This window comes from Pleurodeles waltl, chromosome 1_1 (genome assembly GCF_031143425.1).
Source record: "Pleurodeles waltl isolate 20211129_DDA chromosome 1_1, aPleWal1.hap1.20221129, whole genome shotgun sequence".
NCBI classification, from domain to species: domain Eukaryota; kingdom Metazoa; phylum Chordata; class Amphibia; order Caudata; family Salamandridae; genus Pleurodeles; species Pleurodeles waltl.
In genome coordinates this window covers 1,010,638,561-1,010,926,918 of record NC_090436.1, presented here as the reverse complement: position 1 = coordinate 1,010,926,918, position 288,358 = coordinate 1,010,638,561, and the positions used below count along the sequence as shown (strand labels likewise).

The 288,358-nt window shown below is 46.8% G+C and overlaps 1 protein-coding gene across 1 annotated transcript; it reads right to left on the bottom strand.

Annotated features, from left to right (window-relative positions):
- Positions 1 to 109,046: 109,046 nt before the first annotated feature.
- LOC138245986 (general transcription factor II-I repeat domain-containing protein 2-like) lies at positions 109,047 to 216,583 on the bottom strand. The gene is given in 5 exon segments (XM_069200151.1): positions 109,047 to 110,789; positions 166,389 to 166,522; positions 167,940 to 168,048; positions 204,463 to 204,973; positions 216,375 to 216,583. Coding segments are annotated over 5 exon segments (2,706 nt in total).
- Positions 216,584 to 288,358: the final 71,775 nt, after the last annotated feature.

The window sequence follows — 288,358 nt, the reverse complement described above, 5'->3', positions numbered from 1 at the left end:
GTGTTTTATTTTGCCACATTTTGAGGTTTTCAGAGGATTCTGGGTAACAGAACCTGCTGAGAGCCCGAAAAGTCACCCCGTCTTGCATTCCCCTAGGTCTCTAGTTTTAAAAAATACACAGGTTTGGTAGGCTTCCCTAGGTGGCGCTGAGCTAGAGGCCAAAATCCACAGATAGGCACTTTGCAAAACACACCTCTGTTTTCTTTGAGAAAATGTGATGTGTCCACTTTGTGTTTTGGGGCATTTTCTATCGTGATCACTAGACCTACCCACACAAGTGAGGTACCATTTTTATCAGGAGACTTGGGGAAACGCTGGGTGGAAGGAAATTTGTGGCTCCTCTCAGATTCCAGAACTTTCTCTCACCGAAATGTGAGGAAAAAGTGTTTTTTTAGCCACATTTTGAGGTTTGCAAAGGATTCTGGGTAACAGAACCTGGTGAGAGCCCCACAAGTCACCCCATCTTGGATTCCCCTACGTCTCTAGTTTTAAAAAATGCACAGGTTTGGTAGGTTTCTCTAGGTGGCGGCTGAGCTAGAGGCCAAAATCCACAGGTAGGCACTTTGCAAAAAGCACCTCTGTTTTCTTTGAGAAAATGTGATATGTCCACTTTGTGTTTTGGGGCATTTCCTGTCTCAGGCACTAGACACTTTTTAGTAAAAAGTCATTTTTTGGATGTGGAAACCTACTTTGCGTCAATGAGATGTAAAGTAGGCGTTCCCGGGAAAAAAATGCCCCTTGCCTTTCTTTACATTTTTTCCTTCCAAATATAAGACAGTGTGTAAAAAAGATGTCTTTTTGAAAAATGCCCTGTAATTCACATGCTGGTATGGGCACCCCAGGATTCAGAGATGTGCAAATAACCACTGCTCCTCAACACTTTATCTTCTGCCTATTTTGGAAATACAAAGGTTTTCTTGATACCTATTTTTGACTCTTTATATTTCAGCAAATGAATTGCTGTATACCCGGTATAGAATGAAAACCCACTGCAAGGTGCAGCTCATTTATTGGCTCTGGGTACCTAGGATTCTTGATGAACCTACAAGCCCTATATATCTCCACAACCAGAAGAGTCCAGCAGACGTAACGGTATATTGCTTTAAAAAATCTGACATCACAGGAAAAAGTCACAGAGTAAGACGTAGAGAAAAATGGCAGTTTTTTTCACATCAATTTCAATATTTGTTTATTTCAGTTGTTATTTTCTGTAGGAAACCCATGTAGTATCTACGGAAATTACCCATTGCTCAATTCAGAATTTTGTCTACTTTTCAGAAATGTTTAGGTTTCTGGGATCCAGCATTGGTTTCACACCCATTTCTGTCACTGACTGGAAGGAGGCTGAAAGCACAAAAAATCATAAAAATGGGGTATGCCCTAGTAAAATGCCAAAAGTGTGTTGAACAATTGGGTTTTCTGATTCAAGTCTGCCTGTGCCTGAAAGCTGGGAAGCTGGTGTTTTTAGCACTGCAAACACTTTGTTGATGCCAATTTCAGGGAAAAAACCACAAGCCTTCTTCTGCCGCCCTTTTTTCCAATTTGTTTAAAAAAAACAAAATGTTCACTGTATTTTGGCTAATTTCTTAGTCTCCTTCAGGGGAACCCACAAAGTCTGGGTACCTCTAGAGTCCCTAGGATGTTGGAAAAAAAGGACGTAAATTTGGCATGGGTAGCTTATGTGGACAAAAAGTTATGAGGGCCTAAGCGCGCCCTGCCCCAAATAGCCAAAAAAAGGCCTGGCACCTGAGGGGTAAAAGGCCTGGCCGCGAAGGGGTTAATGGCTCTTTGGACAACCCCCACCACAAATGGCCAAAAGCTATGAGTAGCACAGTGTTGGCTTTTTAATGGGGTTTTATATATTTATTTATACATTATAGGTATTGTAGTGTGTTCTAGGGTGATTTTACCTTGTGAAAAAGCCTTCTGCTGGAATTTCATGAATCCTGTTTGAGAAAAAACTGTTTTCTCATGATGTTCGCATAGAGGTTATGGAATCTGCTTCAGAAGCTAACATGAGAACATATTTTATGTAAATTCACACTATATCTCAGTCATATGAAAATGAAGTCTGGCATTCTCAGTAAAACATGAACTTTGAACAAGAGGAGCCTGTCAGTTGATTCCCTTGTGTACTACTAAAGTCTCCTAGAGTGTTCTGAGAACAATTAAAGCACTAACAGTCCTACTAATGACAAAAGTGTGGCATACCTGGAGCCATCTTGAATGAATGAAACTGGTAAAAGTTAAAACAGTTAATTAAGAAAAGGAACAAAATGACAGGGTTCATTTTGTAATAGAAATTATGGTTAGTGCTATTTAAAGAAAAATTAGGACACGTTTTAAGTTGTTCTCAAATATCTTTCTCTTCTATTTCACTAAAACATTCTGACATGCAGACTGAAACATTCAGCAGCAAACTTTCAGTTAACTCCCTTGCGATCAGCACCTTTACTACAGTGTTCTAATGAGCAACTATAGTGCTAACATTCTGAATTCTTGCCAGAAGCGTGGCACATCCGAACACCATCTTGATGGAATCGAATGGGAAAACTGAAAGCGTTTTCTAGTGAGGATTCTGCTCAAATGAGGAAATTGAGGAGCTTCATATCAAATAAGTTTCCCAAGATGGCCATCAGAGAAAAAAAGACCAAATGAAGCACAAATATCATGCAACTGTAGCTCACGTATAGCCTAATTACAAAAGTGTGCAAAACACTTAGGGGCAGGTTAAAGAAAAGTGGTGCTTCACCTAGTGCAGAGCCACTTTCCTTGCGCCCCTTAGTGCCCCCTACCGCCACCATGTGTCTGTCATATTCAAAATATGATGCACCAATGTGAAGGGTAGGGTGCAATAGCAAAATCTTTTGACGCTAGTGATGTACTCCGCAAGAGTAGCGCCAAAATTATGGTACTACTCCTGCACAGTAAATAGGGGGCCCATTATAATGGAAGCCCCCTTTTAACGTCTGCCCTGAGCAGGTGTTAAAAGTGCCAAAAAAAATGGCACAAGGAAATCTGTTAGAATTCCTTGTGCCATTTTTTTTAGCCCCCTAACCGGGGAACACCCCCCCATTGCATACATTATGCCTGGCATAATGTGGCACAAGGGTTTACAAAGTGGTGCGATGCATGCATTGCTCCACTTTGTAAATATGGCGTGGGGAAAATGCCACTTTAGCGCTGTCTACGTGTCAAATATATGATGATATGGCGGTGCTAAGGTGATGCTGAGGCCTCTTATATCTGCTCCTTAGGGCCTGATTTAAGGAAAGTGGTGCTGCAACCAGTGCAGCGCCACTTTCCTTGCAGCCCTTAGCACCACCCTAATGCCACCATGCGTGCACCATATTTAATATACAGTGCACCATGGCGGTAGTTAAAATAACTAGCATCAAAAAGTGTCAAAATGTGGATGCTAATTCTGCAAAGCCCATTGAGGCCAATTAACAACAATGGTGTGCCTGCTCTGAGTGATGTTAAAAATGCCGAAAAAAATGACACAAAGAAATCTTTTACATTTCTTTTCTCCATTTTTTGGCCTTTCTAACGGGGGAACACCCCCTTTCTATACATTATGCCTGTGGAGGCATAATGTAACGTAAAGGGTGACAAAGTGGCGCATTGCATGCATTGCGCCACTTTGTAAATATGGCATGATGATTTTAGCCTTGTTGGGCCACATTAGCGTAAAAAAATAGATGCTAATGTGGCGCAAGGATGCGCCATGGGCTCTTAAATCATCCCCTTATGGGCATATTTACAAGCCCTTAGGGGGTTATTACAACTTTGGAGGAGGTGTTAATCTGTCCCAAAAGTGACAGTAAAGTGACGGATATACCACCAGCCGTATTACAAGTCCATTATATCCTATGGAACTCGTAATACGGCTAGTGGTATATCCGTCACTTTACCGTCACTTTTGGGAAGGATTAACACCTCCTCCAAAGTTGTAATAACCCCCTTAGTGTCTTTCTGCATCACATTAGCATCATTTTTTAAGCTATTGTGGCTTTTTTGCCGTGCCGTATTTACGAAGTAGCGCAATGCTTGCATTGCGCTACTTTTCACCCCCTTGTGCCATATTATGACTGTGCCAGGCATAATGTATGCAAGGGGGGCAGTCCGGCACTAGGAGGCCCTCGAAAATGGCATAGTGAAATCTATAAGATTTCACAGCGCCATTTTTGGCATCATTTTTAATGCCTGCTTAAAGTAGGTGTTAAAATGACACATCCATAGAAACCTATGGGCCTGCTTGCACTTTGCTGCACTAGCGTTAAAGTTTTTGATGCTAGTGCAGTAAAGCACCACAATGGCATCAACAATTCTGATGCTATTGTCCAAACGACATCCATAGATTCCAACAGACTCAATTCAGGAAGGAGACTTCTGATATTTTTTAGCCCAAAGGGGCTTTATTTTATCAGTTTTCTGCCAAAAATAGCCTCGTTTTCAGTGTAAGTCAATTTTGAAAATCAATTTTTTTTCAAAATCTCCCTCTTACCAAGTTCAAAATGTTGGCATGTATATGGTATATTGGATCACAGAGCGGAGGAGGAATGGGGGTAGGGACACTGGCTCAGATAACAGAAGGCAGGAAAGAGGTGGGCAGGGGCACCAAACTGACCTTACAGGGAAGGCGCCAGGGGTTGCAGCAGCACAGTACACAGTACAATACACAACACATGGCAAGTGGGATGGCAGTGCAGGACAACGGACCATGGAAAGCAATAGGGAGGAGACAGGGCCATGCACATGGACAACAGGGAGCAGAGAGGAATTAGGCAACAACACCAAGCTGACCATACTGGACAGACAAAAGAGACAGTTGCAACATAATGCAGCATGTACGGCAGGAGGGATGGGCCAGTGGTACAGCACCGTACCAGACAAGGGGAGGGGGACCGGCACATGGAGGGCAGAGGGCTAGAGGGCTAGAGGGCAGGGCAGGAGCAGCAGGCTGACCATGGAGGGCAGGCTAGATGAGCACAGGAAGCACACCGCACCATGGAGGGAAACAGTGAGACTATAATGTCATACACACAAACAACACAGGGAAGGTGGGAGGGGCAGCAAGCTGACCACAAAGGGCAGGTGGGACGGGCTATGGTAGCACACGAGACCATGCATGGCAAGCAGGAGGGTTAGTGGCAGCACAATAGCCATGGTGGGCATGAGGAAGGGGCAGAGGCATGCACAAATGACCATGGAGGACAAAGGGAGGGGTAGGGGCTGGGCACTGACAAGAGAGAGTGGGAGAAGGGACTTCACAGCAGACCAAGCAGGGCAGGAAGGAGAAGCAGTTGAAGCAGAGCATGGAGGGCAGAAGGGAGTGGCAGCAAAATGTGCCATGGAGGTCAGGAGGGAGGGGATAGATGCATGAAACTCAGGAAGGGTGGAGGTGGCAGGGACCAGTGGCAGCCATATGACCAAATTAGGCAGATGGGAGGGGCAGTGTCAGCTCAACAGAACATTCAGAGTAGATAGGAGAGGCAGTGGCATGTCCATGGAACATGGTGGGCAAAAAGGAGGAAGCAGATGCATGCCCTCGGATATTAGAGTGCAAGGGGAAGAAGGGTAGGGGCAGCAAGCTAAGCACAGAAGTTAAGCAGGAGGGCAATGATGGGGCATTGAATTAGGCAACTGATAACAGGAGGGGTGGACAGGGACATTGAGCTAAATGGAGGGCAGTGGCAGCACATTGGGCCATTTAGGGCAGGAAGAAGTGGGGCTGGTGCATGGACTTGGACAACAGAGGGTAGGGATGAGGTGGGTGGGGCAGGGAGCTAATTGTTCATGACAGGCAGGAAGGTCAGTGGTAGAACAATGGCCACACAGGACTGTAATGAGGGAGCAGGGGCATGGACACTGCATGGCAAGGAGGAGGGGCGCAGGAGAAGCAAGCTTGGGTGGGGCAGCACAATGTCAGGCCAGGCCCTACAACCAACCCCCCATGTGCACTGCGATGGCACCTTACTTAATGTTGAAAAAGCCTAGAAAGTCACTGAAAAAAAACAAAGGTTACAGGGATGTTATAGTTAGGAAATATAATTTAAAAAACCTTAGACATTCACTAAAAAATCTTAGGTGACAGGGACTTATAGTTAGGTTCTTATTTTATAGGTTCAGCTGTTATAGTTAGAGTTATTTCAAGTAACTATAACTCATGCCCTAAGGTAACTCTAAGTCGAGCTCTCGCCATGCACTTCTAATTACCCCAGATATTCTGTCACTCATGCATCTTCTATGACATAATTGATAATATCACAGTAACATCTGCAGAAAAATTATTGATGAGAAAACTGTGCATAGTGAGGGTGCAAATTATATGTACCATAGGGCATGAGTTATAGTTTCTTGAAATAAAAAACGATAACAACTGAATTTCTCTGGTGTTTTGCGGTAAAATATGAACCTAACTATAACATCCCTGTAACCTTAGTTTTTCTTAGTGAATGTCTAAGGTTTTTTTAAACTGTATTTCCTAGCTATAATGTCCCTGTAACCCTTATTTTTTTTGGTTGCCATTAGGTAGTTATAGTTAACACCTAGAGGCATTTTTAGACTTGTTTTGAACCGAATTAGTGTCATTTTATTTTACTTTAATTCGGTGCAAAACTAACTCCATATTTATAATTTGCCGCTAGACCCATCTAGCACCAAATTTATGGAGTTAAAGTCATTTTTTGGACGTGGAAACCTACTTTGCGTCAATGAGATGTAAAGGAGGCGTTCCCGTGAAAAAAAATGCCCCTATGGCCTTAACGCCATATTTATACTCCTGTGCAAAAATGGTGCACGGGAGGGAGGTGGGCCTAAAGAAAGTTTAGGTGGGAGGTGGGCAAGCTTAGCGCCATTATTCAACGCCTGGGTCAGGGCAGGCGTTACGGGACCTGTGGGCTCCTTACCATGGTGGAACACCATTGAATGAGTCCACGGTTCCCCTCCCCAGGCCCCAAAGACACCCCCACCCACACCAGAGGGACTGCAGAGGATGGGGGACCCCATCCCAGGTAAGTACAGGTAAGTATTGAATTTTATTTTTTAAAGTGCATTACATGGCACAGGGTGCAATGGCCATGCCCAGGGGCGCCATGCCCCGGGGACCCTTGTCCCATGTGCTGGGCATTGGGGTGGTGGGCATAACACCTGCCTTTTCTGAGGCAGGAGTCATGTGGCACGGTATGTTTAGGGCCATAAAATGATGCTAATCTGGTTAGAGTCATTTTTTTTTACTCCAACCAGCTTAGCGTCATTTTTTGGTGCTAAACCCCCATCTCCCATACCGCAGCCCCCATCCGGCTAGTGTCAATTTTTTTGACGTTAGCCCACCCTTTGCGCCAGCTAGCATCATTCCTTAAATATGACAACCGGCCGACATCTAGGAATGGCAGTAGCCGGCGCTATACTTTTTGCCACAAACCTGCGCTAACGCAGGTTTGCGGCAAAAAGTTTAAATCAGGGCCCTAGTTTCCATAGGAAAAGCATTTTTTGACTTGGCTTTATATTTGATGCCACTTGATGAATCTTCATAAAATTCTCCAAAAGAAAGTGTAAAGTTGGGTCTTTGTTGTGCATGGACAGTTTTGGGGGAATTTGTCAAGCAAAAAAAAGGGGGGGGGGTCAAAAAAGTGCATTTACCATTTTTTTTTCGCAGAGATTTTACACAAGACTACAGTCCGAACCGCTGGACGGAATTATACAAAATTTGGCAGAAAGTAGCATTTGGTCCCCAAAGCACACTTTATTTGGTGTAAATCAGTTCAGTAGTTTTCATGATATTAAAGGAAATCCAAATGTGCATATCTAGAAGTGCAAATAATTGGCAAATAGTCCTGCTCTAGTGCAGAGATCTGATTGGCTGCCAACCCTTCAACCAGGAAGTTTTATCAGCCATTCTGGAACTCGGATTCAGCTGAGTCCCCCAAAAAAAGCAAAACAAAAGAAAGGGAGCAGACTATGAATACCCTAGTCCCATAGCCCTGATCCTGGGGTCCACCTGGGACCCTGCCAGGGCAACAAAAGTTTTTTTTTAATTCACAGCAAAATTTGCAAATATTTGTGAACATCGCAATGAATTAGAATTGAAAAAAAGTGTGGTCTCCTGTGCTTGTTATTATTGTATCCCCTGGGTGGGCCAGGTTCAGTGGGGCATGTGGGTTTATTTAATAAAAAAATGGATGGGGGAAGCATGAGGCAGTCCTCAAAGGGCTTCATAATATCCCTATATATAGGGTAACTATAACCCGTGCCCTCGAGATGCACTGCTAATTAAACCACATGTTACAGCACACATGCCATATTTGATAAAATCATTGATAATTTCAATGTAATATTTGCAGTAAAATTATTTAAGATAAAACTGTGCATGACTGTGGTGAGTTATAGTTACCTTAGGGCATGAGTTATAGTCACTTGAAATAATACTAATTATAACAGCTGAATTTTTATGGTTTTCTACATTTGAAATGTGAGCCAGAGTTTAAAGACCCTGTAAACTTTGATTTTTTAAAATATATATCTATATCTATATCTATATATAGATATAGATATAGATAGATATATATATGGTGCAGTTCCATGCAAGGATGGACGCATGGTTTCTATCAATCTTCAAAGCAAGAAGGAAGGGGTCTTCACTCACGGGAAAGGGTTAAATATTCTTTATTTGAATGTGATCTCCAGCACAAAAATAAACGTGTTTCAGCAAGCGCCATCTTCAGTGTCGGAATCCTGCGGGAATCATATTTTTAAGAAAACAAGACAAGTTACTCACTCATCCACAGCAAAAAGGGAGGAAACAAAATCAATATAGAATCTCATGGCAACAACAATATATCAATATTGTTTTCATTGCTGATGACATTTCTGTACTCCACATCCATCAATTCAAATTCAATATATAGTTAAATCAAAGATTTCATCAATGCAATCGTATGTAAATGTCTTGCATTACTATCACCAAATCCCTTGAATATCATCTTTGAATTTATCACCTTCAGTGTAATCCATAGACTTAATTAAGCCATTTATGGGCTAACACCAGAAGTTTAATCCCTTTAATATATCTAACTACTGTCTACCCTAGATGGATGGCCAACTCCTCTTCACTATTGAGTCCAAATGGAATTTTGGTCTGAAGCTCGAAGATATTCCTGGACTCTATCTTTCTAGATGTCTTACATCTTGAAATCTCATATGTTAGGGCTTTGTTGCTACTCTTACAGGCCTTGCATTTTTTGCATGGAAAACATTTTTACTTCTTGAAATGTTCCCATCTTTGCTTCCTGGGGGAGATGACTATGTATGACAAAATCTTTAGTTGATTTACTTTTTCTATAGGTTATTTGTGAATGATAAAGTCATTCTAATCCAATAGTTGGATCTGAGTTAAGAAGATGTCAGTTTTTCCATATAATGTTGTTAATGACATTAGAATCACTAGAAAAGGACGTAATTATCCTATATTTCTTCTCTGCTGCATTGCTATTAATCTTTTCTTTGAAGGAAGTCTTGTCTTGATTTTAAATTTACTCTATCTAGAGCTTTAGGCAAAACTTTCTTAGGCTATCATCTGACCAGGAAATGCTGAATCGCTAATATGGCTAATCGTTTAAAGTCATGCTCTTTAGTGCAGTTCTTTTTAATGCAGATTAATTCCCTAAAGGGGATACTGCATTTCAAATTTGTAGGGTGACAGCTTTTTGCATGAAGGATGGAATTCCCTGCTTAGTGTTTTCTATAGAGTGCCGTGCATAGTTTATTCTGGTCAACAAATACATTGAGATCTAAAAACATAACAATATCTGTACTCATTTCTCCTATAAAGTGTAAATTCATGTTATTATCATTTAATTGCTATATATTCACTTGCAGATTCCCTTGATCCCTTCCGGATTAGGAAGAGATCATCTATACCAGATGACGATCTTCCCCATCCAAATTTCATTTACCTCATACCAGGCTACCTGCTTCTCCCACCAGCCCATGAAACGATTTGCATACCTGGGGATGAAGTAGTTATTCATAGCCATTCCAGGCACTTGGCAATATTGTGCCCTTGAAAGACAAATATATTGTAATCTGATAAATTCAATCCACATTTTGCTATGTTCTACATACTTCATTGATCACTCTTTGAGAAAGTACTCAATTGCCTGTAAACCATCAACATGTGAAATACTTGTATAAAGACTGGTTATATCTAGAGGCAATCATTAAGAAATCAGGCTCCCATACAGTACCCTTTATTTTTCCTTAGGAAGACTTTGGTGTCCCTAATGTATGAAGACAAAATTCTTACAAATCCAAAAAGAAAATAGTCAATAAATAAAGATAATTGTTTCAAAAGACTTCCTTGCAAAGAGATAATGGATCATCCAGGTGTACTTACCCTGTTCTTGTGTATTTTTGTTAAATGATGGAATGTGGGAGTCCGGGAAAGAGGGCATTTTAAATATTGATAATCTTCTGTATCTAGCATTCTGTATCTATTGTACCAGTAAAAGATCAAGTCATGGAATTGTTAAATACTTGTCACATACTCTTCCTTCTCAATAGGTAAGTAAGAGTTGGAATCAGACAACTGCCTCAGTGCCTCTGCACAGTCATATTCCTCTGTTAGAAGAACCACCGTGCCTCCCTTAACAGATGGTTAACATATTATCTGCTTATCCTCTTGTAAATTTTTAAAAGCCAGTCTTTGTTCCTTAGTAATATTTTCTGATCTCTTTTTGAAACTTTTCAATCACAAATGCATAAGGTCTTTAGTTATGGTGTCATGAAATACATCAGTGGCATCCAAGGGCATTTGTGGTATAAATTCTGAGGCGGATTTAAATGTACTTTATGCACTCCTTTGAGTAATGCCACAAGTCTTTTCCAAAATGCTTAACGTCTCCCCTTTTAGGGACAAATGTTCAGCTATTAAACTCTCCAAAACAAAGAAGGTTTTCAGATCACCGCATGTCAATACATCCATTGGTGCCTTTTCAATTTTCATTTCAGATTTATCATAACCCCCTTTCAATTTGAAAATTTTAAACAGTCTCAATTTCCTCAAAAAGTTGAAAATATCTATTTGTGTCTGAGAATAATTAAAATCAATTAATAGGCAAAATGTTAATTCCAATTTCAGCACTGATTCTTTTGCTTTTGTCAATGTCTTTGGTGTCAAATGTTTTGATTCTATTTACGTCTACCTCCCCATTTGCTGTGTTTTAGGCTTTGGGAGGTTTTGCTGTCGTCCCTTTGAGCCCCCACATCTCATTGTTATCTTCCTTTGAGGTCCAGGGGTTTGTTCTTGCCGTCCTGTTGCCAAGCCTGCCTGATAAGGCTTCATTCTCTTGAAAACAGGTCTGTCCCTGTCTTGGTGGAATAGCTCCTTCCATTCCTTATTGTTCGGTATCTGTGCCCACATGGGATTCTGAGTTCACTTAAGGTTCCAAAGTAGTTAAGTTTATTCTATTACGAGGTTTCCTTCTTAGTGCACCAAATTTCTTAGAAAATGTCACTACTCTTCCCTGTTCATAATCATGGGCATTTCTATTGAGCTCACTCTGCTTCTTTTGTTTGGTGGTTTTGTCTTCATATTGTAGTAAACATTTCTTCATTTGTTCTCTCATTCTATTTATATTGCTGTGGATGAGTGAGTAGTGAACTTGTCTTGTTTTATTAAACATATGATTTGCCTTGGGATGCTGACACTAAAGAAAACGCTTGCTGAAACACGTTTGTTTTTGTGCTAGAGACCGCATTTGAATAAATAATGTTTATTTTTTCTCCGTGGGTGTGGGCCACTTCCTTGTGTTGAAGATTGATAGAAACTGCACCCACCAGTTAGTGCAGTAGCTGTGTGGTGGCTTCAGGAATTCTATATGTATATTTTTTTTATCTATCTATCTATCTATCTATCTATCTATCTATCTATCTATCTATCTATCTATCTATCTATATATATATGTATTTATCTATCTATCTCTCTCTCTCTATATATATATATATATGCATGTAGAATTCCTGAAGCCACCAAACAGCTACTGCACTAACTGGTAGGTGCAGTTTCTATCAGTTTTCAATATATATATGTGTATATATATATATATATATATATATATATATATATATATATATATATATATATATTTTTGTTATTTGGTGAAAATCTGTTCAGTAGTTTTTGAGATATTGAAAGAAAAAGAAATATAGATATTTAGAGGCACAAAGGATTTACGAATAACCAGATTGTGCAGGGAAATGCAGATTTCTGATTGGCTGCTAAAACTTCAGCCCTGAAGTGTTGACAGCCATCTTGGGACTTGTCTTCAGGCGAGTCCCACAAAAAAATGATAAAAATAAAGGGGCAATGGTACAGATTTTCTGATCCCTTAGCTCTGGTGCTGGGGTCCAAGAAGGGGACCCCCCCCCCCCTTCCCCCCAGAGCAAAAGATGTTTTTTTAACATTTTAGCCATGACTCGTGGCAAATCCGCGCTTTTTAAAATGAAGCCCCCAGGTTAGCTAGGTCCCGGGAAAATATGAAAATGCAGGAGGGGGGAGCCTGTGGTCCTCCTTCTAGGTCATTTTGTGCCCCAGGGACCACCACCATCTCCCTGTTTTTTTTTAATGTTTTCATGCAGGCAACCGCGGAGACCGCCACCTTCCCAGAGCAAACATCACAATGAGTGCGGGGGACCGTGCACCCCCCTCAGTCCCAGGGACCACCACCCCCCCAGGGCTGGAATCAAATATAATGCAGGGGGGCCGCATGTCCCCCCAAACAGCACTGGGGACCTCCACCTCCCCAGGTTTGCATTGGAGGGAGGCCAGGCAGACCCCCTGAAGGAGCCAATGATGGCCTGGTGGACCACCACCACCAAGGGCTGGTATTTGGTATGACCCTGGGTCCCCACCCTCAGGACATAGCTGTTTATTTTATCTTGGTGGGAGCTGACAGCTCCCAGCAAGCAAAAGCAAACACACTCTTCTTTCTGCAATCTGTAGCTGTCAAATAGCTCCTGCTGGCAGAAAGCGTAGTTTTCATCTGTTTCCCTGCATGCAAATATGCGTGCAGGAAAACAGATGAAAACATTGCTCCCACAAGCAGGGAGCTTCCATTTAAAGCAAGGAGCTGGTATGTAAAGAAGCTCTCTGCTTGTGGGAGTAAGGCCGGCTCCGGCAGGATGCTGGGAGCCGGCTAGGACCAGGGTGGCCTTGAGGCTCCCCCAACGGTCTTGTCACTCTCCCACAATGGGATGGAAGAGAGAGAGATTCTTATTGCACTCTTCACTCCATACAATGGATTCACAGGTGCAAACTAGCAAGATGTTTGGCTGAATTCTAATGCTTGCATTTTGATGGACAGCAGACCATGGTCATGTCTGGCCTAATGGTAAAGCTCTTGGACTATCATTAGGGTAAAGGTTCACATCCTAGTATCGCATGACAGTGTGTCTGTTTATTTTCTAGTGTTTTGACTGTTATACATTCCTAGAGATGGAACATTGAAGTATTTTCCCTTCAAAATCTGTGGGTTGAGTGTCATAGCTATGTCTGAACACTACACAGAAAGGACTTACCTCTGGACTAGTGGTTCAAATCTCAGACATGCACACTGAAGGTTAAGGGTTCCAGTCTAGCTGAGTCTGTGGTCATTTCCTGCTTTAGTTTCTTTTCAACTATAAACACTTCAGTTAAATACTGAAAAGTGATTTCATTCTTTTTAATTAACTAAAACAGTTTTCTTTTTAATTTGCCCAGGCATATCTAATTCCAAGTATATTATTCATCAAAGACAAAAAAAATCTACCTCTCTGTCTCTCTCTCTCTCTCAATTTCGCTTGGTCAAATCTTTCTCTAAATCGCTCTCTCTCCATTTCTCACTGTGTCTCTCTTTCGCTGGGTGGGGTGGTTATATGGGATTGGCTGCAGGCCCTGCAGTCAACCCCTGCTGTGAACCACCAAAGGCTATACGTGCAGGTGGCTGGGTTAACGTATAGCAATGAAAATTACTTTACGTTGAAAGAAAACATAGCAATTCACTGAAAAAACAAATGTTACAGGGATGTTACAGTTAGGAAATGGAATTTTAAAAAAACATAGAAAATCCCTTTAAAAAAGCAAAGGTTAAAGGGATATTATAGTTAGGTTCTGAATTTACTCATACAAAACCTTAGAAATTCACCAGTTGTAGTTATTTCAAGTAACTCTAACTTGTGCCCTAAGGTAACTAAAACTTGCACCTTCTCCATGCAGTGGTAATTACCCCATATATTACAGCAATCATGACATCTTTTATAACATTAATAATATCACTGTAAAATTTGTTGTAAATGTATTCTTAAAAAAACAAGCATGTGTCAGGAAAGCCTTGGTTTCTCCGTCTCTCCCTCTCAAGGTTTTGTTTTTTTTCGAAGCTGGCGACACCCGCGCAATCTGCAGACTTCGTTATGGATAGTTTGATGGAAGTGGAGGGCTCTCAAAATGACAGAGGCTGAGAGTCAAGGTTGCCTCTCTAGTGTTGCAGCTGGAGGAGCTCTTGTGGGCATCTGAATGATGTGAAGTGAACGCGCAGCCTCTGAAGCGGCACACTTCACTCAGGAAATTTTGAGAGTCAGAAGCCTTTCTGGAGAAGTCGTGCATTTGTTTTCCTGACTCAATTGTTTCAGTCACACAAGTATTCTGCGAGAGAGAGAATTAATTCGTAAGAATTCCGTTTTCAAGCCATAGAAACCTTTACTTCCTAGAACATTCGTTTTAGTTATGAGAAAATAGTAAAGAGCAGGAAGAACTGCATTTTCAAGAACATTCCTTTTCTGTCATATGCAAAAGGTGAAGAGCAGTAATTCCTAAAACATTCGTTTCAGTCAGAGAAAACTGTAAAGGACAGAAAGAGCAGTATGTTCAAGAACATTCCTTTTAGTCATAAGAAAAAACAGTGAGGAGCAGGAAGAGCAGTATTTTCAAGATCATTCATTTTCTGTCATGTGAAAATTGTGAAGGACAGGTTTTCTCCTACAATACTCATTTTCAATCAAATCCAGTGTGCTGCAGAAGAGGAAAAGAATATGAAAACAGAAGTCGTATATCTCATACCAAAAAACTCCACAAGTAAAATAGCATTATAATTTTTACCATTAATTGCAAACACAGAAGTGAAGCTAAAATCTCTCTACACTGGGGTAGGTCACACTAAAAGTTACCTTTTATAAAGAAAAGATTAATCCTAGTTAAAAGGAATAGAGAAGGTAGGACCTAGTGAGAGAGAGCATTAATGTTTTGGTTTATCTTACAGCTCGAGTAACATAACCACTGAGTTCTCGAAAACAACGGGGAAAGCGATAGACGAGTGCAGAGTAGAGGATGAGTCTCTTCTTTCATCCCCAACCCCTTTCCGTTCTAAGAGTTTTATATATATATCTTCATCCAAGCAAATGCAGTAAAAAGCAGAGCAAATACCTAGTGGTCAATGCCATTAGGTATTTATAGTTAGGGCCTAGTTTCTATAGAAAAAGCATTTTTGACTTCTCGATATCTTTGGCGCCACTTGCCAAATCTTCATAAAATTTTCACCAAAAAATCTAAAATTACAGTCATGTCAGCTCCTGTCTGGAAAGTTTTGGGGTGATCTGCCAAGTGGGGGGCCGAGAAAAAGGTAAGGTCTAAAAATGCTTTTTCCCCATTCATTTTTCCATAGGGGATTTTGAACAGTGATAGCGCCCAAACCACTGAACGGAATTACACCAAATTTGGCAGAAACCTAGGTCCTGGTCCAAAAAGTGGACTTTTGTGTTTTGTTGTGAATCCGTTCAGTGGTTTTCTTGTAATTAAGTGGAAAACAAATTGGTATATATAAGATTGTGGATCTGTTGCAACTCCTATGTGGATTGTCGCAGCTCCACAAGCCTGAAGCAGCAGTTTGATAGGTTAGGCACAACCTGTGAAGAAGGTTGCAGCTGCCATTTTATCAACTAGGCAACAGTCCCTGGGAATGGAATTAGAGGCTGGAAACAGTAGAAGGGGTCTGGGTAGAAGTACTCTGACCCCATGAGGCTGATCATTGAATGGCTCAGGGATTCCTCATTAGTTTAAAACACTCAAAACCCCTTTTTTTTGCAATTGTGGAGTTGTGAATCCATTGCGGCGCTCAGCGCGGGCCCCATGTAACACCACAATATAGTCGCAAACACTGGCGAAAAAAAGAAAATAGATTCACACACTCACTTAAACACTAATACATGCACTGTCTGACCCATTCAGAGACTCAGACACCCAGTCACAACTCCACTCAGACACTTATACATCCACTCATAGACACAGTGACACACTCATGCACCTACTCACAGACTCCCACACTGACTCAAAGACCTATTCAGACACCCACTAACAGCCCTAGTCAGACACTCATACATCCCCATAGAGATGCACTAACCATCATACAGCCACTCAAAGACCCATTCAGGCACTCAGAAATCCAGTCACAGACCTACTCAGACACTTATACACCCACTGAGAGATCCACTCAGTCAGTCATACACCCACTCTCAGAGCCACTGAGACACTCATGAACCTACTCACAGGCATTGTGACACTCATACACCCACTCAAATGCCCACTTAGACACTCATACACCCACTCAGACTTATTCAGACACTCTAACACCCACTTGCACACCCACTCACATTCTCACACGTCCACTCATAGACCAACTCAGACATGTATACACCCACTCAGAAACCCACTCAGTCACTCTTATACCCACTCACAGACTCACTGACACACTCATGCACCCACTGATGGACACACTGACATTCATACATCCACTGAAGGAAAGACAAATGAATAATATGTTGGGTGTTGTGCACTGAGTCACAACTACAAAATTTAAAAAAAGAAAACTATTTTCATTAAAATGCTCATAGTGTTTGGGATATAAGGTGGCTCTAAGAAGAGGCTTTGTGTTTATTATGTGTATATGATTAGAACACATAAGAGAGGATGCAGAGCTTCAAGCTGCTGAGAAACACTCTGCCTTCATCTGTGAAGCAAACACCATCTTTTTTATATATCCCATCCATGTCAAAGTGCAGGTTATTTTTGTAGGTTGAGCCCATGTTATGGTCTCTGAGGAATTCCGAAACAGTTTTATTAACATGTTTCCTGGCTTTATCTATCTGTGACCAGAATTCAGCTGACCACTTCCATTTCTGCTTCTGGCATATTTTAGAGAATGCAAAGGCAGTGTGAGGGAAAAGGTGTCTTATTAGAACAAAGGTATCCTAAACTTTGATTTCCGGTCCTGCCGCAGTCAGTGTGCCTAGGTCATTACCATCACAGTGCATAATCATGAGGTGAGGTGGTTGGCAATCTCTAACACTTTCAACCAAGGGCAACAATGTCATGAGCGATGTAATATGTGAGGACAAAAGCAGTGCATTACAGGGGCGCATGTTATAGTTAGCTCAGGTAACTATAACTGAAAAATTCTATTGTTCTATATGTGTAAAATGTGAGCCTAACTGTAACATCCTTCTAACCTTTGTTTTTTTCAGTGAATATATATATATATACATATATATATATGTATATATATATATATATATATATATATATATATATGAAAAACCAAAGGTTAATGTAACGTTATATAAGGTAAATATGTCAGTGACAACATTATGGTTCTGACCTAAACTAAAAAAACACAGTAATTCACCACTCATAGTTAGCTGAGCTAACTATAACTTGCGCCCCCACCATGCACTGCTTATGACATCATTGATGACATCACCAATGACATCATCCAATGAGTGTGTTAGTTTGATTTATAGTTTACATAGTGGCACGTAACTACCGTAGTACTTTTGTACAGCTTGCATCCTGCTAATCATTGTGAGCAGCTTTCACTAAGTATTGTAAGCAGCCTTGAGGTTATTAACAAAGAAGTCTGTGTGCACCAGGTGTATAGCTATACATGTGCTTGTTCTGCTTCAGAAGATGAGCTATTTGCAAAGTAGGTTTCACCACAATATGAAGGCTGCAGGTAATAAAATCTTTAGAACATTCAGACATTGCTTTTTTTAAGTCAATAGTGTCTTTTTTGCCAAGTATTGCATAGAGTGTATGCCTTAGGTACTCACATTTTCCTAAGGGCCCAAAATATGGTTTGTGGTGTGCCTGAAGGCTGAATTGATGCTAGCGGGTTGGGGTTGGGGCTTTGCGGGCTGGGGTGGGAGGTGAGGTGGGCATTGGGGAAGGAAAGCATATACATGGTGTGGTCAGTGAGTCATGGAGTTATTTTGAGGCTGTCATTCTGCACTTTAATTTAATACCTTAGTCTCTAGAAAAGCCATAGATTTGACATTTCTCTGTTATGCAGTATCTGAATCCCTATCCATCTACCATCCTTTTTTACTTGCTTTCAATACTTCGACGGAGTCAAGTGTTAAAAAAGTAACTTCATTATTGAATTAGAGTAAAAATGAATGGCACAATGTATAAAAAAAATCTACGATCAATCCCGGCTTCCCCATTTGATCAAATTGTTTGATCCTAGGAAACTGTTTTATTTCACTTTGTCTCCCTTTTCTTCATTTCACTTGTAAGAGCACCCTGACATATATGTGTTAAGGATATGAACAGTACAAACCTTTCTATTGTGTTTGATTTAATAAACTATGATATTGTCCACATAATAAGAACCCATACCACCCAGAAGGTTCAATGTGACAATTCACCTGGCATTCAATTCACTTTTGCCATTTTTGTCAGGACGGGGGAGGCACAAATGTTTCTACATTCATTTTTGAAAACGTACTTTTAACAGTTACTTCTCAATGGACTGATATAATCCGATGTACTAAGGTAAAATACTTCTGCATTTTAATGAATACACATTTTAAATGCTAAAGAGACTTGGTCATTTTTCACGTTTGTTGCAAAATGTCTTAAACATGAATGTGTTCCTAAAGTTAAGGACACCTTTTTTGATTTTTTCTTATATTTCAGTTGTTTTGTTAATAAACATTTGCCCGTTTATTTAACATCTTTCTGGAAGTTAGTGCTATCGTAAGTAAACAACAGCCCAGTTCAGTTGTTCAGCAGGGGGCCACATGTGAAGTTTAGGAGGGCCGCAAGTATCCAGTGAGCCGTACTTTGAATATCACTGGTGTGCAATGTTCTTGGTAGATAGTTTTTAATACTTTGCAGTGTATTTCTCGTGATGAGAGTTTCACCATCAGCAAACAGTGTGGTTCAGAGTAAGCTCTCACCAAAGAGTGAATGCTGTTTACAGTACCCACTTCTCTACTCATTTCAACTTCATTTCTCAGTGTAGGTTTGGTGACTGCCAGGGGTTTGATACAGACAAAAACGATTTGTTTTGGAACTCACGTTCAGTATCTTCAGGAACTTGGCTTTTTCTGATCAGTTGTATACAGATTGAAACTGTATGCTATAAGGGTTTCCCATTTTATGTGGTTCATTGTTAAGTGTATGGTATTTGGTCAATGTTTTACATAACCCCTGCATTCTACACCTATGGGAAATGCATCGGTGATGGTATTAATGATGTCTCATATTCCCAGGGAGGCATAATTGGCCCCCCTCCCTGATCCTTATTTTTAAAAGGGAGGAGGACCAACTGGCTCCAGCCACAGGCCTTAATACATGCCTCCCCTCCCCAAGCCTTTATAAGGTCCTTGGAACCCCAACACCCTGAGCAGTATCCCCTTTAAAGGGAAGATGAGCTGTGTGGGCTCCCTCCCCGAACCCAGTTAAAACTGGGGACCCCATCCTCCAGGGCCCTATGTATTTTCAAGGAGAGCGGGGATAAGTGACCCCCTTCCCAGAGCCTTATTAGGCCCCATCCACCGTGGTCTGTTTTTTTAAAAGTGAGGGGGGCATGGGGCCCCCTCGCCAAGCCATTTTAGACACAGGGGAGTTAACCTTTGAATCTGAAACTTATGAAAAAGTTGGAGGGATGCTGTAGTCCTTCTCAAAGAAGTCTGTGGAAAAAACTTGTGAGTTTTGTGTTTTGGGACCCCCTTTGTTCTCCATTCCCACATGACAGACAACTGCAAAACTTTCCATGCAGTAACTAGACAAAAAGTAGCACTTGTTTGGAAGGTTTCATGGAGAGTTATACGGGTCCAATATTAGCACAAAAAACACCTTTGCTATGGAACAGCTGACCTAACCATAACATATGTTTGCATTTTTAGATCTCCCACTAGGCACGAAACCCCTTCCCCACAGGGCTGGGTATCTTAATTAACGGGAGTAGAGCTCGCAGCCCTCCTCCCCTAGTCAATGGCTGTCCTAGGGCCCCTAGTTTTGGGGGCGGAATATAATAATTAATGGGAGAGGGTAATGGCTACCCTTATCTATCCTTTTAAGGCCTGGGGACCTCAGCCCATGAGCCCAACATCTTATAAAAGGGAAGGGGGGATATGTGGCCCTTCTTCTACTGCCCCTCCTCTTCTGAAGCCCAGTTTGGTACCTGGGGCTGAGATTCTTACTTAACGGGAGGGCAGCATGTGGCTCCCTCCCCAAGCCAATGTCAACTCCAGGACCCCCATCCACCAGAGTCCATTAAAATAATTAAAAGGCAAGGTCACATGGCCTCTCTCCCTGAGCCTTGTTAGGCCAGAGGGACCCTATCCCCCAGGACTACAATCACAAAAAAGGGGATAGAGGACATGCGGCCCCCTTCTTGAACCTTAAAATGTGCCAGGAACCCAATCTCCAAGGGCTGAACCTTAATTTTAAAGGGAGGGGGCACACAGTCCCCCGTCTTGAGCCTAAAAAAAGCACCAGGGACCCCCATCCCCTGATGCAGGCTCAATTACTCTGTCTAAGGGAGCTCATCTCTGGGGAACATATGTTTTCTCCCACCCATCTGGAGCATCTTTAAATCTCCCATCAGGAGTTAGTAAACATACCTTCCCTGCTTGTAGCAGCATGTGCAGTAAAGGCATGTCTTCTTCCAGCCAGCAGGAGATTTAAACATGGTCCAGTAGGATGGGAGAAGACTTCCATTTTTTTGCCTGTATTTCTGTGGGCAGGCAAAAAGATATGGCTCCCGTCCTCAGGGAGAAAGCATAAACATCTGCTTCCTGTGGGTAGCAGCAATGCTGGCTCCTACACTATGCGAGAAGCCATATACAGTTGTGAGGGACCTGTGCCTCCCCCAACAGCCCCAAAATAATGGCTTTTTGGGTGCACTGGGTGTGCACTAGGGCACTCACATCCGCCTGACTCTGCGATATTAGGTTCCAGGGGCCCAAGAAGGCTCCGGGAGAGGGCCATATGCCTTTTTCCCTTAATTATTCATTTCGGCTACAGGGGAATGAGGTCCCTGGGGCTTAATAAGGGTCAGGGAGGGGGCTGTGCTGCCCCTCACCTTTTTTATTGAGTTTGGCCCTGGTGGATGGTGTCCCTGGTGCCTAATACGGCTCGAAGAGTGGGGCTGCAGGGCATCCTCCCCCTTTTTTGTTACATTTGACCCCTGGGGATGTGGTCCCCAGGGCCTAATAAGGCTTAGGTTGAGGGTTCTAACATCAAAGACCATGTGGGGCTTGGGCTTGCTTTCCTGCAAGAGGTTGGTTGTAGTCAACCCCCGGCCAAGCACGACATTTGACAGTGGTTAGCTTTGCACATTGTGATGTAGTATTGCTTTACATTGAAAAAAATCCTGAAAATCCACTGAAAAATCAATGTGTAACGTGATGTTACAGCTAGGAATTGTATTTCTATCTTAATTTACATTTAAAAAAACATAAGAATTCACTGTAAAAATCAAAGGTTTAAGTGGCATTATAGTTAGGTGTGATAATAGAATTTTGAACTAAAAAAAACACAGAAATTCATCTGCTATAGTTAGAGCTAACTATAACTTGTACCCCCACAATGCTCTGCTCATGACCTCACATATTACATCACTCGACATGTTTATGATATAATTTATGACATCACTGATAAACTCTCAAATTAAAAATATATATTGACATTTCCTCCATTATGTCTGAAAATAGTGTAATTTTATAAAAGAATTACAATTTGGAAATGTTTATATGTGTGTTATTAACATCAAAAATTATACAACCAGTTTTCCTATGTATACTTACATGGGTCTCCTTCTGAGATGTGTCACACTTTCTTTGCAGCTCTTCTGTTGGTGTTGTTGTGTGGAGCAAGAGCTTTCATTTCTGCTGGTAGACAAAAAGAGCATTAGTTTCAATTTAAATGTTTATTTGTTGGTAGTTTGTGGTGGTTGAGGTTATTAGGTTTTATTTTTTCTGTATCAGGGTGAGCTTCTGTTTTCTAATATTTTACATTTAGTTACTTTTTTATGCCTTTTTTGGGTTTTTGAAAGGTGTTGTTTTCGGTAGCTTTCAGCTTTCTCGATGTTGTAGAATTTTCTATCAGTAAGTAGATGTTAACAGGTAGATGTAGTAGAGTGTTTTGTTAATTGAGAGTAATAGCCAATATATATATATATATACTTCTGCTTTCAGGTTCTGGTCAGAGAATCCAGAAGAGTTTCCTCTTCTTTCAGCTTTTGTCATTTTTGGAGTATTAATTTGATAAAATCGATGTGCATTTTATATTGTTGGTTTAATTGTTTGTGTGATTTTATTGGTTAAGTTTGTTTATAGTATAATTTTATTGGTCTTCTTGGGTGTGAATTAATTTTTCAGTAATGTCTATCTATGGTAAAGGCTGATATATGTTTTATTTATAAACATTATGATATATATATTTATATATATATATATATATATATATATATATACATATATATTCTAGATTATTGAAAAAATGTTTATAGCTCATGTAAATATACTCATGCTGTTATGTTCTGAGGTATATTTTTATTTGGACTGAGTTACAATTATGTGGGTAATCATATATGTTTTTATTGTTAAGCATGTATATATGGTGTTCAATGTTTACTTTAAAGTTGTGTTTAAAGTTAAAATAATTAAATTATTGTGGGAATATTGTGGTAGTTGTCATTTTGTGAGGTGATATTTTTGACTATTCAAATGGTTATTTGAATGTATTGTTATTTTTAGGTTCCAATATTTTTGTTTTTGATTTTAGCAGAAACATATGTGCTGCCATTATTTGTGGTTTGCTAGTTTAGCATAGGAATAGAGCTAATTATGTTAGCAATATTTAATTTCCAATATTTTTGATATGTCAATATTGTGTGCATTCATGTTGGGCCAGATGTATTAAAGCTTTTTGCATTTGCAAACGGTGCGAATGCACGTTTGCAGATGCAAAAAACCCTTTCACAATGTATCAAAGGCATTCTGAATGCAATTTTAAGGAATCGCTAAAATAGCGATTCCTTAAAATTGCGACCCTGTTTAGAGTGTCGCAAATTGTGACTCTCTAAATAAGAAATCGCAAATAAGGAATCCTTATTTGTGATTTCTAAAGCACATGTATGAAGCAATTCCTTAATGGGCATTAAGGAATCGCTATTACCACCAAGTTGAACTTGGTGGTAACCATGTGCAAATTTTAAAAATGCATTTAAAATGCATTTTTAAAATGTACGTGTAAAGCACACATGCCCTTTTGGCATGTGTGCACCTTACATGTTGTTAAAAAATGTTTTGGGGTGCAGCAGAGGGGGCCTTAGGCCCCCAGCACCGTGGACTTTGCATTTCCCAAAATTGAGAATTCCAGTTAGGAATCCACAATTTGGGACATGCAAATTATTCGCAAATATGGGTCGACAGGCCATAGATGCGAATGGGGGCTGTATTGCAATTTGTGATTCGGTAATAGCATTTGCGATTTTTAAGAAATCGCTATTACCGAATCGCAAACATGATACATTGCATTTTGCGAATCAGAAATAGCGATTTCTTCAAAATCACTATTTCCGAATCGCAAAAGGCTTTTTTCATACATCTGGCCCATTGTGTCATTGAACCATAAAAAAAAGAGGAAAAAGTGTGCATTTGCATAGTATGCTTAATCCACCCCTGTGTGTTGTTCTACACTATGTAGAATTACCAGAGCAGGAATCAGAACCCACAGTAGATGACACACAACATTTCTGTGCCAAGTAGAGCTTTCCAGGCTTCCGACGGGGAATATTTACCAATTCCTTAAAATAAACTATGCATATGTGTACTTTTATCAATGCATATTCATTAATTTGTTTCTCAAAATATTTGATTCCATCATACTTGAACATTAAGTGGTACAAAGATATATATTTAAATAGGATTACTGGAAATGTTTTGCATTCATAAGTGGATTCTAGGAAATGATTGTCAAATGCTTTCTGCTTTCAACTGGTCAAGGATCCTGGCAAGTGTCAAATGTTCAAACTATGGAACATTTTATTTAATCTTAAATGCACATGAAAAAGATATGAGACACAGGGGCATATTTATACTTCATTTGCGCCAAATATGCGTCATTTTTTTTATGCAAATTCGGCGCTAAACTAATTCCCTATTTATATTTTGACGTTAGACCGGTCTAACGTAAAAATATTGGATTTTGCACCATTTTTTAGATGCGTGAACCTACCTTGCATCAATGAGATGCACGGTAGGCGTTCCCATCTAAAAAATTGTGCTAACCCCATAGCACCATGTTTATCCCCCATGCTAAAATGATGTAGGGGTGGGAGGAGGGGCTAAATAATGGTGCAAAGCTTGCTTTGCACCATTATTTAACGCCTCGGTCAGACCAGGCATTAGGGGACCTGTGGACGCATTTCCATGGTTAAGCCCCAGAAAACCCACACCCGCACCAGAGTGACACTGGAAGATGGGGGACCCAATTCCATGTAAGTAGGGCAAGTATAGGTAAGTTTTTTTTTAAATTAAAGTGCCATTCGGGGGCCACCTTGGGGGCCCCCTGCATGGCACAGGGTGCAATGGCCATGGCCAGAGGACACTGGTCCCCTGTACGGGCCACTGGGTTGGTGGGCACGACTCCTGTCTTTTTCAAGACAAGACATGGCAGTGGGACACTGCCTTCAGGTTGCAATGGCAGGCCTGGGACAAGTTTTAAGGTAGCACTTAAATGGGTGGCACAAGAGAAAGTAACCACTCACTCTCCAAAATCCCCACCAATATCAAAGTGCATTGACACTAAAAGTCTCTAGTGGAGAACCGCTGCTGGATGAACCACAACCACAGGATAATGTCTACAGAAAGAGCTAACAGACAACATAATTGGCACTATCTGTAGAATACGCAAACCATGAAAGTTTACATAAAAAAATACAACCAAATAAAATAGAAACTGGATGATACACAACACCTTGCCCAACCTCGTACTCCTGTTCTGCAGCTCTGGGGCCAATATCCTTTAAGTATACCATAGTAGCCACATTTCTAACCACATTATCATACGTGCAAACTAGCAAAATACTTATGTTTCTCTAGCTTAACTGTCTTTAAAGCTAGAGACTGATCGCTAAAAGTCGAGCTAGCAGTCAAAACCCTATTGATCTCTGTCTGCCAAACTAGTTTGACAGGCATGGCCCTCATTACCGTCGGAACCACATGGTTGGTGTCAGTCAGTGGTTAAAGTGTTTGCTGTTTCCACCAGGAAGAGATGTGGCTAGCAGCTGGAGTTGTGGACCTTAGAATTGGAGACCTAACCTCGATCCGTAACTATGGCACAACATCCTGCTAGTCTAGGCGAATCACCTGATTTTACCCTGTCTAAATGATGTGTAACTACTCTAGTAAAGTGCTTTAATACCCTCAGCCAATTTCGTGCTAAGCAAAATTACAAAACTATGGACATCATTTACATCAAACTGGCACATCGATCATGATGCGCCAGTTTGGTTGCATCTCCCTGTGCCCCCCTAACAACACCATGGTAGCGTTGTATTTACAATATAGTACACCATGGCGCTCGTTAGCACAGCTGAATTAGAATTTCTGACACAGTTGTGGCGCTTTGGTGGACTAGCATCAAAAATGTTGATGCTAGTCCAGTAAAACTCGGGGAGGCATAGCATCACTTTAACGCCTACACTTGAGCAGACCTCAAAAATGATGCTAGAATGATGTAGTGAAATCTTGTAGATTTTACTGCACCATTCCTGTGTCCTTCCTAGTGTGGGAATGCCTCCCTCGCATATGTTATACTTGGAGCAGGTCAATGTGGTGCAAAGGTTTACAAACTGGTGCAATAGTGCCATTGCACCAGTTTGTAAATATACCTCTGTGTGGGGGACTGTTCTGCACCACCGTAGTGTCAAACAAATTACGCAATGCAGCGCAGGGGGCTTGTAAATGATCCTGTATGTGTCTTTGTATTTAGGGCAAACTGTCTTTTTGGCAGCTTCCTAAAATAGAATACTTCTACTCTGCCAATTTGATATAAAATACGGATCATGCACGCATTTTGCACACTTAAGCTGCACAATTTATGTCAACTACTTGCAATGAACAGATCGATCCTTTTTGCCTTTGATATGCTTGTCGTTGTTCCCTGTAGTTTTGATACCAGCTACAGAAAGTTGCCAAGTAGCCTTATTTCCATTATTTGTGTTACTCCACACCACACATGTTTTTCTTGTAACTCCAGGAAGTGTTTTTCACCACTGCACCCTATTTGTCTCTAGGCAGTTTCCTTTCACTAAAAATACATTTCTCTATGTTTGATGCGTCTCAACCTTCTCTAATGCCAAGGGGCTGGGACTACTGCTACATGGAACATCTACAGCAGAAAAGATCTCAAAAGCTGGCACAGACCAGTCATTGGCATTTTCAGCCTCCCTGGTGTGGGTCCTGAGAAAACACGTATATAGTGGTGTATTTATGGTGCAATTGTATCTGTAGGGCAACTGTGAATGAAAGGCATCATTATCCAGGTTGGTGTTTGGACAAAATACTGGGCAAAAAATATCACATGGACAAAATATTGTGTCAATAATATCGAGGGCAAAAATTTCATGAAGGTAAGTTTCCATGGGAACGCAAAGTTTTATAAGATTTAATTTCATATCTACCTACCTTGAAAAAAAAACAAATATATATAAATATATATATATATTCAATGAAAAAACAAAGGTTACAGAGACATTATAGTAAAAAAACATCAAAATTCAACAGAGTTCTTTCAAGTAACTGAAACTCGGGCCCTTAGGAAATTATAACTCGCGCCCCCTCAATGCACAGCTTTTTCTTCAAAACTTTGACTGCTATTGTTTCATTTATAATTTTAAAGATGTTATAGAAGTTCTCATGACTGCTGTAATATCTGTAGTAATTAGCAGTGCATGGCGAGGCGCGAGTTACACTTACCTTAGGGCGCGAGTTACAGTTCCTTAATAGAACTATAACTGCTGAAATGCTATGTTTTTGTAGAGTAAATTCAGAACCTAACTATAACGTCCCTGTAACCTTTGTTGTTTTCATTGAATTTTTAAGTTTTTTTTTTATTCTAACAATAATGTCTCTGTAATCTTTGATTTTTTCAGTGAATTTCTACGTTTTTTTAACAAAAAGTAATTTTCATTACAATGCATTAATTTAACCACCACCACAGACAGCCTGCAGCCAGGCCCTGTGGCCAACCCCTATAACCACCCAACTCTGTGCTACGCTGTGCACGGCCTTCAGCCGCGAAGTGGGTGGCGTGTCGTTTTTCAGCCGCGTTGCAGGTGGTGTGTTGAAAACTTCCCCGAATGGCTTCCTGTGCATGGATTTCCATCTTTTTTCTACCTGGTTCCCCTTTCAAGGGCCCAGGGACTGGATGGGGCCTCACCTGGCAGGGCAGGAGTCTCAGCAGAGAGTCTAGGTGCTGGCAGAGGAAGTCTTTGATGGCCATGAGACTTCTAAACAGGAGGCAAGCTCAATCTAAGCCCTTGGACATTCCTCCCAAACAGGAATATACCACAAAGTCCAATATTTGTCCCCTTTCACAGGCAGAAGCAGCAACTGCAGGATAGTCCAACAAAGCACAATCACAGGCATGGGCAGTACTCCTCCTCCGCTCTTCCACTCTTCTTCTTGGCAGAGGTTCCTCTTAAATCCAGAAGTGATCTAAAAATCTGGGGTTCTGGGTCTACCACTTATACCCCTTACTGCCTTTAAAGTAGGCAAACTTAAAATGAAAGTCTCTGTTGTTAACAGGATCCTGCCTTGCCCAGGCCTGGCCCCAGACACAAACAGGGGGTTGAAGACTGCATTGTGAGAGGGCAGGCACAGCTCATACTGGTGTAAGTGACAACTCCTCCCTCCATTCTAGCTCAGATGGCTCATCAGGATATGCAGGCTACACTCCTGCTCCCTTTGTGTCACTGTCTAGAGGGGATTCACAAACAGCCCAACTGTTAGTCTGATCCAGGAAGGGAATACACATGCAGGAAGAGTCACAGAATGGTTTCAGCAAGAAATTGCCCACTTTCTAAAAGTGGCATTATCCATCTGACAACTCAAAACCAACTTTACTAGAAGATGTATTTGTAAAGTGTGAGTTCAGAGACACCAAACTTCATATTTCATCTGCTTTCAAAGGGAAACTTCACTTAAAATATATTTAAAGGCAGCTCCCATGTTAACCTATGAAAGAGATAGGCCTTACAACAGTGAAAAACGAATTTGGCAGTATTTCACTTTTAGGACATGGAAAACACATCAGTACATGTCCCATCTTTAACATACACTGCACTCTGCTCATGGGGCTACCTAGGGCCTACCTTAGGGGTGCCCTACTGTATAAAAAAGGAAGGTTTAGGTCTGGAAAGTGGGTACACTTGCCAGGTCGAATTGGCAGTTTACAACTGCCCACACAGACACTGCAGTGGCAGGTCTGAGCCATGTGTACAGGGCTGCTCATGTGGGTGACACAGCCAGTCCTGCGGGCCCACTAGTAGCATTCAATTTACAGGCCCTGGGCACCTTTAGTACACTTTACTAGGGACTTCCTAGTAAATCAAATATGCCAATAATTGAAAAGCCAATTGCACATACAATTTACACAGGGAGCACTTGCACTTCAGCACTGGTCAGCAGTGATAAAGTGACCAGAGTACCAAAAACAACAAAAACAGAGTCCAGCACACAGTCAAAACATAGGAAGCAGAGGCAAAAAAATACATAGGAGACCACGCAAGGATGCCAGGTCTAACACGGATCAGATGTGAATTGCAGCAAAAATGTACAAAAATATATTTTTAGCTTTGGGGGGGTCCTTCTGGGATCTCAACTCCAGAGCTAAGGGGTCAGGGTGTCTCTACCCTAGTTGCCTTTCTTTTTTTTACTCTTTTTTTTTTTAGGGACTCGGCTGAAGATGAGTCCCAAGAAGACTGTTAACACTTTCTGGTTCAAGTGTTGGCAGCCAATCAGAGCTGTGCATTTCCCTGCATGAGCTTGTCATTATTCGCGATGTTGTTGCGTACCCTTTAATTTCTTAAAAACTGCAGAAAGGATTTACACCAAATAGGCAAAAGCACAATCTGCATATCAAAAGCTAGCTTTCTGCCAAATTTGGTGTAATTCCTTTCTGTGGCTTGGGGTGTAGCCTTGTTCAAATTGTCCAATGGGAATTAACATGGGAAACACAACTTTTTTGAGGCTCCCTTTTTCCTGGCGCCTGCTTGATGGATCACCCCGAAACTTCCCATGTGCAACAAGAATCACCAGCACACTTTTTTGAAAATGTTCGTGAAGATTTGTCAAAGGGTGCCAAAGATAGGCAAGTCCAAAATCGTGTTTTCAATGGAAACGTGGTCCTAACTCCTAACTATATCTACCTAGAATATCGTCAAAGCATATAGATGTGGAGTTAAAAATAGTAAATCAGTAAATCTATAATTACCAATTTGGACTTACTTACCTTCTCGATATTTTGGTAGTCGATATTTTTAACACTATGGCCCTCAACGTATAACGCAGACTGCGGAAGTCCCGCCAGCCACAAGACCGCCTGGGATGGCGGTCATCCGACCGCCATATTATGATTCATGGCTGCTCTCCGCTAGAATTTGGACAGAGAGCCGCCAGCAGCCATACTAGTGGTCGACGGTACAGTTGAGGCTTGCACCACCACGTCATAACAACACCGCCATGCCTATTACAAGTTGGTAATAGGCGTGGTGGTGTTGTGGTGATGGGGCGCTGGCGGCGGAGCCGGCCCCAAGGATCCCGTTCCCTCCCAGATGACCACTGAGAAAAAGGTAAGTGCCTTTTAGATAGGGGAGGGGGATGATGAGTCGTGCGTGCATGCCCAGGGGTGTGCAGTTGTGTGATTGGAGGGGGGTGGTGTTTGTGTGCGTGTATGTGTGTGATTGTGAGTGCCTGTGTGAGTGCATGAATGGATGCAGGGGTGGTGGGAGTGTGTGCAAGTGTATGTGTGTGTCTGTATGAGTGTGTGAATGCGTGATTGCATGTGTGTGTGTGTGTGTGTGGTGTGTGCATGCTTGGAGGGGGTGGGGGTGGGGGGTCTCTACAGTCTTAGGGGGTACCGTGGCTGTGTGGGGGGGCTGGGGGAGTCACATACTGGCGACAGGTATGTAAATTCCTGTTGCCAGTATCCTTTCTGCAGAAGGTAGGCTCCAAATACCATCGGCGGTCTATGGTGGACCACCGGGATGAAGGTGGTCCACCTTTGCCCCGGCAGTCCGACCATCCTGGCGGTACAGGCGGTGAACTGGCTGCTTTGCAGCCTGTTCACCACCGTGGTCATAATCTGGCAGTCCAGCATTGCCACGCCGTTGGCAGTGTTACCACCAGTGTGGCGGAGCTGGACCGCCAATGTCATAATGAGGGCCTATATGCTGTCCACATGATATTTATGTCATTGATACTCTATCGGCCTTCCAAAACAATTTCCTCCACGAGGTAGTAAAAAAAAATGCTTATTTAAGTCAGCGTTCAATGAACTTCAGAATTTTAAAGCAACTTCAACAGGAAGAGTTCACAGTCACAGAGCAGCCTCTGTCTGTAACAGTGCACAACAGCCCACAAATACAGAGCACACTAATGACTCATTCACAGTATTACGACATTGTACAGCATCACAGCTCACTACTACATGCATCATATAGGCGTCTATTAGGGGAAAAAAGGGGCAGCTGGAAAAGAAAGTAAACGGGGCACTAATCTCAAAGTTTATAGTCTACAGTTTTCACCCCTTGCAATAATGGTGTAATATCAATGCCTTAACCTTCTGATGTCATCTGGAGTCTAAGGCTATGTGATGGCATTTTGGTTATTCTACATCCAAGATCACTCATTCAGACAAATGAGAACCCCACAGGAAATCGTGTATTTGAAACACAAGTAACTGGACTAGAAATCATATTTCTGCAGCACATAGCGTGTGAGATGATCCTCAAATGTAAATAGGTATGGGAAAGCACTATAGATTTGCCAAGGGGCAATCGAGAAAATCCTGTCTGTTTGTTCATAACTGTTTCGCATCAAACACCAGAATGAAGTGGCACACGGGGAAACTTGTTTAATTTTCTCTCTCTAGTCACTTTTGATTCCAAATCACCTTATACTATCCATGATGCAACTGTATCATTTTGATTAAGGAACGTGAAAAAGGACAAAGAAGTTTCAGCATTTAAGCGGAGGAGGTTTAACATGTTCTCAGTAAAGCTAGTCTAAATGGGCGTTAAGAAAAATGCCACTTTATAGCAGAGGACAATGCACATGTGCCTTGCTGCCCCTATATTTTGATTAATATATTTCAGGTTACTGTTTTTGATTTGGGTTTTTTGGTTTCCATTTTTTTAAATGTGTGGTCCATTCCCTTCTAATTCCTTCCTTCGCCATACCTCTACACCTCTCCTGCCGCCAGTTTCATTGCGATGTATCACTGGTTTCATGCTTTGAGTCTGAAATTGCTTTTTCACCTGGGTGTCAGTGTGTCACAAAACCTGAATAAATCAAATAAACTCCGTGAAAGTGGTTTTCCAACTTTCATCAAAAAGCAGCATTAAACTCACAACCCGAACAAGTAACAGGGAAAAGAAACATTCTTAAAACAGTCGGTGTCCTACAAGTACATTTTGGCAAGGAAAAAAACGGCAGAAAATATTGTTGATTTATAACTCCTAAAAATGTTTCATAGCTTTACAAACGGTACTGGAAATGAAAGCATTTAACCTGCAAAGTGTAAACACTCCAGCTTGTGACTGGGACAGGTGGGATGAAGTGGTAGGAGGTCAGTGGCAGCTAATGGACAAGTGTTTCCTCGGGAAACTATATCATTACTCTATTTGAATAATATAGGTCAAAACATCAGCTATAACTTTTTTCTTACACCATTTACGCATCTTATAATGGGCACTAAATTACCAATTGCCCCTATAACACACCAGTGCTTTCCTGTGGAGCTGTTATACTTGTAATATACAATTAGACTACTTTTCTGCACAAGTGGAATACTGTTACTGAGACAGTACCATCACTTCTCAGCAGAGCTGCCATACTAGTAACAGACAGTACCTACAAGGGCAGCTGCTTTCATATGGGACAGTGCTTGTCGTGTCGAGCTGCACGATGTTAGATATTGTGCCACGCCGTTAATAAAAAGCCACACAGTGCGCTTATGATTATGGACGCAGGCTCAATGGTCGTGGTTATCGCTTCCCAAGATTTCCGTCGCACCAACCACTCCCGTTGTCCACACCCCATTTATTACTTTATTACACGTGCCCCACGGGCCATCCACAGTAGTAGTTAAGAAGGAGGGGTTGCGTCCGAAACACCCTTTCAGCCGTAACAACATGTTAGTGCACGCATCCCCTTTTAGTCTCGGGCACGACACTACATCCCTCCCAAAACTGCAAAACAAAACAAACAGTTCTGAACCAACAGCCAAAACCAAGGTCATCAATGTTACTAAATCACTAGTTTATACTAAATAATCTCGCAGTCTCGTCGAAGGTGTGGGGTTTCTTCTTAAATGGTATCCTGACCCAGGCGCCCACTCCGAAGGTGACATCAACCCACAGATCTCTGTTCTGCCCAGAGGTTGCCTCGTCACTGCCAACAGAGTCATTATTAGGCAGAGGCTTCTCAGGTCCAATGTGCTCTGATGCTTCTTCAGACTCTGGTGTACAGGGGTCATTTTCTATGTCGTCATCAGGTACCAGCAAAGGAAATGAAACTTTTTAAACCAGGAGACGTTGCGGGCAATCTGCTCAGATCCCCTTTTCGCCAGCTCAAGGGATCCTTGGTGCCTAGTAACAGTCCAGGGTCAGTCCTCAAATGGCAGCTGAAACTTACTGGCAGGGAATCTATCTCGTACAAGAGCACAGTCTCCCACTTGCACGTTCGACTGATGTGAACGCCGGTGACGGCTCGCCATATCATTAGATCGCTTCTTCTTGGAAAACTCTCGGTCTTCATTCATAGGTATGGGCTTCCAGGACTCGTGATGTGGGATAACATCTGTCACCACGCAGCCCATTAAGAGGTGACTAGGCGCTACTCCAGTTGTGGAGTGTGGTGTCTGATGATAATCACGGAGAAAAGAATACACTGCCCACTCCGATGTTTCGCTCTTGGCCACTGATATACGGACCACTTTGTTCAAAGTCCTCATAAATCTTTCAACCTCTCCATTGGCTGGAGACGATCGGGTGTGATCTTTCGGTATTTTGTGCCCATGGAACATAAGTACTCTGCAAATTAATTCCCTTGAAACGGGGGACCATTGTCAGTCTTTATCTCTTTGACCAGTCCATGGGTGGCAAATATCTTCTCTAGCTTCAGGATCACTTCAGCTACTGTCAGAGCTCTGACTAGTTCCACCTCAGTGTAGCAAGAGTAGTCGTCAATCATTACCATCATATGATTGCCATTAGGTAAGCTCCCAAAATCAAGACAGACTAATACCCAGGGTTTGTGAGGTCGTTTGTCGTTCTCTATCAGGACAGGCACACTAGTCTCTCCAGTTGCTTGACACCAATGGCAGGAACGTACAGCTCTTTGAATTTCTCATCCATCATTGGAAACCACACTTTGGTTCTCAATCTGCTCTTGGTTTTCACTATCCCTTGGTGACCAGCATGAGCTAATTGGACCTCTCGGTTAGTGAGGCTGGATGGAATCACTAACCAGTGCCCTTGAAAAAGGCACCCATCGTCACTGACTGTCAATTCTTGTCAAACATGGTGCAGCCCTTCCATGGTCATCCATGCTTCGGGGGTGAGAAACCGCCACTGTTTTTGGCCAGTGTGCCTAGTGTTAGTCTTTACAGCTTGGAATGCCGCTGGAGATTGTCATCCGCTTGAGTGGCTTGCCTTATAGCTTTCATCGAGATGGGCAGGAGTCGGGACCTCTCCACCACACATCTCACATACTCTTCTGTCTCTAGCTTCTCACCTTTTTCAGCGGAGTGGTGGGCCTAGGGTGTCTTGAGAGGTAATTAGCAGGGTTATTTGTTCCAGGGTGACTCTCCACCTTGCAATTATATTCTTGCAATTGTAGCATCCATTTTTCGATGCACGGGGGTGGCTTGGAGGCTGTGCCATGAAATAATGGAATGAGCGGTTTATGATCAGTGGTGACAATGAACGGGTGTCCATACATATACAAGAAAGCGTTTACAACCCCAATGAATAGCGATCACTTCTCGTTCAATCTAGGAATACCTTCTCTCAGTCTCCGTCAAGGATCTGCTCACGTATGCTACCAGGGCCCATTCTTCATTTTCAGCTTTCTGTAGGAGCACTGCCCCCACCCCGTCGGGCTGGCATCCACGGCTACTGTGGTCTCTCATTGGGGGTTGAAGTATCCCAGTGTGGTATCTGCCGACAATGCCTCTTTTATCGCCTTGAATGCAACTTCCTGGGCCGGACCCCATGACCACACCGTAGCGGCTTTGGTGAGATCCCTCATGGATTGGGTTAATGACGTGAGATTTTTGATGAAGCGGCCACAGTAATTCACCATGCCTAAGAAGCTTTGGACCTCTGTAACATTCGTCGGGGGTAGAAACTTTTTTTATGTCTGCAACTTTATCGGGGTCAGGAGCAACTCCTTCTGATGAAAATGTGTACCCAAAATGTTCTATTTTTTATTTCAAAATCTCACATTTCTCCCTGTGAAGGGTGAAGCCAGAATCATGGATGCACTAAAAAACTTTTTTGAGCTGGGTATGATGTTCTTGAATGGTCTTGGCATAGATCAAAATATCGTCACTGACGTTGATGATGCCTGACAGGTCTCTCTGTAGCTCCTGTATGCTATTTTGAAAAACTTCGGCCGCAACAGAGATCCCAAAGTTCAACCTTTTGTATCTGCGAAGTCCGACATAAGTGGAGAAGGTCGAAATATATCTAGACTCCTCCGACAGGACTAACTGGTGGTATCCAGATCTTAAATCAAGTTTCAAAAACCACTTCGCTTCACTCAACTCTCCAATGAAGTCATCAATAGTAGGATTAAGGTGTTGTTCTCTTTTTATGGACGCATTAGGTAGCCTCGTATTGACACAAATCCTCACCTCCCCTGGTTGTTTAGGTATCTTGGCTACTACAATCAGGGATACCCATGGTGTGGGGCCATCCACTTTTTCAATGATTCCCGCAGCTCCCAATTTCTTTAGTTCTCTTTCAACAAGGGGTCTGGGGTGGAACGCTATCTGTCGATGTCTTAGAGCCACGGCTTGGACTGACTGGTCTATGTGCAGGGTGATTTCCTTGTTCTTTAGACACCCTATGCCTTCAAAGACTTGGGAGAATGACTCTAAAATGTGACAGAGAGACTCAATGTAGGCTCCAAATGTGAAGGTTACACTGCCTAGGGCTTCAGCTGTGTCACACCCTAGAAGGGTGCATTGACCTTCTTCAGCAACTTATACGTATGCTTCAGTTCCTTGAGACCCATGTGATATGGTAGTTCAGAATCTCCCTTTCATGGTGAGTGGTTGTACTTGTCCATATGTGAATACTTTGATGTGTGTCAGCATCAAGGGCGGTAGTGGTTTTAGAGTTTGGTAAGTCACCTGTGACATGATGTTGATGGATGCACCAGTGTCCACTATGACCACCACCGGACACCCTGCTACTTGCACCTTGCACTTGGGCAACCTTTCGTTCCTCTGTGTAGCAGTGGTGACAGTGAAGAGTGAATTACCTACTTGTGTCTCATCTTCATTATCGTCCATGTCACTGACACAAGACTGTACTTAAATTGCAGTATTTGCTGTGGCTTGGGTCACTTCTCCCTTCGCCGAGTGGCACACTTTGATGAAATGATTGAGTTTTCCGCATCCTGCGCACTTCTTACCGTTGGCTGGGCAGTTAGCCATGGGATGGGTCGATCCTCTGCATCTCCCACATGTTCTCCGTGGTGGTGTTGGTCTCTGAGGTCTAGGTTTGGAGGAGATTAGCATGACTGCAGCAGCTTGTTCAGTTTTGATTGGGCTCTGGAGTGCAGCCTTCATGTGGGAGACTCAAGCCTTTGACAGTTCTTTTTCCCTCCCCATCATCAGAATGTCTGCAAGAGAGTGCCCTGGTTCCTCTAGGAGGTGTTCTCTTTGTTTGGATGACGTGCATCCCTGAATGATCTGGCCCCTAATTTCATTGTTTTCGTTGTGGAACTCACACATTGTAGCGAGTTCTTTTAGCCTCATATGGAACATATCAATGGACTCTTCTGTGTGTTGGTGAGCTTGCCTAAATACGAACCTCTCATAGTCGACGTTGACCATTGGTGCAAAATGTGCTCACAACGCTGCAATGAGTGTTAAGTGCGTTTTCGGCTCTGCTTCAACTATCGTTTTGGATAACCGATGTATATCCTTTCCACCTAAGTGCACCAGCATGGCTCATTTCTGTGCATCTTCAGTCTTTGTGGCAAGGAAGAAAAGCATTAAGCACTCCACCCTGTCATTCCACCTGGAAGCTTGTGCAGACAGGGCACCCTCCACTATGAATGGTTCAATGGGGGGTATAGAGTTCATTGTGGGGATGCTGTGCGCCTGGTGGCTGACAGTTCTTTTCTGGTGTGGCCAAAAATCTTTCCAGTGGCCCCTCTTATTACTAACTGTCCTTTTCTGGTGTGGCCAAAAGTCTTTTCAGTGGCCCTTCTTATTGTTTTGAGGGTACTGCAGCACATGGGTATGTATCTGGTGGCCTGCAAGGGTTGACCAGCCTGGCAGGGCTACCTACAATTATGTGCCAGTGCCTCTGTTGCAATGATGCACTGTGCCTTTAAGACAGGACGGGGCGTGGCCAACCAGTGTTCAGTGTTTGAATGCCTTTGTGCCTTTAAAACAGGATGAGGGGCGTGGCCAGAAGCATCTCACCGGATTTCTGAGAGGCTCGAAACCCAAGCAGAGGCACTCCATGGTGACAGCTGTTGACTGGGAGCCGAGGCAGGAGCACCGCGCAATATGTGGTGTAGCAAGCGGCCACATCACTGATTGCAGGTGGGTGGATAAACACCCTCGTCGCCAGTGTCGTGTCATGCTGCACAGTGTTAGGTATTGTGCCACACCTTTAATGAAAAGCCACACAGTGCGCTTATGATTATGGATGCTGACTCAATGGACGTGGTTATTTCTTCACAAGGTTTCCGTCACATTAACCACTCCTGTTTTGCACGCCCCATTTATTACTTTATTACACGTGATCCACGGGCCACACCAGGGTAGTAAATAAGGAGGGGCTGTGCCCTCAACACCCCTTTCAGCTGTAACAACATGGTAGTTAATGCGTCCCCATTTCGTCACGGGCGTAACACTACAGTGCCTTCACTTCTTAACATGTGTGCTGTACTAGTAAGTGACGGTGGCCAAAGTGTGGTTTAGAGGCCTGCAGCCCATGCTATCAAATGTTCGGTGCTGAATACCAAGGCTGCATTATCTTGATTCAAACCCATGCCTCTTTAATCCACCGCCAGGCACCCCCCTGATTCGTTATCTCACTCTTTCACGTTCCATTTCATTCCCACTTTCTCCCTTTGTCACTTGTTTCACCATTTGCTTCCTCCTTTTTTCCCTCTGCATGTTTTTCTCACTCTTGCTCTGGGTGCAAATCTTATGAAGATAAATAAATGCCAGTTCTCAAAAAAACAGTGCTGATGGGCCCCTGCATGCAACCACCAGCTCAAATTAAGCCCTATATTCATATATCTGCAGCAAAACTGCCATACAATTATAAGGGCATCTGTTCACAGCAGTGCACTTAGTGGGGCATTTCTAGTATTACTAGACACAACCGCAACCACTGTAATACAACAGTGCCAGCACTTCTCTACAGGATTTCAACACTTTTTAATGGGGTTGGATATGGTCTTCTTCAAAGAGCTACCATATTATTAGGGCAGTACAAAGACATTTCCGCTATACTACAACACTTTTAATGTCAATGTACTAATCAGTCTCAATAGAGCTGCTGCATGTGCTATGGACAGTACCAACAACTGTCAGCTGGACTCAGTGGCGTAACAATAGCCCCTGCAGCCGCTGCAGTGTGAGGGAGCCTGAACTACACAGGACTCCCTCTCACTCTGTGCATGGGCCCCTGGACTAAGAGTTACTGACTGGGTCTGGAGCGTAGGGAGCTCCCTCCATGTATTTTACGGGGGGCCCACTGAAGTTTTGTTACGCCAAGGCTGGACTGCTTTATTTTATATTTCACAGTAGTAGGATTTCACAGTTTGGCTGCTGTGCTTTTTAGTCAGATAATTACAATAATTCCCTGCAGTAGCAGTATTTCTCTACAGGATTTCAAAATAATTTCAATATAATACATGGGATTCTGTAATCCCTGTTCAAACGGCAGTCTCTAATTTCTTTGTATTCGGTGACTTCTGATGCAGCCAATCGCTGATTATAAAGAAAAGATGTCAAACCTAGACTATTATAAGTTATTACAGTCATGTTCTGATGCCACAATGCCTGCTGACAGATACAGCAGCCAAGGTGAAGAGCAGGTCAGGTCATGGAGCATAATTAAAGCAATTGTTTAAAGCAGCGGTCCCTAACCTTTTGACTTCTGTGGACCCCCACTTTATCATTACTGGAACCCGGAGACCCCCAATGAATCATTTTTAGAATCCAGGGACCCCCCTCCCCCCCCACTGAGCCATTACTAAAAGCTGGGGACCTAATCTGTTCAAATTATTTCATTTTGTAATTAGTCACAGACCCCCTGGGAAGGCTTCGTGGACCCCCAGGGGAACCCAGACCACAGGTTGGGAACCACTGGTTTAAAGCAAGAAAAATAGATTGTTGTTTTTCTTTCTTCTGCTCTATTTTCATAGCTTACAATGACAAGCAGAGACAATATGTTTATTTTCTGCACTCCTCAGATAGAGAAAATCTATAGTTTTACTGCATGTTTTTCATATTCCGAGCTATTGCAGCTTTTGTTTTTAAACTGACACATGTTGAACTGCTTTTTATATTTGTTTGCAACAAATATCTAACAGGTTTCTGAAGTGTTTAATTTTGCACTAGAGGCTTTATTTTCATTCTTCCTGTTTGCAAACATGTTCACTCTATCATATGAAAGAGTTACACACCACGGGCCAAATTTACAAAAGCTGCATGGTGTTGTATCAAAATTTGCAGCACTGTGCCACTTTAGAAATGCAGGGATGCACCGTATTCAGAAAAATACAGCGCACCTCTTTTACCCCTGCGCCGGCGCTAAATTTAGCTGCCTGCACCAACACAGCAAACCCTGCACCATAGGGGAAGGGTGTCTGCGTTAAGAGGAATAATTGTTTATGGGCAGTAAGGTGTCCCTTCAAGCACATAAACAATCTACAATGATGATTTGGGACTACTATGAGCACTGCAGAATGCAGCACACATGGAAGAACCACATTTCCATTTTTGAACGATTGGTTAAGTGCACCTTCCTTCAAATAAACAACCATTCATGGCCTTTTGCTCTTTCTTTAGGTGCTGAAGAATGCAGCACGCATGAAAAAAGCAAAAAGCGAGGACTCCTCGTTGTTCCATGCTAACGACACCCCTGGGATGGTGTCAGATTTTGGCACTGTCTCAGGCTTATGAAATCTCGTAAATCTGGGGCAGCGTCAAAAGGCAATGGATGTTGCTGTGGACCGCCCACAGCAACACCCATTGCATGCCCCTTCCATGCAAATTAGGTGTGTGAAGAGGTTGTATTTACAAGGTGGCATTAAGCCACAAAAAGTGGATTAACGCTGCCTTGTAAATAAGGTGCAGTGCACAGCACCACTGGAGCGTCACAAAAAGTGACACCTGGGGCTTGTAAATATGCCCTCAAGGGTTTAAGTGGTTTGTGGGAAAGGGGATTGTAAACCATGTATTACATGGGATAAGGTGCCCCCTGGCATACATGATAAGAATATTGTTAGTCAGTCACCTCGGAGTTCCAGGACCTTATAAAGGAACCAGGCCTTTGGCCTTGTTTCTCTATACGATAATGGAACTCCTTGGTGACTTGCAATATCCTTGTAATGTACTGTAGGAAGTTATAGATGACAGGCGCTTCTCTACATAACTGTTATAGATGTAATTGCCATCCTCTCCCTCACAAAAGCAGATATTCAGTTACTATTGACCTGATGCACAGAGATCTTTGTGCATCCATGTTCAGCTTCAATGTGAAAACAAATCAGTATTGGCTGAAGTTAAAACTTGGAATTGCATTTGTGAATAAAAAGTTTGTGTCAACATGTTGAAGTTTTCACATTCATAAACTTAGGGTTAATGGTAGGTTTGTGAGTGTTCCAGGGAGGTTGTACCTGTAAATGCAGGCTAAGACCAATGTGTAACCTTATAGGTATTCACACACCCTTTGCTCCAAGATTGTCTACCTAAAAAAGCTCACAAATTTACTCCTGGTCAGAAGAAGGTGTGTTTCGACTGAAGGACTGAATAGGCAATATGAAAAGAGTTTATTTTAACACCGACAGAAACTTGCTTTAGATTCCTTCATGCAGTATACCCCGTGTGGTAGTTAGTAATCCAGCATGCATATGTTTTACATATGCGAGCCGTTCTGTGAAGACTGTCATCATTTTTCAGGCCAAATCCTGGAATTCAAGCAGAATTCCGTTATGTATGAAACGTTCTCCAGCCAAATGAGTAATCTCAAGGCAACAAAGTTTTGGCCTTTTTCTAAGCTTTTGTGCATCATGCTGTGATTTAATCTGTCCCATCTTGCTAAATAATTTAACTGCACAAGTATTATAACTGTTTAACTATTACATAAAACAGCCATTCAATGTAGATAGTCCCAACATGAAGCGAACGGTTTGTGCAACTAGGTGTTTTCTCTGTGGAACATCGAAATTTAGAAAGACATTTCAGTCACTAAAGTTATATCAGAGTAGAGATAAAGAGAGGACCACCCCGTCGGTGCTTAAAGTGCTCCTAGCTGTTGAACTTGGCAGTTCCTTTTTCAGTACACATAGAAGGTCCCATTGATGGATGTGTCTGCGGCTAAAATTAGGCAAAAATGGAGGCTGTATATGCATCTCCACACAAAAGGCTGTTGGTGCTTCGCACAACTACATAGTCACTCATCGCAGGAGGTGCTCTTGCTGCCAAGGGAACCTCATCCCTTTGGCAGCCAATGCAAACCGTCTGCATTCTTTTCTCATTCAACAACAGTCCACACTTTCTTCCTTTTTTTGCAAAGACTGACAAGAATGGTGCTACCCCTTGACATATCCAAATAAAAAATAGCATTGTCAACAAGAACACTATCAATTTTCTTGCCTTTTTAGGGAAACCGACATCACCATTTGGCGGCGTCCTAATGCTGCGGCCTTATCTGGATTATGGATGTTCCCACCCAGCATGGGTACCGCAGCCAAGACTGTCCTGGTGTCACCAAGAATGGAAAGCTCTTTCTGTCTGAAGATTGCTACCAGCACTAGATATTGATGAGAAATCCACCTTTTTCTGACAATCTCCTCAGTTCTTTTGTTACATTTTTAAGTGACACGATTAGCAGGAAAGTTATCCACTAAAGTTAGAGCTCTGTTTGTCGCATAACGTTTCTAGTTCTTTTCCCCTCCTCCCTCTACTGCTACATTTAAACATACCTCTGCATCACTTACATAGGTACGGCACCATGGTTCAGAGACAGAGAACAAAGAAAGGGTAGAGCAACCACAAAAGATAATAGATATGGTTGTCCAAAAGGTTGACATTAATATGGGCGACAGCTCCCTTTTCCACCCAGATCACGAAAACACAACAGAAATTGTGTATCGGTCGAAAACATTTATGATATTTGGCCTTCGCATCTCACCGACAATGCACCACTCCCAGTCAGCAATTTCATTATCTGCTGAGTGTGTTAGGAAATTGTATTTATTTCAACATTATTTTTAGGCCACAGATCACAATAAATATACGGTCAATCGTAATCTTCATTTAAACTATACGACATGATTCTACCTTGTCATGTCAGTACTGTATACACATTTTGCTATGCTAAAGTACTTTGCAAATACAGTATTCATTTTTGCAGAAAGAGAGCAAGCTCAAGTAGCTGAGGAGTTACTCAGGTCACTCATAAACAGACCTGCCTCTAAATCACTAGCCTGCCTTATCAGTTTTGCCAACAAATGACCTCCAAAAATTCATCCGCATTGCTGAAACTACAGAGACCATGTTCCAAGCAAGTATCTTGGATCACTGATACCTGCACGGCAGGTTTCCAACAGTTGCTTTCCAAATTGTCAAACTTGTGATTGTCGATGTTCTCCAGACACATAAATGGACTTCCTTATCATGGTATGGGTTTGGGTTTTTCTGAATAAACATTTGTTAAATGGATCAAATAAACCTTTACAAATCGTGCATTAAACAAAGTTTAGAACCTCACAACAATAACACTGTCAAATACCCTCCTAAAATGTGATGCCCAAGTCAAGATATTGAAAAACTTCAGTGCCAGAATATTTACAAATATGCCCTACCTTGATAAGAACCATTTTTGTGCTGAATACCAACACTTGCACCTTACTGTTAATCTTTTTAAATGTATTGATATGCAAAAAGCGTCAACACTATCAATCTGGTTCTGAAGCTTAATTGGCCAGTGTTGTATAATCACTAAGGACTCATTTAGAGCGTGGTGGATGTGTGTTATCCATTATATAGTGTTGGATGCCCAAACCACCTTATTTAAAATATGTAAACATATGTTTACTCTAAATAGAGCAGTGTTGGACCTTTCCCTTTTTTGCCCCTTCAACCCCAAACTGATTGCCTTCCTCCTCCTATTTTTTCTGACCTCTTGTTGTTGGCTCTAAGACTCTAAGCACTTTATCACTGCTAATCAGTGCTAACGCGCAGGTCCTCTCCCTTCCAAAGTTGGTATGATTGGCTTACACTTAATTGGAACATATAATTTACCTGTACGTCCCTTGTACAGTGGTACCTCTATATCCAGGGCCTGTAAATGAAACGCTACTAGTGGGCCTGCAGAGATGCATGTGCCACCCACAAAAGTAGCAGTTCAAACCTCTCTCAGGCCTATTAGCGCCGGGCCTTCATGCGCAGTTTACTGCCACAGGGACCTGGCATCTAAGTTTACATACCAAGCCTGGAACTCCCCTTTTACTACATATAACTCACCCCAGAGATAGGCCCTAGTTAGCCCTACAGGCAGGGTGCCATGTATGTAAGAGGCAGGACATTTACCTGGTTGTGTGGCCTGTCCTGGTAGTGACAAACAGCTTATTTAGTGTCTCTCAGCTGTGAGTGCTGCCTTGCTCATAGGATTGCATTGGAAATGCCCTGCCTTATGTCTAGTGGGTATTGTCTGATCTATGAGGGGTAGCAGAAGCATGTTTGGTATGGTTGTCATGGTAGTGCGAAACGCTGCTTACCGGTGTAGGTGGATTTTTTTATTACCATTAGAGAAATGCCACTTCTAGAAAGTGAGCATTTCTCTGTGCTTATGACTCTGGTGTTTTGCAGCTTGACTCCATTCCACGTCTGGGGCAGAGTGACAGCTGGGCTTTGTGTTGAAATTTTCAGACAGCCTGTACACAGGGAGGGTGGAGGTGTCACAGAGGTGCTTCTGCATATTGAATGGTCTTCCTGGGCTGAGAGAAGGAGAGGCGGGGCACACATGCATTTGTAAAGGCTGTACCGTGGCCTCACACAAAGGACTCGTTTACCCCCCACAGATGTCTGGAGCCTGTGTTGGCGGAGAGAGGGGACACACGAAGAACCAGTTAGGACTGGTTGGAACCTCTCCCCCTTAAGTAAAACTTGTGCAAAACTGAGTATAAGTACAGTGGGTGTTCCCCATGTTAGACAGACATTAATGGACTACTGAACTGGACACAGAATGCTGCTGGAGGGACTCACCAGGAATCGCCTTGGACTGCTGCTGCTGTTGTCCTGACGGGTGACCTGCTGGGTCACTAGAACGAACTGCCACTGACTGCAACTCTAAATGCTGGTCTGCTTTTTTGGCCCTACCATCCTGTGCTCCTTAAGAGTGTCTCCAGGCCCCTGTTACCTACATCACAGTGCTAGAAGAGCGCTTTATTCTCTCCTTCCCCAGTGCAAGGGAAGCGCTGTAGTGATCTGCTCCTGTTTTGAAGCGTGGTGCAGGAAGAATTCTTTGCCTTCCTTTCACCAATAGTGCAGAATGAGCGCTTGGCCCTTTTCCTGCTCGAAGCACGTGAAGAGTGCTGTTTTCATTTTGTTTCCGAGTGAGGAATCAGTCTGGAGAGTGCACGCTCCTTGTGGTGTCCCTGGGGCGAGGCTCACTGAGGAGTGTGTCCCTGAGGCACAGACAGGCACCTACTTCGGGTGCTCCACTACTGCAGCCGAGTTTTGCACACGTGGGTCTCTCTCTGTGTGGGAAACACGCTGCTGAGGGCTGCGTGAGGCCAGGAGGAGCGCCTGTGACCACGACACACCCCCGGGGGAGCGCCTGACACCCCGACTGCTGCTTGTCGCCCGAAGGCGAAGCGGCTCCCGGGAGTAAAGGAGCTCTGCCAGCTGGGCAGGTGAGATGGCCTCCCAGCCCGAGTGGGCTTGAAGGCCGGATCGCCGTGTTGGACAGGACACGAGGCTCGTGGTCTCCCTGAGTGCGGAAAGACATGCACACCTCTCCAAGGGCCAGATGTAGCAAAGGTTTTTACCCATTCTGTGTCTATGGGAAAAAGTGTTCGTACATATATTCCCAAGCCTCATCAGGAGGCTTTCTTTGCTGAAGGCGGCACCCGTGTGAGGAGTGGGGTTGCCTCCCGCCTATGTGTGGGCTTTCTCTGTTGGATCCCCTGAGCAGATACTGGGGATCGTGGGGACCTTGATTTTTGGCGGCATTACCTTGCGGGATGGACAGAAGCCTAAATTGAGGCCCTGTCCCGCTGAGAGCCATTCTTTTGTGACCCTGATACTGGAGCAGAGAAGCAGGGACACGGATGTCCATGTTTTCACCCAAGGGAACGGCAGCCCTGATTGTTAGGCTGACCTATGCCGTCTTGGAATAATGGCTTTTCTGGTCATGATGGAGCCATGTGTTGATGACCTGTGCATACTAGGAATGTTTTCATGACTTGTCATGTGTTCTCTGATGTGCCTTTTATGGGCATTTATGATGATATGTTTACTATGACGTGCATGTTTGATTGGTGATAAAAATTATTTCCTGACTACTGCTTATGTTGCAGAATAACCAGTAACCTATGTATTTTATGTGAGTACTGCTGGCTTCAGCAGAGTACTAGTAACTGAGTAATGTTCTGACAACTGCTTGTGTAGCAGGGTACTACTAACATGTTGCGTTTGGTCTAATGCTGTTTTATGCAAAACAGTTTACTTATATATAACTTGGTGCTGTGTTTCCTTTGTGGTGTATTTATTGCGTCACAGGTGTTGTGTATATTGTGCATTAGCTTTCAAAATTGCCTCTGGGCTAGATCTGACTGCTCGTGCAAAGCTACCAACGGGGTGAGCAGGGGTTATCTTGGCTATGTAACTCTCTCGCCCTGTCTAGAGCAGGTGGGTTCTGCCTGGCTTAGATGCATACCCTAGCCAACCAGAAACAAGCAGCTAACAGGACTTCTGCCACATTTTGGCAGTTGTCTTTGACCTCACAAAAAAACAAGGCTGCATGCCTTTTTCATTTAAGCACCCAGCATCTGGAACAACATCCCTGTATGCACAAAGACTACCCCAGTGCTGCTCCAAATCAGTAAAGATGTAAAGACACACCTCTTTAAAGAACACTACATCACAATGCATTAACAATCCAATAACATACTTCATCTACTGTCACACATTCACTGCATGCTTGCTTTTGACCCTGTAAGATTCTCAGCTGCCTTTTTGGATTGATTTGTGCAATGTAAATACCACAGACCTCCATAAATACTTACATCTGCCAAATTCTAATTGGCCCTCTAAGTCATCGGCACACAACAAGAGTGAATTTGTACTGCATCTGCTCTTGTAAAGCACATCATAATTTTGTTTGCGAAGCTGAAGGTGAGCAAGAAAAGGCAAAATAACAGTGGTGCAAGAACACAGACTTGTTTCATACTGCTGCAAATTGCAATTTTGTTAGAAACAGCACCCTCTACACTAATTTGCAGCGGGACTCAGTTCTTAAAATTAATAGATTTCAAGGAATAGTATGGATGGCTCAATCAGCAGTTTCAAATGCAGCCCAGAGCTCCAGAATTCAGGTATAGAGCCCCTACCAGCAAATTAGACTTCTTGCTACAAAAACACTGGGCAAAAGGGTGGTGCTTCCCTGTTTCTGCAAAATCTAATGGTGGTATTAACCTATATGATGCTGGATGCATGTAACCACCTCTTTTCCAAAGATGTTTTTGTGTACGACAACCCCTCAAAAAAATAAAAATTATACTTATTTTGGCCTTTTATTCACAAAAAGGAAAAATCATTGGTCAACTACTCAGGGGATGTTTTAATGACGGCATTTGGAATCATGTCCTGGTCGTAAAGCCCATATACATTTAACTCTATTATCCTGGTCACAATAGGCATTTTGAATTTCTCTATAACTGATGTATCCAATCCATCAGATATGAGGGCATGTAGAACCTTCATTGGCATACATATCTATTGCATAAATCAGATTATTCAGTTAATTACACTAATTACACTACACAAGCTGTATCTGAGATACGCAGAGCAGGGGCAATTAAAAAACTAATAATCCCTTTTAACACTAGTGCTCACAAAACACATGCACCTTGTATATGAATGTTAAACTCCAACAGTTGCCAACCACGAACAAAGACTAAGGGCCATATTTATACTCCGTTTGCGCCAGATTTGCGTCGTTTTTTTTACGCAAATTCGATGCAAAACGAACTCCATATTTATACTCTGGCGTTAGACGCGTCTAGCGCCAAAGTTCATGGAGTTTGCGTCATTTTTTAGCGTGGACACCTACTTTGCGTTAATGATATGCAAGGTAGGCGTTCCCTTCTAAAAAATGACTCCGAGGCATGTGCGCCGTATTTACACTCCCAGGCAAAAATGACACCCGGGAGTGGGCGGGTCAAAAAAAATGATGTCCAGTCGCTTTTGCGTCGTTTTTTAGCGCCTGGTCAGGGCAGCCGTTAAGGGCCGTATTTATACTTTTTGGCGCACAACTGCGTCGAAAAGTATAAATATGGCCCCTAGAGCGTCAATTAGACCATGGCCGGTGTCCTGTCGGGTCATCAGAAGCTATAATCTTTGGTCCCTCAGCAGAGGAGCAAATTCTAATTTTAGATATCCCTACCTCCTGGTGGAGATCTCTGTGCCTTTACTGGAGCCACTACTGTGCCACTATTGACAGCACTGTTCCTTTGTGTAGTGAGCACCATGTCTGATGTACCCAATCACCAAAGTATTTTGTTTTGCAAAAACAAACTCCCAAAGCAGGAGTTTCTCCAGCACACATGCAACGATTTTTCTCCCTGCATGTTGGAGCCCTTCTGCAATTTCTATTCCCAGTTTAAACCGACTGGTCCTTTGGCAGACTGGCCCCACTCTAAGTAGGGTGAGGCAACAGCCATTGGCACTTCATGGCAGATTGGCTGTCAGGTCAAATGATTACAGCACCAGAGCTAGTGGTGGCTCCTCTGTTGGAAACCCTAAAGTTCTGCAAACTCTGAAAGGGGTGGGGGAACCCCAAATTAGTTGGAATGATGTGTCTGTAATTATGGGACGGATTAATTTTTCCACAAAATTCTAAATGACACCTAAAGTGTTTTTGTTCAATTTAGTACACGTTTTATAACTTCTATTTAACTGCTGAGCGTATTGCATAGGAGCACAATTCAAGCAAAAGAAACATTAAAAATAGCAAAAAAAAGTAAACATTAAACATGCCTTTCTCTACTGAGTAAAATATATATTTATTGACATTTGCTAAAATAACTATTGCGGTGGGAAATTCATTAGTAACAAAGCATTTCATAATTACAGTAGCATTCACATTCTCATAATATGTTCACATTTGTGGATGTGTTGAATGAAAGAGCTCATCGCTCGGGACTCATTCCAATAAACTAGGTACCCGTTTCCACATTCCAGGTTATATGTGAACAAGTCATTGGAATGAAAAACTATACAATCCCTGCAAATTAAAAATGGATACATGTTAAACAATGCATACAGTTGCTTTCTGGAATTAATGTTGCCATAAACCTATCAAATCATAAAGCGTAATGAGATTTCTCTATATCCCTGTTAAGCTATTATTATGTGTTTTTATTTCCGTTCCTTTTACTGACTTTGTTTTACTCTTTCAGTTATGAATTAAATTGTACTGGTATAAAAGTATTTTCTTTTACGTTTTTATTGTTATGTGTTGGCAACGACATTAAGCAATTTCTAACAACAAGCAAATATTGAAATGCATTATTGCTAAAGAAACAGACTATTACAAAAAGAAAGAAAAAACACATCAACTTTGTCTTTCTTTAAGATTAAGGGTTGGTTTAGGTCTTGGCGGATGAGTTATTCCATCACATATGTAACGGATATCCCGTCCGCCATATCACAAGTGCCATAGGATATAGGATATAGTGCACTTGTGATATGGTGGGTGGGAAATTTGCCACATGTCTGATGGAGTATTCTATTGGACAAGATCTAAATCAGGCCCCTAAGTATTTTGTATTCGAAACTAGAGAACAGACATTCACCATTAAATATAAAATAGATTCAGGGCCTGATTTTTGTGTTGGGGAAAGGCTACTCCATCGCAACAGAGATGGAGTACCCTTCTCGCCAATTTAACAGTCCATACACATTTAAATTTGGTGTAATCATGGTGAACACTACTCTGTTTCTGCCATGTTTAGTCCCATAGATGGCCAGATGGAGCAAGGCCAGTCAGAGGTTGAATAGTATGTCAGTCCACCTAATTTAGATGAGCAAAAATGTAGATAAGTTTTCACTGCCCATCACTGCCAGGAAAACCCTGGTGATAAGGGGAAGTAAAAACTGCAAAATGCACGCTCACCAAGAAAGACAACTCCTATGGCGAGGGAGCATGGCGTTTTTTTTTCAATTTTTTTTTTACATTTAAAAAAATGTAACCTTGTTATATGGCTCTGTTATGATTGACGGAGCTGAACAACAAAGTTACAAAGTTACAATGCAGGCCGTTCCTGTCAATGCATTAAACACTCGCTGGCCGGAAGGACATTTATCAGGACCTCTGCCTGGGCGACAGAATAAAATACCCAGTCGCCGTGGCAGGAAATGGCCTGACCTGCAATATATTTTAAACCTTTAGTAACGGTTTTTACATTTTTTTTGTTCATTAGCAAAACTAAGGTTTCATTAGGTCACATCAAGTTAACACTGAAGTTAACATAACAGATCACAAATATAATCTTGTACACCTAAATAGGTATCCATATGGACTTGTGTGGGTTCCTTGTAATTGTGTTTCCTTTACTATTTTCACATACTGATGAACTGTCACTGGTTCTAAGATGCCCTAGATGTTATCGGATTGATCATGGACATTTTCAGAGATGTGTTTGATTTCAGGATTGAAATATCACCTAAAAAACATCCATAAAAAAACATTAGTGAGGAAAGAAGAACAGCGAGGGAAAGGTGTGGTGATTGGGAGCACTCAAACATTTGGGCTGTTCCCTTGAGGTGCAGGGTCAGTTGTCATTTGCAAAATACAGGCCTCTGTTTACAATGCCATAATGGACAAAAAATAATGGACTGGAATGTGGCCCCAAGCGATCCCCGGTGGCTGAAAATAATTCAAGCGTTTTATCCGTCACCTTATTGTTTGCTGTCATTTGGAGTCCAGGCAACAAAGTTTTCACCACTTGAAGGAGGATCTGCAAGGGTCCAACGGGACTGGCACATGCAGGAAAGTCAGTGGCCTGCAAGGGTGCAGGCATGTGTTACAGACCTCTCTCTCTCGAGGTTGGGAAGATCAGTACCTTTCTAGAGCTGCTGGGGCTCGTGTTGCTTTGGTTGATGTTGGCGCCCGGCATTGGAGTTCCTCACGAGGGTGGGTGGTGCTGACATGATGATTGTTACCATCTAGGCAACCCAGTGGGGTTTCCCAACAAAAGGACTTCTCTCTGCGCTACAGCATCTGGGATCACAGAAGCAGGAGGCATTTTCATGGTAATGCACTTGATCTCTCAGTCGACTGGGTCAGAGCGGAGTTGTCTGCACTCCATCCTTGCAAAGCTCTCAGAGTTGAGCTGTCCAAGCTGGCAGGCCGGCTCAGGGGTGATGTAGATGCAGGACGATGCCAGGCTCTTTGTAGAGCAGAGTTTCAGAGTGCATTTCAAAGTCTTTGATGGCCCTGAGACTTCAGGGAGTAAGTAAACAAGCCCTTGGACATCACTTTGGAGGGAAGGGAGGCTCCTTCCAGCAGAGTCAGGGAGCAGCAGGTGGCAGGGCAACAAGCAGAGAACAGTCTTTCCTTAAAAGCAGTCCAGTTGAGAAGTGTCTGTTTTTGAGGACTCAGGTATCCAGTACTTAACAAAGACTTAAAAGAGTGGTTGTGAAGAGCACAAGTATTCATTTCAACCAAGTACTAAATGCCAGACTTTCTATGGGGGGTTATCAGTCCTTTGCGTACAGTCCAGTCACTACCCTGTTCAAGTGTAAGTGGGGGCTCCTTCCTCCCTAACAGCCCAGGAAGGGCCTTCAAAATGCAGATGTGTGTAGATGGGTGCTCAGCCATTCCTGTGTTTGCGGCTGTCTGGGGAAATGCACAAAGTATAGCTGTCACCCATCCAGATGTGTACTGGGACAGGCTGTAAGGGACACAGACCAGCAAGAACAAAGAAATGATCACTTTCTGAAACTGGCATTTTAAGACAGTGATGCTAAATCCAACCCTACCAATAAAGAGGATTCATCATTACCATTCCAAAGAAATGAAACATGGGGCATGGTTAAGGGGCTAATTATGTGGGTGGCACAACCAGTGCTGTAGACTCACTAGTAGCATTCAATTTACAAGCCCTGAGCAAAGATAGTTAATTCTACTAGAGACCTGTAAGTAAATAAAATATGCCATTTGGGTATGAGCCAATATTACTGTAGGAGGCTGGCCTGATTTGTAGTGGGTACCTTATACCAGGTCCAGTTATCCCTTATCCCGATGGTCAGAAGCTGAAGCAGAGGATACAGAGGAGTACTGGAGGAATCTTGCAAACCAAATCTTTGGAATCACCCAGAGGAGAGACCCTAAATAGCCCTGAGAGGGGGATTGGCTACCTACCCAGGTATGCACCTATCAGGAGGGGTCTCTTAAATCACTTGCTGGCACTGGCCAATCAGAGGTCTCCAGAGGGTCCCCACACCTCGGAATCCAAGATGGCTAATGTCAGGGACACTCTGGGGGAGCTCTGGGCACCTCCTCTGGGGTGGTGAGGGACAGGGGAGTGGTCACTCCCCTTTTCTTTATCCAGTTTCATGTCAGAGCAGGGACTGGGGGGTCCCTGCACCGGTGTAGACTGGATTATGCAAGGAGGGCACCGTTTCTGCCCTCAAAGCATTTCCAGAGGCTCTGGGAGGATACCCCTCCCATGCCTGTAACACCTATTTTGAATGGAAGAGGGTGTAACACCCCTCACCTAAAGGAAATGCATTGTTCTGCCTTCCTGGGATTGAGCTGCTTAATCCTCAGGAGGGCATAAACCTGTCTGTGAGGTGGCAGCAGCTGGGGCTGCAGTGGAAACCTCAGAGTGCTGGTTTGGTAGTACTGGGGGTCCATGGTAGAGCCCCCAGGGTGCATGGGATTGGCCTGCAATATCAGATTTGGATTGGTGGGGTCAATTGCATGATTTTAGACACCTCACATGGCCATATTCAGAGTTACCATTGTTCAGCTATGTATATGTATTGCCATATATGTAGTGCACACTTATAATGGTGTCCCAGCACTCACAAAGTCTGGGGATTCGGCCCTGGACAACGTAGGGGTAACTATGCTAGAGCAACTGTGCACTCACACACAGTAACTTTTCACCTAGCCTTCAGTAAATTAAGATTAGACATATAGGGCCTGATTACAGCTTTGGAGGACGGTGTTAATCCGTCCCAAATGTGACGGATATACCACCCACCGTATTACGAGTCCATTATATCCTATAGAACTTGTAATACGGTGGCCAGGATATCCGTCACATTTGGGACGGATTAACACCGTCCTCAAAAGTTGTAATCAGACCCTTAGATACCTTATAAGTTGTTTAGTGCAGTGCAAATTGGCTGTGAAATAGTGTGTGCACTATTTCACTCAGGTTGCAGTGGCGGTCCTGATGAAAGGTTTGTATGAGCTCCTTATGGGTGGCAAAAGAAATGCTGCAGCTCATAAGGATCTCTTGGAACCCCAATGCCCTGGGCACCCAGGTACCATATAATAGGGACTCATAAAGGGGCTCCAGTATGCCAAACAGAATTGGAATATGGAGTCACTAAACTGTAGTGACAAATTTGGTAAGTAGAGAGCGCATAAGCACTGGAGTTCTGTTTAGCAGGACTTCAGTGACACAGTCAAGCATACTGACAACACACACAGGCCACAAACTATGAGCACTGGGGTCCTGGCTAGCAGGATCCCAGTGTGACAGACAAAACACACTGACAAATAGGTTTTAAACTATGAGCACTGGGGCCCTGGCTAGCAGGATCCCAGTGAGACAGTAAAAACACACTGACAAACACTAACAAACAGGCCAAAAATAGGGGTAACCATGCTAGAAAGAGGCTACTTTCTCACAATTACCATGTTTGGGGGAGAGAGCACAAGCACTTTAGCACTGGTCAGCAGTAGTAAAGTGCACAGAGTTCTGAAACCAGCGAAAACAAGGTCAGAAAAAAGGAGGGAGGCAGACATAAAGTTGGGGGGAGACCACTCTAAGGCTGCCAGGTCTAACATGTGTCCCCCCAGCGGAAAGTGGGGAAAGCTACTCAACCCACTGGGAGCTCTCTTCAATAAGGTGGAAGAATCTGCAGAGACCATAAACACTGGTGTGGTCAGTCCCTGGGAGATGCTCCATCATAATGTCAATTCACTTTAGGGAGATGGACTACTTCAACAGTTTGGGATTTCAACCCCTTATCTGCATGAACCATCTGATGGGTCTGTGTTCTGTCTGAACCAGGAAGTGAGTCCCAAACATGTATGGTCTCAACTTCATCAGGGCTCAAACCACAGCAAAAGCTTCTTTTTCAACAGCACTCTACCTCTGATCAGGTAACGGTAACATCTTACCAATGAAGTCTACTGGTTGGTCTAGGACAGGGTTCTGCAAAGTCAGTCCTGGAGAGCCGGGTCCATGCCAGATTTTTAGCATTCCACATGTTGAAAAATGTCGATTTCTGAAACATCTTTTTTCTAAATGTGGATATGCTAAAAATCTGGCATGGACCAAGCTCTCTAGGACCGACTTTGCAGAACCCTGGTCTAGGACCTCCTTGTTGAGCTGTGCTAACACTGCTCCTTTTCCATGCTCTGAAGCATCTGATTGCATGATGAATTCCTTGAAGAAATCAGGGGTCCTGGACAAGTCAACGGCTTTCTGACTTGTCTCTCCACAGATCAGAAATCTGGGTTGCTTCTTTGAAATGAGCTCAGTGAAGAGGGCACCAATAGTGCCGTATCCCTTAATGAATTCTCTGTTTTAACCAGTGAGGCCTAGGAAGGCTCTCACTTCTGTTTGAGTTGTAGGTGGTTGCCAGGCCATAGTAGTTTCAATCTTGGCCCTGAGAGGTTCCACCTTGCCTTCACCTACCAGGGGTCCCAATTACAGTATGGAACCCCGCCAAATCTTGCACTCACTGGCTTTGATTGTGAGGCCTGCCTTTTGCAGAACCTGAAGCACCTCATGGAGGTGGTGCAGGTGTTGCTCCCAGCTGGAATTATAGACAGCACTGTCTAGGTAGGTGCACAGAAAGCCTCCTTTCCAGCCAGGTTCCTGTTAACCAATCATTGAAAGGTAGCAGGGGCATCTTCAAACCAAAGGGCATCACCCAGAATTGGTAATGAACCTGGAGGGATGAGAATACTGCCCTCTCTTTGGCCTGTTTAGTCAGAGCTCTAAGCCAGTACCCTGATGTTATATCAAAGGTAGTGAGAAGTTTGGCAGCCTGTCAATGAGCTCGTCAGCTTGGAGGGTTGGGTGTGCATCAGTCTTGTTGGCGGAGTTGATGCCTCTATAGTCTACAGAGAACTGAAGTTCTGTTTTGGTGCCCGGTGGGGCTGCTTTGGGTATCAACATCATGGGGTTGTACCAGGGATTGTGAGAGGACTCTATCACCCCTAAAGCTAACAACTTGGAAACCTCCTCCTGGATACAGGTTCTTACCCTATCTGACAACCTGTAAGTTATAATTTGTATTTTTTTTTACAGGGGGACTGTCTCCCATGACAATGTCATGTATGCACAGATGGGTGAGGGAGGCGAATGGTCCCAGCAACTGGTAACAGTCACCCTGCTGGTCTGGGGTGAGGGTGGTAGAAAGGTTCACACCGTTCACTGACCATTGTGTTCCTGGACAGCAAGGAGGTCAGGAGAGGGTCACTCTCTTCTTCCACTCACTTGTCTGTCACCAGGCGCATGCTCACTTCAGACCTCTCAAAGTGAGGCTTCAATCTATTCACAGGGAGTACCCTTACGGGGCTTCCTAGGGGTCCAGAGATCCGCCAGGTAGGGAATGAAATTCAGGAAGGGGATAACAAATGTGGCAGTGTCTAAGAGGCCCATCATAAGCTGCTCATAGTTCCTATTGGAGCTCATAAATGGAGTTAGTGATGCCATACGGAATCTGAAGTTATGTAGGAACATTACAGGTTGGGCATTTTTAACCCAGCCATTTTGCCTCCTAGTACTTAGTTCATAAAACCAAATCAGCACAAGGTCCCATATTGTTCTGAGGAGCACAGCTTTGGAGTATCAAGACTGCCTAAGTTTGATTTTACCTCACACTGTCCTCCTCCATTATTAAGCACACCCTGTCTCTTTATCTCACCATTAAAGGTTCTATTTCATCCTTGTTTCTCCCTTTGCCATTGCTTTCCTCTATTTTCTCTCTTTCTTCCTCATCTGCCTTTCTCTCTCTTGCACTTGATCATACAATGATGCTGAACATCTTGTCCCAGTCCCCAAAAATGAGTGCCTGTGACGATCACTGCAACCTCCTGCACAAACTGAACACTGAGCCTGCTGATAGCATGCAAACTGACAAGGTGAAAATCTGTTGAACATGATGAAAACATGTAGTAAACAGTGAAATAACATGGATTCCTTTAAATTATTATGCTTTATCATGTATTCAGACTCTCCTAAGAATTTCTAATATCCACATGAATTTCAGGGGCAAAGGCAGGAATACTTGGCAGATTACTGACCCACTTATTGTGGTCTCCTAAGTAATTTAAAGGGTTTCCCTTCAAAGATATTGTGGGTAATTGGGTTACTGGTTGACTGGGATGCAAGGCCTGGTTGAGCAAAAGTCACAACCCCTTGCAGGGTGAACCTCAAAAAGTCACTAAATTAACCTCTGCTTAACCCTGGAGCAAAAAGTAGTCAGGCTTAACTTAGAAGCAATGTGTAAGTATTTATGCACCACACAAACAGCAATAAAGTGAAAACATGACACATAACCAATTCTACACCAATTAAGAAAGATAGAGTACATTTTAATACTTTATTTGACATCAAAACAACAAGCATCCAATCAATAGAACCAGAGCAATGAACTTTTAAATTTCTTGGTAAAACCTAGTGTCTAAAAGTTAAAATAGCCAAACCACGGAAATCTAGTCGCTCAAGACTGGGTTAAAGTTAATAAATATCACTGGCCACAATGGAGCGTGGTTCAGATACAAGAAGTCAATTGGATCTGGTCATCACTTAACTTTGGACTTAAAAGAAATTCTGAGAAAACATTTATGAGAAGGTAAAGTTCAGAGGGGCAAGGTTGCAGGAAGTGGGCAAGGAGGAAGCGTCATCATCAAAGCTGTAGTGAATATTTCTACATTCAGACTTAAGGCAGGATTTAGAGTTAGGCAGACTGGTTACTCTGTCATAAACATGGTGGATATCCCATCAACCCCATTGCAATTCCCATAGGATAAAATGGAATCGTAATTCGACGGACAGGATATCTGTCACATTTATGACGGAGTAACTCCATCCGCAAAACTCTAAGTCAGGTTCTTAGTCACCAAACAGGGCAGAGGGCTGTAGTCGAAGACAGTTCCACGAGGTCACATACCCGTTTGGTGATGAACAGCTGGGAAGGATTTGCTACTGCTGAGAATTCAATCTACCGAGAAGTCAATCTGACTGGCAATGCACATTGGGCAGATAAGTGAGAAGGTAGGTCTCTCTCTCTCCTGCTTGTTTTCGGAGCAGTCCTTGGCCAAAATGTTTCTCAGTTTTGGGATTTGGCCATCTGGGCACCTTTAGCACCATAACCAATGGCCCAGTACTGGTGTGACCCCTATTGGGAGTTCACGACTCTCTCAGGCTGGGCCCAGGTGTGGGCTTGGGCTCGGTCTCAAGATGCTGGGAGCCATTTGTGTCCCTTTTGTGTCCCTATGGCTTTGCCAAGTAGTGAACTGCAAAGTGGATCTGAAGGTCCTATTTTCATGCCCTGGTGTCCTTATTCTGGAAATTAGGAGAAGCTTCTGGAAGTCCATTAAATTTCCTGACTCCCTGCACTGGCTCCGTGCTGGTTGCAGTTACAATGTGGGGTCATTATGCCCTTTGTGTAAAGGCAGAGAACAGGCTATTTAGTTGCAAGTAGGGCTGTGGTAAGCCACTCCCTCCCATCCTGCCAGCAGATGGTCAATTGAGGTCCTCCTAATCCCTCTATTTTGTGACTTTCTGAGAGTAATTCACAAGTCTAAGGGCCATATTTATACTTTTTGACGCAAAACTGCGCTAACGCAGTTTTGCGTAAAAAAAACTTGGCGCCGGCTAACGCCATTCTGAAGCACCATGCGGGTGCCGTATTTATTCAATGACGTTAGCCGGCATTAGCCGCCGGCGCTGCCTGGTGTGTGTGAAAAAAAACGACGTACACCAGGCAGCGCTGGCGTAGGGGGATATGGAGCTTGGGCGCCAAAAAATGGGGCAAGTCAGACTGAGGCAAATTTTTCGCCTCAACCCGATTTGCGCCATTTTTTTCGACTCCCAACCCCCATTGAAATGACTCCTGTCTTAGCAAAGACAGGAGTCATGCCCCCTTGCCCAATGGCCATGCCCAGGGGACTTATGTCCCCTGGGCATGGTCATTGGGCATAGTGGCATGTAGGGGGGCACAAATCAGGCCCCCCTTTGCCACAAAAAAAAAAAAAAAACTTACCTGAACTTACCTTAATGTCCCTGGGATGGGTCCCTCCATCCTTGGGTGTCCTCCTGGGGTGGGCAAGGGTGGCAGGGGGTGTCCCTGGGGGCTTGGGAGGGCACTTCTGGGCTCCTTCCGAGCCCACAGGTCCCTTAACGCCTGCTCTGACCAGGTGCTAAAAAACAGCGCAAAAGCGGCCGGACGCCATTTTTTTTGACCCGCCCACTCCCGGGCGTAAAATTTTGCCCGGGAGTGTAAATACGCCGCACATGCCTCGGAGTCAATTTTTTAGACGGGAACGCCTACCTTGCATTTCATTAACGCAAGTAGGTGTCCACGCTAAAAAATGACGCAAACTCCATGGACTTTGGCACTAGACGCATCTAATGCCAAAGTATAAATATGGAGTTCGTTTTGCGTTGGAATTGCGTCAAAAAAAATGACGCAATTCCGGCGCAAACAGAGTATAAATATGCCCCTAACTGTCTGCTACACCCAGTCATGTGACCCAAGATAGGCTGCAGGAACAAAGGGCTAAGGACAGAAAAATGCAAAGTTTCTAAAAGTAGAACTTTCACAATTGTAATGAAGAATCCTACTTTACCATTAAAGATGGGTTATCCTTACAATTTCAAATATGACATAGCTACCTGATCCAAATAGGATTTATAGCTTATCAAATGAAAAAAGTAATCTCCATTGCTATTCTATAGGAGGGGTAGGCCTCACAGTAGTGAAAAGCAAATTTAGAAGTTATTTGCTACCATGACATGTAAAACTTAAAAGTACATGTCCAATCTTTCAATTACACAGCCCCCTGCCGTACAGGTACCTAGGTCTAACCTCGGGGTGACATATGAAATTAAAAAGGGAGTTTAAGACTTGGCAGGGTGTTTAGATCCAAACTGACATTGGCAGGTTAAAACTGCATTCAGGAGGCAGTGGAAGGTCTGGGGCATGTTTTAGGGTGCTACCTAAGAGGGTGCATAATAAGTACTGTAGGCTCACTGATAGCATTTCATTTGCAGGCCCTGTGTATATGGTTTACCATTCTGCAAGGCACTAATACGTAGATTAAATATTCCAATCAGGAGTAAGCTAATTCAACCATGTTTAAGGAAGTGAGTACAAGCACTTTAGCTCTGGTTCGCAGTGATAAAGTACACAGAGTGCAAAGTCCAATGAAAAGGAATTTCAGCACGAAAATGGAGGTTAGGAGGAAAAGAATTTGGGGGAAGACATCCCCAGGCTGACAGGTCCAACAGAGATTAATACACAACATCCGCTTGTTGCAGGTTCCGACTATACAGCAAAGCTGAGTTTCTATACATTTCTCTCAGCGCAAATAGGTATAACTGGAGCACTTTAAATGGCTTCTCCTAAATACTTTGCTTGCTTTAAACACATTTGACAGTATTGTAACTATATAAAAAATACTGCATTATTTAACGTCCTTTTAATTTGCCCTTTGTGCCTATTGTTTTTCTATATGGCTTTGTGCCAGCAGAAAACTGCTAACAAATTCATCTGGAAATTGAAATACCCTGAAATGTAAATATTTTGTCATCAAATGTATGCTGCAATAAACCTCCTGCCTCAGAGTTGGGCCTACTCAGCTTTTTATATAATGAGGTATGCCTAATTAGAAAAGTACTTCAAAATAATCAAAGGCTATACTTTTTTGCTAATCACTCAGACCTTGCTAATGTGTAGCAAGCCTAATTTGCAAATAATCATAATCATTCACTTACAGCAACCAGTAAGAATTCTAATAAGGGAAGACATGGCATAATCGTGAATTCTGGAACAGGTGCATTGGCACCAGGGCCCAGTCATCTACAGTATTGGCCCACTTTAACCCAATTATAAAAGTCAGTTTTCTACTAAACAAGATTATTGCCCTCATTACAACTCTGGCGGTAAATGTTGCCTACCGCCATGCTGATGGCCGCCAACATACCGTGACCGCGGCGGTATTCCGCTACGGGTATTATGACCCACACTGAGAAATCCTCCATAATACAGACACCCACACAAGTCTGCCACATCAAATGTCAGTGATAAACTGGCAATAGCAAAACCCACACCGTTATGCCAACAGGAATACGCCCACAGAATCACCACCCACAAATCACCGCAACGGTATTTCAAATGCGGTAAACCATTGGCGGTACACACCGCTGCGCTCAAAATACACACACATTTACAAAACACCACCACATTGGACAATTCAAGCTACACATACCTGTCACATATACACACACCACACCCACACACTCACACCACTATAAAACACACACCCATGTTACCCACAACCCTTTACAGCAAAAAAAAATGATAACACACAGAGAGAGACAAGGCAGGGGCACTCACTCAATCAGAGGCACAGAACACCATCACCCATACACCATCCACGCACATCACAGCATACACCACAACACATCACCCCACACATCACCCCACACATCCTCACGCATTTCACTCACACCACATCCATGGCACCCCAATGACACCTCAGGTTCTCAGAGGAGGAGCTAAGGGTCATGGATGAGGAACCATCCGGGTAGAGCCACAACTTTTCGGATCACAGGTGCAGCAGACATCCATAGCTAGGAAGATGGAGCTATGGCGGGGAATAGTGCACAGGGTCAACGCCGTGGGACAGCACCCCAGAACAAGGGATGGCATCAGGAAGAGGTGGAACGACCCACGGGGGAAGGTGCATTCCATAGTTGCAAGACACCAGGTAGCTGTACAGAGGACTGGCGGTGGAACCCGACCTCCTCCCCCACAACTAACAACATGGGAGGAGCAAGTCCTGGCGATAATGCATCCTGAGGGCCTTGCAGGAGTAGCAGGAGGACTGGACTCTGGTAAGTCATATCTTTACTATTATATGCCCCACCCTACCTGCATGCCAACACATACCCCACCCTTACCCTCACTCCCATCAGTCCATCACCGCACCTATACCCCACCATCACAACCCACCCATCCTAATAGCAAGCCATGCATGCAACACCAATGCATGGACCCCCATCACAGACCTGCATGGAAACCCATCACCACAGCATGCCCAGTAAATCACCACTCACACAAGGCCTAGCTGACAGGGAAACACACCCATGCTTAAGATGGCACAAACAGATACAATAACACTGCATTTGCATCCCCACCGGACCCATAGTCAACGTCACCGGAGAGGAGGTGCCAGCTACATCCAGTCCCCCCACAGAAGTGGCCCACAGTGACGCCAGCAGCTCTACATGCCTGGATCTCGATGACCAACCTGGCCCATCGGGGACCTCTGGACAGTCGGGTACCCAGGCACAGTCCCAACCCACCACAGAGCCTCCCCCCTCAGGAAACACCACCACACCAACCACCCAGCGGGCCCATGCCACTGTCCCCAGGACACATCAATCAGCAGTGTGTCCACCACTACAGGGACCCCAGGCAACCCCACAAACCCAGGACGACCCTGGACCTAGGGTCAGTGGCAGTGGGCACATGGTTTAGGGGACAGAGACACAGGACAACACAGAAGCTGGGAGGACTGCTGTGCAAAAGAAGGAGGACAGGCCCAGGGAACCCACTCTCCACAAGGCACTCTCCAACATCCTGGGAGCATACCACCATTCCCAGGAGACGATGGGCCAGATACTGGCCAAGCTGCAGGAGACCCAGAGGCTGCAGGATGGACAGTACCTGGGGATCATGGAGGACCTAACAAAAATATACACCATCCTGGTCACCACTGCAGGGGTGCTGGCAGACATGGGCAAGACCATGAGGGAGGCAGTGGCACAACAACGGGCACCTGACACTAGCCAAACTGAGGAACACCCTTCCACCTCTGCTGGAGCTAGTGGACAGGAGGCCCCGGCACAGGACCAACAGGCCGCCAGCACCCCACCCCCTGCAGAAGGAGAACCACCCCACAAACAGTCCCTGCGATCCAGGCAGAAGACAGAGAACATTCCAAAGACCCCAGCCAGGAAATAAGACTCTCCAGATTGTCACCCTTGAGTCCCACACTGTCACCATGTCCACCTTGAACTGCCATTACTCCCTTTCCTATGCCCCATTGGACAATGAACCTGTGATACCAAGAGACTGGACTCTACCCTGAACTTCCTTCCACTATCAGCCCAGCCCCTTGCAGTACCTCTCTACTTATGAGCACCTAAATAAACACCCTTGGAATAAATACCAATCTGGAGTCTGTCAAATGATTCAAATATGTATTAGTACAACATTATCAAAGCATTGCAAATCAAAAGTACAGTGAAATATACTTTAGGGTGACCTCTGGTGGGCAGCAGTACACATAGCAGGAGCCAGAGCGGGGCACAGAGATCTGAAAATGAAATGGAGATGCCAAAGGGTATAGTCAGTGGATTTAGACATAGGGAAACAGGCTGCCTTGTAAAATGTCCAACAGTTAACTGAAATGTTAAGTGAAGTTACAGTGTCTTACCTGTGTGTCACTGGAAGTACTGCCGAATAATATTGGTTCTGTTGTCAACACCTTCTTCCTCTGCCTCCTCTTCCTCACTGTTCAGAGGTTCCACTGCTGCCACAAGACCATCTCCAGGCTCATCCTCCTGCAGAAAAGGCACATGGTCACTCAATGCCAGGTTGTGCAACATGCAACATGCAACGATGATCTGGCACACCTTCTTGGGTGAGTAGCACAGGGATCCACCTGTCAGATGGAGGCACCGGAACCTGGCCTTCAGGAGGCCGAAGGTACTTTCTATAATCCTCCTTGTACACCCATGTGCCTCATTGTAATGTTCCTCTGCCCCTGTCCTGGCATTCCTCACTGGGGTCAGTAGCCATGAGAGGTTGGGGTAACCAGAGTCACCTGAAAACATCAAGGGACGACTTTTAGACACACACTAACCCTTAGGGACAACCCCATACCCAGACACCTACCAATACTTTGTGGGGACTTTGGGCTCACGTATTAGCCACACCTGGGGCCATATTTATACTTTTTGACGCAAAACTGCGCTAACGCAGTTTTGCGTGAAAAAAATTAGCGCCGGCTAACGCCATTCTGAAGCGCCATGCGGGCGCCGTATTTATTCAATGACGTTAGCCGGCGTTAGCCGCCGGCGCTGCCTGGTGTGCTTGAAAAAAACCGACGTACACCAGGCAGCGCCGGCGTAGGGGGATATGGAGCTTGGGCGCCAAAAAATGGGGCAAGTCAGGCTGAGGCAAATTTTTCGCCTCAACCTGATTTGCGCCATTTTTTTTGACTCCCAACCCCCATTGAAATGACTCCTGTCTTAGCAAAGACAGGAGTCATGCCCCCTTGCCCAATGGCCATGCCCAGGGGACTTCTGTCCCCTGGGCATGGTCATTGGGCATAGTGGCATGTAGGGGGGCACAAATCAGGCCCCCCTATGCCACAATTTTTTTTTTTTTAAACTTACCTGAACTTACCTTAATGTCCCTGGGATGGGTCCCTCCAGCCTTGGGTGTCCTCCTGGGGTGGGCAAGGGTGGCAGGGGGTGTCCCTGGGGGCATGGGAGGGCACCTCTGGGCTCCTTCCGAGCCCACAGGTCCCTTAACGCCTGCCTTGACCAGGCGCTAAAAAACGGCGCAAAAGCGTCATTTTTTTTGACCCGCCCACTCCCGGGCGTGATTTTTGCCCGGGAGTGTAAATATGGCGCACATGCCTCGGAGTCAATTTTTTAGATGGGAACGCCTACCTTGCATATCATTAACGCAAAGTAGGTGTCCACGCTAAAAAATGACGCAAACTCCATGGACTTTGGCGCTAGATGAGTCTAACGCCAAAGTATAAATATGGAGTTAGTTATGCGTTGGAATTGCGTAAAAAAAAACAATGCAATTCCGGCGCAAACAGAGTAAAAATATGCCCCCTGGTGCCTTTGGAGTGGCCCATCACATATTGGATGCTGCTATTCCTCAAGGTATAGGCGTCATGCACAGAGCCAGGAAATTTTGCATGCACATGGGAGATGTACTGGTCCGCCAAACACCCCATCTGCACATTCATTGAGTGATAGCTTTTTCTATTCCTGTAAACTTGTTCATTTCTCCGGGGGGGGGGGTGCAAACGCCAAATGTGTACCATCAATGGCACAATGATGTTGGGGATATCTCCCAGGGCATAAAAGTCATCTTTCACTGGGGCCAAATCCTCCACCTGGGGGAACATGACATAGCTGCGCATGTGTTTCAGCAGGGCAGACAACACTCTGGTTAACACAATTAGAACATTGTCTGAGACATCCCTGATGCCATGGCCACTGTTGTTTGGAAGGAACCACTTGCCAGGAAATAGAGCACTGACAGGACCTGCACTAGAGGAGGGATACATGTGGGTTGGCGGATAGCAGACATCAGGTCTGGCTCCAATTGGGCACACAGTTTTTGGATTGTGCCACGATCAAGTCTGTAGGTGACGATAATGTGTCTGTCCTCCATTGTCGCTAGGTCCACCAGGGGTTTGTACACCGGAGGATGCCGCCATCTCATAATCTGTCTCGGCAGTTGAAGCCTATGGGAGAGAACAGAGAGCAGCGGGTCATATTCACACCTATCTTGCACTAATTATGAGTTGTTGACTTTACAGAAACAGTATGTGAACTCGAGAGTCCTTTGATGTGCCAATGTCTGCTGTGACGCAGTTAGGTGCCATGTCCCGGGTCCCCCTGAAATGGCGGCTGCCTGACCTGTGAGGACGGACAAGTGGAAATGAGGGAATTGCGCTGGTGTTGTGCGCCGTCGCGGTAGACAGTCAATGACCGCCAAGCAAATTCGCATTGGTTATCATTGGGCCCTATGGGTTCCAGGAGCCAATGACGATGTACGCCGGTTGTGACGGTACGCACAGCCGCTGACGTCACCGCCATTTTCTACCTAATCACTCACTTGCTATCTGGCCTTCAACAGGAGAGGACCTACACTGCAAGTGCTGCTGTCACCTGTGTCTGGAAGCGACAATGGCTCATATGTCTGGGGAAAGGACCCCTCCCTTCACTGCAGAGGAGTTGGAGAAACTGGTGGATGGGATCCTACCCCAGTACACGTTACTCTAGGGTCCTCCAGACAAACAGGTGAGTATACTGTGAGCATGATGCGTGGGCCATGAATGTATGGACTGCTGTGTGTGTAAGCCACATGGGGGGGGGCAGAGGGGTCCTGGCCAGAGTACAGCATGTAAGGTAGCCAATGTATGTGCGTCAGGGGATGTGTGGGATCTGGTGGGCATTGAGTATGACGGTCCGAACAGGTGAATAATTCCCTTTTCAGCTGTCTTTCCCCTGCAGGTCAGCGCCCACCAGAAAAAGGATATTTGGCGTGCCGGTGCCAAGGAGGTGTGGACCCTGGGGGTCTTTGACAGGCGGAGCACCCATTGCCGCAAGAGGTGGGAGGACCTGCGCCGCTGGGCAAAGAAGACGACGGAGGCCCAGCTGGGGCTGGCCTCACAACGAGGAAGGGATGCCCGTCACACCATGACCCCTCTGATGTTTTGCATACTGGCGGTGGCCTATCAGGAGTTTGATGGGCACTTGAAGGCATCACAGCAGCCTCGAGGGGGTGAGTACAGAATCTGAAACCTGACTTTGCGAGTGTTAGGAGGTACCTGAGTGGGGGATGTGGGCTGTGGGTGCCCATGGGCCAGGGCAAACATGACAGGGTAGGTCCCTTGTTGGGCAGGCTCAGTATCACTCATACCCCAATAGTGTTGGCAGCCATCTACTCCAGGGCAGGGTCCTGTGGGTTTCAGGTGTACAGCTAAGGGCATTAGGCATTGAACCCAATGGGCTGGTGACTGTCTTAGTAAATCGTTGGGCATGGCCTAGTGCCTAGGGCTGCTCCCTGTGTGTTGTGTACGCCAACGGTAGTGGTGTTGCTGGCATTGACCAAGTGTATCCTCTGTCTCCCCCCCCCTTTTTGTTTTGTCACCCTGTCTTTGTGTGCATTAGCATCATCTGGCAGAGGAGCAGAGACACCGGCAACGGAGGGAGCTGCATCCCACATGGCATATGAGGCCGAATGCACCGAGGGTTTGGGCCACTGGGACGGAGGGCAAGGGGAGCACCACGACGGGGACAGGAGGGGACACCACAGACAGAGACTCCTCCTCCGATGGAAGCTCCCTGGCGGTGGCAGACACCTCTGTGCCCACCCCAACAACAGGTACAGCCACCAACCCCCCTACCAGCACTGCCCTCCCAGCAGCCCCTCAGCGTGTTTCCCATGCCCGCTCACCCAAGAGGCTATTGTCCTCCTGAGATCCCTCTCTGTTGGGCAGTCAACTATACTGAATGCCATCCAGGGTGTAGCAGGCCATTTGCAACAAAAAAATGCATACCTGGAGGGCATTCCCTCTGGCGTTGTGGCCCAACAGAGAGCGTTTCAGGCTCTGGCCTCAGCACTGATGGCAGCCCTTGTACCTGTGTCTAGCCTACCTCTACCCAGTCCCAATCTTCTCAACTCCAGCCTATCCCAGGCACACCTTCAGACCAGCATTCACCCAAATCAACACACAAAGGTGGCTCAGGCAAACACCACACTTCATCTCACAGGCACTCACACAAGCACCATACCCATGCAGACACACCAACATCCACTTCTTCCACTGTGTCCCCCTCCTCCTCTTCATCCACCTCCCGCCCAGTATCATCTCCACTCACACCTGCATGCACTGCATTCTCATTCACTATCTCCATCACCAGCACGCTCATCACAACACACCCCTCACTGGCAGTCAACACCCCCACAACCATGCACACATCCCCTGTGTCCTCTCCCAGTGTGTCTGTGACCCCTCCTCCCAAAGTACACAAATGCAAGCACCCACCCACCCAACAGCCATCCACCTCACAACAGCATCCAGCCCATGCCCCTTTACCCAAACTCAGCAGAAAGACACCTCCTACAACCATTCCCTCTTCCTCCGCTCCCAAACCCTCTCCATCTTCCCGCCCCAGTGTGTCTAAAAAACTTTTCCTGGCAAACATTGACCTGTTCCTTACCCCTCCCTCCCGTCTTTCCCCTCGGGCAAGGGTGTCCAGAACCCAGGCCAGCACCTCAGCCACCAGCCAAGTCGGAATCCACTGTGGTACCTGCAGCTCCCAGGGATTACAAGGGGGCACCCATCAGGCCAACCAGTGTGCCACTGACCCCTTCAAAGGACCATACCATACTGCCACCTGCCAAGGTGAAGAAGGGGACAGTATGCACCAAGGGCCAGGAGCACGACCCACCCAGCAAAGCCTCCTCCAAAACTGCAGCTGCCAGAGCCAAGGTCCCAACAGCAGCTGCCAAGCTGAAGAAGGGGCAGAAAAGCCAAGGCAAGACACCTCAGGCATCGGGCCTGCAGGTGGGGGCCTGGTGGCCACTATCAGAACCGACAGCACCACCAGCATACCCGCTGCAAGCACCACCACCACCTGCACCGCGACCTGCACAGCCGCTGCCATCACTACTGTCAACAGCATCATCCCCAGTGGCCAGCCGTCCAAGGCTGCAGGAGAAGGGCTGGTGTCTCCCTCCACCACTGGCAGCACCGGCACCTGCACCACGGCCAGCATCCCTGCCGCAAGCAGTCCTGCAAGCACCACCACCTGCACTGCTGACAGTAGGACCACTAACAGCAGCAGCAGACCCAGTGTGCATCTGTCTGGGGCTGCAGGAGACAGGATGGAGCCTCCCACCTCCACTGACAGCACCCCCACCAGCACCGCAACAACCACCAGTTTGCATCCTTAGTCACAGCAGGATGGAATCTGGCCCTGCATCCATGGACTTTCCTGCTACCTGTCCCCTGCAAATCCTGTGCCTCAGACACCCAGGTGAGGGAATGTGAACTGCCACACCCCATGTGCTGCATCACTGGGCACCAAGCCCCCTCCAGACCCAATGGAGAAAGGCATCCACTCACCCAATCCTTGGCAGGATGAAGCAGACTGGGCACAATGCCCCCTCCAGAACCTGTGGAGAAAGGCATCCACTCAACCAATCCTTCGCAGAATGAAGCAGACTGGGCACAATGCCCCCTCCAGAACCTGTGGAGAAAGGCATCCACTCACCCAATCCTTGGCAGAATGAAGCAGACTGGGCTCCAAGCCCCCTCCAGACCCAGTGGAGAAAGGCATCCACTCACCCAATCCTTGGCAGAATGAAGCAGACTGGGCACAATGCCCCCTCCAGAACCTGTGGAGAAAGGCATCCACTCAACCAATCTTTCGCAGAATGAAGCAGACTGGACACAATGCCCCCTCCAGAACCTGTTGAGAAAGGCATCCACTCACCCAATCCTTGGCAGAATGAAGCAGACTGGGCTCCAAACCCCCTCCAGACCCAGTGGAGAAAGGCATCCACTCACCCAATCCTTGGCAGGATGAAGCAGACTGGTCACAATCCCCCTCCAGAACCTGTGGAGAAAGGCATCCACTCACCCAATCCTTGGCAGAATGAAGCAGACTGGGCTCCAAGCCCCCTCCAGACCCAGTGGAGAAAGGCATCCACTCACCCAATCCTTGGCAGGATGAAGCAGACTGGGCACAATCCCCCCTCCAGAACCTGTGGAGAAAGGCATCCACTCACCCAATCCTTGGCAGAATGAAGCAGACCGGGAACAATGCTCCCTCCAAAACCTGTGGAGAAAGGCATCCACTCACCTAATCCTTGGCAGGATGAAGCAGACTGGGCACCAAGCCCCCTCCAGACCCAGTGGAGAAAGGCATCCACTCACCCAATCCTTGGCAGGATGAAGCAGACTGGGCACAATGCCCCCTCCAGAACCAGTGGAGAAAGGCATCCACTCACCCAATCCTTGGCAGTATGAAGCAGACTGGGCACAATGCCCCCTCCAGAACCTGTGGAGACAGGCGTCCACTTGAGAGACTGTGGCCTGCACTCCCCAGGACCAAGCAGGGGGCAAACCACCCAATTGAGAGACTGTGGCCTTGCACTTCCCAGGACCAAGCAGTGGGCAAACCACCCACTTGAGAGACTGTGGCCTTGCACTCCCCAGGACCAAGCAGTGGGCAAACCACCCACTTGAGAGACTGTGGCCTTGCATTCCCCAGGACCAAGCAGTGGGCAAACCACCCACTTGAGAGACTGTGGCCTTGCACTCCCCAGGACCAAGCAGTTGGCAAACCACCCACTAGAGAGACTGTGACTTTGCAGTCCTAGGACCAAGCAGTGGGCATGGAGCCCCCTCAAGGAGCAGTGGCGTTATTCCATCTTCCGGCTGAGGTCCCCCCCCCTTCCCCATCCCCCTGAGGTGCCTGTGTGTTTTCGACCTGATGCCCCTGCAGTGTTCGCTCCGTATTGAGGCAGGAGTCAAGTGTGGGCTTGGCCCATGATATTTGGCCCAGTGGCCCACGGACATTTGCAAAGGACAGTGTACGACCTTATGTCCATATTGAATATTTTTGTAAATACTGTTTTTTGAATTGTTACGTATATCTGGCTATTTCTAAAATATCACTGTTTAACTCAATTCCTTTTGTCCTTGTGTTCTTCCAGGGGGTTACGGGGTGTATATGTAATGTTGCGGCATGTGTTTGTGTGTATGGTGTTGTGGGTGAGGGTGGGGGTGTTGCGTGTAGCGCGTGTGTGTCACTCTCTTTTTCCTCCCCCTGTCCTCTGCTAGGTGCAGTACTCACCGTGGTCGTCTCCGCCGCCTTTGATATTCCTGGCATATGAGGAGGTACACCAGCATGAGGAGGAACTATAACTCAGGCTTCATGGCATCCTGGTTCTTCGTTGACTGTCGAGAGGTGAGTGGTTTCCCTTCCAAACACTGTTTCCGCCATGCTTTTGATAGCGTTGGTACCGCCCCGGAAAAGCTGACGGATTGGCGGGTTGTAATGGGGTGGGCGGTACATTGTCCTCCGCCTGTCTGTTGCTGGTGACCGCCGCAGTGTTGGTTGCTACCGCCGTGGCGGTCAGAGTGTTAAAGTGGCTGTCTATGATGGTAGTTTCCGCCATGGTGGTGATCCCATTTTTCTTACCTCCGGCCCGCTAGTGGTATTACCTCCGCTTTAGCACCGACCGCCAGGGTTATAATGAGGGCCTATGATTCCTTAGCTTCATTAGGGCACTATGAAACCTTTATTATGCCTCTAGGAAAGTAACCTTATCTGCATGTTTAGTGTATTTATGGCCTCCAAGTCCTGTAATGTTTGAGGACTGAAAATACTTAAGAAACAGAAAAGCAATATTCTAATGCACATTAAAATTTAGATCATACCAAAATTTACCTCATGTGGTTCTGTTCTGGCACTCTTCATCTTGTGATCAGAGTCACCACCCTCTTCCACATTAAGACCTCACGATAGCTCAACAGAATCAATCAATAATAACTGGGCTCACTCAGTAACTGAGTTCTAGATTATGAAACAGTTAAAGGACTTGATTATGAAAATCTCAAATAGGCACTAAAGAGAAATGTTGTGTTATGTAATGTTTTTTCCACTTGTTATAGTGCATCGATTCACACCCAAAGGTGTATCTCTGCGCTTCACTAATCGGAGTCTGTTGGAGGCAGCACATTCTGGTTGGCTGAGGCAAGGCCCTAGCCAGGCAGAGTCCACCACTCCCATCGGGGGTGGGTGATTGCACTCACTGTATAATGTGCACTCTCCCTTCGGTCGCTTGGCGCTGAGCAGTCAGGATTACCACATAAACTATGTGTAAAGCATTGGCACAACACTCGTACACAATAAACACACTTAGCATCACATAAGAGTCTTCACACATGGCATATGAAAAGGTTTATAATCAATACACACATTAACTAACATGATATGTAAATCATGTACTTCTGGGCATACATCGCATTCAGAAATATCACTAACGATACTAGGCCCAACCATGTTAAAACAACACTTGAACACTTGGGAATAATCCTAATTTCCTTCCCAGCACCCTTGTGCGGTGAAAAAACATTGTCAGCATGAGAACCAAACTAGCAATCATTCCAATTCAATACACACCAATAATTACAGAACTTTTAAATAGCCTCATGGACCTAGGCCGCACAGGTAAAAACCAATGTCAACTGTGATAATCTTTTGGCAAGGAAACAATGTATACAACAACACCACCATGTAGTGCAGTTGATCATAGGCAGTCACTCCCACACACTCATTCAACACTGCTATGCAGTGCTACGGAAAACTCGCAGGCTCGTATAGCACACACTTGCACACACTAGCTCCCAACACCCTAATGCGATGCACTGATATCAGTCAGGTCAGTTGTCAATGTACTTGCAGACCCTGTGGGCCCAAACCCTTCTCCACCAGGGTTGAGTTCCAACCCCTACTATCCTGCCCCACAGGCTGGAGTTAAAAGAAACCTTTCCCCGGATACTAGGCTGGTCGCTCCAGGAGTCACACTTATTCATGGTCCTGGGGGAAAGGTGGGGAAAAAGAATAAATAGCAGACTGATCAGGCAGCAGTCGACAAATGGAGGTTTGGCCCCCACTCAGGAAGTTCACTCAAAGGGCTCTGCAACGTGCCTTCTAGCACAGGTCCTGTTCTGCAAAGCAAGAGGAGAGGGTCACCATAGGACACAGACCATTCACAATAGTGCCCTGCCATGCCCGGAACGGTAGTACATGAATCTGCTCCGCCGCACCTCCCTTGGAAATGGGGCACAACATTGGGTGTGTGATGATTTGAGTCACACTAGACAGTTCCAATCACACACGAAGAGTTACCAATTCTGTACCTCACTGGATTGAGCCATAATGTCTGGTGTGTGGTGCTTTGTTTTGCACCAGACACTTCTGATTACACACGAAGAGTTACCAAGTCTGTACCTCCCTGGAATGAGGTACAACGTCGGGTGCACTATGATTTGAGTCACACTGGACAATTCCAGTCACACACAGAAAAGCAAGTTCAGAGGTACTATATTAGGCAGAATGTGGCACTGCTACCGGTACTCCACCACCTCCAAGATTCACAACCTGTGAATAGGACACCACACACAATGAGCATGCAGTTGACATGTCACAAGAGAGAAATGCAGCACGATTGACAAAGCGGGCCACACAGGGTCCTGCAACTGGTGAATCCACTCACCACCAACAAGACGCTTATGCCTGTCAAGGCCCCACGATGAAGGGCAGTATTTTGAGGGCTCCACACTAGGCCATCAGTTCTCCAGGCACAATACTTATTTCGACACTCACACCGCTGGTAACAGGTGGAATCCAGTAGATGGTGTGGGCAAATAGGAAGGCACTCTTCTCCAGATTTCACAGGTAGCTGGTGTAAGACCCTCAATGAAGGTCTTTGATGTCCCTGATGTACCTGAGACCTCCACCAGAGAACAGGGGGCAAGCCAACAAGTCCTTGGAAAGCACACTTCGGGGTGCCACATAGTAGCAGGCAACCTACCCAGGCCAACCATGATTCAGGAAAGGTATGCGGTCCCTTCCACAGGCAGTAAATACTCCTTGTCCACAACAGATTCCTCTGGCAGTGTGCACCATGCAGTCCAGTATCTCTGGTCCTGCATGCCCAGAAGAATATCATCAGTTTTCTGCAGTATGCCACCAGATGTTAGTGCACACACAGGCCTGCTATGACAGGCTCATCACATGTTTGGAATACCAGTGGGCATGCATGCACACAATGGCCAGCACCATTTCCTAACATCAGTAGGAAATGCACACATACTTTCACACTGTTCTTACGGTTGGAAAGTGCCCAGGGCCTTAAGGCCCACAGGGTAGAGAATCAGCAAAAACTCTGGGGGAAGAGCCGATTCCCTAGGTAGGGAAAACCTATATGGGGGTTCTTTAATACCGGGGCATGTGAGACTCATGTGCACCAGCCCAGCCTTCCATCTACCACCTACCCTTCAGGAGTGGTGCTCTAGTGGTAGCTGAGGTCCCACTAAGGATTAGCTACAGAGTTAGAACAGCACCTCCACAGGCCCACATTGTCAGGCCAGATACATGCTTCACAGGGTATTCTGGTGGGTGGCATACTCAGTGCAACATCCCACTAGTAGCCAGGGCTGTACCCTCCCTGGTATGTGGTGTATCATTTTAAAGGGCACTCTTGTGTACAGCCCCTGAATCATTCACATAGGCACCCCCCTCCTGGCAAGTGTAGGAAAGGCATGTGTACTTTTCCACTGAGGTACAGTGGGAAAGTGCCCAGAGTCCAAAGGCCATTCAAAGAGAGGCAGCAAAAAAAAGGAATAAAACGCAAAAGGTTTCAGGGGAATTCCCTAAGAAAGGCCATATCCAACAGAATCTGTGCAATTCATTTAAAACAGTCACGTCTTTAAAGTTCATGTGAACTTGTCTAGTTCCATTCATAAACAAATTCACAAAGGATGTTTATTCCAATGGAATGAAGCAAGATAGGAGAATGATCTACTCCTACATCTTAAGGTGCGGAGCCGAGGGATCCATAGTAGAGCTTTGTTTGTGGATCTTAGCAGTCTGGGAGGGTGATGATGGCATCGTCTATTGTTCAGGTAGGCTGGTGCCAAGATGTTTAACACCTTATGAGTGAGACAACAAAGCTTAAAAGTAGTGCTCTCCCTGACTGGCAACCAGTGCAAAGCTTTCAAGATTTGTGCAGAGGAGGAGCTTGGAGGGAGACTGCAGACCAGCCGGGCAGCAGTACTCTGCAAGACCTTGAGTTTAGACAATAGGGTATCATTTGCCACAACCAGTGGTGCGTTTCTATTGTCAAGGTGACTTGTAATTAAGGACTGAACTTAGGTTTCCTTGAAGCAGACAAAAGCCAAGGGATGCCTTTCATTAAAAGTCACATTATGGCACAGGTGGCTCTAACCTAATGTTTCATGCAGAGTGTCTGATCCAAATTTATGCCAAAGGTTTTTTCCCACCTATCTAGGGATGGAGCTGACCCTAATTCAGACCACAGATCCTGAGCCTTTCCATACAGCAGAAACTTGGTGCAGTTTAATTTAAGACAGTTGCTTGTCATCTAGTTAGCAATTTTCCCAATAGAGTCGGAGATCCGAGATTTAACCTTGTTCTGGTCTGTACCTGTAGAATTACTCTAAGGCCCAATAAGGAACAAAAATCATAAAAACAGTGTCTCTAATGGAAAAGGAAGTCTCTCAGTAAATTGCAGAGTACCTAGTAATCCGACAGAGTCCTGCGAGGAAAATAATAAGGGGCATATTTATACTCTGTTTGCGCCGGAATTGAGTAGTTTTTTTTGACGCAATTCCGACGCAAAACTAACTCCATATTTATACTTTGGCGTTAGACGCGTCTAGCGCCAAAGTCCATGGAGTTTGCGTCATTTTTTAGCGTGGACACCTACTTTGCGTTAATGAGATGCAAGGTAGGCGTTCCCGTCTAAAAAATTGACTCTGAGGCATGTGCGCCGTATTTACACTCCCAGGCAAAATTCACGGCCGGGAGTGGGCGGGTCAAAAAAAATGACGTACGGCCGCTTTTGCGCCGTTTTTTAGCGCCTGGTCAGGGCAGGCGGTTAAGGGACCTGTGGGCTCGGAAGGAGCCCAGAGGTGCCCTCCCAAGCCCCCAGGGACACCCCCTGCCACCCTTGCCCACCCCAGGAGGACACCCAAGGCTGGAGGGACCCATCCCAGGGACATTAAGGTAAGTTCAGGTAAGTTTTTTATTTAAAAAAATGTTGTGGCATAGGGGGGCCTGATTTGTGCCCCCCTACATGCCACTATGCCCAATGACCATGCCCAGGGGACAGAAGTCCCCTGGGCATGGCCATTGGGTAAGGGGGCATGACTCCTGTCTTTGCTAAGACAGGAGTCATTTCAATGGGGGTTGGGAGTCGAAAAAAATGGCGCAAATCGGGTTGAGGCGTAAAATTTGCCTCAGCCTGACTTGCCCCATTTTTTGGCGCCCAAGCTCCATATCCCCCTACGCCGGCGCTGCCTGGTGTACGTCATTTTTTTTCACGCACACCAGGCAGCGCCGGCGGCTAACGCTGGCTAACGTCATTGAATAAATACGGCGCCCGCATGGCGCTTCAGAATGGCGTTGGCCGGCGCTAATTTTTTTGACGCAAAACTGCGTTAGCGCAGTTTTGCGTCAAAAAGTATAAATATGGCCCTAAGTCTCTGGCTCACCCTTAAACCCGAGGATTTTATGCACATTTTATGAATAGGTAAGAAGCAAAACTGCACATTCAGCATGGCATTACCAACAATAAAAAAAAATCGAGTAATTCAGAATTAAGACCATCACAAACAAACACATAATACTAACCTATTTCTAAGAAAAGGAAAACTGTAGCAGCTTCTGCAGCAACTATGCAATCAAATATGAAACATTTTTAAAAGAAAGAGACAGTGTATCTTAGCAGGACTACATCAGAAGTGTTCTTGGAAGGATACATTCAGTACATGAATAAAGTATTTTTGAAAATACATGCTCTCTCGGGAAAATAACCAGTTATGTATGTCACAGTGCCTTTGTTCTGCAAAGACTGTGGGGAGAGAATATGCGCAGGAGGACATTGATTGGGAGGGGTAATGCACAGGAGGAAGATGAACAGAACAATAAAAACTGCATCCATACTAATAAAATGGTGTCTCTGAAAAAATGCAGCACAACTACATTAAAAAACACACTTCTAAAAACCTAATGGAAATAATTTCGAGCGCAACATTTATAATTAATTGGTTACCCCTAAATCCATTATAAAAATCCTAAGGATTCAAAAAGAATTTGTCTTCCAAAATTCCATGTTTAGAAAAAGCTAGCACAATGCCAATATACATGTGATGTAAAAGTGCAAGAGGTGCACAACATAACGTTGCAGTGGTTTATGTGCTCAAAAGGCATTTCCATATTAAATAAGGTCCTGCATGCCCCTCTCTGATATCATGTAGGACAGTACTATTCAGACGTTGCCTTATTTAGTCCAGACTCATCTCATATTTGCATCTGGCGTTTCCACACAAATATGGGCATCTTTGATGTCCCATGACACAGCAAGTACCATTACAGTAAATGAGCCAGAGGAAGTGCATATTTTAAGACAGTAATCACTGTTCTAGAAAGGATGATGGATGGTTAACCTTGATGTCAGAGGTCAAGGATGGCATTGTGGACCAATTAGGGTCCCAATATGGTGCAGGTACAGGCACCCATCCTTTTGGGGTCTAATTATCTGTCATATCCAGGCAGGTGACAGTGTAATGCACTGTCATATAAAAGGAGATTTGGTCGCTACGGTACGTAAATATTCCAGTGCAGAATGCCCTCTGATTTTGAAGGGTATATAAGGAAGTATGGCATCTTGTGGTTAATAAGATAAACAGACAGAACAATAAGATCAAGTTGTGTGTAACTAGACTGAGATAATGTTTGACTTGTCATTCCATAGCCTGAGGAAATTCACATTTTGTCACCACGTATGCAGGGTAACATTATTGGAATGCAGGGGTCACAAACATTTAATGTACTTAGAGCACAGTCGTCAACAGTAATGTAAAAATTGCTATGTCAAGATTGCTTGCCTACACATGAGTAATATGTAACAGCTATTGTTCCAATGCCCAAGGCACCAGTTTAATAATATTAGTAATAGGTTTCTTCAACTCCAGAAGATTTTTCATTCACTTCATTCAAATATCACCTTTAAATATATTTTGGAAATTCAACTATTTGTCTCCAAACATTAGCTTACAAGTTGGTAAAACATGCATTCTCATCTCCAGTCACACTTTTCAGTTTTGCTATAAACATATATAGCATTTCAACCAAGCAAAGGCTTCTAATTTAATGGGCTGGGCTGCATACAGGAGAACTACTTACAGGTAACTGGCAAGCTTCTGGTTTGAGAATGCTGTTCTATTGCAAATCCTTCCACCGGACTTTGCCGCTATTTAAATTGAAATATGTAGCAAATCAGAAGATCTATCTTCATTTGGCAAATCACCTTCACCAAATAGGCTTCTTTTGCCTTGGTGTGACTCTGGGTTGAGTTAATACCTATTTCTAAATGTTTACCCTGTAGGAGGCTGGCCAGGCCTATAGGGGGTACCTGATGGTACTTACACCTTGTGCCAGGTCCAGTTATCCCTTATTAGTAGATTAGTAGTGTTCTAGCAGCTTAGGCTTATAGAGGTAGCTATAGCAGAGCAGCTTAGGTTGAACTAGGAGACAAGCAGAGCTCCTACTATACCACTTACGTCATATAGCACTATATCATAAGAATCACAATACTCAGAGTTACTAAAAATAAAGATACTTTATTTTAGTGACAATGTGCCAAAAATATCTCAGAGGATATACTCCCTTAGGAGGTAAGTAAAATACACAAAATATACACACAAACCAAAATCAGGTAAGTAAACAGTTAGAAAAGTAGTGCAAACACTGTAGAATACAATAGGATGCAATAGGCCTAGCGCAACACAAACCGCATACTAAGAAAGTGGAATGAGAACCACTTAGGGGCCCCAGGCCTAGTGTAGTGTGTAGAGGGTCGCTGGGAGTATTAGAAAAGACTAAGGGCCATATTTATACTTTTCGACGCACAACTGCGCCAACGCAGTTGTGCGTCAAAAAATCTAACGCCGGCTAACGCCATTCTGAAGCGCCATGTGGGCGCCGTATTTATTCAATGACGTTAGCCGGCGGAGCTGCCTGGTGTGCGTGAAAAAAAATGACGTACACCAGGCAGCGCCGCCTTAGGGGAATATGGAGCTTGGGCGCCAAAAAATGGGGCAAGTCAGGCTGAGGCAAAATTTTCGCCTTAACCCGATTTGCGCAATTTTTTTTGACTCCCAAACCCCATTGAAATGACTCCTGTCTTAGCAAAGACAGGAGTCATGCCCCCTTGCCCAATGGCCACGCCCAGGGGACTTCTGTCCCCTGGGCATGGTCATTGGGCATAGTGGCATGTAGGGGGGCACAAATCAGGCCCCCCTATGCCACATAAAAATAAAAAAAATTACTTACCTGAACTTACTGAACTTACTGAACTTATGTTCCCTGGGATGGGTCCCTCCATCCTTAGGCGTCCTTCTGGGGTGGGCAAGGGTGACAGGGGGGGTCCCTGGGGGCATGGGAGGGCACCTCTGGGCTCCTTTCGAGCCCACAGTTCCCTTAACGCCTGCCATGACCAGGCGCTAAAAAACAGCTGGACATCATTTTTTTTACCCGCCCACTCCTGGGCGTGATTTTTGCCCGGGAGTGTAAATACGGCGCACATGCCTCGGAGTAACTTTTTAAGACGGGAACGCCTACCTTGCATATCATTAACGCAAAGTAGGTGTCCACGCAAAAAAATGACGCAAACTCCTTGAACTTTGGCGCTAGACGCGTCTAACGCCAGAGTATAAATATGGAGTTCGTTTTGCGTCGAATTTGCATCAAAAAAACCGACGCAAATTCGGCGCAAACGGAGTATAAATATGCCCCTAAGGGTGTCCAAGATACCCCACCCCAAGACCCTGAAAAGTAGGAGTAAATTTACCCTACTTCCCCAGAAACACACTAAAGTCGAGATAGGAGATTCTGCAAAGACCACAACAGACTGCAAAGCATTGAAGAAGGATTCCTGGACCTGAGGACCTGTAAAGGAAGAGGACCAAGACCCAGTGTCACAAAAGTGTCCATGGGGGGCAGGAGCCCACTAAACCCCGGATGAAGGTGCAAAATAGCTGCCTCCAGGTGAAAGAAGCTGAAGAATCTGCAACAACGGAAGATGTCAGGAACTTCTCCTTTGTACAGAAGATGTGCAATGGTGAGCTGGAGGATACAGAGTTGTTTCCATGCAGAAAGACCGCAAGCAAGCCTTGCTAGCTGCAAAGATCACATTTCAAGAAAATGGGTGCTGCCTGGCCCCAGGAAGGACCAGGGGGTCGTCCCTTGGAAGAGGAGACAGAGGAGGTGCTCAGCAACACAGAGAGCCCATGCAGAAGCAGGCAGAAGCAGGCAGCACCCGCAGAAGTACTTGAACACAGCTTCAAGTAAATAGAGCATGGTGGTCATCTCAAAACTACAAAGGAGGGTCCCACGAAGCCGGTGGTCAACTCAGTAAGTTGAGCAATGCAGAACGGAGTGCTGGGAACCTGGGCTGTGCTGTGCACAAAGGATTCCTTGCAAAAGTGCACAGAAGCCCTAGCAGCTGCATTTCACTCAGTACACAGGATTACCGTCTGGCGTGGGGAGGCAAAGACTTACCTCCACCAAATTTGGACAGATGGACCAATGGACTGTCAGGGTAAAGTGGATCCAGCTCCTGTGTTCCAGGGACCACGCTCATCAAGATGAGAGGGGACCCAGAGGACTGGTGAAGCAGAAGTTTGGTGCCTGCGGTAGCAGGGGGAAGATTCCGTCGACCCACGGGAGATGTCTTCTTGACTTCCAGTGCAGGATGAAGGCAGACAGCCCTCAGAGCATGCAAAACCAGGAAACAGTCGAGAAAGCTGGCAGGATTAGGCGCTACAATGTTGCTGGTAGTCTTCTTGCTACTTTGTTGCAGTTTTCAGGCGTCCTGGAGCAGTCAGTGGTCGATCCTTGGCAGAAGTCAAAGAGGAAGATGTAGAGGAACTCTGGTGAGCTCTTGCATTCGTTATCTGATGAGAAACCCACAGGAGAGACCCTAAATAGCCCTCAGAGGAGGATTGGCCACCTAGTCAGGTAAACACCTATCAGGAGGGGTCTCTGACGTCACCTGCTGGCCTCTATTGTGCCCTCACACCTCTGCATCCAAGATGGCAGAGGTCTGGGACACACTGGAGGAGCTCTGGGCACCACCCCTAGGGTGGTGATGAACAGGGGAGTGGTCACTCCCTTTTCCTTTGTCCAGTTTCGTGCCAGAGCAGGGGCTGGGGGATCCCTGAACCAGTGTAGACTGCAAGGAGGGCACCATCTGTGCCCTTCAAAGCATTCCCAGAGGCCAGGAGAGGCTACTCCTCTCAGGTCCTTAACACCTATTTCCAAAGGGAGAGGAAATCCTTTGTTCTGCCTTCCTGGGACTGAGCTGCCCAGACCCCAGGAGGGCAGAAGCCTGTCTGTGGGTTGGCAGCAGCGGTAACTGCAGTGAAAACCCCAGAGAGCTAGTTTGGCAGTACCATGCTGGAGCCCTGGGGATGCATGGGATTGGCACCCCAATACCAAATTTGGTATGGGGGGACAATTCCATGATCTTAGACATGTTACATGGTCATATTCGGAGTTACCATTGTGAAGCTACATATAGGTATTGACCTATATGTAGTGCACGTGTGTAATGGTGTCCCCGCACTCACAATGTCTGGGAAAATTGCCCTGAACTATGTGGGGGCACCTTGGCTAGTGCCAGGGTGCCCTCACACTTAGTAACTTTGCACCTACCCTTCACCAAGTGAGGGTTAGACATATAGGTGACTTATAAGTTACTTAAGTGCAGTATAAAGGGCTGTGAAATAACGTGGATGTTATTTCACTCAGACTGCAGTGGCAGTCCTGTGTAAGAATTGTCTGAGCTCCCTATTGGTGGCAAAAGAAATGCTGCAGCCCATAGGGATCTCCTGGAACCGAAATACCCTGGGTACCTAGGTACCATATGCTAGCGAATTATAACGGTGTTCCAGTGTGCAAATCAGAATTGGTAATAATGGTCACTAGCCTGAAGTGACAATTTTAAAGACAGAGAGAGCATAAGCACTGAGGTTCTGGTTAGCAGAGTCTCAGTGACACAGTTAGGCACCACACAAGGAACACATTCAGGCCACAAACTATGAGCACTGGGGTCCTGACTAGCAGGATCCCAGTGAGACAGGCAAAAACAAACAGACATACAAGTAAAAATGGGGGTAACATGCCAGGCAAGATGGTACTTTCCTACAGACCCCGACAAACAAATTGAATTGATGAAGTAACAGTGCAAGGATAGCTAGTGACAGAGTCCTGAAAGATGAACAAGAAGAGATACAAGATGGGAAAGAACTCCCGAAAGCTGTAATTGTGTTTGCATGCTTCTTGGCACATAACACAAAAAATAGTATTGTCTAGGAATATTGGATAAAAATGTAATTGACAGATGTTTGGTAAAGTTAGTGAGGTAAACATATTCTGCCTTTGGGATAAAAACTCTTTCAGCAGTTACAACAGATGTGACATGGGTCACCCCTTTCTGAGAAAAGAGACAATCCCATGTCCTGTCTGAGAATCAATGTCTTCAAACCCACCCCTTTATCACCAGCACAGTGAGCCTTGAGGTTAAGTCCTGAAATCAAACCCCATGTAGGAACAATGCTTTGTATTTGACGGTTTAATAGACAAAAAATACTTTTAAGAAGCCTTCAAACTGAGGAAACTCAACCAACTGCCAAATTGTCAACAGGGGCATGCCAAGCTGAAATATCTGTCCCATTATCTTTTCATGTGCATTCCCTTTCTAGAAAGTGCCATGTAAGGAAGTTGACAACTTCAAATCCATGTGCAAAATAGGATACAAATTATGTCCCATTCAGAGCAAAGCCATTGCATCAAATGTTACCTGCGACTCTTCAGAAGACTTGCCGGTCACCTCTCTGGTCCATCAGCTGTAATGCTATTAGTGCTAGATGGTGCAGTCACTCTGTAGGTATCTTTAGAATAATCAGGTATCATGATTTAGTCCTCTATGGGGGGGCACTAGAACTTTGATCTCATAAAATGGATGTCAATCTGACAAAGAGATGCAGAAACATTTAGAAGTGGAAAGGCCTATGTTTTCTGACCCATCCAGTCCTGAATAAGAAAATTCAGTCCAGAAGATTCCACATGCAGATGTGAACTGAAAAACTAAGAATTCGGTCACACAAAAGGGATCAAAATCTTCCAAACATAATTCAATAGTAGAAAAGTGTGTTTGTGAAACATTTAATCACACCCCTCTCCTAGATTACTTGAGTGCTGGTCTGCTACTAATGGCTTTAGACTCAGAAGATATTCCACTGGAAGAGAAAGATTCCAGTCCAGAATGCAATTTCTTAAGTTCATAGCAATGTCTTCCCGAGCCTTCAACTATGACCCCCTGACATTGTTGACATAGAGCATGCTTCAGGTTTTGCCCATACTGTCTACAACTCAGCAACGTTTTCGGGCTGAACAGTTTATTGTAAAAGAGAAATTCTAAGGAAGGCATTTGTATTCAAAATGTAACTCTCCCATAGTCTTTAGGCTATCACAATTTGTGACTTGGGCAATTTGGCTGGCAACAATATATCCACCAGGCTTGGAAAGGATTACAACAATGACACTGAAATTTTGGCTTGCGTGTGCTCCAAATGCAGAAGATGTTCTACACTTATACCTCCTGTGTCAACGACTGATAGTGGGAAATATTACTTTCCATGTCATATATTGCAAAAATGCTACTGCGTTTAATTGAGAGGTACTCACATTGTAAGATAACATGCAGTTGAGATTCTATAAAGTCTAAATTACAAAAGCTGCATAACAATATGCTTAGGTAAATCTATCCATACACATATACTTTCTAGAATTCTGATGTATATAAGATAATTTAGTGTGCCTCAGGTTTAAAAGAAGTGCAGAAATAAATTGGCAGGGCAGCCATAGACCATAGTGATAAGGCTTGTTATGCTATACAACACATAAGGATATAGGAGATTCAATACAAACCAGTCAGCCTCAATTACCTCTAACTTCTACATTGCATCATTATAAATATGGAGTAATTGCAATGCTTGTATATAACTCCTTACATTTAAACATATCCATCCGAGCCATATTAATGTCACATAATGGTTGTATGCCAATTGCTGTTTTCTTCATGACTTAAACTCAATAACATTTTATCCTCCGCACAGGATGCTTAGTAGACCGGTAGCAATGTTGCCATTAAGGATGTTCACCACAAAATCTCAGGCAAAACTCACATCTGATTACTTCGATTGGGGGCATCTTAGGCATTTTACACAAGCAATTTAACCCTACTTAGTGCTGTTCATTAAACGAACCCTCCGTTATTTAACATGAATGTCTGGATGTTGCTGCCTGAGAGACAATGAGATGGCTGTATTCCAACCGACTTTCCAAGCTACAGACTGCTAGTTGGGGCCTAACTAATAGTTACGGTCTAGAACTCTCAGTGTTAAGGTTGAGTTCGAATATTGCAATCTTCGTGATCCGGTGTATGCTTAAACATCCGTTCCACTGCAAAGAATGTTGTCAAGGTTTTTTTAAATAGTTAATAATTTTCAAACCATAATTGTACTACATGTCTATGTGCTTGCTAAAGGGAGAATAGTAGGATTATGCAACAACTAATATTATTGGTGAGCAAATATTTTAATTGGAACTATGAAAATATTTGTTTTTGAAACATGCCAGGCACCAAGAAGTAAAACTACCACTCTGTCTCATGGGCATTTTCGTACTGAATCTTTTCATCTAAAAAATAAAATGTTGTTTTTGTCTAAAGGTTAAGGTCCAAGACTTAGTCTGAAGATCAAGGGCTCAAATCCTTAAAATATTTCTAAAATCGACAAGATGTGTAAAATTGCGTTGTTAAAGGGAAAATATTAGTAGTAGCTAAAAACTAATTTCTATTCATATACAAATATGTTTATTAGCATTCTGTCTGGAAATGTGTAATTTAATATGTGCCAGGTCCTATCTGCCTCCCATTGACTTTTTTATCAGATGTTTTTTTCTGTGAGAGCAGGATGCTTGCTATGGCCAAATAGTTAATATATAAGGCTCTTAGGGGCTTATTTACAATGAACTGGAGCAACGCAGTGCTTCACCAAAATTTGCAGCACAGTGCTTCATCAGTTCTGAAATGCAGGGATGCGCAATATTTACAAAAATATGGTGCACCCCTGTGTTTCCCCTAGCCCTGGTGCTAAATTTGGCTGCCAATGCTAAGGAAGGCATCGTTGCACGATAGTGCTACGGTGTCTGCATTGAAGGGAAGGATTGCCTATGTGCGTGAACGTATCCTTCCTGCAATTCAATAATCTACAATGGTGATCTGACGCTTAAGAACTAAATCATCATTATTTAATGATTGTTTATGTGCAGGAAGGGATACCTTCCTCCATAAATACATTAATTCAGGGCGGTTTTGCTGTTTCTATGTGTGCTGCAAAATGCAGCACACATAGAAACAGCAAAAATGAGGAGAAATTAAAGCATTTTTCCTCGTTGTGCCATGCTAACGCCCCCCCTGAGGTGGCATTCTTTTTTGGCACTGCCACAGATTTACAGATTCTTGTAAATCTGGGGCAGCGTTAAAAGCAAAGGGTGTTGTGGTGGAGCACCCACAGCAACACCCATTGCAAGTCCGGCTGCCATAGAAAACTGTGTCGGGTCGGGTCACATTTACAAGGCAGTATTACACCTTTCAGCAACTCTGCAAAGCTGTTGATGTGGTTATCATTACCCATCATCTGCAACTCTGGTACTTATTCAATTAATACAGTTTCATTGCTCCTGCTTTGCAGGCTGTTACAGTCAACAACCTTTCCTATGTACATAAATAGCAACGATTTTTTCACCATTTTCTGGTGAAGTTCCGAAAAATAAAAAAGAAGAAAATATATATATATATATATATATATATATATATATATATATAATAATGTAATTTATACTTTCTATGCCACAAACGAGAGAATGTTTACCTAATTAAATTGACTTCGACGTGTACTTGTGTAGGCCATCTGTTTTAGATATACCTGACTTCCTCAAATGTCTCTGTAAAAAATCATTTTTACTTACTGTCGAGAATGTGCCTCTTTGCCAGGTGGTCAGTCTAACACCATTACTTCAGTTACCTCGAGAGCAGTAGAAGCCCATATTAAGAAGGTTAGCACCACATAACTATGTTCTTACATTTTGTGTCCCAGAGAGGCCGTGAAATATAACATATAACAATCATCAGCGATTTTAGGAGCCAGTTTCAAAGTAGATGCTCTCATAAATGAAATTGTGGGTTAGCTATCATGTCAAAATGACTTGGTAATTTTTTTTTTTTAAACATATTTTATTGTTTTCATAAACATAAGAAACAATGGAGAGCACATAAGGCATATATGTTTACATGTGTATTTTTCACCAATTTTTATGCTATTACATTCTGTGTGTCTTTACATATCGACTCTTTTGTCCTTTAGCTGTCTCGTTCAGTATGTCATATATGGTGGACTACGTGCATTATCACGTTGGCGTTTTCAAGTTATTATGTCACCTTGTGTTCTTGACATCGAACATTATTCTTAACTACCAACTATTGACCATTGATCAGACATCTTGGTGTTGAGGATACATTTTCTATCGCTGCATTCTTGACTTTTATCAATTAGTATACATTATTGATGTCTTTGAGAGAAAATTTCTGGGGTGGGTGGGAGCATTTCATCGATTTTATTATGTACTTAGTAATTATTATCTTATGGGTATCATTGGGATGCATCCTCGTCATGTTCATCTTTACCCAACGATGTGAATTTTTCTACTAATTTATCCCATTCCTGGGCTATTGGGTATTTCCTCTGTCCGGCATTTTCTTCTCTTTTGAGGGCAACTCCTTCTACTTTACCCCATTCTATTATTTCCGCCCTCCATTGGCTCACTGTGGGTGCTGTCATGGCTTTCCATCTCCTAGTCAGTAGGCGTTTAGCCAATAGGAGTGCTAGGTTTATCCATCTAGGGAGAACTTTCTTTTTTTGGGGACGTGGGAGCATTCCCAATATACATGTCTCCATTTTGCAGTTTATAGTCTTCCCTGCTAGTGTATTTAGGGAGTTGGTCATATTTTCCCAGTATTCAGAGATGGCATGGCAGTTCCAGAGCATGTGTGTGAGTCCTGCTTCATCCTCTCTGCATCTAGGTTCACGTTGAGGGCAGTTCTGGGTATAAGATATGTAGTCTATGTGGGTAAGATATGCTCTGTGAAGTATAGCATATTGAATGAATTTAAATCTTGTATTACGTGATATTTGGCTTGGGTAGTTTAGTATGTTAGTCCCCTCCTCTTCTGATATCTCTCTTCCTACGTGTGTTTCCCATTTGATTTTTAATTCCGTCAGAGGTTTTGATAGGTGAGTTTTCCGTCCTTTATACAGCCATTTGACCATATGTGTCCCTTGGCCTATAGTATATATGGAGTGTACCAGTGCGTGTGTAGGTGGTTCTGTGTTATTCGGGGCCCAGTATTTGGTGACGTAATGTATAATACTAGCATGTAGGAGGAAAAGTGAGGTTGATAGGTTGTGTTCATGGATGTTGTCAGTGTGTGTTAGTAAACGTTGGTCTTTAAACAGAGCACCTATAAACTCTACGCCTTCCTGTGCCCATTTTTGTAGTTGTGCAGGGGTTAGATTACCTATGGTTACTGGCAATCCCAACAGTGGGATATTGGGAGAATAGGGGATCGTGTCAGAGGTGTATCGAAGTGCCAGTTGCCAATATTGAAGTGCTATTTTCAACAAGAGAGGGGTGTGTCCCTGAATCAGGGTTCCGGGGCATAACAAGGAGTGCAGATTACCCCTGTCTAGCATCTTTTGATTGTAGTTTATTTCTTGTAGGTTTCGGCCGCTAAGCCAGCACGCCAGCCACTGGAGCTGCACCGCTAAAATTACTTGGTACATGAGCTAGTACCAGTGCTTAAAGTGGGATGGGAAAGCTGGGATCCCAAGAGGGGCGTGGCCATGAAACAACTAGGACTTCTGTACGGGGGTGGCCTCTGTAACAAAGGATGTGGCCTAATAGAGGGGCTACAATCTCGTGTTGCAAAAATTATTAAACAGTTCTTTCAGAAACTCAAAAACAACACTAACGAAAAAACAGTTCCGTTGCTCTGAGTTTCAGTAAAGCAGGACGTTCAAACCAAGAGTTTATCGCAGTGACAGAGTGTCAACAACTAGAAATAAAAAAAAATACTCAACTTAACTTTGCATCAGCTGCAGTAAACACTCTATGCCAGTAATTGCGGAGAAATAAGTTTTCACAGAATGCTTTAGCATCCGTTTTACATCTCTCCTTCAGTCTGATCTGCTGAAAGGTGCTATCAGCCTTGAGCAACTAATATCTTCCTCATGTTACATTCAGATCATGCGTTCTGTCCATCATCCCTCTTGCCCCCTGCAGAATCCGCAGCGCGGCTTTCAGATCACTGATCATGGCTACATACATAACAAAGCAGCCTCCTCGAAGTTCCATGAGAGGCCAGGGAAGGGTGGTACTTCACCGAAGTCATATATGCTTCCGATTAAGGGTGAGAGCAAAAATGGAGAGCCCCAGAGGGACCCGTCTCAGCACCTGGTTTTGAGAACTGCCAGTGCTGAGCACTGACAGGATCTAGCCTACTTAGAGCCCTGGCTAGTACAATGGTCTTCAAATTCTGTCATGCCCGTTCCACAAAAAATAATGTCATCCGGCCCCCTATTATTACACCTATTTTTTCTCACATCAATTTAATAAAATAATAAGTACTGCAAGCGAATACAGACAAAACTAATATTCAACAGTGCTTTTCATGCCATTTAAATATATGCAGTATGAAGTATAGGAAGCAAATTAAACGTTTTCAAGTAGGGGAGACATTTCAAATGTATCGTCTTATAATAAAACTGTTAAAAAGATAGTCTTACAACAAATCTCATATGTGAAATTAAAAATATATCGAAAACAAAGAACCCTATTGTCGGAGGGACTTTAGAGAGCAACATTTGTTATTCATCGTCGCCTTTTAAGTTTTCACATTCTAGTATCTAGCTGACAATTGTTTGCATGTCACATACAGCACCTTCAACCGGTTCTAACTTTGTAGCAAATAACATGATGTTTTTTTAAGCCCATTCCTAACAATGTTTCAAGTGAAACTACAGGTCCCAAAATGCAGCGCGCTGTTGGTGAAAATACCATGACTGCCTGACCGTTTTATCCAGGTTATAAGATTACCATGCAGCTCTGAACATATTTAACATTTCGAAAGTCACAATTATGACTTTTAAAAGCACACTCATACGTGTTAACCAACATGCAACTGACGGACCCATCACACCAAAAAAGATACTGCTACCTGAGTCTTTTTCATAATTAAGGTGGTGGAATGGTGGGTGCTGTTCAAAGGCTTCTTTTGAAATCTGCTCACAGCCATAGAACAACATACTCATTACACAGCAGCTACTGGCTCTTGTGTTTTCTGTCAATAAAATCAAAGCTCGTTTTCGGTCTCACAGACGGTTTTAGCTGGCTGAGTGCTCTAATTCTACCTACACAATACTTAACTTTATATAGAATATGTTTACAGAGAGAGTGGGCTTTTGGTTTGGCCCTCAGAGCCATGGCTTACATGTAGTTTCCTGTTTTGCCATTAGTTGAACAGGCGCTCCATCAAGTTCCCTTTTTTGGCGGAAGGTTGCACAGTCCCATGGAGAAGCCCTTCCAGTCTTTTTTGGGTTATCTCTATATTTTCATTTTGGAACGCCCTCTCAATTGCTTATTTTATTTACATGTCCAGTTTTTAAAATGATTTTAAATAAGGTGCACACATGATAGTGATGGGTGGGGGGGGTGCGCCAAAGGGTGCAAGAAAAGCGGTGCTGTAATGGGTGCAGCACAACTTTTCTTAAATCTGCCCCTGTCTTTCTTTTCCCGGCTTCAATTATGATGTCTGTTTTTGTGTGTTGCTGGAAAAGTCAATAAGTATGATGATTTGGCTTTCACTGAGCCACTTTGGCTAACGAGCAATGCTCTTGCCTGCAACGCTCCCGCTCGTAGTGCTCTTCAGCGTTACCACCACATAGAGACCATATGTGAACTAACATATATTCTGTATCACATGTTGAAAAAACTATCTTCGTTTGTTGGAGACAGAGTGGTTGCAAGCATGTGCACACAAATGCCTACTGGCTGGTGCTCTCTTTCACCAGTGTAAACTCACAGCAGGCCGGTTGACTTCAGGCAGCATTGAAACTCCTTGATACACAAAAGTAAACTTACACTTTTGTGTAAGTTTACGATTATTTGCATTTCACAAAGCAATTTTGCGAGTAGCAACTTTGTGACTGCATTTTTTTAAGTGTGGTGTCTCCGCCACAACTTGTAAAATTCCTTTGTGATTTGCAGAAATTCGTACAGTTACACAAAAGTGAAGTTTACCTTTGTGAATCAGGTTCTCAGACGTTGAATGGTGCCCAAGGGTGCACACGGCAATGTTATCGATTTGCAGAGGAGCAGACCAGAGGCTGTGTGATGATATGTGACCTTATTATATTGGTATTTTGGAACTCCATCCTCCTCGTGCCTCCAACGTGTGAATGAATTCCAAGACATCTGTATTCTAAGATGATCAGCTGCCCCGGGGCCCCTGCTGATGTAGGGGCGATTGAATAAACTTCATTTTCAGTGTATCCTGTCCTCAGGCTCTTCTTTGAACATCATAGGCTGTACAAGAGGTGTGCCTGACAGGGCGCTCAATAAAATGTTAAACATTCCTGGAAGATACAGTTTAAGCCAGGGGCTGATTGTCATTGTTAAATACTGTACAACAACACAATTGTTCATCATCCAGGGAAACGATTTTTATTAGAGGTTTAGAAGTGTGTTTATTAATGTAGTTAAGTTGTGCCAGATTTCTACAGAGGCACCATTTTTATTAATGTGAATCCTTTATTGGTGTTCTGTTCATCTTGCTCCTGCTCATTCCCTCAAAAAATCAATGTCTCCCTGCATGTGTTTTCTCTCGCAGTCTTCACAGGGCACAGAATTATATGACACCATTGGTTGTTTTCCTTAGAGATCATGCATTGTGAACACAACTTTCTTTGTGTACTGAATGTTTCAATCTCATGGACATTTCACAGTATTTTTCTCCAATGAGGGCTGCTAGCATACACAGGGGTATGGGTCTTAGTTTTAAAAATGTTTCATATTGTGTTACATCTCCAGACAGAAACAGCCCAGAAGCTGCTGTAGATTTTCTTTAAAGTGGGTTAGTATTACATGCTTTACTGTGACGATCTATGTTCTCTTTTAGCCAATATGTGTCATCCCTAATTGTGCTGTACTGAATATGCAGTTTTTGATTTTTGTTTATTCATAAAATGTGTATGAAAAACCTTTGATTTTGAGGTGAGCCAGATACTTTTCTTGATCTAGTAGAGATAAGACTATTTATTTGATGATTTATGATTTTCCTCTCGGAATATTGTCCATTCCTCTCATGTTTTTTGCTCTTAATTGGGTTTCTCACTATGTACTTTGTACTAGAGACTTCAAGGCATTTATCATACATTTCTTTATGCTGCTTAAATTTGAGATTTTTGTAATCCACACCCTTTAACTTTTCTTTGGTCTAGAACCCATTTATTGAATTAAGCCAGTTACTATTAAATTACTCTGCTAAACTAATGTTGGGCCTGATGCTGAGGAGGGTGTTCTTTAACGCTAGATAAGTACTATTGGAACAGAATCTCTGAAGTGAATAATTTTTGGGTGTCTACGATTTTGGGGTTCTGGGTTCTGATCCCACAAAAAAATGGTATCAGAGGATGGTACCTCCTCTTTGGTCTTCCCCCAAAATATTTATCCGGATTTCCTAGTCCCTAATGTGCAGGTCCAGTGAGAAAGGAGATTTAGAATTCTGTCAAAACTTCCAGATTTGGAGACTCCAGAGAAGTGACTAGCTGTGCGTTCCTGAAATATTTGGAGTGTAAGTATGAATAGGGTGAACTGACTTCGGTATGGTGTACGTATGTGTGATGTAAGGTGGCGTAAGTACTTGAAGAATGGATTTCTGTTTTTCTTGTGAGTTGTTAGTTGATACAGTGATAATATTGAGCTCACTTGCTGGACCGATTATGTTGTGCTAATCTACTGTTCATATTTTTAAATGCATTTGAAGTTCTATTGGTTCCATTGATTTTGTTAGATTATCAGATTACATGAAATTCAAAATATCGAGATATATTGATTTAGGTGTTTGTCTTAAGTGATGTGTAATGTGAGGTGCCACATAAACATTGCTAAGGAGTCAGAACTAACAAGGCCTTCTTTCCTGTTTGTGTGCTTCATTTGGATTGGAGTACATTTCTCCTGAGTGTACAGGAGTAAACGCACTAATAGGGTAGAAAAATGACTTTGTGAGTTTTTTGCTACCAGGGCATGTATAACTTAAAAGTACATTTCCTGCCTTTTAGAAACATTTCACACTGCCCTCTGCATTGTCCAGGGCCTACCTTAGGGGTGATTTATATGTATCATAAAAGGGAAGATTTGGGCCTGGTGAAAGGGTTAATTTCCCAGGTCGACATGGCAGTGTAACACTTCACACAGGCTCTGCAATGGCAGTCCTGAGACATGCTTAAAGGGCTACTTAAGTGGGTGGCACAATCAGCACTGCAGGTCCACAAGTAGCTTTCAACTGACAGGCCATGGGCACAGGTAGTAGACTTTAATATGGACCTGTTGGTAAATTAAGGGGCATATTTATACTCTGTTTGCGCCGGATTTGCGTCGTTTTTTTTAACGCAAATCCAACGCAAAACTAACTCCATATTTATACTTTGGCGTTAGACGCGTCGAGCGTCAAAGTTCATGGAGTTTGCGTCATTTTTTAGCGTGGACACCTTCCTTGCGTTAATGATATGCAAGAGAGGCGTTCCCTACTAAAAAATGACTCCGAGGCATCTGCGTCGTATTTATACTCCCGGGCAAAAATGACGCCCGGGAGTGGGCGTGTCAAAAAAATGACGTCTACCCTCGTTAGCGTCATTTTTTAACGCCTGCTCAGGGCAGGCGTTAAGGGACCTGTGGGCTCGGAAGGAGCCCAGAGGTGCCCTCCCATGCCCCCATGGAAGGGGCCATGACTCCTGTCTTTGCTAAGACAGGAGTCATTTCAATGGGGGTTGGGAGTGAAAAAAAATGACGCAAATCGGGTTGAGGCGAAAGATTTGCCTCAGCCTGACTTGCCCCATTTTTTGACGCCCAAACTCCTTTTTCCCCTACGCCGGCGCTGCCTGGTGTAAGTCATTTTTTTTTTACGCACACCAGGCAGCTCCACCGGCTAACTCCGGCTAACGCCGGCTAACGTCATTGAATAAATACGGTGCCCACATGGCGCTTCAGAATGGCGTTAGCCGGCGTTAAATTTTTTGACGCACAACTGCGTTGGCGCAGTTGTGCGTCGAAAAGTATAAATATGGCCCTAAATTTGTCAATTGGGGATACACCAATATTACCATGTTTAGGGAAGAGAATACAAGCACTTTAGCACTCTTTAGCAGTGGTAAAGTGCACAGAGTCCTAACACCAGCAAAGACAACGTCAGAAAATGAGAGAGGCAGGCACCATGTTGGGGAGAAGTTCACCCAAAGCCTGTCAGGTCTAACAATGCCTAATATGTCATTTGAATAATCAAGTAAAAAAATAGCTACTGTTTTTGCAAATCAGATGGCCAATTTACAAGACTCCAAGAAGATTTTATCAATATGCAAGACTGTAATTGTCTAAAGTATATCTTGAGAATTATCTGCTTGTTTTCTAAATGGATTGAGGAATATCCCACGAGGAGATCACATAGCCTTACAGTTGCTAAATTACTGTTGAGGGAATTGATTCCTAGATTTGGTCTTCCTACTTCTACTGAGACTGATAGCTGCATATTGGAAGTTATCTTAAAAATCAGATTTTGAAAGTAATTTGCACAGTGTTTAAGATAGACAAAAAGTTTCATTGTTGTATCATTCACAATTGTTAGGGAATGTGGGAAGAACCAATGGCAATCTCAAGAACAAACTGATGAAAGTTTGTGCTTCAACTGGTGTAAAGTGGCCTGATTCCCCTCCTCTTGTTTTAATGAAGTTAGGAAACAGTCCTGACAATAAGACTGGATTATCACCCCATAAGATTATCATAGGCAGAGCAATGAGGCTTGCATATGTTCCCTCAGTTGCACTATTTTCGATAAAAGATGACTTCATGCTAGATTATTGCAAAGGTCTGGCTGATATGGTGAAATCTGTCTTTCAATAGATACTTGTGGTATTAGAAGAAGCAAGAGATATTGATGTCAACCCTGGCAACTAGGTTGTTATCTGTAAACATATTAGGAAAAACAAGAGGATCATTGAAAGGGTCCTTTCTAGGTAATATTGACGACAAACTCTGCTGTAAAGCGTGCTGTGTGCCTCAGTAGATTTACACTGCTCACCTGAAGAGAGTGAGATCAGGCAAAATCGTGGATAAATCAGCTGATGTAGAATCTGGTACACAGAGTCGCTTGTAAAGGGAAGTTCAGAGTAATGCTCATGTTTTCAGTGTGAATCTGTTGGGGGGTGAAAAGTTAGGAACTGGTGAAGACAAGGAACAAATGCTAAGTGAGGTTGTGAAGTTTCAGGTTAGTGAAAGTTTTGATGAAGAACCTGAAATTTCTAACATCCAGAATCAAGGTCGAAATCACAGTAAAAAACTTTTACAGCGCAAAAATAAAAGTACAAAGGGCAGCAAGAAGAGGTAGTCTCTGATCCAAGCAGTGAAATGTTGCAGAGGAAGATAAAAGTTACAAAGACTCCAAGATGAAAGACATTCAAAGTATACCGAGCAGACAAAGTCAAAGCTGATCAAGTTCAAAGTTCAAGTTTGAGTTCAAATTTGAGTCAAAGTTCCTTGGAGAGTAAAGAAACCCTGACAGATTGTTGCTGAAGGAGAAAAGGATGACGAAGATATTCCAAGAAAGAGAACATGCAAAAGAGCACATTGTGTACTAAGAGAAAAGCCTGAGAGACAAATAGATTCTGAAACTAATGAAAGTGAATCACCAGTAACCAAGGTCACAAGGTAGAGAATTCCAAATCAAAAATATGCCTCATCTGAGTGGGTGTATTTAGCTTCGATTCCAGAAGAAGAAGATGATGAAACTGTTGATTGACTATACATTGGTGAATCAATGTCAGTACAAGTTTGAGAGTAAGCCTTAAGGGCATATTTACATGCCCCTAGCACCACAGTAGAGTCACTTTTTGTGGCGCTCTGATGGTGCTGTGCACTGCACCATATTTACACGGCGGCACTAAGCCACGTTTTGTGGGTTAACGCCGCCTTGTAAATATGGGTCCCTGCCCCACAGTTTTCTGCGGCAGAGGGGGGTGCAATGATTGTTGCTGTGGGCGTTTCACCACAACATCCATTGCTTTTGACACTGCCCCAGATTTACAAGAATTTGTAAATCTGTGTCAGTGCCAAAAACTAATGCCACCCCAGGGGTGGCCTTAGAATGGCACTATGAGAAGAAATGCTTTTATTTATCCTTGTTTTTGCTTTTTCTATGTGTGGCACTCTCGCCAGGCTCTGTTAAACAGAATCCTTTGCAAACCACAAAAGTTGGCAAAAAAAGAAAACACTTTTTCTCACATTTCGGTGATGGAAAGTTCTGGAATCCAAAAGGAGCCACAAATTTCCTTCCACCCAGCAATCCCCCAGGTCTCCCGATAAAAATGGTACCTCACTGGTGTGGGTAGGCCTAGTGCCCACAACAGGAAATGCCCCAAACACAACATAGACACATCACATTTTCCCCAATAAAAAGGACATGTTTTTGGCAAAGTGCCTAGCTGTGGATTTTGGCTTCTAGCTCAGCCGGCACATAGAGAAAGCCAAAATCCTTTGCACATTTCAAAATTTGGCAGAAAATCACTTTTTCCTTGCATTTTGGTGATGGGAAGTTCTGGAATCTGAGGGGAGCCACAAACTTCCTTCTACCCAGCGTTCCACCAAGTCTCCCAATAAAAATAGTACCTCACTTGTGTGGGTAGGCCTAGTGCCCGTGACAGGAAATGCCCCAAAACACAACATGGACACATAACATTTCCCCAAAGAAAACTGACCTGTTTTTTGCAAAGTGCCTACCTGTAGATTCTGGCCTCTAGCTCAGCCGGCACCTAGGAAAACCTACCAATCCTGTGCATTTTTTAAAACAAGACACCTGGGGGGACACAGGATGGGGTAACTTGTGGCACTCTCACTAGGTTCTGTTACTGGGTAGGAAATTTGTGCCAATTTGGTGATCCTACAAAGAAAAGTGAGGAAAATGTGCTTTTTTAAGCCAATTTTGATGTTTGTAGAGGAGTCTGAGTAAGAAAATGTTGAAGAGCAACGTAAGCCACACCTCCCTGGACTCCACCAGGTGTCTAGTTTAAAAAAATGTCTGAGTTTGGTAGGTTTCCCTAGATGACTGCCACACCAGGGCCAAAAACACAGTTGCCCCCTCCTGCAAAAACTGGTAGTTCTGTAATAGATCATTTTGATAGATCCACGTCCTTGAGTGATGTTCAAAACATTCAAATTATGAAAAGAAATGCCTTAGGTTATGCTAAAAAGACCCCTCACCCACCAACCTAGTTGGTGGCATGCTTGATCATTGGGGTCCCACCCGAGACACCTAGGGGCATATTTATACTCCGTTTGCGCCGAATTTGCGTCGTTTTTTTCGACGCAAATTCGGTGCAAAACTATCGCCATATTTATACTTTGGCGTTAGACGCGTCTAGCGCCAAAGTATGGTCAAATAGCGTCATTTTTTTGCGTGAACGCCTTCCTTGCGTTAATGAGATGCAAGGAAGGCGTTCCCGTCTAAAAAAATGACGGCGACGCAAATGCGTCGTATTTATACTCCCGGGCAAAAATCACGCCCGGGAGTGGGCGGGGCAAAAAACCCCGCATTTGCGCCACTTTTTAACGCCTGGGTCAGGGTAGGCGTTAAGGGGCCTGTGGGCTCAAAATGAGCCCACAGGTGCCCTCCCCTGCCCCCAAGGACCCCCCCTGCCACCCTTGACCACCCCAGGAGGACACCCAAGGATGGAGGGACCCATCCCAGGGACATTCAGGTAAGTTCAGGTAAGTATACATTTTTTTTTTTTTGGGTGGCATAGGGGGGCCTTATTTGTGCCCCCCTACATGCCACTATGCCCAATGACCATGCCCAGGGGACATAAGTCCCCTGGGCATGGCCATTGGGCAAGGGGGCATGACTCCTGTCTTTACTAAGACAGGAGTCATGTAAATGGCATCTGGGCGTCGTTAAAAATGGCGCAAATCGGGTTAAGAAATTTTTTTAGCGTCAACCTGACTTGCGCCATTTTTAAGACGCCCTAACGCCATTTTTCCCTACACCGGCGATGCCTCTTGTACGTGTTTTTTTTCCACGCACACCAGGCCGCGCCGGTCTGCTTGCGCCGGCTAACGCCATTCAATAAATACGGCGCCCGCATGGCGCTTCAGAATGGCGTTAGCCGGCGCAAACATTTTTGACGCTAAACTGAGTTAGCGCAGTTTAGCGTCAAAAAGTATAAATACGGGCCCTAGCATGTCACAGGTGTGCTTCAACGCCTCATTACAGCGGAGCAGGTTTTTTCATTTTTAATTTTACCACACATACTGTTTGGATTTGGCACAAGGGTGAGTGATGGCTCAATAGATCAAATTTTATGAACAAGAGATTTCTCAAAAATTAAATGCACTGTTAACAACTGAAAGGCCAAAAAACAGAACCAATGATTCACAGCTCGTGAGCTGTAAAGCCACATCAAGGCATCAACCATTGTATAGCCCATTCACACACCTTTCATGCATGACATGCACAAGACCATTCAAGTCGCCAGCCGCGGGCCCAGCACATTACAACACTCGTATCAACAGGCAGCGTCATTTAAGGGCCCATTACTTGCATACACCCACATGCCTGACACAGGAATCACACCAGCCATTGGTATTTGGCTAGCAGTGTCACTATTTATACGACCAGCCAAGCTCCACTCCACGCACGCCGCCATCACTTTTTTTTTAACAAAAAAGAAAACACTAACTAATTATAAGTAAGTACAAAACTACAAACACAAAGGGGGTGATTCTAACCCTGGCGGTCGGTGTTAAAGCGGCGGCCAACCCGCCAACAGGCTGGCGGTAAAAAAAATGGGATTCTGAGCCTGGCGGGAACCGCCAACACAGACAGCCACCTTAACACTCCGATCGCCACGGCGGTACAAACAAACAGCGCGGCGGTCACCGCCAACAGACAGGCGGCAGACAATGTACCGCCCACACTATTACAACTCACCAATACGCCACCTTTTCCGGGGCGGGAGCACCGCCGATAAAAACACGGCGGAAACAGACTACGGACGGGAAAACGCTCACCACTACGCACTCCAGGAGGAAGGAGGACAGCATGGAACCCGAATTAAACATCCTACCTGCTCTCGTCTACCTTCTCATCTACCACGAGTACGAAGTCCGGCGCAGACGACAACGGTGAGTACTGCACCTACGACACACGGGAGGGGGAGGACGAAAGGTTATGGGCACACACATATGCGACCCCCCCCCCCCAACTATGTACTCACCAATGCAGAGCACCAAGTCACAGTGACACCACCCAAACACCCCTGAAAAATGCTAGGACATAATCATATTTGGAATAAATATTTATGTACCAAAAAGCTCCAGAAAATTAGCGTACAACCATGAAAGATATCCACAACAAAACTAATGACATACACATCAGTGTATAACTGAAGTACCAAGTCCTGCACATCCTACGAATTCAGCATGTCCGTGGGCCAAAGTCTTGAGAAACAAGGGCAAAGCCCACACAGGAGACCTGAGTCCTTTGGAGAGAACACTGCAGGGGCATCAGATGTAAAAACTACAGGCACCTCAGGGGGAAGGGAAGGGGGGGGCACCACAGCCACATGAGTCCACGACGCCAGATCCACGAGGAGCCACCATGCCCACTGGACCATCCTGGGGAGTGCAAAGCCACAGTCTCTCAATGTCTCTACAGTGGGTGGGCTGCCCACTGAACCATCCTGGGGAGGGCAAAGCCACAGTCTCTCAATGTCTCTACAGTGGGTGGGCTGCCCACTGGACCATCCTGGGGAGTGCAAAGCCACAGTCCATCAGGTGGATGACAGTCTCCACTGGTCAAGGAGGAGGCATGGTGGGCACAGTGAACCATAAACGGTGCTTGAGACGGCGGTGCCCAGCGGAGCGGTGCTTGAGACGGCGGTGCCCAGCGGAGCGGTGCTTGAGAGGAAGGGCCCAGCGGAGCGGTGCCTCAGAGGAAGGGCCCAGCGGAGCGGTGCTTGAGAGGAAGGGCCCAGCGGAGCGGTGCCTCAGAGGAAGGGCCCAGCGGAGCGGTGCTTGAGACGGCGGGGCCCAGTGGAGCGGTGCTTGAGACGGCGGTGCCCAGCGGAGCGGTGCTTGAGAGGAAGGGCCCAGCGGAGCGGTGCCTCAGAGGAAGGGCCCAGCGGAGCGGTGCTTGAGACGGCGGGGCCCAGCGGAGCGGTGCTTGAGACGGCGGTGCCCAGCGGAGCGGTGCTTGAGAGGAAGGGCCCAGCGGAGCGGTGCTTGAGAGGAAGGGCCCAGCGGAGCGGTGCTTGAGAGGAAGGGCCCAGCGGAGCGGTGCCTGAGAGGAAGGGCCCAGCGGAGCGGTGCCTGAGAGGAAGGGCCCAGCGGAGCGGTGCTTGAGAGGAAGGGCCCAGCGGAGCGGTGCCTCAGAGGAAGGGCCCAGCGGAGCGGTGCTTGAGAGGAAGGGCCCAGCGGGCCGGTGCTTGAGACGGCGGTGCCCAGCGGAGCGGTGCTTGAGAGGAAGGGCCCAGCGGAGCGGTGCTTGAGAGGAAGTGCCCAGCGGAGCGGTGCTTGAGATGGCGGGGCCCAGCGGAGCGGTGCTTGAGACGGCGGGGCCCAGCGGAGCGGTGCTTGAGAGGAAGGGCCCAGCGGAGCGGTGCTTGAGACGGCGGGGCCCAGCGGAGCGGTGCTTGAGACGGCGGGGCCCTGTTCAGCGGTGCTCTTCTCCACGGCGGGGCCCGGTTCAGCGGTGCCTATCTCCACGGCGGGGCCCTGTTCAGCGGTGCTCTTCTGCACCGCGGGCCCTGTTCAGCGGTGCTCTTCTCCACGGCGGGGCCCTGTTCAGCGGTGCTCTTCTCCACGGCGGGGCCCGGTTCAGCGGTGCCTATCTCCACGGCGGGGCCCTGTTCAGCGGTGCTCTTCTGCACCGCGGGCCCTGTTCAGCGGTGCCTATCTCCACGCCGGGGCCCTGTTCAGCGGTGCTCTTCTGCACCACGGGCCCTGTTCAGCGGTGCTCTTCTCCACGGCGGGGCCCTGTTCAGCGGTGCTCTTCTGCACCGCGGGCCCTGTTCAGCGGTGCCTATCTCCACGCCGGGGCCCTGTCCAGCGGTGCTCTTCTGCACCGCGGGCCCTGTTCAGCGGTGCTCTTCTCCACGGCGGGGCCCTGTTCAGCGGTGCTCTTCTCCACGGCGGGGCCCGGTTCAGCGGTGCTCTTCTCCACGGCGGGGCCCTGTTCAGCGGTGCTCTTCTCCACTGCGGGGCCCTGTTCAGCGGTGCTCTTCTGCACCGCGGGCCCTGTTCAGCGGTGCTCATCCAGCAGGTCAAGGGAGCCAGACCTGGCCTCGACTCCCTGCTCAGTCGCCCTCGGACCGTGACGTTTCTGGACCCTTCGGGGACGGACTCCTGGCCTCCTTAGTGTCCTCCTTCCCAGCTGGGATGTGGCATGTGGGGTCCACCTTCTCCGCGCTCCTGCTGCCCTTCCGCTCCTTTGATGGGGCTCTCGGGCCCTTGCCTCCCCTAGATGGTGTGGGTGGTGAAGTGGCCGCACATTGCTCCTTGGGGGCAGCCCTGTCGGTCCTCGCACGGCGGTCCTTGTTTTTGCGGGTCCTCTTGCCGGGGGGGGGGGCTGGACGTGTCCTTGCTGCTGATCGATGTGTCACTGCTGGCAAAGGGTGGGCTCCAGAACCCAGGCACAACAGTGACACCCGAAGCTGGGCTGGTGGTGGCTGCGGTGCTCTTGGGACTCTTTGAAGATGGATGGGGGAGGTCATCGGGGGGAAAGAGGTTAAGGTTAGCCAGGAAAAGTTTTTTAGGGCCAAGGTAAAGGGTAGGAGAAGTGGAGATGGAAGTGGAGGTAGAGGAGGTGGTTGTAGGAGAGTCAAGTGTGCTGTCATTGGGTGAAGGTGCTGGTGCTGTAGGCTGTCGTGAGGTGGATGGCTGTTGGGTGGGTGGCTGCCTGCGTTTGTGTGTCTTGGAAGAGGGGGTGACAGACACAGTGGGAGAGGACACAGGGGACGTGTACATGGCAGTGGGGGTGGTGACTGCACGAGTGTGGACTGTACTGGAGGGTGAGGTGGTGATGGAAGCACTGGCTGATGTTGGGGTGCATGCAGGTGTGAGTGTAGACATCACAGGGAGGGAGGAGGGAGACGAGGAGGAGGGGGACACAGGGGTGGCAGTGGCTGTTGGCATGTCTGCATCTGGGTGTTGCTCGGGTGAGTGTTTGCGGGATCTGTGGTGCTTGTGTTTGGATGAGCTGCTCTTGGGTGTTGAGGTGTGTGCAGGCTGGTCTGATGGTGTGGATGGGATAGGCTGAGGAACAGGAGACAGAGACAGGCTGGAGGCAGTCAGAAGAGGGAGGCTGGAAACAGGGACAATGGCTGCCGTCAGTGCTGAGGCCAGAGCAGTGAACGCTTGTTGTTGGGCAGCCTGACCCGAATTAATGCCCTCCAGGTACGCATTGCTCTGTTGCACCTCCCTTTGCACACCCTGGATGGCATTCAAAAGGGTCGTCTGCCCAACAATGAGCGTCCTTACCAGGTCAATGAGCTCCGCACTGAGGGCAGCAGGGGCAACAGGGGCAGGGGCTGAGGTGCCTGGGGCGAAGGAGACGCGCACCTTCCTGGGCGAACCGGCACGGAGCGAAGACTGAGGGGCTGCTGGGAGGGCGGGGCTGGTGCGCTGGGTGGCGGCTGTACCTGTAGAGGCGGGGGGCACGGATGTTGCCACCACCCCTAGGGAGCTCCCATCCGAGGACGTGTCGCTTTCGCTGCTCTCACCAGCGGTCCCCGTCGTGGTGCTCCCCTCGCCTTCCGGATCACTGGTGCCCTCGGTGTCTGTTCCTGGGCCCACCGGGGCCTTGTGTCCTGCAGCTCCCTCGTGCTCCGATGCCATATCTCCTCCGCCTGATGATGCTAATGCACACATGCACAAGAAGATGAAGAGAAAGGGTGGGGGGAGAAAAAAGAAGACCAGGTTGAGTGCATGCAATGTCAACACCGTTGGCGGAGAGGACAGACACAGGTGCCTAATGCACTAAGCCGCGCATTCGGGGTACACTACTCAGTACTACTGACTAAGACAACAGGCCAAGAGACGTCAAACGCGCACATGGGAGATGCTGGACCTTCAATGGCTGTACTTGTCACCCTACAGAGGTGGGGGCCGGGGGCACAGGGCCATGCCTAAGGGAGAGGACTACACTACAGAAAGCGCCCTGGCCTAATGTCACCCACAGCCCTCCTCCCCCACCCAGACGCCTCCACTGCGCAGAAAGATAGGAGAATGTGCTGATACTCACCCCCTTGTGTCTGCTGTGATGTCTTAAAGCGCCCATCCAATTCAGGGTAGGCCACCGCCAGGATCCGGGACATCAGGGGGGTCATGGTGCGACTGGCACCCCTCCTAGGTTGGGAGGCCATCCCCAGCAGTGTTTCTGCGGTCTTCCTTGTTCCGCGGCGGATGTCCTCCCACCTCTTGCGGCAGTGGGTGCCCCGCCTGTTGTGGACCCCCAAGGTCCGGACTTCCTTGCCGATGGCACGCCAAATCTCGATCTTCTGATGGGCGCTGACCTATTAGACATGTACAGGGTGGAAAGGAGGAAATCATCAATGACCTGCATGTTAGATGTAATTGCCCCCCCCCCACCCACTTTGCCATATGGCACATGCTCTCATCTGTCGGGCGTTGCACTCCTCATTCGCCCCCCACCCCACCAACTTACATCCACCCCAATCCACACAGGCATAGCCCATTCCATTAGCACCCGGTGTACTCACTTGTTGGTCTGGAGGACCGTAGAGTAGCGCATACTGGGGGAGGACCCCATCCACGAGCTTCTCCAACTCTTCAGACGTGAAGGCAGGTTCCCTTTCCCCAGTCGCAGCAGCCATTGTATCTTCCAGACCGAGGTCACAGCAGCACTTGCAGTATAGGTCCTCTCCTGTGGATGATCAGGTCTCAAGTGATTAAGCAGATAGAAAATGGCGGTCACGCCCGCGGCGGTGCGTACCGCGGCGGTGCGTACCGCGACCGCCGGCGCACTTCGTCATTGGCTCCTGAAACCCATAGGCTTCAATGTTAACCAATGCGGCTTTGCGCCGCGGTCTTCGACCGCCTACCGCCACGGTGTGCCCCGCCAGCGCATTGACCTCACATCCCATTGTCCCATTGTCCCACTTCACAGGTCAGGCAGCCGCCATTTCAAGGGCCCACATGGCTTAATTTTGACTGCGACACACAGGCCTAGGCCTTGCATTGCCACACATACACGCCTTTCAACCCATTGCCATTCTTTAACTGTGCAAGCTGTCTGTACGTACCTGTGGTTTGGCTGACTCTGTGCTCCATGTTGTCCTTCCTAGGCACCGTCCGCTGGGACTTGCGATGAGAAGGAGGAATCCTCGCGTGTACCGACCGCTGGTGGACCTGTCGACAATGGAAGAGCGCCATATAATACTTTGATACAGACTTGACCGTGCCACTATCCATGAACTGTGTGCCCAGCTGGAGCCAGCCCTGATGTCCGCCAACCCACAGGGATTCCCCCTCTGGTGCAGGTTTTGTCAGTCCTCCATTTTTTGGCCAGTGGGTCATTCCAGACCACAGTGGCCATGTCATCTGGAATGTCTCAGCCTATGTTTTCTAAGATTTTGAGCAGAGTGTTGTCTGCCCTGATGAAACTCATGCGGAGCTACATCATTTTCCCCGAGGAGGGTGACTTGCCTACAGTGAAGGGTGATTTCTATGCCCTTGGACATATCCCCAACATCATTGGTGCCATTGATGGGACCCATGTGGCTTTGGTACCCCCAAAAGACGATGAGCAGGTGTACCGAAACAGAAAAAATTATCATTCGATGAATGTCCAGGTGGTCTGTTTGGCTGACCAGTACATCTCCCATGTAAATGCCAAGTTCCCAGGGTCAGTGCATGACGCGTATGTGATGCGAAATAGCAGCATCCCCTATGTGATGGAGCAGCTACAGAGACAACGTGTGTGGCTAATAGGTGACTCTGGTTACCCCAACCTGCCGTGGCTACTGACCCCAGTAAGGAATCCCCGGACAAGGGCAGAGGAACGCTACAATGAGGCCCATGGGCGTACTAGGAGGGTGATTGAGCGAACCTTTGGCCTCCTGAAGGCCAGGTTTAGGTGCCTGCATATGACAGGTGGATCCCTAATGTACTCACCAAAGAAGGTGTGCCATATCATCGTGGCGTGCTGTATGCTTCACAACCTGGCTTTGCGACGCCAGGTGCCTTTCCTGCAGGAGGATGGTCCAGATGGTGGTGTTGTAGAAGCCGTGGAGCCTGTGGAGAGTGAAGAGGAGGAAGACTCAGAGGACGACACAGACAATAGGGACAGAGTGATACAACAGTATTTCCAGTAACACCCAGGTAAGAATCACCCACGCCATTTCCCAATTGCTTCTAGCCTCCTGCATCTGTACTTTCTGTAGTTCCCACCAGATATTTTTGGGTAATTTTTTATTTTCCCTTCCCTTCTCAGTGCTGTATGACGCAGTGCCTGACTTCTGCTTGGTTTGCCCATGAACTACAGCGTATTGACATTGGTATGTTGTCATCACTAATTGACAGAACAGATATTGAACTGATTTGTGTGCAATATGTGATTTATTTACAGGGCTAGATATTGGTACATGTGATTATAAGGGTGATGGGTGGGGGTGGAGTAATGTCCATGGCAGAGTCCAGTTCTCAGTCTCACAGGTGCATTGTCCTTTTGCCTGTGGAAGGATGGAGCAGAGGCAGTTCATGGTTGGACAGGGTGGCAATGTGGAAGAGTGGGAAGAGTTCAGGGGGTATGTCCTGCTGGCGGGGGTCTTGACATCCTACTCTGTCTTTTTTTTGGATCTCAGGCTCCTCTTACGGGGTGGTTGTTCTTCAGCAGGAGGTGGGGTTCTGGTGGCCTGCCGTGGTGTTGGGGCCTCCTGTCCACTAGCGCCGGCGGAGGTGGTAGGCTGTTCCTGGTCCGGGCTAGTGACAGGGGCCCTGTGTGGTGCCACATGGTCCCGCAACGCCTCTTCTATCCTGTTGAGGGCCAGGACGATGGTCCCCATTGCGGTCCCGATGATTCTCAGCTCCTCCCTGAACCCCATGTAGCGTTCCTCCTGCTGTGCCTGGATCTCCGTGAACCTGGCCAGTACCGTCGCCATCGTCTCTTGGGAGTGGTGGTATGCCCCCATGATGGTGGTGAGGGCCTCTTGGAGAGTGGGTTCCCTGGGCCTCTCCTCCCCCCCCTGTCGCACAGCAGCCCTCCGAGCTGCCCGGTTTCCCCCGGCCTCTGTCCCCTGGACGGTGTGCCCGCTACCACTGCCCCCAGGTCCCTGTTGTTGTTGGGTTAGCCTGGGTGCCCTGTAGTGGCAGACACACCGCTGATTGAGCTGTCCTAGAGACAGAGGCATGGGCCCGCTGGGTGGGAGCTGTGCTGGTGTCGGCAGAGGGGGTCGGGTCTGGTGTGGCCTGTGGCTGCCTGAGGGGAACCGACTGCCCAGAGGTCCCCGATGGTCCGGGCTGGTCATCAGGTTCACTGTCGACAGAGCTGCTATCCTCAGTGTGGGCCTGTTCCGGTGGTGGGATGGACACTTCTGGACCCTCCTGGCTGGTGTGTTGTCGTTCGGGTCCTGCATGGGGTAAGAGAGTTTGGTTATTATTTCTGTGTGTGCAATAGCATGCGTGTTGTGGGTGCCCTTGTCCCCCAGTGCAGGCATTCCCTGGAGGGAGGTGTTGTGAGGGTATTTAGTGGGGGGGAGGGGTTAGTGCAGTGGTCATGCTTAGGTGATGGGTGCCCATGATTTGTGTTGGCATGCAGGAGTTGGTGTTGGGATGGGTGGGTTGTGCTGGTGAGACATTGTCAGGGAGGATGTGTGCTGGGGGGTTGGGGGTGAGGGTGGGGGTGTGGGTTGGCATGCTGGTGGGGTGGGGGGGATATAGTAGTTGAGATGGGACTTACCAGAGTCCATTCCTCCGGCTACTCCAGCGAGGCCCTGAGGATGCAGGATGGTCAAGACCTCTTGCTCCCACGATGTAAATTCGGGAGGGGTGGGTGGGGGTCCGCCGCCAGTCTTCTGGACCGCGATGTTGTGCCTGGAGACCATCGATCGGACCTTCCCCCGTAGGTCGTTCCATCTTTTGCGGATGTCCTCCCTATTCCTGGGATGCTGTCCCACCGCGTTGACCCTCTCCACGATCCGCTGCCATAGCTCCGCCTTCCTGGCTATACTGGTGTGCTGCACCTGCGAGCCGAAGAGCTGGGGTTCCACTCTTAGGATTTCCTCCACCATGACCCGGAGTTCTTGGTCCGAAAAGCGTGGGTGCCTTTGGGGTGCCATGGGGTGATGTGGGTGAGGTGTGGGGTGGTGTATGTGATGAGGAGTGTGTTGGTGAGTGGTGCTTTGTGCTACTATGTGGTGTGTGTGATGGTGTAGTGTGCCTCAGTGTGTCTTGCTATGGATTGTCTGCTGTGTCTCTCTCTCCTTCTCTCAGTAATTAGGGTCGCAGGGGTTTGTGGGTGATGTGGGTGTGTGTTTTATAGTTGGTTGATTGTGTGGGAGTGGTGTGTGTATGTGTATCAGGTGTGTGTATTTCAAATTGTCCAATGTGGCTGTGTTTTGGTGATGTGTGTGTATTCTGACCGCGGCGGTGTGTACCGCCAATGGAATACCGCGTTTGAATGACCGCCGTGTGGATTCGTGGGTCGTAATGGCATGGGCGTATTTCTGTTGGCGTGACGGTGGAGGTTTGGTCATCTCCAGTTTATCGCTGCCCGCCGATGTGGCGGGCTGCAGTGGAGGACGGATTTTTGGAGGTTTGGCCGTTGTGGGTCAGAATGACTGTGGCGGTTGACCGCGGCCGCGGCGGTGTTATGGCGGTCTTATGACCGGCGGTAAGGGCATTTTACCGCCGAGGTCAGAATGACCCCCAAAAGCTCTAACTAAATATGTGACAGTGAGGGTTATTCCAACTTTGGAGGAGGTGGTAATCCGTCCCAAATGTGACGGATTTACCACCAGCCGTATTACGAGTTCCATAGGATATAATGGACTCGTAATACGGCTGGTGGTATATCCGTCACTTTACCGTCACTTTTGGGACGGATTACCACTTCCTCCAAAGTTGGAATAACCCCCAGTAACGCCAACCGTGAAACTGAACAAAAAATATAAAACAACTTAGAAAGGCCAGTTTATACTCACAGTAGTTCCCAATAATTCTTTTGGGTGTGATAACTTCTGAAATAGCTGGCCAGACACAGCACAGGCTTAGAAGGACAATCGGGGCAGTACATAAGAGTCTCCCTCCGGATACTTCTTCTGGTAAAGACTCTACATTTCTTAGTGGGAAAGTCTTTTTTGGGAGTGGGAGGAATGTGATCAGGAAAGGAGTGATCTTTCAATCTAGTCACATCCTCCACCACTGTTTCTCTAGGAACGATTGCCTGTTCTATCACAGACTCCTAAAATGTAACAAATTTCATCTTTGACTCCCGGGACCAATCATTGAAAACAATAAAAGCATTACAATTTGGTAAATGTAAAAGATGAATTGCTAACTTCTTATATCAAATGTAAGACTTACGAACAAAAGTGTAGAGTCCCAACCTCTGATTTATTCTATCTACTCCACCCATGTGCTTATTGTAGTCCAAAATGCACGCAGGTTTGCGCACTTCAGCAACCTGACCCCAAACAGTCACAAGGGGAGTACTCTCATCATGGATGTTAGTCAGCATGTAGACATTCCTTCTGTCTGCAATTTTCACAGCTAGCAGCTCATCATTACGCAAGGTACTGCACTGTTCCCTCTCAAGTTTTTTACACACAAGCTCCCTTGGATAGCCTTTACGCTTAGAGCAGATTGTGCTACAAGCAACAGTTTCGACTCTGAGCAATTCCATGAACAATTGCACTCCAATGTAGAAGTTCTCTAGGTACAAATGGTGACCTTCAGTCGTCTATCAAGTTCCCACACAGTTTTCTCACTAACTCCAAAAGTGGGCGGACAACCAGCGGGGGTTCAATGCTGGAATCCCTACCAGTGTAGACCCGGAAATTATACACATATCCTGTACTATTTTCAGGCAGCATATACATCTTAATTCCATACCGTGCGCTCTTGCTAGGAATATAGGGCCAGATGTAACAATGTTCCAAATTGCGAGTTGCAATTTGCGAGTCCCTGTGACTCGCAAATTGCAACTCACAATTTGGAATGCAGAAAGGTGTCTCAGACACCTTTTGCGAGTCGCTATGGGGTCGCAAAGACCCACCTCATTAATATTAATAAGGTGGGTCGCAATTTGCGACCCCATAGCGATTCAGGGCACTCACGGGGATGGTAGCCTGCTGGAAACAGCAGACCACCATGTCCGTGACTGCTTTTAAATAAAGCAGTCTTTTTTTTTTCAAAGTGCAACCTGTTTTCCTTAAAGGAAAACGAGCTGCACTTTGAAAAAAAAACCGAAACCTTTATTTTCGGTATTTTTCAGGGCAGGTAGTGGTCCATTGAACCACTGCCTGCCCTGAAAAATTATTTTTTTTGCCAGACACAAAGGGGAAGGGGTCCCATGGGGACCACTTCCCATTTGCGCCTGGGTTACCATCCACTTCAAGTGGATGGTAACTGCGCTTTCATTTGCGACCGCAATCGCGGTCGCAAATGAAAATGCATAGCATTGCGACTCGCAAATAGGAAGGGAACACCCCTTCCTATTTGTGAGTCGGAAATGCATTTTGCGAGTCGGTTCCCACTCGCAAAATGCATTTTAACATAGCAAAGACGCATTTGCGACTCGCAAACGGCGATTTTTGCCGTTTGCGAGTCGCAAAGTCTTTGCTACATCTGGCCCATGCTGCCTAAAAAACAAACGGCCTTTGAACAGGACCAAAGACTCATCTACAGATATTTTTTTCCCTGGAACATAGACCTCTGAAAACTGATCTACAAAATTATCAAGGACAGGCCTTATCCTAAAAAGACAGTCAGAATCAGGGTGATCTCATGGCAAGGCTAAAGCATTATCAACAAAATGCGGCATCCGAAGAAGAAGCAAGTACTAATTACGAGTCATGTTTGCAGAAATATAGCCGTTGCCATCAAGGGACTAGTAGACCAATAAAAAAGTAAAACCCAAGAACATTTTCACCCCTTCCAGATTTGTGGGAATCTACTGGGTAGCTCTAGAGCAGGGGTGTCAAACTCAAATTCATCGGGGGCCGCATCAGCAGTTTGGTCAACCTCAAAGGGCCGGTTGTATCTGTAGGACTATGGGGGTCATTCTGACCCTGGCGGCCGGTGGCCGCCAGGGCCACCGACCACGGGAGCACCGCCAACAGCCTGGCGGTGCCCCTTAGGGCATTCTGACCGCAGCGCTTTGGCCGCGGTCAGTGCAGGAAAACCGGCGGTCTCCCGCCGGTTTTCCGCTGCCCGTCAGAATCCTCCAAGGCGGCGCAGCATGCTGCGCCGCCTTGGGGATTCTGACACCCCCTACCGCCATCCTGTTCCTGGCTGTTCGCCCGCCAGGAACAGGATGGCGGTAGGGGGTGTCGCGGGGCCCTGGGGGCCCCTGCAGTGCCCATGCCAAAGGCATGGTCACTGCAGGGGCCCCCGTAAGAGGGCCCCGCTTGTATTTCACTGTCTGCATAGCAGACAGTGAAATACGCGACGGGTGCAGTAGCACCCGTCGCACCTTCCCACTCCGCCGGCTCGATTACGAGCCGGCTTCATTGTGGGAAGGTCGTTTTCCCCTGGGCTGGCGGGCGGCCTTTTGAAGGCCGCCCGCCAGCCCAGGGTAAAACTCAAAATACCCGCCGCGGTCTTTCGACCGCGGTACGGTATTTTGGCGGCTCCCGCCGGGCGCGCGGTGACCGCGCCCGGCGGGAGTCAGAATGACCCCCTATGTGTCCACTCTTTATTATCATAAATTATTGTCACTGCATTCAATTATTACTGTTTTTTGTAATAATGTAAGTAATAACTAGCTCTGAAAGCAGAAACATAGTCAGAATAATGGCAAGTAGATATTCAAATGTACAATTATTGTACAATTTATTGAAAATTGATTTTTGGTAACAGACAGTATTTTTTTTTTAAACAAACAAATATTGCCAAACACTGTTTATTACACATATGGCAAACACAAGGCATTAACTTTTTTTTTAACTTTTCTGACTAGATGGCTGACATCGTTTTCCTCAGGTCAGTCCATCGATGTCTGGCGTTAGGTCTTGTACAATCCGCAAAACAGCATGGAGGTTATCATCAGTGATGCGTGATCTGAGCTTGGTCTTGTTCAGATTCATGACTGAAAACATCTGTTCACATAGATAGGTGCTCCCAAACATGGACAGAACACGTGCAGCTTGAAGTCGGAGCTGTGGCATCAAAGCAGGGGGGAGGAGACGGTAAAAGTCGTCGACTGTCGCATCCTGGAACTTCGCTTTCAGGCTGCTGTTACACTGAAGTTCTATTAATTCCATTTGAAGGTGATGTGGTGCACTGTCAACATCGATATTGAAGGGATTGGCAAAGCTGGTAAAGGTTAAGTTTTGTTCTTTAAAGTCAGAAAAGCATCGATTGAATTCATCAATCAGCCGATTCACTTTGGTACCCAATCGAGCACATGAAAAAGTACCTGGGAATGAGGTTGAGATGCTCTAGCAGATAGGAAAGTGGGCAAGACTGTCTTTTTCAAGCTGTGACTTCCATAGGCGCAGTTTCTCCTGGAAAGCTGTTATTGCCTCATACATTGAGGTTATGACTTGTTTGCGGCCCTGCAGCCTCAGATTCAGTTGGGCGAAATGCTCTGTTATGTCACACAACATGGCAAAATCGCACAGCCAGTTTGGATCTGACAGTTCTGACAAGGGCTTCCCTTTACTTTGCATAAAAAGAGTAATTTCTTCCAAAAGCTCAAAAAATCTCTTGAGAACGGTGCTCCTACTCAGCCACCTTACTTCTGTATGGTATGGCACATCTGTATGTTCCATGCCCACCTCCTTCAAAAATTGTTGGAACTGACGATGATTCAGACCCCATGCACGCAGAAAATTCACTGTTTTCGTGACTGTGGACATTATGTTATCCAGTTGCAGAACCTTGCCACACAGAGCTTCTTGGTGGATAATGCAGTGATAAGTTATCAGCGGCGTGTGGCAATTACTTTTTTTCATTTTCTCTTTTAACAGTCCAACCAAGCCATTTCTCTCTCCACACATTGCTGGAGCGCCATCAGTAGTAAGTCCCACCAACTTTTCCCAAGGTAATTTAATTTTATTTATGGATTCCTCCACTGCATTGAAGATGTCCCTCCCAGTTGTTGTCCCATACATGGTGACCACATCCAAGAGCTCCTCACTGACAGACAAGTCTTCCTTCACACCTCTTACAAAAATAGCTAGATGAGCTGTATCAGTATTGTCAGTGCTTTCATCAACAGCTAATGAAAATGCCAGATAACTGCATGCCTCTTCAGCCAACTTTGTTTTAAGATTACAGGCTAGGTCCCTGACTCGGTCTGTGATGGTGTTTCTTGACAAGCTGACATTGTTAAAAGCCTGTCTCTGCTCAGGGCACACCTGTTCACATACCTTCAGCATACACTGCTTTACAAATGCACCTTCTGAAAAGCACTTTGAAGCTCGCGCAATTTCTTCAGCCACAAGATAGCTGGCTTTCACTGCTGCATCATTTTTTGCTGTCATTTTTGCAAAAATATTCTGTTGAGAATGCAGGCTACCTTTTAATTCTTGGACTTTTTGTTGCTTTTCCTGGTGGCTAAGGTTAGCAAATTTGGCTCCATGTTTGGTCTCAAAGTGCCGGCGTAAATTGTATTCCTTCATCACTGCCACTGCCTCATAGCAAATAAGACATACCGGCTTGTCTCCATTAATCACAAACATGTATTCACTTTCCCATCTCTCCTGAAATGACCTTTTCTTTTCTTGGACATTTTTGGGTTATTTGATTGTAGTTTATGGTCCCTATACCACTGTAAAGTGACACGGAAGTGGTCAGTATATCCAAAGTTTACCGCTCAGACTTTTAAGCAGAATAATAAGCAGACCCCGCCTCCCCTCACATACATCATACGTACTTACAGTACAGGAGAGAAGGGTTCAGGCAGCCGTTGGATCTGTCACATCACAGGATGGCATGCACTCAATATAAAAACAAGTGGAGGTTTCCTGAATGCATGTAAAGTGGAGGCTTCCTGTGTAGAACGGCCGGCGCCGCTAGAGGGCAGACGTTCTCTGGCTTGTAGGCTGCCGCGCATGCGCTGAAGAGGCGGCTTTCTTGTGTCAAAAAAAAAAGCGAGAATAAAAGGTGAAGGCTGGCGGCCGGCGGCGGCTACACGGGCCACATGATGAGGTCTGGCGGGCCGTATTCGGCCCGCGGGCCTTGTGTTCGACACCCGTGCTCTAGAGTGTGGCCTAAGTCTGGCACTATTGAACCTCAAATACTGCTCAGCATACAAATTAGTCTGCTCAACAATCCCTTCCAAAAATACATCGTCCATAAACAACTGAAAGAAATTGATAGGCAAAAGGTTTTCTGTATTGACTCTACACCCCATGAGACCAGTAAAGGCAAGCAACTCTGGCTGCTTCATGTTTGGGTAAACCCAGAGTTCAGGTCTTCCAATGTGAAACCTTTCAGCCCCAGGCTGCTGCACTATTGGCACATAAGTGTCCTCCTCTAAAACAGGCCATTTATCTGCACTGAGAGTGGCTTCCTCATCAGAAGATTGCCGTCAGACAGAACATTCACTGCCAGAATCTCACACTTCCTTCTCTGCCTCAGATGCAGAGTCTGTCTCATAATCATGGTCAGAAGATGACTCAAAAAGCATTCCAACAACCTGCTGAGCGGTCACCCTGTGCCTAGCCATGATCCTTTCTAAGAAAGTAACTTGACAAATGTGCCAACAACAACCAGCACTGTCTAAAATAAGTAATAAACAAAGTGTGGCTTAATCACAGTTATGTACTCAAAAACTATACCACTCACTTGCCTGAAAAAGCTAGACTCACCAGCAACTACTCTGCCCAGACACAGCAATCTCCAATGATATCCCACTAAAAAGAAAAGAAAATTAGACAGAAGACAACACAAATATAATTGTGCACAAATCTAAGGAAAATTTCACACACAATCCTGCATTTAGTACACCACATACAAAAATGTCATTCATGCATGGCAATAATACTCTTTTGGAGTAAATTGTTTTTTCTTACCTAAAACATGCAACTACCCAAACTACAGGTCAACCACTGCCAAAACTGAGTCACAGCAAAAGAAGCAAAAGCTTTGAACTAGAACAAAAAGGAGAAATAAACCATTATAATCGCAAATACAAATACTTCGCCAATGGACAAACACCTGCCACTAAACATTTAGAAGATTTCCTTGGTGTCTAGTGCTTTCTGCCCCCCTCAGGGGAAGATGGGCCTAAAAGAATATGCTGATCTTCCCCCAAGGGGTGGGGGAGTAGAAATGGCCAACAGTCAAGTGCCCCTTTTGGGGGGCTACCCATGCCCAAGCGGCCGCCCCCACACAAAAAAAACATAAAACAAAATAATCCCTGGTGTCTTTGTGGCTTCTGCCCTTTTAGGGTAGATGGGCCTGAACAAAATAGGCCAATCTGCCCCCCCTTGGGGGCAGAAATGGCCAACATGTGTGTGCCAGCCTTGGGGGGGCGACCCTTGCACTAGGGGCCACCCCCACACAAAAAAAACTAAACTAAAAAAATCCCTGGTGTCTTGGTGGCTTCTGCCCCCTTAGGGGCAGATCAGCCTAAAAATAATAGCCTGCCCTGCCCCCAAGGTGAGCAGAAATGGCATAAAGCATATTGCCCCTCAAAGCCCTTGCCCAAGGGGCCGCTCCCCGCAACACAAAACATATGAAAAACAAATCCCTGGTGTCAAGTGGGTATTCCTGCTGCTCGATCGCAGTGTGATCAGGCATCGGGAATGCTGCAAGAGACATTGAGGGAAAGGAAAGGCCTTTCCTTTCCCTCAATGACTCTTCCAAAGTAAATCCTCCCCAGCCATAGGAGAAACTCACCGTTTTCTCCTTCGTTGCGCTGGAAGCAAATGGCTTCCTCTAATGATGTCAGCACTGACATCATTAGATTCCCGGGGGGGGGGGTTGGGGAAGCAATTCTCCTTTCCATCCCTGCCCAGGGGAGTGGGGTGGGCCAGGAGAAGGACGAGCTGATCTTTCCCTCGGCCCAGCAGCGCTGTGGCAGAAGGCGAGATCAGCTCATCCAGGACACTCATGGGGTTAAAGACATTGGCAAAGGCAATAGCTCTGGCTAAACACACTCTTTGTGTTCATCTGTTTCAAGTTCATTCTCCACTTCCTAAGCAAAATTTCCCTATCCCTCTCTAGCTTTCTTTCTATCTGTTCTGTGGCGCTCTCACCCCTATGTACTCACCAGGCACATAATTCCACTACACAAACATACTCCAATACAACACACCTAATTCAACTCCACACCACACATGTCCACTACACTCTGAAACCAAACCACATAGATAAAAGATTGTCATTTACACTGCCAATATAAGAGCTCTAACTCTCACAACTGCAGGACCTATTGCATTGCACATGCTTGTTGTAAGTTTACATTTGTTTTGGTATTCGCAAACACAGATTTAATAGTACGTTTACGACTGCAGAGACATGAGTATAAGTTTACCTTTGTGAATCAGGCCGTTATTTTTTATCATAATGAAGTTTGTTCTTCTTATTTGTCTGATTTTAATGTGCCTTTAGAGAATTTGCCTATCTGAGAAGACAAGAGAGAAATTAAAAAATGTGCATTTTTGAGAATTATTGTCAAAACAAGTATGGTACTAATACTGATCAAGGTTATGTGTGTATTTTGAGTAGTGAGAAGTATCATTTTATTAGAGTATACAATGAGAGAAGAGTAAATATTGTGAGAAACTGGGAAGACCAGAAAGTGGCATTAGAGCAGATAAAAGAAGTCGAGGAATTCAAATTGTCGAGTTTACATCCTAGATTGAGAATGGAAAAAGAAAGGAGAGGTGAGTTGTGGATGGTAAGGCATATTTATTCTAAGGGAGAAAAGATAGAAAGTCTGTGTGATTGAACTCAATAGAAGTTAGTGGAGACTATTTACAAAGTAGCAAACCAATTTTGAGGGGAACGCATTATGTCTGAGAAAACTGCTTATTTTAATTTGACAAGAAATCAGGTTGGTTCATGTTATTTAGCTTTAGTGTTTCTTAGAGTGTATCATATGAGTGAAGAGTAGTTTTAAACAAGTAGTTGTATAAGTTAGATGCTATAGTTCCTTCTGTAGAAATGGAAATTAATGATGTGGAAATTAGACATTTATCTACAGTTGTAGGTAGGCTGGCGGAGATACAGCTGGGTCACTTAAGCATGTAAATGTAGAAATGGTAGCTATTAGGATATGGTTATGCAAAATTGTTTAGCATTAGTTATTCACTTGGCGAGAGAGGGCGGAGTCTGTAAGATGGTTATAGCTAAAAGATGCTGCACATTTATAGCCAATAATAGTAGAGTTATTGATTATTTGTGAATAATGTAATTCATCTTTTCCACGAGCTCAAGACACTGATTTATATTGGCAGACAGATAACCTTTCCACCAAAATCTAAACCCCATTATTTCCTATGAGAAATAGATTTCGACGGACAGATTATCCATCACCGTTGTGATGGAGTAACCCGTCCACCAATATCTAAAACAGGCCCATAGACTTTTGAAGAACCTGGCTTATGGGAAACAGCAGGTTCATGGTTTAGTGAGTCAGGGAAAAGTTTTGATAAGGTTGGTGAATGGCTTGAAAATGTAGATGCAATTGCTTTAAAACCACACTAACACCTGAAATACTCATAGTGATTTGTTCAATTATTGTGTTTCTTTTGCAAAAATTCTCTGAATGTATGACTAGTAGATAGAAAAACAAAAAAAGCGTAAAAACAGATTATAGAAAAGGAAAAGATCAATGGAGATGGAATAAGAGAGAGTCTTAAAATCATGTCTCCAATCAGATGAAACTGGCAAAGGAAAACCTTTGAAAGGAATTGAAGATGATGACGGTGTCTACTAACTGGTGGCTGATTAACAAAGAATATTATTGTGTTTTTAGTGAGCATAAATATAATCAGAGAGGGGAGAACTGTTTTTTTGTGTGCATTTTGGGTGACAAAATATTTTGAATACTAATGATTTTATGATTAATTTTAGTCATAAATGCTGAAATAGTAAAATTGCACTTTATTAGACGTTGAGAAGTGGTTTTGTCACATCATTTTTATTAATGTGTATACTGTATTGGTGATCTGTTAATTTTGCTCCTTCTCATTTGCCCTCCCAATCAATGTCCCCTTGTGTGCCTTCTCTCCTCATAGCCTTTGCAGATCACAGGACACTGTGACGTAACTGGTTATTTTCCCTATAGAGCCTGCATCATGAATGAAACTTTCTTTGTGTACTGAATTTTTCAATCCCAAGGACATTTCCATAGTACTTTCCTAAGAGACCTACTAACATACACTGGTGTATGAGTCTTTGTTTGAAAAAAATGTCATATTGTGGTGTGCATCTCCGGAGACCAACAGCATTGAAGCTGCTAGAGCTTTTTTTAAATATCGGTTAGTTTTATATGCTATAGTATGATAATCTGTATTCCGATTTGCCTAACATGTGCTATCACTAGTCATACCATGCTGAATTTGCAGTTTTTGCTTATTACCTGTTCATAAAATGTATATAAAAACCCCTTGATTTTTGGGGGTGAAGCAGAGACTTTTCCTTAGCTACCTGGGATGCTGTCTATTTACTTGATGATCTTTGATTTTCCTCTTGGGATGCAGTCTGCTCTTCTTATGATTTCTGCTGTTCATCGGGACCTAGAATGATTCTGATTTCTGACTATGTACTTTGTACTTGAACCTTTCAAAGTATTTATCATATATTTCTTTGAAATGCTTAACTTGAGATTTTTGTTATAAAAACCCTTACATTTTCGATGATTTAGAACTAAGGGCCTGATTATGATCTTGCAGATGAGGTTACTCCATCACAAACATGATGGATATTCTGTCTGCATATTACAATCCCATTGCATCCCATGGATGTTGTAGTATGGCAGACAGAATATCTGCCAGAATATCTGCCACATTTTTGACAGAGTATTCCATCTGCCAAGATTGTAATCAGGCCCTTAGTTATTGAATGAACCGAGTTACTATTTGATAACTTTGCTAAATTAATGTTGGGTCTGATGTTTAGGAGGTTGTTATTTAACACCAAATTAGTACTGCCAGAGCAGAATCTCTGAAGGCAATAATTTTGGGGTGTCTATAAGATTTTGTAGGTATGTATTCTGCTCCCACACAGAAATCAATCAGAGAACTCAGAATGTTTACCACATCTCCCACATGATTCATTGTCACATATATAAATAGAAGGTTGTGGCCTGTGATTTCTTGGGGAAATGATGGATGGAAATAATAAGCTCTTAGCAATGTCTCTGGAATCAATCTTAGTTACTTTTCCTGGGAAATCCAAGCAGCATCTTGTTTTATTGTGTGCAGGGCTGATAGGGGTACCCACGTTTTTACAGTTTTACATACACAGCACAGGGGCATTGGAGCACTTTACATGAGCACCAGATATATTATAGAAGATCCATTTGTTTTAGACACTAGGAGGTGACAACTTATGAAATGTAAACTGTGATTCTCAACTGGTGCTGGGAATTCATAAATGGTTGATAGAAAAGTACACCCAGGGCAAACACCACTACCAAATTAATTGGGAAGATGAGATTGGACAGTGAGTTACAGATACAAAATATAAAATAAACTTGCACAATGTATTTAAGAATATCACAGATGCACAGGGTAGAGAAATAGCAGGTGAAAGTTTGAATATATGACTCCTGACTTCTACATGACTTAATCAGATTAATACCTTAAGATTAGATACCTGTGTGAGAGGCCGTGAGTTTTTTTTAAGCCAGTAGTTGCCGGTGGGGCGACCAACACCCATATGTGGGCACGAGCCCTTGGTTTTCCTCATCAGATATTGAATGTGAGCAAGAGAGAGAAAAACACAGAAATGGGAAAGAAGGAGAACTAGACTACACAGCTTTGGTATTTGGTGCACTAAGTTTGAATAGCACTGCTGGAGCAGAGATTTATGCACGGACACTTATTATTTTCCAAATCAAGCACTGGGTTTTGTTAGGGACATTAACACTAAACCTCTGGGGGTGGAGTAACATTCACCTCTTTTGAAAGGAAATTCACACAGCCAAAGCAGACATTACAGAAATGTCTGTACCTAAAACTGCAGTGAGAAATCTCCTTTGATGGATGCTGGAGGTTACCTGGCATTAACTTAGAGGAATGTTTTGCTCCCTCATGCCTATGAACATCTTCTATCAATGTGGAGTCTTTTGAATCCACGGATACATGACTGCAAAGCAATTGCACATCTTAGGCATGAAGGAAATCGCACAAGCAAAGTACAATGAAGTGAAATCTTTCAACATAATATGGAAACAACTATTTACTTTTTTGCTATTACATGAATAGCACCCTTTGAGGGCTACTCCTTACTGTAACAGGCACACAAGAGACCAAGACCTAGTAATCTGAGGAAAGGTAGCCACCACTTCTTTAATGCAACAATAGGGCACCCTTAACAGATGGAGGTTCCAAGTGAATGGAGGAAAAGAGGAAGGTGTTGTTATTTGCTCTTATTTCTTTAGAAGGTATAGGAGAGGTCAGGGAGTTGGGGAGAAGTATTGAAATTGCCTGAGAATATGGCCACAGTGAGTTATATTTATTTATTCTTCTTTGAAAATCGTTAGAGCTGTCAGCCTTGTGTTGGTCTTCCCCCAAACATTTTGCCTGGACTGCTGGCTGTAGGATTCTTTGCACTTTCCCACTACTAATCAATGCTAAAGTGCTCATACCCTCACGCTAAAACATGGTAAAATTGGCTTACACCTCATTGGGATATTTAGTGTACATAAAAAGTCCCTAGAAAAGTGGTATCCTATAAAACCATGGCCTGCAAATTAAATGCTAATATTGGGCATTGTTCCATCCACTTAAGTAGCCCCTTAATAAATGTTCCAGGCCTGTCATTGTAGACTGACTGCAGTTTTAAACTGTCAATTTAACTTGGCAATATAACCTATGTGCCAAGCCCTAAACCCCCCCTTTTATTGCAAATAAATTATCCCTAAAGTAGGCTCTAGGTAGCCCATAAGTCAGGGTGCATGTAAATAAAATGTTGGACATGTATTTTTAAGCTTTACATGTCCTGATAGAGAAAACCCCCTACATTACTTTTTCACTACAGTGAGGCCTACCACTCCCATTGGGTAACATTGGGTTGCCTTATTACATTTAATAAGTGCTAACCTATTATTGGGAATAGCTAAACATGTTTGTTTGGTGTCTGAAAAATTTTAATTAAATGCTCTCTTTATTGGTAAAGTCAGACTTTAAGTTACAATTTTGAAAATGACACTTTTAGAAAGTTACACTTTTCCTGCTCAAACTATTTGGTGCCTGCAGTCTCTTCCTGACTAACATGACTATGTGTAGCTGACAGCTGGACACTGTTTTTTTTTCCTGCCAGAGAGCCACACAATAGATGGCTTAGGTGTGTATGGACGGGCCATCAACAGGCAGACTGGGAGTGGGGCAGAACTGGGTACAGCCCCACTTGCAACTGAATAAACTGTGCTCTGCCTTCCCACAAAGGTTTCTTTCTCCACTGCAGTGTTCATGCAGCCAGCCTGGAGGCAAGGTAGGGGAAGCAGAAAACTTCAAGCAATTGAAAGAGATTTTTCTAGAAACTTAACCTACTTCAACGGAGGCCCCAGGTATAAAAAAGAACCCTCAGACCCAGTCTTCAGTAAACCTCTGGAACCATGGAAGACTAAGAAGGACTGCTGTGCTGCTCTGCAACCAGGATTGGTACTGTGCTACCCTGTTGTCCTGCTGCCTGACTAAGAAGGACTGGACCTGCATCTTGAAGCCAGGACTACCAGAGAGACTCCAAGGGATAGTTGACTAGCCTCCTGAACAGAGCATCAGGAACAGAAAGGCTCCACCACCTTGAACCAAGCACCTGGATATTGCCTCCTGTGAGACCTGCGATCCAACTGGTACCATCCTAATCCTAGACCCTTGAAAGTGGGATTGAAGGTGCTCTGCCAGCCCAGCTTTGGGCTTATGAGCAGAACCAATGCAGCAGAAAGTAACTCCTCGGAACTGCTTCTGTCTGATGCATTCCAGATGCAGGACCTTGCATTGAACCACCTCTGCAGGATGCTTCCTCGACCGCAGGCCTTCGCAATGCAAGGCCCTCACCAGCAGCATCATCGACGAAGGCACAGGACTTTGCAGCGCATCCCCGCAGCTTTCTAGGAACCACCACTTCTGAATGCATCCTCAAGGCAGAACTCTGCATCTTAAGCCCCTTGTTGAAGGCATCTTCAGTGACAACACAGGAGTCCCTGTGCTTCCTAGGATCCATCTCTGCATGACGCATTCCTGATGTGGGATCTTGCAATACTCCGCAAACCAAGATTTAAGGAATTTTGTTTTAGCTGGCCTAACTGGGTCCCTCAATCTGGCCCACCCTTATTCACACCTGGCCTGGTTTGGTGCATGACCAAATAACCACAGATGGTGCTTTGTTTTTTTAGCCACTATTTTCACCTAAATCTGAAATGTTGTACATCCTGACAGGGACTGTGGCTGCTGCTTGAGCAGGATTAGCACCACCACCAAACTAACAACCCACTTCTTCACAAAAATTCAATAAAATATTATTGGATCATAAAATGCAACATATTACCTACTGCCTAACTGGACTACACCAAGTTGACATGTCACCTGAGTTTGACCCCGCTCATGTCCCCATGCTAGTAATTAAGCCCAGATGCAATGTAAAATCTGTGGTGAAATGTGCAAACATTATGAATTTTGTGCTGTGTAAAATTGTACATTTCTACAAAATGTACTTTATGGAATTTTGTATAATACATATTAAAGAAGAGCACACTTGGTGTAAAATAAAGTACTGTGAGATGCCAGCATGTGATTGGTTCCCACAGAAAATATCTTGGCATGAGATACTTTCTTCCTGCTGGTGCCTTGCAAGACTGTTTTATATGACATATGGACAAACCACATTTTAGTCTGAAGGTATAATTTTACTGTTTTACAATTCATTTCTGTAATTTACAACTAAAAACATTCTGAGAAGTACACTCATATTTGTAGACATGTGCATGCTCGCACAGCCATTTAAGAATGGTTAATTGGCGAACATAGGGGCATATTTATAGGCCCCTAGCGCCATCTTGCACCACATTAACAGCATTTATTTTCATATTAATGTGGCCCAATGAGGCCAAAATCCCTGCTCTGTATTTACAGGGTTGCGCAATGCATGCATTGTGCCACGCTGTAACCCTTTGCGTTACATTATGCCTGCTCCAAGCATAATGTATGCAAAGTGGGCATTCCCCGTTAGGGGAGCCAGTAAAATGGTGCAAGGAAATCTATGGGATTTCCTGCCCCATTTATTATGATTCTTTTAATGCCTCCTCAGGAGCAGGCGTTAAAAGGGGTCTTCCATTCTTTAGAATAGGCCCCTATGTACTCTGCAGGAGTAGCATCAACAGTTTGGCGCTACTCCTGCAGAGTACATCAATAGAGTAATTGAAAATGACTCTATTGCCCCCTACCCAGTGCCATGGTGTTCTGTATTTTAAATACGGCGCACACATGGTGGCGGTAGGGGGGTGCTAAGGGGCGCAGGGAAAGTGGTGCTGCACTCGGTGCAGCTCCACTTTCCATAAATCTGCCCCATATTGTGCTTATGAAGACATGCCAAACGCCAAGTAATACTCTTGGGAAATTGCTGTGCCTTAGGCAAAGAAAAAAATGAAAACAAAAAATAAATTATAAGGTCGTCTTTGAATAGATTTTTGTGAAGCACAACAAAAAATAGTCAAAGAAGGCAATTCATTTGTGCTGACACATGCTCAAGTATGTCCACCCCTGGAGGGCATTTTAGATTTTTTTGTGTAAAAATAATAGATGTGCATGTGAGAAACCATAACTTGGCTGTGCCATTATGCATTATGGAAGTGACATTAAAATGTAATCAAAGACCTATGTAATGCGTGTTTTAATATAATAATGGTAAAGTGATGCATCAAAATCATGATATTCAAAGTGCACTTACGAGCAGAAATGTAGAAAAGTTATATGAATGTTCTGATAATGACATTAATCAACTGAAATAGAATACATGTATGCATTTATATGCAATTTATTGAGATTGTGGTATTACAGTTAAAAAATTACATAATCACAGTTATTTTCCATTTGTTATACTTATGGAGAAAAATGCACGCATAGCCATGAATTACATTGTGCATTGAACTGTGGGCCAGATTTACAAGGCCCTAGTGCCTCTTAGCCCCACAGTAGCATAATTTTTCTGATGCCACTGTGGCATTAAGGAGGTTACTGTCCTTTGCCATATTTACAAAGTGATGCAATACTTGCATTGCACCACTTTGTACTCCCTTGTGCCACATTATGCCTGCGCCAGCCATAATGTATGGCAAAGTGAAATATACAACATTTCACTGCACCATTCTTAGCTTCATTTTGAACGCCTGCTCAGAGCATGTGTTAAAATGATATGCCCGTTACTTTCAATGGGCCTCCCTTTACTTTGCAGGATTAGCGCCACAATTTATGGTGCTAATCCTGCAAAGTACCATAATAGAATCAGAAATGTTGACCTTATTGTCCTAACATGCACCACGGTGAGTCATATTGCAAATATGGCACACACAAGGTGTCATTGGGGGCGTGCAAGACAAGTGTTACATCACAGCTGATCTGCCATTTTTTTTGTAAATCTGGCCTTGTATGTTATGTTCATTCAAGGATGATGTATGGCAAAGTGAAATATACAACATTTCACTGCACCATTCTTAGCTTCATTTTGAACGCCTGTTCAGAGCATGTGTTAAAATTATATGCCCGTTACTTTCAATGGGCCTCCCTTTACTTTGCAGGATTAGCGCCACAATTTATGGTGCTAATCCTGCAAAGTACCATAATAGAATCAGAAACGTTGACCCTATTGTCCTAACATGCACCACGGTGAGTCATATTGCAAATATGGCACACACAAGGTGTCACTGGGGGTGTGCAAGAAAAGTGGTACATCACAGCTGATCTGCCATTTTTTTGTAAATCTGGCCTTGTATGTTATGTTCATTCAAGGAAAGGCCTGAAATGATTTCTTATATTTAACCTTCAACATTGAGTTTGCTCCTGTTGCATTATTCTTCATTTGCAAGTGTGTCTGCAAAAATCTACAGTTAATGAAAGGCATGTTTTGTATTCGAGATAAAAGGGGTACAGGAAGATGTGTTTGCACAGACAAGGAGCACTAATGAATGAAAGAAAGAACAACTTCTTTGTAAGCTCCTGGACTTGGAAGGAACCCAAGGTCATATTGATGTTTGGTTTGTGGGATGGAAGTCTAATAGGAGCTGTAAATTCCAAACTGTGCACAGAAGATGGAAAACTACTGGTGATGATGACATGCATTACAGAAGGTTCTGCAAGGTCTAAAGTGGTGGTAAGTTAGTTAGTTAGGTGAAACAGACTCTTTCTAGCCTTTGACAAGAGTGGATTCCCTTGAGACGTAGAGGGGTGAAGATTTCTCTATCTAGCTTCCTGCTAAACACATCTCTCTTCATAACTTCTACTGAGGTTGATGTCATGCTGACACTTTTGACTACTTTCCATTTCCTACATTGACAGAGAAATCACTAGGTTTCCCCGTAGCTTAATTCAAATCTTTAGATTTTAATTTGCTTTCAAAAAGGAGGATCATAATTTGGACTCTAATCATCAAGTTTTTTTTCTTGTATTTTCATTGCTGCGGCAGAAATACTTGTACGCCTTATGCTTGTAGGATTTAATCTGATTCCATATTTTACTTGGCCATTGATAATTATGTACTTATGTAGTATGTTTCTACGACTCATTTACATAAGTCTGGCCTTGCATTTGTAATAAACCTTTGAAGTTGAATTTCGCCTTTGAGATTAAGGCCCGTATTTATACTTTTTGACGCTAAACTGCGCTAACGCAGTTTAGCGTCCAAAAATTTTGCGCCGGCTAACGCCATTCTGAAGCACCATGCGGGCGCCGTATTTATTGAATGGCGTTAGCCGGCGCAAGCAGACCGGCGCTGCCTGGTGTGCGTGGAAAAAAACCACGTACACCAGGCAGCGCCGGCGTAGGGAAAAATGGCGTTAGGGCGTCTTAAAAATGGCGCAAGTCAGGTTGACGCTAAAAAATCGTCTTAACCCGATTTGCGCCATTTTAAACGACGCCCAGACGCCATTTACATGACTCCTGTCTTAGTAAAGACAGGAGTCATGCCCCCTTGCCCAATGGCCATGCCCAGGGGACTTATGTCCCCTGGGCATGGCCATTGGGCATAGTGGCATGTAGGGGGGCACAAATAAGGCCCCCCTATGCCACCCAAAAAAAATAAAAAAAATGTATACTTACCTGAACTTACCTGAATGTCTCTGGGGTGGGTCCCTCCATCCTTGGGTGTCCTCCTGGGGTGGGCAAGGGTGGCAGGGGGGGGTCGCTGGGGGCATGGGAGGGCAGCTGTGGGCTCATTTTGAGCCCACAGGTCCCTTAACGCCTGCCCTGACCCAGGCGTTAAAAAGTGGCGCAAATGCGGGGTTTTTTGACCCGACCACTCCCGGGCGTGATTTTTGCCCGGGAGTATAAATACGATGCATTTGCGTCGCCGTCATTTTTTTAGACAGGAACGCCTTCCTTGCATCTCATTAACGCAAGGAAGGCGTTCACGCAAAAAAATGACGCTATTTTCCCATACTTTGGCGCTAGACGCGTCTAACGCCAAAGTATAAATATGGCGTTAGTTTTGCGCCGAATTTGCGTCGAAAAAAACAACGCAAATTCGGCGCAAACGGAGTATAAATATGCCCCTAAATGTGTGACCAAATGGGTTACACTGTGAATTGACCTGAGGTATTGATTTGATTCTCCTTCTCCTTCAGAACTCCTAGAAAGGTCCGTCAGGGCTAGAGGGACTAGAAAATGGTCCAGATGCATTCTCACATGCAACCCACTTGTATGAATATGTGAGTGATGCAATTGAAGTGTTTTGGGAAAATGCTAGGTCCTTGTCAAAGAAAACAAAAAGCAAAGAAAGGTAAAAAATACATTAAAAAACAAGCACAGAGCTTTGCAATTAAAAAGCATTACCTTCTGTGGGGTGGTTACTTTATGGTAAAATACCAATAATCAGACAGATATACACCAATAGCTAAAGAAGACTACGCCTGTCCAGATGCTATGGTGGTCGAATAATATTTTTTTTTAAATTTGAGGGAAAACATAAGATCTTGGCTAATGCCAGACCTTAAAATGTATGCATGTGCATTAAGGAGCATAAAGAAGCCCTTTGTGATTTTAAAATCAAATTTCAGGGATTTTACCATGGGAAACTTCCCAACTTCTTCATGTGAGGTTCCTGCAATGAAAAGTCCAAGTCCCCTGCTTTTTGCGTCTTATATATACCAGTACTTATGTGCATAATTCAACTGCTCTCCACCAGGCAATTTAGGCGGTGTAAGTAAAGTAGGGATGCAGGTGGCACTGTAGCATTCCCAAAATATCCACACTAAGGTTTAGAAGATGAATGAGTAATACAAATTCCTTTAAAGTTTATTTATACCTTGTTGCATTTGTAGTGCATTTGAAGATATATGTTAAATGTCAGGCTATGTCTCCTTACAAAAAAACTGTTTATTCTTTTAAAAGTGATGTTAGTGTTTACTTTTCTTTCTCTTACTGCAAAGCAAGAGGTTCTAAGTGACAATCTTGCAGGGGTACAGAGAGTATGAAAGGAAAAGGCTGTAGGATGAAATTTTTTCTAACCCACTACAACATTCAAATACCTGTAAATTAACTGTGCAAATATTTCAAAATGTATCAACAGCACGGAAAGCACAAATGAAACATGTTTTTAATTCTGAAGTGTGAAGAAAACAAAGATTTTAATACGATCAAAACAAATAAAGACACCTTACTTGGTGATGCAGACAAGATACATTGGGGGTCATTCCAACCCTGGCGGTCGGTGATAAAGCGGCGGCCAACCCGCCAACAGGCAGGCGGTAAAAAAAATGGAATTCTGACCCTGGCGGGAACCGCCAACACAGACCGCCAATTTAACACTCCGACCGCCACGGCGGGACAAACAAACAGCGCGGCGGTCACCGCCAACAGGCAGGCGGCAGACAATGTACCGCCCACCCTATCACAACTCACCAATCCGCCACCTTTTCCTGGCCGGGAGCCCCGCCGATAAAAACACGGTGGAAACAGACTACGAACGGGAAAATGCTCACCTCTATACACTCCACGAGGAATCAGGACAGCATGGAACCCAAATTAAACATCCTACCAGCTATTGTCTACCTGCTCCTCTACCAGGAGCACGAACGCCGGCGCAGACGACAACGGTGAGTACTGCACCTACGACACAGGGGAGGGAGGAGGAGGAAAGGTTACGGGCACACACATACGCGATACACCCACCCCCCCACCCACCCCCAAATACCTACACACCAATGCAGAGCAACAAGTCAGAGTGACACCCCCCAAACCCCACGGAACAATGCAAAGACAAAATAAAATGATCATTAAAATTGAAGTATATTATAGCACATTTGAAGTAATGTGAAATATGAAATATATAAATAAAATAAATAACATCATGAACAATATATACATAGGCCAAAAGTCTGGCACATTTTGGCAACCTTCCATTGTTCGTGGGCCAATGTGCATAAACACATGGGCAAAGCCCACACACGAGACCCGATTCCATTGGAGAGAACACTGCTGGGGCATCAGATAATAAAACTACAGGCATCTCAGTGGGAAGGGAAGGGGGGGCACCTCAGCCACATGAGTCCACGACGCCAGATCCACGAGGGGCCTCCATGCCCACTGTACCATCCTGGGGAGTGCAAAGCCACAGTCTCTCAAGTCTCACAAGTGGGTGGGTTGCCCACTGCTGCATCCTGGTGAGTGCCAAGCCACAGTCTCTCAAGTCTAAACAGTGGGTGGATTGCCCACTGCTGCATCCTGGGGAGTGCAAAGCCACAGTCTCTCAAGTCTAAACAGTGGGTGGGTTGACCACTGTTACATCCTGGGAAGTGCAAAGCCACAGTCCATCAGGTGGATTACAGACTCCACTGGTTATGGAGGAGGCATGGTGGCCAGAGTGTTTCGTGAAGCCCTGCCCGACACAGATACGGCCCTGCCAATGGGCCAGCGGTGCTTGAGATGAAGGGCCCAGCGGAGCGGTGCTTGAGATGAACGGCCCAGCGGAGCGGTGCTTGACAGGAAGGGCCCAGCAGAGCAGTTCAGAGACGGCGGTGCCAGGAGGAGCGGTGCTTGAGAGGAAGGGCCCAGCGGAGCGGTGCTTGAGATGAAGGGCCCAGCGGAGCGGTGCTTGAGAGGAAGGGCCCAGCGGAGTGGTGCTTGAGAGGAAGGGCCCAGCGGAGCGGTGCTTGACAGGAAGGGTCCAGCGGAGCAGTGCTTGAGATGAAGGGCCCAGCGGAGCGGTGCTTGAGATGAACGGCCCAGCGGAGCGGTGCTTGACAGGAAGGGCCCAGCAGAGCAGTTCAGAGACGGCGGTGCCAGGCGGAGCGGTGCTTGAGAGGAAGGGCCCAGCGGAGCGGTGCTTGAGATGAAGGGCCCAGCGGAGCGGTGCTTGAGAGGAAGGGCCCAGCGGAGTGGTGCTTGAGAGGAAGGGCCCAGCGGAGCGGTGCTTGACAGGAAGGGTCCAGCGGAGCGGTGCTTGAGATGAAGGGCCCAGCGGAGCGGTGCTTGACAGGAAGGGCCCAGCGGAGCGGTGCTTGACAGGAAGGGCCCAGCGGAGCGGTGCTTGAGAGAAAGGGCCCAGCGGAGCGGTGCTTGACAGGAAGGGCCCAGCGGAGCGGTGCTTGACAGGAAGGGCCCAGCGGAGCGGTGCTTGAGATGAAGGGCCCAGCGGAGCGGTGCTTGACAGGAAGGGCCCAGCGGAGCGGTGCTTGACAGGAAGGGCCCAGCGGAGCGGTGCTTGACAGGAAGGGCCCAGCGGAGCGGTGCTTGAGATGAAGGGCCCAGCGGAGCGGTGCTTCACAGGAAGGGCCCAGCGGAGCGGTGCTTGAGATGAAGGGCCCAGCGGAGCGGTGCTTCACAGGAAGGGCCCAGCGGAGCGGTGCTTGACAGGAAGGGCCCAGCGGAGCGGTGCTTGAGATGAAGGGCCCAGCGGAGCGGTGCTTGAGATGAAGGGCCCAGCGGAGCGGTGCTTGACAGGAAGGGCACAGCGGAGCGGTGCTTGAGATGAAGGGCCCAGCGGAGCGGTGCTTGACAGGAAGGGCCCAGCAGAGCGGTGCTTCACAGGAAGGGACCAGCAGAGCGGTGCTTGACAGGAAGGGCCCAGCGGAGCAGTTCAGAGACGACGGTGCCCAGCGGAGCGGTGCTTGAGATGAAGGGCCCAGCGGAGCGGTGCTTGAGATGAAGGGCCCAGCGGAGCAGTGCTTGACAGGAAGGGCCCAGCAGAGCAGTTCAGAGACGGCGGTGCCCAGCGGAGCGGTGCTTGAGATGAAGGGCCCAGCGGAGCGGTGCTTGACAGGAAGGGCCCAGCGGAGCGGTGCTTGAGATGAAGGGCCCAGCGGAGCGGTGCTTGAGAGGAAGGGCCCAGCGGAGCGGTGCTTGAGAGGAAGGGCCCAGCGGAGCGGTGCTTGAGATGAAGGGCCCAGCGGAGCGGTGCTTGAGATGAAGGGCCCAGCGGAGCGGTGCTTGTCTTGCCGGGGCCCTGTTCAGCGGTGCTTCTCACGGCGGGCCCTGTTCAGCGGTGCTTCTCACGGCTGGCCCTGTTCAGCGGTGCTTGTCTTGGCGGGGCCCTGTTCAGCGGTGCTTCTCACGGCGGGCCCTGTTCAGCGGTGCTTCTCACGGCGGGCCCTGTTCAGCGGTGCTTGTCTTGCCGGGGCCCTGTTCAGCGGTGCTTGTCTTGGCGGGGCCCTGTTCAGCGGTGCTTGTCTTGCCGGGGCCCTGTTCAGCGGTGCTTCTCACGGCGGGCCCTGTTCAGCGGTGCTTGTCTTGGCGGGGCCCTGTTCAGCGGTGCATGTCTTGACGGGGCCCTGTTCAGCGGTGCTTCTCACGGCGGGCCCTGTTCAGCGATGCTTGTCTTGGCGGGGCCCTGTTCAGCTGTGCTTGTCTTGCCAGGCCCTGTTCAGCGGTGCTTCTCACGGCGGGCCCTGTTCAGCGATGCTTCTCACGGCGGGCCCTGTTCAGCAGTGCTTGTCTTGGCGGGGCCCTGTTCAGCGGTGCTTGTCTTGCCGGGGCCCTGTTCAGTGGTGCTTCTCACGGCGGGCCATGTTCAGCAGTGCTTCTCACGGCGGGGCCCTGTTCAGCGGTGCTTGTCTTGTGTTCCTAGGGAACCAGATCTGGCCAATATTTCCCGCTCAGTCGCCATTCGACCTTTCGCTTGCGGGGCCCTCCTGTGCTGGAGTCCTGGGCCCGTGGGTGTCCTCCGTCACACCCAAAATGGGGCTGGTGGGGCCCTCCTGGGCAGCTCGCCTGCTGCCGGACTTGTCCGCCCTGCTGCCCTTGCCCTCCTTCGCAGAATCTCTGGGGCCCTTGCCTCCCTTTGTGGATGTGCCAGGTGACGGGGCAAGGCTAGTGTCCTTGGGGGCAGCCGTCTCAGGCCTGTCGCGCGAGCCCTTCACTTTTTTGGTTCTCTTCCCAGGGGGTGGGCTGGCTGTCCCCTTGCTGCTGGCCGATGTTCCTGCCCTAGGAGCTGGTGGACTCCAATAGCCCTGAACTATGGTCCTAGTAGATGCAGGGCTTGTGGTGGCTGAGGTGCTGATTGGAGTCTTATGAGATGGAGGGGGTGGGTCAGTTGTTGGAAAGAGGTCAAGGTTGGAAAGGAAAATCAATTTAGAAAGACAGGGACGGGTAGTTGTAGTGGGTATGGGAGTGGAGGAAGAGGATGTGGTTGTAGGAGAGTCAAGTGTGCTGTCTTTGGGTGCAGGTGCATGTGACGGAGGCTGTCGTGAGGTGGATGGCTGTTGGGTGGGTGGCTGCCTGCGTTTGTGTGGTTTGGAAGAGGGGTGACAGACACAGTGGGAGAGGACACAGGGGACGTGTAAATGGCAGTAGGGGTGGTGACTGCACGTGTGCGGAGTGTTCTGGAGGGTGTGCTGGTGATGGACGTACTGGCTGATGGTGGTGTGCATGCAGGTGTGAGTGGAGACGTCACAGGGAGGGAGGAGGGAGACGAGGAGGAGGGGGACACAGAGGAGGCAGTGGCTGTTGGCATGTCTGCATGTGGATGTTGCTTGGGTGAATGCTTGTGTGATCTGTGGTGCTTATGTCTGGATGAGCTGCCCTTGGGTGTTGAGGTGTGTGCAGGCTGGTCTGTAGGTGTGGCTGGGATAGGCAGAGGAACAGGGGAGTGGGACTGGGTGGAAGGAGTTGGAGGAGGGAGGCTGGAGACAGGGACAATGGCTGCCGTCAGTGCTGAGGCCAGAGCATTGAATGATCGCTGATGGGCAGCCTGACCCGAATGAATGCCCTCCAGGTATGCATTGCTCCGAGGCACCTCCCTTTCTACACCCTGGATGGCATTCAAAAGGGTAGACTGCCCAACAATGAGCGTCTGGAGGAGGTCAATGATCTCCGCACTGAGGGCAGCAGGGGTAACTGGGGCAGGGCCTGAGGTGCCTGGGGCGAAGGTGATGGCCGGCTTCCTGGCCGAGCGGGCACGGGGCGAACGCTGAGGGGCTGCTGGGAGGGTGGAGCTGGTGCGCTGGGTGGCGGCTGTACCTGTTGTAGCGGTGGGCACGGATGTTGCCGCCACCACAAGGGAGCTCCATTCCGAGGACGTGTCGGTGTCGCTGACGTCTCCACGGGTCCCCGTTGTGGAGCTCCCCTCGCCCTCCGTCTCACTGGTGAACTCGGAGTCGGTTGCATGGCCCTCCGGGGCCATGTGAGATGCAGCTCCCTCGTGCGCCAATGCCATTTCTCCTCCGCCTGATGATGCTAATGCACACATGAACAGGAAGACCAAAAAAAAGGGGGGGGAGAAGAAATAAAGACATGTTGAGTGCATGCATTGGCGACACCGTTGGCGGAGAGGACAGACACAGAAGCCCACTGCACTACGCCGCGCACTTGGGGTACACTACTCAATCACTGGGACATGGCCTACAAGCCTATGGACGACAACTGCACACATAGATGACACAAGGCCATGAATAGCTGTACTAGGCACCCTACAGAGGTGGGGGGCGGGGCACAGTGCCATGCCTCACAGAGGGGCCTTGCCTACAGAAATCGCCCTGGCCTAGGGATACCCACAGCCTTCCTCCCCCACCCAGGCACCTCCACTGTGGGCAAAGATAGCAGAATGTGCTGGTACTCACCCCCTTGTGTCTGCTGTGATGTCCTCAAGCGCCCATCCAAATAGGGGTAGGCCACCGCCAGGATCCGGGACATCAGGGGGGTCAATTGTCGTGTGGCACCCCTCCTAGGTTGGGAGGCCATCCCCAGCAGAGCCTCGGCGGTCTTTCTGCTCCGGCGGCGGATGTCCTCCCACCTCTTGCGGCAGTGGGTGCCCTGTCTGTTGTGGACCCCCAGGGCCCGGACGTCCTTGACGATGGCACGCCAAATGTCGATCTTCTGATGGGCACTGACCTATGTGACATGTACAGGGTGGGAAAAGAAACATCATCACTTTTCTGCATGGTCGATGTGAGTGGCCTTGCCATGTGGCACATGCTCTCATCTGTCGTGCAATGCATTCCTCATTCGCTCCCCTCACCACCATCGTTCATTCACCCCACTCAACTCAGGCATTGACCACTAAGCATGGTCCCAGTGTACACACCTGTTGGTCTGGAGGACCGTAGAGTAGCGCATACTGGGGGAGGACCCCATCCACGAGTGTCTCCAACTCTTCTGAAGTGAAGGCAGGGGCCCTTTCCCCAGTCGCAGCAGCCATTGTCACTTCCAGACCGAGGTCACAGCAGCACTTGCAGTATAGGTCCTCTCCTGTGGATGATCAGGTCTCGAGTGATTAAGCAGATAGAAAATGGCGGTTACGCCCGCGGCGGTGCGTACCGCGGCGGTGCGTACCGTGACCACCGGCGCACATCCTCATTGGCTCCTGAAACCCATAGGGTTCAATGTTAACCAATGCGGCTTTGCACCGCGGGCTTCGACCGCCTACCGCCACGGTGTGCCACGCCAGCGCAATGAGCTCACATCACATTGTCACACTTCACAGGTCAGGCAGCCGCCATTTCAAAGGCCCACATGGCTTAATTTCTACTGCGTCACACAGGCCTAGGCCTTGCATTGCCACTCATACATGCCATTCAATGCATAGAGAATCGTGTACAGTGCAAGCTGTGTGAACGTACCTGTGGGTTGATTGACTCTGTGCTCCATGTTGTCCTTCCTAGGCACCATCCACAGGGACTTGTGAGGAGATGGAGGGCTGTTCCCGTGTACAGACCGCTGGTGGACCTGTCGACAATGGAAGAACGACATGTCATACTCACCTACAGACTTGACCGTGCCACTATACAGGAACTGTGTGCCCAGCTGGAGCCAGACCTGATGTCGCCCATCCGCCAACCCACAGGGATTCCCCCTCTAGTGCAGTTTCTGTCAGTACTCCATTTTTTGGCTAGTGGATCATTCCAAACAACAGTGGCCATTTCATCTGGGATGTCTCAGCCTATGTTTTCTAAGGTTTTATCCAGAGTGTTGTCTGCCCTGATGAAATACATGCGGAGCTACATTGTTTTCCCTGAGGTGGAGGATTTGGCTACAGTGAAGGGTGATTTCTATACCCTTGGACATATTCCCAACGTCATTGGTGCCATTGATGGGACCCATGTGGCTTTGGTACCCCCCAGAGGAAGTGAACAGGTGTACAGGAACAGAAAAAGTTATCATTCGATGAATGTCCAGGTGGTCTGTTTGGCTGACCAGTACATCTCCCATGTAAATGCCAAGTTCCCTGGGTCAGTGCATGACGCGTATATCATGTGAAATAGCAGCATCCCTTATGTGATGGGACAGCTACAGAGACACCGTGTGTGGCTAATAGGTGACTCTGGTTACCCCAACCTGTCGTGGCTACTGACCCCAGTGAGGTATCCCAGGACCAGGGCAGAGGAACGGAACAATGAGGCCCATGGGCGTACTAGGAGGGTGATTGAGCGGACCTTCGGCCTCCTGAAGGCCAGGTTTAGGTGCCTGCATATGACAGGTGGATCCCTAATGTACTCACCAAAGAAGGTGTGTCATATCATCATGGCATGCTGTATGCATCACAACCTGGCTTTGCGACGCCAGGTGCCTTTCCTGCAGGAGGATGGTCCAGATGGTGGTGTTGTGGCAGCGGTGGAACCTGTGGAGAGTGAAGAGGAGGAAGACGACGGGGACGACACAGAAAACAGGGACACAGTGATACTACAGTATTTTCAATGACACACTGGTAAGAATCAACACCGGCATTTTACAGTTACTTACAGTCTCCTGCCTCTCTACTGTCTGACCTATTCCCCCAGTGTATGTTAACTGAGTTGTGACTTTCCCTTCCAATTTCAGAGATGTGGCCCCCACTGCGTGACCTCTGCTTTGTTTCCCCATGGACTACAGCTGTATGACAGTGGTATGTTTTCATCACTGTGTAACTGGACATTTTGGCAGCATTATGTTCAATACATTTGTTCACAATACAGGCAGACTCCAGATTGTTTTTGTGCAATAAGTGTTTTTATTAAAATGCTGAATTTAGGGACATGGTGGGAAATCGGTGATGGGTGATGGTGGAGGAATGTCCATGGCAGGGTCCAGCTTTTCAGTCTCACAGGTGCATTGTCCATATGCCTGTGGAAGGTGGAGCAGGGGCAGTTAAAGGTTGGACAGGGTGACAATGTGGGACAGTGGGATGACATCAAGGGGTATCCTTTGCTGGCGGGGGTCTTGACATCCTACTCTGTCTTCTTACGAGATCTCAGGCCCCGCTTGCGGGGTGGTTCTTCTTCTGCAGGAGGTGGGGTTCTGGTGGCCTGTTGTTGTGTGGGGGCCTCCTGTCCACTAGCGCTGGTGGAGGTGGTTGCCTGATCTTGGTCCATGCTAGGGACAGGGGCCCTTTGTGGTGCCACATGTTCCCGCAATGTGGTGACAATCTGGTTGAGTGCCCCTACGATGGTGCCCATTGCCTAACTGATGGTTCTAAGTTCTTCCCTGAACCCCATGTACTGTTGCTCCTGCATGACCTGGATCTCCTGGAACCTGGCCAGTACCGTCGCCATCGTCTCCTGGGAGTGGTGGTATGCTCCCATGATGGAGGAGAGGGCCTCGTGGAGAGTGGGTTCCCTTGGCCTGTCCCCCCCCTGTCACACAGCAGCCCTCCCAGTTCCCCTGTTTCCCTGGGCCTCTGTCCCCTGGACCGTGTTCCCACTACCACTGCCCGCAGGTCCCTGTTGTTGTTGGGGTGGTGGGTTAACCTGGGTGCCCTGTAGTGGTGGACACACCGCTGATTGACGTGTCCTGGAGACAGAGGCATGGGCCCTCTGGGTGGGAGCTGTGCTGGTGTTCCCCGAGGGGGTTGGGTCTGCTGTGGCCTGTGGCTGTGTGAGGGGAACCGACTGTCCAGAGGTCCCCGATGGTCCGGGCTGGTCATCTGGGTCCAGGGAGACAGAGCTGCTGTCATCACTGGTGGCCTCTTCTGGGGGTGGGATGGAAATTTCTGGACCCTCCTGGGCGGTGTGGTGGCATTCGGGTCCTGCAGGGGTATAGAGGTATGGTTATTGCTTCAGTGTGTGCCATATCGGTCAATGGGTGGGTGCCCGTGTACCCCAGGGATGGCATTCCTGTGTGTGGGCGTTTGTGAGGGTGGCTTGTGGGGGAGATGTGTATGTGCAGTGGGCATGCTTTGGTGATGGGTGTCCATGCTTTGTGGAGGCATGCAGGTCTTGGTGTTGGGATGGGTGGGTTGTGATGGTGAGCCATTTGCAGGGAGTAGCTGTGGTGGGGGTGAGGGTGGGGGTATGTGCTGGCATGCAGGTGAGGCGGGGGTGGGAAGAAGTAGTTAAGATTTGACTTACCAGAGTCCATTCCTCCAGATACTTCTGCGAGGCCCTCAGGATGCAGGATGTGCAAGACTTCCTCCTCCCATGCTGTAAATTCTGGGGGAGTAGATGGGGGTCCGCCGCCAGTCTTCTGCCCCGCTATGTTGTGCCTTGATACCATGGAACGCACCTTCCCCCGTAGGTCGTTCCAGCACTTCCTGATGTCATCCCGATTTCGTGGATGCTGTCCCACAGCGTTGACCCTGTCGACTATCCTTTGCCATAGCTCCATCTTCCTGGCAATGCTGGTGTGCTGCACCTGTGTCCCGAAGAGCTGGGGCTCTACCCGAACTATTTCCTCCACCATGACCCGGAGTTCGGCGTCTGAGAACAGGGGGTGTCTTTGGGGTGCCATAGGGTGATGTGGATGACGTGTGGGGTGGTGTATGTGTTGATGAGTGTGGTGAGTGTGGTGATGTGTGGTGTTTTGTGCATGGATATTGTGTGGGTGATGGTGTGGTTTGCCTCTGTGTGATGGTGTTGGCTAAGCAGTGCTGTCTATCTCTGGCTTTCTGTCGATTTTTTTTTCCGAAGGGGTTTGTGGGTGATGTGGGTGTGTGTTTTATATTGTATTGGGTGTGTGGGAGTGTTGTTTGTATGTGTATCAGGTGTTTGGGTTTCAAATTGTCCAATGTGGTTGTGTTTTGTAAGGGTGTGTGTATTTAGAGCGCGGCGGTGTGTACCATCAATGGAATACCGCGGTTGAAAGACCGCCGCGTGGATTCGTGGGTCGTAATGGCATGGGCGTTTTTCTGTTGGCATGACGGTGGAGGTTTGGTCATTGCCAGTTTTTCGCTGACCTTTGGTGTGGCGGACTTTTGTGGATGTCGGGTTTTTGGCGGTTTGCCAGTTGCGGGTCAGAATGACTGTGGCGGTTTGCCGCGGCGGTGTTATGGCGGTCTTCTGACCGGCGGTAAGCGCCTTTTACCGCCGAGGTCAGAATGACCCCCAATGTCACTGAAAGCCATTTTCCACACATTATTGTTAAAGTACCGTTTAGTTTTTATTGTAACATTGTATGTCTGCGCAAATTTCTTAGCCATTTCAATAGAAAATGTTCTGTATGTAAATGAACGTGTGCTACTTCACCATACTTTAGGATACTTTAGTAGGATATTTGCTAAATTGTACTCCAAACGGCACCACTGGGCACATTACCATTCTTTGGCTGAATGAGAATGTCTAATTTGCCACACTTGTTCTTTGTGGACACTTGAACTTTTCACAATCCCTATGACATTGATGGCAGCACCCCTTCTGTGAAAATTGTTGCAGCACAGTTTCCAGGCAGCCAGATTATGTGATTTCTACAGACAGTTGGAGAGGTTTCAGATCTACAGACAAATAGTGAGGATTTTCTTTTCTTTAGACCTCAGAAGCATAACTATCATAAGTATTGTCTTCCCATTAAAACACTTTCATGGGATGTAGCCAAGCGACATCATTGTATGCATTCTGTGCAGATTTGCAAAATCATCATACAAAATGAACCTTAGAGGTCATGACAAGGTCGTCACAGCTGAAATAGCACTCAACAGTTCATATGAGTTAGCGACGTGAACATGATACATTTTCACTGAAACCCATTTTCCACTCATTATTGTGAGTGCACTATATAGTTTTACCAGTAAAATGATATGTTGGTGCAAATTTAGTGGCCATTTTAATGGAAATGTTGCTATCTGTAAATTTGCAACAGTGTACTTCAAAATTTACCACTGGACACATGCTGCATCCTTACCATTCTTCGACTGAATAGGCAAAGCTAATTTGCTACGATTGTTCTTTGTGGATGCTTGGATTTTTCACAATCCCCATGAGGTCTGTGATGCAACATTGATGGCAGAACCCCCACTCTGAAAATTATTTCAGCACCACTGTAGGAAAGTACCATCTTTCTTGGCATGTCACCCCCAATTTCTGCCTGTTTGTCAGTGTGTTTTACTGTCTCACTGGGATTCTGCTAGTCAGGACCCCAGTGCTCATAGTTTGTGACCTATATGTGTTGTCAGTAAGCTTGACTGTGTCACTGGAGTTCTGTTAACTAGAACTTCAGTGCTCATGCTCTCCCTACCAAATTTGTCACTATAGTTTAGTGACTCCATATTCCAATTCTGATCGGCATACTGGACCCCCCATTACAAGTCCCTAGTATATGGCACATAGGTAACCAGGACATTGGGGTTCTAGGAGATCCTTATGGGCTGCAGCATTTCTTTTTCCACCCATAAGGAGTTCATACAAACCTTTCTTTAAGACTGCCACTACAGCCTCAGGGAAATAGTGCACACACTATTTTACAGCCATTTTCACTGCGCCAGGTAATTTATAAGTCGCCTGTATGTCTAACCTTCATTTCCTGAAGGCTAGGTGCAAAGTTACTGTGTGAAGGCACCCTTGCACTAGCAAAGGTGCCCCCACGTTGTCCAGCGCCAATTCCCCAGACTTCATGAGTGCAGGGACACCATTATATAGCGTGCCTTCATATAGGTTAAACACATATATGTAACTTCACAATGGTAACTTTGAATACGGCCATGTGAGGTGTCTAAGATTGTGGAACTTAACCCCCAATCCAAATATAGTATTGGGGGGGCAATTCCATGTACCCTGGAGGCTCCATCATGGACCCCCCGTACTGCCAAACGAGCATCTGAGGTTTCCACTGCAGCCCGAGCTGCTGCCACCTCACAGACAGGTTTCTGCCCTCCTGGGGACTGAGCAGCTCAATTCCAGGAAGGCAGAACAATGCATTTCCTTTACAAGAGGGGTGTTACACCCTCTCCCATTGGAAATAGGTCTTACGGGGTATCCCCCCGGAGCCTCTGGAAATGCTTTGAAGGGCACAAACAGTGCCCTCCTTGCATAATCCAGTCTACCCCGGTTCAGGGACCCCCAGTCCCTGCTTTGACACAAAACTGGATAAAGAAAAGGGGAGTGACCATTCCCCTGTCCATCACCATGCCAAGGGTGGTGCCCAGAGCTCCTCCAGAGTGTTCTTGGTGTTAACCATCTTGGAGTCCAAGGTGTGGGGACCCTCTGGAGACCTCTGAGTGGCCAGTGCCAGTAGGTGACATCAGAGACCCCTCCTGAGAGGTGCATACCTGGCTAGGTAGCCAATCCCCCTCTCAGGGCTATTTGGTGCCTCACCTCTGGGTATTTCCTCTTATTCGGTTTGAAAGATTCCTCCAGAACTCCTCTGCATCCTCTGCTTCAGCTTCTGACCGTTGGATCAACCGCAGGCTGCTCCAGGAACCACTATCACTGCAACAAAGTATCTAGGAAGACTCCTGTGACCTGCAACTTCAGCTCCAGCCAGAAATTGCATCCCAGGTGTGCACACTATGAGGACTGCCTGTCTTCACTCTGCACCAGAAGAACCAAAGGAATCTCCCGTGGAGTGACGGAGTTGCTTCTCTGCTTCAGCAGGCACCTCTCTACGATGACAACCGGTACTCTGGGACTCCTCTCCTGTCAACGAGTGTGATCCCTGGAACACAGGTAGTGGACCGAAGTGACCCAGACTGTCCAAAGGTCCAGCTGTCTTCATGCACAGCGTAACCCAGGTCCCCAGCACTCCATCCTTCGATGCACAGTTCTCTGAGTTGTACTCCGATGGCGTGGTATCCTCCAGTGTAGTGCTGCAACAACTGCACTTTGCAACTCCTTTATCCCCATGTTCTGAGACTCCCGTGGGCACTGCCTGGTCTTTTGAGGGCTCTCTGAAGTGCTGAACTTGGTAAAGCAACTGTACGTTTCTATATGCATTTTTAAAGGTGACTTCTCCATCTGTCTCCTCAGTCCGAGCTGAGACCCCCAGGTCCCTCCTGGGTCCAGATAGCTCCTCTTTGGCGCAAACCACGTACTTGTGTGAACCAAGGCCTGTTGGTGGAATCCAATGACAAAAACAGCCGGTATCCAACAACTCGACGTGGGACATCGCTTGCACCAAGCAGGAACCTGCAGCTATCTTTGGTGCATTTCTGTACTTTTCTTTCAACCAGAGAATCCACTTTTGCACCTTCTTCCAGGTGGGCAGGGGCTCCTGTTCTTACTGGACTCTTCTTCGACTTCTGGACTTGGTCTCCTCTCTCCACAGGTCTTCAGGTCCAGAAATCCATTGTTGGTTGCTTGCAGTCTTGCTAGGTTCTTGCATAATTCTTCATCAGGACTTGTAGTTTGTTCTGAGGAAACTTGCTGTACTTTACTCCTGCTGTCCTGGGCTCTGGGGTGGGGTACTTTACTTACCTTTGGTGTTTTCCTATGGTCCCAGCGCCCCTCTACACACTACACTTGACTAGGTGGGAATTCGACATTCACATTCCACTATTTTAGTATATGGTCTGTGTTGCCCCTAGGCCTATTGCAGTCTATTGTATTTTATACTAATTCCACTATTATATGACTGTTTACTTACCTGATTTTGGTTACTAGTGTTTATATTGTGTATAATACTTACCTCCAGTGGAACTATTGCCTCTAAGATATTTTTGGCCTTGTGTCACTAAAATAAAGTACCTTTATTTTTGGTAACACTGAGTATTGTCTTTTATTGTGTGTAAGTCCTGTGTAACTATAGTGGTATTGCAAGAGCTTTGCATGTCTCCTAGTTCAGCCTTGGCTGCTCTGCTACAGCTACCCCTAGACAGCCTAAGCTGCTAGACACTGCCTCCATTTCACTAATAAGGGATAACTGGACCTAGTATAAGGTGTAAGTACCTTAGGTACCCACTACAAACAAGGCCAGCCTCCTACAACTGCCAGGCTGTCAGCTGATGTGATATCGACAGACAATTGGTGAGGTTACATTTCTACAGACAATCAGTGAGTTTATTCTCTGTAGGCATCACAAACATAGCTATCATAAATGGAGTTTTCCCATTTAAAAAATCATGGGATGTAGCCAAGAGACATACTTGTATGCATTCTGTGCAGAGTTGCAAAATCATCACACAAAACTAACACTAGCGGTCAAGACAGAGTTGTCACAGCTGACATACTACATGAGAGTTTTAACATTTTGTGCTAGGCCCTAAAATATGTGTGCTGATTCACAAAAAATAGATATGAGTAAGTGTGCCTTAATCTTACTCCTTGAATTCCATGCTGCAAGAGTAAGTTATAGCAAAATCGGATAAGGCATTCATATCTAAATGCGCATGGTCCACACCATTCACAATCACTTTTTTAATAACAATCATAGACAGCCACTAGATTGAACACCAAATTCTAAATCTATCAATTCATTGCTATGATGTATCAACAATGGTTAACAAAAGCTGTTACTCACTGCTGTTACGTCATAAAGTAATACCAGGCTACTCTGGCAGCTCTCGTATAGAGCCTGTCGGTGTGGCAGTTGCCCACCAGAAAGCAGATCAGGAGGTGAGAGGAGGAGGAAGGAAGCCACACAGTGTTGTGAGGGTGGATGGCAGGACACCAGTTTCATTTTTTGTAGATGCACATGGATGTTTTTCACATTGAGGCTCTGAGTGATATTACAGATAACTCAAGCCTCACTCTTATTGTCGATTTGATGTAACTCAGAACCCTGCAGTGAAAAACATTGCCATTATTCACTGTTACCCATCTATATTTCTATGTCATGTATGGCCCACCCAAATCATCTGTCCCAGCTTTGAAGTACTATGCAGAGATGGGACAAATGGGACCAATGGGAGAGCCATACATAACATGACCTATCCTCCTGTCACAAAACAAGGCTTTCACTGAAGTTCTAATCAGAATATAAGTTTCTAATACTGGCTATCCGTTGTTATGATGTAACACATCAGTGGGAGATAGAACTTGTTTCCTGCCGTTACTCCTTCATAAAAGAATGCCAGACCGGTCTGATACATTATACGTCACAGTGAAAACCCTAATTAGTCACTGGAAACGTTGTTTAATTCTAATATCTATGCCTTTGATACATCAATATTTGTCTCCTTTTGTCTCGCTCTCCATAAATCACAAAACATTAAAACAAATACTACCATGCATGCCACTAGAACAAATATATACAATACATCACACCAAAATGTACATCACAATTTGCAAAAAACACAAAAGTAGATACTAATTGTGAACAAATGAGCACTAAAAGCTTCCAGTTGAATTTGCGATTGTGGGCTGCCAAACACCTTTTTCAACAGCATAAAGAGGATGACATTTGGTGGTCTTATTATATGTGGCAGAAATAAAACAACAAGGAATGAAAGTGACAACGATTCTAGAGGCCAGATTTATTGAGAAGTATGGCACAGCCAGACATGGGTTGAATGAATAAATTGAAACGTGGTCCTGTATAGGATGTTAAAAAATTATAGATGCCATGATATACAAAGGCTTTTGTTGCATATACAGGGCTGTAGTATACCATGTAGGTGTGCACCAAAGGAATGCATTGTTACCTCTTGATATCCCCCAGGTGTGCTCCAAACATATGTGTGAGACAGTGTATGTGATTGTGGGGTGAACACTTGTCCCTTAGCATTAATTGATAGGCCATGTTTTTTTTTAGCAGCTATCCATCAATTTCATTTCTATTACTTTTTCAAAATATGGATGACAGTTTATGTTGAATAATTAGTTTTCATTTATAGGTGGTTTAGGATTTAGAAAGGACTTATTTATAAATTCATAATTTTCTTTAAATCTATTGTGGCGAGGAGATATATAATAAATCAATGTCGGGCATCTCCTTCCGTCTTTTGTTTCCTTTAACTATGGTTGCCTACACACACGCTCGCCTTGCTGTAACCTCTGAGAAGTGTCTTTACTTCATTACTACGATGAAACTGCACTGACTTTTTTGCATGATCCATTATGGTTTCCTCCAAAACTAGAAAAGTGCCGCCTGTATATGAATGGCATGTAAGTTATACCATTGTGAAGTTTGCTGGATTAGATTTGTGATCATGTGAAGTTACAACAAATGAATATCACTTTATCAGTAAGTGTTTAATCGGGCTGCTGGTACTTTTGTTTTATCCCGCATCAGAATTCGAGCATCTATGACGTCTGCATGAGGGGTTAAATAAAACCATTTTGGAAGGAGCCCAGAGTGTCTCGCTTAGAGCAGAATGGTCGGGTGGAATCCGACACCGCTACAAAGGTCAGAGCGTATGTTCACAAATCGTAAGACCTATGCAGTTTTGCAAGTGCCATTTCATCATAAAAATAGATTCTGTTCCACCTCAGCACTTCTTACTTTCCCAAGCCTATTTTATGTTCATATTTTTTCTAATTGTATCACCTGGGCATCGGCGGGCACTTAGGGGGTCATTCCGACCCCGGCGGTCAAGGACCGCCGGGGCCGGGGATGCGGGAGCACCGCCAACAGGCTGGCGGTGCCCCGCCGGGCATTCTGACCGCGGCGGTTTGGCCGCGGTCAGAAAAGGAAAACCGGCGGTCTCCCGCCGGTTTTCCGCTGCCCTTGGAATCCCCCATGGCGGCGCAGCTTGCTGCGCCGCCATGGGGGATTCTGACACCCCCTACCGCCATCCTGTTCCTGGCGGTTCGCCCGCCAGGAACAGGATGGCAGTAGGGGGTGCCGCGGGGCCCCTGGGGGCCCCTGCAGTGCCCATGCCAATGGCATGGGCACTGCAGGGGCCCCCGTAAGAGGGCCCCACTGTGTATTTCAGTGTCTGCAATGCAGACACTGAAATACGCGACGGGTGCAAACTGCACCCGTTGCACATACCCACTCCGCCGGCTCCATTCGGAGCCGGCTTCCTCGTGGGGAGGGGTTTCCCGCTGGGCTGGCGGGCGGCCTTCTGGCGGTCGCCCGCCAGCCCAGCGGGAAAGCCTGAATGGCCTCCACGGAGCGGCCATATGGCGGTTCCCGCGAGGCGGGCGGCGGTAAGGCCCTTAGTGTTCCCCTCACCAGAGTATGTGTTGTTGCATACATATGAATACTCATTGTGACTTGTATTTTTAAGAATAATATATATGTTTACAATTTGCATCTTATGAATTCAGTGTTTGATATTTGGTAGAATTGTTCACAAAGTGTGGAACACATGTTTTGGTGAACAGAGTGTGTTGTGACCTTGGTGGCGTTATAGATCATGTATTTCCAAGTATGATTATATTAATGAAAAAAAAAAGACTTTTACAAGTTTATGTGTATATATATAGGTACCGCTTCCTATGTCCTGATGAGGCCTAGAATTGAAGGGCCGAAACGCGTCGACTAACAACATGAGGAGTGCCTTGAATGTATTCATCTAGAGACTACGATATAGTATTATACCATATTTAACCAAATTTTAATAACTGTTTATTGCAGACAGTATTAATTGTTCACTACCTCAAGTGGAGGACTGCTTTCGAAAAAGGTGTTTGGCAGCCCACAATCACAAATTCAGCATGAAGCTTTCAGAGCTAATTTGTTCACACTTAGGCCCATATTTATACTTTTTGACTCAAACCTGCGCTAGCGCAGGTTTGCGTCAAAAAGTTAAATGCCGGCTACTGCCATTCCAACGCATCAGTAGGGTGTCATATTTAATGAATGACGGTAGCTGGCGCTGCGGCCTGGTTAGCGTCAAAATAATTGACGTGAACCGGGCAGTGGAGGTGTAGGGAATACTGCGGGTTGTGCATCAAAGAATGGTGTAAGTCAGGTTAGAGTAAAAAATATTGACTCTAACCTGGCTAGCATCATTTTTTGACGCACAACTCCCATGGAAATGACTCCTGTCCTAGCAAAGACAGGAGTCATGCCCCCTGCCCAATGGCCAATGCCCAGGGGACTTTTGTCCCCTGGGCATGGCAATGGGCACATTGGCATGTAGGGGGGCCCAAGTTAGCAACACCATGGCACTTAAAAAAAAAATTACTTACCTCTACTTACCTCTACTTACCGTAGGTGGGTCCCCACATCCATGGGTGTCCGCCAGGGGTGGGCGAGGGTGGCAGGGGGTGTACTGGGTGCAGGGAAGGGCTCCTGTGGACTGCTTCTATGGTCTGAGACCATGGAAATGAGCCCACAGGTCCTCTAACGCTTGCTCTGACCCAGACATTAAAAAATGACTCTGCACAGGTTTAAAGACATTTTTTAAGGCCCTTCTCCTCCTGTGTGTCATTTTTGTACAGGAGTATAAATAAGGCGCAAATGCCTTTGAGTCATTTTTTGCCCGGGAATGTCTACCTTGCATCTCGTTGACGCAAGGTAGGTTTCCACAGTAACAAAATCACTCTAACTCCATATATTTGGCGTTAGAAGGGTCTAGCGCCAAAGTATAAATATGGAGTTAAGTTTGCGCCGGATTTGCGTTAAACAAAATTATGCAAATCCGGCGCAAACAGAGTATAAATATGGGCCTTAGTACCTGCTTTTGTGTTTTTTGCAAATTTTGATGTATATTTTGATGTGATGTATTGTATATATTTGTTCTAGTGGTGTGCACTGTAGTAGTTATTATAGGTTTTGTGATTTGTGAAGAAGTGCGAGACAAAGGGAGACAAATATTGATGTATTAAAAGCATAGATATTAGAATTAAACAATGTTTCCAGTGACTTATTAGGGTTTGCATTGTGACGTATAATATATTGGTATTTTTCCCTACTATACATCATTTTTGTATTAGCCCAGGTATGGTGGGGTTACAAGGGCTTTCTCCCATACATTCTCTACAGACTGCTCTGATACAGCTCTCAGAGAGTCTGTCAGTTTGGCTCTGGCTCTTTGCTTCAATGGAGAACAGAGAACACTGCTTTATGTGTGGAAGGGTAGGGAACGCAGAGGATGCCGGGATTTAGTGGTATGACACTAGGTATTATTTTTATATATTTGAGCAGAGCAAGGATAGATTGAAGAGAGGGTGGTAGAGTATGAAGGCAGGATACCATTGTTTTCAAATTTGGTTGAGAATGAGGTAGTAAAAGCAGAGGGTGCTGTGGAAGCATACTATGAGACTAGGGGCCAGATGTAAGTAGCTAAAAAATTGCGAATCGGAAATAGCGACTCCATGCGAATTGCTATTTCCGACTCCCAAAACAAAATGCAATAAAGACTTGCGATACCAAATTGCAAGTCGCAGATGTGTCACACTGAATTTTGCGACTTCTGTTTTTAACGATGTCGCAATTTGCGACCTCGCTAAAAGAGAGCTCGCAATTTGCTCGAAGGGTGTGGTCCGATGTCGCAAATTGCGACTGCCTCGCAAATTGCCTGCAGGTGCAAAATGACAGTTGGGAAAGCCACTTCCTGGCTCTTGTTGATGACATCAGAACCAGGAAGTCACCAAATAGAACTGGGAGGAGGGAGGAGCACACCCAGCCCAAACTGCAGAGCCACACCCAGGGGAGAGGAGCTGCAGCAACCATGGAGGAGACAGGCAGTGCTGGCAGGAGGAGAAAACTTAAATTCTCAGACAAGGAGTTGGAGGTCCTAACGGAGGAGTGATGCCTGTACCATGACCAACTCTTTAGCAAGGCAGCAATGAGTGTCCCTGACACTCAGAAGAAACGAATTTGGCTAGAAATTCAAGACAAAATCAATGCCATTGGGGTAAGCCACCGCACCCTAGAGGAAATCTGGAAAAGGTGGTATGATCTTCGCTTCAGGACCAAGGAGAGGGTTGTGGAGCGCATGAGGGAGATGAGGGGCACCGGAGGGGGCCCATCCACTGTTCCATTACCTACAGCCCTGGAAACCATGGTGGAGACAACACTGGAGCCGGAGGCCGTACTGGGTATAGGAGAAGTGGACAGTTCAGCACCTGGAACATCCAAAAGTGAGTACCATGGTATATGCTTTGACACCCACAAATGCAGTATACACACTATCCCAGTACACAGCAGCAGGCACCACCAGACTAGCTCCATTCCAGTCTAGCAACCTTTAGAATAGTGCATTATGGGCAATGTAGTACAGTGGTTCAAATATAGGCAAATGTTTATTATGAGGCATAAAACAGATGTGCAAGACTGACAGTGTATCCATTATGTCCCACATGTCTCCCACAAGGCACCCCCATGCAGGGAGAGGAACATGGGCCAGCCCCACAGCAGGAGGCTGCCAGTGACACAGCAGGGCCCAGCAGGATGCCACCACCCATGGAAATGCCACCAGAGTCCATGGAAGATCCTGCGCAGGGCATGGAGGCAGCAAGGGTAGCACCAGGGCCCAGCCCCACAGAGAGGCACAGACAGCCAGCAGCAGGAGCAGTGCGCAGATGCCGGCGCAGAGTGCAGTCTGTGCACAGGGATGATGTCGCAGACGTAGAGTTTGCGGGACTGGAGGCATCACTGGATCAGGGTCAGCGCCTGCAAAACAGACTGTTGCGGTCAATAAATAGGAACCTTAATAGACTGCAGACCACTACGACCCATGGGATGGCAAATGTGGACAGTCAGTTTCAAAGCATGAACCAACATCTGGGGAACCTTACACAGGCCATTGAACGTTTGGTCAGGGAACTCATGGCAGACAGGGCACAGGCACGGCGCAGGGAGCGCAACACTGCCACCCGGTTTGACAGACTAGCAGCTTCCATTGGGCGCCTGGCTATAAACATCACATGCCTGTTAAGGCATACTGTCAGCCTGCAGGTTGAACTAGGTCATTTCGCAGGGGATGTGGCACGGGGACTTGGCCGCATCAGCCATGCGGTAGACATAATGGAGACCAGGCAGGCTGCAAGGGGCACCGGGGATACCCCGCAGGACAGCGAGGAGGGCTCGACCATCAGCAGTGTGTCTGCCACCGATTCCCGTGTGCTGCAGAGTAGCAGTGCACAGCAGGGGTCAAGGGACCCACCAGGATTGAGCCACGGTGGCCGCAGTAGGAGGAGGCTGTGAGTCACCAAAATGAACTCTTAATAAGGCACATGCAATTAATGTGTCTGATATGACTTTTGACAATTCAAATCTGTGGCATACAGCACAATTCTAATTTTTTCATAGTTTAGAAATAAAAAGGTTTTGTTTGTTTGACTACACAACTGGGCTATGTGTGTCTGACATTAGTGAGTGTGGTCACGGTTGCCACGTACCTGCCAAAGTATTGGGTTGCAATGTGGTTCCGTCTCTGTCTGCCTTCATTTGCGATGCTTCTATCCCCAGGCTGTCGGTGTGGTAGCTCTTGCTCCTCATCCTCCGTGTCTGTGTCTTCAGGGGTGAGATGTAGCCCACATCTGGTGGCAATGTTGTGTAGGATGGCACAGGCGGCAACTATCTTGCATGCTGTTTCTGGGGCATACTGGAGTGCACCTCCACTTTTGTGGAGGCATCTGAATCTTGCCTTTAACAAGCCAAAGGTCCTCTCCACTACAGTTCTGGTCCGCCGATGTGCACTGTTATATCACCTCTCGTTCTGATTGCCAAGTGTTAGGTATGGGGTGAGTATCCATGGTCTCAGGGCATATGCACTGTCACCTGTTTGACAAAAAAGGCAAATTTAGCAGGACATCAATCCGTTACACAGTGACCTGTATGTATGGCTTCAGGGTGTAGTCAGCAATACCTACTAGATATCCATCTCCAAAGTCCCCACGTTCTAGGCGTTGGTGTATCCCACTGGGCCTGAATATGTATGATTCATGTGTACGCCCTGGATATTTAGCTACAATGTCAGTAATGACATTATGGGCGTCACATACCACCTGGATGTTTAGTGAGTGGGTACATTTCCTATTGCGGAACACATATTCCAGATTTGTGGATGGGCAAATTTGTATATGTGTCCCCTCCACACACCCTATTACATGGGGGAAGTTGGCAATTCTGTAGAAGTCCAACTTGGTGCTGTTAATTTCTGCCTCATTCCTGGGTAGGTATATATATCTGGACATGCGTGTGAGTATGGCATCTAGGAAACATCTGAAGAATCGTGAGAGTGCACTTTGGGATACCCCACCTGCCACAACAATCACCCCCTGATAGCTACCGGAGGCCAAGAGGTGCAGTGAGCATAGCACTTGCACATGTGTAGGGATGGCGCTGCCACGCATTGTCTGTCGTTCAAGCTGAGGATTCAGTATTTCAATTATTTCTAAGATTACAGCACTGCTCAGTCTATATTTGTCATATATCTCCTCCTCAGTTTGTTGAAATAGTGTCTGCCTGGTTCGGTATATCCTCTCCTGTCTCTGCCTCCTTCTCCTCTGCTGGGCGACCTGGACTCTCCTCCTCCATGCTGTCACGTACAGTTCAGCCATTTTGAGTCACCCGGATGCCTTCTGGGTCTCCTTTTATACTTTGGTTCTGGTTACCACCTGCTCTGAATCAGTGATAATCTGGATGTGGAAAACGGGCTTTTTGCGACTAGTAGAAATTTGCGACTGGCTTTTGCATATGGTTTGCGACTCGCAATTTGCGACCTCCTGGTTGCGGGTCGCAAAGTCAGGTCACAATTTTGTGAGTCGGTGCTGTGTCGCATTGCTATTTGCTATTTGGAAATGGGATTTTTGCATCCCATTTCGGATTTTGCGAGGTCGCAAACAGCGATTCAGGCCATTTGAGACTCGCAAAACCTTGCTACATCTGGCCAAGGTTTTTTTAAATATTTAGAAAACTAATACTGAGGGAGGGGTGGGAGGGTAGCAGGATGATAGGTAGTATGTTTTGTTTTTTGCGGGGAGAGTGGTGTGATGACTAGAGGATGGTGGAATGACAGGACTTTGGATGTAATGTGGTAGAGAAAACTAAAGCAGGTTTCATCATGTTGTGCATTGCTCCCTCTTGACTTCTCCTGCCCTGCATTATTGTGAAAGCAGGGGAAAATGATTTGGGTGGGCCATATATAGCTAAACATTGTAGATGGTAAATAGAGAATAACAGCGAGGTTCTGAGTGATCTCATAGACAACGCAGCTTTGATTTCATTGTCTATTTTAAGTCACTCTGGCACCCCTGGTAAAACAAAATCCTGTTAGTTACTATTACCTATTTATACTTATGTATACAATTCATATCTACATATTTGAACAGTGTACAAGCATAACTTTGTCCTAAAAACATTCCAAAATTATAACTGGTCAATTGGGCTGATTAGTACATGTTGACCTGTTTTTCTGCATATCTCTCTTAGGGCCTGGTTTATGAAAAGTTAGAGCCACAAAGGGGCACTAAGTTTTCATAAATCAGGCCCTTAATATGTTAGTAAGACGGGTATGTACTTTGCGTCACCGAAACATGGTTTACCAGCACATAATGAGGTATGTTTTATTTTAGGTAAAAACATATGGACAATTAAAATGCAATTACAATGCACTGTATACAACTACATTACGATTTAGTTTTGATACTCTATTCGTTCACAATTTAACTCTATCATAGTGGTTTCACACCAGCAATTGGGGGTGCGATACCATTACTTGGAAACTCAAGGTTCTTTAGGAGCACCTCAATGTCAATTTAATGTTTATCAACAAACGTTGCAACAAATATTTGATTATATTCCACGTGGTATTACTTGTATAGTCTCGGAAACTTGCCAAAGTTTGGGAGAGACGTCAAGGCCCATATTTATACTTTTTGACGCTAAACTGCGCTAACGCAGTTTAGCGTCAAAAAGTTTTGCGCCGTCTAACGCCATTCTGAAGCGCCATGCGGGCGCCGTATTTATGGAATGGCGTTAGACGGCGCAATCAGACCGGCGCTGCCTGGTTTGCGTGGGAAAAAACCACGTAGACCAGACAGCGCCGGCGTAGGGGGAAAATGGCGCATGGGCGTCTTAAAATGGGGCAAGTCAGGTTACGTCGAAAAAATCGTCTTAACCCGACTTGCGCCATTTTTTAACGACGCCCATCCCCCATCAACATGACTCCTATCATTGTAAAGATAGGAGTCATGCCCCCTTGCCCAATGGCCATGCCCAGGGGACTTATGTCCCCTGGGCATGGTCATTGGGCATAGTGGCATGTAGGGGGGCACAAATAAGGCCCCCCTATGCCACCAAAACAAAATATAAAAAAATAAAAAATTATACTTACCTGAACTTACCTGAATGTCCCTGGGGTGGGTCCCTCCATCCTTGGGGGTCCTCCTGGGGTGGGCAAGGGTGGCAGGGGGGGTCCCTGGGGGCATGGGAGGGCACCTGTGGGCTCATTTTGAGCCCACAGGCCCCTTAACGCCTGCCCTGAGCAGGCGTTAAAAAGTGGCGCAAATGCGCCGTTTTTAGCCACGCCAACTCCCGGGCGTCTCTTTTGCCCGGGAGTATAAATACCACGTAAAGGCCTGGGAGTCATTTTTTAGACGAGAACGCCTCCCTTGCATATCATTAACGCAAGGAAGGGGTTCACGCTAAAAAATGACGCACATTCCGGGAACTTTGGCGCTATTCGCCTCTAACGCCATAGTATAAATATGGCGTTAGTTGGCGTTAGTTTTGCGTCGAAATTGCGTCAAAAAAAACGACGCAATTTCGGCGCAAACGGAGTATAAATATGGCCCCAAATGCTTTTATGACGCCGCAAGCATTGCAGTTCACATAATCACAGAATTTGCAAGCACAAAAGAGATGTTTACAAGTGCAACCCCCTTGTAAGACTCAGGAAAGTCTTCACACCCCCTAAATGAGCTTTTGCAACCCTTTCAGAATGACAAATAGGGGGAAAATCCTATTTGGGACTTGTAAAGGAATGACTCATTGATTTCTGATTACAATTACAGCCCTAATCAATGATCAATTTCCAACCTTCGCATTGGAGTTGTAACATACCTGACACAGGAGGGTCGTATCATAACGAAGGGAGAATCCTGTGCTCACATAATCGGCACGAGCGCTTAAGGAAAACTATGCACAACTAAGCTTCTTCCAGTTCTCAGTTTGTAAATTTATTCAAATGTCAAATTAATCATTGCAGAAAGTTAATAGTATGTTAGAATCAGAGGCCACTTCATTATAAATGCAATTATGAAAAGTGCCTTCTGGAAATTAGGCAGTCACGGCACTTACAAAATTAATAATGAAAGACGTTAGTACAAAATGGACAAACACATCTGGCCCTACCTAGTACAAACGGGTCATAGATACACTCTTCCACATCTAGCACATGTTTTATAATCTTATACTGTTTCAGACAAATGAAAGCAAACAGTTTCAAAGGACAACATTATGTAAAAAGACAGCCCTTAAATGTTACTTGCACAGCAAACCAATCGGTCTAGTAATTTCCAAAAATCCTACTTGCAAATAATTTCACTGGACAGAAACATGAAAAATGTATCTTAAAAGAATGGATTGTTCTACAGTTCAAGCATAGCAACAGAGATTTAGCTTCTAACCTTGTAATGTTTCAAAACACATCCCTTAGACTAAGGAAGCTAGAGAAAAATGTTACTTTACATGTGCAGAGACAGGCTGTGGCTGAAACGAATTTCATGGATTTTCTTAAAAGCAAATTAAAATATTGCTGTAGCACAACATTTAAACGTGCACTTTCGATAACGTAGCCTAGTGCAGGCTGGTTATGTCAAGTACATCAAACCTATGTTAAGCAATATGTATTTAAATAAAATTACTTTTCCATAAAGATGTGACAGCTTCCACTTTGGGTACTGTGACATCTGCTTTGGGAGAGCAGGCACTGGCCAGAGGATCACACCCTGTCATCCCTATCCCCCTCTGACGTCTCCCCAAACAGTTTGTTTCCTACAAATACCACCTAGTTCTTAAATGGACATGAGCCACTTTAAACAATGTTTCTCAAGTGGTAAAACAAATGGTGTAATATGGTTATGTGTCCCTTGCTGGCCTCCATCCTACCTCCACAGCCAATTACAGAAAGTCTCAAGTTGTGTCCTACTTAATTAATATTCATTATGCCAGATGTTTTGCAACCCCTTTCAAATTAGCAGTGCAACCTCTTACTACATATGTTGCATCATAAATTGCAGTCCTGCTAGCAAACCGCTCAGTGTGAAAACTGCATATCCCTATGTTTAGAATAGGAATAGTAATCCAGGCCTAAAGTCTATAATTTCCTTAAGGTGCTTATGGTGTCATCAGCTACAATCAGTGAATATCTAACGGTTAAACAATCACTATAGACTTCCATTGATAATTGTTGCAGCTCGATTCAATCATTTGTTCTGATGACAATGTAGATTAGATAGCATGCAATAAATCATATCTCGATATGATTGTTATTAAGCTTTCTCTGATATTAAGCACATTTGAAGAAATTTGCAAGTATACAGAGTACATCTGCTTAAAAAGTGTTAAGGAATACACGAGTGTCTCTCGCACAATGCTATTTTTCATCTTCATGGAATTTTCACTACCCTCCTAGGTTTCTTGTACGATAAACAGAGAAACAAAAAGGGCACAGATACCCGTTTCATACAAGAAAAGATATACATACATATATTATATAGAGTAAAGATCAAACTGAGACTCCAGCGTAAGCAAGATGTTAATGCACTCAAAAGCAGAGCTTGCGGATGTTGTAGTTTTGGTCTTTTAGGGTCTTTTAGATAGGTATCTAGGACCTTCTGTTTCCGTCAGCCAACGTGATCCCTTCAGAGGGCCCAAGTTAGGCCTAGGAAGGAGGAGAAAGCAGTACACTGAAGTAATCCAGTAACTTTTCAAAACAATAGCAAGCAGCAAGCTAGAGTAAAAGTCAAGTGTGATGCGCTGAGCCGTTAATTGGGATTCTCTGTGTAGTGAAGCTGGAATGATCTGGAAAGGAACCACAAGAAATAAAATGATGCATGTTGGGATGGTAGCCTTTGTAAGAGTCTTAAGAAAGTCTTTAGGGTCAGGCTTGTTCAGGACAGTATACCACGGTCGGTGCTTTCCCAGCACAGTCACCCTAAGACCTAACAAGACCGAGCAGTACACCCCGTGGCTGTGCTTCCCTGACAGCTAATGCTCCTGCCTTGTAAGTGGCAACCCGACCAACTAAGGTGGACAATTTGAATTTTTTAATCATAAAATCATTTAACGCTGTTTCTATTGGTGGGATGAGTGCTCCAAATGTGTCACTAGGAATCTGTTTAAAACTGTGGCTGTGTATCCCTGGCTGTCGTCATGAGTTGTGCTTTGGGATGGAATGAGATGGGATGTGAGCAGTGGCCGGTAGTCCCTTCCTTAGGTGCGCACTGTGGCTGTGCCCACAGCCTCCAGAAATATTGGGAATTCAAGAAGGTTTTGAAACATTGCTTACAAGACTTGGCTGGTGAGGACGTGACCCGGAGAGTGAGTGAGGTAGTCGACTTCACCAAAGAGAAGCAGAGGAACGAGGAAAGCTGATACATTCAGTCTTGAGGGAGAGGCAGGGGAGAAATGGGGAGCCTCAGAGCTCCAATACACTGTTTATATGCCTGGTGGTCTAAGAAGCAGACAGGAGGCTCGGGAACTCACTGCCAGGAGATGGGTCATGGCCAAAGGCAAGTTCTGGGAGCAGCACATTCACCTTGAAGGGGCAGTAGAAACACACCTCAGGGATGCAAGATGTTTCCTGCATGCACCACTGAGAGAGAGTGCACCAGGGAATAACTGGTGAATGGTGGAAGCACACACTTTTGGTGCTGGTAGCACCTATTGAATGTGCAAAGTGGTTCAAGTAACCAGGTCATTTTTGGTTTCCTTTTGAGGGTATTCTGTCGCTGACTGGATGTAAGGAAACTGGGAGGAGTTACTACCTGACAGTGAAGACCTAGACAGGAAGACAGACCAAAAGCACCACCTACAATCTTTATGGGACCGGCTTAGACACTTTGTGTTTGTTTGAATATCGCAAGCTGGTTTCCTTTTCCGTATTGCCCACAATTTACAGAGGTCTTGGCTGGGGTGGGACTTTGTCCTCCAGCTTCCCCTGTGAGTTGGAGGGGCCTGGAACTTTGACAAGGTTTATAAGCACTAGCAACCTCCAGCAGTGCAGGACATGCACAGATGTGCCCAGGGAAAGACTGGGCCAAGCCTTATCCAGTCATAGCCCAGAAGCGTTTTTTGGAGCAGAGGTACTGTTGTCCTTTAGCTTACTTGCCTTTGAGTTTGCTGTGGGTTGTTTCTTCCTTTTTGACACCCAATCTGTTTGTGAGGGGCTCTTCCTTTTCCATTCTGATTTCATGATGGGTAAAAAGAAATTAGCAGGGGGAATCCTACTTTAACCACACCTGCTAAGTTCACTTCTATTGACCTCTTGTTGGAAAGAGCTATAGGGGTTGTCAGCACAGAAATAGCACTTGCTGAGAGAAGGCTGTCTCTGAACCAAGACTCTGTTTCTCTGGACTTACCCTTATTGCTGTCTGATCTGGGGCCTATAGCTATCAGTTTGGATCCCACTACTGCCCCAGCTCCATCCCTCACCCCTGCCTCTACTGTCTCTCTGGAGTCCTCTGTCAGAGCATCCCCTGCATCAGAAGTCATTAATAGCCAGTGCCCCAGTCCCAGCATTATGCCTAATAAGAAAGTCAAAAGAACAGCTCATACAAAGTTAACTGTTAATCCACCGAAAGTGACCAACTCTCTCTGCAGAAAAACCCCCTGCCAGTGCTGTGGCCTGGATTTAGAGACTCCAACAGTTTGCCTTTTCTGTTGCTGGTTTTAGGGGGCACTTACTCCCTAGCATGCAATACCCAAAGTGGAAGCTGTCACATGTCTTCATGGAAAATGATTTTTTATTTAGAAAACTAGATAACATAGATTTGGTTTACTTGACATACCTAGCCTGCACTAGGCTACTTTATTGAAAATGCAAGTTTAAATGTTGTGCTAGAGCAATAATTTGTTTTGCTTTTAAGAAAATCCGTGAAATTCGTTTCAGCCACAGTCTGTCTCTACATTTAAAGTAACTTTTTTTTTAGCTTCCTTATCTAGATTGACTCACGGAGGGCTGTTCGAGAGATTCAAACAATTACTAGACTCTGAGCTTTCTTCCTTTCTTGTCAGTCTTGATGCTGTAGAGTCCCAACTTGTGGCTCTAAAAAGCTTGCTCTCATCCCTATCAATAGATCACACCTCCCAAGTCCAAGAGCCTTCTCAGGTTACTGTTTGGCAGTTGCGGCAGCCCCAGGTAGTAGATGCATCCTAGCTAACCCAAGCACCTCAACTACCACACAGCAGGACAGCGGAAGGTAACTTAGCAGGTGAACTCTGCAGTTTACGAGGGCACAAACAACAGAAAACCTTGATGGCAATAAACCCTCTAGCTATTTGTATGGATCTCATTTTATTTATCCCCAACTGCCTCCAGAATGCCCACCTTATATAATTATTCCCAAAGACATCCATGTGTTACCACCCCAAAGCAGAGAAGATTATACATTCCTTAGAAATAAATCCATATTTTTTGTCTGAAGACCAAGACAGGTTGGTTACACGATCTACAGCAGGAAGTGGTGTTTGTAAGAAGGACAACATGGTCGGGCATTCACCCTAAAGATTCTCCTGGGGATTGAGTTAAAATTAACTGTAAGAACCCCCAAATTACTGAGCTGTTATTGCAATGCCTTACCAGGATGTCATCATCTAAGACAAAAATTAAGGCTCTCCCATTAGGGTATTTCTATAGGCCCAATAGACCTCCCAGGGATGTGGGACCTGGGGCACGTACATCTATTAACCCAGGCCAGTTTCTTTTCAATAATCCTACCACAAATAGCTTTGAAGCCATGTCATCTCTGGATGGCCAAGACTGATAGTTTGCTGGCATTGTGGGCAGCCTTCCTGGGAAGCTAGCCCATCATGAGATCCAACAGGGCTCTTTAAACTTTGATCCTGTGAAATCTCTATAGTACATGATATACCTACAAACATTAGGAACCCATCCCCGAAGCAAGCTGGAATTCATTCCCCTGAGACTTTAAACATACTTTGATGTAACTCTACAGGAGCAAAGACTAAATTGATGAATGGAGTATATTGACAAATTTCATATTTGTATGTTCCAGGAAGCATGGCTAATACCTCCACCTTTTAAATCTTGTTATAGAACCTTTTATGTTGATGCCATTCCTTCTACATGCTGCAGGCCTTGGGGGGCCTTGTATTTTAGACAAAAATAGCATTAAATCTATTCATAGAGCCCCGGGGTATTGATTCACCTGACGTCTTGGGTTAAAAAAAGTTTTTACAGAAAGGGTCCAGCCTGTACCTGTTTAATGCTTACCTCTCGCCGAGGCATAGGAATATAAAATCATGTACGCTAATTATTTTGGACTAGTTCAGAAATTCCATCAAATTAAAGGGCATGATTGTTATTGGGGTTGATTTTAATATTACATACAAGCCTATTCACGGATATGATCTGGTAACCGAGGAGTCGGAGGAAGTTTGGGGTATTCCCTCTCTCAATACTAACTCTTATGTTTCATGCACAGTTGCAGCCTCATAGGTGGCCTTTTTTGCAGTTTCAAGCGAACTGTGCGCCTGAAATGGCAGATCTGACTCTGACAATCCAGGGTTGACTAACTTTAAGAGAGGTCTATCTAGTTCAAAATGTATTATTTTTTGATTGGAGTCACTATGTGGGACAAATTGGTGGAATAGTTGACAGGGAAGATCAATGATTACCCATTACATTAATCGCCGTGGGTATCCTGGTTGATGAAGTAAGCGCGGCTAAAAGCGCAGCCATATTACTGTTGGTGGGGAACAACTGTAGGTCAATCAAATGGCCTTTGATTCACACAGAACACAGAAATCCTAACAGACATCTACAATGTATACTCCATATTTTTGCTTCTTTTATTTATCTCCATGCTATTGATATCCCCATACTTGACATACATAACAATCTAGCTGGCATTTTAAAAATGCTTTTAACCAAACCACCTGTAAGGAACCCAACTGCACCCCGAATGAAAAGCAAACAGTGCAACCCATGGTACACGAAGGGCTGTAATAGAGTGAAAAAGGTCCTTGTAAAGGTATTAACGTCTAAATCTCCAGTAGAGATACGTGTACCCAGAGCCCAGTACAAGAAAGCCTTGTCAGTAGCACAGCATAATTAGGATGACTAAAACTGTAGCGATCTAGTTGAGGCAGCAAGGACAGAAAATAAAAGGACCTTTTGAAAAATAATAGCCCATGGGAGCAAAGACTGTGAAACACAGATTGAATATTACCTGAACCCAAATGATTGGGTAGAACATTTTGCTAAACTGAATTCAAATTGCATGGATGATAATTGCCCACCTACCTCATTCCCTTCTGTGCATGGAGCAGAGAGTACTTCATTAGACCCTTATTTCTGTTTAGCTTGTGTAAGGCCCCCAGGCCTGATAAAATCCTGGGTGAATTATTGTTCCACAATTTAACAATCTGGATCCCATATGTTCATCTACTGTGTAACTCTATAGTCTCATGAGCCCCGATTCCTGACATCTGGAAAGGAGAGGAGATAATTCCATTTTACAAGATAGGGGATGGACAGAACTCAGGGAATTATTGACCAATCAGCTTACTGGATACCCTACAGAAGGTCTACGCAAGGCAGCTTTTAAACAAACTCTCAGAATGAATAGAGGTCAAGGGGATCATGTCTCCCTACTAGGCAGGTTTTAGACCTAGAGTAAGCACTATTGATCAGGTTTTGAGGCTTATCCTTATAATCAGGAAGTTCACAAAGCTGAGAGATGGCCATTTGTACATAGCCTTTGTTTATCTTAGGGCAGCTTTTGACCTGGTCCCTATGGGATCAATGTGGGCCTTGTTTAAGGAGTACCTTAGGGGGTGTTCTGATTACCTCCTTCCTCAATTAATAGGGTTACATCATGAGAATTATGCTCAAATTTGTTGAGGCCCACAGGGACAACTCACTGAATGCATCCCCATACATAGAGGGATGCAACAAGGCTGTGTGCTAGCTCCCACACTTGTTTCCCTCTACGCAAACAATGTTATCAGGGCCCTACTTGAATGAAAAAATGATTCTCCAAAGCTACAAGGAGTTTGTGTCCCTGCACTTTTATTTGCAGATAGCACTCTTTTATTATCACAAACTCCTTTTGGCCTATAAAACAATTGATTAATTTTAATGCTCATTTTAGAATTAAAGGTCTGGAAATTAACACTTATAAGACAACGTTTATAGTCATTAGACCTCGTAAGCCCTTTAGAGGGCCCTTGTGTTTAGAACAGGAGGCTCTTGAACATGTGTCAAGATTTGAGTATCTTTGTTTTATCCTGGGTTCCACATAGACAAAAGCAAAGGACAATACTTCAGAACTAAGCCATAGCCATTTCTAAAGAACACCAAGCAACATTGTCTAGAGCAATACTTCTGGCCATCGATCTGTATAAACTAAATGCTAAATCCACAGCCTTATATGGTGCTGAATTCTTTGGATTTGCTAATACTAAACTTCTTACCCAGAGCAAGAGCAACTTTATTCATTCGCATCTTCATCTTCCAAAAAGTACCCCCCTTGTTCCCATGTTTTTTGATGTAGCGGTCAAGAAAGTAGAACAAAATAGCAGTGCTAAGGCCACTTCTGTACTGGGTGAGGATTTGGACTGTTGAGGAGCTTATTCCTTAAGAAGGGCAGTGATTGAACTTTTTGAATTAGATAAGAACATCACCTTTCCTCAATTTAGGCATGTTTAATCATGGTTCTCCAAATTAGGACTTGGGAGATTTTAATTTGACCCTTACTTTTAAATTTGGCTTTAAAAAAGCAACTGAAATCCTCCTTCTGGGACTATTTTATTGCAGCCTACACCAAAGTAATACTCTGTGATGGATATCCCATTCGCAGAAATCTAAATCCATTAAATCGTATGGGCTTTAGATATCATCGGACAGGATATCCATCACTGTTGTGACAGAGTAACCCGCCAGGCGAGTTCTAAGTCAGGCCCCTAGACTCTTGGACTCTCATGCCTTTTCCATACCCTAAACTTTTATTTGGTTAACTTAAGTCTTACACCTTCTGCTCCGGATTTTCCTCTGTCATTCTTAGGTACTTTATTTAGTTTAGGAATGTTCCTTGATGGAACTGATACTTTACCTGCTGTGCATCTTGTACATTGTAGTGACCTGCACTGCCATCTACCTGGTTTTATGCTGCTGGATTAATTAACTATACTGAAGTTTGTTCTCAACTGACAAATGATTTACTAAACGTATGAAGCCTGTTATTTGACTAATTTGCTAAAAAACATTCATGGTTTGGAAAGCATCCTGGTGTTCTTGTAGAGCCAATTGGGTTCCACTATCATGTGAAATGAATTTGTTGCACTGTTGTTAGCTCCCAGTATACATTTTCAGCTGATACTTAACCCCTCCGCAGCCAGGCCTCCCCCCCGTCTTTTTCCCCCAACATTCTGGAGAAAGGTATCCCTGGCTTGTGGATTTCACTGAAGGGAACCAACGAAATGGGGGAAAATATAGCTACATTTTGAGTTTTGGGGCTACTGGGAAAAAGTGCTGCAAAAGAAAGTGTCTGATTTTTCCCTGCAAATGGCATCAACAAAGGATTTGTGGTGCTCAAATTACTTTCATCTCAGCTTTCAGGAACAGGCAGACTTAAATCAGAAAAACAACTTTTTCAATAAAGTGTTGGTATTTTACTGTGATATAGTCTATTTTTTCCTATTTTGTGTGCTTTCAGCCTCCTTCCAGTCAGTGGTAGAAATGGGTGTGAAACCACTAGGGGATCCCAGTAAACTACCTATTTCTCAAAAGAAAACAAAGCTCTGAATTCAGCAAGAGTCATTTGTGTAGATCCTTCAAGGTTTTCCTATAGAAAGTAAAAGTTGAAATAAAACAATATTGAAATTGAGTTGTAAAAACAACCATTTGTGTATATGTTTTAATTTGTTACTTCTTCTAACAGTGGCATATTTTCAAAAGCAATATACTGTTTCATCTGCTGGACCCTTCTGGCTGTGGGTATATATAGAGCTTGTATGGTCACCAAGAACCGTAGATACCCAGAGCTAATAACTGAGCTGCACCTTGCAAAAGTTTTTCATTGTGTTCTGGGTATAGAGAATATCAGTTGGTAAAATATAAAGAGTGAAAAATAGGCATCAAGAAAACCTAGGGGCCATATTTAAAAAAATGGAGCACAACTGCGCTAAAGCAGTTGTGTGTCATTTTTTTTAACATGAGCTAGCTTCATTCCTTAGTGTCATCCATGTGCCATATTTAAGAAATGATGTACGATGGCACTAAGAAATTGTTAGCGCCAAAAAATGATGTTAACCATTGTGACATGCCATAAGGAAAAATGACGCTAATGCTGCAAAAGTGGCGCTAGACCATTTTGTGGCACGTAAATATGTTGAAAAAGGGGTTAATGCAATTTTTTACTGCATTAGCATCAAAACTAACTGCAGAAGCAGGAAAAATTGCAAGAGAAGATCGAGTTTTCAGGCCATGAGAGACCCCCAATCACCCACGTACCAGCCAAGAGGGTCCAGAAAAGTCCCAGAAGAAAAAGAGAAAGCGCAAGTGTTGTTTTAGCGAGGAGGAGTATGGCATCCTGGTCAGAGAGGTGACGGAGCACCAACACCAGCTCTTTATCACCTCCAAATTGCCAGTTGGTAGGAGACACACAATACGTCAGCAAATAATACACAAAGTCAACAGTGTCGCAGAGGTGAAGAGAAGTATCACCAAGTGCAAGAAGCGCTGGCACGAATGCAAGCGCAGGACTAAGGAGAAACTCACCAGGAACCAAAAGGCAGCACTGCAGACTGTAGACGGAAGTCCCACACCACAGGACGACCTGGATGAGCTGGAGGAGATGGTTGCAACTGTCATTCCAGAGGAGGTAGTCACTGGAATCACAGGACAGCGTAGACTACCAAGAACCACCACAAATGCAGGGTAAGGTGCAGGGGGGCGGGTATCTGGAATTCCACAAGTGGCAGAATGGGGAGGCACATAGGACACATTCAATGCATGCCAAAGGGTTGCAGCAGGACACATAGGCCCTGAATCAAGATGCACCCAAGCCACACATGTACTGACTCTTTGGTTGTGCTATGCACTCCAACATATACACAACGTCAACATAGGCCACTCACTATGGCTATACTCCACCATGTAAATATGCAGCACGTTGCCTGGAAGGCATGTGCAAATTGTGTGGCTGCGCCATTACAACACCCATTGCAGATTGTCAAAGCCCCTCTACCAACACAACATAGACATCAGAGACTAGGACATAAATCAATAGCACCCAAGAGGTGGTGTCAGGGTGGTGTCTCTGGCCAAAATGCTTCCCTTCCTCCTTGTCACATTGCCATTATTCATGTGTGCTGCATCTTGCAGTACACATTGAAATGCCACCTTAACGAAGATAGCTTGTACATGTGCAGGAAGGGACACCTCCCTCCACATGAACAAATCATCCTCTCGAGGCATGCACCCCTATATCATGCTGCAACAATGCCTATGTTGGTGCAGGGAGAACAAATCTGTGAAGGCGCAGGGGGAATTGCAGGGCTGTACCATATATAAGTAAAAATGGCACATCCCTGCATATCTAAACTGGTGCAGTGAAGTGCAACACATGCTGCACCTGCCCTGAGACATGCCACATGAGAAAAATCTGCCCTAAAGCTTGCAACCTGTGGAACACAACCCATACAGGCTGAACCCACAACAACTCAGAGACAACAATAAGTGCCATATGGGAATGGCCACTAAATAAAATACATACAACACATGGAGCATGTCTGAGGAACATCATGTTTGCAGCTGTACAATTAGCTGCAATCTCACCATCTGACAAGATAGAGGGCCAGATCAAACTGAAAATGATGGTGCATGCTGCTGTGCCAAATTAGGCAGCATCACGCACCATCATTTTCAAAACACAGGGATGCGCCATACTCATAGGAATACTGTGCACCCCTCTGTACGCACCTGCGCAAGCGGTAAATTAGCTGTTGTGCCCCAACGCAGCTACCCTTGTGCCATAGTGCAAGGATGGCTGCGTTGAGGGGGAAATTGTTGTTCTGCAGGAAGGAACACCTTTTTGCACAACAACAAACTTAAAGGGCTATTTCCTCTTACTACGTGTGCTGCAAAATGCAGCACACATATAAAAAGCAAACAATCTAGAAGCAATATAAGCATTAGTCCTAGTTTAGCCAAGCTAATGCCACCCCTGAACTGGCGTTAGATTTTAGCGCAGCTTCCAGTTTACAAAAAGTTGTAAATCTGCAGCAGTGTCAAAACCCAATGGGTGTTACTGTGGCACACCCACAGCAATGCCCACTGCACACATCTGCCACACAAAGTGCTGGTGTGAGGGGAGCAGATTTACAAGTTGGCGGTAACGCACAAATAGTGACTTTATGACACCTTGTGAATACTGTGATCCATTTACTCAGCTAAATTAGTGCATTGTATGAATCCATGTCAATGTGTACAGAATATCAGTATATGAGTGCATGATTGTCAGACATAAAGCCACATACTAGGATCCTAACATGAGAAAGTTGAATGGTGGTGATGTTGGCTCCAACCAACTTACTGAGTATTCTGTACAAATATTGAACAGATATCCTTTGAAGCTGACATACATCATGGATGGCTCTAAACCAAGTCATTTGTAATTTTCTGAGATGGGAGTACCAGTACAACCTATTTGTGTGGTACAGGAGAAGCTAACCCTATCAGTGATGGGCATCTGTCAGTGTGGCAGGATATAGTTCCAATGTTGCCTGTTGTCAGATGTGCCACACGTGCCAACAATGAAACTGTAGGACCCTGCAAATGACAGGTGAAGTACCATACTTACCTGTCCAAGATAAAGTATACATACACATTGTAAATGGCTGGAACAGTGGATGGCAAATGTATGGACTAGTCGATGTTATGTAGCAGCAATCTAACAGCTTCTTGGTCATAGGGGATGCACATGATAATCCTTCGAAATCAAGGCCACTGCACTCATGACAACACACAGGCACTCAATCAACTTACAAACAAATTAGTATAAGAGAAACAGGATTTATTTAGTAATTTCTAACAACCATATACCTACAACTCGCCTAAAAACAACCCTATGCTAAATTAACCTGTTGGACCTGGCCCCTGTGGCAGGTTCATCCACTGACTTTTTGCCTCCTTCCTCCTATTTTTTCTGACCTCTCGCTGTTGGCTCTAGGACTCTGAGCACTTCACTACTGCTGATCAGTGCTAACATGCAGGTGCTCTCCCTTCTAAAGTTGGTATGATTGGCTTATACCTTATAAAGTGGTATGTCTATACCCAGGGCCTGTAAATTAAATGCTACTAGTGGGCCTGCACCGCTACTTGCGCCACCTACTGAAGTAGCCTTTCAAACCTGTCTCAGGTCTGTGTGCGCAGTCTTCTGCCACAGGGACCTAGCATCTAAATTTACTTGCCAGGCCTGGAACTCCCCTTTTACTAAATGTAAGTCACCCCTAAGGTAGGCCCTAGCCAGCCCTATGGGCCAGGTGCCAAGTATGTAGAAGGCAGGACATGTGCCTAGTAGCGTGGCCTGTCCTGGTAGTGAACAACAGCCTATTTGGTTTCTCACTGCTGTGAATGCTGCCTTCTCATGGGATTGCATTGGAAATGCCCTGCCTTATTTGTAGGGGGTTGTAGTGAAAATAGGAAGGTTTGACCACTGAATTTGTGTTTCACCACTGTGCATATTAGTTGTTCAGGGTTCACCAGTTACAGATTACATTTTGTATTCACTTTAGCTGCCTATTGGCTGTATCGCGGCATTAGACTTTGCAGTTGAGACATTGCAGATGAGCTGTGTTTTTCCACATGATAAACTAAGCTTGTGTTTTTCGTATTTCTCTCACCGAACACAAACAGTTCTTGATAAGAGAGCACATATTTTTTGTTTTTCCTCTGGTACAGGGAACAGGTTGGCATTGGAAGGGGAGCCTTGAAAGGGTGGCCAATTTTTTACATTTTTCTTCCAACTCTGATGTACAGTAGCCAGCATGTTTGAATATTTCCATCTGAGAGGGGAGGGCCTTTCAGAAGGCTTTTTCCATGATTGTGTAAGTTATAAAAAGGTGGCCCTTCTCAGTAGGGAGGGGAATTTCAGAGACCTCGGTCAGGATTGGACGTCAAATGCCTGACACAGACACTTGTCCCGTGAGGGTGGATATCTCTTTCTCGCAGTTGAACAGGGGTCAACTTCTTGCTGGCATGAGAAAGATGAAGAGCTTGGCAGGCCCTACGGTGATGAATTTTGACTTTATCCTTTGCTTTTCAAATATGCTATAATATAATCACATACATTTGCTGAGTACTTTTCATTTGAGAATCATTTTGATATATCTTCCTTTCATTGATGTGACTATTTTTAAACGTGTGTCTTCGACATACTAATCTCCTTCTTTTTTACAGGAACTCGTGGTGAAGTGATAATAAATGTCTTCTTTGAAGTAAGAAGTGCATTCCAGAGATTTTTGTCAGCTCGGTCATTAGTGAAAGCAAAACAGGCGTATTGTCTGATTTATGAGGGGTAGAGTAGGCATGTTTGGTGTAGTTGTAATGGTAGTGAGAAATGCTGCTTACTGGTGTAAGTGGATTTGTTATCACTATTACAGAAATGCCACTTCTAGAAAGTGGACATTTCTCGGTGCTTATGTCTCTGGTGTTTTGCAGCTTGACTCCAATCCACGTCTGGGCAGAGTGACAGTAGGGCTTTGTGCATACTTTTCAGACAGCCTATACACAGGGAGGGTGGAGGTGTCACAGAGGTGCATTTGCATACTGAATGATCTTCCTGGACTGAGAGAAGGGAGAGGCAGGGCACACCTGAATTTGTAAAGGTTGTGCCCTGGCCTCACACAAAAGGGTAATTTCCCCCAACTCGTGTTTGGAGCCTGTGCTGGAAGAGAGTGGGGACACTCCCAGAACCAGTTGTAACTGGTTAGAACCTCCTCTCCCCCTTCTTTGTAAACACACTGTAAACTGAGTATAAGTAAAGGGGAAGTTTCCCCAGAATTTGGTGACATTTTGGAACTGGACACAGAATGCTGGATGGACTCACCAGGAACCGCCATGGACTGCTGCTGCTGTGCTGACTGTGACCTGCTTGGTCATGTAGAGGAACTGCCAACTGCCTACATTCACCTTGTGCTGGCCTGCTGCTGGGCCCTACCCCCCTGTGCTTTTTGTGTACTTTGTCCCCCAGGGGCAGGGTGCTGTGGCCCCTGACCCTTGCATCTGTCTGCTGGCAGCGTGTGAGGAGCGCTGCCTGGTTGGTCACTGCTTGACCCTAGCACCTTGTGAAGCGCTCTAATTTTGGGCCCTAGAGCCTTGTGAGTGCTGCATTTGCCCCCCCCTCGGAGCTTCATAAGCGATTTGCCAATTTCAAGGATCACCGCTGCAGCCCGGGCAGGCTGCTCTTGTTAAGCACGAGTGACGCTCTGTCCCCTGGACTCCCGGGGCACCATCAGTTCAAGGAAAGGAGCAAACACAATCCTACAGTGTCCCTGGGGTGAAGCACGTTCCAAGGAGCACAAGCAGGCTCCTTCTCTGGTTCCTGTCCTCTATTGCGGCCGGGCGGGCTACAGGCTGCAGGAGAAGGAGATCAGCTTGGAATGAAGCCTCATTGGAGGTTCCCTGCCCCACTGGGCCCCAAATCATTTGCAGAGGATGTGGGCACAGGGGAAGCCCCGCCAGAGGTGCCCCGCACCGCATGGTCCTCCCTTGTAGTTTTGGGGGATCCCGTGGGAGTTGGGTTAGGTCACCCACAATGCACCATATTGTTTTTGCTGGCTTTGGCCCCCCTTTGGAGGGCCTGTTGTGGACCAAGGAGGGGCCCCCAGAGATCGTGGGCCCCAGGAGGTGCCTGTTATAAAAACCAGAGGGGGTGTGTGCCACCCTCCTCCCCTCAAATCATTGCGAGACCCCCATTTTCACGGGTGGAGCGCCTGGGGCCCCCTTTGTTCTTCTTGGCACTGGAAGTGCCTTTTTCACCATAAAACAGGTATTTTTCTTGGACATACATAATTCAAATGTTCCGTGGAATGGACATTGTGGATCATTATGTTTTCCTGGTATTTTTTATGATGTATTACATATATGTTTGCTAATGGTTTTTTTATGGGCATTCTATGCTGATGTATTCTTATGATTTGCCATATGTTTTTATAATGTTCCTGATATGGGCATTTATGATAGTTCTGTGACAAGTGCATTCATTCAGAAATGTGATTCCTGACTACTGCCTTATGTTGCAGAATAATAAGTAACCTTTGTGTTATGTGTGACTACTGCTGGTTCTGCAGAGTAACTATTGTGTAACGTTCTGACAACTGCTTGGGTAGCAGAATATTACTGACATGTTGTCTTTGGTCTAATAATGGTGTTGTGTACAGTACAGTTTATTTTCATATAACTTGGTGTTGTGTTTCCTTTGTGGTGGGGATAGTGCGTCACATGTGTTGTGTGTGTTGTTCAAATGCTTTACACATTGCCTCTGGGATAGGTCTGACTGCTCGTGCCAAGATACCATGGGGGTGAGCAGGGGTTATCGTGGACTTGTAACTCCCTTGCCCTGACTAGAGTAGGTGGGTTCTGCCTGGCTCAGGTACATACTCTTCCAACCAGAGACCCAATTTCTAACATAACCAATGCTAACGTAACTAACAACTACACCTATATAATCTATTCTAAACTTATCTTACACATTTAACACCACTCTCTAAACATTGTCCTCCCACCGCTTTTAAGAGACAAGATACAAGTAGGACAACATAAACTATGACTACACATGTACTAACCTAATCTATGGCCTAGACAAATACATATATTCTTGGTATTTTTGATTTTGTTGTTTTAGTTTTTTAATACACAATTACCCCAACATGACCACCCACCCACCCCCCAACAAATGAAAAAAATTATAACAACCCATCCCCTACTATACTTAAACTGACCTATGCCAACACTACAGCATCCCAATCCTACCCATCTAAAACCCAATCTAAAACTATATACAACAGTAAAAATGAGGGGAAGGAACTGGGAGGCTGTTAAACAAGATAATTTCAATTTTTTGTTTTCTTCCGTTTTTTCTTAATGTACCGCAACATCCTCCTGTTGTCAGCACTCTCCTCCTCCAATTTGCCAGTCTGGCTAATATCGTGGCCATGTCCCATTTCATGTCCAGTTCAAATTAGCTGCTTACTACTGCAGCAGGTGGCTCACTGGGTGCCTGGCTCCTGACAGGTGCAGCTGATATTGAGGGGCTTGGACCTGCACAGGCCTCCTTCACCCCTGATGTCTTCCCAACACTATTCTTTTTATCCTGCGTCTGCTGTGGAGGTCTCCCATGTGCAACTTACGCATTCCCCTGTCGTCTTTTCCTTGCAGAACCTCCTTCCCATTCTGCGGTATCCTGCTTCCACCTCCATAGTGTGCCGGTAGCGTTCTGCCCTTTTGTGAAATGCATGCCTTTTGTCTGGTGTCATATTGGCAGCTGGAAAATTAGGAGAATCAAGTATCAGATTCAGCATTGAGTGAAGGTTGAACATATTATGTACACTGGAACTGCAGATAACACATACAGTCCACTACATATTCCTCCACAATGACTTACTCCTCATCTCTGACTATTTCCTACCAGCCATCTACAGTATCATGTACATGTCACTGGGATGGCGGCTATCCATTGTTGATCATCAGGGCCCAGATGTGAGTGGACTAAATTGTCCATGACCAACATTTGTGTCATCAAACTTGTGAGGATCACATGCCCCAACAAGTCTGGATTTCCTGTGTCCCTGTCCATAAAGAGAGCTGTGCATGCAACCACCTCAACACCCCGGGTGAAACATTAAGGCTTGTCCAGCCATCATGGATGCAAGGTGGAGACCATATCATAGGGGTCTTGGAAACTTCCCACTGGCTACTCTAAGGTTTGGTAAATCATCATTCATGTGTCCTGGAGAAAGACTTCGGCTAAGCATATGTTACAAGGGGGCACACCATTGCCCATGATGTGCCCACATGTACAACTAATGCAATGTCCCCAGAAAGTCTGGCCAAAGCCTGACCTGCACATCAAAGTTGTCTACACATTACAGAACTAAAGCCCCCTAAACTGTGCTATATTGTGCTACATGTGTAAAACGGCACACACATGGTGGCTGTATGGGTGCCCTTAGGCCCACAGTGAGTTTGGCACTGCACTGGGTGTTGCAACAGTATCCTGATATATTGAACATCCTGTGCACATGCATGTGAGACATCATCAAAGTACCAGGTATGCACACAGCATTTAATGTGATGTGACCTACATCACTCACAAATATCATGGTGGCAGGACCATGTTGTGAAAACTGCTGAGATCTGGTGTGGGAAAACTCATACACTTTTCCCACAACCATCTGGAGATGAGTTGCCTTCGAATTGTGTACACTACTGACTGTTGTCCAGCACAATATGCATCCCTGCAGTGCTATAGCCTCAATATATATATCTGAAGGGTAGAGAAGCACCCATGGTGCATGTGTCACCTACATGAGCCCCCTAGAGACCTCTAAAGAAATAACCCACATCGGTACCATCTTGTAAGTGTCAGCTATATGCGGCACAACGTGCTGTCAATAGCTCTGTGACAAAGTAGTTGTCAACAGGCATGCTATGTACATAAACAGCTGCCTTGACACCTATCATGATAGACATCAATGAACATGTGGCTCGCCATTCCAATTCCTAATACTCACAATTCCATGCCAGCACACATTACCCTTGTGCTACAAGCAAGCCATTCTTATTGCACAACATTCCAACAGACATGATGTCACCATCCATTCTCCAAAGATATCTCCAATGATATCATATCATTGGTCAGGCAAAACCATTATTCATGCCATTCCACAAATCAAACTGACTTGCACTAAACCCTGGATTGGCACATAGGACGCACAAGATGGCCCTTACTGGTTTCATTGTGGTCTTCAAATCAGGCCTCCTATCCATCGGTGTAGGGTGGAGGTCCACCTGCAAGACATGAATGAAAAACATTGCTTAGTGAAATTTGTACATATCAATTAATGGACGTCATCCTAGTGGCAGATCAGAGCAACTGACAAACATCTATGATCAGTCAATCACACATAGGTGGTCATTCTGACCGCGGCGGTAAAAGGCGCCTACCGCCGGTCAGAAATCCTCCATAATTCCGCCGCGGTAATCCGCCACGGTCATTCTGACCCGCAGCAGCCAAACCTCCGAAAATCCGACAGCCACAACAGACCGCCAGACCAGCGGTCGGCGGAAAAGTGGAGGTGACCAAACCTCCACCGTCACGCCAACAGAAATACGCCCATGCCATTACGACCCACGAATCCACGCGGCGGTCTTTCAAACGCGGTTTTCCATTGGCGGTACACCCCGCCGCGGTCAGAATACACCCAAACGAACAAAACTCAGCCACATTGGACGATTTGAATTCCACACACCTGATACACATACACACACCACTCCCACACACACAATACAATATAAAACACACACCCACATCACCCACAAACCCCTTCGACCAAAATCCAAAAAGAAGCACTGAGAGACACAGCAGCGATCACAGAACACCATCACACAGAGGCACACTACACCATCACCCACACAATATCCACACACAAAACAACACACACCACCACACTCAACACACTTAACTACACATACTCCACCCCACACATCATACACAACACTCCATGGCACCCCAAAGACACCCCCGCTTCTCAGACGAAGAACTCAGGGTCATGGTGGTTGAAATCGTCCGGGTAGAGCCCCAGCTCTTCGGCACACAGGTCCAATACACCAGCATTGCCCGGAGGACGGAGCTATGGCAGAGGATTGTCGACAGGGTCAACGCTGTGGGACAGCACCCCAGAAATCGGGAAGACATCAGGAAGCGATGGAACGACCTACGGGGGAAGGTGCGTTCCATGGTATCCAGGCACAACATCGCCGTGCAGAAGACTGGCGGAGGACCCCCACCTCAACCCCCACAATTTACAACATGGGAGGAGGAAGTCTTGAACATCCTGCATCCTGACGGCCTCGCAGGAGTCGGCGGAGGAATGGATTCTGGTAAGTTGAAGCTTCAATACTGCTTCCCCCCCACCTGCATGCCAAATCATACCCCAACCCTCACCCCCATCCTCGAACCCCACCCTCACCCCCACCCCCATCCTCACCCCCACCCTCACCCCCACCACCATCCTCACCCCCACCACCATCCTCACCCCCACCCCCAGCACACCTATTCCCTGCCAATGTCTCACCATCACAACCCACACATCCCAAAACCTAGGCCTGCATGCGTCCACTAAGCATGGACACCCATCACCAAAGCATGCCCAATGCAAATACACATCCCCCCCACAAGCCACCCTCACCAAAGCCCCCACACACGAATGCCAGCACTTGGGGACACGGGAACCCACAGATACACCCATATGGCACACATTGAAACTATAACCATACCTCTATACCCCTGCAGGACCCGACCGCCAACACACCGCCACGGAGGGCCCAGAATTCTCCACACCCCCCACCCAAGAGGCCGTCAGCGATGACAGCAGCTCTGTCGACCTGGACACTGATGACCAGCCCGGACCATCGGGGACCTCTGGACAGTCGGTTCCCCTCAGACAGCCACAGGCCACTACAGACCCAAACCCCTCCGGGAACACCAGCACAGCTCCCACCCAGCGGGCCCATGCCTCTGTCTCCAGGGCGCGTCAAGCAGCGGTGTGTCTACCACTACAGGGCACCCAGGATAACCCACCACCCCAACAACAACAGGGACCTGGGGGCAGTGGTAGTGGGCACACCGGCCAGGGGGCAGAGGCCCAGCGAAACAGGGGAACTGGGAGGGCAGCTGTGCGACAGGGGGGGGACGGGCCCAGGGAACCCACTCTCCACGAGGCCCTCACCACCATCATGGGAGCATACAACCGCTCCCAGGAGACGATGGCGACGGTACTGGCCAGGTTCCAGGAGATCCAGGTACTGCAGGAGGAACACTATCGGGGGTACAGGGAGGACATCAGAGCCCTCACCTCCACCCTGGTTACCATGGTAGGGCTGCTGCAGGAACTCATCAACACCAGGACGGACACTCAACAACAACAAAGGGCCCCTGCCACTAGCCTGGACCAAGAACAGCCAACCACCTCCGCCGGCGCTAGTGGACAGGAGGCCCCCGCACAACAGCAGCCCACCAGACCCCCACCTCCTGCAGGAGAAGAACCACCCCGCAAGAGGGCCCTGAGATCTCGCAAGAAGACAGAGTAGGATGTCAAGACCCCCGCCAGCAAAGGATACCACCTGATGTCATCCCACTGTCCCACATTGTCACCCTGTCCATCCTTGAACTGCCCATGCTCCATCTCTCCACAGGCCTATGGACAATGCACCTGTGTGACTGTTACTCTGGACTCTGCCATGGACATTCCTTCACCATAGCCCCCACCCACTTGAAACCACCCATCCCATTTTGAGCACTGAAATAAACACCTATTTTGCACAAAACTATCTGGAGTCTGGCTGTGATTTCAAAATATTGTAATTGACATGACAGTGCAAATATGTCCTTGTACATAGTCAAGTCAACAAACAGCTGCCACAAAGCTGTAGTCCATGGGGAAACGAAGCACAGGACTCGTAGTGGGGACCCCAGATCTGAAATAGGGAGGGAAAAGCCACAACTCAGTCATCATACACTGGGGCAAATAGACAGGCAGCAGAGATGCAGGAGAGTAGTTCACATTTACTAAATTATGTTTGAATTGTTACCTGTGTCCTATTGGAAGTACTGTTCAATGATTCTGTCCCTGTTGTCTGTTTCAGCCCCGTCGTCTTCCTCCTCGTCACTCTCCACAGGTTCCACAGCTGCCACAACACCACCGTCTCGACCATCCTCCTGCAGGAAAGGCACCTGGCGGCGCAAAGCCAGGTTGTGAAGCATGCAGCAGGCCACGATGATGTGACACACCTTCTTAGGTGAGTACATTAGTGATCCACCTGTCATATGCAGGCACCGAAACCTGGCCTTTAGGAGGCCGAAGGTGCGTTCGTTCACCCTCCTAGTACGCCCATGGGCCTCATTGTACCGTTCCTCTGCCCTGGTCCGGGGATTCCTTACTGGGGTCAGTAGCCACGACAGGTTGGGGTACCCAGAGTCCCCCAATAGCCATACACGGTGTCTCTCTAGCTGTTCCATCAGGTAAGGGATGCTGCTATTCCTTAGGATGTAGGCGTCATGCACTGACCCAGGGAATTTGGCATTTACATGCGAGATGTACTGGTCAGCCAAACACACCACCTGGATGTTCATGGAATGGTAACTTTTTCTGTTCCTGTACACCTGCTCCCTGTCTCTTGGGGGAACCAAAGCCACATGGGTCCCATCAATGGCACCAATGACGTTGGGAATATGTCCAAGGGCATAGAAATCACCCTTCACTGTAGCCAATTCGCCCACCTCAGGGAAAAGGATGTAGCTCCTCATGTATTTCATCAGGGCAGACAACACTCTGGATAACACCTTCGAAAACATGGGCTGAGACATCCCAGAAGCAATTCCCACTGTTGTCTGAAATGACCCACTTGCCAAGAAATGGAGTACTGACAGGACTTGCACCAGAGGGGGAATCCCTGTGGGTTGGCGGATGGGGGACATCAGGTCGGGCTCCAGCTGGGCACACATTTCATGTATAGTGGCACGGTCAAGCCGGTAGGTCAGGATAATGTGGCGTGCTTCCATTGTCGACAGGTCCACCAGCGGTCTGTACACGGGAAGATTCCTCCTTCTCCTCGCCAAACCCAGCGGACGGTGCCTAGGAAGGACAACATGGAGCACACAGTCAAGCAACCCACAGGTACGTACTCACAGCTTGCACAGTAAACGATTCTCTATGCAGTGAATGGCGTGTATGAGTGGCTATGCAAGGCCTAGGCCTGTGTGACGCAGTTGAAATTGAGCCATGTGGACCCTCGAAATGGCGGCTGCCTGACCTGTGAAGTGTGACAATGGGATGTGAGGTCAATGCGCTGGCGTGGCACACCGCGGCGGTAGGCGGTCGAAGACCGCAGCGCGAAGCCGCATTGGTTAACATTGAAGCCTATGGGTTTCAGGAGCCAATGGCGAAGGGCGCCGGCGGTGGCGGTACGCACCGCTGCGGTACGCACCGCCGCGGCCGTGACCGTCATTTTCTATCTACTTATTCACTCGCGACTTGAACTTTCACAGGAGAGGACCTATACTGCAAGTGTTGCTGTGACCTCGGTCTGGAAGGGACAATGGCTGCTGCGCCTGGGGAAAGGGCCCCTGCCTTCACTGGAGAAGAGTTGGAGAAACTTGTGGATGGGGTCCTCCCCCAGTATGCGCTACTCTACGGTCCTCCAGACCAACAAGTGAGTTTAATTCAATATGGATTTGGGGCCACTGGCTTGCTTGGGGGCCTGGCGGGGGGCCTGGCGGGGATGGGGGGCATGTTGGGCCTGGCGGGGGGCCTGGCGGGGGGCATGGCGGGGATGGGGGGCATGTTGGGCCTGGCGGGGGGCCTGGCGGGGGGCATGGCGGGGATGGGGGGCATGTTGGGCCTGGCGGGGGCCTGGCGGGGGGCCTGGCGGGGGCCTGGCGGGGGACATGGCGGGGATGGGGGGCATATTGGGCCTGGCGGGGGGCCTGGCGGTGGGCATGGCGGGGATGGGGGGCATGTTGGGCCTGGCGGGGGGCCTGGCGGGGGCATGGCGGGGATGGGGGGCATGTTGGGCCTGGCGGGGAGCCTGGCGGTGGGCATGGCGGGGATGGGGGGCATGTTGGGCCTGGCGGGGGGCCTGGCGGGGGGCATGGCGGGGATGGGGGGCATGTTGGGCCTGGCGGGGGGCCTGGCGGGGGGCATGGCGGGGATGGGGGGCATGTTGGGCCTGGCGGGGGGCATGGCGGGGGGCCTGGTGGGGATGGGGGGCGTTGGGCCACTGGCAACGAAGATGCAGACAAACTTGAACGTCGTATTTCTCCCTCCCTGTACGTGTCACATAGGTCCGCGCCCATGAGAAGATCGGGATTTGGCGTGCCATCGCCAAGGAAGTCCGGACCCTGGGGGTCCACCATCGACGGGGCACCCACTGCCGCAAGAGGTGGGAGGACATCCGCCGCGGGACCAAGAAGACCGCCGAGTCTCTGCTGGGGATGGCCTCCCAACGTAGGCGGGGTGCCTGCCGTCAACTGACCCCCCTGATGTTCCGGATCCTGGCGGTGGCCTACCCTGATTTGGATGGGCGCGTGAGGGCAGCACAGCAGACACAAGGGGGTGAGTACACGCATAATCTACTCTGTTGTCGCGCAGTGGAGGTGTCTGGGTGGGGGAGGAGGGCTGTGGGTCCCCCTAGGCCAGGGCGATATCTGTAGGCTGGGCACCCCCGTAAGCCCCTGTGTCCCCAGCCACCACCCTCAGTAGTGTGTCAGTACAGCCATCCCTGGGCCGTGTCATCCATGGGTGCAGTTGTCAACTCTAGGCGTGTAGGGCATGTTCCACGGAATGCGTAGCGGACCCCAAGTGCGCAACTTAGTGCAGGGGGCATCTGTGTCTGTCATGTCCGCTAACTGTACCGGTGATCCATGTACTCAAAATCTCTTTATTTCTCTCCCCCCCCCCTTTTTGTTTGTCTTTCTGTGCTTGTGTGCATCAGCATCATCAGGCGGAGGAGAAGTGGCATCGGGGCAGGAGGGAGCTGCATCTCACATGGCCCAGGAGGGCCATGCCACAGAGTCTGACTGGACCAGTGAGACGGAGGGCGAGGGGAGCTCCACAACGGGGACGACTGGACCCTGCAGCGACACAGACACGTCCTCGGAAGGGAGCTCCCTTGCGGGGGGGGCAACATCCGTGCCCCCCGCCATTACAGGTACAGCCGCCACCCAGCGCACCAACTCCGCCCTCCCAGCAGCCCCTCAGCGTTCGCCCCGTGCCCGCTCTGCCAGGAAGCCGGGCATCTCCTTCGCCCTAGGCACCTCAGGCCCTGCCCCTGTTACCCCCGCTGCCCTCAGTGAGGAGGTCATTGACCTCCTCCGAACGCTCATTGTTGGGCAGACTACCCTTTTGAATGCCATCCAGGGGGTGGAGAGGGAGGTTCATCGCAGCAATGCGTACCTGGAGGGCATTCATTCGGGTCAGGCTGCCCATCAACGATCGTTCCAGGCTCTGGCCTCAGCACTGACAGCAGCCATTGTCCCTGTCTCCTGCCTCCCTCTACTAACTCCCTCCTCCCAGTCTCCTGTTCCTCTGCCTGTCCCACCCACACCATCAGACCAGCCTGCACACACCTCAACACCCAAGAGCAGCTCATCCAAACATAGGCACCACAGATCACGCAGACATTCACACAAGCAACATTCCGATGCAGACATGCCAACAGTCACTTCCACCTCTGTGACCCCCACCTCCTTGTCTCCCTCCCTGTGACGTCTACACTCACACCTTCATTCACCTCACCATCAGCCAGTGTTTCCATCACCAGCACACCCACCAGAACAGTCCGCACACGTGCAGTCACCACCCCCACTGCCATTTACACGTCCCCTGTGTCCTCTCCCACTGTGTCTGTCACCCCCTCTTCCACACCACACAAACGCAGCCACCCACCCACCCAACAGCCATCCACCTCACGACAGCCTATCCCTCCTGCACCTGCACCCAACGACAGCAAACGTGACTCACCTACAACCACATCCTCTCCCTCCACTCCCATTCCCACTGTACCTATCACTCTCCATTGTCCCAAGAAAATCTATCTCTCTACTGCTACCTTCTTTCCTGACCCTGAGCCCCCCCCTCCTTCTCGTCGGGGTAAAAAGAGCACCTCAGCCACCACCAGCCCTGCAGCCCCCTTGACAAGGGTGCAGGGGTATTGGAGCCCACCAGCCCGCATGTCTGGATCTTCGCCCAGCAGCAAGGGGACAGGCAGCCCACCCCCTGGGAAGAGGAGCAGAAGGCGGAAGGGCCGCCGCAGGAGCCCGGGTTCTATATCCCCCCAGGACACTAGCCAGCCACCGTCAACAGCCACAGCTCCAAAGGGAGGAAAGGGCCACAGACTCCCGACTAAGGAGGGCAAGGGCAGCAAGGCAGAGAAGGCAGGCAGCAGGCCTGCTGCCCATGGAGGACCCGTCACAGCTGCCCAGGAGGAGCCCACAACCCCCATAGCCGCTGCCCAGGGAGGAACCGTCACAGCTGCCCAGGGAGAGCCCACCACCCCCATAGCCGCTGCCCAGGGAGGACCCAGCCCAGCTGGCCAGGAGGGCCCCACCACCCACAGCCTAGGTGGGCATTGAAGGAGCACCATCCCCGCTGCCCAGGAGGGCACCACCAGGCAATGAGCAGTTGGCCAAAGAATGGCCGCCGTCTCCAGCACCGCTCCGCTGGGGACCGCCGTCTCAAGAACCGCTGAACTGGGCCCTTCAAGGCAAGAACCGCTGAACTGGGCCCTTCAAGGCAAGAACCGCTGAACTGGGCCCTTCAAGGCAAGAACCGCTGAACTGGGCCCTTCAAGGCAAGAACCGCTGAACTGGGCCCCACCGTCTCCAGCACCGCTCCGCTGGGGACCGCCGTCTCAAGAACCGCTGAACTGGGCCCTTCAAGGCAAGAACCGCTGAACTGGGCCCGCCGGCTCCAGCACCGCTCCGCTGGGGACCGCTGTCTCAAGAACCGCTGAACTGGGCCCTTCAAGGCAAGAACCGCTGAACTGGGCCCTTCAAGGCAAGAACCGCTGAACTGGGCCCTTCAAGGCAAGAACCGCTGAACTGGGCCCCGCCGGCTCCAGCACCGCTCCGCTGGGGACCACCGTCTCAAGAACCGCTGAACTGGGCCCTTCAAGGCAAGAACCGCTGAACTGGGCCCTTCAAGGCAAGAACCGCTGAACTGGGCCCCGCCGGCTCCAGCACCGCTCCGCTGGGGACCGCCGTCTCAAGAACCGCTGAACTGGGCCCTTCAAGGCAAGAACCGCTGAACTGGGCCCTTCAAGGCAAGAACCGCTGAACTGGGCCCCGCCGGCTCCAGCACCGCTCCGCTGGGGACCGCCGTCTCAAGAACCGCTGAACTGGGCCCTTCAAGGCAAGAACCGCTGAACTGGGCCCTTCAAGGCAAGAACCGCTGAACTGGGCCCTTCAAGGCAAGAACCGCTGGCCCTTTGGCAGACGTGGCAGGGCAGGATCTGTCTCGGGCAGGGCTGCAGGATGTCCTCTGGCCAACATGCCTCCTCCAGTGGCAGTGGAGTCTGTTATGGACTGTTTGGACTGTGGCTTTGCACTCCCCAGGATGGCCCAGTGGGCAGGCCACCCACTGTATGGACTGTATGGACTGTGGCTTTGCTCTCCCCAGGATGGCCCAGTGGGCAGGCCGCCCACTGTATGGACTGTATGGACTGTGGCTTTGCTCTCCCCAGGATGGCCCAGTGGGCAGGCCACCCACTGTATGGACTGTATGGACTGTGGCTTTGCACTCCCCAGGATGGCCCAGTGGGCAGGCCACCTACTGTATGGACTGTATGGACTGTATGGACTGTGGCTTTGCTCTCCCCAGGATGGCCCAGTGGGCAGGCCACCCACTGTATGGACTGTATGGACTGTGGCTTTGCACTCCCCAGGATGGCCCAGTGGGCAGGCCACCCACTGTATGGACTGTATGGACTGTGGCTTTGCACTCCCCAGGATGGCCCAGTGGGCAGGCCACCCACTGTATGGACTGTATGGACTGTGGCTTTGCTCTCCCCAGAATGGGCCAGTGGTCATGGAGTCCCCTCGTGGATCTGGCGTCGTGTACTCAAGTGGCTGAGGTGCCCCCCCTTCCCTTCCCCCTGAGGTGCCTGTCCTTTTTTCTTTCTGATGCCCCTGCAGTGTTCTCTCCGTGGATTTCTTGTCGTATGACTTGGCCTTGCCCCTTTGCTCAGGACCCCTGTGGTCCACGGACAGTGGTTGGACTACATATAGTTGATGTATATATTTTGTACATAGTTTATTTATTTATTTGGATTACTGCTGTCCATTTTTCAATATATCTGCCCGTTTAGGATCTCTTTTTTTGGTCTTTGCATTATTTCGGAGGGGGGGGTTTGTGGGTTGTGACAGTGATCTGTGGGAATGCATTGATGTGTGTGTTGTAGTGGGTGTGGGTGGGTGGGTGTGTGCCGGTAATCTTTTCCCTCCCCTGTGTCGTAGGTGCAGTACTCACCGATGTCTTCCGCGCCGCCGGGCGTGCTCCTGGTACAGGAGCAGGTATAGGAGTGCGGGGATGACCTGTAACTCGGGTTCCATACTGCCGTAATCTCGCGTGGAGTATGTGGAGGTGAGCGTTTTCCCGTTCGTAGTCTGTTTCCGCCGTGTTTTTATCGGCGGTGCTCCCGCCCCGGAAAAGGTTGCGGATTGGTGGGTCGTGATAGGGTGGGCGGTACATTGTCTGCCGCCTGGCTGTTGGCGGTGACCGCCGCGCTGTTTGTTTGTTCCGCCGTGGCGGTCGGAGTGTTAATGCGGCGGGCTGTGTTGGCGGTTCCCGCCAGGGTCAGAATTGCATATTTTGGACCGCCGGCCTGTTGGCGGGTTGGCCGCCGCTTTATCACCGACCGCCAGGGTCAGAATGACCCCCATAGTCTCAGATAATGTAGGCCCACACATCTACAAACCATCACTTTCCCAGACACTCCTGTGGTGCTATTCACTGCACTGTTCATGCATGTCATGCAGGTGTTTGTTAGCTCCACACCTCCATGACCATATGGGACTGCATGGCACTGTATACTGCATCTGAGGGGCATGTGATGGTTGTTGCAGTGGCTATCCCATTTTGACACCCATGGCATATGAGCCTGCCCCAGATGTTGTAGACATCTAGGCCCATATTTATACTTTTTGACGCAAAACTGCGCTAACGCAGTTTTGTGCCCAAAAAATTAGCGCCGGCTAACGCCATTCTGAAGCGCCATGTGGGCGCCGTATTTATTGAATGACGTTAGCCGGCGTTAGCCGCCGGCGCCGACTGGTGTGCGTTAAAAACAACGACGTACACCAGGCAGCGCCGGCGTAGGGGAAAATGGAGCTTGGGCGTCAAGAAATGGGGCAAGTCAGGTTGAGGCAATTATTTTCACCTCAACCCGATTTGCGCCATTTATTTTCACTCCCAACCCCCATAGAAATGACTCCTGTCTTAGCAAAGACAGGAGTCATGCCCCCTTGCCCAATGGCCATGCCCAGGGGACTTCTGTCCCCTGGGCATGGTCATTGGGCATAGTGGCATGTAGGGGGGCACAAATCAGGCCCCCCTATGCCACAAAAAAAAAAAAAAAAAACACTTACCTGAACTTACCTTAATGTCCCTGGGATGGGTCCCTCCAGCCTTGGGTGTCCTCCTGGGGTGGGCAAGGGTGACAGGGGTTGTCCCTGGGGGCATGGGAGAGAACCTCTGGGCTCCTTCAGAGCCCACAGGTCCCTTAACGCCTGCCTTTTGCAGGCGCTAAAAAACGTCGCAAAAGCGGCCGTACGTCATTTTTTTTGACCCGCCCACTCCCGGGTGTGAATTTTGCCCGGGAGTATAAATCCGACGCACATGCCTCGGAGTCGATGTTTTAGACGTGAACGCCTACCTTGCATCTCATTAACGCAAAGTAGGTGTCCACGCTAAAAAATGACGCAAACTCCATGGACTTTGGCGCTAGACGCGTCTAACGCCAAAGTATAAATATGGAGTTCGTTTTGCGTCGAAATTGCGTAAAAAAAAAACGACGCGATTCCGGCGCAAACAGAGTATAAATATGCCCCCTACTTCGTTGTCACTGCAAACTAACAATCAACTGCCCAGGGGCTGTGTGGGAATTCCAAAGTGTTGAGGATTGTTGTGATAGTTCCTTGTGTAAAGTAACTAATATGTGTGTGCCATCACAAGGCACACACATGAGCAGTAATGCAATGGGAGTTTACTTATGTTAAAATAGTTGTACCTACCTGCACATTGACTGATTGAAATTATGGATGTATTGCCAATAGTGGGTGGGCAGCCATTGTTGGCATGGTATACCATTATTTGGCCAGAGGGGGATAAGATCATGGGCATAGAAATATGCCTCAACACAAACACACTTGCTCTGTGGTCCAAGGATGCATTGTTGGTGCAGGTTACTGAGTAATGTGCCAGTGATGTAGCAGATGCAGGGCAGCCCCATTCTGTCAGTAAGATGTGGCAGGCCTGTGGAACTAAGTCAGCACATGTGTGGTAATTGACATAATATAGGGTGTATGTGATATATAATGTACAGGAAGAGGAAACTGCTAGTAGTCTGGACCCAGTGCATAGTCACACTCCCTTACTTGGCCTTGGCCAATGACACAAAGGGGACAATTGAATGACAGTGGTGTGGCACCAACTGCATCACTACAGTCCTTGTGGCATTAAGTGCCCCCTTTAGCCCTGCCATTTGTGCCCCTAATGAGAATTAAGGCACACCATAGTACAGGTAGGGTCCAACTGCATCTATTTTTGTGTAGGAAAATGATGTACTCAAAAGGGGTTGCAACACAACAGATCATCATGACTTCTGCTAAGTACATGGGACCATGACATACATTTATATGCCCCCATGTAACACCAGCTCTCATCAGCCGTTCAAAGTGCATGAACTATGGAATTTAGGTATTTCTCATTTTTCCCAGAGGCTTTTACATTTTCCCCCCAAACAGGTTTTGGGCCCCCTCCCATACATGATGCAGAGTGCAGACCTCATGTTATGCTGCTCAAAGCTGAGTTGCCCTATACATGCATCACAACACTTTGTAATGGCTGTGCAGGGAAACTGGTACCTCTCCCCTGCCTCAGCTCCATTTTTGTATATTGGAATGGCAGCTATAAGGTGGCACTGGGGCTCTTCATATAGGCAGCATACGACATGTCTAGGTCAATACCCATGACATGCAGCACTCAACCGCATCAGCACCTGTTATGCACCTGCAAATGATGGACATTGTATGGAAATGGGATACTTACCAACTGCTCCACCAATCTCGATGGACAGGTGATCCAGCAGATCTTGCTCCCTTGTTATGAGGTCAGCCCAGCGGTGCTTCAACGGGCTGTCATTTCTTCCTGTGGTAAACACTCTTGTCAGGTGGTGGAGCATCTTGCACCACTGCAGCTTCCTAGCCTCTATGGGATAGCCTTGTATGACATGGCTACCCAGTACCAGCATCATGGGAAGGTAGTGCTGTACCAGCCATATGAAACTCCCTAACCCATCAGCCGACATCCTGACCATCCTCCCTTTCCCTGACATAATGTAGTGCAAATGCAGTTGACCCCAAAAAAATATTACCTAACTGTGCCAACTACCCAAAATACCCAAACAACTATACTACCCCAGACAAACACCCCACAATACAGTGATAGATACAGAGCACTTTCAATACAAAAGACAGATTAAATGACAAATAAAACACAACAGCTAGAGGACACAGCACAAAAAACAGTCCAACAGTACCAGCTCCACACACCCTCACACAGTCACAGGCAATAAGACTGTGAAGTGAAAGTGAAAGTGGACTCAGTGTACCATGTCTGCAGGCAGGATGTCTTGTTTTATCACTTCCTGTGCCTGTGCGTCACGTTTCCAGTCATGCGCAGTTTTTTTTTGATGCATGACGATCATGCATCGATTTTTCCCCATTTTTTGTGAAAAGGCCTCTGGACATACGATTGACGTTCATGGGAAAGGTGTCTTTTAGCTTAGGAGAATAGTATTGTACCTGCGTACACAGGTACATTTTTGACGCATGACAGTCATGCATCATATCATGCATCATAGTTTTCCACATTGTGCATGAAAAGTCCTTTGAACGTGTGATAAACGCTCAGAGTCCAGGTGTCTTACCTGAGGTGAAAAGTATGAGGTTTAAGTGTTTGCATCTATATTTTTGATGTGTAACAGTCATGCAACGATTTTTCACCATGGGGCGTGATAAGGTTCTTGAGTGTGTGATAGATGTGCAGAGTGCAGGTGTTCTTTTTCTGACGTTGCAGAGTGTAGATTTGAGCCATTTGCGTCATTTTTGACACATTACGGCAATGCGTGGAATTTTGCAATGTAAGCCTTGAGTGCACCCAGATTCACTTACCATGTCACATGGTCTATGCAACTATTTGTAATTATGGTATGCCTACATGGGTGTAACTATCCAGACATGTCATTACAGAGACATAGGTATGTTACACCTATAGGTTTGCTAATGAGTCTGCTGCATGCAATTACTCATACCTTGTGCATATGTGCATTGTGGCTACATTGTGTCCACATACATGTTGCCACATGTGTACTATGAGTGTACATATGAGTTTGAATACTAATTTATGGGTGTAGTACATTGTTATGCCTAATATACAAATTTACACATACCAATAACATAAAATATATGGTGGCCTATGTCAAACACATGGTAAGGCATGTGACAATCATGACAATTTGTTCTCAGAGTGTGCAGTGGACTAGGACTGGGTTGACATTACATTACCCATGGCAATGTGCATGTGTGTCCACTCTGTAGTGTGTTGTTGGTTTTTTGTTACACATGTGACATATAGTTCCCCATGCATCTTAGTTGCAGGAGATGGAATGTACATGTGTTACTGAATGTTTGTATATGCTGTGTGTGTGTAAAGACACGTGCAGTGTCATTTCTGTAACATATGACCACACTGGTGTGTTCATGGGATGTAAAACTTCACATTACTATCTTATTGCATGGACACATGTTGGACTTTGACAAATGCATGTGGAGTAATATCAGTGCCACCTATGTGTCCGTATGTTGGAACACATGTGAAAGTCATTTCTTACAGTCACTGATCTTGTGATACCTATGCCCTTAATTTTGTGCTAGGTTGCCTTGTGTTCAGAATCCTACACACATTAACATGCTTGTGCACATGTGTGCTGAAGTATGTGGTATATGTGTTCATCCCACCAACTAGGCACTCACATTTGCTCAAATCATGTTTGTTATGACTGTCACATACAATAACATACCGTTGTGTAGCAGTGTTGCAGTCTGGCATAGATGGCAACCTACTCATCGTCACTACTGTGGGAGTTTGTATGGCAACCCAACCCCATGGTTGCATGTGAAGGGGCAGGTTTATGGAGCTCCAATATACTCAGACCCCTGTGCACAAGTATCAGGCCCCTGACAATGCCATACGTTTATATAGCCATAGCAGTGTTGTTAGGGTGTTTGGAGCGTGAATCTATCCTCTTCATGATTGCTACTCAGCAGAACAATGCACACTCCCCTGAAGGCAGACAGATGCACAATTATTATCACATTTTCCTGTGCAGTACTTGAGTCAGCCTTCCCCTCTTATGTACAAAGGACTGGGTACTTGCACGTGTAGGACATGTCTTATCATTTGATGTCCTTAGTAATTTCCATGGGCAGCTTGGTGAGGGGTTGTATATCTGTTGGGGAATGTGTCAAGGTACACATGGTGTTGTCTGTCACTGCCTCCTGTCCTGCTGGCATGTGATGGGCAAATACCATGTTATGGTAGTGCAAACATGACTGGGTTATGTGCTGACCTTGCCACCCTCTCTGTACATATGTTGAATGTTGACTTATAGAGATTGATGGGTTGCACAGTCAGTATTGGTTTATGTGTGTTCCTTCTCCATATTTTCCTGCATTACTGGTAAGGTATGTATTGTCTTCTACATTGCTCCCATTCTTTAGGCTTCTTGCACTTTGTACACATCTTCTACAGCAACATTGCCTGGTCATACATGAACAGAATGCAACATGTGGCTTGTGTAGTTTGTAGATGTACACATCTTCTACTACTGGCTACATGATAGTTACGGTCCCATAGACGGTATTTGCGAGATGTAATAAGTGCCATGCACACATGACATTACACCTGCCACAGCTCTTCTGTTGTCTCCAAGTGACTTCCCATGTTGTATTTGCAAGTATCTGTGTGTATCTTTCAGCTGTCTATCTACATCCTCCGTTGAACATGGGTATGCATTTCTTCCAGCATGCCACACCTAGGTAAGTTTTTCCATGACTGAATGATGTTGAGGTTTGTAATCATCTCAGTGCTGTTTTTTTCATTAGCCAAATGCAACATACATGTCTAGTTCTACTCCCATTCATTGTTTTATGGGTCTCTGACGTTTTTTAACATTGTTGGACATAGTTGCACATCCCACACCTGATTGCCATGTTTGAGCCCAAAACATGTATGGGATAACTTGTTACTGTTGCTACCTTGCCTTTGTTCTGGCATGGGAGTGACAATGAGTGGTGAGTATTGCTAAGTGCAGTGTGGTGTTGTTATACAGAGCATACTAAGCAACCATGCGGAAACATGTCAGGCATTGTTGGCACTAGCAAATCCTTTGCTACCTAGGACATACACCCGTACATCACTCTTCACATGTTTTGTCTGGAAATGCTGTAGGCATGTGTCAAGACAGCAGGTTTGTATGAAAAGTGTGCATCTTATGTACTTAGGGAGTGTAAGACACTCTGCCTACATTCCACTCTATCAATTATTTTGTGGTTCTTTGTCCCATTTGGTTATTAGATCCTGACAATGGTTCATGTGTTTGGATAGTCATTCTGCACCCATAGCTGCTTCATTTGGCTGGCAACCCATAGCGCACTCCATAGCCAACGTGGGTGTGCCATAAATAAGGTACAGTCCACCTTGTGTCAGGGTTGTGCCCAATGGAAGTGCCAGGATATAATCTCATGGATACACTGTGCAGGCTCTGTCTCTAAAATTGGTTACAATTCCTGTACAAGAACTGAAGGTCCATAGTTACCAATGATCCCCCCCCCTTGTCACACATGCAATGTGCAGGTAAAGCAGCAATCACCCTGAGATGCAATAGTGTTCAGTTCCGACATTACATAAACATCATTTGATCACAGGCCCTACATTATGTTTGCCTCCCTTGCATACATCCTGGTAGGTATGGTGTTGCTGTGGGAAAAAGGGTAGGATTTCGCATCTTGTCCACTTGACAGCATGATATATGTAGTGGTTCATGGATCTGGGCCTTCAGTAGTCACATGCAGGTGAATTGAGTGTAATTGATATGTGAAATTGAGGCAGTAGACCCTCCAACATCACAAACAATGTTGCTACCATACTTGTAACTATTGTGTTTCTTACCTGCTCCCTGAGGTTTGAGTCACATTCCAATGGTATATGTACTGGCAAGTGGGTAGACCAAGGTGATTCCTGTGCAAAGTATTTTATTTGTGCTATTTACAATGTGATGTTGATAGTCCAGTCATTATGTATAAATGTGGAGTCTCCTGCAGCAGTGTTCTGTTGTACCCCCTCCAAATTAGCTGCTCAATCACCATCCTCCTCCTGATTGGGGACGTCAACCTGTTCATCCTAGGGAACATTTGTTCTTACACATATGTTATGGAAGATTGCACATGCCAGTATGATTTTACATACCAGTGGTCGAGCATACAAGAGGCTTCCTCCTGTTAGGACCAGGCATCTGAACCTAAACTTCAGAAGCCCAAATGTCCTCCCCACCACATTATGGTGGTCATTACAACCCTGGCGGACGGTGTTAAAGAGGCGGTAAGACCGCCAACAGGCCGTCGGTAAAATAATTGAAATTTCGACCGTGGCGGAAACCGCCAACAAAGACACCCACTTTAACAATCCGACCGCCACGGCGGTACAAACAAACAGCTTGGCGGTCACCGCCAACAGACAGGCGGGAGACAATGTACCACCCATACTATTATGACAGGCCAATCCACCACCTTTTCCGGGGTGGATTCACCGCGGATAAAAACTAGGCGGAAACAGGAATTCAGAACGGAAAATGCTCACCTCTACACACCCCACGAGGAACGAGGACACCATGGAACCTGAACTCCAAATTCTACCTCTGATAGTCTTCCTGCTCCTCTACCAGGAGCACGAACGCCGGCACAGAAGACCACAGTGAGTACTGCACCTACGACACAGGGGAGGGAGGAGGCAAAAAACAGGGACACACACACGCAACACAACCACCCCCACCCTCACCCACTACAACACATACACTAATACATGTTGATACATTACAGTTACACCCCCCAAACCCGCCGGAAGAATGCAAAGACAAAAGGAAATGATTGTAACGATTGTAATCCATTAAAATCCAGTACTCCAAAATATATATACACTATAAACCAATATATACACTAATAATACAAGTCCAGGTATTGCACCATTTATAGTCCGTGGACCACTGGGCCCAAAATGCATGGGCGAGGCCCACACGCAATAACCAATCAAAACAGAGAGAACACTGCAGGGGCATCAGATAGAAATACAACAGGCACCGCAGGGGGAAGGGAGGGGGGCACCTCAGCCGAATTAGTACACAACGCCAGATCCACGAGGGGGCTCAATGCCCACTGTTCAATCCTGGGGAGTGTAAAGCCACAGTCTCTCAAGTCTCTACAGTGGGTGGTTTGCCCACTGCTATATCCTGGGGAGTGCAAAGCCACAGTCTCTCAAGTCTCTACAGTGGGTGGTTTGCCCACTGCCATATCCTGGGGAGTGCAAAGCCACAGTCTCTCAAGTCTCTCCAGTGGGTGGGTTGCCCACTGTTCAATACTGGGGAGTGCAAAGCCACAGTCTCTCAAGTCTCTCCAGTGGGTGGGTTGCCCACTGCTTTATCCTGGGGAGTGCAAAGCCACAGTCTCTCAAGTCTCTACAGTGGGTGGTTTGCCCACTGCCATATCCTGGGGAGTGCAAAGCCACAGTCTCTCAAGTGGATAACAGTCTCCACTGGTTCTGGAGGGGGACTGGTGCCCAGAGTGCTTCATCCTGTGAAGGACAGAGGTAGTGGATGACAGTCTCCACTGGTTCTGGAGGGGGACTGGTGCCCAGAGTTCATCACGCATCCCGTGACGGACCCAGTTGCGTCAGTGCCCCTGGCGCTCATGGGCTAGCGGTGCTTCAGATGGCGGTGCCCTGTTCAGCGGTGCTTGTGATGGCGGTGCCCTGTTCAGCAGTGCTTGTGATGGGGGTGCCATGTTCAGCGGTGCTTGAGTTGGCGGTGCCCTGTTCAGCAGTGCTTGAGTTGGCGGTGCCCTGTTCAGCGCTGCTTGAGTTGGCGGTGCCCTGTTCAGCGGTGCTTGAGTTGGGGGTGCCATGTTCAGAGGTGCTTGAGTTGGCGGTGCCCGGCCCAGTGGTGCTTGAGTTGGTGGTGCCCTGTTCAGCGGTGCTTGTGATGGCGGTGCCCTGTTCAGCGGGGCTTGATTTGGCGGTGCCCGGCCCACCGGTGCTTGCGTTGGCGGTGCCCAGTTCAGCGGTGCTTGTGATGGCGGTGCCCTGTTCAGCGGTGCCTGAGTTGGCGGTGCCCTGTGCAGCAGTGCTTGAGTTGCCGGTGCCCTGTTCAGTGGTGCCTGAGTTGGCGGTGCCCAGCCCAGTGGCGCTTGAGTTTGCGGTGCCCTGTTCAGCGGTGCTTGTGATGGCGGTGCCCTGATCAGCGGTGCTTGAGTTGGCGGTGCCCGGCCCAGCGGTGCCTGTGCTGGCGGTCCTTCATGGCCCAGCGGTGCTTGTGCTGGCAGTCCTTCATGGCCCAGCGGTGCCTGTGCTGGCGGTCCTTCATGGCCCAACGGTGCTTGTGCTGGCGGTCCTTCCTGGCCCAGCGGTGCCTGTGCTGGCAGTCCTTCATAGCCCAGCGGTGCTTGTGCTGGCGGTCCTTCATGGCCCAGCGGTGCCTGTGCTGCCGGTCCTTCATGGCCCAGCGGGGCTTGTGCTGGCGGTCCTTCATGACCCAGCGGGTCTTGTGCTGGCGGTCCTTCATGGACCAGTGGGGATTGTGCTGGCGGTCCTTCATGGCCCAGCGGTGCTTGTGCTGGCGGTCCTTCATGGCCCAGCGGGGCTTGTGCTGGCGGTGGCCTCCTGGGCAGCTGGGCTGGGTCTGGTGGTGGCCTCCTGGGCAGCTGGGCTGGGGCTGGCGGGGCCCTCCGGGGTAGCTGGGCTGGGGCTGGAGGCAGCCTCCTGGGCAGCTGGGCTGGGGCAGGGGGGGGCCCTCCGGGGCAGCTGGGCTGGGGCTGGCAGGGCCCTCCTGGGCAGCTGAGATGGGACTGGCGGGGCCCTCCTGGGCAGCTGGGATGGGGCTGGCGGGGCCCTCCTGGGCAGCTGGGATGATGGCGGTCTTCTCCGCTGTGCAGCGCTTCCCAGACTTGCCGGGTTTCTTGTGGCCCTTCCCCACCTTGGGAGGTGTAACAGCTGACTCCACACTCCCAAGAGGACCCCTGGGAGCGGCTTTGGTGGCAGGAGTCTTCCCCCTCTCCCGCCGGGCACTGGCCAACTTCTGATGCTTCACAGGGGGGGGGACTGGCTGTGCTGTGGCACCGTGCCACACTGGCTGTCCTGGTGGCCGGTGCACTCCACATACCTGTGACAACAGGCACCACTGGTCCCGTAAATGTTGTGACTGAGGTGCTACTTCAGGACCTATGAGATGGATGGGGTGGGGGTGGTGTGGGAAAAAGGTCAAGGCTGGACAGGAAAATTATTTTGGACACACTGGGACGGGTAGCTGGAGGGGGTTTGGGAGTGGAGGAAGAGGTGGTGGTAGTAGGAGGTGTACGTTTGGTGACTTTGGGTGCAGGTGCATGCGCTGGAGGCTGTCGTGAGGTAGATGGCTGTTGGGTGGGTGTGTGCCTGCGTTTGTGTATCTTCAGACGGGGCATCACAGACACACTGGGACAGGACAGAGGGGACGTGTGAATGGTAGTGGGGGTGGTGACTGCACGTGAGCGGGGTGTGCTGGTGGGTGTGCTGGTGAGGGACGTTGTGTCTGTAGAGGTAGTGTATGCAGGTGTGAGTGTAGACGAGACTGGGAGGGAGATGGGAGACAACAAGGAGGGGGACACAGTGGAGGCAGTGGATGTTGGTGTGTCTGCATGTGTGTGATGCTTGCAATAGTGCCTTTGGGATGTGTGGTGCCTATGTTTGCCTGAGCTTCCCTTGTGTGGTGAGGTGTGTGCAGGCTGGTCTGATGGTGTTCTTGGGATAGGCAGAGGTACAGGGGATTGGGTCTGGGTGGAGGAAGTTGGAGGGGGGAGGCTAAAGACGGAGACAATGGCTGCCATCAGTGCTGAGGCCAGAGTTTGAAAAGCTCGCTGAAGGGCCGCCTGACCAGAATGAATGCCCTCCAGGAATGCATTAGTTTGTTGCAACTGCCTTTCTACACCCTGGATGGCATTCAAAATGGTAGACTGCCCAACAGTGAGTGACCTGAGGAGGTCAATGGCCTCCTCACTGAGGGCAGCAGGGGTGACTGGGGCAGGGCCTGAGGTGCCTGGGGCGAAGGTGATGCCCACCCTCCTGGTTGAGCGGGCACGGGGCGAAGGCTGAGGGGCTGCTGGGAGGGCGGTGCTGGTGGGGGGGTGGCGGCTGTACCTGTAGATGCGGGGGCACAGATGTTGCCACCACCACAAGGGAGCTTCCATCAGAGGACGAGTCCGTGTCACTGGTGTCAGCTCCTGTCCCCTCCGTGGAGCTCCCCTCGCCCTCCGTCCACTGGTGAATTCCGAGTCCGTAGTCTCGCCCTCCAGGGCCATGTGGGATGCAGCCCCCTCGTGCTCTGGTGCCACTGCTCCTCCGCCTGATGATGCTAATGCACACAAGAACAGGAAGACCACAAAAAGGGAAGGGAGACAGAAGAAAGACATGTTCAGTGCATGGATTACTGCTACAGTTGGCGGACAAGACAGACACAGAGGCCTCCTGCACTACTCCGCGCTCTTGGGCTCCACAGTGCAATTCCTGGGAAATTGCCTACAAGGCCATGGACGACATCTGTGCACATAGATGACACAGGGGCATGAATAGCTGTACTTGGCACTCTACAGAGGTGGGGTGGGGGGCCACAGGGCCATGCCTTATGGAGGGGCCTAGCCTATGGAACTCGCCCTGACCTAGGGAAACCCACAGCCCTCCTCCCCCACCCAGACAACTCCACTGCGCGCAAAGTCAGCAGATGAGAGTGTACTCACCCCCTTGTGTCTGCTGTGATGCCCTCAAGCGCCCAACCAACTCCGGGTAGGCCACCCCCAGGATCCTGAACATCAGGGGGGTCATGGTTCGACGGGCACCACTCCCATGTTGGGAGGCCATCCCCAGCTGAGCCTCCGCCGTCATCTTGCTCCAGTGGCGAATGTCCTCCCATCTTTTCCGGCAGTGGGTGCTCCGTCTGTGGTAGACCCCCAGGGTCCGGACGTCCTTGGCGATGGCACGCCAAATATCTTTCTTCTGGTGGGCGCTGACCTACATGAAATGTACAGGGGAAGAAGAGAAGTCATTACCAACTGCACCGTTAAAGTGATTGGCCCCCATCCCTACCCTTACCATTTGGCACATGCACTCACCGTCTTACATGCACGCAGCACTCTGCCCCCTTCCTTCTTACATCCAGCCCTCTCAACACAGGCATAGCCCATACAACATGCTCCCTGTGTACTTACCTGTTTGTCTGGGGGTCCGTAGAGTAGCGTGTACTGAGGGAGGACCCCATCAACGAGCTTCTCCAACTCCTCCGGATGCACGAGCCATTGTCTCTTCCAGACTGAGGTCACAGCAGCACTTGCAGTGTAGGTCCTCTCCTGTCGAAGATCAGGTATCGAGTGATTGAAGTGATAGAAAATGGCGGACACGTCCGCGGCGGTGAGTACCATCACAGCCGGCGTACATCGTCATTGGCTCCTGGGACCCATAGGATCCAATGGTAACCAATGCAGCATTGCGCCGCGGTCTCTGACCGCCTACCGCGACAGTGTACAACGCCAGCGCAGTTACCTCACATCCCATTGTCCCATTTTAGAGGTCAGGCAGCTGCCATTTCAGGGGCCCACATGGCCTCATTTTCAACTGCGTCACACATACCTAGGCCTAGTCTCAACACACATACAGGCCACCATTTGTGTATGATTGGTGTTCTGGGTAAACTGTGGTTACGTACCTCTGAATTGTTTCACTCTGTGGTCGCTGTTGTCCTTCATAGGCACCGTCCGCTGGGACATGTGAGGAGATGGCGGCATCCTCTGGTGTACTGACCGTTGGTGGACCTGTTGACAATGGAGGAGCGACATTTGATAATCACCTACAGGTTTGACTGTGACACAATAAAGGAACTGTGTGCCCAGTTGAGCCAGACCTGATGTCAGCAATCCGCCATCCCACAGGAATCCCCCTTCAAGTGCAGGTGCTGTCAGTGCTCCATTTCCTTGCAAGTGGGTCTTTTCAAACAACTGTGGCCATGTCTTCAGGGATGTACCAGCCTATGTTTTCCAACGTATTGTCCAGAGTGTTGTCTGCCCTTCTGAAACACATGCGGAGCTACATCGTTTTCCCTCAGGTGGAGGATTTGCCTACAGTGAAAGGTTATTTCTATGCCCTGGGACATATCCCCAACATCATAGGTGCCATTGATGGGACCCATGTGGCTATGGTCCCCACCCCCACATGAGTGAACAGGTGTACAGAAACCGGAAGAGTTATCATTCTATGAATGTACAGATGGTATGTTTGGCTGACCAGTATATCTCCCATGTGAATGCCATGTTCCCTGGCTCAGTGCATGACGCCTACATCCTGCGTAATAGCAGCATCCCTTATGTGATGGGTCAACTCCAGAGGCACCGTGTGTGGCTATTAGGTGAGCCCCTGGAAACAAGACAGTGGAAATGGTTGTCTGGGGTTATCCCTACAGGTTAGTGTGTGTCTAACAGTTGTCCCTCGCCATTTGCAGGTGACTTTGGTTACCCCAACCTGTCATGGCTACTGACCCCAGTGAGAAATCCCTGGACAAGGGCAGAGGAACACTACAATGAGGCCCATGGGCGAACTAGGAGGGTTATCGAGCGGACCTTCGGCCTCCTGAAGGCCAGGTTCAGGTGCCTCCACATGACAGGTGGATCCCTATTCTACTCACCAAAGAAGGTGTGTCAGATCATTGTGGCCTGCTGTATGCTTCACAACTTGGCTTTTCAACGACAGGTGCCTTTTCTGCAGGAGGATGGTTCAGATGGCGGTGTTGTGGCAGCTGTGGAGCCTGTGGACAGTGATGAGGATGAAGCAGAGGAAGAAGACATGCAGAACAGGGACTCAGTAATCCAGCAATATTTCCAGTGAAAAACAGGTGAGAATACAATCCTGCATACTAAATGTACTTTTACACTACTACTTCTATCCTGTCTGTCGTTTTCACCCAGTGTATGGTCACTGAGTTGTCACTTTCCATTACGGTTTCACTGATGTGGGTCTCACTGTGTGTCATCTGCTTAAATTCCTCATGGACTAGAGCTGTGTGACATATGTATATGTATGTTGACATTACTATTTCAAAACCATTTTGTCACTGTAATTGCAAATACACTATTTCGAAATCACAGACAGACTCCAGATCATTTTGTGCTTTAGGTGTGTTTATTTAAATGCAAAATATTGGAGGGGGAAGTTAAATGGTGAGGGGTGATGGCAGAGGAGTGTCCATGGCAGAGTCCAGTCTATTAGTCTCACAGGTGCATTGCCCATATGGGCATAGGAAGTGGAGCTGGGGCAGTTTAATTATGGACAGGGTGACAAAGTAGGACAGTAGGATGGCAATCAGGGTGGTCTAATTTCTTGGCGGGGTCTTGGCATCGTTCTCTGTCTTGTTCCTGGATCTCAGGGACCATTTGCGGGGTGGTTCTCCGTCTGCAGGGGGTGGGGTGCTGGTGTGGTGGTCCTGTGGCGGGGCGTCCTGTCCACTAGCGCCGGCGGAGGTGGTGGGCAGTTCATCGTCCATTCTAGTGTCAGGGGCCCCTTGGAGTGCCACAGTGTCCCCCCTGGTGTTAAGTAGTTCCTTCCGCACCCCTACGATGGTGCCCAGGGTGGAGCTGATGGTTCTGAGTACTTCCCTGAAGCCAATATACTGTTCCTCCTGCATGCGCTGGGTCTCCTGAAACTTGGCCAGTACCGTTGCCATCGTCTCCTGGGAGTGGTGGTATGCTCCCATGATGGAGGAGAGGGCCTCGTGGAGTGTGGGTTCCCTTGGCCTGTCCACCCCCATCGCACGGCAGCCCTCTCAGTTCCCCTGTGTTCCTGGGCCTGCGTCCCCTGGACCGTGTGCCCACTGCCACTGCTCCCAGGTCCTTGTTGTTGTTGGGGTGGTGGGTTATTCTGGGTTTCCTGTAGTGGTGGAAACACAGCTGATTGACGTGTCCTGGGGACAGAGGTATGGGCCCGCTGGGTGGGTGCTGTGCTGGTGTTTCCAGAGGGGGGAAGGTCTGTGGTGGCCTGTGACTGTGTGAGGGGAACCGACTGTCCAGAGGTCCCAGATGGTCCAGGCTGGTCATCTAGATCCAGTTGGACAGAGCTGCTCTCATCACTGTGGGCTTCTTCTGTGGGTGGAGTGGACATGTCTGGACCCTCCTGTCGGTGACGTTGGGTAGGGGTCCTGCATAGGTGGAAAGGCATGATTATTGCATCCGTATGTGCCATGTTGTGCAATGGGTGGGTGACAGTGTACCCCAGTGCTGGCATTCCTGTGTGGGAGCTTGTGTGATGATGGTTTAGGGGGGTTTATGGCTATGTGCAGTGTGCATGCTTTGGTGATGGGTGTCCATGCTTTGGTGTTGCATGCAGGGCTTGGTGTTGGGATGGCTGGTTTGTGATATTGTGACATTTGTGAGGAGTTGGTGTGATGGGGTGAGGGCGAGGGTGGGGGTATGTGATAGCATGCAGGTAGGGTGGGGGATGTAATAGTAAAGCTTTGACTTACCAAAGTCCATTCCTCCCGCTACTCCTGCGAGGCCCTCAGGATGCAGAATCGCCAAGACCTGCTCCTCCCATGTTGTTAGTTGTGGGGGAGGAGGTGGGGGTCCGCCGCTAGTCCGCTGAACCGCCAGGTGGTGTCTTGAGACCACGGAACGCACCTTCCCCGTAGGTCGTTCCACCTTTTCCTGATGTCCTCCCGATTTCTTGGGTGTTGTCCTACTGCGTTGACCCTGTCCACTATTCTTCTCCATAGCTCCATCTTCCTTGCAATTGAGGTGTGCTGCACCTGTGCTCCGAATAGCTGTGGCTCTACCCGGACGATTTCCTCCACCATGACCCTGAGCTCCTCCTCCGAGAACCTGGGGTGTCTTTGCCGTGCCATGGGGTGGTGTAGGTGATGTGTGGGGTGGAGTGTGTGGTGATAAGTGTGGTGATAGGTAGTGGTGTGTTGTGTGAGGTGTGTGGAAGTTGTGTGGGTGATGGTGTTATGTGCCTGTGGATGCTGTAGCACTTGCTGGTGGTGTCTCTCTCTGGCCTTCTTTCTATATTTTTTGTCTTGGGGGTTTGTGGGTGATGTGGGTGTGTGTTTTATATTGTAATGGGTGTGTGGGAGTGGTGTGTTTATGTGTGTCAGGTGTGTGTATTTTGAATCGTCCAATGTGGGGATGTTTTGTAAGAGTGTGTGTATTTTGAGCCCTGCGGTGTGTACCGCCAATGGAATACCGCAGTTGAAAGACCGCCGCGTGGATTCGTGTGTCGTGATAGTGTGGGCGTATTTCTGTTGGCGTGACAGTGGAGGTTTTGTTTTCGACAGTTTATCACTGACCTTTGGTGTGGCAGACTTGTGTGGGTGTCTGAATTTTGGCGGATTCTGAGATGTGGGTCATAATAGCTGTGGTGGAATTCTGCGGCGGTGTGTTGGCAGTCTTCTGCACGGCGGTAAGCAGCTTTTACTGCCAATGTTGTAATGAGGGCCTATGTGTTCTTCTGTGCCCTTCGTTGTATACATGCTCTTCCACCATTGGGGGATTGCCAAACTGAGTCATTACCCATGGCTGTATGCCATAACCTTGATCAGCTGCAAAGGAATGAGAGAAGATGTTTTGGTTAAGCTTGATAGTGGTTTGGACTATACCATGGCATTTGTTAGTTGTAGGTGGAGTGGTGACTCAGACTTGCTTGTGGCATACTGTATGTTACTGTTCCTATGAAATGTTTTCATTGGTCTGTGCTGATGGACATGACAATCTTAGGTAGTGGCTGAAGGACCTGGGAATTTTCATATTGATTCCAAACAGTTGGTTATACTATTGCAAATGTGTTGTGTAGTCCATATTTGAGGCTGTGTCCTATTGTTGGAAGGAATCTACCACTTCCTTACACCACAATGGTGTTAGATGTTGAAACACCATGGTAGCCCTACAAAGCCAAAGTGTGCAGTCCATTTGACCATGGGGAACTACGCATGCAGTCTGATACTTACTGACCCTTTGTGATAGATGATGGTTGTGCCAGCCATCAAGCGAACAAGGGTGTGTATCACACATTTGTATGATGATCTAATCTGGTGCAGTAGTATCTCCTAGCTTCCAATACATGATTTACCACATCCACTTTCATCACATGCACAGTGCAGGCTTTGGGAGGGGGCACACCTATTTTTTACATGGGTCCCTATGTACAGTGCATGTAAGTTCAGGTATGTCCTCTATACTCCTGCCGAGTCCTACTATCACATCCATGATGTTTACAGTTTAGCACAAACTCTGCACCATGGTGGACCATTTCTAGTATATGGAACAGACATGGTGGTGTTAGGGGACGCTAATGACCACATGTGAGGTGGCGCTGGAGTAGGTATTGCCCCATTTCTTATGATTCTGCCCCATGGTCTTTCATGGCAGGTTCATTTGTATTCGTATGTGTGGGACACAATGCAGCAGACAGGTGTATGTGCACACTACAGGTATGTCAGGAATGTGTTGATGATATGTAGTTGGTAATGGCATGACTTGGGTGGCATTTGATACAAGTGCTGCCAGAGGCTTGCACACCATGATTTATGTGGGTCTGTGCCTATGTGTGACTTCCTTTAACTGCCCATGGTCTATGCAATTGACATAGCTGAGCTATTCTTTGTTTGGTGTAATATGTGTGGGATCTGTATTTAGTTGTCAACCAGTGGACACTTATAGTGGTTTGTGGGCAGCTTCTGTATGCAAAGAGGACATTGCTCCATCTGTCCAAACATGATGTGCCAGTTAGGTTGTGGCTGTGTTATGTACATTTCGGTGTGTGTGTTTGTGATGTGCAATGATTGCAGTGTAGTGTGGCATGTTGCATATGTGTTCCCCTGCCTATGTGTATTTTGTATGGTGTATATCTTGTTTGTTCTACATGATTGGTGTGTTGTGTTTGCAATGATTGGTATGGTGGATTACCTACGAGTTGACCATTGCCATACTGGCCATCCTGGAACCGTTCGTTAATAGTGGAATGGAGGAAAATGTAGGCATCATGGACACTGCTGGGATATTTTGCTAAGATGTTGGTGAAGAGCCCACAGTGGTCCACAATGGCCTGCACATTGATTGAATGGGTGTGTTTGCAGTTCCTTTAAGATGTTCCGTTGCTGCAGGTGGCACCCGTTGCACATGGTTGTAGTCCATGGCCCCCAGCACATGCGGGAACCCAGCAATTTCGTAGAAGCTTTGCTTGGTATCCTGCTGCAGATCCTGGGTATTTGGGAAGCAGGTGTGGAGGGTGTGCGGCGTATGATAGCGTCCAGGACCTTAGATAGGAGTACCGAGAAGGATGGCTGAGGCATACCAGCCACTTGTGCACCGTTATCTGAAAAGATCCAAACGCCAGCATATCAAGAAGTTTAGTCATGTGTGCAATAGTAGTGGGAGTTTGCACCCTTACTGTGATGTGTGGTGCAATGTGGTGCAGCAGGCGTACAATGGACTTCCGGTTCCATCGGTACATCCTGATGACATCTTGTTCTCTAGGGCAAAGGATGGTTGTCCACTGTCTAAAGATCCTCTCCTACCTTCTGCGCTGCCTTTGTGGCTGCTGTGATGTTGTTTGGGATTGCTGCAGTGGTTATGGAGGGACCTACTGTCTTCGCTGATGTCTGCAGCGTGTGCCAAGCTGGAGCAGTACCACTTCCATGTTGTCGTGGAGGTTACACATGTTCCTTCTGTGTGTTTTCCTTGAGTGGTAGTGTGTGGGCCTCTTTTTAACATCTGGTTTGACCAGCTATTAAATGTTGACGTTAATCAGACTTAGCACGATTTTTGCGGTCTGCTTCTTTGGTATGCGTTGGGTTTGTGTTGGGAGTTAAATATGGCGCTAGAAGCCTAGCATCATTTTCAGGAAGAGAACGCCTAGCTTGCATCTCATTGTCGCAATGAGACACAAGGTGGATTGGTGCTTCCTAAAAATGCCACTTACTCCAATATTTTGACTCTAGACGGGTTTAGCGTAAAAATATAAGTATTGAGTTAAGTTAGTGCTGCTTTAGCATCAAATAAATGGCACTAAGGCAACGCTAACCTCCCATAAATATGGGCCTATGTATTTTCGAAATGATACAAGATTTAGAGTTTAGAAGCAGTGGTTATTTGCACATCTCTGAATTTGTAAGTACCCATACTAGCATGTGAATTAGAGGACATTTCTCAAAATGAATACTTTCTTAGAAAACAGGCTTAAATTTGGAAGGTGTAAATGCAAAAAAAGACAATTGGTAACAACACGTGTTTCACTATTCTGTGTTCCCAAAAGTCTCCCAAAAAAATGGTACTTCACGAATGTGGGTATGCCTACACAACAGACCCTTTTTTTGCAATGTGCCTACCTGTGGATATTAGGCCATGGCTCAGCCGGCACCTAGGGAAACCTAGCAAACCTGTTCAGTTTTGTAAACTAGACACCCAAGGGAATCCAGGATGGTGTAATCTATGTGGCTCTCAAAGGTTCTGACACACAGAATCCCTTGCAAACCTCAAAATCTGTCTAAAAACACATTTACCTCACATTTCCATGTTGGAAAGTTCTGGAATCTGAGGGGAGCCAGAAACCTCCTTCCACCCAGCATGACCCCAAATCTCCCAATAAAAATGGTACCTCACTTCTGTGGGCAGGCCTTGTGCCCGCTATAGGAAACAGCCCAAAACGCAACATGGACACATCACATTTTTCCACCCAAAACTGACCCTTTTATGGCAATGTGGCTAGCTGTGGATTTTGGGCCCTATCTCATCCAGTACCTAGGGAAACCTAGCAAACCTGTACATCCGTGAAAACTAGATGCCCAGGGGAATCCAGGACTGGTTGACTCTTGTGGATCTCGCAAGGTTCGGTCACCCAGAATCCCTTGCAAAATTCAAGATTTGTCTAAAAAACATATTTACCTCACATTTCAGTGATGGAATGTTCTGGGATCTGAGAGGAGCCACAAACTTCCTTCCATGCAGCACTCTCCCAAGTCCCCAATAAAAATGCAACCTCACTTATGTAGGTAGGCATAGTGCCTGCAACAGAAAATGGCCCAAAATGCAACATGAACATTTCACATTTTTTGACCCAAAACTGACCCTTTCTTTTGGCAATGTGGCTAGATGTGAATTTTGGGTCTTAGCTCAGCAGGCACCTAGAGGAACCTAGCAAACTTGTACATTATTGAAAACTAGACACCAAGGGGAATCCAAGATGGGGTGACTTGTGAGGCTTTCACTAGGATTTGTTACCAAGAATCCCTTACAAACCTCAACATTTGTCAAAAACACGTTTTCCTCCAATTTCTGTGATTGAAAGTTCTGTAATCTGAGAGGAGCCACACATTTCCTACAACCTTACTTGTCTGGGTGGACCAAGTGCCCACTACAGGGAAGTGCCCAGTATACATTGTGGACACATCAAAATTGTCTGTAAGAACACAACCTGTTTTTGCAAGGGAGCACCTGCGTTTTTGGTCCCAGACTCCATGACCATCTAGGGAAACCTACAAAACCCAGACATCTCAGACAATTAGACATCCAGGAGAGTCCAAGGAGGTGTGGCTTGCATGGATCCCTCAACATTTTCTTACCCAGAATCCCCTGCAAACCTCACATTAGGCTAAACAAATCACATTTCTGTGTGATATCATCATGCTGGCACAAATTTCCTTTCACTTAGCATTCCCTTTTGTCTCCCAATACAAATGATACCTCACTTGTGTAGGTGGGATAAGTTTCTGCGACAGAGAAACGCCAAAAACGTTTAGAAATTGAGGGGGAACCAGTGTGTTCAAAAGGGCAGTTTTTTTCATACGATTTTTAGGCTGACTGCTTTGGGCACTCACACAAGTGGGGCAGAGTTTTTAATCAGTACAGATGGGGCAATGCTGGGTAGTAAGAATTTTGTGGATTCCTATGGATTCCGGAGGTTTCCATCACAGAAATGTAGAGAAAATGTGTAATTCCAGGCAAGAGAGGAGGTTTGCAGGGCATTGTTGGTAGAAAAATGGTGTATGGTGCATGGGAAGCACACCACCATGGATTACCCCAGATGTCTAGGTTTCAGAAATATCTGGGTCTGGTAGATTTTTTCATGTAGCAACCTACCCAAGTCTCATAAGTGCAGTCGCTCACCATTGCACGTGTGACTATATTGGGAGTTAGCCAAGCTCTCTTGGCCCATATGTAAAATCGAAACCCAAAAGAGTCAAATGTCCTTTTGCCTGCCATTGGGATGAGATGCTTTAGTCTGCAAGGGGAGGCAGAAAGACTGTTACCCCCTTCTGTATGCCCAAGGTGGTGGGCAGCCTTCACCCCTCTAGTTTTTTTTAATTCCTGGCATCTAATGGGCTGTCTGCCACCCCCCACCCGAGGGGCTGATCGGGGATAATTACCTTCATCTGTAGACTGTATCCCCATTTATTTGGGGTGGGGGCATTGCTATGCCAAAGGTGGGCCGCCCCACCCCTCTTTTTTTTATTTAAAAAGAAAATATATTCCCTGGGCTTTCTACCCACCAGGGGGTGGGATCAGGGATAATTACCCTTTCTGACCCCATGGGGGAAGGAAACACTTTGGTCCCCATTTATATGGGGTGTGGGCATGGCCATGCCCATGGTGGGCAGCCTCCACCCCTCTTTTATAAAAAATAAAAAAAACACCCCATCTGTCCTGGGGGGGGGAGGAAGACTGTTGCTCTTTATGACTGGGTAGGGGCGGGGGCATTGGGATGCCCATTTGGGCAGACCCTTCCCTACATACAAAAAAAAAAGAATCTCTGGTGCCTCTGGGCTTTATTGCTCCCTTCTGCTCTTCAGAGGGGGCAGAAAAACTGTTGTGTTTGGCATGGGTTGGGGCACTGTTATGCCCATTTTGGGCTGCCCCCACTGCTAGGTTTGAAGAAAAAATAATAATCCCTGGTGCCTAGTGGGCTTTCAGATCAGGGTCTACTGCTCTAATCCGCCCCGGGAGATGGAAAGACTGTTTTTGCTTGGGGCTGACCAAAATGCACCCAACCCGAGGAGAGGCGAACCCCCTGGAAGACACAGGTAAGACCTTGGTTCTTTGTTTTGTAGTCACTTGTGCACACTGGTACACAAACAAGGACTGAAACGGCAGCTTTTGCTGCCTACAGCCTTGACCTGAATTTAGGCCAGGACCGTAGGCAGTGAAAGCTGCTGCTTCAGGACTCTTGTGCAGCTGCCTGCACTGTGTGGACTGCACACAGGACAGGTCGGTGCACAAGAGTCTTGAAACATCAGCTTTCACTGCCAACTGCCCTCTCCTAAATGTGCCCAAACTCAGAAGCGCTTCAAAGATCTGGCACATTCAGGACTCCATAGGCCTCGAAACCCTGCCTCCTCAGAATTCCACAAAGTATTTATTCAACTCCACAGAAATCCGCGGAGTTGTACTCTGTGAACCCCACCCATGCCTACTATTTTCACTAATATTATTGTAGGTATTCTTACTTTGCTTATCTTTAGGACATCTGATACCTTTTCTGATACAATGTATGCAACACATCTATGTACTGAATAAACTAACGTGGAAGCACAGACTACAGTGCACCCCACCCAAGCTTTCTGTCTCTGCTTCCAGTGCTAACACATGAAGTGTTCATACTACATAACAGCATCAGGTAGTTTATCAAATATTTAATGTTTGGTTGTAATCAAGCAAAGCTACAATTTATTGCCACTGATTGAGTCAAAAGCTATCTTTGCATCACTAAAAGATATATTTTCCACCATTATCATGCTCAGCACTTGCTAATAGCAGACGTCGTTCTGTGCACGGTCCCTGATGTTATTCCTTGCTTAGAAACCAAACCGCTGCACAGCCAAATGTGCCTCATCCCCTATGTACTTTAAGAGTCTGTCCTAGATAACTGTGTCATAGCACAAGAAAAATACTGGATTATTTCATTATGTGTGTCCCTTCCTTCCTTCTCACATGTCTGGGAGCAGTGGGTAAAACTTGTAGTAACATCCACGGAGACGTTTTGTTTGTAGAATGAATTTACCATTTTTGCTGCTTTTGTTGGTCTGGGTAGAGTCCCATGTTTTTGTATACTTTCACGATTTTATGGAATTTTAGTGATTTTTCCCTTTTCCTCCCAATGCAAACAGGTAAATCACCTTGTATCACTATGAATCGGCAAACCAGTAGCAACATTTCTGCACCAGCCATTGAATTTATTTTTTTGCTAGTATGAAGAAACCCATAGAAAATTGTTTGTCACAATTTCCTGCTTCACCAGTTCACATAAAAAATAATAAATTACACAGGCCTAACTCCTAGTTCATCTTTGTGATGATTAAGGAAACAATTGATAACTCGTACAGCCCTTATAAATTACCTGTACCTGGACACGTTGGAGGTCGGTGAATCTTTTAGCCAAGTCAGGCTCTCCTCATCCTAGAATAGTCAGGTCATTCAGATCAATAATCAATAACTATTGTAATCGGCAATCAATACTCAATTAATGGATCAATATAACACATCAGAAATCAATAACAGATAATATTTCGGCACACCATGACCTTTCAGTCATGAATACCCACACCAGTTTATTAAAAGTTAATGAATTTATTTCCCTATATTAACAAAGCTAGTACGATGTATATAAGTCTCAAAACCAAATGATATATGTATATGAACATTACTAGCTGTCCATAGCGACGGAAGAAACACAATCTACGCAAAATCTGGTGGATAATGATACTTTCAGTTATGGCAATGCAAATCACTAATATGACTAACTGTATTTGACTAATTTCATACATTGGTCAGCATAACAAGATTTCAAATTAGCATGGTGCATCGAATGAATACCTCGACTAACCTCTAATTAGCATTGGCATGTGGGGCTTCATGCGAAACGAATTTAGTAAACACAAATTTGGAAAACTTCTAGCTTGGGCACTATCAAAATAGCAGTTGGTACCTAAAAGGAAAAGCACAATGCATAATACATTTATCCTTTCATATTTACCAAATACAATCAGCATTCAAGAAAAGTCTTCGTCCTTCAGATACCGGTTCGATCAGCATGGGGCAGATTTAAAAGGGACAAAGTTAAGGGCAAGCTTCCTTGCAGCGGTAAGGAGAATGGGGCAAAGTTACTGCATGGGCAAGATGGGGCAAATCAAAGTTAAAGTCTCTAGGGTGAGAATTCTTAAAGTCACTTTCTCTCAGATAGAGAAAAGGGCATCAGGGTGTCGTCCAAAATGGAGTCTGGCATCTGGCTTCAAATTGGCATCAAGGAAAATGGCTGACTTCTCTTTGTCCAGTGGGTTTAAGTAAGAAACATTCCAAATTCTGCAGGGTCTTCCATTGGAGGGTTCATAGGTTGGCTTCAAATTGTCCAATGAAAATTGTCTTTTTACTAGCGCTCATTTATGCATACATTGTCCTTGGAGCCTTGGAACACAAGTTGTAACATGGTTTGCCAATTATTTTTGGTATCTGTACCTTCATTGTCCGCACCTGCAGAGACTGACCTTGTATCAAAGGGGACGAAACCAGCCTAGTGCGAAACCTTGAAGATAAGTGTATTAGTCATCTCTGCTGGAAAAATACAACTTCAAGCAAGAATATATGTTTCATTAGTTCAAGGAAAAGCCACGCAGTTAGAATTTGAGACCAGGCAACTAAGCCAAAGCCTCTACTAAATTTAAGCTAAGCAAAACTGTTTCAAATAAGAAATCATGGCATACACTTGCAATTATGTCGGATTACTACAGTTTTCAATCCTTCATGATTAATAAAGCTCGTTTACAATTATGGCGAACTACCCCGAGGGCACAATTTCCCTCGTACATTATTTTCTTTACTAAAATCACACTACATTCTGTGTTTTTGATTACACAATATATGTGAGTATATGTTGGACCCTCTTTTTCTGCGTCGTCAATCCCTCCTCTGATGACTAATTATTTCATCACATCAAATCTACCCACAAATTTTATTCCATTAAAATTCTGTATAGTAATTTGGCACTTCAGTCAATTCCCTTTTTCTATTAATCCCTTTAGATTTTTCTCTATATATTTCTACCATTTTGGCTTGTTCTTTTTCTTCTCTTCTTCTTTTGCGCCTTGTTTTCAATATTTTGATAGCTTTCCATATTCCCCAAGAGCCGAATAAACAAATTAATATTATTAATATTCCCTTCACTATTTTTAGTAACAATCCGTTCCAAACGTTGCTGAGCCAATTTCCCACAGAAGCAAATCCCTTTCCAACTTTCTCCCAGACTCCTGTTTCTTTCAATTCCTTCAAATCTATACTTTCATTAGTTAAATTTGTACGCATCGTTCTAATTTTTCCACTGCTGTCTGGTATATATGTACAACAGTGACGTGTACCAAGCATTTTGCAAATGCCACCATCCTTTGCTAAAAGAATGTCTAAGGCAAGCCGATTTTAAAGAGTCATAGCTCTTTCTGCAGCGAGTTCAGCATCCATCAGGATTATAGCTCCTGAAAATGTTGTCAGCATTTTGTATTTTGATTGAATTCAATATGACTCCCACTGAAGGAATAAATGATCCAAATATATCTCCTACCACACCAGAAGCTGTCTCTCTCTTATGAACATGATGTGATTCAGACAGCTTTGGAAATTTCTTTAAGTCGTCCAGTTGATAAATCTTTGGGAACACTATTCCTAAATAACATCTCCCATACCATCCTTTTGGAAGGCGATAATAGGCGTTAAGTCCACAAATATAATATATCCCAGGAATAACTGGGTCTTGTCCATTCAGCATGAACGTCCACTTAGGTTGAAACAAAAACGTGTGTTTACATTCACTCGTTCCCACAAAAACTGTGTCGTAATATGATTTATGTCTATGTATACAAAATCTCCCTACGTGCAATGTATCTAAAGATATTTTCCCTTGTGTCTTTATTGCGGCAAAAGCATAGTTATCTACAGATTTCCTTTTGTGTAATTCCCTTTGTAATTCCTCCTTCATTTCTTTCCTCCTATCGTCAGTACGGTCTAAGAAATTTATCTCTACCGGTGAAAGCAAGCATGTAAGGTTCTCTCTATGTGCGTGAGCTGTGTGAAAAGGTGACAACAGTTCAAAGAAGTCTCTCATTAACTTAAAATAATAATCTCTAGCTATTTTACTCAGGTACTCGATTATGGGGACATATGCAAATGTAACATCATAATTAGAGTAAAAATAATGAATGTACTGTTGACCATAAAATGTGGACATTATTATACTACATGTAATTCCGTAGGTAAGAGGCATGCTGTGATATGTCATCCCTTCCACTACTGAGGTAGGTATTTGTGTACACACATAACAATCTTTCGCATCCATTGTCTCAACATACTCACTCAATAAGCGATAGAAAACATTAGACGAAAGTTCCTTTTTATCATGCAAATGTCTCTCGTCTTGTTAGAGTCTCTTCAGGGCTGTTAGTTCAGTAATAATATTAGGTTTAGAAGTAGAAGCACCATTCGTCTCACTCTCATTCTTACCATGCATTCCAAGAACTATTGCTACAATGATTAGTACGCATGCAGTTATTAGACCTATACACATGTATTTCCAACACATCATCTTACGTCCCTGTGTAGTGTAGCCTGTCATGATCTGCATAGAATCAGAGAGCTGAAGACACTTTATCAATTGAGTTTGCAGATATATACAAAGCTGAACGAGTTCAATGTTCACACACTTTTCTTTAGCAGCTTAGTCTCTTATCGGTTACCAGCGTTGTCTCAAAATCGGTTTCAAAGTCAATCAAGCTAGCAATGTCTTAGCTGGTTGAAAAGTCGATCAGGTTATCAGTGTCTCTATTCAGTAAAGTTCATGGAGTTTTACTCCTCAAGTGCCAAAGTGAAGTTCTGCCTCTTCGTTCTCGAGACTGAGGGATACGAATTCGTCTGACCAATCGTTAGTGGCCAAGTATGCCCACTCCGGACCAGAATTTTGCATCTCTCTTTGACTCTCTCTCGCTGGTACTTTCTTCCTTGGCCAAGTCTTTTTCTTCACTTGGTGCTGCTATTGCGACAGACACTTCCTTTCTTTTCTCTTTCACCTTTGGCCCTTCACTTTCATTTAACGCTTCTCTGATCCTTAATTTCACTGGTGATATGCTTTGTCTTCTTTTTGCACTGTGTCCACTTGATGGACCTGCAACCTCTTCTGGAGGAGTTTGAACCGCTTTGCTCTGTCCTGCCTTGTCTTCTCCCTCTGGGAAGTCAATCAGGTTCTCCTTTCCATTTCCTGTATCGTCTGCTTCTGGGAAAGCACTCCTCTGATCAGGCTCTCCTGCTTCTTCACCTGTTTCGAGCTCTTTGTCACCGTCACCTGCTTCAGACTCTTTCTCACCTTCAGCACCTTCATCACTCTCTGAGGCTCCTCCTTTGTCTTCCCCAAATGAATCAGTTGCTTCGTCCCCAGAGAATATTTCTCCCTCCTCTATTTCTACCTGTTCGCTTCTAGGCCCTTTTCGCTCTGTCTCGTCGCTTGGCACTTTGTTATCAGACACTGGTGATTTTAGTGCTTCAACTTCCTCATCCGTGGGGCATGTCACCCTCTTTGTGTGACTGGCATGAATCCAGTTGGGAACTCCCGCACACTTCACAGCGGTGGTAGTTGTCAGAATCACTTGAAAAGGTCCTTTCCAACGGGGTTCCAAACACAACTTCCTCACGTGCTTCTTTATCACGACCCATTTATCACGACCCAGTCACCTGCTTTCAGGGCGTGTCCTGGACCTTGGATCGGTGGCAGGGTGGTTGCCTCCACCTGGTGAGAGAAAGAGTGGACCACATCAGCTAGACTTTTGCAGTAGTCTAACACCATATCATCTGTAATATTCAAAAGAGCATTTGCAGGAACTGCTGGAAGTCTCATGGCTCTGCCCATGAGGATCTCGTGCGGGGACAGTCCAGTCTTTCTGTCAGGGGTGTTTCTCATTAACATTAGCACCAAGGGCAATGCGTCAGGCCACTTTAAGTTTGTTGATGCACATATTTTCGCCATCCTTGATTTCAATGTGCCATTCATTTGGTCCACTAGACCTAATGCTTCAGGGCTGTAGCTACAATGCAACTTTTGCTCAATGTTCAGCACTGCACAAAGTAATTTTATTACTTCGTTATTGAAGTGACTTCCCCTATCTGATTCTAAGGAGATCGGGAATCCGAAACGTGGTGTTAGCTCTCTCAAGAGCAGTTTTGCAACTGTGAGACTGTAATTTCTGCGTGTAGGGTATGCTTCAATCCAATGACTAAAAATGCACACAACCACCAACACATACTTCAAGCCTCCATGCACAGGCATCTCAATAAAGTCCATTTGCATCCTGCTGAAGGGACCCACTGCTCTTCCAATGTGGCTCAAATTTACTACGGTTCCCTTCCCTGCGTTCATCTGTTGACAAATCACGCAACGATGGCAAACTGCTTCAGCAACTTGACGGAATTTGGGGTTAAACCAATCAGTTTTAAATAGTCTAATCATGGCATCCCTTCCAAGATGGGCTTGTCCATGGTAGAATCTGGCTAACTGTGTCAAAAGACTGTTTGGCAGAACAAATTTCCCTTCACTTGAAACCCATAATTCGTCTAGCCTCTTTACACATTGCGATTTGGTCCATGAGAGTTTCTTATCCTCACTGACATCATTCTGTAAGGACTTCAATTCATCCATTGTATCTACAACTTTTAGAGCAAAGATTTTGCTTGGTTCAAGTTCTGGCTCATTTATCAAGTTCCATTCATCCCTGAGCAATATACAGTTCAATGCGCAAAACCTTGCGACTTGATCCGCATATCCATTTCCCAGAGAAACATAGGGGGTCACCGCCGCCCGCCAAACTTCCCCCATCGAAAGACCGCGGGAGCCATTTTGGCTTTCCCGCTGGGCCGGCGGGCGACTGCCAAAAGAGCGCCCGCCCGCCCAGCGGGAAGGGCCCTGCAACATTGAAGCCGGCTCCGAATGGAGCCGGCGGTGTTGCAGGGGTGCGACGGGTGCAGTTGCACCTGTCGCGATTTTCACTGTCTGCAAAGCAGACAGTGAAAATCCTGCTGGGGCCCTGTTGGGGGCCCCTGCACTGCCCATGCCGGTGGCATGGGCAGTGCAGGGGCCCCCAGGGGCCCCACGACACCCGTTCCCACCATCCTGTTTCTGGCGGTGAAAACCGCCAGAAACAGGCTGGCGGGAAGGGGGTCGGAATCCCCATGGCAGCGCTGCAAGCAGCGCCGCCATGGAGGATTCTCCCAGCTGGGGCTAATCCGGCGGGAAACCGCCAGACCCGGCTGGGCGACCGCGGCTTTACAGCCGTGGTCAGAATAGCATAGGAAGCACCGCCAGCCTGTTGGCAGTGCTTCCGTGGTCGTCGACCGCCAGGGTCAGAATGACACCCATAGTCTTGTCCCTTTGAGTGTGCACTGCATTTTACCACTGCTACTTCTCCTGGTAACTGGATGGCATGTAACAATTCTCTTATTCTTTCACCATTTTTCACTGGTGATCCTGAAGAGGTCATGAAGCATCTCTGTGACCACAATTGTCCAAAGTCATGCACTATTCCGAATCCGTACTGGCTATCAGTGTAAATGGTAACTTTCATTAATGCAGAGAGTTGGCAAGCTCCATTAAGGGCTACCAATTCCGCTACTTGTGCAGAGTAAACTCCTTGAAGCCAAGATGCTTCCAGAACACCTGTTACCGTACATACAGCATATTCTGCTTTCAGTATTCCCAGTGCATCTCTTAAACATGAACCATCAACAAAAAATAACTTGATCATTTTCTTCCAATCTGGTATCTTTGATATCGGGTCTTGGTTTGGTGCAAAATTCAGTCACCTGAAGACAGTCGTGCTCAATGTCTTCAACGTTCTCAATTTCAGCATTTTCACTGGGAAACAAGGTTGCTGGATTCAACGTAGTGCACCGTTTCAGCTGCACATTGGGTGATCCCAGAATTATTGTTTCATACCTTATGAGCCTAGCACCAGTCATGTGCTGTGTTCGGGAACGTGTCAAAAGTATCTCGACTGAGTGAGGGACCATGACTGTTAAAGGGTGTCCCATCACTATTCCTTCACTTTGAGTTAGGCTGATACCAACTGCAGCTACGGCACGCAAGCACCCTGGCAGTGCTGCTGCGACCGGATCCAAAGTAGCTGAAAAATATGTTACTGGTCTGTTTACACCACCATGGGCTTGGGTCAAGACAGACAAGGAACATGCATCACGTTCATGACAAAACAGTGTGAAAGGCTTTGTGTAATCAGGCATACCTAAAGCTGGAGCCCTGCACATGCATTCCTTCAATTCAATAAAAGCATCCATCTCATCTCCTCTCAGCTCTATTTCATCCAGCGCATCTTTCTGGGTCAGTTTCCGTAAAGGTTTTGCTAGAGTTGAGAAATTGGGAATCCATTGGCGACAGTAGCTCACCATTCCCAAAAACTTCCTCACCTCTCTCCTCCTCCTTGGGGGACTCATTTGGAGTACACTTGTTATTCTTTCCTTCATAATTCTTCATGAACCTTTCTCTATTTGGTGACCCAAATATTTCACTTTCTTCTGGCAGAACTGTAATTTTGAAGGGGACACCTTGTGTCCGTTCCTCCCCAAATGGTTCAATAGGGCAATGGTGTCAGCTGTACAGTCACTTTCTGTCTTGGATGCGATCAGCAAATCGTCAATGTACTGTACTAGGGTTGACTCAAACGGTAATTCTAACGATTCCAGATCTTTCTTTAGAATCTGATTGAAAATTGATAGTGACTCCGAAAACCCTTGAGGAATTCGACACCAACTGTAGACTCTGTCTAGGAATTTGAAACAAAAGAGAAATTGGCTGTCCTCATGAAGAGGCACAAAAAAGAATGCTTGTGACAAGTCAATGACTGAGAACCATTCAGCATCACAGGGAACTTGAAACATTATCACAGCTGGATTTGGTACTACGGGACAACATTTGATTATTTTGTCATTTATTTTTCTCAAATCTTGTACAATCCGGACCTTTCCACTTGGTTTTATTAGTCCCATGATTGGTGAATTACATGGACTGCTTAACACTTCTTTCAGTACCCCCTGTTTTACAAACTCATCAATGAGTTGGGCAACTTTCATGAGGGTGTCTTGCGCGATATGGTACTGTGGGGTCTGGGGAAAAGTTACATTGGGTTTTACAGTCACTTTCACTGGTTCCACTCCTTTGACCAATCCTACTTCTTTCCCTGTCATATCCCACACTTCCTTTCCGACTGTTTCCTGTAACTCAGCAGGAATGTCTGCTTCAGTGATCATTGGATAAAGGGTAATCAGGGGATACTCTTCATTGACAGTTTCCACTTCATTCCCTCCTACACTGTCCTCTTCTTCCCCATCACTGCTTGTCTGAATTTTAATTCCATCGTTTGAACACATAATCGAACACCCCAATTTGCACAATAAGTCTCTCCCTAACAGTGATATCGGGCTTGAGTCACATACCACAAATTTATGCGACCCTTGATAGTTACCAATTCTGACTTGAACTGGATCGGTGATTGGGTTTGTCAGGTACCTATTTGCTACTCCCACTACTTGAACTGTTCTCCCTGAAAGTGGCAAATTTGGTACTTCAATGCTCCTAACAGTGGAACGTGTAGCTCCTGTGTCAACCAAGAATGAAACGCGGTGACCCATAACTCTTCCTTCCACATACAGACCCTTTTGATCAACTTCCAAAGATGCTGCAAGCATACAATTTCCCTCCTCATCTGAACTTTCACTCTCCCATGCATTGTTTATTCCATTCTAACTGTGTAATGGGAATTGGTGTACTGTGTCATTTTGATTCATTCCTTGACCCGTGACCTGTTGAGGAAGCATTGCTTGCTGCTGATTCATTGGTGCTAAGGGTATTTGCATTTGCTGATTATGTACCATAGGAAACTGCTGTTGCATTGGCTGCAATTGTGCCATTTGTACACGGGGCATTTGCACCTGCCGCGATTGCATGGGTTTGTAAACCCTGCATCTGGTTTACATTATTATGATAATTTGGATTTGGACCTCTCAATTTTAGTCCTCTCATATTCTGAAATGCATTGACATCATTGTTTTGCTGACCTACACCTTCCTGCACCATCATTGGGCACTCCCGTTTCCAATGCCCGACGATTCCGCACGTGTGACACTGCATCACCTTCTTCATTGCCTGTATACCATTTGGAATCATAACAGTATATAAGTCAGGACCATTATTCACAAAACCTCCTCGGCCTCTGCCTCTCATCTGCGGCTGAAACATAGCATTTCCCTGCTGCTGCTGCTGTGGCATCTGTTGTTGAAAACCTTGCAACCCTTGCAAACCTGCCTGAGCTGCTCTAAGCTGCATCACCATCACCTTTTCTTTCAACCTTTTCTGCTTTGTCTCAATCTCATCACTGCAGTATTTTGCATAATTCAACAGTTCATCGATCGACTTTGACTGCCAACAAATCAAATGCGTTTTAATCATCTGGCTGATTTCGGGTCTCAACCCTTCCACAAATCTGAACACAAAATGAAGCATGGCCTTTGCCTCAATCGTTTCTGTGCCACTATAATTCTTAAACACTTTCAACAATCTCTCATAGTACACATGTATGGACTCTTTAACTTCTTGGGCTGTTCTGTCAATCCTCTGGCAATCCACATTTTTCAACGCAACCTTGGTTTTCAAGTGCTCGATCACCTTGTGGTACAAACTCATTACCGTAGGTGATGGCGCACCTGTGTCCCTATCTCTCTCTGGCTCACTCGTTTGCCAACCTACAGCCTTTTACAATCTTCCCACAAATCTGCTGGAACCACAATTTCAAATAAGGTATTTAGGTCTTCCCAGAGACATTTAGCGAGTTTCACAAATCTATCTGTTTGTTGATACCACTCAATCGTTTTTTCTCTTAATTTAGGGAAATCATCCGTAAAGGATTGAATATCGCACCTGTGCCATGGTACATGTACAAGTTTTCCCCCTGCTGTCTCTCTCATTGGTAACATGGTTATCAGGTCGTCATTCTGTAGTGCTTTCTCATTCCGCTCTGGGGTATTTTCTTTCTTTTTGTCCTTTTTCTTAACCCACCTGCTTTCCCACTTGTCTAAACATCTCCAGACCTGTGCGCTCTGCAGTATCTCTTTAAGGTGTGTTTTCATCCCTGCGGATCTCATGTGTTCAAAATCTTTTGTATCAAAATCTAACCTGTAACTTCTGTCCAGGTGTTTAGTTTTACTTATATCAATCTCGTTCCTGTCTGCAATCTCTTGTAACTTCTTATGTATCCTGCTTACTTCTCTTGTAATCCTAGGGCACATGTATCTCAGCTCTTCCTCTGTGTATGATTCTAATCTGTTCAGACCCATTGTTCCCTCTACCAATTCATCTGCCTCCATACCCAATCTTATTTTATTCATTTATTCTTCTCCCTTCCCGCTGGAGGTACTCTGTGGGGAGTTCAGACTGTTGAACCATTGTGTTAACTGTTGCGTGTTCAGTCCCATCAGTGTAGCAGTTACATCAACTGTTACTGATGGTTTCTGTAATGTTTCAGTCTCTGAGGTTAACGGTACTAATAGTGGTGGATGTGACCTTACCACGGTTGATGGAGCACAAATTGGAATTGGACTAAATTCCGACAAGGACCCAGATCCATTTGGCAGTGCCGCTATTGGAGTTGTTTCTGGAGTAGTTTCTATGCATCTTCTCCCTGTCCCAGTCTATGTCATTACTACCCCTTGTTCGCATACGTTTGGGTTTGCTTGTATGTACATTGGTACTGGTGGACCTACAGTGATAGGCAGAGATATCGCGTCTGGATTCTGTCTGTTCCCCAAATTCTGTTGCATGTTAATCCCCACATTATGGTTCATCATTGCTGGCATACCTAACTGGCTCTCTGTTACTCGAGTATACTTCGGCACTTCTTGTGCCTGCTTTTGAGGCACCAAAAACTGTGTTGATTCGGCTTGAATCATTGTTGGTCTTTGATAACTCTGTCCTCCCTGCGCCATTGAATCAGAGGTCATTCCCATGTTATGCTTATCACAGCAGTGCCTTTGAACCTGTGGCTGATAATTATCAGCAGGTTTCAATTTAGGCACGTCTGGGTATATTCTCTGGATCTGTGGTATTTGTGGTGAGAAAGGCATGTCGGAGCTGCTCGGCCTCTGAGATATTCTCAAATTTGGTGTTACATTACCCTGTATTGGTTCTGGAGGGGCAGTACTAATGCTTGAGCCCTTTTCGCTTTCCACATATGGTGGCGGGCGATCATTCAATAATTGTATGATGAACTCCTCATCGTCTGACTCGTCTGATCTTTTCGAGTTTCTGTTATTCTCTCTCTCTCTGGACTGACTCCTGTTTGTCTTATAGGTAGCTTTCCTTCCTTCCGTCTCCGCTTCATCAGTAATTGCTGGAAACAATTTAATCCCCTGCAATACGTCTGATCTCCAAACCTTTTGTGTGCTGTCCCACCTGGCGTCCGCTAGTGTCTTTTCTACTTTTCTTATTCTCGTCTCGAACTTCTTTTGTTGTTGGTTTCTAGCTATTAGCTCCCAAATTGCTAGTGCCTCAAACTGTGCTGGTCTTGGAGGTACTTTCATGTCATACAACGCAAATCTTAGATTCTCCAAAAACCTTAGATTAAACCACCCATGGATAGGGAACGCTACACTTCCATGCTTCCTGTTAATTTGCACCATTGCTTTAGCCAAAGACATGGTGCTACGCCCCTTTCTTCAATAATGATGTAAGCTGGTGTACCCTCAGGTGGTGTTTCTTCTCCTACATTTGCTTTAATATAAACATCACCCCTCATGGCACTCTTAAATGCATTGAAAAATGTCATCTTTCCGTCTTTTATTTTTCTAAAATGTGTAATCAATAAGTGACTTTAATTCCCGGAATACTCTTCGCTTGCTTTTCCCCTTCCAATTGCGCTTCACGGAGTGTGTCCAATCAGTGCGCGACCCTTCTCACCAACGGACCTATCCCAGCGCGACTCCTAGTGACGTCACACTCACACACTGCGGCTGACAAAGTCCTGCAGCTTGTCCTCTTTCATTCGACTCCACTCATAAACTAATTTCTGCAATATAACGTGAGCACTAACCAAAAGAATAAAACAGATCTGTCGGTTTACTACAGGGAGGGTAATACAATCGCTACAGAAACCTTAGGGATTTTTCACTAGCCTCGGCAGTTATTCCATCTTTCTCGGTTTCCCACTTTCGCAAGCAAAATTTGACCCGCAAACTTTACTCTCAACTGATCAATGAGCTATTCTAGTGCACTTTAGAATTCGTCAAATCTCAAAGTCGAAAACGTTCTTTCATTCCTCAACATTCATATCAACTTGTTGACCACGCCCAATCAACCTATTAAACCGACCAGATCACAACATCAAACAAGTGTCTCATAAACCTTTCAATATACTCCGGAGTCTTTTGACCTCGCAGGGCCCGACTCAACATCAACAACCACATGGACAATTTTTTCTGCACAAAGCGCTACACACACGTGAAGTTCGACGACTTCCCTACTCTCACACTTTTGGAGTAACACTCCTCTAATATCTTTTAACCCCCTAAAATCCTCACAAACTTCTCAATTAATCTGCGGCAATAAGCTGTGCAAGCGCAAAACCCTAACCTCACTCATACCGTCACTAGAAACACCGAAAACATTCTCACACCTCCATGTCCTCCATACGCTAGCACCGAGATTCCGGGAAAGTCACTGGGGACTTAGGGCATCATCATCCCTCCGACTTATTTTATCAAAGAAAGTTCTATCTTAACTCCGTCTATTGTTCGGATGGGGTCCCAAAGGGCGAAACCATCAATCTCTGCTACCATCTACTGATAACGCGTACAGCCATTATAAATTACCTGTACCTGGACACGTTGGAGGTCGGTGAATCTTTTAGCCAAGTCAGGCTCTCCTCATCCTAGAATAGTCGGGTCATTCAGATCAATAATCAATAACTATTGTAATCGGCAATCAATACTCAATTAATAGATCAATATAACACATCAGAAATCATTAACAGATAATATTTCGGCACACCATGACCTTTCAGTCATGAATAACCACACCAGTTTATTAAAAGTTAATGAATTTATTTCCCTATATTAACAAAGCTAGTACCATGTATATAAGTCTCAAAACCAAATGATATGTGTATATGAACATTACTAGCTGTCCATAGCGATGGAAGAAACGCAATCTACGCAAAATCTGGATAATGATACATTCAGTTATGGCAATGCAAATCACTAATATGACTAACTGTATTTGACTAATTTCATACATTGGTCAGCAGAACAAGATTTCAGATTAGCATGGTGCATCGAATGAATACCTCGACTAACCTCTAATTAGCATTGGCATGTGGGGCTTCATGCAAAACGAATTTAGTAAACACAAATTTGGAAAACTTCTAGCTTGGGCACTATCAAAATAGCAGTTGGTACCTAAAAGGAAAAACACAATGCATAATACATTTATCCTTTCATATTTACCAAATACAATCAGCATTCAAGAAAAGTCTTCGTCCTTTAGGTACCGGTTCGATCAGCATGGGGCAGATTTAAAAGGGACAAAGTTAAGGGCAAGCTTCCTTGCAGCGGCAAGGAGAATGGGGCAAAGTTACTGCATGGGCAAGATGGGGCAAGTCAAAGTTAAAGTCTCTAGGGTGAGAATTCTTAAAGTCTCTTTCTCTCAGATAGAGAAAAGGGCATCAGGGTGTCGTCCAAAATGGAGTCTGGCATGTGGCTTCAAATTGGCATCAAGGAAAATGGCTGACTTCTCTTTGTCCAGTGGGTTTAAGTAAGAAACATTCCAAATTCTGCAGGGTCTTCCATTGGAGGGTTCATAGGTTGGCTTCAAATTGTCCAATGAAAATTGTCTTTTTACTAGCGCTCATTTATGGATACATTGTCCTTGGAGCCTTGGAACACAAGTTGTAACATGGTTTGCCAATTATTTTTGGTATCTGTACCTTCATTGTCCGCACCTGCAGAGACTGACCTTGTATCAAAGGGGATGAAACCGGCCTAGTACAAAACCTTGAAGATAAGTGTATTAGTCATCTCTGCTGGAAAAATACAACTTCAAGCAAGAATATATGTTTCATTAGTTCAAGGAAAAGCCACGCAGTTAGAATTTGAGACCAGGCAACTAGGCCAAAGCCTCTACTAAATTTAAGCTAAGCAAAACAGTTTCAAATAAGGAATCATGGCATACTCTTGCAATTATGTCGGATTACTACAGTTTTCAATCCTTCATGATTAATAAAGCTCGTTTACAATTATGGCGAACTACCCCGAGGGCACAATTTCCCTTGTACATTATTTTCTTTACTAAAATCACACTACATTATGTGCTTTTGATTACACAATATATGTGAGTATATGTTGGACCCTCTTTTTCTGCGTCATCACAATCCTTTGCTGACAGCAACCTTAAAAATCAGGGTCAGCTTTATAGAGTTCAATGGGAATAAAGTCAGGTTGAAGGGCTTTGAGATCATTTGTGCGCAGAAAGGAGATGAAAGAGAAGTGACACCAACTGTTTCTCTATTGCGACATTACATGCTGTGGACAGATTTTTAGGTTTCAACCTGCAACCTTCATTTTTAGCACTGGTCAATCACATGTTTTTCCACACTCTCCCTAAATTTAAACTTCCATAAATCAGTAAAATGTTTGCTTTTATAGCTACCAATAAATGTTCCAAGCTTCTCAATCTGTAATCTATTTCTTTGGCTTTTTTAGCATGTTGAATTCTTTCCTTATTTTTCTTGTCTGTTGGCCAGCATGTGCATTACCTAATTTTTCATAATCCATTCATTTAAACTTCTGCTCATACCAGACTTTGTTGAAACACTGCTTTTGGACCTGGCCCTTTTACAGGGTCATTCCCCAAACATTTTGCCTTTTCCTCCTTATTTTTCTGACCCTTTTTGGCTGACGTTATTACTCACCACTCTACCACTGCTAATCCGTGCTAAAGTGCATGTGTTCTCCCTTGTAAACTTGGGCCCTGATTTATACTTTTTGGTGCAAAACTGCACTAACGCAGTTTTGCACCAAAAAGTTTAGCACCGGCTTGCACCATTTCTGTGCACCAGCTGATTTTGCCTGAGCATCAGTGATCTAACTATTTCCAAGAATTTTCTACACACATTATCACATCTACAGTTCATTGTACAGTCAAAGTCATGACATCGCATGACATACTTACACTCCTGAGAAGAAGTGGTCAATGAGATCTTGTCACAAGTCCACTCCTTCCTCTTCACCACTATCATCTTCAATTGGAAATTCAGGATTCTTACCCGGTGGCATCGCAGGCTCCCCCTCCTCAGGGATGTAAGGGTTATTCCCCTGCAGGGCGATTTTATGGAGCAGGTAGCATGCCATGGTGATCTGGCACACCTTCCCGGTGAGTAGAGGAAGGCTCAACAAGTCTTGGCCAGACAGCAAAATTTGACCTTCAAGAGCTGCTCCACTCCCCTCCGTGTCCTTCCATGGGCCTCACAAGCAGATTTCCCCTGGAGTAGTTGGATTCCTCAACTGTGTTAACAACCAAATATGATTTGGATATGCTGAGTCTCCTGTTTTGGAATGAGAAATGGGTGCCACAACTAGTCACTCACTTCATGATTGTAGCACCTGAAATTGCACACACAAAATCAGGAGAGATTTGACTTACCAACCAGCCAGGCACTCTCTGGTTGCAGTTGTGACATCAGGTGGGTTATGATGCTGTTCAGCATTACAAAGGAATCATGGGCTGATTCAGGGAACTGGCAGAAACATTTGAGATGTAGAGATCTGACAAGCAGACAACTAGCACATTGATAGAATGGAAGTTCTTCCTGTTTTGATAGACTTGATCACTGGTTTGTGGTGGCACCAAGGCAACATGTATCCCATTAATGACTCCCACCACATGTGGAAGCGGGCAAAGCCATAGGAGTCAGCCTTCACACTGACCACATTCTCACGTCTAATGGACTTGATATAGCTGTCAATGTGTATCAGCAGTGCTGAAAGCATGTCTCTTAACACAGGACTGAACATAGGTTGGGACATGCCACCAGATATGGCCACTGTATGTTGAAGGGACCCTGCGACCAGGAAGTGTAGTACAGTCATGATTCTCACAATGGGTGATATGCATGTTGGGTTAGTGTTTTCAAGAAATATATCTGGCTCCAACTGATGTCATAAATCCACAATAGTTTGTCAATTCAGATGGAACAGTTTTAATATGTTACGTTCTACCATGATTTGAAGGTTGTTACCTCCTCCCGCTCCAAGGCTACCTATTTGTGATATCAGATGATTTGGAGCATTATTAAATGTGTACACACAAACATACATGATGTATACACCAAAAGTCCTTCTAACAATGCAGGTATGACTGGAAGAACATTACACCCATTACACATCCAAATTGTGTAGTACTCAAGGCCCAAATTGGACCCTCATGGCTATCTCCACATGTGTACAACATGGATTGAACATCACCCAACTATCTGCTCCTCATGTGGCACTCTAAATTTGACGGTCTGTTCTGATCGACAAAAATACTATCACCGGTGGTGAACCGGGAACCGCGGTTCTGTGCCACCTGTGACCAGCAACGCACTACACTACACTGTTGATTGTGTAGTAGGAACCAACCAAAAAAGGCTGCCTTGGAATGTTGGTGATGAGCATAAACATATATTTGTGATGTGACACATTTTTTAGGGCCCACAATTGTATTTCCAACAGCCAAAATGGCAGATGTCTGACCTACTGCACTGGACATTAGGAATAGCCCGCTGCTGCCGGTGGAAGTTGTCTGTGCAGTGGGCGGTTTCAACCGAGGCACACACAACCATAGGCTAATGTGTTGCCTGTGGGCTGTCGCGGGCTAATGGCTGTGACTGCTGGCTGTAATGCCCGCATACATGGCATACATAAACGCTGTGTTTTGCAAATTCACTCACTTGACTCCTGGCACTGCTGCCATCAACGCCTCCATCACTTCAGCTGCAGTGTGCCACCTCTGGGAGCAAACATGCCACAGCCAGCAGGAAAAAGAGAACATGTCTTCTCTCCAGAGGAGCTGGAGAAGCTTGTGGATGAGATCCTTCCCCTCTATGATCAGCTCTGTGGCTCACCAGAGAAGCAGGTAAGAACCACATAGGCACATTTAACTCTGTTCAACACCATCCTTACTCCCCTCACAGGCTACAATGAGCACTGTGTGCCAGTTAGACTTCTTGTGTGCCTGTTGCCACATGTGTGTGCCATCAATGGGATGTAGATGGTGCAGGTAGTGAAGAAAAGTACTCTATGTATTGCACATTCACATTGTGTTGTGTTTTGAGGCCTAGATCATCCTTGTGTTGCATTCATACATCTAGGCAAGGGGACTTTACAGCCATGCAATGACATATCAATGGATATGATGGTTGTAAATGTCAAACTACATGTATGTGCTTGACAGCATGAACTGTGTATGCATACTGTTTGAGTCATTTGAGAAACTTGTAAGCAATGTGTAGGATGCCACTGATCATTCATCCAGCATCTGGGCTTGCCAGACTGTTGTACGAGAGGCATATAATGACTCACTGTGACATTCAGAGTGCCACACAAGCCACATTGATGATGGCCACATGATGTACAATCATGCATGGAAGTGATGGAAATGTGAGTGTCATGTCGGTTCTGTATGCTCTACCTGATGAGACCAGAGCCTGTCAAATGTATCTCCTAGTATGGAACATAGTTGAGGCTGGGGTACAGTTACTGTGGCTATGTAACTGTGGCACTGTATCCATCCCCTGTAGACCTACAGATCCTGGAATGTGGCCAATATTAGGCTCTAGTGGCAAAACCTGGCCTGAAAACCTCAGTCCATTGACTAGATAAGGAATGGGTAATGAGGTAAATCGCTGAACGAGTATATATATGTGCATTTTTTGCATCAATGTGTGTCATTGACTTATGACAGGTCCCTTACTCTCACAGCTCTGTTGTTACCTTCACATAAGTCGTATTTGTCCAGTACAGCCATATTGCACTCTTGACAAACCCACAGTCCAGATGGTGTGCAGATTCCATGGAGGCCATGATGTGTGACCAGTAGTTTGGTATCATGGCAGACATTAGACCAAACATACCTTTGTATGTGGGATGCCATCTCTGTAGGTTTCTCACATAAGTCAAAAGTTTGTTCTGTACAGGTACATACCACAGAAACCCACCCTGAAGTGGCATGAATCTACTCTGGGTTTACCACATATCCACACATGCACAGGGAAGAGACTTTCTGTGCCCACCATGGCAGCCCTTTCATTATCACTCAAGTCTTAGGGTGACATGTATACTATGGTAGTTGCCTGTAGGGACTCTATGCACTGAGTCATTGTTGCAGAATGTAAATGGGTTTGTCCAGCCAGGCCCAAGGAGTTTACCCTTCAGAAGGCCACAATGGTGTGTAATGTTTCATTGTGGCTCTCATCACAATAAATGTTGCTTGAGCCTGGGCTACCTGATGTCAGTAGGCTTGCTTAGTGAGTGTGGGCCATGAGCAGGGTAGTGGGTTAGTCTGCAGATGACTCCAAAAGTGTTTAATCATGTCCCTGTAGTTATCAGCATGTGTGCTTTACGTTTGTGGTGTGATGACAAGTTTAAATTTTGTGCTTGGTGTTTCTGACGTGTGTGACACAAACACTTGGGCAAAAACTTGTGTTTGTAACCTTTTGATTTGTCCCTTACATCCATGCAGAACAACACCAATCAGAATAAGGGGATTTGGAAATCTATCGCCTGGCAGGTGTGGACCCTGGGAGTCAATAGCTGGCGGAGTGCCAACTGTTTCAAGAGGCGGGAGAACCTGAAACGCTGAGCCCGGAAGATTGCTGCTGGGGCTGTCCTCCTAAAGTGGACAGGCGCACATTGGTGCCTGACCCCCCTAATGGCCCACATTCTAGTGATGGCCTACCTGGAGCTTGGTGTGCTTTTGAGGGGCGCACACCAGATACAAGGGGGTGAGTCCACAGCATATTCCTGTCTGTAGCGTTGCTAAGTTTATGTGCTAGGTCCTGTCATCTCCCCCCTGAAGATTGGGGATGAGCCACATGTGACACACAAGATGAGTAACTGTTTGTGTAAGTATGGAAGTTGGTGCATACTGATGTGCCTTGTCTATTAACCCAGTTACCTAGGACACAACTGAGTAGTCCACAACCAATTTACTCTCCGGGGCCAGGACATGACTGACTAGTGATCAATTAGGTCATACTGTTTGTTGTTGTGGGTGTAACTTGTACACAACAGTCCACTACTCTTCAGTGTGACAGCCCAAACAACATGAAATAATAGATCATTGTCTTCAGCCATGTGTCTGCTCAAATAAGAATATTGGCATCTGTCCCCCAGAGGCCATTTTTCTTCAGTGTATCATGAGTGCTGCTGCCTCACTACTGTCTGTTATGTGAAGATGGCCATCATGCATGTGACAGAGCATACATTGCTCCTTGGGTGCAGTAACAAAGCAAAACCTTCCCTTAGGAATTTGGCAATGTCCATTAACATGATTTTGGTGACATTACTGTTGCCATCATTCCTTGTGCCTACATGTTAGCATGTGTTCCTTTTACTTTTGCCAAATCATTGTCACTGCTGTTTTATGCATATTCTACCTATCTTCATGGGATTATGTCTGAATTCCCTCATATATGTGTGCATGCCAACATGTGTGTGGAATTGGCCATATGTCATGGGCCTACATTTCATGTGGTATCCCAGACAGGAGTATGTCACTATTGATTGGTGGCTGACACATACCCTCACCCATCATTGCATGTTATTTGGCATGTACGACTGTAGAAGCAATGAAAGACATGGCAGGTAGGACTACGGTTTTTACACACAATGTGCATTTTGATGCATTTCTGTGCAATCATGTAGCAAAGTGCTTTGCACATGTGAAATTGGGCAGGTTTGTTACCTAAGTATTGGCATGCATTGTGGAGTGACTTGCAGTTATGTGGGAATCACATGTGGTTGTGTACAACCATTCATCCAAGGGAATCTGTGTTTGCATGACAAAAATGGTGACAGTGATGTGGCTTCCTATTGGGCAACATGTTGAGGGCCTTCTACAAGTCATTGAGAATCCCATGGTCTCTCCAACATTCAAAGGAGTACTGGCATCTACTGATGCAATCAGAGTTTGCTATTGTCCGTGGTACCAATCAAGAGAGGTGTAATCACTGGGGCTAGCTGATTCATTGTGTTGTGGATTTTTGCACAATGTGTCTCCTATGTACATTTAGGTGAAAGATCTCAGCAACATTTGTAAAACCTCAATGACTCAATTAGGACAATTTACACATAGCGATGTAAGCATTGATGATTTGTTTCCAGTGTGACTTGGGTATTTCCACGTCACCTTCTTCAGGATACTGTACTTCTGTCAGCAACACGGCAGGGTCGTTGACCATCATTTCTTCATGATGTGGTATTGGGTATGTAAAGATTAGCAGAATTCATGACCTTGTGTGGGATCACTGTAAATGAACTTTGCATTGCCCTAATATTGTATGACACATGTAACTGATGAATGCTACATGGGAAAACGCATTGAAGGTGTTAAAGTCTCCTATTTGTTCAATGGCTACTGTGACAGCACAACCTTACCCATGCAATTGGAGTTGTCTGTGATTTTGAATTTCCTGTGGCCAACTCTTGACAGTTCATGTAGCATGCATGCCTATGGTGTGGCAAATGTAGGAGCCACTTTAGTGGAGCGTGTTGCTGGGGGCTACTGTACGTCAGTAATGTTTGCTAATCACAGCTATTGTTAAAATATGATCAGGAAAATGTAGTGGCCAAATTTCTCTTAGTAATTTCAGCATCATCCCAGGCATGTGAAGTAGACATGGCAGAACCAAGTGGGGAAGCATCTGGCCACGGTATCTCCAGTCCTGACACCACCGACCACGTGGCCTAGAGGGTGAGGGGAGTGCCACGGAAGACATGGGATTGACCTTGCCATCTTCTGATTCTACCTCCAGTGGCCTCTCCCTAGTGGAAGCAGATCCTTCAGGACCTGCTCCTGTTCCATCTTTGTTTGCCATCCCAAATTCCATCACCACCCTCTCTGTTGCTCCCCATCCAGTTGGCCGTGCCCACCCTCCCACAAGGGTGGGCATCTCCTTCATCCCAGGCACCTCACCCCTGCCCCTGTTACCCCTGCTGCCCTGACTGAGAAGGCTATTGACCTCCTGAGGAGTATCTCTGTGGGTCAGACTGCCATTCTGAATGCCATCCAGGTTCAGGGCAGTCAGCACCAGCTGGCCAGCTGATAGTAGCATACCTGGAATGCATTCATACTGCCATGTCTGCCCTACAGAGATCTTTTCAGGCTCTGGCCTCCTCACTGATGGTAGCCATCCACCCCCCACAGTTCTCCTCCCACTACCTACCTCTTCCCAATCCAAATTTCCTATTCCCCTACCTGTTCCAAGAGCACAGACACATCCACACGCACCCTGCTTAATGCACACAAGCAGCTCACATAAAGCCAAGCCCACAAGACACACAGACATGCAAGCACTCAAAAGTCACCCACAGACACCACAACAATTGCTGTTCTCACAGACACCCTCACCAGCCCCACTGACTCATACACTACAACCACCATACCCACAGACACCACCACCACCACCACACCCAGTGACACATCCACCACACCCACCATACACCCGGATAACACTTCGAAACCTGCAGACCCACAACCTTCAGACACCATACCTTCAGACACTACTGCAACACACAGACACTACCACTGCAACCACCATACTCCCAGACACCACCTCAACTTCCACAAACACAGCCACCACATCCACCATAGCCCCAGACACCACACCAACACCCACAAACACAGCCGTCATATCCATCATACTCCCAGACACCACACTAATACCCTTACAAACATCCACCACTCCAACATCACCCAGCACCTCCACCTCACAGCCTCCAAGACATGCAAATGCCCACACTCACACACACAACAGACATCACCCAAGCATATCTCACACATGCACACACATCAAAAGCATCAATACACACAGGCAAAACCACCACTCCCTCAACCTCCCAAACCCCAGTCCATTCTGAAGACCCTATCCATTTACCTGAGGAAAGTTTCCATCTTGACCTTGCCCTTTCCCCTGTGACCACCCATATTCAAACCCAAGAGGACCCCACCCACATCCCAACCCATCCCTTCCACATCAAAGCCCTCCCCTGTTATACCTGTCCCCACAAGCACCTAAACCCTTCCTGCCCCAAAAAAGAAGCCCACCCATCCTAAGAAAAAACCCACCCCTCCCAAATCTAAACGCACCCATCGTAAATCTGACCTCACCCCACCCCAAGCATTCTACCTGAGGTGCCTGTTTGCCTGCTTTAAGCCCCTTCCTATGGAAGTTCTCAGACAGTGATTGGGGTCAAGCTGTAGCACAATACTGTGCATGGACTGCCATTTGGACTGGCCAATGACCTTTGCTCTTCAGTATTTACTGTTAATATACCCAATGGGTTGGTTTTTTTGGGTAAACATTTGTCCTGTCATTATTTGTTTACCTTGTGTGTGTTTCAACCCGATTGCTGACCATATGGCGTGGTTGGCAAAATATCTAACTTTGTGGGCAGTGCTGGAGTCACCCAGGACAAGGTTAGATGTTCACTGTATGGGTATGTGGGTGGTAAACCAATTGGGGTGTCAAATGAAGGAAAGTACCATCTTTATTGGAATGTTACCCCCAATTTCTGCCTATTTGTCAGTGTGTTTTTACTGTCTCACTGGGATCCTGCTAGTCAGGACCCCAGTGCTCATAGGTTGTGGCCTATATGTGTTGTCAGTATGCTTGGCTGTGTCACTAGAGTTCTGCTAACCAGAACTCCAGTGCCTATGCTCTCTCTGTGTTACAAATTAGTCACTATAGTTTAATGACTCCATATTCCAATTCTGATTGTCACACTGGACCTCCCCTTATAGGTTCCTAGTATATGGTACATAGGTACCAAGGGCATTGGGGTTCCAGGAGATCCTTGTGGGCTGCAGCATTTTTTTTTTGCCACACATAAAGAGCTTATACAAACCTTTCTTCAGGACTGCCACTGCAGCCTGAGTGAAATAGTGCGCACACTATTGCACAGCCATATTTCACTGCACCAGGTAACTTATAAGTCACCCATATGTCTAACCTTCATTTACTGAAGGCTAGGTGCAAAATTATTGTGTGTGAGGGCACCCTTGCACTAGCAAAGGTGCCCCCACGTTGTCCAGGGCCAACTCCCCGGATTTCGTGAGCGCGGTGACACCATTATAAGCGTGCACTACATATGTGTCAATACATATATGCAGCTTCACAATGAAAACTCTGAATATGGCCAAGTGAGGTGTCTAAGATTGTGGAATTGAACCCCCAATCCAAATCTGATATTGGGGAGCCAACTCCATGCACCCTTGGGGCTCCACCATGGACACCCATTACTGCCAAACCTGAGGTTTCCACTGCAACCCCAGATGCTGCCAGCTCACAGACAGGTTTCTGCCCTCCTGGGGATGAGCATCTCAATCCCAGGAAGGTAGAACAATGCATTTCCTTTAGGAGAGGGGTGTTACACCCTCTCCCATTGGAAATAGGTGTTACAGGCATGGGAGGGGTATCCTCCCAGAGCCTCTGGAAATGCTTTGAAGGGCATAACAGTGCCCTCCTTGCATAATCCAGTCAACACCGGTTGTGCAGGGGTGAAACTGGACAAAGGAAAGGGGAGTGACCACTCCTCTGTACATCATCACCCCAGGGGTGTTGCTCAGAGCTCCTCCAGTGTGTCCCTGGCATTAGCCATCTTGGATTCCAAGGTGTGGGGACCCTATGGAGACCTCTGAGTGGCCAGTGCCAGAAGGTGAATTCAGAAACCCCTCCTGAAAGGTGCATACTTAGGAAGGTAGCCAATCTCCCCTCTCAGAGCTATTTAGGGTCTCCTTATCCCAGGTCCAGTTATCCCTTATTTGTGAAATGGCAGCAGTGTCTGGCAACTTAGGCTGTCTAGAGGTAGCTGTAGCAGAGCAGGTTAGGCTGAACTAGGAGACATGCAAAGCTCCTGCAATACCACTATAGTTACACAGTACTTATACACAATCTAAGACAATACTCAGTGTTACCAAAATAAAGGTACTTTATTATAGTGACACAAGGCCAAAATTATCTTAGAGGCAATACTCCTTCTGGGGGTAAGTATTATACACAATATATACACTAGTAACCAAAATCAGGTAAGTAAACAGTCATAGAACAGTGCAAACAGTAGAAAATACAATAGATTGCAATGGGCCTAGGGGCAACACAAACCATATACTAAAATAGTGGAATGCAAATCACAAATTAGCCCCTAGGCAAGTGTAGTGTGTGGAGGGGCGCTGGGATTGTAGGAAAACACCAAAGGTAAGTAAAGTACCCCACCCCAGAGCCCAGGAAAGCAGGAGTAAAGTACAGCAAGTTTCCTCAGAACACACTTCAAGTTGTGATGAAGAATTATGCAAGAACCCAGCAAGACTGCAAGCAACCAACGATAGATTCCTGGACCTGAAGAGCTTTGGAGAGAAGAGACCAAGTCCAGAAGTCAAAGAAGAGTCCAGGAAGAACAGGAGCCCCTGCCAACCTGGAAGAAGGTGCAAAAGTGGATTTTGTGGTTGTAAGAAAAGTACAGAAATGCACCAAAGAAGATAGCTGTGGGTTTCTGCTTGGTGCAAGATATGTCCCACGTTGAGTTGTTGGATGCAGGCTGTTTGCGATGCTGGATTCCATCAACAAACCTTGGTTCACGTAAGTATGTGGTTTGCGCCAAAGAGGAGCAGCCTGGACCCAGGAGGGACCTGGGGGTCTCAACTTGGACTGAGGAGACAGAGGGGCAGTTACCTTTAAAAATGCATATAGAAACGTACAGTTGCTTTACCAAGTTCAGCTTTGGCAGGTTGGTCACAGTCGTTAGTGGGTACACTGAGACAGTGGTAGAAGTTTGGGTGGCTCCCGGTTCCGGCAGGAGCAGCGTTGGAAAGACTCTTGGAGCTGGTGCAGGGCCACTGTCAGGGACCACTGGGAAAAGGTCTGAAGGGGCAGATTTAAAGGTGGTGCCTTTTGGTCCCCTTGTGGTGTTCAGGTCGCAAGGGGTGAGGGACTCTTAAGGCACAGCTGGTTCCTCGCTGCAGTGCACAGGGCAGCCGGGTGCAGGGCGAGTTGTTGATCCAGGGCTGTACGCAAAGATGCCTCCTGGTCCAGATGCAGGTAGCGGTCGCAGTCATTGTCATGGTCGATTGCAGGAAAACGGGGGCACTCTGGTTGGAGCACCGGGATGTTCCTTAAGTCCCTTGACTGGGGCTTCCTTCTGGTCAAGTAGCAGCTCAGGGGGAGCTGTTTTGCTTGGTTTCCGATGCCCACTGACCAGTACCCAGCTTATTGGCAGGACTCGGCCATTGGAGGGCGCAGTGCCATCAGTCTTGGCACACTTGTGGGGTTTGTCCTGGCAGTTGTTGTTGTGTCATTGGATCTGGCTGCACCTTCTGGTTCGGGAGATATCAGCCAATCAGTGAAGTGACCCTCACTGGCTTGTTGGTTCTTGGTTTGTTGTAGAGTGGTGCCTTCACTCATAAGGGAGATCTGGGGCGATTTGTGAAGCCTGGAGGTCCCCTGGATTTCTTGGGGTCAGTCCAGTGTCTAGATTCTCTGAAGTGGGGATTTTTGCACCCTGGGTGCAGCAATCAGGGTTTGGCACCTTTTCTTGATGCAGCAGATCCACAATTCTCTTGCTTTGGATCTTCTTTGGTGCTGGTCTTTTTTATCCTTTCGAATCTGATTTTCTTTTTCTAGGGATGACCACTAAATACTGAATTTAGTGGGTGTTTTAGGGTAAACATGGTAGTGTCCAATGTGACACTTACCTTTTGGTGACCACTTCCTGTGGGAAGGGTCACTTCCCTAAACCTGATTGGCTCTTTTCCTTCCATCCAAGATGGAGGCAAATTAAATAGAGGGTGCGTCTCACAGGCAACACCTTTGGGGTGGTGCATGCCAGGTGAGGCGACTCCCCCTACCCTTTGTGTGGTGTCCCACCTTTGCTCCTGCCAAAAGTGGGGGTTTGCAAAAGGGGAGGCCATCTGCTGCTAGCAGGAGGCCTGGGGGTTGAATTTTAAGGGTGCTAGCCCTTTAAAGCTCAGTGCCAGGGCAGTGCATATTCCTGAGGGGAGGGGTGTTAGCTCCTCCCTTCAGGAAGGGCATTGTTTTACAAACCAGAGAGACAGGGCTCTCCCCCAAGGTTTGTCTATCGGCTGTCTAGAGATGGCAGGCCAGCTGCAACCAGTCAGTAACCATGCCAGGTTAGTAGCTTTTGCAGGGGGCACCTCTGAGGTGACCTGTGGGTACATTTTATAATAAATCCAGTACTGGTACCAGCTTAGATTTATCATTCTGAGTTGTTTGATAACAAACAACCCACAGTTCAGAGTTACCATCATGAAGCTGGGAAACTTGTGTTGACCAGTGTCCACCACATATATTAAAATGGGTGCTCTGTTCACTCGCTATTTGGCAAGGACCCAGTGGGGGCATTTTGCTCATGCAGCTATGCCCTCATGTACAACATGTGCACCCTGCCTTAGGGCTGAAAGGCCTGCCAGAGGGGTGACTTACCTATATGATATGCAGTGTATAGTGGACAGGGCACACAGGCAGTTTGTCATGTTGAGTTTGCATTTTAGGTTTGCACCAGGACACTCAGCCTGCGATGGCACTGCTGGGTGCATATGGATGCATGGCCCTAGAGGGTGTCACAATCAGTGCTTCTGCCCTCCGGGGCCTACACTCAGTACCCCATGCCCTGGGTACCTACGTTCCTTTTACTAGGGACTTATAGTGGTAGCTAACGGTGTATCTAAATACCTTTAGAATGTTTTAGGGAAAGAACACTGGCACGAGGAACCTGGTTAGCAGGATTCCAGTGCACTCCAGTCCAGTTGCATTCAGAAACCAGGCAAAAAGTGGCGGAGTACTGCAACAAGGTAGCAGTTTCCCACACTACCTACAGATGAGTTCTTTCCTTCAATGTCTATGTTTCCGCCCACTGGGATGTGGTGGTTGGACTGCCACAGTTACGTTGGTGGAATGTAGAATCATAATGTGACTGGCAGAAACACTGGCTCGGATGGCCTCATTGGCCTATCTCGTCACTAGAGTGGTCTGCTCGGCTTGGTGGTGTTGCAGGGACTGCAGCAGTCTTTCCTCTATGGAACCGCATGCATTGTAATCCGGTGGTCCACGGACCCCTAAACTCCTAATGAGGCCCTTAGCTCTCTCACTTAGAATAATCTCTAGCAATCTCTAGCAATGGTAAAAATACACAAAACAGCTAAAAAAATAGCTATTTTTATTAATATTGCTTCATTTAATGTTCTTCTTCAATTTGCTATACTATCCATCTCTACCACTATGAAGGTCATTATGATCCTGGTAGTGAGTGGAAATGTGGTGGTAGTACCACCAACAGGCTGGCGGTACATACTGCCACATTATAAGAATGATGAGTTGGCTGCAGCCAACCCGTCACTTCTCCACTCATATTGCCATGGTGGTATCAGCAGCCATGTCAATCTGTTGCCTGACGGCCGGCATAGTACAGCAGGCGGCATTATGAGCCTGCCTACCACCATGGCGGTAGGCCCTACTGGTGACAGGGTATTCCTTCCCTGTCACTGGTAGGCGGCTCCTCCACTCCTGAACGAACACACACTTGACACCCCACCCCTTCTCTATCCATACTACTCCCCACCCCCTCTGATCCACACACACCCTCCCACCCCCTCTGATCCTCACATACAACTCCACCCCCTCCAATCCTCACACTCCCCCAACCCCCATACACACACAAGCCTGTAGACACGCACCACGCATACACCCAAACACTCACACACATTCATACACACATTAGCATACACCCATTCATACATGCATACTTCCAGACATGGTTGCACACATTCGTACACACAATCACACTGACATGCAGACACGCACTCACTTCACCATTCTTACATGCATTCACTCCCACGCATACAACCACACAAACAACACAGCAGACACAATCACATTCACACACCCTCACACATTCAAGCACACAACCAGACACACACACACACAACACCTCCCACCCCTCTCCTGTTGGAAGCCCAACTTACTTTTGTCGAGGAGGTAGGGAATAGGAAGGGGCGCTGCTACCGACAGCAGCGCCTGCCAGCAGAACACCTCAAGGCCGTATCACAGGTCATGATAGGTTAGCGGCGCTCAACTGGCATGGCGGTGCTGGTGGTAGCAGCGCCAGCTTACCACCGTCCGCCAGTATGATCACTGCTGGATTTCCACCCTTCTTGTGGAGGAAACCTGGCAGTGATCCTAATATGGCAGACGGATGGTAGCCGCAGTGACGGTATTTTGGCGGCCGTCACCACGGCGGTAAGCGTTTTTTACCGCCATTGTTGTATTGAGGGCCTGTGTCATGATTGGGTCACGGGTCTTTCCCCATCTCTCAATTGGTCATGATCACTGAAAGAAACTGGGTTATTGATTGAGGGGGTGCAAATCCCACCAAGTCAACAACCACAATCCTTGTCAGGATGAACCATAAAGTCACTATGTTAACCTGTGTTTAACCCTCTGGTAGCTTGGCACAAAGCAGACAGGCTTAACTCAGAAGCAATGTGCAAAGTATTTATGCAGCACACAAACTGTAATAAAGTGAAAACACAACACAGGAAACATCACAATCCAATTAATAAAGACAGAGTACCCTTTAATAAATAGAATGCTACCAGAACAACTAAAATCCAATCAGTAGAACTGAAGATTTGGAATTTAATAATTGTAGGTAAAAGAAGCACCTAAAAGCACGATGTGCCACTCACAGTCATCTGGTCATGCTAGACTGGGGGAAGGCCACAAGTTCAGGTTAACAGAGATGGTGCAAGGGCTGGACACAAGGACCAGGTTAGTCCAGCTGAAAGAGTTACCTTCTCAAAGTGAGCTGCAAGGAGTTCTGTTCGCTCTTTAGGAGGCCACAACGCAAGGAGGAGGGAGAGCATCAAGGATGGTTGTTACTGTACCACAAAAAGCTGGCCTGGCATCATGGATGGCCATCACTGCAGCATGAACATCCAGTTGGGTGTCGTGGGTGGTTGCTACTGGAGCTTTGTGTTGGTGGTCACTACGGGTTGCTACTGTAGAACAAAGTGCAGATCTCACATTGCCAGTTGTCACTGGCGGTTGCTATAGCAGGAAGAGCAGGTCTCACAAGAGTTTCACATATTGGCAGTCACTGTGGGCAGCAGAGTCTTAAAGCGATATGGACCAGTTGGTGGTCAGTGAGAGTCCAAACTTCAGCATTCCACCTTTTCTTCTTTGTAGGAGCTCAAACTGATGTCAGCCAAGGGTTCAGGACCTAGAGGCATCTCTTTGGAAGCAGTAATTCACTCCAGCAGAGGCCAAGTGGACTAAGAGAAATCCAGCTGAAGGTCCACATAGATCCAGTTGCAGCAGGTAAACCGGGCATTTGCAAGGACACCTATGGAGTTTGTTATATACCTCAAACCGGATGTCAGCCAACTGATCCTTGGAGTTACTCAGCTTAGCTTGGGATGAAGGTGAGCAGGTCCAGTCTTCCTTTCCAGACAACAAGGCAGTCCTATACTAGCAAGGCAGTCCACTAGCACAGGGCAGGCCTTCTTCTGTAATGTCCACAAGTCCAGAAGTGTTCTGAAGAGTGTCTCCGGAGGTCTAGTATGTATACCTTGTGCCAGCCTTTGTGCTAGGGGATTCCCTATACTACTCCCACATCTGGTCCTGGAATGTTCTTCCCCTTTCCCTGCCAAGGCTCCAAACCATCTAGGGTGACACAGAAGACATTGAAAGCCTAGTGTCAAATTCCTTTGTGTGTTTGTGTTAGTCCTTTGAAATGCAAGTGGGGTTGGGTGCAGTTCCTCATAGTCACTCTGCCAGGATAGACAATCCTGTCAACAGGTAAGCCCCCTCTGTGTCACCGCCTGGAAGAAATACTCAAACCCCACAACAGAGCCATTCACAGTCATGTGACCCAGAACTCTGGCAGAAGGCATAAATGGGTGGAAAAAGAAAAATGCCAACTACCTAAAAGTAGCATTTTCAGAATTGTGACACAACATCCAACATTATCATTAAAGAGGATTTTAAATTGCAATTCATTTGAGTCCAAATACCTCACATCTATCTTATCCCAATCCAAAGTCATCACTTATTTAGATGTAATAAGGTAATCCAGTGTCAGTCAATGGGAGAGGCAGGCCTTACGAGAGTGAAAAACAAATGTAAGAGTTTTTCACCCCAGGATTTGTAAAACTTAGGCCCATATTTATACTATGTTTGTGCCGGATTTGTGTAATTTTGTTTGAGCGCAAATTCAGTGAAAACTTAACTCCATATTTATATTTTGGCACTAGACATGTCTAGAGCCAAAATATTGGCGTTAATGAAATTTATTGCCTGCGGAAAACTACCTTGCGTCAAAGAGATGCAAGGTAGGCGTTCCCAGGCAAAAATTGCCTCAAAAGCCCTAGCGCCTTATTTATCCTCTGTGCACAAATCACGCACAGGAGGAGCAGGGCTATAAATAATGGCGCTAAGCCTGCTTAGCACCATTACTTAACACCTGGGTATGGGCATGCGTAAGGAGACCTGGAGGCAGATTTACATGGTCGGAGACCATGGAAATTGCCCACAGGTGCCCTTCCCTGTCCCCAGGGACACCCCCACCCACCTCTTCCCACACCCGGAGGTCACTCACAGATAGGAGACCCATCCGAAGGTAAGTCCGGGTAGGTATTTTTTATTTGGATCCAATGCCGCTCGGGCCCCCTGCACGGAGCTGGCCCCAATGGCCATGCCAAGGGGATATGCATCCCCTGGGCATGGCCATTGGGGTAGTGGGCATGGCTCCAGTCTTTACTAAGACAGGAGCCATGTCCATGGGGCTTGTGCACCAAAAAATGTCGCATCACTGCTTAGAGGCAATTTTTTGCCACTAAAAAGTGCAGCGCCATATTTGGCGCACAAGCCCTGGTTCCCCCTACGCCTCTGATGCCCTGTTTGCATCCTTTCAAAGGACAACAACAGGGCCTTAGCACCAGCTAGCGCCATTCATTATTTATGGCGCCCGGCTGGTGTCTAGGTATGGTGCTAGCTGGCGCTATACTTTTTGCTGCAAACCTGTGCTAACGCAGGTTTGGGGCAAAAAGTATAAATCTGCCCCTTAAATACCAATGTCCTACTTTTTAAATACAACATACATGCCCTAAGACAACTTAGGGCCTACCTTAGGGGTGACATATGTATTAAAAAGGAAGGTTTAGGCCTGACAAAAGGTTTATTTTGCAAGGTCAAAATGGCAAATTAAAACTGCACTGCGGGCTGCAGTGGTAGGCCTGAGACATGTTTCGAAAGGCTACTTTTAGTGGTTGCCACAATGAGAGCTGCAGGCCCACTGGTAGAATTTAATTTGCAGGCCACGAGTAAATGTAGCACCAAGTTACTAGGAACTTACAAGTAAATTAAATGTGCCACTTAGGTGTAGTCCAATGCTACCGTGTTAGAAGGTGAGAGCACAAACATTTTAGCACTTGTTAACGCTGGTAAAGTGTACCTAATGCTAACAAAAACAAATTAAGTGAAACAGCAGCAGTGAAGGTAAAAAAAATGGGAAAATAACAGGGTAAGAATGTCAGATCTAAAAATCACATTCTGTTTTAAGAAAGTTTTTGGACTACCCTCCACCTTTTCATTGTTTTGCAGATGCAGAAAAGCCTTTTAAGTCAGTAGGTCTCCTTAAAACTTTCCTTTGCTTGATTTCACACCATAGTGTTTTGGCAAGTTACTAAGGCACTTCTCTTGATCATCGTTCATTATGCCATTAAACCAATTTAGAATATCCCTGAAATTCCTCCTCTAACAATCCATATTTATGATGAAAAAAGAAGCCATTTACAGTTTAGCTGCATTGGATCACTGCCATAAAGTGGTGGTGCGCCCATTCGAGCAAACTCATGATTTGCCTGCCATATTTAGAGGGGGGGAGCCACCGATTATACCAGTTTGGAGTCTCAGCAGTTTTCACTGTCTGAAACCTTTACACCTAATAATGGTCTGACACTGCACAGCCATTTCATAGTGTCAACCACTTGACCCTAATTTGGGAAGGGCTGCCAACACTAGATTTCATTGTCTAAGACTGTCATGAGAGGCCAGGAAAACATACAATGATTCTTAGGCACAGGGAGGAAATTCCCTGCATGTCAGGACCATTGTTTTGTTTCCAAGAAACCAACCCCTGCTTTGGGTTTTAGTTTCTTCAAAACAAAGGTTTTGCCAAGTGGGCGCAACAACATGGCACCAGTTTGGCAAAATTCAGGTGCATATTTATACTTGGCTTGCGCTGCAGTAGTGCCAGTAATTCAAATGCTAAAACGGCACATAGCTAACTCCATATTTATATTTTGACGCTAGACTTGTCTAGCGTCAAAATATTGGAATTAGCGCCATGTTTAGGATGCACAAAATCACCTTGCGTTAATGAGATGCAAGGTAGGCGTTCCCATCCTAAACACGACGCTAACCCCCTAGTGCCATATTTATCCCCAATGCAAAAACAGTGCTAACGAAGGAGCGGACTCAAAAAATGGCGCAAAGTCGGATCAGTGCTAAAAATGAATGCCTTCATATCAAATACAAGTGACAAGCTAATTTGCGGGCAGTGGAATCCTGAAGGTCTAGATCCATGCACCACTACATATATTGTCCCATCAAGTGTGATAGGTGCTAATACCTAGACCATCCACCACAATGACACCATGCATAACAGGATTAATGCAAGGGGGGTACATATGAGGTAGGGGCTGCCACCAAATGGATAACAAGTCATGTAGGAACTGTACACTGTCACACCTCATGGTGACAGTAGCACTGCATGGTACATGTGTGACAAGGGTGGTACATCATTATGAACTGTGGTCCCTCAGTTGAAGGCCAGGGATTGTAATCAATGATCCATGCTGATCCTCCTGCACAGTGTAACCATGGAAATGTGTCCTAACACTGCCACTGTGCACAAACCAGCAAACATCGTGGGCTGTACCTCATGTATGGCACACACACGCTGGCTGTGGAGTGCGCAATGGCTTGCCTTGACTACATAAGCAGCTATGGGTGCAGAATCACTATCCAAACACATGATACAGTGTGACCATCCATGGATATTTTTGGACAATGCACCACCACATATTCAAATGGGTTTACTGTAGTCAGTGTAGAAAATGATCACAATGTACATAAGGTGCAAACTTTTCACACACATCTCCTGTCCTGACACATGGCTAGCCCAAATCTATGCAAACATGTGCAAACTGATGTAAGCGTGTGTGTTCTAGGTAGCAATGGTTTTGTCAGGATCAACAATGCTTGATGTGACAGCATGTCTATCTAGTATGTTGTGTACAACTACATCGCACAGCACAAAGCAATACACACCACCCATTGTCACTCACATGACAGGACAAGTGCATGATGGCAACATGGACAATTATTCACATACATGTCATGGCTTACAACAGAGCAATCAGTTGTAGGGTGTACTACTCTGACCAGCATTGCTGAAAGATGTCTGAGACACAACGCCAAACAGAGTGGGAGTTGACCTACCCATATATGTTGCAATTGGCTAATAAACTCTTCAGCACTGAGATGATGTGACACCTCAATATCACTCAGTCATGGTAAGAGTTACCTAGACAGTACCATGCTGGAAGAAATGCTAACACATGTATAATGGGCATACTGGATGGATTGCTTCCAGACACCCACACATACTTATACATACAACATGGGATGTCAAATGGAGACAACAGAAGTGTTGTGGCAGGAGTGATATCACATGTGTGTAACACATGACAATTCACAAATACAGACAATGTAACTGTACCTACCAAGTTGGCAGGAGAAGATGTGAACATCTTCCATAAACACAAGTCACATGTAGCATCAAGTCCATGTATTAATAGACAATGTTGCAGTATGATATGTGCACAAAGTGCTAACAGACCAAAGAATGGGAGCAATGTAGGTGACAATACATGCCTAACCAGTAGTGCAGGAATTCATGGAGAAGGGACACACAGACCAACACTGACTGTATAACACATCAATGTCTATATGTAAATATTACACATTTGTACATAGAGGCTGGCCAGGTTAGTACATCGTGTTGTCCACCTACATACCATGGTATTTGCCCATCCCATGCCACCATGATAGGAGGCTGCATCAGATACCACCCTCTGTAGCCTGGCATGTTTCCAATGTTGAAGTCACAACAGAGATACTAGGCCAAAAAAATGCCCAAGGGATATGATAAGGACAACAAAACATGTCACATGTACTAATTGTCCAAGATCAGAGTGATGTACAGGAGAGGGGAAAGCTGACATCAAGTACGACAGTGGTAAATGTGAGATCCAGGACTGTATGACCACAAATATGCATGTGTCTGTTGAGGGGTGTGCAAATTACTGCTGAGTGGCAAACATGAAGAGGTTAGGTCTGTGCTCAATGAACCCACATACCACTGCTCTAGCTACATGTACATATCACATTATCAGGGGACTGATGCAGGTGCTAAGGGGTGTGATCAGACTGGGGTTTCATTGACTTACATCCTCACATGCAACCATGCTTTTGTGTTGCTCTAAGGAACTCACACTGTTGTGAAGATGAGTAGACTGGCAGCTATGCCAGACTGCAACACTGTGACACAGTGGTAGGCCATTGTTTGTGACAGTCATTACTAACCTGATGGGGACAAATATGGGTGCCTAGTTGATGGCATGCACACATATGCCACATATATCAGCACACATGGACCGCTGTATTGGCTCAGACATGGAAATGTGTATAGATGAGAGCAAAAGGGAACCTAGCACAAAAGTAGGGCATAAGTGTCACAAGTTCAGTGACTGACAGAAAAGAGCTACACATCTGTTCCAACATACAGAAACATGGGTGGCACTGGTGTGACAACACATGCATTTGTCAAATGGCAATGTGTTCATGCAGGAAGAATGTAATGTGAGATTTCAGATCCCATGAACATACCAGTGTTGTCTCATATGACAGAAATCACAAAACATATGTCCATACACACAAACCACAGATACCAATTTTACGCAACACATGTACATGACATCTCCTGTACCTATGGTGCAGGGGACACAAATGGGACACATGCAGCAGAGCAACATGAAGGGAAATCCACCTACATAGCAGGAACACACATACACAGGTAAATTGGCTTGGTAGTTGTGATGTTAATGCAGTCCACGTTCATTGAGTACTGTGTGTAGAAGTTTACATGATTGTCACATGCATTACCATGTGTTGAACATAGACCACCAAACATGTTTGGTATGTGAACATTTATATCTCAGACATAACAATCTAGTTCACACCAAAATTAGATTACGTACACATGTATGCACACATAGCACACATGTGCCAATATATCTGTGGTCACAGTGTAGCCACACATGCACATGTGCATAAGGTATTCAGTAATTGCATGCAGCACACACACAAACTAACCCCATAGGTCCAACATCCCATTGTCACTGTAATAACAATACTGGACACACACACTCATGTTGCCATTACACATGTACACCATAGTTGTACACCTCATGTAGTATCTCAAGTTACTCAGGTTGCACTCAAGGGTCACAATGCAAACATCCACACAATAATGTCATGCGTGAAAAATGTTCCCACATACACATTTGCCGTACAATTCCCCTAGGCTAATAGACGCAAAGCCCCTGTGTGTCTATCATACACCCACAGGGTCATTTTTCATGCTAATGGTTATATTAATATGGCGCAAAACCGCCAAGCACAAAAAGAAAACAATGCATAACAGAAAAACATGATGCACATGCCCAGGAAGTGATGTACCAGGACATCCTGCCTGCAAACATGCTACAGTGAATGTACTTTCACTTTCACTTTGCAGTCTGCTTCCCTGTGACTGTGTGGTTTTTGTTGCTGGTGAATTTGTGGAGTGTCTGCCGTGTGTGTTGTGTACATTGTGCTGTGTCCTGTGTAACATTGGTACTATTATTGTGTCAATACTTGTATTTTGTCTATTGAGTATACTGTAATTGTCTCTGTATTGTTGGAAGTTCATCTGGGGTAGTTAATTAGTTGGTGTAGTTAGGTTAGTTGGGGTAGGGGTTAAGTTTCATTTTTTATTTATGTGAACTGCATTCACCACTGGTAATGTCTGGGAAAGGCAGGGTGAGCCGGATGTCTGCTGATGAGCTGGGGGGTTCATCTGGCTAGTGGCACAATTCCTCCAGATGATGCTGCAACATGATGGCCGGGTGATCCAAGGCTAACCCATGGAGGCAGGGGAGCTGTGGTGGAGCAACGTGCTCTATCATCCAGATTTTCAAAACTGGAAGGAATGATCACCAAATCAAGTACAGCTGGGCAGATCTGGTGTTGAGCAGGATATGTTCGACCATCTGGGAGTAGAGATTGGTGGAACAGTTGGTAAGTCATCCATTGTCATACAACCTATATTTGTTAGCGTATGCTGGACAGTTGCTGTTAAGTTTGAGTGCTGCATGCAATGGATGTGGACATGTCATATGCAAGCTGTATGAAGAGCCAATGCCCAACTTTAGCGCAGCATTTCAATTGTACAGCAAGGAAGCAAATGCAGGACAGATGTAAGATTTATCATGCACAACCATCTCCAAGTGTTGTGATTAAAGCATATTGTAACTGGGTATTGAGCATCTACAAATGAGACCTGCGCCATGCAATATGTATTCAAGGGGGCCCCAACACTTTGTTGTGATCCCAATTTTACATCCGCTGAGTCAGAAGATAATTCCCTAGGTATCATTTTCCAGCACTCAGAATAGCTGCTGTGAAAAGTTGTGTAATGTGGGCATACAAATGTATAAGAAGGGTCCCCATTTACTTAGCAGTAGTTTTAATGATCTGTTGCATCTCCTGCTGAGTGCATCATTGACTTTCACATGAATAGATGATGTTGGATGACACATGCAACATAGTGTCACATATTTCTGACTACGACTACACATGGCGGTGAGTAAGGGGTCCACGGAGGGCCACAAGGATAGTACAGATGCAGTTGGTAATGCGCCACTGTATTCCCATCTGGCCCTTAGTGTAAATAACCATGGCCATGGAAGGGTGCTTGAACATGCAATTGTCCAGACAACTGGGAGTTCCATGTTCCAGTTCATTGTGTATCACAGACAGCCTATACAATGTCAAAAACCAGACACATGTGCTGAGTCAGTTTCACAGGCCTACCACTTGTCACTGACAGGATGGGACTGCCCTGCATCGGCTCCATCACTGGCATACCCCTCACTAACCTGCACCATCAATGCATCTTCTGACCACTGTCCCTTTTGAGACAAATTGCTGTGCCATATACTAATTCCTCACTAGACTAATAAAGGTATACCAGGGCACCAATGGCAGGCCACACACTATTGGCACTACATCCATGATTTCATCCAGTCAATGTACAGGTAGGTACCTCAACATCACATGTGTACACTCCCATAGCTATTTTAAAAGTGTGTGTGCCTTGAGATGGCACACACATATTACTTCATTGACTGAAGGATGTATTGTGCCATTCCTCAAGACCTTGGAATACCCGCACAACCCCAGGGTAGTAGTTTGTCAGTTAGCTGTGACAATGTATATATGGTGCAGTGAGAAGCACCACAGGAGTGTCAGGGACAGTGATGGTTTGGAGGTGAGTGGGTCTAACTTATCTGAGAGTATGTGAGATAGAGTGATCATAGAAGTTGGTCTGTTACTGTGATCTACCACTAGGACAACTACCACATTCAGCATACAACATGTTTACACTTTACAATGTTGTCCATGTATTGCAATTTGCCTTTTACACTAACCAATGTTTTCCATTCATGTCTTGCAGGTGACCAGCCCCCTACACTATTGGAGAGGTGGCATGTATACAAAACCCCAAAGCATCCAGTAAGTGTCACATTGTGTCTTCTGTGAGCCAATCCAGGGAATGCTGTGAGTCAGTCAGAGGTGTGGAATGCAAATGACAGGGGTATTTGCTTCTGACCAATGATCTGATATAATAGGAGGATGGATAGTGGCATCATGTATGTTGGAATGTTATACAATGCGGATGGGCTGCATGTAGTTCACAGGCCAAAGTTTGCTGGTATGGAATTGTGTGTAATGGGAATAGTTATGGCTGAACGCATATTCATAGCTGTGTTCCATTATGGATCACTGGGCAGCTGGACATGTACATGGCATGTCTGTTGACAACCACTAAGTCACAGCGCCATTGTCAGCACTGTGTGCCACACATAGCATACACTTATTGACATGATGGTACAGATGTGGGTTCTATCTGCAGAAGTCACTAGGGGGAATATGTAGGAAACACACACACCACAGGTGCCTAAGTAACCTTCAGACCTAATGTGTTTGTAGGACAGCATGGAGCCATAAAAAGCTGCACAACAGGCAGTAGTGTACACAATGTGTGGACAACTCCCTCCAGATGGTTGTGGGAAAAGTCTATAATTCTCCCACACCAGGGGCCAAGCCCCTAGTGTCACTGGAGCATCACTTAACGTGATTCTCCAGCCGCGCTACTTCAGCTCCATCTTTACAAGAAGGTGTGACACAATTTTTAGTGGTGTTACGACTCCTTGTAAATATGGACCCCCTCTGATGCAGTGTTCAGTGTGAGTGGGGTGTTCAATGCATGTTGATTTGGGCGTACCACAGCAACACCGATTGCATTTTGATGCTGTCTCAGATCTACGAACTTCCATAAACCTGAGGCAGTGCCAAAATCAATCACCACCCCAGGGATGGCCTTAGCAAGGTGCTACGAGGAGGAATACTTTTGTCCTCCACATTCTTCCCTTTTCCTATGCGTGCTCTATTATACAGCATGTATAGAAAAAGCTAAATTGCCAGGAATAATTGTTTATGTGCGGTAAGGGTGCTTATACCATGCTCCCATTGTGCCTGTTGGACCGCTGCAGTTGGCAGTGGTCAAAGCTCCACTGCAAGTCAGGTGGTCAGAGGATGGCCAGACTCATCATGAGGGCCCATGTTTGCAGTAGTACAAGTAGCTGCAATCACACCATCAAACAATATAGAGGCACTGATAAAGCTGGAAGTGAAGGTGGGTGCCTGCGTACCAACTTAGGCTGGATCATACAATGACATTCAGTAAATACATTTTTGACCAAAAATGTAAAGCATACGGGCCATCCCTGTGTCCACCCCTGTGACAGTGGTACATTAGCTGTCTAGCACCAACACCGCATCACTTGCACCATAGTGCAAGGAAAGCAGCATTGAGGGAGAGAATATTGTCGTGTAGGAAGAAGGACTGACATGGTAATCTGCTTGGTCCATGTGTGCAGTGTAATGCAGCACACATTGATGAAAGAAAACATGATGAGGAAATAATATTTGCGTCAACATTCTGCCCTGCTACTGTCACCACTGGGGTGGTGCTAGATATTAGCGCAGCCTCAGGTCTACAAAAACATGTAAATCTGGGGCTGTGTAAAAATGCAGTGGCCGTTGGCATGGGCCACCAACAGCAACAGCCAATGCACGCCCCTTCCACTCAAAGTGCAGCATGGGAAGGGGCGGATATCTACATGGTGGGGTCAAGGCACAAGAAATGGTTTAATGCCACCTAATAAATATGAAGCAGAACATAGCAGCACTGAAGCATCCCTTCACATGACCCTCCAGTGGCATTACGGGTTAGAAATTTATGCCACATAATGCAGAATAACAACCTTGGTCCTTCAACTAGTCACTGAGCCTCCACTACTGTATGCATTATGTGCCATGTCAACTGCCAGAACAATTTAAGATTGATTTCAGAATTTCTCATTGCAGAGCATGATGGCTTCCCTCCTGCTGACCTGCCTGTCCTGGATTTCAATGATGGCCTGGATGACCAGCTGACAATTATCAATGAACCAACTCTCCAGGAGGTCCTAGGTTCCCTCCAGACACCACCTCCAGTTGCAAGGAGGACAAACAGAATTGCAGGGTCTCCACATGAAGCACCCTACAACCAAAACATCCCACCTGCCAATACTAACACAGCCCTGGACACCGAGGACCCAGAGACCACCTTTCAGAGGACAGTGGTAGGAGTCCAGCGGGAGCTGGCCAAGCAGGTGCGGACGTGCCTCATAACAGGTAATGAAAACACAACTGCCATCCGAGGCACACATTCCCCACTGCATGGAGTCTAGCAGTCCCTGGCAGACATAGCGGCTGCCATGAGGGAAAGGCCACAGCCATTCCCCTACAAACTGGCAGCAGCATAGCAGACAACAAGTTGGAGTCCATTCAGTGGGAAGTGGCCTCCCTCAGGGGAGACATGGCTATCTACCACCGCAATCAATCAATCAATCAATCATTTGTACAGCGCACTACTCACCCGTTAGGGTCTCAAGGCGCTGAAGGGGGGAGGGAGTGCTACTGCTCAAAAAGCCAGGTCTTGAGGCATTTCCTGAAGGTCATGAGGTCCTGGGTCTGTCGTAGGTGAACCTGGAGGGAGTTCCACGTCTTGGCGGCGAGGTGGGAAAAGGATCTGCCGCCTGCTGTGGTCCGACGGATGAGAGGGACGGTGGCGAGGGTGAGGTTGGCGGGAGCGTGGAAGGTAAGTCACTCGTTGAGGTAGGCAGGGCCTGCGTTGTGGAGAGCTTTGTGAGCGTGGACCATGAGCTTGAAAGTGATCCTCTTGTTGACGGGAAGCCAGTGTAGGTCTCTGAGGTGAGATGTGATGTGGTCGCGGCAAGGGATGTTGAGGATGAGGCGTGCAGAGGCATTCTGTATTCGTTTCAGTTTCTTCTGGAGCTTGGACGCAGATCCTGCATAGAGCGCGTTGCCGTAGTCCAGTCTGCTGCTGACAAGGACGTGGGTGACCGTCTTTCTAGTTTCGGTGGGGATCCATCTGAACATCTTTCGGAGCATGCGGAGGGTGTTGAAACAGGCGGATGAGACGGCATTGACTTGCTGGGTCATGGTGAGAGATGAGTCAAGGATGAAACCTAGGTTGCGTGCGTGGGTTGTGGGTGTTGGTGCGGTTCCTAGGGTAGCTGACCACCAGGAGTCATCCCATGCGGAGCAGTTGGAGCCGCCGATGAGGATCTCAGTCTTGTCGGAGTTCAGTTTGAGGCGGCTCAACTTCATCCAGTTGGCGATGGCATGCAGTCCGTTGTGGAGGCTAGTCTTAGCAGTGGCAGGGTCCTTTGTGAGGGAGAGGATCAGCTGGGTGACATCTGCATAGGAGATGATGTTGAGGCTGTGGGATCTGACGATGTTGGCAAGCGGAGCCATGTAGATGTTGAAGAGAGTTGGCTGAGAGAGGATCCTTGGGGAACACCACAGATGGTCGTGGTGGTTTCAGACAGGAACAGAGGGAGGCGGACTCTCTGGGTTCTGCTGGAGAGGAAGGATGTGAGCCAGTCCAGGGCCTTTTGGCGGATCCTAGAATCATAGAGGTGTGTGCGCAGGGTGTGGTGACAGACGGTGTCGAAGGCTGCCGAGAGATCCCGGAGGATGAGGGCAGCCGTTTCGCCTTTGTCACAAGCATGGTCCTGATGTCATCTGTTGCAGCGATGAGTGCGGTCTTGGTGCTGTGGTTCCTACGGAATCCGGATTGGGAGATGTCTAGCATGTTGTTGCCCTCCAGGAAGCGGGTCAGTTGGCCATTGACGATCTTCTCAATTACCTTTGCAGGGTAGGGGAGGAGGGAGATGGGCCAGTAGTTCTTGAGGTCTCCGGGTTCTGCTTTGGGCTTCTTTAGCAGAGCGTTGACTTTGGCGTGTTTCCACATATCCGGGAAGGTTGAGGTCTCAAAGGAGCTGCTGATGATGGGTCGGAGCTGGGGAGCGATGATTTTGTTGGCCTTGTTGAGGACTTGGTGGGGGCAGGGGTCTGTAGGGGAGCCTGAGTTGATGGAGCTCATGGTTTTGCTGGTTTCTTCATCGTTGGTGGGGGTCCAGGAGTTCAGTACGTTGGTGTGGCAGGGTGCTTTGGAGTTGGTTGTGTCTTTGGTGGTGATGGTGGGGAATGCTTATGTGAAACCTTAGTGTATGTCTACAATCTTGGGTTGAAGTAGTTGGAGAGGGAGTTGCAGAGGTCTTGGGAGTGAGGGGGGGGTCGGTGGCGAAGGATTTGGGTTTGTTGAGTTCTTTAATGATGGCAAAAAGATCCTTGCTGTTGTGCACATTGTTGTCTATGCTTTCTTTGTAGAAGGATCGTTTGGTGGTCCGGATTAGGTGGTGATGTTTGCACATGGCTGATTTGAGGGCGGAGAAGTTGCTCACTGAAGGTTCATGGTGCCAGGCTTTCTCAAATTTCCGGCATTCTTGTTTTGAAGATTGAAGTTCTGCGGTGAACCAGGGGGCTGTCTTGTTGGTGCGAGTGTTGTTGGGTTTTTTGAGTGGGACGAGAGTCGGCGCATGTTCTTAACCATCGAGTGAGGTTGAGAGCTGCGGTGTTGGGTTCGTTGGTACTGGGAGGTGGAGCTTGTGCGCGGTTGGAGATCAGTAGTTCTTTGGAGATCTTGTTCCACTTGCGGTAGGGGATCAGATGTTGCTGGTGCTGGGTGGTGGGTTTCAGGAAGGAAAAGTGGATGCAGTGGTGGTCAGTCCAGTGGAGTTAGGTGGTGTGAGTGAAGGTGATGTGGTTGCTGGAGGGAAAAATGGCATCTAGGTTGTGACCGGCTGAGTGGGTGGGTGAGGTGACTAGTCACTTGAGGCCGAGGTTTGCAAGGTTGTCCAGCAGGGTAGTGGAGTTGCATCGTTGGTGCTCTCCAGGTGAAAATTTAGGTCACCGAGGAGAAGGTAGTTGGTGGAGGCGAGGACGTGAGAGCTGATAACGTCAGCAATGGCATCACAGAATGGGGGACGGGGTCCCGAGGGTCTGTAAATGAGGGTGCCTCTTAGGGTGGTGTTGGCGTTGATGTGTACCTGAAGGTGCAGGTGCTCTGTGGTGTCCAGGGTGCCATTGTTGTTGGTGGAGATTTTGATTGAGTTTTTGTGTATTATGGCGATTCCACCTCCAGGTTTGTCAATACGGTCTCTACGGGTGATTTTGTATCCTTCTGGGATAGCTATGGCGATGTTGGGTTTCGATGAGGAGTTCATCCATGTTTCATTGAGGAAGGTGACGTTGGGAGAGTTTGTCGTGAGTAGGTCCCAAAGCTCGATGGCGTGCCTGTGGACCGAGCGGGTGTTGAGGAGGATGCAGTTGAGGTGATTGGAGTGTTTGGTGTTGTGGTGCTCGTTGGTGTGAGTGCAGGAAAAGTGGCATGAGCGGCATGTGAAAGGTCCGAAGGTGTGTCTGGGGTTGGCCTGGGCACAGGCAGTGTGTCGGCCGAGGATGAGAGCAAGGAGCTCTGTGGAGGAGTAGTGGTGCTTGGGGGCGCCGGAGGAGCGTGGAACAGGAGGACGGGCACTGGGCGCGGTCCAGGAGTGGACAGGCTTGCCTCTGGTGCGCCAGTGGCTGCCATTCAGAATGGGAGGTGTGAGGGTGGAGCAGCTGGGAGGCGGGAGAGGGAGGCCAATGGGGGCGAGAGGGGGCGGGCCGCAGCGGCAGGGACGAGGAAATCGGCAGGAGCCAGATTGTAAAAAAGACAAAAAACACAGCGGCAAAAAACTAAGCAGGGCAGAAAAAGGGCACAATATAATCAACAACTGCATAGAATTAAATATAACCTACAAAAAACAAAATACCAGATACAGAGCACACTCGACTTTCAAGCAGTATGGCAGCAGTAAAGGTGGGGTCAGGGGCACGGAGGCAGGCTGGTTGAGCTGAGTGTACTCATGGCCCAAAACAGGTCAGGGGGTGCAATGTTGCAGCTATGTGGAAAAATCTGCAGTTCCTCCTTTCTGCAGTGATGCCTTATGTCTTACCACAAATGGCAGCTGCTGGGAACTTGGACTTCACATCTTTATCCACTGAGGTGTGTGTGGCCACCTTTACCTCAACAACAGCACCACAAATGGCGCAAAAAGGAACACACACATCTGAGGGTGAAGATGTGGAACAAATTACTTTCACTGGGAAGCGTACCCGGTAGCACCAGTATGTGCCATATGGACAATTCTCCTTAGTTCTGGCCTCAAGATCATGCCAGTGTTGTGACAGTAGGATATGGGCTCTTTTCACCCATCCACTGTTGACTTGTCTTCTATGTACTGTCATTGTCTCCGACATACCAACTGGCAATTGTTGTTCCTTCTCACTAATGTACGCTAGTCCTGAGCATGTCTCATGACATATCCCTCAACCCTGGACTCTGATTGTGTCACGTATCCATGACTCTCACTAATGGTGTCTCAGACTTGGACATTGCAAATAAGTCCCTTTCACACTTCCACCTGTATATAAACACCGTGTACACATTTAGCATGTCTACGTTTTCTGAGAACCAACTACTCAGCTAAATGATTGAATAGTGTAAATCCATTGGAATGATTTCAGTATAGCAGTACATGAGTGCAGGACTGTAGGGCACCTAGCTACAGACAAGGTTGCTGACATGAGAACACTGTAAGATGGTGTTGTCTGATACAACCAATTCACTGAGTACAATAACTGAAATGTTTGCTTTTATTATTTACTACTGATATACGGCAGGTATGCTTGAGAACCAAGTCAATGCCAATATAGACAGCTGGGACTCCCAGAACAACTCAGTTGTGTAGTACAGAGGTAGCTAACCTCATCAGTGATGGACACCTGTCACTGTTGTAGGAAACAGTTCCAATTGTGCCTGTTGTCAGATGTGTCACAGTTCTCAATATTGAAACTACAGGACTTACCTGTCCAAGACAAAGTACACATGGACATTGTGAATGGCGGGTACACTGGATGGCAAATGCATGGACCAGTAGACGTGATGTAGCAGGCAAAGTGAAATCTACTTAGTCAATAGGGGAAGCACATGGTCAATCACAAATTACAAGACAGTAAGGTTTCCATTAGAAATTCCCCCAAATTGCCCAGTGCACTCATGAGACCCAGATACTCAGGCAACTGACACCAAATGTATGCTAACGTTAAGAGGATTTATTATTAAAACAACAACCTATATAGTAAGTAAAACCTACCCTGTCCTAAGCTAACCTATACTAACTATACTCATAAAACAACTACATCTATCTAACCTAATCTAAACTTATCTTACACATGGAACACCACACTCTAAACATTGCCCCCCACCCCTCTTAAGAGACAAGATACACATAGGACAACAATTACTAAACCACACATGTACTAACTTATCCTATTTACTATACAAATATATTTTTTGTTTTTTTCCCAATTTTTTAAACATTTTTGTTATATAAATAGACATACCCCAACATTTCCCCCCACACATCCCCCACCAATAAAAACATTAGAATAAAAACCCACCCCAACATACGTAACCTAACTAATGTCTACCTTACACTAACCTAATACAAACTATCTAAAATCCAACCCAAAACTAACACAACCGCAATAGAGAGGGGAAGGAACTGAAGGTAGTCCAAATTGTCCTAAAGTTTTTTTTTTCTGTTTCTTGATCTTCTTCTTAATGAACTTTAACATTTTCCGGTTGCCAGTCAATTCCTCCTCCAGTTTATCCAGGTGCTTGAGGATAGCATTCAAGTCCCTCCTGAGGTATAGCTCAAACTGGGTCGGGCACCTGCTGCTGGTGGCTGTACCTGTGGCTGTGTGCTGACATTTGGTGCTGATGTTGAGGGCATCAGTGGAGCTGGGACCCCTTGCATCCCTGAGGTGCTGGCTCCTGTGTCCCTTGGTGCCTGCATCATGGGACCACCATGTGGAAAGGCACGCCATTCCCTGGAAGCTTTGTCACCTGCCCATCCTGCGGAATCCTGCTTCCACTTCTAGGATGTGGTGGTACCGGTCTGCCCTCTTCATGAACACATGCCGCTGCTCAAGAGTCATGTTGGCACCTGAAATATGAGGACAAGCAAGCATGAGTATCAGCATTGGGTGGAGTTTGTACAGAGTCTAAATTTACACTGCAACAGCAACTAACACATACAGTCCCACACACATTCCAAAACACTGACTTCATTCTCCTCTATGTCTAAAACCAACCAGACATCACCAGTATCATGTGCATGTCAGTGAGATGATGGCAATCTATAGAAAAGCAAAAGGGTGCAGGGCTGACAGGAACTAATACAACCCTCATCAACATTTTTGTCATCTAGCTTGTGAGGATCATGTGCCTCTACAGGCCTAAATTAACTTTCTCCCTGGCCATTAGGGGGTGTGGGCATGCTATCCATCTCCTCAACACCCCTGGTGATAGATCATGACCTGACCACTCATTATGGAGTGAAGGTGTGGCCCATATCATTGTGGGGCTGCTAACTACTAACCTGCTATTCTGAGGTCAGGTAAATTTACATTCTTGTTTCCTGGTGTAAGACCTGCCCTGAGATTATGTTACAAGGGGCCACCCCATATCCCATTATGTGCCCACATGTACAACTGATGCAATGTTGGCCAAAAAACGATTAGGCAAAGACTGAGCTGCACAATACAGCTGTCAGCACATTAGAGAACTAAAGCCCCCTACACTGATATATAATGTCATACATGTGTACAAAGGCACATACAAGGTGGCTGTATGGATGACCTTAAGCCCACAGTGATGTTGGCACAGCATTGGTTGCTGCAACTGTATCCTGAAAGGTGATACATCATTAGCAAATGCATGTCATAAATCATCACGGTACCAGCTACACACACACAAATCACACAATTTGTATATGTGATGTGGCCTACATCAGTCAAAATTATCATGGTGGCAGGACCATGGTGTGAGAACTGCAGACATCTGGGCCCATATTCATGTGAAAAGGTTGTTGTCAGCCTACGCGGATGGTGGTGCCACGGGTCTTAATCTTCCAGGCCAGCACTGCAATCAGCGCTGCCCTCCAGATTTGTATCCTACTTTCCCACCAGCCTTTGCATGGCACTCCGTCCACCATGTATCAGCTGGTGGTAATGGGGTGTGGGGTGCCCCTTCACTGCCCATGCACTTGGCGCTTTCCACTGCCCAATTTACAGGCAGTGATGAGCACACCCCAACATTGGCGCTGGCTACATTACAAGCCAGCATTAATGTTGTGGTGAGTTTCCCACAGAGCTGGCAGCCCGAGACAGTGTCCGCCCACCATCCCAGCCAGGATCTCATAATGCCTAGCATGGAGGGAAGACCGCACTGGCGGTCTTTCCAACACAGGACTTTGGCGGGCAGCCTCCGCCAGCAAATTTCTAAACGGGCAACATTATGTTCACAGACATGCACCACGTGTTGTATTTGTTCAATTGTTTGCCCATTCCCATGTGTGTAATATGGTTGTATCTGAGCTGTTGTCTAAGGGTATGTGTGCACTATATGCTACTTTTAAAAATGCATTTTCAATGCATTTTTAAATTTGCACATGGTTACCACCCGCGAGGGTCTCAAGGCCCTGGGGAGGTTGGAGGGGGGGAAAGGGGCGGGGAGGATCACTGTTCGAAAAGCCAGGTTTTGAGGCCCTTCCTGAAGAGAAGTAGGTTTTGGGTCTTGCGGAGATGGGTTGGGAGGGCGTTCCAGGTTTGGGGTGCAAGGTAGGAGAAGGATCTGCCCCCGGTGGTGGTGTGTTTGATGCGGGGGACAGAGGCGAGAGAGAGGTCAGCAGAGTGGAGGTTTTGTGTGGGGGTGTGGAAGGTGACTCTTTCGTTGAGGTAGGCAGGGCCTGTGTTGTGGAGTGATTTGTGTGCGAGGATGAGGATCTTGAAGGTGATCCTTTTGTCAATGGGGAGCCAGTGGAGGGATTTGAGGTGTGGAGAGATGTGTTCATGTCGGGCGAGATCGAGGATGAGTTGTGCTGCTGAGTTCTGGATGCACTGTAGTTTGCGCTTGAGTTTTAGAGTGGTGCCGGCGTAGAGGGCGTTTCAGTAATCAAGTCTGCTGCTGGTGAGTGCATGAGTGACAGTTTTTCTGGTCTCTGTGGTGATCCATTTGAATGTTTTTTTCAGTATACGGAGTGTGTTGAAGCATGAGGAGGTGAGAGCGTTGATTTGTTGGGTCATCGAGAGGGAGGAATCTAGGATGATGCTGAGGTTGCGTGCGTGGTTGGCGGGGTTGGGTGCAGGGCCTAGCATGGTTGGCCACGATGAGGGGTCCCAGGTATTTTTGTGTGTGCCAAAGAGGATTATTTCGGTTTTGCTTGAGTTGAGTTTCAGGTGGTTGGCTGTCATCCATGTGGCGGTGTCGATGAGTGTGTTGTGTGGGTTGGATTTGGCAGTGTTGGGGTGCGGGTGAGGGAGAGGATGAGTTGAGTGTCATCGGCGTATGAGAGGATGGTGATTCCATGGGGTTTGATGATGTTGGCTAGTGGGGTCATGTATATGTTAAATAGTGTGGGGCTGAGGGAGGAGCCTTGGGGGACTCCGCAGGTGATTTTGGTGGAGGCGATTGGAAGGGGGGGAGTCAGACTTTTTGGGTTCTGTTGGTGAGGAAGGAGGTGAGCCAGTCCAGGGCTTTGTGCCTTATCCCTGCGTCGTGAAGGCGTGTTCTGAGTGTGTGGTGGCAGACAGTGTCAAAGGCTGCAGAGAGGTCCAGGAGTATGAGTGCTACGGTCTCACCCATGTCGACTCTGGATCTGATTTCGACGGTGCATGCTAAGAGGGCGGTTTCTGTGCTGTGGTTCTTGCGGAACCCAGATTGGTAGGGGTCGAGTGTGTTGTTTGTCTCGATGGAAGTGGGATAGTCGGGAGTTGACAATTTTTTCTGTAACCTTGGCTGGGAAGGGGAGGAGGGAGATGGGGCGGTAGTTGGAGAGATCGTCTGGGTTGGCTTTGGTTTTTTTTGGGAGTGTGGTGACTTCTGCATGTTTCCAGAGGTCTGGGAAGGTGGTGGTTTCAAAGGAGCTGTTGATTGTGGCTCGGAGTATGGTGGCGATGGCGGGGCTGGCTCTGTTGTATATACGGTGGGGGCATGGGTCGGAGGGGGAGCCAGAGTGAATAGAGTTCATAGTGGTTTCAGTTTCTTGGTCGTTGGTGGGGGCCCAGGTGGTGAGTAGGTTGTGTGATGTGTGTGGTGGATATGTGTGAGATGGGTGAGTGGTGTGGGAGGGAGGTGTATGTTAAGCGAAGCTGTTATGTATGTCAAGCATTTTGCGGTGGAAGTGATCTGAGAGGGACTCGCAGAGGGTTTGTGTGCGCTTGGGATCTAGGTTGCTGGCCTTGGGTTTGGAGAGATCTTTAAAGATGCTAAAGAGTTCCTTACTGTTCTGTGAGTTGTTGTCAATGTGTTCTTTGTAGTGTGCTCTTTTGGCGGTGCGTATGAGTTGGTGGTGGATGCGTGTGGTGGTTTTGAGGGTGGTGAAGTTAGTGGTGGTGGGTTCTTGTCTCCAGATTTTCTCTGCTTTGCAGCATTTGCGTTTGTATTCGTGGAGTTCAGTGGTGAACCATGGTGCGTTCTTGATGTTTCGGGTAGTGATGTTTTTTCTGAGGGTGGCTAGGTTGTCAGCACAGGAGGTGATCCATTTGTTGAGGTTGTGAGCGGCGGTGTTGGGGTCGGTTTTGTTGGGGGGGGTTTACTCCAGGTGGTTGAATAGGTGTTCCGTGGGTATCTTGTCCCACATGCGGTAGGGGGTGGTGTGATGTTGGTGGTGCTTGGGGGGTTTGTTGTAGGAGAAGTGGATGCATTGGTGATCTGTCCATTGGAGTTTGGTGGTGTGGGTGTAGGTGAAGTGTTGGCTGGATGTGAAAATTGCGTCGGGTGTGTGTCCAGCTGCGTGGGTGGGGGCTGTGACTAGTTGTTTGAGTCCTAGGTTTGAAAGATTGTCTAGGAGGGAAGATGAGTTGTGATCGTGAGGGTTTTCTAGGTGGAAGTTGAAGTCGCCGAGGAGTAAGTAGTCTGTGGAGGTGAGAGCGTGTGTGCTGATGGTGTCTGCGATGGTGTAGCAGAAAGGGGGGCGCGGTCCTGGGGGTCTGTATATGAGGGTGCCTCTGAGGGTGGTGGTGTTGTTGACGTGGATGAGGAAGTGCATGTGTTCTGCATTGTTGAGGGTGTCGAGGGTGTTGGTGGTGACCTTGATGGTGTTTCTATGGAGGATGGCGATGCCGCCTCCTGGCTTTTTGGGGCGGTCTCTGCGTTGGAGTTTGTAGCCTTCCGGGGTGGCTATGACTATGTCTGGCTCGGATGTGGGGTTTGTCCAGGTTTCAGTGAGGAAGACGATGTCAGGTGAGTGCGAAGTGATGAGGTCCCAGAGTTCTATGGCATGTTTGTGTAGGGACCGGGTGTTCAGTAGTAGGCAGTAGAGGTGGTTGCGGGTGGTGTGGTTGTTGTGGTGTGTGATAGTGTTTGTGTGGATGTTTGTGGTGTTGTTGAGAGTGGGGGTGGCTGTGGCGTGGGGCTTGTGAGGGTTGTGGGGTGTGTTGGTAGGTGCAGGGGTTGTTGAGTTGGGGGTGAGGTATTTGGTGTTGTGGTGCGGTGCGTCGGGTGTGGAGCGGGAGAAAAGGCAGGTGTGGCAGGAGAAGGGGCCTTGTGTGTGAGTGGGGGTTGTTTGACAGCAGTTGGGGTGGGCTCCGGGGTTGAGGGAGAGGAGAGATTGGGGGTGGTAGTGTAGTCTGGGGGGCTTTTGGCTGTCGGGACCAGGGGGACTGGCGCTGGGCACGGCTCGGGCACGGACGGGCGCAGACGGGCTTGCCTCTGGTGTGCCTCCGTGTGCTGCTGTGGACACCGTGTGCTGCTGAGGGCTGGGGCTCCGAACTCGCGATCGGTCCCGTTGGCGGGGATGGGGAGAGGCGTCGCACCAAGGTGGAGCTGTCGGCGCAGGGGAGTGAGCTTCGGCTGAAAGGTCAGGGTTCTCTCACCTGGGCCGCGCAGCGACCACCATTAAGAGGGGGAGGTGGGAGGGAGGGGCAGTTGGGAGGCGGGTGGGACCGGGAGAGCGAATGGGGGCGGGAGGGGGCGGGGAGTAACGGAGCAGGGGGATCACACAAGGGTCTAGATGACCCGGCTAGGAGGAAAAACAGTGGGAAAAGGCTGGAAGTACAAGGAGAAGTAAAGCAGAGAAGCGGCGGAAAGTAAGAGGTTACGGGGGGATTGGGTTAAAAAACAGAGGGAAAGGGGCAGAGCCACAGAGAGTACAAAGCGGAGAATACGGTGTACAGAGACAGAGGCACAGAGAGTACAGAGAGTAGAAATCGGAAAGCACAGCGGTCAGAAAACAGAGGCACAGAGCGCACAGAGCGGAAAACATGGTGCACAGAGACAGAGGCACAGAGAGCAGAAATCGGAAAGCACAGCGGTCAGAAAACAGAGGCACAGAGCGCACAGAGCGGAAAACACGGTGCACAGAGATAGAGGCACAGAGAGCAGAAATCGGAAAGCACAGCGGTCAGAAAACAGAGGCACAGAGCGCACAGAGCGGAAAACACGGTGCACAGAGACAGAGGCACAGAGAGCAGAAATCGGAAAGCACAGCGGTCAGAAAACAGAGGCACAGAGCGCACAAAGCGGAAAACACGGTGCACAGAGACAGAGGCACAGAGAGCAGAAATCGGAAAGCACAGCAGAAAACAGAGGGACAGAGCGCACAAAGCGGAAAATACGGTGTACAGAGAAAGTGGCACATAGAGCAGAAATTCTAAAGTACAGTTGCCAGAAAAACAGAGGCACAGAGCGCGCAAAGCGGAAAATGTGGTGTACAGAAACAGGCGGAAGGCGCAGAAATGGAGGCAAAGAGCACTGGGATGGAACTTACCAGCGCTGCTGTGGACCAGAGAAGAGGGCTGGGGCTCCAAACTCGCGATCGGTCGCGTGGGCGGGGATGGGGAGAGGCGTGGCAGCAAGGTGGAGCTGTCGGCGCAGGGGAGTGAGCTCCGGCCGAAAGGTCAATTGATTAAACATGATACCATATACTGATCAAGTTCATTGTCTGTGGTTACACCACTGTCCTTAAATCAATCATCAACCTAGTCCAGAACTGAGTTCAAATGACACAGCTCTTTTTCCTCCCAAGGGTTTACAATGTGTTACGTGTAATTATACTATATAATAGTTGACCTCTCTCCCTTAACTCGCCCGTTTTCGGGGTGCATGTATTGTAATGAAACAATAATACTGTTTTTACCGAAAAAACTAATGGACTAGAATAATGGCAGGGTCAATCTCTTCAACGTGTAATTGGAACCATGATCTCTTTTGACACATTTCGATCCCTTTTGGCGGGGTTAGAGTTAGATGCTTTTATTTTGACAGTATTTTCCAGGACCTTCAACTGTTTCTGCTGTCTTTGAGAATGCATAGAGATATGGTGCCATTGATTTTATATTCATGACGATCATTTGGAAATGCCTCTCTAACCTACTTTAATCCTTGAAAAAAACCAGGATGAAATAGTTATTTGTTGACTTTTTGTGTGCCCAGGCATGTGCCTCATCCTGTTGCAAACATATTGGTCGATTATAACCCAGTTTAAAATTGGTATTAAGCCAGTGAAAAACGTTGTATTTCATTCAATTAACCTTATCAAGTCTTTCACTCAATCAAAAATAACAGAAATAATACATTTCCATGTTTTGGTTCTAGCTTAATAACCATGAACCCCGTTCAAAAAAGCCATTTTCAGACACAAATGACTCCATTTACATCTGTCAGTGTGTACAAATTTACAATAGTAAACCCAATGCAAGGAGCAGGTGTTAACAGTGAATTTTACTAATGAATATTCCTGTATTCTGAGTGTTGAACTTGCATAGAAAATGAGTAGAGAAATAATTCACGCATTTGAAATTATACCTATTTGAGTGATTATCAGTATTCACGAAGTGCACTTATTAATAGCTTATTAATGTAAAATGTTGAGCTAATGTTTGGATTAATTAGAAGTATGTCATATCAATGGTTATGTACTATGTATTAGCTTATTAATCGTAGACCTTAAGTTAACGAGGTCTTGGGTCTAGTTGCACAGCCTCATGTCAAACTGCATTTCTTAGGTGATTTATAAAATGGCTGCTTAGAGAATTAAATTGCGATTTTCCACTCGATTGACCAAATGCTCCTAGCTGAAATTCTTTCTCATGAGGACTGCTTGCTAGAATATGCTGTACTAGTTAGGGATACAATGTATAACATAGTGTGTGTAAAGGTGACCTTCCCAGGAGAAGACAGTGGACGCACTGACTGGAGTATAAGCTGATACAATATTGATACCTGACAAGCCCAACGATGAGAACAGAAGGGGAGCCAATCATCGACATGTGAACCATGTACTAGTACATTCTTAGATCTGGGGTTCTACTTTCATTGGATGAAATGTAAACGTGCGTTTCTTTGACCAATGACAATGTGGGAAGTAGTTTTCAGAAATCTAACTTAGCCGGACTGCACCAAGAGGAGATGCACCATTAGCTTTATCCTTTCGAACTGCCCAGAGAGGTCATTCCATGACATTCTTCTTAACTGTCTTGGGTGTTTAGTTATTATTCTTGTGCGAACTGCATAGAGAGACTTTGCTTTTCCTGAACTTTAATGCTGAATTTAGATACCTTGCTAACCAAGCTGATGTCCAATTGACGAAGACTGTCACAGCTTGCTGAACCATACGTAGGCAAGGTATAAGACGATATTACAGATTGTTATGTCTATTTGCTTTTGTCCGTAGGTACCAACCACAAATTTTGATAGAGCTATAGTTAGAATTTTTTCCAAATTTATGTTGACTAAATTGTTTTGCATGAAGTCCAAACATTTGTTTGCTCAGTTATTCTTGCTATTGATTTTTCCTGTAACCTTAGAATATGTAGTGATCCAAGCCTTGATTAAATTGTGTTTCTTTAGGAGTTTTGGTCAGCCAGTGTTGTTTCTGTATGCCTACCATTTGATTTTGAGACTAAGGTACGTGATATTAGCATTTTTAATATAGGGAAATAAACATTCTAACTTTTACATAAAGGTGTGGTTATTCATGGCAGAGAGGTCATGGTATGTGGAAATTATTGACTCCTATTGGTTATTGATGTTATAGATTGGTACTGCCATTGATTTGTATTGGTATGGGGTTATATGGTGAGAACTACTCTAAGCGCAGTCAAAAGGTCCATCAACCTCCAAACACGTCCCCTTATAACTTAACCAAATAAAGTCAGATGCGCTAATATAGGGAATGGGCTGATCAATGCCTGGTTTGGCTTAAGTGTTTGCAAATTCATGCATTAGTGGGCATTCACAGACTCCGATCAGAACCCTCTACAGCTGGCAAACGTACATTCATCTGGGCTGCAGCAAAGGTACACACAAAGGGGCAAATTCATCAAAATGTCACCAAACGCAATGCAGCAAAAACAACTTGCTGTGCTGTACTGCGTGTCAAGCAGAGAGTAAGATTGCCCCATACCTACTGAGATATGGGCCCGTATTTATACTTTTTTTAGCGCCGTTTTTTGATGCAAAACGGCGCAAACCTACAAAATACAATGGCATTTTGCAAGTTTGCGCCGTTTTTGGTCAAAAAACGACGCAAATGCGGCGCAAAAAAAGTATAAATACGGGCCATGATTCATTCCTGTTTTCTCCCTGCAATGGTACACTGAGTGCAGCCTAGCATTGCGCCAGGCATGCATCTTTGCACTGTTGTGCAAGGGTACCTGCATTGTGGGTAGGATTCCTTTTATGCAGGAACAGAAACCTTCATGCACAAAATCATTAGAGGCATTTTCATCCTTCTATGTATGCTTCAGAATGCATCACACGTAGAAAGAGGAAATAACTAGGAGAAATTAAGATATTTCTCCTCATTCTTTCTCTGTTGGGAAGGAATATTGTTTTGATGCAAACTCAGGTTTTCTTCCGTGAGTATATCGGGAGTTTGTCAAAATCTATGGCTGGATGCATGGGAGTGCCCATGCTCCACCCATTGAAAACACCTTTCCAACGCAGAAGAACACAAGACAGCAATTTGCGCTATCTTGCATTACTCTGGATTTGCATAGCAACGCAGAGCCAAACAACATGGTTTTGCATGGCTTAGTAAATCTCATTTAAGCCCTTGCGTTGCCTTGCGACTCCTTGCCTTACGCAGGTTCAATGCAAGGGCTTAGTAAATCTAGCCCCTAGTTTTCATTATTCTTCACCTATCACACTCTATCTTTATTTGTAAGACCGTGTAAAATAGTAACCATTTGAAGACAGGGAATATTATGATAATTACGAAAATACTTATAATTTTTTGACAATTAATGGTGGTTCTAAAAAGAACGGTTTATGAGTTTTGCGTTTTGAGTGTGTTGGTGTTTTTTAAGCTTTTTTGATGAAAGAAGGAGGAAAATGACCGCTTTAGCTAGAAGACACATACTAGTGAAAAATGAAACAGGAAAAATAATTGAAGATGCAGATCCTAAGGTCCTGTAATCAAAATATTCTTCTGTTGGCGCCAAATATGGGTTTTGCACTGAGTGCAATGGAGTGACGAACTCTTCATTTTCAGATCAACATTTTAAATGTCGCCCTAGAGGACAGAATGTCCCCTGCGGCTTCCCCTGACCTTAAATAGGTACTTAATAAGAAAACTGCGAATAATGGAAATGAATTACTGTGCAGGATGTGTTTTCTGGACATTTCTTGCTCACATGGAATTACTCAGAAAGCAGATTTGTGGGATTAGGAATAAAATCTACCACTCTAGGAGTACAATGGTAGATTTAGCTTCACACCATGAATACATTAAGGCTGCTAAAATCAATCTTCCAGGCCATTCTCTTCATGTGGGAGAAATCTCCGCATGAAGCTGCTGCTCCTGCTACTGGGGTGTCCCCGGAGATATTTTGGTTCTCTATTCATCAATGTCACTTGGAGCAGAACAAAGGAGGCACACAAATCACTCTTTCCGAAATAACTCCTTCCGATTGAGATATTTTGTGCACCTTCATGCCTTTCAAACACCTTTGGGCCCCCAATGTGCGCTTTTATTATGTATGCCGAATGTGAATAGAGAGTCGAATTGCACAAATGAACTGCAGTTTTTGAGTTCCAAAACACATAGGGGCATATTTACAAGCCCCTCGCGCCACCGGAGTGTCACTTTTTCTGACACTCTGGTGCGCTGTGCACTGCGCCATATTTGCAAGCTGGTGCTAAACTACTTTTTGTGGCTCAACGCCACCTTGTAAATATGGGCTTCTCTGACGCAGTTTTCTGTGGTACAGGGGCGTGCAATTTGTGTTGTTGTGGGTGATCTATTGCAACAACCATTATTTTTTACGCTTCCCCAGATTTACAAGGAATCGTAAATCTGAGGCACCACCAAAAACTAATGCCACCCCAGAGGTGGCGGTAGCATGGTGCAACGAGGATAAATACTTTTATTTATCTTCGTTTTGCACACATAGAGCAAAAGGCCATGAATTATTGTTTATGTGCAGCTACGTGTCCCTTCCTGCACATAATCATTGAATAATGACGACTTGCTACTTCTATGTGTGCTGCATTGTGCAGCGCACATAGGAGTAACAAATCACAATTTTTGATACAGACAATCATTCGCTACAATGCAGGCACCCTTGCACTATGGTGCAAGAGTGCCTGTGTGGGTGCTAGGCAGCTAATTTAGCACCAGCACTAAGGAAAACACAGGGGTGCATTATTTTTTTGGAAATACAGCGCATCCATGCGTTTTTGAAGTGACGCAGCGCGGTGTTGCCAATGTTGGCACAGGGGAGCGCTGCAAGCTTTTTGCTGCACTGCTCTATGCCAATTTGAAAGGGCACAAATGAACCATATTTATGAGATACAATGCATCCCTGCCCTTTCAGCCAGCACCGTAGCACAATTAGGTGCCCACCCCCAACACCATGGGCCAAGGGTGTCTGTTGTTGGCAGGATTATTTTTGTGTAGGAAGGGGCACGTTCCGGCACATAAACAATCCATGAAGGTGTTTCCTCTTTCCATATGTGCTGCAAAATCCAGCACACATGGAAAAAGGAAAAAAAAAGAAGAAATGTTTTCATTTACGCCGCCCATGGAGACTTGTAAATCTGGGAATACATGTGAATCCATGGGTGCTGAGTGGGAAAACCCACCGCCTTGCTCATGGAATGCCGTCCTGGCACAGTGTAAGGCAATGTAGTTGGCTTACACCATATCTAAGAGGCCATGAGAAGCCAGGCAAAATGGCTTTGCGTGGCCTCGTAGATGTAAGTCTGCACTCTGTGCCACCAGAGCACCACAAAAGGTGATTCTCTGGTGGCGCAAGGGGCTTGTAAATATGCCCTTTGGTTAAAATAAAACATTCATCCAGTCATAATGAAAGCATTACATGCAATTAGAGGCTTCTTACTATTCTGACATCATCATGCAGTTAGACTTTGCACGCTTGTTTTAGTTAAGTGTCACATCGTCGAACAACCATCAGAGGAATTCAACAAAATGGAGATGGCCTAAATGATGGTAGTTCAAATCATGCACATCATAAATCAACATATTTTCACAAGCTGTTTTTATTTAATGGGCTAAGTTTATTAAACAACCATTGGTGAAACTGAATCTAGGAACAGAATATGGAAAGCTTGAATGGCAGCAGACAGATGATAATAAAAGCCAATTCAAAGGAGTTTACAACAGCTTTGGTAGGAGGCAGGAACTGATACGGCTGAAATGCGCCCTGTGTCACTTGAAAGGTGTCCAGCTATCACATGCAAGCATTAAGAAATAATAAAGTAAAAACAAAAACACTGCCACAAAAGGGAACTACCTTGTATGCAGATGTCCACCTCAACAAATATCAAAATGCAGTGACTCGAAGTGAAGTTAACCAGTGCCTTCTGTTGGCTGACCCATTGTCCCATGCTGTAGTGGGTGAAAGCAAAATGTGAATGACACGACAACAGACCAATGAATGAAGAGAGGTGACTGAAAGCCTCTTTAATTAACTATGTTGTACAGATTATATTAGTTAAATCAAAAGGTCTTGGCTAGTGTCAGACCTAAAAATAGGTATCTCCTGAGGCAGTTCATGGATGACACACAGGGCAGATTACAATTGGCCTTGTAATCACTATATGACTGGATCCCCAATATTGCAACGTTGGTCATTTCCAAGGTGTAGGCATGATTGCAGTTTACTAAATAACTGAAAATAACATGCAAGAATCACTGCTGTTGCATAGATTCCCTCTTGCATTAAACTATTTCCATTAGATTTTTACCCAGGCATGTTGTCTGTTTTGAGCAGGCAAAGAATTCAATGAACAGCTACCAAGATATGGTATTCACTTAAATGTGTAAACCAGACAGGACTAATAACTTTAAAACATAGGAATAAAGTTGCACACAAAATAAAGTAAGATTTAAAACACAAACCAAAACATGTGGAATGCTAAAAATTAGTTAATAAAGAATATCCACTTTTATACTACAGAAGCTAACATTTGCTCTTGTGATTCATCATAAAATGGACACATTTTACAAATCAGCCAACCATTCTCAAATCATGACCAGTGAAAACCACTTTCCAAAACCATATTTCAGGTGTGTAATCCCAAGCTTTAAAAAGGAGGTGTAACCTCTTTCTTCTGGATTACTAGATTTCTGGGCAAGTGCAAATTAGATATATCAAACCTTCCCTTTGCTGTCCACATTGATGACAATTAATTAATCCATCCTTATTTAATTTCCATTGTCTATATTGTAGGAAGCTGTCTCTTTATAAATTGGACCAAAATGAGGTACACTGTGCAAAGAGTCCAAGCAATCCCCAGAGGTATCATAGGGCATAAATGACGGCACAAATGCTCTCTTTTTGGGTAGTGAAGTCGAGCAGTTAAGCATATCAGAGGGTAGTACTAAGCTTGCAAGGCACACACTCCTACAGTAAGTGAGACACACACTCAGTAAAGAAATCCAACACCAATTTACTCAAATAATACACCTTTTTATATAACTTTTGATATCAAGAACACCAGAATCAGGTGAGTACTTTTTGAGTTAGGAATTTTTAGAGTTTTTAAAAGTTGACACTTAGGGCATTTTTCAGATGTGGTAATGCTATCCTACAGAGGAAGAACAAGCCCTACAGACAAGTATAGTACAGTGACTGATGTGAACAATCTTCTAAACTTAGTATAGGGCAAGGTCCAAGGCCACAACAGCAGGTCACCTCAGATGTCACCCGGGTGTCTGGGTGCAGGGGTGCAGTTTAGTGTCAGGTGCCCCATGTCTATGGGGGATCAGTGCGGTTGGCAAGTTGCTGCAGGGATGGACTGAAAGATTGGTCCTGGGGAACCCACAGGGGGATTCGACCTTTGAGGTCCTCAGGCATATGGGGATCACTGTCGGTCCAATTTTCCTCCGGCTGTGTGGTGCAGTCACAGTGGTGTCTTCTGGCATCAGATCTCATACTGGAGTTCCGCATAGTTGCAGGGGGGCCTGCAGAAACAGTTTGAAGGCCTGGACTGGGGGTCCAGTCGTACCAAGCCAACAAGTGGGCACAGGTCTCATAAGGCTGGGAGACGAGGGGACACACTTGGTCCTCTTCTCCTCACTCCAGGGTGGAAGGGCGCAGAGGTGTCCTGAAGTGTCGAGTCTTTGTCTTCAGGTCCCTCCCAGTTGTAGGGGGTGCAGATGCCGTCATAAAGTTCACAGTGGACAACCTCAAGGTGGGGTTGGTCTCTAGAGGGCTGGGGACCATGCTGACACCATTGGCCCACTTCAGCTCATGCTAAATGCCTTGAGTGCAGTGGTGATTCCTGCATTGGGTAGCTGGCTGTCCAGTCCCCACAATTCTTTCTTAGGTGTCTGCAGATGCAGGGGAGCAGCTCCTCTGCTCTCAGTAAGCTATTCATGGCAAGTTGTGAAGCACTGGAAGCTCTCCCAGGTTCTTGGAGGCTGCAGCGGCAGGACAAGTCAGTTGTTTCTCAAGGGTCAGGTGCAGCAGGCAGGCTGGCAGGGTTGGCGCCAAGAAAGTCATGCTGCTTAGTTTTCAGGTTCAGCAGACTGCTTGTCCACTCCTTCTTTTGTATCAATTTACGGGCATTAAGGGGTGTGTAGGGTGGTGGCCAATGGGCAATTTACCCTTGGGGTCATTACAGCCCTTAAATACCCACTTCCTGTGAGGAGTGGGCATCACCCTGTCCAGAGGTCCTAAATTGTACCCCACGAATGATGGTGGAATTTCCTAGGCTGTGTCCACTTTAGCCTTGTTACCCTAGGGGTGTGTAACACACCTTCTGCATAGCTAATTTACCTGCAGGTCCAGGTGCCAGATGGGCCCTGGGACAGGGGGGTTGGCATCCCCCTGAAGAAGGTTAGTTCTGCAGAACAAAGGCAGTGGGCTTCTTTGAAGCTTCTGCCTTGAATTGCAGGTCATCCTGTGGGGAGAGGTTTGTAACACCCCTGACGAGCAGGCTTTGTTTTTGACCTCCAAAGAGCAAAGGTTGGCCCCCTCGGGGGTCAGATTCTCATCTGTTGGGTGGCAGACTGGTTATAACTGGTCAGCAAGCTCACCAGCACTCAGTAGGATTTCAAGAGGCATGTCTAAGGTGTCCTCTGGATGCATGTATTAATAAATCTGTCACTGGAATTAGTGAGGGCTTATTAATATGAGATGTTTGATACCAAACGTCCCTATTTCAGTACAGCCATCATGTAGCTGTGGAACTCGTATTGGCCAGTGTCCAGCACATGTGTTTAAAATGGCTTCACTGATCATTTACTATGTCTAAGAATCAACAAAGACATAGCAGACACATGTAATATAATGCACCCTGACTTAGGACCATAAGCCCTTCTGTAGGGGTGACATACAAATATTACATGCAGTGCTTAGGGGGCATGGCACACAGGCTGTGTCAAGTCATGTTTTACACTTTTAGTGAGTGCCTTGTCATGAAGCCTGCAATATCAGTCTGCATAGGTTTGGTGCTTTGTCTGTCACAGTGGCACAAGTTGTGCTGCAGCTCTTAGGAACCCTCTGCAGTACCTAGGCCCTACGTACTAGAGGTACCACTTACTGGGAACTTACAAAGGTGCTACTGGGTCTGGTCACTTGTGGATCAAGTGACCAGGTGTCTTGTTTTAGAGAAGGAACACTGTCACCAGGGACCTCGTTATAGGAACCCAGTGCACTTCATTCAAAGTTGCATCAAAAACAGGCAAAAGGTGTGTGGGGTACTGCAACCAGAACCCAACTTCCTACATATACTGTATACATTCTAAACTCTAAAGCATTTAGCAGGAGAACCCTAATCCCCACGTATATTTCCCAATGTGATCAAGACATTTTTAAATAGCAAAATGTCTAAGCATTTCTTTGAAGACAAAAATTTGGCGCATTCGTGTTGATTAACAGAAACTCAATGCTAAGTCCTCAACAGGTGCTTTTCATCTATTTTAAATTCAAATGTGACTAAAATGTACCTTATTTATAGCTGCAACACACCAACAGCAACTCAAAAAGATGATGGATGGAAGGATGAACATTATCAAACATTCACCCCCAGTCAAAGATCTGTGTTTAATGCATCATTTTTTTGCCCACCATGCCACCCCAATTTGGACCCAGCCATATGCTAATCCGTCTTGACCCTGCTCCCCATGGGAACAGTCCAGTGGGAACTGCTGGGCCAGGTCCTCCCTGGACCAGAAATTGGCGTCCTGGGACCTGTGTCAGGGTATCAGTCCTCATCAGCCAGGCTAACTTGAATCCAGTGGCACAGTGAGCACAGGACTCACGTCTGGGCATACCCTTCCCACTTAGGGCAATTATAGCAACACAAAAAGGTGATGGATGGAATGCTGAACAGTATCAAACATTCACCCCCAGTCACAGACCTGGGCTTAATCCATTGTTTTTTTGACACCATACCACCCCAGTTTGGACCCAGCCATATGGAAATCAGTCTTGACCCTGCTCCCAATGGGAACAATCCTGCCCGAACTGACAGGCCAGGTCCCCCTGGACTGGAAACAGGCATCATGGGACCTGTTTCAGGGTATCGCCCCTCATGAGCCAGGCTAGCTTGAATCCAGTGGCACAGTGGTAATGGAACCTACATCTGGTCATACCCTTCCTAATTTATGGCAACTATGGCAACACAAAAAAATGACTGCAGAGTAAATATAGCACAGTAGAAAGACCTTAATGCTGCCTTAGCATCAAACAATGATGCTAGGGCAGCGCAAGGTGGTGCTAGGTGCTTGTAAATATGCCCCAAAAGGTTTTTTTCATTGGAAATCCTGCCCTAAGCTAAATTCTGGCTACTGCCAGTGTTTAAAATATATGCATGCAGAACCGTTTTGCAGAGCTACGTAGGTGACTAGCTGGACCAACAGCAACCTCTCTAGCATTAAATCAGTAATTTGAATTTCAGCAAACTATAGGCTTAGGGTTTGCCCCACCTAGAGATAGGCACAAGCACCTAAAATAACTATTTCAGCTTCACTTACTGGCCGTGGGGTCTCTACGTTTTGGACATAGTAGTTAAGGAATTATTGACTAATATGCAACAACTCCTAGTTACAGTTATTGTCATATTGTCTATCATTGGCACCATTTCAAGATTCAAACACAAATGTGAGCTGGTAACTGTTTAATTCTTTACACTTCTCAATGCTATAGTTTATACTTATAGGAAAAAGGGATTTCATGCATTAGAGACATTGACTAATAATATATTAACACATTCAATCAATCAATCAATCAATCATGGCATTTATAGATTGCGCTATTCACCCGTGAGGGTCTCAAGGTGCTGGGGGGGGGGTCACTGCTGCTCGAAGAGCCAGGTCTTGAGGCGCTTCCTGAAGGCGAGGTGGTCCTGGGTAGTCCTGAGGTGGGCAGGGAGGGAATTCCACGTCTTGGCTGCCAGGTAGGAGAAGGATTTCCCTCCAGCGGTGGTTCGGCGGATGCGAGGGGCGGCGGCGGGAGCGAGGCTGGTTGAGCGAAGTTGATGGGTGGGCGTGTAGAAGGCGAGGCGACTGTTGAGGTATTCGGGGCCCTTGTTGTGGAGGGCTTTGTGTGCGTGGGTGAGGAGCCTGAAGGTGATCCTTTTGTTGACAGGTAGCCAGTGCAGGTGTTCCAGGTGGGCGGAGATGTGGCTGTGGCGAGGTACGTCGAGGATGAGGCGTGCAGAGGCGTTTTGTATGCGCTGAAGACGTTTCTGAAGTTTTGCGGTGGTTCCTGCGTATAGGGTGTTTCCGTAGTCCAGGCGACTTTTGACGAGGGCGTGGGTCACAGTTTTTCTGGTGTCGGTGGGGATCCAGCGGAAGATCTTTTGGAGCATGCAAAGGGTGTGGAAGTAAGAGGACGAGACGGCGTTGACTTGCTTGGTCATGGTGAGAAGGGGGTCCAGGATGAATCTGAGGTTGCATGCGTGGTCTGAAGGGGTTGGTGCGGTGCCCAGGGCCGTGGGCCACCAAGAGTCGTCCCAGGCGGACGGGGAGTTTCCGAGGATGAGGACTTCCGTCTTGTCAGAGTTCAGCTTCAGGCGGCTGAGTTTCATCCATTGTGCGACGTCTTTCATTCCATCCTGCAGGTTGGCTTTTGCGGTGGCTGGGTCTTTGGTGAGGGAGAGTACCAGCTGGGTGTCGTCGGCGTAGGAGATGATGCTGATGTTGTGTTTGCGAGCAATGTCGGCAAGGGGGCTCATGTAGACATTGAAGAGAGTAGGGCTGAGCGAGGAGCCTTGTGGGATGCCGCAGATGATCTCGGTGGGTTCTGAGCGGAAGGGCGGGAGGTAGACTCTTTGGGATTGGTCTGAGAGGAAAGAGATGATCTAGTCCAGGGCCTGTCCTTGGATACCGGTGGCGCGGAGGCGGGTTATTAGGGTGCAGTGGCAGACGGTGTCGAAGGCAGCCGAGAGGTCAAGGAGGATGAGGGCGGTTGTTTCTCCGTTGTCCAGCAGGGTTCTGATGTCGTCGGTGACTGCGATGAGGACGGTTTCCGTACTGTGGTTGGCCCGAAAGCCAGACTGGGAGGGGTCGAGCAGGTTGTTGTCTTTGAGGAAGTTGGTCAGTTGCTTGTTGGCGGCCTTCTCAATGACCTTGGCCGGGAAGGCGAGGAGCGAGATGGGGCGGAAGTTCTTCAGGTCCTTGGGGTCCGCCGTAGGTTTTTTCAGGAGAGCGTTGACTTCTGCGTGTTTCCAGCACTCGGGGAAGGTGGCAGATGCAAACGAGCTGTTGATGATGCTCTGGAGATAGGGGGCGATGATGGCGACGGCTTTGTTGAAGATGTGATGTGGGCAAGAGTCCGAGGGGGCGCCGGAGTGGATGGTATTCATGGTGGTTCTAGTCTCTTCAGAGCTGATGGGTGTCCAGGCATTGAGGGTGATGGTTGGGGCTGTGAGTTCCGTGGTGGTCAGCAGGATCTGTGGTCCGAAGCTGTTGTGTAGGTCGGTGATCATTCGATGGAAGAAGGTAGAAAGGGAGTTGCAGTGTTCTTGTGAGGGCATGATGGAGTTGGAGCTGGCGTTGGGATTGGAGAGCTCTTTGACGATGCTAAAGAGTTCTTTGCTGTTGTGAGTGTTCTTGTCCAGTCTCTCTTTGAAGAATGCCCTTTTGGTGGAGCGGATCAGCTGGTGGTGTTCGCGGGTGGTGATTTTGAGGGCTGACATATTTTCTGCAGTGTGTTCCTTGCACCAGGTTTTTTCGAGGGCACGGCAGGTTTTCTTGGATTCTTTGAGGGCGTCTGTGAACCAAGGAGGTTTCCTGATGTTGGTCTGTCTTGGGTGGCTTCTGAAGGGGGCGAGGTTGTCGGCGCAGTTGGTGATCCACTGTGTGAGGCTGAGGGCTGCGTTGTTGGCGTCGGAGGTGATGGCAGGTTGGTTATGGTTGAGAGTGGAGAGTAGCTGTTCTGTGGAGATTTTTTTCCAGGGTCTGCGAGTGATAAGTTGTGTGCGAAGGTGGTGGGTCTTGCGTCAGAAGGTGAAGTGGACACATCTATGGTCGGTCCAGTGTATCTCGGAGGAGTGGTTGAAGGATACATGGTTGCTGGTGGAGAAGATGGGGTCGAGCGTGTGTCCAGCGGTGTGGGTGGGGGTGTTCACCAGTTGCTTGAGTCCGAGGTTGTCGAGCAAGGTGGCGGTGTTGGTGTTGTTGTTCTTCTCCAGGTGGAAGTTCAGGTCTCCGAGGAGGATGTAGTCTGGCGAGGCTAGGGAGTGCGGGGAGATGAAGTCTGTGATGGATTCGCTGAATCGGGCGCGTGGGCCAGGGGGCCTGTAGATGAGAGTTCCTCTGAGGGTGGTCCTGGGGTTGGTGTGATCTGGAAGTGCATATGTTCGGCGTCGAGGAGGGTGTCTTCAGTGGAGGTAGTGAGGTTGATGGAGCTCCTGTAGATTATGGCGATTCCGCCTCCGATTTGGTTGGTGCGGTCTTTCCTGGCGATCTTGTAGCTGTCAGGGATGGCTAGGGCAATGTCGGGGGCTGATGAGGCGTTCATCCAGGTCTCAGTGATGAAGGCGACGTCTGGTGCGGTTGAGTCCAAGAGGTCCCATAGTTCAATGGCGTGCTTGTGGACGGACCGTGCGTTGAGGAGGATGCACTTGAGGTGGTTGTTGGAGCGTGGTTTGGTGGGTGGATTGCAGTCGCGGTGGAAGGTAGACTTGCATGTATGACAGGTGAAGGGTCCATGGTTGCGTTTCGGGCTGGCTTGGTAGCAGGTGGTAGTTTGTACGGGGTTGAGTGCGTGGAGGGAGGTGGCGTCGTAGCTAAGCTGGGGGTTTTGGGAGCGCTGAGGGCCAGGGGTTCTGGCGCTGGGCGCGGTCCAGACGCGGACGGGCGCAGACGGGCTTGCCTTTGGCGCGCCAGCGGCGCGCCCGCTGCGCACGCCCGCACAGAGCCCGCCATAAGAGGGAAGGGGGGGAGGAGGGGTCAGCTGGGAGGCGGGAGGGGGAGTAGCGAATGGAAGCGGGGTGGGGCCACACGGGAGGCAGTGGCGGGAAAGCGGGTAGGGGGGAGAGCAGGGGACAGGGAAGCAACTGGAGAGCGGAAACAGGAGGGAAAAAGAAAGATCAAAACAGGAGAAAGCACAATTGGAGAAAAAGGACAACAGGAGATTGAAGGACAACAGGAGACAAGCAGGAGATAAGGCACAACAGGAGCTAGAGTGCAGCAGGAGAAAAAGATAGCGTACAACAGGAGAGGCAAAAGGGGAGTGGCAAGAAGCACAACAAGAGAAGTACACAGAGCGAAGAAGAGCACAACAGGAGAGGTTCGCGGAACGAAGAATAGCAGAACAGGAGAGGTACACGGAGCGAAGAAGAGCACAACTAGAGAAGTACACGGAGTGAAGAAGAGCACAACAGGAGAGGTACACGGAGCGAAGAAGAGCAGAACAGGAGAGGTACAAAGAGCGAAGAAGAGCACAACAAGAGAAGTACACGGAGCGAAGAAGAGCACAACAGGAGAGGTACACGGAGCGAAGAAGAGCACAACAAGAGAAGTACTCGGAGCGAAGAAGAGCACAACAAGAGAAGTACATGGAGCGAAGACGAGCACAACAGGAGAGGTACACGGAGCGAAGAAGAGCACAACAGGAGAGGTAAACGGAGCGAAGAAGAGCACAGCAGGAGAGGTACACGGAGCGAAGAAGAGCACAACAAGAGAAGTACACAGAGAAGGGCAAAAGCACGGGCAAGGAGACGGATGGGAGCAGAGCAGAAGAGGAGCCTAGGACTTACCAAACCAGTGGCAGGGGCCTGGGCAGGTGGAGCTGCGGTGGCAGGGAAGCGACCTACCCTAGGGTCAAGGGTACTACCTCAGAGATCACTTCTCCCACACTTAACATAGAAATATTTACACCCTCTAAGGAAAAAGCAAATGCACAGTACTCCATTGAGTTAAATAAGCATTGTACCTTGTTTTCACTATCTTTCTTAACGCCAATTTTGCATGAACACTTCATACACACATTTTTCTTATTTCTCAGTAATTAATGTTAAAAAATAGCAAAATAGAAAAGATCCTGAATGACAGATATGCTATTGTGCATACAACCTTAGTGAACGTTTCTCCACTGTATATAAAAAGCAGTTTTTCATTTACATATTTTAAATACTAAAATGAATCGAATTTTGAAAAGTCATGCATTTTGGGATCCCTTACCACTTTTGATCAAGCTATCCCAAATTTGAAGCCAGATTTACAAGGCCCTATAGCCACACTAACGTCATTATTTTATAGTAATGTGGCATTAAGGAGGCCATTCTACTTCACCATATTTACAAAGTGGCACAATACTTGCATTGTGCCACTTTGCGACCCCTTGTCCCACATTATGCCTGCACCCGACACAATGTATGCAAGAGGGGGTGTTCCAGCGGTGGGAGGCCCATAAAAATGGCGCAGTGAAACTTACAACATTTTACTGTGTAATTTTTAGCATCTTTTTTAATGCCAGCTCAAAGTATGCATTAAAATGAGGAGCCCGTTACTTTCAATGGGCCTCCCTTTACTTTGCAGAATTAGCACCATTATTTATGGTGCTAATACTGCAAAGTGCCACAATAGCATCATAAATTACAACACTTTTGTCCTAACGTACACCATGATGCACCGTATTGTAAATACAGCACTACCTTGGTATCTTTAGGTGCTGGTAGTGGGTCACAAGAAAAAGTAATGCGCCACTTTCTTGTAAATCTGGCCCAGAGTTCTGGATTGAGACACTAATCCACCAATCTCCCTGTATGTAGATCACAGGAGGTAGAGCACCAATATTAGCTCAAGAAGAAGTTCCTGAGTGGGGGAAGGAGGCACTTAGAGTTGAGACAAATAAGAAAGAACAGAACATGCCTGCTCTAGTACACAGCAAGAGGTCCCTCGACACTTGCATTGGTGCATGTCAACATTTCATCTATTGTATGAGCGATTTTTTTGCGTCCCACACAAACATGCGAAACCAAAAAAATGACTACCTACTCTAAAGGTAAAAGGGAGGGAAGGTCATCAACATATTGATAGTATCTACTCCACAACAGCTAAAAAAATCTCCAGTCCCTACCGTTCTAGATAACCTTAATTTCAACCCTGACTTTACATTCTGAGGAAAGCCAAACAAATTTTCATGCACAAACTAAAACAGTGCCCATTGTAAATTATCATGAATTGCGTGCATGAATATTACATTTAAAAGAAATTCGCATTTTAAAAACATAATACAATGTACAAAATAGTATCACACTGGAATATACGTATGTCAAAAGATCCATAATCCACCACCCCAGCATACACTCTGAAGAATGGCAAATATGTTTTCACAGACACAATAAATAGCTCATTGCAAAATATAACTAAACTAATTTCATTGAAGGGTTTAGCCACTCAAATGTCATTTTTCTCTTTTTGAATTCGGAGTTCATCATTTTTTAGAGTGCAAACTAAAGTATTTAGAATGTATTTAGAAAGAGTAATATCTGGAATCATAAATCTGCAAGAGATTTTGTGTTGATTGGTAGTTTATTTAGTTTGGATTAGACAGATATGCCTTACTCAAACACATACCATTATAGTTAATTCATATGTAAAGATATATTAGAAATTGTTGGAAACAATTCCAGTAATCAGAAACTAAGGGCCTGACATAGTTTTTGATGGGTAGGGTACTCTGTTGCAATGGCGAAGAAGTACCCTCTCCACCAAAGCTAATTTCTGCCTGCCTCATTTAGGACCATATTTACAAGAAATGGCCTAGGAGGAGCTGGAGGAGATGGGGGCAGCAGTCATCCCAGAGGAGTTGATGACCGGAGTCCCGGGAAAGGACAGTGCAGCGTTTGGGGATCAACAACAAACACAGGGTAAGTCGCAGCGGGGGAAATGTTGTAACTAACTAAAGGCATAAGGGGAGGCACAGAGAGGGCACTGTATGGATGCTAATGAGTTGCATGGGGGCACACTAATGGCTTAACAACAAACACATGAAATGTGCACTGACCCCCCCATTATATGCACACACCACTTCATAACCCTCACACCACTCCCTGCGCCATGTCAACCGTACTATCTGTCTATGTTTAACTCTCAATGGGCATCATGCACTAGGCCTGTTGCACATGGAGGGGCATCAAGGGCTGGAATATGCCTTCCTGCCCCAGTAGGAAAGGGCACTAACACAAAATATACCCAACAGATGGGCCATTACTGTCATTACCATCTACACTGGTACACATTTTGCTGCCATGTGCCTATGCAGTCACACCTGCACCATGCTGCAAGGGTGCCTGTGTTGTGGGGATGATTTCCATTGTGCACGAAGGGACACCTTCCTGCATAGCAGCAGGCACAAGTGCTGTTTTTGTCCTACTATGTGTGATGTACAATGCACAATGCAGAGAAACATTAAATTACTGGGACAAACAGAGATGCCACTCACTCTGCTGTCATTTCTATGTCACCCCTGAGGTGGCAAACAAAACTGTAGCACTTGCAGTCATGTACATCTGTGAAGGCATCAGAAGTTGAGTGGGCTACATGTTTGTTGTGTGGGAACACGCTGAGCAACACACATGGAATGCCACCAACATGCAGAGTCACGTTTGAAAGAGGCACATAATTACCAGACCATGAAAAGGCATGCAAGGTGCCTTTCTTGGTCTTGTTAATATAGTCTGGCACACTGAACCACTAGAGTGTAATGTACAAATTATGCTCTGGTGGGGCAGTGTGCTGTCAGTGTTTGGGAAATGCGGCCAATTTCTAACCATGTATGATGAAATGACACAGTGCAGTGCAGCAGCCCAACTTGCTGTTCTATGCTGCACCATTTGGAATGCCCAGAGGTGTGTAGTTGTTAACAACATGCAATGAATTCCTGTACTACCCTTGGTGATGGGGCACAAACTGTTGCCTAACAACAACACAGGCACACATTGAGCATGTGTAGGGCTGCCTCTGTTGCAGGTCTGATTGTGCATGTGCAGGGAGGGACACATCCTACAACATCAACAATCAGGAACGCTGTCTATCACTTCCAAAGTCTGTTTCTGATTGCAACTCACAATGAAAGATGCAAAAATAGGCCCACAACAATGAATGGCATATGTAGCACCACTACAGTGCCACCCCTGAGTTAGTGTAGGAACCTGATGCATTCACACATCCACAAGTCTGAGAATATGTCAGATCCCTATCCCACCCCACATGTGTTGTGAGAGTAATGCTAGGAAAAGAACTGTCTACATGCATACTCCTTGTCATCTCTTGTTTTGTGTGATGTATCATGTACCACCGTAGTAAAATGCAACCACCTTGTGTGTATGTGTATATACAGGGTGGTGACCATTCATGCACAACAACACTTATCCCTGCAACGGCGGCTTCCTTGCAGCATGGGTGCAAGCTTTAGAAGTCCAGTGGGAACTAGTCCAGCAGGTGTGTGTGGGGATGGAAACCATGATGAGCAGCCTAGCGGAAGTCCATAGGTGCCTCAGTCCCAATAAACACATAACAGCTGCCATTAGAGGCACCCAATCCCCCGCTTTGTGGATTAAAGAAGACCCTGGTTGACATCATTGCTGTGATGAGACAGAGGCATGAAGAAATGCCCTGCCAAAATGGCGCCAGCGAGGTTGCCAACAGGCTGGGGGCTATGAAAGCTGTCATGGAGTCCAAGGAGCGTGTGCTGGTCTCCATCAAAGACAGCATGGCTGCCTACCACAGTGACTTTGCTGCTGTGTTGCGAAACCAGCAGTTACTCCTTGCTGCAGTGATGCCTCACATCTTTCCACAGATGAGAGCTGCAAGGACCAATGAATCCACATCTTCTGGCTCTGATATGTGTGTGCCTCCCTCAACTTCAACACCAGCACCACCCCTGGTACAGGAGGCAGTGCACACATCAGAGATGTGGAAGAAACATCTTTCTCTCTCAAAACAGCCCTGTGTCAGTCTGTGGCAAATGGACAGTTTCTCTTTTGCTCTGTGTTTAAGATCATGCCAGTGTCGCAAACGCTATCTACATCATCTCTTCACTCTCCCACTGTTGATAAGTCAGATACATGGACTGTCAATGTGCCCAATCCTACATAATTTGGCAAAGCAAAAAAATGCCAATACTAACCCAATTTACTTAAACATTTATACACAGGAGCACTCACTTCAAATTGTGGTGAACTCAAATTTATTTCTAGAGTTTTTGATAAACATTCAACAATATATTCAATACATTGTGTGTTGTCAAAATCAGAGGACCACAACATATACCTTAATAGTAAAACGTCTTTAAAAACCCATCAACTCAAAAACATCTAACAAAAATCCACACACTCACAAACACTTTTTAATCACACACCAAAACTTACAACCACATTCAAAATATAAATGGCAGTTATTCAACACATAAATGACAGTTCTGAAAACAATAATAAAAAAGCAACCAAAAGGACATAGCGGGAACAACTTTCCTCACTAAGCCACAGGATATATTGACTCAGTACTCTGGGAGTGTGTGATAACCCAAATTTGCCAATATTCAGATTAGACCAGGGATGAAATCATTTCAAATTTACAAAACTAGCATTTCCTGGAAAATAACAAATGTAATTTTAACACACTTCCCAGAATTGATGATGTCGACACGTTTCAAACCAACTTGTTGTTTAGTGGCTCTCCTCAGTACTCAGAACTGAACAATAACTATAACAAGACAAAACAAAAAAACAAAATCGGACCCAGAAACAACATTAAAACTTTAAAATTTTAAATCAAACACATCAATTGAATTATACCCCACACGCAGCACCTTACAAATGTTACTTTTTATAAAGCAAATATCAGAATTTATAATTTTGCAATGAGTGTTTATCTTATTTCAACACAAATATACATGCATTTATAATAAAAAAAAACATTAAACAACAAAACAAAACCTATGAGAATTATTTTATATATGAGAAAATGTGCCATCAAAACTGTGTGAAACTCCAGTCAACAAACAAATAAATAACTTGGCTATCTAGTCGAAATGCGTGCGACAACTAGGCAATTTAACAATACATTCAAGGTCTGTGTTTTGGCTCACGATCTCTATAAGTCATACTCTATAAGCCAAAGACATACAGACCAGTTGAGACACAGTGTATACCCCATAAGATACTGCCAGCCGCTAAACCTGTATGAAAACCGTGAGCAACAACCTACCTATGATTGCCGTTCTCATAAACCAACCATAAGTCAACTACTGCTGGAGGGCCTGCAGCCAATCTCCTGCAATAACCAATTTGAAACCAAACGTAAACTACGATATTAAATGGACGCGTTCCAAACTATCATCTCTCAATCCTTCCCATGGCTCACCTCTAGGACTCAGTCGGTGTATCACTTTATAAAAATAATCGCCACAACAACTTTAGACACCTTGCGAATAGCAACAGTCATCTATCGTGTATACTTAGACAGCCCCTTGGATGTAACTGATGCACAACTCACAAACAAAATACTGTGAAAAAGAAAAAAATGTGTCAGTAATGCCTCATCAATAAACTGTAAGATAGCAATTCTTCCAATCGTTACTTGCAGGAAATGAACTGTATCACAGTTTGCCTAAGTAAATGCATGCACTTCTTGTGTCCCTCATGGCGGGAGCCCAAAAAACGTACATGTACCGCGTTAGAGTTTTGAAAAATGGGAAAGCTGCAATAAAGACCCAGAGGCTGAAGTCAATCACTCCATTCCAACTGAACTCTGGGACACGTAGAAATGGAAAGAGTATTTTGAAGCTTGAAATGGTTATTGCCACATTGTTTTTGTTTTTTTGATAATGTAAAAGGTGCATTAAAAACCCAGAGGCTGGAGTTAGTCACTCCATTCAAACTGAATTCGGACCTCATAAAATTCAAAAGACAGATCATTGCTTGCTGAGCTGGGCCTGGATGTCACAGAGCATCTTCATGATCTGGTCAGTCCAGTGCTCTACCCAAGCTTTCCTGTATTTTTGGTCAGCTAGTCTGGGGCAGAACTCCTGCACATAAGGGGGCTCTATGTACTGTTGGACTGGTTGGGATGTGCTAGGTGCACTGCTTGATGAAGGTGGCATACCTGCTCCAGTAGCTGCTCTTGAAGGTCCTTCCACTGAAGGTCCACCCCTGACTGATGCATCAGACCTGCTTGCTCTGTGGGTGGTGGATGTAGATGTTTTTCTGTGAGGCTCCCCGTGGCCAAAGTCCTTCCATGTCCCAGATGCCCTTTTGCTGTCATAGAGGCGCGCCATCCTCCTGAATCCCTTCCTCACAAGCTTTATGTGGTGGAAGCGTTCCGCATTCCTGACAAACTCCCTCTTCTGTGTTGGGTTCATGTTGGCTGCTGGAACAAGAATGGGACATGTCAGCCAATTGACTATTAGGGAAAAGAGCAACAGGCATGCAATGAAAGCACCACCTACAACCCACACACGTTGACCAGCACAAACCACAATGCCAACCTGAAGGACAAGGTGAATACACATCTGCACATCAACAATCATCTCCATATTGCTCATGCCTAAGGTTTCAAGGCTAGCCACTATTGCACAATACCATGTAACCATCTTGGAACATCTTCAAAGGACAATGTCACCATTGACTAGTATCGTCATACACATCATCTATGTGACCACGGTATGTCAAAATCATCATGTTGAATTGCTCACTAATGTCCTTCATGCATGTGCCATTGTCCTCTGATGTATTTGCATGTAGCAAACTCATCTGAGCAAGGGGTGCTAGTGAAAGATAGTCTCTTAACAGTTTGTGCCTGATATGGAAAGGACAGATGTCTGAGCACATTGATACATGGAAAATGGATGTGACAGGTATCTTATGCGAAAATGGGGGTAGGGCAGTCACTGATGTCACACAGAGGAGCCTGACACTATTTTCATATCTACACAGGTCAGTACCTGGTGAATTGTGTCACAACTTAATGCATGGTCCCAGAGTTCCTTGATGTGTCCCACTATGCTGCCCATTGCCTGTATATATTGTCAATAAATCTGCTCAGCGTGTTGCACAACAGCAATCAGCACCACTATCTAAATTTTTGGTGGAAACATGCCCTACACCTTATCTGCACAGGGATTTTGGAACAGCACTGGCTAATGCTGTACATTGTGTGAAGCTGTTTACAGCACATCCTAGACACTATCAGGACCACACCTATATGACGATGTTTTGAGTGATGGCATACTGTATGGCAATGTTGTATGAAAATCCCTCAGGCCAAAGACACATGTCAAGTTTAGTGCTGTTTACATGGGTTGGCAATGTAGCAATAGAGTATGAAGCTTTACACCTTAATGGTGGGCAAAATGTGGGCATTTCTCAAGTGTAGTAGGTTGGCCAATGTTCTGGAAATCTTAGGGAAGTAATCACTGGTCATAAATCCCACCATGACCAGTTTTGATGTTTCCTGCACGCGACACAAAGAGCAGTAACATGTTTAGGGAAAACATCTTGCCACCCTGCATATGTGTCAGACCATGTACTTCTGACACATGTCCCTACTGTCATCACTGTTTTGGGACACATATACCATGTCCAATATTTGCAAGGCCATTGCAGTACATGTTGTCACCAGTGCATTGTTTACTTGGGATCCACACCCTACACACAACTGCAACCAAACAGTCCACATCCATGTATAGCATATGAATTCCATAATAGCATACTTGCACTTGATACATGGAATCACACACAACATACTACATCACACACCATACTTGAACCATACATTACATACACAGATTTATACTCACTGATAGTTTTGGGGTTTGCAAAACTGGACACCTCACCGATGGTATGAGGCTGGGGTCCTCCTGCAAGAGAAAACATGAGACATAGCACTGTGAATGTTGAACAATGAGCACTATGGACACATATTGCACATCATGCATAATTTGCTAATGTACATAGGAGGCTTAGGTTAGTGATTACTCAAAAAGGCTAAGTGAGATGTCTCTGTGACATACATTGGTAGACCAGCTTGACATGTACACATATGTGCTGGGACAATACGTGCATGTCTCAGCTACATTGTTCACATATTGCAAATTAGTTACTATTGCATCATTTTTAAAGCATAGCTACTTGCAGTGGCACTCTGCACATACATGACTCACAGGACACACTCAGGCATGATTCACTTGTCTCTTATTTTGAGGTTATGGTTTAGGCTTGACGCTGATTCTGTGTTTTTGTGCGTGCAATGACCAGCGAGCAACAAGCAACCACGGCGACTGTGGCGAGGATCATAATGGATTGTTAGGGCAGCCGTTAGGGCTGCAGGAAGGGCTATTGACGAGGTGCAAGATTACCAGCCAGTCTTACCGGTGCTCTTTCCTTAACGGCTGCTGCTGCCTATCACTGCCAGAAGATTGCCAGGAGCTGATTGTTGCTGGTGCTCCCCTCCGTTCCCGTCTCCCACCTCTTGCCGCTCACCTCTGTCTCTATATTCTGCCTGCCACTACCCCTGATTTTCTTTCTTCAGAGCTTCTAAACATAGGTGTGATGCATTAAATCTGTGCCTGAGACCTGGCCGTAAATCTACAAAATCAACAGCAAAGTCCAGGAGCCTGTGAAGCCAGCAGGTGTCAGCAGATGCCACTTGTGATGGTAATCCTTCCCAGGGTCTTCAACGCCCGGTAAGGTGGCTGTACTGTGTGTGTTAGTGGTTCTAAGGAGGTATTTGGGGGTATCTGTGGCATGCCGGCCCCTGCGCAAAATCCAGACAACAGGCTTTTTCAGGAGCTGACTGTAAGGCGAGCGAAGAGGAAGGTGTCTAGAGGTGCTGTGACTATTGTGTCCTGTTGTGTGGTTAAATTAGTCTCACACCTTCAGGTTGAGCCAGCATAGAGCAGAAGTGGCCAGGATAGGTCCTTGGTGTGGCTTGCACCATTTTTGTACTCCCTTATTTGACTGCAGGACTGTGAGTGCAGTACTGTCCACAGAGCACCAGTGACCTTTCAAGATAATCTGGGCACTAAGGTCTCTCAGATTTAACGAGGGGTGTGGTGGCCCTTAAGCAACCAATTGGATACCAGTCTGGTCCAGCCTGCTTCTGCTAGGCCCAGGTAGTGTTAGCACAGCTTTTGGGGGACAATTAATTAAAAACAACTCTAACTTTTAACCAGCATGAATCAGAAATTAGCAACTATCAACTTTACGAGTGATTGTGAGTATGCAGCTCTGCATGCTCGTGTCCCCCTCTAATATAGTGCCTATTTTGCTAAGCACACTTATTTTTCTATGAGGACTTATGAGGAGTGTGGTGGCACACAAGTGTTTGGATCTAATTTTACCAGATCGTTTGCACTGAACCACTACGTCTTCGTGGGTTTGTAGGCTCATCTCGTCTGCTTAATTCGCCAACTAGTGCAACCAGAAGTCACACAACTTGAAAAAGGAAACCCACGTAACCACTAGGTGACTAGGTGAACTGTGCTCATGTTCCCCTTGTCGCTAGTCTACACAACATTGCAGGACGGCACATGGCAGCTCAAGAGGCCAGGTGGTGCTTCTTGCAGATTATTGACGAGAGCACAACACTTCTTGTGGGGTATTGATGAGAGCACAGAGACAAAAGCATAGGCGCTTCCCTGAGAGTCCATGGTTGAGGCAATCTCTCTCTCTCTCTCCCTCTCTCTCTTTCAAGATAACTTAGTAGCCTTTTGTTAAGGAAAAGTTGATCCTACGCGCTAATTGTAAAGCGAGCTCAGAGTGGAGTGAGTGTGGAGTGGAAATCGAGACCATAGCAGGTGGTGATTTAAATAGAGTAAAAAAAAATCAAAATGAAATAAAGTAATTTACCTAAGGAATACGAACGGAGGTAAAGGAAGTAAAGGAGGAAATTCAAACTTAAATTCTATGGAACAAGAGGGCAATCAAGGATGGCTAGAGAAGTCCAAAAGCCGGTCAGCACCTGCCCAGATACTGTGAATACTACAGTTGCTAAGAATACTAAGGATTCCATGAAGGGGTGTAAGGGGTCCGAAGCACTGGCCACAACCTCCTTTATGGAATCTGAGGGCAAAAGTGAAGGGATAAAAGGTAATCAGCAAGTGTCACTTAACACACAGTTAAAAGCCCAAGTATCTTCAGTCTCTAAGAGCCTGTGTTCTGTTAACACAATAACAAATTACTTCAGCTGTAGCAGCAGTAGCACCAATGTTGGTTTGCTCCTCATACAGCCTGCCTCCTCTGTCAGTGATCAGAAGTCGGGAGCCTTGGGCAGTCCAGGGAATCAGGGAGCACCCAGGCTCAGTGACTCTCATGTAGGACTAAATGATGGGGAGTGTATAACCTCCTCATCACTAACAGAGCCAAAAGTCTTTAACCCCTTCTGTGCCCAGGACGTAATGGTTACGTCCTGAGGCACAGTGCTGCTGTGCCCAGGACGTAACCATTACGTCCTGTGCACAGAGCCCAGAGGGAGCGCTCTCGCTCCCTCTGTGGGGTTCCCCCCCACCCCCCCAAGTCAGGGATGGAAGGGGAAGCCCTTCCCCTCCCACCCCCGACCCCCCCAACCCCCCCTGTGACGTCAGCGCGCGAGCGCGCGCTGATTAGTCACAGGGTCTCCCCCATCGCGCTGGAAGCAGAGCTTCCAGCGCGATTGAAAAAGAAATGCTTTTGCATTTCTTTTTCAATCCCATGGGGGAGGCCCCGAGAGGCTTCAAAGGGAAGGAAATGTATTTCCTTCCCTTTGAAGTCTCTCACAGGTTTCAAAAGCCGGATTGCTTGCAATCCGGCTTTTGAAACCCCACTAGACACCAGGGATTTTTTTTTTTTCTTGAAATTGGCAAAAGGGAGCGACCCCTTGGGCAAGGGTCGCTCCCAGGGGGGCATTTTTTTAGGAAGGCCTTTTCTGCCCCCCCTGGGGGCAGATTGGCCTATTATTAGGCCGATCTGCCCCCAGGGGGGGCAGAAACCTCTAGGCACCAGGGACCATTTTTTTTTTTTTTTTTTTTTTGTGATGAATTCTTTTTTTTTAGGTGGGGAGCGATCCCTTAGGCAAGGGTCGCTCCCCTACGGGGCAATATATATTTAGGCCATTTCTGCCCCCCTTGGGGGCAGATTGGCCTATTTTGATAAGGCCAATCTGCCCCCAAGTGGGGCAGAAACCATTAGACACCAGGGAGTTTGTTTTTGCGCGCGAATGTCACGCAACAAAGCGACCCCTTTGGCAAGGGTCGCTCCCAGGGGGGGCAATTTTTTGGGAAGGCCTTTTCTGCCCCCCCTTGGGGCAGATCAGCCTATTATTAGGCCGATCTGCCCCCAGGGGGGGAAGAAACCTCTAGGCGCCAGGGCAAAGTTTTTTTTTGTGTTTTTTTTTTTTGTTCTTTTTTTTTTTTTAGAGCTGGGGAGCGACCCATCAGGCAAGGGTCGCTCCCCTGGGGGGCAAATTGTATTTAGACCATTTCTGCCCCCCTGGGGGCAGATTGGCCGATTTTAGGTAAATCTGCCCCCAAGGGGGCAGAAACCACTAGGCACCGGGGATTTGTTTTTTGGCGCCAATGTCACGCAGGGGGAGCGACCCCGTAGGCAAGGGTCGCTCCCGGGGGGGGGGGTTTGGGGGGGCAAATTTATATTAGGCCATTTCTGCCCCCCCGGGGGACAGATCGGCCTATTAGTAGGCCGAACTGCCCCCGGGGGGGGGGCAGAACACTCTAGGCACCAGGGCAATTTTTTTGTGTGTTTTTTTTTTTTGTTGTTTCTTTTTTTAGAGATAGGGAGCGACCCATCAGGCAAGGGTCGCTCCCCTGGGGGGGCAAATTGTATTTAGACCATTTCTGCCCCCCTGGGGCAGATTGGCCAATTTTAGGTCAATCTGCCCCCAAGGGGGCAGAAACCACTAGGCACCGGGGATTTGTTTTTTGGCGCCAATGTCACGCAGGGGGAGCGACCCCGTAGGCAAGGGTCGCTCCCGGGGGGGGGGTGGGGGTTGGGGGGGCAAATTTATTTTAGGCCATTTCTGCCCCCCGGGGGACAGATCGGGCTATTATTAGGCCGAACTGCCCCCGGGGGGGGGGCAGAACACTCTAGGCGCCAGGGCAATTTTTTTTGTGTGTTTTTTTTTTTTGTTGTTTCTTTTTTAGAGATGGGGAGCGACCCATCAGGCAAGCGTCGCTCCCCTGGGGGGGGGAAATTGTATTTAGACCATTTCTGCCCCCCTGGGGGCAGATTGGCCAATTTTAGGTCAATCTGCCCCCAAGGGGGCAGAAACCACTAGGCACCGGGGATTTGTTTTTTGGCGCCAATGTCACGCAGGGGGAGCGACGCCGTAGGCAAGGGTCGCTCCCGGGGGGGGGTGGGGGGGCAAATTTATTTTAGGCCATTTCTGCCCCCCCGGGGGACAGATCGGCCTATTATTAGGCCGAACTGCCCCCGGGGGGGAGGGGCAGAACACTCTAGGCGCCAGGGCAATTTTTTTTTTGTGTTTTTTTTTTTTGTTGTTTCTTTTTTTAGAGATGGGGAGCGACCCATCAGGCAAGGGTCGCTCCCCTGGGGGGGCAAATTGTATTTAGACCATTTCTGCCCCCCTGGGGGCAGATTGGCCAATTTTAGGTCAATCTGCCCCCAAGGGGGCAGAAACCACTAGGCACCGGGGATTTGTTTTTTGGCGCCAATGTCACGCAGGGGGAGCGACCCCGTAGGCAAGGGTCGCTCCCGGGGGGGGGTGGGGGTTGGGGGGGCAAATTTATTTTAGGCCATTTCTGCCCCCCCGGGGGACAGATCGGCCTATTATTAGGCCGAACTGCCCCCGGGGGGGGGTGGCAGAACACTCTAGGCGCCAGGGCAATTTTTTTTGGGTGTTTTTTTTTGTTGTTGTTTCTTTTTTAGAGATGGGGAGCGACCCATCAGGCAAGGGTCGCTCCCCTGGGGGGGCAAATTGTATTTAGACCATTTCTGCCCCCTGGGGCAGATTGGCCAATTTTAGGTCAATCTGCCCCCAAGGGGGCAGAAACCACTAGGCACCGGGGATTTGTTTTTTGGCGCCAATGTCACGCAGGGGGAGCGACCCCGTAGGCAAGGGTCGCTCCCGGGGGGGGGTGGGGGTTGGGGGGGCAAATTTATTTTAGGCCATTCTGCCCCCCGGGGGACAGATCGGCCTATTATTAGGCCAAACTGCCCCCGGGGGGGGGGGCAGAACACTCTAGGCGCCAGGGCAATTTTTTTTTTGTGTTTTTTTTTTTGTTGTTTCTTTTTTTAGAGATGGGTAGCGACCCATCAGGCAAGGGTCGCTCCCCTGGGGGCGGGCAAATTGTATTTAGACCATTTCTGCCCCCCTGGGGGCAGATTGGCCAATTTTAGGTCAATCTGCCCACCAAGGGGGCAGAAACCACTAGGCACCGGGGATTTGTTTTTTGGCGCCAATGTCACGCAGGGGGAGCGACCCCGTAGGCAAGGGTCGCTCCCGGGGGGGGGTGGGGGTTGGGGGGGCAAATTTATTTAGGCCATTTCTGCCCCCCCCGGGGGGACAGATCGGCCTATTATTAGGCCGAACTGCCCCCGGGGGGGGGGTGGCAGAACACTCTAGGCGCCAGGGCAATTTTTTTTTTGTGTTTTTTTTTTGTTGTTGTTTCTTTTTTTAGAGATGGGGAGCGACCCATCAGGCAAGGGTCGCTCCCCCTGGGGGGGGCAAATTGTATTTAGACCATTTCTGCCCCCCCTGGGGGCAGATTGGCCAATTTTAGGTCAATCTGCCCCCCAAGGGGGCAGAAACCACTAGGCACCGGGGATTTGTTTTTTGGCGCCAATGTCACGCAGGGGGAGCGACCCCGTAGGCAAGGGTCGCTCCCGGGGGGGGGGGGGGTTGGGGGGGCAAATTTATTTTAGGCCATTTCTGCCCCCCCGGGGGACAGATCGGCCTATTATTAGGCCAAACTGCCCCCGGGGGGGGGCAGAAACACTCTAGGCGCCAGGGCAATTTTTTTTTTGTGTTTTTTTTTTTTGTTGTTTCTTTTTTTAGAGATGGGGAGCGACCCATCAGGCAAGGGTCGATCCCCTGGGGGGGGGAATTGTATTTAGACCATTTCTGCCCCCCTGGGGGCAGATTGGCCAATTTTAGGTCAATCTGCCCCCAAGGGGGCAGAAACCACTAGGCACCGGGGATTTGTTTTTTGGCGCCAATGTCACGCAGGGGGAGCGACCCCGTAGGCAAGGGTCGCTCCCGGGGGGGGGGGTGGGCGTTGGGGGGGCAAATTTATTTTAGGCCATTTCTGCCCCCCCGGGGGGACAGATCGGCCTATTATTAGGCCGCACTGCCCCCGGGGGGGGGGGGGGGCAGAACACTCTAGGCGCCAGGGCAATTTTTTTTTGTGTTTTTGTTTGTTGTTGTTTCTTTTTTTAGAGATGGGGAGCGACCCATCAGGCAAGGGTCGCTCCCCTGGGGGGCAAATTGTATTTAGACCATTTCTGCCCCCCTGGGGGCAGATTGGCCAATTTTAGGTCAATCTGCCCCCAAGGGGGCAGAAACCAATAGGCACCGGGGATTTGTTTTTTGGCGCCAATGTCACGCAGGGGGAGCGACCCCGTAGGCAAGGGTCGCTCCCGGGGGGGGGGGGTGGGGGTTGGGGGGGCAAATTTATTTTAGGCCATTTCTGCCCCCCCGGGGGACAGATCGGCCTATTATTAGGCCAAACTGCCTCCGGGGGGGGGGGGGCAGAACACTCTAGGCGCCAGGGCAATTTTTTTTTTGTGTTTTTTTTTTGTTGTTGTTTCTTTTTTTAGAGATGGGGAGCGACCCATCAGGCAAGGGTCGCTCCACTGGGGGCGGGCAAATTGTATTTAGACCATTTCTACCCCCCTGGGGGCAGATTGGCCAATTTTAGGTCAATCTGCCCCCAAGGGGGCAGAAACCACTAGGCACCGGGGATTTGTTTTTTGGCGCCAATGTCACGCAGGGGGAGCGACCCCGTAGGCAAGGGTCGCTCCCGGGGGGTGGGGGGGGGTTGGGGGGGCAAATTTATTTTAGGCCATTTCTGCCCCCCCTGGGGGACAGATCGGCCTATTATTAGGCCGAACTGCCCCCGGGGGGGGGGGGGCAGAACACTCTAGGCGCCAGGGCAATTTTTTTTTTGTGTTTTTTTTTTTTGTTGTTTCTTTTTTTAGAGATGGGGAGCGACCCATCAGGCAAGGGTCGCTCCCCTGGGGGGGCAAATTGTATTTAGACCATTTCTGCCCCCCTGGGGGCAGATTGGCCAATTTTAGGTCAATCTGCCCCCAAGGGGGCAGAAACCACTAGGCACCGGGGATTTGTTTTTGGCGCCAATGTCACGCAGGGGGAGCGACCCCGTAGGCAAGGGTCGCTCCCGGGGGGGGGGGGTTTGGGGGGGCAAATTTATATTAGGCCATTTCTGCCCCCCCGGGGGACAGATCGGCCTATTAGTAGGCCGAACTGCCCCCGGGGGGGGGGCAGAACACTCTAGGCACCAGGGCAATTTTTTTGTGTGTGTTTTTTTTTTTGTTGTTTCTTTTTTTAGAGATAGGGAGCGACCCATCAGGCAAGGGATCGCTCCCCTGGGGGGGCAAATTGTATTTAGACCATTTCTGCCCCCCTGGGGGCCAGATTGGCCAATTTTAGGTCAATCTGCCCCCAAGGGGGCAGAAACCACCTAGGCACCGGGGATTTGTTTTTTGGCGCCAATGTCACGCAGGGGAGCGACCCCGTAGGCAAGGGTCGCTCCCGGGGGGGGGGGGGGTTGGGGGGGCAAATTTATTTTAGGCCATTTCTGCCCCCCCGGGGGGACAGATCGGCCTATTATTAGGCCAAACTGCCCCGGGGGGGGGGGGCAGAACACTCTAGGCGCCAGGGCAATTTTTTTTTTGTGTTTTTTTTTTTTGTTGTTTCTTTTTTAGAGATGGGGAGCGACCCATCAGGCAAGGGTAGCTCCCCTGGGGGGCAAATTGTATGTAGGACCATTTCTGCCCCCCTGGGGGCAGATTGGCCAATTTTGTAGGTCAATCTGCCCCAAGGGGGCAGAAACCCACTAGGCACCGGGGATTTGTTTTTTGGCGCCAATGTCACGCAGGGGGGAGCGACCCCCGTAGGCAAGGGTCGCTCCCGGGGTGGGGAGGTGGGGTTCTGGCGAGGGGCAAATTTATTTTAGGCCATTTCTGCCCCCCGGGGGACAGATCGAGGCTATTATTAGGCCGAACCTGCCCCGGGGGAGGGGGGCAGAACAACTCTAGGCGCCAGGGGCAATATTTTTTTGTGTGTTTTTTTTTTTTGTTGTTTCTTTTTTAGAGATGGGGAGCGACCCATCAGGCAAGCGTCGCCTCCCCTGGGGGGGGGAAATTGTATTTAGACCATTTCTGCCCCCCTGGGGGCAGATTGGCCAATTTTAGGTCAATCTGCCCCCAAGGGGGCAGAAAACCACTAGGCACCGGGGATTTTTTTTTTTGGCGCCAATGTCACGCAGGGGGAGCGACGCCGTAGGCAAGGGTCGCTCTCCGGGGGGGGGGGTGGGGGGGCAAATTTATTTTAGGCCAATTTCTGCCCCCCCGGGGGACAGATCGGCCTATTATTAGGCCGAACTGCCCCCGGGGGGGAGGGGCAGAACACTCTAGGCGCCAGGGCAATTTTTTTTTTGTGTTTTTTTTTTTTGTTGTTTCTTTTTTTAGAGATGGGGAGCGACCCATCAGGCAAGGGTCGCTCCCTGGGGGGCAAATTGTATTTAGACCATTTCTGCCCCCCTGGGGGCAGATTGGCCAATTTTAGGTCAATCTGCCCCCAAGGGGGCAGAAACCACTAGGCACCGGGGATTTGTTTTTTGGCGCCAATGTCACGCAGGGGGAGCGACCCCGTAGGCAAGGGTCGCTCCCGGGGGGGGGTGGGGGGGTTGGGGGGGGCAAATTTATTTTAGGCCATTTCTGCCCCCCCGGGGGACAGATCGGCCTATTATTAGGCCAAACTGCCCCCGGGGGGGGGGGCAGAACACTCTAGGCGCCAGGGCAATTTTTTTTTTGTGTTTTTTTTTTTTTGTTGTTTCTTTTTTTAGAGATGGGTAGCGACCCATCAGGGCAAGGGTCGCTCCCCTGGGGGGGCAAATTGTATTTAGACCATTTCTGCCCCCCTGGGGGCAGATTGGCCAATTTTAGGTCAATCTGCCCCCAAGGGGGCAGAAACCACTAGGCACCGGGGATTTGTTTTTTTGGCGCCAATGTCACGCAGGGGAGCGACCCCGTAGCAAGGGTCGCTCCCGGGGGGGGGGTGGGGGTTGGGGGGGCAAATTTATTTTAGGCCATTTCTGCCCCCCCGGGGGACAGATCGGCCTATTATTAGGCCGAACTGCCCCCGGGGGGGGGGTGGCAGAACACTCTAGGCGCCAGGGCAATTTTTTTTTTGTGTTTTTTTTTTGTTGTTGTTTCTTTTTTTAGAGATGGGGAGCGACCCATCAGGCAAGGGTCGCTCCCCTGGGGGGGCAAATTGTATTTAGACCATTTCTGCCCCCCTGGGGGCAGATTGGCCAATTTTAGGTCAATCTGCCCCCAAGGGGGCAGAAACCACTAGGCACCGGGGATTTGTTTTTTGGCGCCAATGTCACGCAGGGGGAGCGACCCCGTAGGCAAGGGTCGCTCCCGGGGGGGGGGGGGTTGGGGGGGCAAATTTATTTTAGGCCATTTCTGCCCCCCCCGGGGGACAGATCGGCCTATTATTAGGCCAAACTGCCCCCGGGGGGGGGCAGAACACTCTAGGCGCCAGGGCAATTTTTTTTTTTGTGTTTTTTTTTTTTGTTGTTTCTTTTTTTAGAGATGGGGAGCGACCCATCAGGCAAGGGTCGATCCCCTGGGGGGGGAAATTGTATTTAGACCATTTCTGCCCCCCTGGGGGCAGATTGGCCAATTTTAGGTCAATCTGCCCCCAAGGGGGCAGAAACCACTAGGCACCGGGGATTTGTTTTTTGGCGCCAATGTCACGCAGGGGGAGCGACCCCGTAGGCAAGGGTCGCTCCCGGGGGGGGGGGTGGGGGTTGGGGGGGCAAATTTATTTTAGGCCATTTCTGCCCCCCCGGGGGACAGATCGGCCTATTATTAGGCCGCACTGCCCCCGGGGGGGGGGGGCAGAACACTCTAGGCGCCAGGGCAATTTTTTTTTTGTGTTTTTGTTTGTTGTTGTTTCTTTTTTTAGAGATGGGGAGCGACCCATCAGGCAAGGGTCGCTCCCCTGGGGGGGCAAATTGTATTTAGACCATTTCTGCCCCCCTGGGGGCAGATTGGCCAATTTTAGGTCAATCTGCCCCCAAGGGGGCAGAAACCAATAGGCACCGGGGATTTGTTTTTTGGCGCCAATGTCACGCAGGGGGAGCGACCCCGTAGGCAAGGGTCGCTCCCGGGGGGGGGGGGTGGGGGTTGGGGGGGCAAATTTATTTTAGGCCATTTCTGCCCCCCCGGGGGACAGATCGGCCTATTATTAGGCCAAACTGCCTCCGGGGGGGGGGGGGGCAGAACACTCTAGGCGCCAGGGCAATTTTTTTTTTGTGTTTTTTTTTTTTGTTGTTTCTTTTTTTAGAGATGGGGAGCGACCCATCAGGCAAGGGTCGCTCCTCTGGGGGGGCAAATTGTATTTAGACCATTTCTGCCCCCCTGGGGGCAGATTGGCCAATTTTAGGTCAATCTGCCCCCAAGGGGGCAGAAACCACTAGGCACCGGGGATTTGTTTTTTGGCGCCAATGTCACGCAGGGGGAGCGACCCCGTAGGCAAGGGTCGCTCCCGGGGGAGGGGTGGGTTGGGGGGGCAAATTTATTTTAGGCCATTTCTGCCCCCCCGGGGGACAGATCGGCCTATTATTAGGCCGAACTGCCCCCGGGGGGGGGGCAGAACACTCTAGGCGCCAGGGCAATTTTTTTTTTGTGTTTTTTTTTGTTGTTGTTTCTTTTTTTAGAGATGGGGAGCGACCCATCAGGCAAGGGTCGCTCCACTGGGGGCGGGCAAATTGTATTTAGACCATTTCTACCCCCCTGGGGGCAGATTGGCCAATTTTAGGTCAATCTGCCCCCAAGGGGGCAGAAACCACTAGGCACCGGGGATTTGTTTTTTGGCGCCAATGTCACGCAGGGGGAGCGACCCCGTAGGCAAGGGTCGCTCCCGGGGGGTGGGGGGGGGTTGGGGGGGCAAATTTATTTTAGGCCATTTCTGCCCCCCCGGGGGACAGATCGGCCTATTATTAGGCCGAACTGCCCCCGGGGGGGGGGGGCAGAACACTCTAGGCGCCAGGGCAATTTTTTTTTTGTGTTTTTTTTTTTTGTTGTTTCTTTTTTTAGAGATGGGGAGCGACCCATCAGGCAAGGGTCGCTCCCCTGGGGGGGCAAATTGTATTTAGACCATTTCTGCCCCCCTGGGGGCAGATTGGCCAATTTTAGGTCAATCTGCCCCCAAGGGGGCAGAAACCACTAGGCACCGGGGATTTGTTTTTTTGCGCCAATGTCACGCAGGGGGAGCGACCCCGTAGGCAAGGGTCGCTCCCGGGGGGGGGGGGTTTGGGGGGGCAAATTTATATTAGGCCATTTCTGCCCCCCCGGGGGACAGATCGGCCTATTAGTAGGCCGAACTGCCCCCGGGGGGGGGGGGCAGAACACTCTAGGCACCAGGGCAATTTTTTTGTGTGTTTTTTTTTTTTGTTGTTTCTTTTTTTAGAGATAGGGAGCGACCCATCAGGCAAGGGTCGCTCCCCTGGGGGGGCAAATTGTATTTAGACCATTTCTGCCCCCCTGGGGGCAGATTGGCCAATTTTAGGTCAATCTGCCCCCAAGGGGGCAGAAACCACTAGGCACCGGGGATTTGTTTTTTGGCGCCAATGTCACGCAGGGGGAGCGACCCCGTAGGCAAGGGTCGCTCCCGGGGGGGGGGGGGTTGGGGGGGCAAATTTATTTTAGGCCATTTCTGCCCCCCCGGGGGACAGATCGGCCTATTATTAGGCCAAACTGCCCCCGGGGGGGGGGGGGCAGAACACTCTAGGCGCCAGGGGAATTTTTCTTTTTTTTCTTTTTTTTTTTTTTTTAGAGATGGTGAGCGACCCATCAGGCAAAAGTCGCTCCCCTGGGGGACAAATTGTATTTAGGCCATTTCTGCCCCCTTTGGAGGCAGATTGGCTGAGTTTAGGTCAACCTGGCCCCAAGGGGGCAGAAACCACTAGGCACCGGGGATTTGTTTTTTGGTGCCAATGTCACGCAGGGGGAGCGACCCCGTAGGCAAATTTATTTTAATCCATTTCTGCCCCCCCGGGGGACAGATCGGCCTATTATTAGGCCGAACTGCCCCCGGGGGGGGGGGGGCAGAACACTCTAGGCGCCAGGGCAATTTTTTTTGGGTGTTTTTTTTTTTTGTTGTTTCTTTTTTTAGAGATGGGGAGCGACCCATCAGGAAAGGGTCGCTCCCCTGGGGGGGCAAATTGTATTTAGACCATTTCTGCCCCCCTGGGGGCAGATTGGCCAATTTTAGGTCAATCTGCCCCCAAGGGGGCAGAAACCACTAGGCACCGGGGATTTGTTTTTTGGCGCCAATGTCACGCAGGGGGAGCGACCCCGTAGGCAAGGGTCGCTCCCGGGGGGGGGGGTGGGGGTTGGGGGGGCAAATTTATTTTAGGCCATTTCTGCCCCCCCGGGGGACAGATCGGCCTATTATTAGGCCGAACTGCCTCTGGGGGGGGGGGGGGCAGAACACTC